Below are 288,358 nucleotides of genomic sequence, written 5' to 3' on the forward strand. Positions count from 1 at the left end.
TCCTTTTTGGAACATGTCTAATGCAGAAATTTTTTATATATTTATCATATTTGTAATAATTGTTTTTTGTTGTTTTGTTTTTCTTACCTTCTCGAGTGGGGGAAGATGTAGGAGGAAAGAAGAAATTTGAAATTTTTTTTTAAATGTCTCTGTCCTTTACATAAAAATGTATTCTTGCAAGGGATCCCTAGCCTTCACCAGATTGCAAAAGGGGTCTACGACATTAAAAATGTTAAGAACATTACAACAGGGTTCTTAAAATTTTTTGTGGTCTGGACATCTTTGACTATCTGATGAAGACTATGGACTCATGTTTTAGATTAATTTAATTAAATGCAGAGGATTATAACACAAATCAATTATATTAAAATGCATCTATCAATATGTGGGGTTTTTTTTAATTTCACAGACCCCAGATTAGAATCCCTGACATCCAGTTTGTCCAAAAATATATCTATCTAGAAGTTATAATACAGATGGACAATGAATTAAGCCTGGAATTTAATAGGAGGAAAAGCAGTATTGTAAGGAACCACCAGAAGGCACATAGTGCTGGATTGTCGCTTGTCCTTCATTTTCAAAGGGGACTGGTGTGTGTGAATTGTATTTAGGCAGATTTGCAGAGTCATCAAAGTCCAGTGGCAGGGGGAAAATCTGGACAACTGCAGACGACCTGAGCGATCCAGCCCTGCAAACCACAATCCCTGCTTCAGCTGCCTTCAGGACCACGGGAGCGAACTGTCTTCATTGGCCATTCCTGCCAGGGAAGTCTCCACTGCTTGGGATGGACATCCTCCTAAATCACCCGTGGGTGAGGACCTTTCAGTTATCCTCTACCTGGTTTAAACTGTTAGGACAATTTTATTGGGATGTGACCGTTCCCTAGGCCACAATTTCCTGGAGCCACAAGTGAGATTCAGGTGGCCAGCTAGACACCCAAAAAGTGGGTGAGCAGCCCTGAAAATAGCTCATTAAGCACGCACACCATAGGTGCTAGAAAGGCAAGAATATTGGAAAGATAGGAAGGGGCAAAGTTGTGAAAAGCTTTAAATGCCAAACAATTGATTTTATATTTGATCCTGGAGGTAAGAGGCAGTCACTGGAGTGTACTAAATAGAGGGGGTGGTGAAATGGTGCAAACTGTGTTAAAGAAAACCACTTTTGGTACTTAAGTGGAGGATACGTTAGAGTGGGAGAGATTTAAGGCAGATAGACCCATGAGAACTCTATGGAAAGGTGATGAGTCTATCTACATCAAGCTGATGGCTGTGTATGTGAAGAGAATGGGACATAAAATATTATAAAGATAGAAATGACAATTTATAATCGAATGTGTCACAATTGAATGAAAGTAAAAAGTGGATAATACTGAGGTCGTGTGCCAGAGTGACTAGGAGGATGGTGGGATCCTCAAGTTATAAGGAAGGTTAGAAGAGGTAAGGATTTGAGAGAAAGAAAGATAATGAGCTCGGTTTTGGAAATGTTGAATTTGAGATGTCTTTAAGATACTCAATTTGAGATGTCCAAGAAGCAGTTGGTCATATGAGACTAGAAGCCAGGAGAGAAGTTTGGATTGGATCAGTAAATTTGGGAATCATCTGCATAGAGATGATCATTGAACACATGATTGATTAATGAGATTACAAAGTGAGATATTATATACAATGATTCTCAATATGTAGTCTAGGGATCCCTGGGAGATCTTGAAACCCTTTGGGGGAGTCCTTGAAGTCGAATCTATTTTTATGATACTAGAGTAATTTATTTTCTAATTTCTAATTCTAAATTCTAAATATTGATAGATATAACCATTTAAACAAAAGCTTTTAGGATCATCAATATTTTTAAGAGTATAAAGGGGTCCTAAGTCCAAAAAGTTTAAGAATCCCTGCTGTAGAGGTATCAGACAAGTAAGAGGAAAGGCTGGAAAGAGCAATGTTATGAAAATCTAGAGAGAAGAATTTATCTTAGAGTAGAGGATGATCAATGACATCAAAGACTGCAGGAAGATTTTTTTTTAAGTAATGGATTGAGAAAATGCCATTTGATTTGGCAGTTAAAAGATCATTGGTAATTTTGGAGAAAGCAGTTTCAGCTAAATGATGAGGTTGGAAATCAGACTGCAGAGAAATTGGAATTTAAGAGCAGGAAGCAACCAATGGACATGGTTGTCTCCAATACAGCCACAAAAAAGAGAAGAGATATTGAATGACAACTGACAGGGATATTTGAATCAAATGAGAGGTTTTTAAGGATGGGGGAGACATAGATGTGTTGGAAGATAGCAGAGAAAACAGTAGATTGAGAAACATTGAAAATACTGAGAGAGGGGTTGGAGAAAACAAGACAGGATGGGATCAAGGATGAAAAGAGAGGTTTTTACCCTGGCAAAGGTAAGGGCTGCATCTTCTGGGAGAAAGGTGTGGAGGAAAAGATAATGGAGGAAATGACTGAGTCTTATGAGATGAAGAGGGAAATCTCAGCAAATAACCTCAATTTTATTAATGAAATTTGAAACGTTCACATTTGTCACAATTGAAATTAAAGTAAACTGAGACACCAAGTTCAAATATAAGTTTATTATGGTAATCCATATTACTATAGTAATCTAATAACAAAGTGGATCAACTGTTCTCAAATGAGAGGGTAGCAGAGGGAGTGCCTTGGGAGGTTCAAGGAGGAATAAAAATATTTGAAATAGCCACAGTGGTAGGTGGAAGACTGAATTCATTAGGGAGCTTTAAATGGACTGCCTATTTATCAGATCAAAACCAGCAAAGGGTAAGATGTTGAAGAAATATCCCAAGTTTCTCATGGAAACAAGAACTCGGATTTTTAATATCAATATTTGACTGGTATTGCTATTTGACAGCAACAAAATTCATTTGGAGGAATAAAGGATTTAGAATTTCAAATAATGAAAAATGTAGAAATTAAGGACAATAATATTTTCAGACTATAATTATAATATAAAGTAGCAATTATCTAAAACAATTTTTGAGCTTGTTGGAAGTGAACTTACCACCTAGTATATACATTTTTAAAATAGTTGATTGACTGATATGTCATGATTTTCCTCCATCCAGGTCACCCTCTTTCAGACACACCTCAGTTTATCAATGTCCTTTTTAAAATACAATGCCAGAAAAATAATAAGCTGTGCTTCCAAGAGCTGAACCCCTCATTCCAGACCTGGTTTGATCAGGCCATGATATATAGCAAGGACTATTGCTTCCCTTGCTCCGGACACTTCACTTCTCTTAATGAAATCTCAGCTTAGATCCTAAAGTTTCAAGTGAAGATTGGGGATCACCTTAAAATTCTAAATTTGGTTACCATAAAAAATATTGTTGAAAAATCTGCAGATTGAAATGGGAAAGTGAAACATATGGTAGAACAAATGTGTGTAAATAGGCAGCCCTCTCTGCAGATACATGCAGGATAAACACTGTCCACATTCAGTGGAACAGACACAGAACTCCCACAGCCAGATTCACACATGCAGAGTTGCCAAGACAAATAGCAGTTCTGTTGGACTAAATTGTGTAGCTATTTTAAAAGGTTCAAGTCACCTCTTTCTTGAACCCAGAACTCCTACCACTGAGATGCTTTCAGCCTTGGATACACGGCATAAATAAACATAGCAGCTTTTCCCATGTGTAGTATTCTGCTGGTGAAAAGGCAATAAGTTATACTTGCAGAATGAAACGGTTTCCCCATTATGAGCTTCCTAAATCTGGTGAAAAAGTCAGAGAGCTCCTCTCATAATGCACCCAGATGAGAAACAAGGAAATGTTATGAGCTGAGATCTCTCCTTAAATGAACTCCAAAACCTCCAATCAGAAGGACAGAGAAGGTAGTAAGTGATGATGAGATAGAGTGCCATGACTGAAGAAAAAAATTAAAGTTTTTAATAGAAGGATTGGAAGCTATGCCATAAAATGCCATAATTTCTAAAACTAACCCTGGCTTAATAAATTAAAAAAAATATGAAGCTAAAGGTGAAGTAATATGATGTGCCCACAGACACATTCATGGTAAATAAAAGAAATAAGATCCAAATCCAGATCATCTGACTCAAAAATCACTGCTTTTCCCACTACTCTGCTTCCTTTCTCTCTTCTCTCCTATCAACTTTTGCCTTTCATATTTATTCTCTCGTGGTACCATTTTGTAGCCTCCCACCTCTAATCATCTCTAACTCTCATAAATAACTAACCTAGTGTTGCAAGAAAGCATCAAAGTGAGTTTTTGCTGCTCAGAAAAATTCTCAATCCCACCCCAAAATAATGAGAAATACACCAAAGTAATTGAAAGAAACACGCCTATTCAAAAGGTGGAGAAATCTTTTGAAATAACAAAAAAATACACAAAGGTCGTATGCCCCCAATTGAAGCCCAGGTAGGACATGGCCAGCCTCAAGACCAATGGAAATTGGAGCAGAATTTAAGGTAGATTAGAGCTGTTAAAGGTAGATACAGCAGTGCTATTACTGGGTCTGTATCCCAAGGAAACCATAAAGAAGGGAAAAGGACACACATGTGCAAAAATGTTTGTAGCAGCTCTTTTTATGGTAGCAAAGAATTGGAAAATGAGCAGATGCCCATCAATTGGAGAATGGCTGAATAAGTTATGGTATATGAATGTAATGGAATATTATTGTGCTATAATAAATGATGGACAGGTATTGATATTAGAAAGACTTGGAATGATGCTGAGTAAAACAATCAAAACCAGGAGAACATTGTAAGCAAGATTGTGTGTTGATCAACTATTTTAGACTTGGTTCTTCTCAGCAGTTCAGTGATACAAGGCAAGCTTAATAAACTTTGATGGAAAACGCCAACAGTATCCAGAGAGAGATCTGTGGAGGCTGAATGTACATCAACACATGCTATGTTCTTTTTTTTTTCCCTCGTGTTTTTTCCTTTTTGTTCTGATTTTTCTCTCCCAATATGAATCATATGGAAATATGTAAAAAATTAGTCTACATTATTAACTAAAAGAAAAATGTTGTTTCATATGTAACTGAAAAAAACTTAATGGGAAAAAAAATTCCCTTTGACAATACAAATTTGCCACTTCTTGCCAAATAGTCTCAGAGTTACAGGAAATACTGAGAGGTTGTGACTTGCGAGAGTTACACAGCCAATGTATCTTGAAGCCAGTGTAAGTCTTGAACCTATGTCTTTATGTGTCCCAGACTTGAGAGAAAAACAGAATACCTGAATAAGAGAATGACAGTTGAAACTTTAAAAAAACAAAAAAACTCAGAAATGGAATAATTAAAGGTTTCCCGACTTCCACAGTTTCTGAATAATGAATATGAATAACATGATAGTTTTTTATTGCGTTTTTACTCTCCCCTGAAGGTCTCAAATCAACAAGACCCAAGACTACCTTTCTTTCTTTCCAATGGGACCATGATTCAGGGCTGAAAGCTCTCTTACCCATAGTTCTAAGAAAGCTGAACTTGGATCAGTTGATTTTCTCTACTGCCTCTGAGCTCAGTTTGAGCCTCAAAAGGGATCCCTAGATTTCTTTAGCTCTGGCATATGAGTGATCTCTGTTGTTGTACCAATTTGCTTCCAACTCTTCACAACCTCATTTAGGGTTTTCTTGGCAAGGATACTCGAGTGGTTTTCCATTTCCTTCTCCAGCTCACTTTATAAATAAGGAACTGAGGCAGGATCACACAGCTAGTAAATGTCAGATGCCACATTTCTCACAGAAAGGAGTCTGACTCCAGGTCCAAGGCTCTACCACCCAATCTATTAATTCTCTATTCTCTCCTCCACCTCCCACTCACTGCTCACCTCCTTATAATCTGGGTTCCAACCTTATCACTTTACTGAAAGAGATGTTTGTAAAATGATCAGAGTTCCAATGTGGTGACCTTTTTCTACCATCTACCTCTGATTTTTACAGCATCTGACACACTGTGAAGTTCTCCTTCTTTCTAGCTACATTTTCCTTAATTGGCTACTGATGCTGCACTCTCACGGTTCTGCTACCTCTTTGATTATTTCTTCCAGATTCTTTCTGTGATTTCCCAATCCTCTTGACATCATTTCAACAAGAAAACCAAGGCGACTACCTGCCATCTAGGGGAGGGAGTGGAGGGAAGGGGGCAGGAAATTGGAACAGAAGTTTTTGCAAGGGTCAATGCTGAAAAATTACTCATGCATGTTTTGTTAATAAAAAACTATAATTAAAAAAAGATAAACCAAGAATCTAGCTGTGGTCCTCTTCTTTTTTTTCTCTATATCCTCTTCCTTGATGATCATTCACTTCCATCACTTCAGTTATTGCTTCTAGACTTGTAAATCTACATCTTTACTTTTATCCTCTTTCCAAAAGTTCATTTCCAAATGTTGAATCGTCTGCTAGTTAATTGCATGTAAATGTCTCACATACTACACTCACCCACTCCAAAAATGAACTCTTTCCCCACTAAATCTGCCCTTCTTCCTAATATTTCTGTTTTTAGCATTACCAACCTATTAGTCATCCATCTTATAACCTCAGATACACTCTTAATTCTCCAAACACCAGGTCCAACTACTCTAGTCAAAGCATCATTAACTGCCTCTATGCTAACTTCTCTTGCTCCCTCTTCCCCCTTACTTTGTTTGGAAAATTAGAGGCAACTAACTAGTTCTTACAGATCTTATGCAACATTTGTAATGGCTATTAAAAAAAAATCACCATTATGTGATCAAGAGCCTTGAAGACTGACTGTAAAATTCTGGGAATATTTGTCTCCACCATACTTGGAAGCATGCTTATCACTTTCACCATTGCATATTTTAAAAACTGAATTGTGCCAGGAAACAAACAGAAAACACCAATATCATTTCCTTCTTGAGAAATTATCACATCTTTCACAGTCCCTTTAACAAAATACAAAACAGTTCACTTATAAGCATTTTCAATGGACAATGGAAGGTCCAGAATCATCATACTCCAGGAGACCAGGAGAGAGCTTTTAATAGAGTACTTGAATTCAGATGGGACAATGATATGAATTTCCATTGTTTTCACTGAAAAGTGAGAACTTCTAACTCTTGTCAGCCATATAGATCTTTACTAGTTGGCCACATTTCATAATAGGGTTGAAGATAATTTTTTTGTTTACCAAAGGATTTTATACCTAAGATGATGGGAAGAGACACTGAGCATCTCAAAAGAGCTTTATCCTCTGTGACCATCTCCTGCTCAAAATCTATGGCAACCTTACAGATTTCCCTCTCGCTTGTGAAGTGCCTCCATGATGGTGTGCTGGACAGATGGGGGAAAGGGTAGCATAGGGAGTAGCTATATATGTCCATAATATGGATTACATGATCTCTTACAATATCAGTATCACAGCCAGAGACAAACAGGGACAGTACAGTCTGAATGGCAATATATGTAACTTAAATACACTCTCTTCTTGATTTCCTTTGCACACTGAATCAGAAAATTACCAAGAATTGAGATAAAGAAAGCATAAGAAATGAAGAATAAGTTGATAAAATATGTTTTGCCAAATACAAGTATCAGAGGGTGATAGTCAGATTTTTTTTTTTTTTAAAGAAAATGCATTGCTTGTGAAATATTCACTACAACACTTTTGAAGTATAAAGTTTGCCCCCTAGTGGGGAAACAATGGATGGTTATACTTAAAAGTAATAAGACTATAATTATCGCTCTAAATAATTTGTAGACACATTACCTAAAATTCTTAGCAAAGTGTTTCAGGTTGGCAAGTATTAGTTGTCTCCTGCCCTCAAAGAAGTTACTTATTTGTGTGCATTGAAATTAGTTCCTAGAAAAATTGTTTTTTAGTACAAAATGTTCTTCAACCAAATTATGAAATCTGACCAACTGACAAATATCTATATGGCCATGCCATGTTATTTCATGTTATTATAATGCATCCCTGCCCGGCTGACAAGATGTAGAAGGAGCTTTTAGCAAGAACAATGGAAATTCATATCATTACCCTACCTGAGTTTACAGTTCACAGAAAATCAGTTTATATATTATTTATAGCAAAATAATTGTGGGTTTTTAACAAGAAAGAGTTTGTGGGATATGTTGAAAGGTTGGAGGAAAACTGATTAAGTCCTCTACTTGACCATAAATATTCCTTAGATGCTCTTCTCCTTCAGAGCTATAAGAAATGCAATACTCCAAGTTATAGATTGCTATACCAATCAAGTTCTATGTGCAAAGAAAGCACTAATAAACACTGGTGAAAAAGGGTAGTCTCTAATTTCTGGATTCCTCTTTAAGTTCTCCAGAACCAAAAGCTGCCCTCCTAAGCAAAAAGCATTGCCTTTTTTGGTGTCAAACATAAATGCTCCAAGTCACTCTAGCCTTCCTCCTTCTAATGTCCCATTCCCTAGGATTTGTGGTGTGACAAGAATATTTGACCTATCAGAGATAGCTTCATTTTGAATTCTGAATCCTTATGACCCAGTACAGAGCTGTGCAATTGATTTTCCAAGTTCCACTGTATCTAAGCAGTTAACAATGACTTGAGAGTCATTTTACCTAGTTAGTTATATATAGTACCCTCCTCTACTGTGTTCAAGGAATTTTAACAGAATTCTGTTTTTACTCTCACTGAACCATTTGAGGTACTCAATTTCAGTTTCAAATTTACTAAGACTTTGAAAAAGAAAATTTTTTTAGAATACATTTGCCATTTTAAAAATTTAGAACATAAGGTTGTCATGCAAAAAAAAAAAAAAAGATTTACACAATTAATTTCTTCTTGTTCTATCTTCAGTGTGTTACATCTTGAAGTGTATGAGAGGTAATTTCACAGAGAGTCCTGGCTTGAATTCAAGCCCTGTTTGAATCCTGTCTCAGATGCTTAATAAGTGCCTGACCCTTGGTAAAAGCCTCAGATATTCATCTGTAAAAGGCAAGGGTTTGGAGAAGACGGTGGATAGGTTCAAAGGTAAAGAGAAACGTGGGACCAGGGACTGGTCTCATCATCCCTGATCTGCATTTAAGTGATCATGAAGACCTCTCCCAAGGAGTACAACATCAATTAGGAGGCATTTGTGCTCAAGGAGAAGGCCACGACAAGCTCTTTTTAGTATCTAATTTATAAGTCCTAATAAATGTGGAAGCAGAAAATTTATCATATATGTCAAAAAGTTAAAAATTTCATTCATATGTATCATCAAAGATTTTAATCAATCAACATCTGATAGGAAGTTAAGAATGAAAATGACTGGAAGAAGCTATACCTTAAAATAATATATAATGTTTTATAATTAGCCAACCTAATGCTACATACCCCACTTCCACAATCAAGACCTATTCTACTAAAAAAAGCTGATAAACTTTAGGCTCTTAACTTTTCTAGAAGTTCAAACAGATTATGTTAGAACTAACACATCTATCCTCTCCAACCTGGAGTAAATAAAAGCCTCCAATGTACTTGGTCTACTTTATGTTTAAAGCCATCACTGATATGTGTATCTCAACATCATCTTTGTAGTATCAGGCGTTGATTTTCTGTACCTTTATGAAGTGTTTATCTTTTTTATTAATACAAAATTAAGCGACAGGGACAGTAAAATGAAAATTAATATCACATACATATTATGAGATTGTTTTAACTTGTGGACCCAAAATATTTTCAGTTAAATATGCATTTCACTGTTGTTCGGTCATTCAATTGTGTCTGATTCTTTGTGATCCCATGTGGAGTTTTCTTAGGAAAAATCCTGGAACTGTTTTACCCTTTCCCTTTCCAGTTCATTTTATAGATGAGGAAACTAAGACAAATAGAATTAAATTACTTACCCAGACACAGTTAGTGTCTGAGGAAGGATGTGAACTTAATTCTTCCTGACTCAAAGCCTGGAGATCTATCTACTGTACCACCTACCTGCCCATACATGATGATTCTATCTTTTTTATTACAAGGTTTTATCATTCCATATTTTTAAAAACTTACTTAACTTTTCTGAATAAAAACTTTATTTATTTCATTTAAGATAATAAAATGATGAAATTGAACTCATTAATGATCTTTAAAATCACTTATTGTTCTACATCTATGAACATCTTAAACACAACCAAATAAAAATTGCATCATCTTTTATGAAAACGTCATTACGAAATTCAAAATTCAATTAAATACCAGTCCATAGAAGTTCAGCTTTCAAAAAGTTAAAATCAATCAACTACAACATGGTTAGGTATATAGGAGGAGGAGAAGGGTTGGGAAATTAGCTGACACATTTTTGCAAATGGAGCTTTACCATAAACTAAAACTTTTCTTTTTTTTTTTTTTAAGGTTAGACAGAGGAACAACTAAATTGGCACAATAGAGAGGGCACTGGCCCTAAAATCAGGAGGATGTCAGTTCAAATCTGACCTTAGACACTTAATACTTCCTAGCTGTGTGACTCTAGGCAATCACTTAACCCTAATTACCCCAACAACAACAAAAAAGGTTAGATAGAAACTAATGAACATTCATAAAATGATTCAACAGCTACATAAGGAGCAAAATACAAAGCAGTAAGTTGGAAACTCTAGAAATTTAAATATATTGGATCCCTAGGTGACAATGACCCTCCACAACTTAAAATGATTTAAGACTAGGTTTTTAACACCTCTGAAGATGAACATTGTACAAAACAAATAATATTCTATGATTGTGCAACTTACATAATAAAAAAAGCCAAAAAAAACAACTGTGTACAAAATAATTTATTACAGCATTACATTGGTTGGCATAATTTTACAGTTTTTTTAATCCAAAAATTTGGAACCTAAATACACAAGGAAAAAAATAAACCATTTCTATTAGAACAGTTTATTTGTCTTAATAAAATCTCCCCTTGCTTTTGCCTTAAAGGGTCTAGTTAATATCACTGAAATATTTACATAGCAGAAATAAAAACAAAGACACTAATTTTAATTTTTCTGTACAGGCCAAAGTATATTTTAAGGTTTGAGAGCCATTTCTATAGAATGAAAAAAGCTAGATTGTTGAGCAGGATCATATTTTATTAGCAAAACTAATCAAAGCTTAAACATTCATTTTGCTATGTGGTATGTTTGGATGCATTCATCAGTTAATGCACCACACACACAGAGTAAGAAAGTATTTCATTATAATTTTGAAAGTCAGCCTACTGTCTCCCCTTGAAGAAAAAAATATAAAAAAACACTCTTAATAGAAATTGCTTAGTAGTACTGAAAGCAATTTAATGAAGAAAGCATTATATTTCTTGGCTATGCCTTGTATGAAATATGTAAACTGACCAATGAATTTCTATGATTAAGGGGGGAACTAATCTCCAAATCCTTAATCACTAAATGACAAAATTGGAATATTTTGGTTAAACTGTTAAATTAACATTTCTGAAAACAAAAGAAGGGCATTGATATTTGCACAATACCTCTCACTAATAATAAGTTTAAAATGATAAATCATGAAAAACATAAAGAAACAATTCCAACTTATAATTTTTAAAAGACATCTCTATACTTCTCACAATAGGGTCAGTATTTTTAAAAATCATGCAAACAGCCAATACATTCATAATAATGTGCTTTTAAAAAACCTATCAAGAAGGATTAATATTAAAAACTCGAAATAAAATGCAGTGGGAACATTGGTATTATATCTAACATAATTAGCTTTGTCCAATGTTTAAGTTTAATCAGTAAGAAATGATCATATTTTTGTACCACTTAGGTGAAAGCTGTAATGCTCATAATTTATGAGCTCTGTTGATAGGACAAACTGTCCAAGTATAAACAAGACAAATGGTGATTACAGATAAGACTTACATAAACAGTGGCAGTTGGGGGTCAGGAAAAGAACAAAGCCTTAATGGCATACTCCATTTTTAAATTTTACTACCCAAACATTTCACTTAATGCCTATAGGATATTAAAATGCACCCTGGAAAAAGAACTCTGAATTGAATCCAGTCATGAGATTATAAGTCAATTTTTTTAGGATATTCAAATTTCATTCGCCATCACATCATGTTTAATAGTTGTATGGTTTACTGATGCAGTACTAGAATTGTCCTCATTTGTAGGAGGCAGAAAGGCAGGTGAAAAGGGAAACAGTTTATGACATGCCATCCGGTATTCTTCATACTGGGTATTGCAGATCCCAAAACTGCCGTCAATCAGTGCCTCAAAAACTTTTGTTAAAGTCTAAAGAAAGAAGATTTAAAAAATATAAATTAATAACATCATCTGCCAATAAGCTGTTTAATCAAACTCAGAATTTGTATACTGAGAAAACCAAGATGAATCCCATAGACTATACAAAATTAAGCACTATGCCTCTCTATAATTAGAAAAAAAAATTTTCTATAAAAAGATTGCTAGGAATCAAATTGTAAAGCATTGAGAAAAGCTATGCAGTTCCAAAAGTATCCTTAAATAGCAAAAATAAAATACAAAGAACTAAAAATGTGAGTGCTTTAAAAAAAGCCTTCTTAAACACATTTAAAACTCTTCTAGATTATTTTGTATCTATAAATATGAATACAAATTTGAAAGTTCATCTCAACAAATATGAATTGAGCACCTGTTAAGTGCAAGGCCCTCTATAAAAGTGATAATTCTCTTGTCCCCTGGATACACAAAGCTTATAAAAGGGAATTACAATTTCCATCATGTTTTAACTAAGAGACAAATTGTGCCTATTGCTCCAGGACCAATCTAATTAGGGAGGGGTTTGGGAGCAGTATGCTGGCCACTAAATAAAAAATTCTCTGGCCATGATAATATGTGGAATAAAGAAAATGTAAAAATGACCTCAGTTTTAGTAGGTCGTCTTCCTGATTCTTCAATAATAGTGACAGAGTGGAGTGGCAAGGGGACAAGGGAGTCACTTTAGGAATAATCTTGAAACATTAATAAAATTATTCTCTGTGAAAACTTTAATGAGAGGACACACTAAAACCAAAGCAAGTAATATTGTTGTTCTCATGAATGAAACCAGTAGACTCAAATGAAATTCCAGCTAAATTTTTTTTAATTATGTAAAGGATGGCTCTCTGAAAGATGGAAAAAGGGAAGGTTAAGGGTTATAGAAAGAAATTGGGCAATGTCAAAAAGTACAAACACAAATTTATTTTTAAAATAAATAACAGGTAATGGAGGAGGGGGAATGTTGTATCCTGCTTTCTAGAGCTCCCAAGTTGGGGTAACAAAACCTAACGTTGCTTTCTAGAGCCCCCACGCCAGGGTGATGAAAATACTGTGCTTTCTAGAGCCCTCAAGTTGGGGTGACAAAACACACCGTTGCTTTCTAGAGCCTCCACACTGGGGTTATTAAAATATATCTTCCTAGTGAAGTGATGAGGCGGGACTTCTGAGGATGGTGGAAAAATGGAGTCCATTTATTTCAAGGACTTTCCCCTTTATATAATGTAACAAAAACAATACTGTGCACACATAGGACCACATAAATAATTTGCTATTGTATGCTGTTAGCCACCTGGTATCGCTCTTCCACTTGAAAAGTATCACTTTACTTCAATCTCAACACAGGTTGTCACCACCACCACCCCGGACTTCTCAGGAAGGCTGAGAGCCCTTAGGGAAGATGGGGAGCCGAACCAGACATTGTTAGCAGATTCCTTCCGGGCTGAAAGGTCTTATACCTTGCCCAGAGTTTCCCACTGACTGTGACCTTCTACAGGGGAGGATTTATAATTATATACTCTTCTCAGAGGAGAATAAAAAAGTTAAGTAAGCTGTTGGACCTGTAGCGAGAAGAAATAACATTTCAAATGATACTTGATCATTTAGCCTTAGAGGAACAATGTTAAGTATGAATAAAATATTACCATGAAGGTAACTGTAGATTATGTGTCACTATGTATGGTGGAGGGTAAAGTAAATGAATTCCACAAAAACAAATTGACAAAATTCTCCAATCTAACATATACTTTGATAGTTGATGGACTCAATATGAAAGCGAGCACTTAGGGAAAACAACAAAAATATACTGTACATGCAAAACCAAAATATTTCTAAATAGGTACATGATTTAAACATAAAAGGCAACTTCATTTTTAAAAAATTGAGAAGTAAGGAAGATATATATAGTAGGGGGATTGGGAGGGGTATTTGTATAGAGGTATTTGTATTTGCACAAACAAAACCAATGCAGCTTATTAAGGGGAACAGGTCAAGTAATTGCAACAAATTTTTATGAAAAAGTCCCATTTCCAAGATATGTGTAGCAAATTTATAAGAAAAATAATCATGTCTCCAATTGACAAATTAAAGGGATATAAATACAATTTTGAAAGGAAGAACTCCAACCTATCAATAGCCAAATGAAAAAATATTTTAAATGACTAATTAGAGAAATGCAAAATACAGCAACACTAAGATGCTACCTCACCCCCATCAAACTGGAAAAGATGACAAAAGAAAAAATAACACATGTGGGAAGGGGCTGTGAAAAAACAAGCACATTAATTAATGCATTGCTAGTAATGCTGTAAATTGGTACAGCTCCTCTAGAAAGCAAATTGGAATTATTCACACACACACAAAAAAAATCACTAAATAATACCCTACACCAACAATACATCATGTTAGTAATGCTGTAAATTGGTACAGCTCCTCTAGAAAGCAAATTGGAATTATTCACACACACAAAAAAAAATCACTAAATAATACCCTACACCAACAATACATCACTAAAACTACACCTTAACGTGGCTCTCTTCAACAATGAGATGATCCAAATCAGTTCCAACTGTTCAGTAATGAAGAGAACCAGCTACACCCAGCGAAAGAATTATGGGAAATAAGCGTGGACCACAACATAGTATTTCCACTCCTCCTGTTATTATTGTCCACTTGCATTTTGGTTTTCCTTCTCAGGTTAAGGTGAAAATATTTTCACCTTATTTCTAAATCCGATTTTTCTTGTGCAGCAAGATAACTGTATAAATATGTATACATATATGTATTTAACATACTTTAACATATTTAACATATATTGGACTACCTGCCATTTAGGAAAAGGAGTGGGGGGAAGGAAGGGAAAAGTTGGAACAGAAGGTTTTGCAAGGGTCAATGCTAAAAAATTACACATGCATATGTCTTGTAAAAAAAACGCTATAATAAAAAATAAAATAAAATATAAAAAAGAAAGAAAAGAATAAAATAAAATAAAACTGCATCTTAAAGAAACCAAAGAGGAAAGAGACTCATATGTCCACAAATAGCAGAAAAGCTCTTTTGTAGTGGTAAAGAACTGAAAATTAATAAGTCACTCATCAATTGGGGAATTGCTAAAGAAATTATGATACAAGAATGCAATGAAGTAAATTGTGCTTGTAAGAAATGATTAATCAAGAGGTTATTTCAGAGAAATCTGAGGATACATGTATAAAGTGATGCAGAATAAAGTATGTAGAATCAGAAAAATAATTTATCCAATAATACTATAAAGACAAACAACTTTGAAAAACTTTGAAAGAACTCTTGATAAATTCGGGGACCTACCACAATTCCAGTGAATCAGTAATAAAGTAATCTCTGCAAATCCTGACAGAAAGATGACATAGTTAGGGTGCACCATGATATATTTTTGGATATGGCCACTGATAGAATTTATTTTGCTTGATTGTTAAAAGGGTTGGGTTTTTTTTTTGCTTTTTTATTAACTTTTTTTTTTATTCTCAACTACATTTTAATAACTTTTTGTATTCCCCATAATGTTTTTTGGAGGTTGGTTTTTTGTTTTTTGGGTTTTTTGTTTTTGCTTTTTTGCTGAGGTAATTGGGGTTAAGTGACTTGCCCAGGGTCACACAGCTAGGAAATATTAAGTGTCTGAGGCCAGATTTAAACTCAAGTCCTCCTGGCTTCAGAGCTGATGTTCTATCCACTCTACCACCTAGCTACCCCTTCCATAATGTTTGAAAATGAGTCTGTACCTTTACCCAGTCCTCATTAATCTTAGAGCTTTCCCTCTAGGACTACTTCCACTTTTTCCTCTATGAATCATATATCATCATATATATAATATTTCCAAGGCAAAAAGAGATAAATTTACAGCCAAAAATACTTGTCCTGCAAAACTAAGTATAATTCTACAAAAAGAAAAACAGACCTTTAATGGAATAGAAGATGTATAAACATTTCTGATTAAAAGACTTGAGCTGAGTAGGAACTTTGAGGAAAAAAAAAAAGACTAATTCAGAAAAGCTTAGAATGGTGAATCTATTTGAGCAACAGGATAGAACATTATTAACATTCTTATGGGGAAGAAGAAACAAGTGTTCCTTCAGAGCCTTAAAATCTTCAAAGAGTACTAAGAAAATTAAAGAGTAAAAACAGAGCTATGAATGAGCTACTTCTGTTTTGAAGGTTGAAGGAAGAAGAGGAAAAAGGTTAAAAAAAAATAATGTTGTAAAGAAGAAGAACTTTCTATTTCTATAATTGCATTTTAGGAGGAGAGAAAACAGAGATGAAAACAATGGGTAGGGGTGAGAAGGCATCATATGAAATTCCTTCTTAGCTGACAAGTACAAAATTAAGAAAAACCATGTCCACACAATTAGTATGGAAACACATTAAATTCAACAGTAAACAAGCAAAGTTAGGGACGTAGGGTTAAGAAGGAGGATAATACCAGAGGAGAACACTTCCAAGCAAACTCTAAATCCAACTTCATGATCCTGAAGGATTTTTTAAAAGGCAAAGAATTATTATCTAATGGAGTGGCTGCGATTGACTCTAAAAATTGAGAAATAGCTAAACAATACAATTCTAGATGTAATGGCATACTATTGAGATGTAAAAAACGACACAAAAGAATATTGGAAAGTATAAATTGACTCAGAGGGAAGTGAGCAGAAGCAGAACAATTTATACAAGGACACAAATACTGTAAAAGCAACAACTTCAAAAGATTTAATGCAATGACTAACCATATCTACAGAGGACCTAAGATAAAACATATTTCATTGGCCTCTTAACAATCAAGAGAGTCATAGTGCATAGAGACAAATATTTTTGGATAGGATCACTGTGTGGATTTGTTTTGTTTGACTGTTTATTTGTTACTCAGGTCTTAACACATTTAAAGCAAGCAGTATGAAATGGGATTATTTCATATATTTAATCCTCTCTTAGTGTTCTGCTATATATAGGGAAATGCTCTCTTTTTGGGCAGGACAGAGAGGATTAGGTAGGAGAGAACAGTCTTCAAATTTAGAATAAAAAATTGTTTTTAAAGGGAAAGAGAAAGGAAGGCCAATGTCCTGAGTACTAGACACTACCAGTATTTGGAATGGATGATAAATTTGGACAATGTGAATCTTTTTTTTGTTTTGTTTTTTGACAATGTGAATCTCAATGAATTCAAAGACTTTTGAATGATGGCTATAGAGGGAAAATCTGGAAATGGCAATGGGGAGCAATTAAGTCATATAGTATAAGAGAGTCCAGCCAATATGAGAAAGATGACATCTGATGCAGATGAGGCAAGGGGAGGCAGGTCTCAGTGTCAGACAATGGAAAAAGTAAAAGAAGAAATCAAGATATATGTGAGAAAAAAAGAAAACATTTAGTTGCATCAGCAGTTATAAAAATGAAGGTGTACCTTCACATTTTTATCTTTTATCGTTTCATCCAATCTCGTAGCAATAGCAATTGCTTTCTCTTGTCTTGATTCATCTAGGAAATACATCATTTTAGCACCTAAGATCATAAAATATAAATACATTTAAAGAAAAGTATAAAACACACATTATTTTTCTGATTTCTTTTATAAATATATTACCCAAATCACTAGTAGCCAAACAATTATGGCTAGCTTGGTGTTCAAGTCCCATCATTGTTTCAATTAAGTAGGCAGATACAAAACAAGATTTTTACTAATATAATTAAATACAGATGCTATTCTAACCTTTTTGTGACCACTAGGCTACCAAATTAATAGAATAAAACAATAACTTGATAAATCGCACCCAAAGACTTTAAAGTTACTAAGTCTATAAGAGATATTTAATTAACGACTCTTAAACGAAAAAAACAAAAAAACAAAAATACTAAGCCTGGTAGCAGCTAAGTGACGCAGTGGATAGAACACCAGCCCTGAAATCAGGTGGACCCTGAGTTCAAATCTGACCTCAGACACTTAACACCTCCTAGCTGTGTGACCCTGGACAAGTCATTTAACCCCAATTGCCTCAGCCAAAAAAACAAAACAAAACAAAACTACTAAGGCCTACCTGAAAGTAGATGCTGAATAGAGGTAGCATTATGCTTGAGAAATTCTTCATTAAAACTTTCCAAATCTTTGTTAACAAAGATTTTCTGCATTTCTTGGGTTAGGACTTTGTTCACTATTTCTGGAAGATTACTATGATTAGAAACTGAAAAAAAAATTTTGTCATTAATTAAAATATCCCTAGAGGTATGTATCATACACAGAGACACAGACATACAGATACACACAGACACACACACACCTTCCTCTCTCTCACACTCTCTTTCTCCTGTCCAATAAGACAACAAAAGTAGTACTGGACTTATAAACATCATGGTTTCTGGATATGTTGATATATGCATATCGATATGTGTACATGCTTGTATGCATATATAAATAAACATCTTATTATGAATTTATAGCTATTCTTTAAGAAACACAAAGAGTAACATAAGTAATAGAATTATTTCTCACTTTATAAACTTATGATCAAAACACTTTATCTTGAGCCACTAGCAGTGTATATGGTGTATCCTAATAAATAGCCAGCCTCCAAGTCAAAAAGAACTCTCAAACATATTAGCTATCTTGATATTCAGATCCCAAAGTTGTTTAGCTGCTTAATTTCCTGGAGCGCTTCCAGTTTCCCAGGACTTTAAGATGCAGAGCTGATGCTGAAATGCACGAGTACAGGGAGTGACCTATACCAATGAAATAATTGTCTATGCCCCATACCTGCCACTACTACTATTTTCGATATTCTAGTATTTGTCTGATGAATGTATTTTTATTTAGCCACAACTATTTCACTCAAAGAAAAAAAAAATCTAAAATAAGGGAAATATGGATAGTAACCATTATACTTACCAGAACTAGAGAATTTAATTAAACACTCATGTAGCCATGGGTTATTACGGTTAATAGCAAAAGCTCTTTTGACCGACTGCAACATTAACAAAAATTTTCCTGTATCAGAAAATTAAAGAAAATCATTCAGAATATTTTATTTTTGACATATTTTAAATAGCCTTTCCTCCCTGCCTCCCAGAACATTCAGTTTATTATTTTCTCAAGCATATAACAAAACTAGCTATGGAGGACAGACAATTATGAATCAAAAAGAGACTTCCTGATCCTTCATTCTGAGCAACTATTTTACAATGATATCCAACAATGTTGGGCAAGTGTTAGAAAACTAAGAAAAACAATAAATTCTGCATTTTTAACTTCTTCATCCAACAAAGAAAATCCATGAATATATTTTCCTTACTTATATTATTAATTAAAATGGGGACAAAACACTATTAATCCAAATACAATTTCAAAATAATCAATTTATTTTTAGCCCATTCTCTTAAGCTGTTCCCAATGACATTACATTTATTGCATGTCTAATACCCTCTCTGAAGTCAAGTGGAACATTCTTTTTAGTCAAATAATCTTTACTTGTCTTTAATAGGAGAGATGATTATTTAAGTTATTTGGTATTGATATTTTAAAAAACTATTTGACTATAAGTTTTTGATAAGAGACCAAAATGCTTTGTTAAAGACTTTGCTCCAACAAGGTGTCTCTCATCAAGAGTCCTTGAAAAATATGAAAGAGACAACCCTCCTCAATAACTACTCAAATATAAACATCAAGTGACGCAAAATGGCAACATATATGCATCAAAGCTTGTACCACTGCTTTAGAGGGTACCCAGCAAAAGTCTCCATGGAAAAAGATTGCACATAGATTGTTAAGTCCTCCAGATATTTCTACTCATGAATAACGCTCTTTTGACTACATCAAGCCCAGCCCTGGAATACCTGAAATTCATATTTCAATATCTTTCAATATAACCATAATTTCAGCAATGATGGTATTGCTTTTAATAATGCAGATCACAACCCCCAGGTCTTCCCATCCTATGCAACTCTTTTATATATCTATCATCTCACATCTGGAGTATATCCACCTAGATTTCTTAACACTGAGTAGATATCAATAGAATACTTGGGTTATCACTGGATTTTTCTCACTCTAGCAATCAAGTTTGTCTGAGGATATCCTTTGTCATTTTTCCTACTATAATTTTATAATGTTAAAATATATGTAATACACATGTTATCTGTTTTAAAATTCACTCAAGCTGATCATTCTCTCTTCCATTAATTACTATGTAATTTTTCCAATTTCGATTCTTCAGAGAATGAGGTAATCAATCATTCAGAATCATACATCTTTCCTGGAAGAATAGTGGAGTTAAATGGCCATGTATTTGTTTCAAAAATAAAGCTTAGGTTCACTTTTTAAAACCTGCACAATTTTCCAGCCTGCTCTCCTCTAATATAATACAGGGACCATCTCACTGTCTACACAGAATTTTTGCCCAAGATGCATTTATTTATATATAAACTCAATGGGTTGTCCATCTAATTATATATCAATATAGAAAAAGATATTCTTTACCCTCTTGAATTTTCTTGTGCCATTAGGAAAAACTTATTTGAGAATTATGAGTCTTAATTGGGCAGATCAGAAACCTTCCAAGGCCCTGATAAGATTAGCAGTATCATCCACAAAATGTCACTTCTAGAGGACACTGTGGGACAAAGAAAATCCCTTAACAAGTAACAATATCACTGAAAACTTGCTATCACAGTGACAAACACTCCCTAGAAAGCAATCACCACTAATTCTGATATATCCTATTACTGGTGCACATTTAAAATACTATTAATATTTTAATTAAGCAGTTGCTCTGTGATAAACTGCCAATTAATTGATATGATGACAACCCTAAAACATAGTTTAAAAAAATGCAGCACAAGATGTTTTCCTATGAAACCAAACTGGCTTCATGAACTAGATGAACTAGACTAAAACAATCAAGATAGCCTTTTCTTTTTTTTTCTGAAACAAAATGTGCTAGGAAGAGAGTTTAAGAATCACAGCTACAAAACAAAGGATAGTCTTACTATCTCGACACTGTTAATCCCATGTATATCTTTGAACAAAGAACTATGAGACCTAATAGTACTACGCATACAGTCTAAAATTTTAAGAAATAGCAGTTGTAAAAATATAATACATTTATAACCTGTTCATCCAATTTCCCCAAAGATTAATAGCAATGAGAAATAGCAATAATTTGACATGAAGATAAATGAGCCAGTGTTAGCTTGCATGACTCTTCAAATTTAAAGTCTGCCAAATCTAAATTAAGTTAGCTCAAATGACCTTGGAGAAAAAGAAAATAAGATTTTTACATAACATTTGGGGCATAAACCCCAAAGATGGTTGAGTAAAATTTCTGTGCTCTACATTCCTTAATATTTGAATTTCACACACCAATAATATCTATGGGCACTAACAGATTTGAATATATCTAAGTCCTAAAATGATCTATCAATCATAACAGAAAACATTTCTGATGCAAAAGAGAATTTGGAAATAGTAGTAATGCAGGCAGGGAACAAGCCCCTTTTCCTGGACAATTTTGCCACATCAAATGAGTTCTGACAGTATGAAGTATTTCTGCCATACAATGAACAAAACATTTTAATCTGAAGGGAATACTGGGGACAGGGGGCTGGGAGGTGAAAGTGAAATGACTTCATTTTCTGAGTTGGGTGGCAGCAGAATAATCCTGACAATCAATAAAGGGGAAGACCTGGCTAATATCCACTAAGAGAGAAGGGACGGGAGAGTAATTCAGATTGGAGAGCAGGGGAATTTCCTCTAAATTACTGGAGAAAAAAAGTCACTGAGAATAATTGGCCTTAACAAATTGGAATGAGGGGGAAATTATAAAATGTTGGCTTAAAGAAAGGATTTGATCTGTAGAACCATAAAGATGACGATGGAAAACTGGACTGGTCTTGTTTCTGAATTCAATAATGATTATTACAATTAAATGACATCCATTTTAACCAAAATCCTGCATAAGTTAAATATTTTAACATTACAAAAGATTAAAAATATTCATTTGCTCTGCCGATTCAGATACAACAAATAATCCAAAGCAAACATCCTTAGCCAACTCATAGGTCCATGTGACAACCATTTTCTGTCTGTTTACATATAGAATTTGTACAGAATGCCAATTTGCTGATTCATTTCAGATGTAAATTATGGACATTTTTGCTTATTTTTCCATAATGTTTTTTGATTGGCTTTCACTATAACTCACTTCTTACCATCTAGAATAATTCTTTCTAAGGCAATGCCACTAATCTTTGGATAGAAAACACTATCTACATCCAGCAAAAGAACTATGGAGACTGAATGTAAATCAACACATGCTATGTTTCACTTCTCTTTTCTGGTTTTTTATTTTTTCCTCTTCCATGGTTTTTCCCTTTTGTTCTGATTTTTCTCTCCCAACATGATTCATAAAGAAATGTGTATTTAAAAAGTTAACATACATGTGTAACTTTTTTGAAAATAAAAATAAAAGATATTTTGTCCTCCCCCCCCCTCCCCCCATCTAACTACATTCCCAAGGAATGTATTAAATAGAACTAAAAAATACAACTTTAGTACTACCTCTAGGTTCTACAGTTTAGGAGAGCCAAAGGAACTCATCCAGTAGAGAGTGCCCATTAAGTATTCTCATCAAATCACTAAAGAAGAATGGTTAGAGAACTGGTAACATTTAGCCTAGAAGAAACAAGACATGAGATGATAGAATAGCTATCATCAAATACATTTAAGACTGACAAGTGAAAGAGACTTATACTATATGGCAGCAGTGGTAGAACTAGGAAGAATGGGTGAGAAAGTAGATTTCTGCTCATTATCAGCTAGAAATGCCCAAAAAAAGAATGTTCCCTCTCACAAAACAGTGAATGCTCCACTGAAGCATTTCAAACACAGGCTGGATAACCATTCTGGAGCACTGGTGTAAAAAAAAAATCCTATGACAAGCAAGGAGTTGGCTAAAACAATTGCCGTGGGTTAAGGTCTCTATGAATGTGAAAAATCCAATTGGATCAGGGACCTCATAGATGTGGATGTTTTCTCCAGCAACAAAGACAACAAGCAATCCATCCATGAATGCCCATCCTATGAGGCTTTTAATCCTATTTTCCCATAAATTTGCTACAGGAGGCCTATTCAATGTGCAGGATGTCTCCTTTGTTTTTTTCGGGCATTTCTAGGATACCAGTGGGACATTCTGGATGTTCATACCACCATCTCTTCCTAACAAACATTTCCCTGGCAGCATTTTTTACTTGGGCTCTTCTCTGAAGTTTCTCCTTGGTTTATGTTGCAGCCTATTAACACTTACCATGAGCCTCTCTACAGCTCTCTGCATGACATTCAGTTTGGATTCTTCATTCTTATTCCAATTCTTCACTGTAATGTGAAGGTGAGTCTGAGTTCTCAAAAATTACAATAGCAAAGCATAAGCTCTGGGAGGCTCCAACAGGCATTGAGTATGGCTTAAATTTATTAAGTATGGTTTTTGAAGAATGACCTTGCTATAAGTACAAAAAGCCTCATCACCAGGCTAGGTATCTGGTAATTAATTCTTTGCCCATGGCAATCCATGAAACAATACACTATAAAAATGGATAAAAATGATAAATTTGTGTGGTTCCTAAAATAATCAATGACTAAAAGAAAACAATACTTTAAGTCACCTTACCTTTTCTAAAATATATTTCAAATGCTAAAAGATGAGTGTCTATGTTATCAGCAGCAAGAGTCTTAAGTGGTATAAGGAACTTGATTGCTTCTTCTAAAGGATTTTCTACCTGTTTAGAAGGAAAGTAAATGTCATTTAAAACAACACTTAAAACTGATTTTATGTTCTTTTTTATTCTTTTTTAATATCAATCATTTTCTCTTAGAGCTCTTTTTTGTCCCATTGAACCTTTCTTTCCACCTAAGAAAAGCAATTCAGGAGAGCCAGCCTAGAAGAGTGGCCACATCTGACAATACATTACAACTTTCTCCATACAGAGTCCCCTGCTTTTTAAAAAAAAACAGGTGATGGGGCAGCTAGGTGGCGCAGTGGATAGAACACCAGCCCTTAAGTCAGAAGGACCTGAATTCAAATTTGATTTCAGATACTTAGCACTTCCTAGCTGTGTGACCCTGGACAAGTCACTTAACCCCAATTGCCTCAGCAAAAGAAAGAAAAAAGAAAAATAGTAGGTGACCAGGATGAAGCTCTCTGAGAAAGGAGAGGAAATTCTGATGACATAAACACACACACACACACATATACATACACTCACTCACAGACATACAAAAGAAAGGTTGGGGTTTCTAAATGCTTGATTAAATGATCGCTCTGCAGTGTTTGTTTAAACTATAAACCAGTCTTCTCTTCTCCAACAGCTTTCATTAATGGAAGAGACAACATTCAAATGATAACTATGCACAAACAAGAAAGACACAGCATCAATTGGGAATATAATCTTAAAATGAAAGACATTAGTATTAAAGGGAATCTTGCAGAAAATGGGATTTTAGCTGAGAAGGAAGTCATGAAAGCCAAAAAACACAAGAAATCCAGGCTTAAAAAAATACAGGGAGTCACGAGATGGAGAGTTATGTGTGAAGAACAACAAAGAGATTGTGAGAATAGAATCAATTGCATTCTTTGTGATATTACTTGGAATTAACCAGAGAAAGCATCTCTCAATTCTCTTCTTGAAGTACTCATAGAGTTAAAAATCTTGTATTTAATTTACAAGCTTTTGGTCTCCCTGATTTCTTATCTCTGAAACTATGCTTTCTACCATCTCCTTCCTTCTGTCTACCTTTGTACTGAAATTACCAAAGATTAAACTATATGAAAATTTATTTTGGAGGGTCTTACTAAGTTCTTATTGTAGTATTATTATATTAATTTCTCTATCAGCAACTACCAACTACAACAGATATCAAAGCATAATATGCAAGTATCTTCATGGTCTTTTTGCAAAGAGTTATCATGAGTTCTGAATTAAGAGATGGTAAAATGTTTTTCAAGAAATGTTTCTTATTGCCTTTGGATGTAAAATAAAGCCAACTTTTTAATATACTTCTTTAGGGAGAATTTAGCTACAATTTCCTTTGGCTTCTAGTTTCAGAGTATTTACATCCTTAAAGTATTTAAAACTGTGCAACTGTGAAAATAAAGTGATTGCTAAAGTGTAAAGCATAAAGAAGGAAGTCAGAATATATCTGAAGTTTACAAAATACTTGTTCAAGGCATTAATTTTTGTTATCAACTGACACTCAGTTTTATCAGTATTATTACTGATGTGAGAACCACAAAGTGACTTTTAAATCAAAAAATAAGTTATGTCACTTGCAGAGCAATTTATTCTCTAGAAATGTCAGAGCAAAGAGATGTTATTGCTTTAACATGTTTGTCTCACCCTTTCAAGTTTTTCTGGTACTAATTCTTCCTTGGGACCATTGGTTTCTTCTTCTTCCTCATCTCGTTTTTTCTTTTGATTTTTTTGTTGCCGTTCTCTCTCAGCATGCTTCCGCTCTTCTTCCAATTTAGCTTTTTTCTGGGCTCTTCTCTGTTTGCTGAGCATTTTCTTTAATTCTTTGGCTGAAAGGTTTTCTACAAATACCAAAGTAAGCAAAAAATTGTTATTAAAAGTTTTATACAGCGAAACAATATCATTTCACAACATTGTTAACTGAGCTTATGTAAGCTATGGGCCTAATTTTTTGATTCAAGTTTTTATAGACTATAGATGCTGGTTCCTCAGATATGCAATATACAAAAAGCTTTATATTTTTGATAGTGAGGAATTACATGATATGTATGCATGAATCCAATAAAGATAAGACTATATAACGTTTAATATTCCTTAGATATCAAAAAGTTAATGTTAGATTATATTGTAATAAAATCTACAAATATCCAAACTATGGTTTTCTATTCCTTTGTCCTATTTTACAAATGACTTTTTGCTTCAAAAAATCTTTTTATGTTATTCACTTCCTTAAATTTCCTAAATCATGTTAATTCTTCTCTTAAGTGAAATAATGAACTGAGTATCTGTTAAATTATTCTCTACATTCACCACTAATGCAAAGGCAGAAAATTCATAAGATATATAACACAATCTCAAGTCCATTTGGAATTAAATCTTCCCATGTAACTTACAATTTGCACAAATGCTATTTTGCCGTTTCTATTAGTTCTTATTAATTACCTGAATTCACTTCTTGTTCTCTCCTTTCATTGGTTATTGGATTATCGTGCAATTTCAAGTATATCTCTACTGCAGATCGAGCAGCTTTAAAATAGAAAGCATGTTTCCTCAGTACATCTTCCAATCGCAAAAGTTCAACGTAGGCACGAAGAGTCATCTTTCTCATGCAGTATGTGTGGAAGTCAAACTGATCGTCTGTTATCTCAAAAAAATGCTTAAAAACAAAAGCAAAAAAATTGTTACACATGGTCCCAACTCCCACTCTGACATAAACTGGACTAAGTGAACCTCTGCGGTCCTTGCCAATTTTGAGGTTTTATAATTTGATTACTAAAATCTGGAAAATTATTTTTATTTCTATACAGAAAAACAGCAAGGATTTCAATGCAGAATTTAAAACATTCACACTAATCCCTTTCCTTTACTGAATCACTCTTACAGAGTAAATATTTCCTTATGTTTAACCTGTATTTCTCTTCTTGAAATCTAAACCTATTTCCACAAGCTCTATCTTCCTTGAATAGAGAGAACAGTATTCTCTTCATATTTGATATACTTTAAGGAAATTATCAAGTTACATCAGTGACCTATCTAACATAAAGCATTTGCTATTTTTGAAGTTTCTGTTTATATTTTTATCCATTTAAAATAAATTTTCCACATAAATCAAGGACTCTCATCTATTTTTCCCATAAATGAACTAATGGAGATAGAATGTTTCTCTAGAATCTATACCTTACTTAACTTTGCTTACTGAGTAGTTCCCCTAACTTTTCTACTATTTTGTTATAGCCAAATAAATTGAAAAAATTTAAGGATTCTCAGGAAGCAAGAAAATGATAGGAGAACTAGCTCTATAATTTTTTTTGACAATTTTAGTCAGTTGGAAAAAATGGGAACACATTCAACTAAATACAAGCCACACAATGATTAAAGATGGAAACTTGGAGGTCAAGTGATTCAATATCCTCATTTTACAAATGGCTCAGGTAGGTTAAATGGTGTGCCCAAGATCACATAAGCATTAAGTATCAGGGATAAAATATAAATCCAATGTCTCTGGATACCCAAAGCCAGTGCCAAGTCCATTATGTTCTATTAACTTCTTTTGGGGAAAAGGGGTAGTAAGGAGAAGGCAATTGGGATTAAGTGACTTGCTCTGGGTCACAAAGCTAGTAAGTGTCAAAGGTCTGAGGCCATATTAAACTCAACTCTTCCTGACTCTAAGGCCAATGCTCTATCCACTACACAATCTAGTTGTGCTCTAATAACTTTAAGTTCTGTTCTAATATGGGAATTCAAAGTTAAGAACTTATATATGTACAAAACAAGAATAAACAAAGTACATAGTTAATAAGTTCATGCTAATTTGCCAAACTATCATAAATCATGAAGCAGGCATGTGAACAAACACACACATGAATTCCTTTCCCTTCAATAAGCTAGTCAATTGACAAAAATAAAAACATGCATTTTGCAATGAAGAAATTTTTAATATGAACAAAGTTACATCTAGCACACCTGAAAATAATTTTAAGTTCAATAACATTGTTCAAAAAAATCAGTATTCAAAGCAAAAGAATATGAAAACCATTAAGAAATTAATACATTTTTTCATTTTCTTTTTAAAGTTGACAATCATTAGTTTAAATAAAAAAGGAACTACACAAGCTTTTTACCAGTCGAAATACATTCTAGTAAACAGATTTTAAATCATGTTTCTGTTCATTAAGATAGGAGGGAACCATTTAGATCTAGAAATTTTTGTACCATCTCCCTATCAGTAATAGCCCACAGGCTGCCTCTCTCCACCTGTCTTCCATTAGTTACATGGTTACACATTTTAGGATTGGCACAGTAGCAGTTTAGGATTAAAATCACTTTAAAACCAGACAAATAAAGTATACAGATGGTTTAAGCAATTTATACCATTTTGTTATTTCTGCTTCTTTGAGGAAAAAGGTATATAGATACCACACAGAAATGAAAATCAACTTAACATAAAAGATCTTAAATTTTATTAACACAAGAAGCTAGGCAAATTATGAGCAAAGCTAATAACACTAAAATAAAGCCCATAAGTCTAAAAAGAATAGACTAGACTACAAAGTCTAGTTTATTAGCTAGTCAACTGAGGGGGGTGGGGGGGGGGGAAGGCCTGAAAATTAACTATAGAAAACTGTAGGGAAAAAAATCCACATTTACTATATAATACAAAGCAATGAAACAAAGATCTATAATTTATCTGTATGTCATGAAAGACACCAGGAAGAACAGATTAAATGAGTCAAAACCAGGTTTCAGTTAAAATACAATTTTTTACAAGATACAATATACTCAAGAAATGCTATTGACATCTCTTTCCCAACATTTCTTAAGCTTTCTCACTGTCATGGCTCAGACTTTCATCATGAGATTGTGACAATAGAGTTATCTGCAGACAAGTAGCAAAAGACCTCAGGATTAAAGAAGTAATTCAGAAGTCACTAGACAATTTAGTCATGCCAGGTAGCTGCCCACTTTATTTCCTTAATAAAATATCTGTTATTGATAAAGAAGAGTAAGCAGCAATGAAAAGTAAATAAAGTGATGAATTTTTTATAGTTCTCCAACTAAGCAAAGTTAAGAATGTATTGTACAGACTGCAGTACTTTGGGCACTACAAATGCACAAGACAAATAAAAAAATCAACTTTTTAAAAACCTCAATTCCTTACAGATGTAAGATATACACAATCTATTATCCTGAAGCACAAGTTTTTGATTGGTCTTCAATAAAAACGGCTATTTTCTCTACAAAAGAAAGAGAAAGATGCTAAACATGAAGTTCTGAATTATCCTAGAACTTTGTCATATTTATTAAATCTAAAGTACAAAAAAGATTGAAAGAACACTGAGAATAATGTTGCTCTTCTTGTAAGACTTCTTGAAGTTAGATGGAAGAAAACAAATGTGAATTTGAATAATTTTCTCTTTACCCTTTCTCAGTTTTATTTTAGAGAAATGAGGAAAAACAGGAAGAGAGTATCTAGCAGAGGAAGAGAGAATTTTGTATAAATGCAAGACACCTAAGAGTCCTTCCAAAAAGTTTTTTTTAGTAACACTCACCAGTAACCATTGTAATGATGCCTTAAAGATGCTAATCTAGTTTCTCTAATTTTTAGTTAAAATAAGGTCTGAGTTTTTTCTCAAGTTTATTACTTTCAACAAATTCTATCTTTTGAGATGCTGAATTTATTTAGTATTTAAATACTGAATTAAAGAGATTAGATTTTGTTTATTTTAATACAAATTTTTTTAATTACTGAGAAAAACTGGCTTACTAATGGCCTGATATTATGAAATCTTTTTTACACTACATGTCTCCAGTTCATTCTCTTTACCCAAACACAACTAATCTCTACTTTGAATTTAAGACTTAGAATAATAGTTTGCTGAATTAGCAATTAGTACATATGCCCAAAGGGAGAGATCTTTGTCCCTAGTTGTTCTATATGAACAGGAATCAATTTATTAAATAATATTTAGGGATTTTATGCTCTACTGTTTGGCACAGTTTAAATCTAGTTTAAATAAATCACTATTTTGATAAATATGACAGTATATTTTGTTCTATAGCCAAATATGTTGGGGGTACATTATATAAAGTAGAGAATATATAGCCTCTCTACATAGTGTCACAGCTATAATAATATTGGACATTCAGTATAATTTTTTTTTTCAATGATTACAGTTTAGAGCTGTGACTTATTTAAGGAGATAACCAATTTCCCATGGGTCTAAGAACTGGTCATCAAAAAACTGCATTATCTTTTTTAATAAAAAGGTTTTTTTCCCCAGTCATTTCCATTATCATTTTCCTCCATAAAAAAGACTAATTTAAATTAGGCTGCTGAGGAACTGAACACTTGTTTTAGAGAGACCTTAAAGGTTTTGAGATTAATAAGAAAAAGGATGAGGGGAAAAAATGTCCCCATAGGTATTAGACACTTATACAGAACTATTAAGGTATCTACCAGACCATTGATATGAAATCTGGATTGTTCCTAGAAGTACTTGGGATAGAATTAATTCTAGTTGGACATTCCCTATAATGTCCCCCATTAAGATGTCTTCACTTTGGATAACACCTCAGTGTCTTCACATGGAGAAAAGGCCAAAGTTACTGCCATGGTGCAGACATCAGGCTCACCTGACTACGATGCCTGTGGTTTTATACTGCGTCAGCATGGGAACAGTGGTGCAGAATGACCCCACAAATGAGGGCTGCTGAGGACTGCCACAAGTGGTGCATTTGCGGCTCTTTTCCTCCTGTTGTCCATTTGGAAGGAGAGTGCTTCAGAGATGACAAAGAACAGGAAAACAAAATTCACACAAAGGAAAAGAAAAGTCTCCTCACTAAACCTTTTAATAGTATGGAACAGCAAGATGTTTGTCTGTCTGTCTATCTCTCTCTCACACACACACACTCTCACACACACTCATCCCTAAAAATTAAAGGAAAAAAAAAAGGCCTTCAGACTAGACACAGGTTGCTGTAAGAAGCACTACACGAGTACAAATGTCCTGGGAAGACAGGAAGACAAGTTGGAGAGAGACTGGCTGGGGTCTAGAGCCTGTTGTAATGAGGAAAAAATAAATTCAATGGGCCCTATAAATTGTCATATACTCAAATGGTTCCTCCAGGCTAGTGGAAAATTAGCTAACTGCTAAGTATAAGAAAGAAACTAGTAAGTTATGATCATTATTAAATAATGCCAGCTATTGTATAAAAATACAATAAACTTATAAAAATCATGAAAACCTGAAGTGCCAAAAAAAAAACAAACTAGTTACAACTTCAACAAGTTCCAATAATTGATATCAAAATCTCTTTTCACTATTTAGTTCCCAATGGAATTGGAATGGACAGTCACGTAAAAATAGACCTCTATCTATGACTAACCACCTTTGGAGAAAGAAGATGCCAAAAGGTTCAAACACTTACCCTTTCTACTTCATGGCACTTTTTTAAGGCTTCACCATATTTCCCAAGTCTCTGATAAGCTAAAGCACATTCTGTCTGATACCACATACACTGCATTTCATTTAGATTTTCTATGGCAGATGTTCCTTCCTAAAATAAGAGTATTTAAAACTTTAGTGAACATACATATATATATATGTATATATATATAAATATAGATATATAAAAAGTCCTAAAAATATCACTCATACAGAAAGTTTTGATTAAGATCCTATCAACAGAATTAAATTCTATTTCATTTAAATTTGCTTTCTTCTACTTCTCAGTATAAAAACCATAGCTGTAACTCATTCTATCTTGAGTTAATTGTTTTTAAAATTTCAATTAAGTAGAAATAATATAAAGAATCTACTATAAGTAATCATCTTTACATCTCTGCAAAAAGAAACAACCAGTTCAAATTTTCTTATACAATTTAGACTCTCACTTCACCCTCCAAATATTATCCAGCATTTGAAGGATTAAGTGTTTCACAAATATCTATTTTCCAAATAACCAAAGTTTGTATTTTGAAGACCAATGGTTCCATTTTAACATTTTTAAGGGAAATCTAGAAAACTACTAATGAAGTACTTAATTTCTTGGCTCAAGCCCTTTTTCTGAGCATCCATTACTACAGTCATATTGTTATGGTGTCTGCCTTTTCCCCCCTATCTATTCTCTGGAAGTCATGTTTGCTTTTATTTTTCTGAGAGCCTATGCTACTCTCTAAGAGCATTAACATTAGCCAATACCATTTACTTTGCTGATTCTAATCTATTAAAAGTAAAACAACAACAACAACAACAAAAAAAAAAAACAACAAGTAATTAAGAAGTGTCTAAGGCAAAGAATTTCAGGGTAGGATCTGAGTAGTCCCTTTTTATTTATCCTATAGTTTGGGAATATGTACAAATGGATTCTGGGTCGGGAGTCTGGCATTTTCCATTCTATAAAGGAAGTATGGCAAAAGCACATTTTGAAAAAATCTTGCTTCTTTTCCTTTTGAACTTTCACTTCAATGTTCATAATTCTTACTCATTAAAAGTTCACTGTAAAGTATGTATAAAAAACTACTTGATATAAATGTACTTTGCTAAAAGAATGCTTTAAAAATGTATCATTTGCAATGAGGAAATTTTGGCTTTGTAATGTTGAGAAGAATTAGTTTCTTAAGGGTAAAGACTGTCTTATTTTCTTCAGAATCTAGCCCATAATATGCATTTAATACATGTCTGAATAAGTTATTAGGTTGATATAGGCTGTAAGAAACAAAATCAAAAAGCCATTATGAGGCCAGGATAAATTTTAAAATGTTGCATAACATTAGGCTGTAAAATAAGATGGCAGGGTATAAAAGATCCTAGGGCCTTAGATTAGAGCTATAAGAAATCCAAGAGAATATCCAGAGTAAGTGTCAAACAGACAGTCCACACTCACAATGCTCCCTACCTGATGTGGCCTGAAACAGATTAAAATTTACTTGGGAAATGTTTAACAAAATAAATAAAAATATAATGAAATATAGATAATGTTAATATGTAGTTTTCTAAGTAAATATGTGGCCCACAGGTGTCTTTATGCACAATTTAATGGCCTCATGTATATTTGGGTTTTGACATCAATGATCTAAATCAATTTCCTCATTTTACAGATGAATCACTGAGGTCCAAAGAGGTTGTGATTTGCCCAAGATCTGAAACTTGGGCTCTAAACTCCTAGCCTAAGACCCTCTAGGGCTTGTACCACACTTATATCCTAAAATCTTCCATTTTTGGGTTTTGTGAGCTTTCAAATATTTAGAACACTTTTCATACACACTCTTTTTTCTTATTTTTTTTTAATTACTTTTCTTTGATGACTTTTTTCTTTCAAAATTTGTAAACCTAATATCTTTATTCATTTAAACATTTAGTAAAAGCCTATTATGGATAATGGAATGTGCAAACTTCTGAGGAAGAGAAGAAAGATGTCATTCATCCCTGCCCCTAAGGAGCTCAAACTTACAGCTTCCCCAATGGCCCAAAGTAATACTAGTTGGCAAGCTCAAATCAGTATCTCAAAGACGTATGAGTATCTCAGAGTCATTAGTCCTCACTGTCCCCAATTCTACATAAAAATAAAGATGCATACTCTTATTAAAAATCCTTTCAAAAGTAATGACAAGTTAGCAATTGTCTAATTATCAAATTATAATATATAAAGCACAAAACTTCATGAAAGGGCAATTTTTTATTGAAAATAATCATTATCTCTAGATACTACTCTTGTTCTGAAAAAAAAAAATTAGAATATAACTTATTCTTAGTTCAACATTAAAAACAAATTTTCCCATGGAAAATTTTATGCCTATAATATAAATGTGTAAACTTAACAAAATCTCATGAATTAACAATCTACTTATTAATGAGCACTAATCTAACAATTTACAAAGATGGACATCTTAGTCACAGTATTTGTTTTAATGATCAAACATTATAAATATGCTTTTAGTCATATTGTTGATACTTCATTCAAAGTATACTTTTTTTGTTTTAAGTTTATAAAAGAAATGAATAAAAGCCCCAGTCAATTTTATTATATCTTTGCTGCTACTGTTCACTACTCAGAACTTTATCTCAAGTTTTACAGAATTTAGGGAGATGATTCAGAAGTTATCTAGTCCCAATGTTCAAATTTGTTTAAAAAAAAAAAAAAAAAAAAAAAAAAAAAAGCTTGTTAAACTTTGAAGAAACTCATTTACTAGTGTTTGTTCCTGATATTCCCTCCCTTATACCTCCTCTAACTTCTCCAGAAAGGCAGCTTTTTTCAATAACAGCTTCTCTTCCCATGCATCTACCTTTCCAGGTCTAATCTTTTATGTAGTCTGAATAAAGTTTCCTTGTCATACTTCTTCCTCCACATAACTCAACACACTGAAATGTTCTTTAGCTTCACTGTTTAATATGTGCCTGAAAACAATAAAATTGCATAAAGTAAATTAATTTATTAAATGTTGGTATCAGTAACTTAGCCGAACACTCATTTTTAAAGGTCAACCACATTCTATCACACTTGTACTATATATAAAAAGTACACAAGTACAGTAGTCCTCCCCATATAAACTTGTAGGATATTATTCAATTTATGCCATATCTGAATATGTATAACAAGTTATATTTTAAAAGAATTCAATTGTATTCCATGATTCAAAATTTTTCTCAGAATTACTATTTTTTCGATTTGTCCTAATTAGTGAGGGTTTTACTATACTTCACATGCCCAAAACACAAATGTTCCAATGGATATTAATATTTCTTACCCTTGTGAACTTAGAACATGTATCCTCTGCTTCTTTTACCATATTTGCTCGTAGCATATATTTTGCACATTTTGAGTTTATGAATCTATCAGCTGTGTCCAAAGATTGAGCTTCATCCATCCATTTAGCAGCTTCCTTTAAATTACCTATGTGCTAAAAGATACCAAGAGTCTTAAGTAAAGGAAAACATAAGATAAGAGAAGTTTAATTTTAAATCTGCAATCTATACTTTCAGAATAAAAGTTTATTTATATAAAATGATGTTTTCTGATACCACGTAAATGTTTAAATCAAAATCCACATTTATTGACTCTAAAATATAACATTATTTAACATTGAGAAAACTCATTTCTAATATCCCTAGCTACAATATATCTCTGCATGTATGTATATATGTGTATGTGTGTGTGTGTGTATATATACACACACATATATAGCTACCTTAGATTGAATATACATTTTTATAATTTGAAAAACTTACAAGTTAACTTACCTTATAAATTTTTGCCTTTATATAGAACAGTTCTATTAAAGTTGGAGTGCTTGAAATTGCAGCATTAATGTAATCTAAAGCCAATGAGCTTTGGCCAAGTTTGTCAAAGTGCTGTGCCAGGAAATATCGAACCCAGAGTAGTGTAGTTGGAGGTTCCTTCTCCCCATTTTCTGCAACGCCAAAAAGATACAAAAAAAAGTTAAAAAAAAATATAATTGAAAACAACTGACACTACAGTATTCAAAAAAGAAGTGTGACTACAAACTACTTAGAAATTAAATTCAAGCAAGTTAGACTTACCATAAGGACTAAAGAAGTCACAAGTTTTTAGAGAAACTTCATAGCTGGTAACAAGTTCCTGTATTATAGAAACCTGTTAAGAAGCAATAAAAAACAATTTCAGCACCTGAAAATGAGTCCTTATTAATATTTCAAATATGTATATTCATAATGGCTACACTTTTTAAAAGATCAACATAAAAAAATCCCTTAAATTGTAAATACATTATACTTGTACTTTCAGAGTCATGCAGAAATTAAAAGAACATTAGGCTTTTCACTAGAAAGATAGGAAAGAAAAAATCCGTGGATATTTAAAGAGAAAATCTCAAAGGCTTTTATTTTACAAATTGCAACATAAAATTAGTGCACCTTTTTTATAGACTATAAAAGAAACAATCACTAATTATTACTTCTGAAATATACATTATTCTGCATTATTTCAATCATCATACTAATAGAGATTTGTCATTTTCCTTCTAGGTGTAAAACCCATTATATGTTAACGAATTAAAGAAGCAGACAAGAATAGCTACCTATATTTAGATTAAAAAATCAATACTACACAAGCTGATTATGTGAAATTATGCAAGTTACAATGAGTTAATAAGGAGTCAATTACAATATGGTAATCTCAGGGGACCACTAGTATCATCATAGCCATATAACACCAGCTCCAAGGATCAATCTAAAAACACTGCAAGTGACTCTTGCAGATAAAGGGGGGGGAAAACAGTAGCATACATCTCTGAACATCCTGTCTTTAACAAAATGTTAACAAAATTGTAACAAAATGTCTTTGGAAGTACAAGGTGAAAAGCAATAAAAATGACAATCACAAGGTGATTCTCTACTGCTTATTTTTAAGATTTAATTTTATGGGTTTAAGTAAGAGCTTCAAGTTCATCGATAAAAGCCACTTTAAACTAAATTATTAATGATGAATTAGCCTATTTAATGTCTTATTCCTTGTTAAGAGATACACAAAACAAGTGCTTAAACAAATTAATCAAAATGCATTTATTAAGCAACTATATTTACCAGGTGTTATGCTATCTACTATAAATGCAAGACAAAACTTAAAACATCTCCTGTTCTCAAGGGACTTAGTTACTTTCTCTGAACAATACTAGAGCATAATTAAAACAAAAAACCAAACCAAAAGTGATCATTCAATGTGCTGATTTTTTTAATAGCTTTTTATTTACAAGATATATGCATAGGTAATTTTTCAGCATTGACAGTTGCAAAATCTTTTGTTCCAATTTTTCCCCTACTTCTCCCCACCCCTTCTTCCAGATGGCATATAGACCAATACATGTTAAATATGTTAAAGTATATGTTAAATACAATATATGTATCCATGTCCATATAGTTATTTTGCTACACAAGAAGAATTGAACTTTGAAATAGTGTACAATTAACCTGTGAAGGAAATAAAAAATGCAGGTGGACAAAAATAGAGGAATTGGGAAGTCTATGTAGTGGTTCACACTCATTTCCCTGAGTTCTTTTGCTGGTTGTAGCTGGTTCAATTCATTACTGTTCTATTGGAACCGATTTGTTTCATCTCATTGTTGAAGAGGGCCACATCCATCAGAATTGATCATCATCTAGTATTGTTGTTGAAGTATACAATGATTTCCTGGTCCTACTCATTTCAGTCAACATCAGTTCATGTAAGTCTCTCCAGGCCTTTCTGAAATCATCCTGCTGGTCATTTCTTACAGAATAATAATATTCCATAGCATTCATACACCACAATTTATTCAGCCATTCTCCAATTGAGGGGCATCCACTCAAGTTTCCAGTTTCTGGCCACTACAAAGAGGGCTGCCACAAACATTCTTGCAATGTGCTAATTTTTTAAAGTCTTTTTAATTAAACTTTTTATTTTCAAAACATATACATGGATAATTTCTCTACACTGACCCTTGCAAAACTTGGTTTTCATATTTCTCCCCCTCTTCATCCATCTCCTCCCCTAGATAGCAAGTAATCCAATATATGTTCAAAATGGTTAATATATATATATATATATATACACATATTTTATATATGTATATATATATAAAATATAAATACATATATATGTTAAATCCAATATATGTATACCGATTTATACAATTATCTTGCTGCACAAAATAAATTAGATCAAAAAGGAAGAAAATGAGAAAACAAAATGCAAGCAAAACAGTTATAACAAAAAGATTGAAAATGCTATGTTGTGATCCACATTCAATTTCCACAGTTCTCTCTCTGGGTGCAGATGGCCTTCTTCAGCACAAAAATCACTGGAACTGGCTTCAATCATCTCATTGCTGAAAAGAGCCACATCCATCAGAATTGATCTATGTCCTGTAATCTTGCTGTTGCTGTGTACAATGATCTCCTGGTTCTACTCACTTCACTTACCATCAGTTCATGCAAGTTTCTCCAGGCCTCTCTGAAATCATCGAATATTCCATAACATTCATATACCATAACTTATTCAGTCATTCTCTAACTGATGGGCATCCACTCACAGTTTCCAGTTTCTTGCCACTACAAAAAGAGCTGCCACAAACATTTTTGCACATGTGGGTTCCTTTCCCTCCTTTGTGATCACTTAGGGATACAGGCCTAGTAGAAACACTGCTGAAGAAAAACCCCAGGGTAGGGTTTAACCAATGTGAAGTATAAACACATTCAGGATATCTTCACAGAAACAGCAGGTGGGGAAATGTGGGGCTATGTTCAGCTGCAGGAATAACAGAATTTTTACCTTCCTGGACAGCATGGAGAATTGAAAGACTGAGTCCAGGAAGACTGAGGGAATCTCTGCAGATTAGGAACACCAGGTCCAGTTGTGCTGCAGAGAAGTGGCCCTGGGCAAGAGGGAACCAGCAGCTCACCAGCTCACCAGTGAGTGCAGAGGCAGTAAGTCTACTGGCTGCAGACACTTGCAAAAGGGTGGAGAGTTTCTGGTTTAAGATTCCAGGTTAGAAGAGAGAGCTGAAGTGAAGTTAGAGGTACCATTACCTCTACCCATGATTAGAAGTGTTAACATTAATAGTTCTCCTTTAAAAAAAATGATCAAAGAAGAAAGAACCCAACCATAGAAACTCATTATGGGCATGTATGGGAATAAGGAAGACGAGGGTTCATCTTCAAAGGAGAACAATGAAGTTAAAAAAAAAAAAAAAAGAAAAGAAAAGAAAGAAAAAGAAAGGAAAGAAAAGAATAATAAAAAAGAATAAAAATCTCCAGAGAATAATGTTAAATGATTACCCACCCAGAAAGAATTTATAAAAGAACTCCAAAAAAGAAAAAACTTTAAAAATCAAATGAGAAATCAAGACAGTTGCTGATACTCTTGAAGAATTTTCAGTAGGGTAGGATGGACAATAATTTTTAAAAGCTGCAGAAAAATCAGGACAAGGAAGGCTTATACTAAAAGACCCAGATTTGCAATTAGGGTAAATAACTTGCCAATAATCACACATCTAGCTCCAAGCAGAACCAGGAGTAGAGCCCAAATATCCTAAAATCTGTTCCACATAACATAACATAAGACAACACAATACAACATAAACAACGTTGCAAAGAACTGTTTACCCAAAGCTATTTCCATATCTTGAAAGACTGTCCATACATAGTGTCAGAATTTTAATGAGTTTATTTCAAATTCTCAATAAAGGATACTCCTAAGTACTTAAAAAAAAATCAAATGAGAGAGATTGAAGGGGGGGTGGGGTGGTGGTGGGATAAAAACCATCCAAGAAAAATAAGGTTATGGGAAAAAAAACAGTTAACCAACTAGAAAAGGAGATAGAATCTTGAAGAAAATAATTCTTTGAAAATTAGAATTGAGCCCTTAAGGAGAAGCTGGTGAAGCTATGAGACCAAGAAATAACAAAAGAAAACATAAAAAATGAAAAAACAGAACAGAATGTACAACATCTTATAAGAAAAACAGATCTGAAAAACAAATCAAGAAAAGAAAATATAAGGATAACTGAACTACCTGAAAGCTGTGACCAAAATAATTTCAAGGAACTCAACTTGGACAAATTGTTTGCTTTTTTACATGAAAATGTATACTATACGTTTAAGATTGATATCAGTAATTGGGGAACTCAAAAGAAAGATTGGGGCAGAATTGAGTACTATCTGATTCTAAAAGCAAAAGTATCTAGGAAAAGATAAAAAAAAATAGTAATTATGTTTATGTAACAGTTGCAGAGGAAGAATTGACACAGAGGCTTTAGAGGGGAGAGGAGAGGTTCATAGTACTAAAAATCTACTCCTATTGGGAAGTTCAATACAGAACACTAGATATATAAATATCTATAGATATATCTATAGCTATACATTTTGGAGGGAACACCTTCCAAAATCTAAAAAGAAATAAGGGGGGGAAGGAATAGAATAGGGTGGAGAAAAAGACAGATATATATTTATGTATTTATAGTTGTGGGATTAGGTGTGTAGAAGTGAGAAAGGGATAAACAGAGAGAAAGGCTAGCATAGGATAAAGAGGGGTACAAAAGGGTTTAGATTAATAGGAGTGGGATAAGGTGTGGAGATTAATAGGAATGGGATAAAGAAGAAAGGAAAGGGTAAGAGAAGAAGACAAGAGGGAGGTTAAGTGCTAGCAAGGTTAAGATAAGGGTGAGGGGAGGTTAAGTAATAGCAAGGCAAGTTATGGAGCAGAATTAAAGTAGAAGAGTTAACAAATATACACAAACACTATAACAAGGATCAGGAGTAGAATTTATTAGGGAAAAAAGTAGAGCTAATAATCATTGATCTTAGACAAGGTCAAACTTAAAGATTCAATCAAGAGAGAAATCTACTTTATATGTCAGCCATATTAATATTGTTTTAAATGCATATATACATATGGATAAATGTATATGTCTATATATATGATATGTGTCTTGAGTATTTGTGAGTAGGTATGTAGGTCCACATATGTATGTATACAGATATATGTGTATATGTGTGTGTGTGTGTGTGTGCGTGTGTGTGTGGAAAGAGAGCTAAGTGGGTAGGAATAGGTGCATATATATATACTTTCTTGAAATGGACATTTATTGTTATATATTTTGAACCTCCTTGATGTTCTGCTGGGCACGTGGCAATATTTTGTTTTGTTTATTTTTCCTTTCTGTCTCTTTTTCTATTCTGTTTTTCTTAATTAAAAGTAAAACATTTTAAAATTAAAAAAAAAAACAAAAAACTATAAGATGAAGTGAGAAATCCATTCCAGGCATGTGAGATAGTCAATATAAAGACAAGAAAATGGGAAATAAAATGTAATGTGTGTGGAACTAAGAGAAGGTCACTTTGGCCACAACAGAATATAGAAGGGAAAGTAATGTTCAATGAAATAATTTAGAGTCAGATTATGTTGCCTTTAAAAGTTAAATAAAGTGGCTTAATAGCTTTAACCTACAGACAATAAGTAAAGCTACTACAATGGTCAGAATAGGGAGATCACATGGTCATACCTACATCTAAGAAAATTACTTCGGTAGCAATGTGAAGAATTGAATGGAAAGTCTGGAGGCTGGAAGACTAATTAGGATGCTTCTGAGAAACAAGGAGGAATTGTAAAGGGGGTAGATGTGTGAGCAGAGAAAATAGGCCATACACAAAAGATATTATGAAAATAAAAGAAAGATTTGGCAATTGATTGGTTAAGTGGAACAAAGGAGAGTGAGAAACCCAGGATAATTCCAAAGTTACAAATCTGGGGGACTGGAAGAATGATGGTGCCTTTGACAGAAATATAAACGTTTGGAAAGGAGAGTTATAGGGAAAGATACTGAGTTCAACTTTGGACATGTTAAGTTGAAAACAGGCAACTGGTGTTATAAGACTGAAGCTTAGGGGAGAACATGGGGCTACATATGTAAATCTGAAAAAATATCTAAATAGAGATCATATTTAAACCCATGGGAGCTGATGAGTCACCAAGATAGTATAAATGAAGATAAGGAGAGAGCCCAGGACAAATATCCTTGCAAAACATCACAGTTGCAGAGTTGAGAACCGGCAAGGCAGTGCCAGAAAAACTCAGGTATTAGAGAGTATTCAGGAGAAAAGGGTTATCCATATTGTCAAATGCAGCAAGCAGTTCTAGAAGAATTAAGATTGAGAAAAGACTACATGAGATTTGGCTACAGGAGATTGTTGATTAACTGGAAAGAACAATTTCATGTGAATAATAACATCAGAAGCCAGATGGCAAGATGTTGAAGAATGACATAAAGTAGAGGCAGTGAATATAGACAACTTCTTCAAGGAGTTGAGCTAGAAAAGGCAGTAAAGTTCTAGGACAAAAGTCTGAATGGAAGGTGAGATTTAGATGGAAAGTTTTTTAAACAATGAGATAAATAAAGGAAGCAGGAAAAGTACTAGTTTATAGGGAAAGACTGAAGATTCAAGAGACACAAGGAATTTCTAAGGAATAATCTTCTGGGAAAAAAAAAAGATGAAAATAAGGGAGGTCTTGAGAGTAAAATCCAAGTTTAGCATTATTGTGGAAATATATTTACTATGATTGTACATCTATAACCTATATCAGATAGATTGCTGTCTTGAGGAGAGGCCAAGTAGAGAGAGGGAGAAAAAAAGGGAAATCAAAATCTTATAAAAGTAAAGGTCAAAAATTAACAATTTTTGCTAAAAACCAAGTTTAAGATGGGTAAAGTACAGAAAGAGATGGAATTATGAGCTATGATCAGATAGGGAAATATCAGTTTCTAATTAGGGAAATAACATTCACATGAACATACCTATGTGTTGGCTCAGAGTGAATGTAAAATAATAGGTTGTTTTGGCCAGAAACCCTGAGGGCCTTCCCTTCCCAGATTGATACTTTTTTCTGAACTAGGTAAAAGAGGTCATTCTCTGCTTCATTTCTCACCTAATCTTAATCACTGATTGGGTACTTCCCTCACCCAAAATGAGACCTGTTAAAGGCATTAGTTTAAAATGACCCAGGGTCATCTCTAGACATCCTGATCCTGAACACTTGGCCCAGATGGTTCCAGAGGGTGACCTTGCTCAGTCTCCCTTACTTAAATCCAATTCACTTGCTTGTTATGCCATCACTTCCTTGATGTCATGGTCCTCTGAGAACAAAGGATAAACAACCACCATCACCTATGTGGTTGGGGTAAAGGAGTAAGTCAATGGATTTGAGGAGCTAGAAAAAAAGGGAAACCATAAATCCTTTAGGCACTGATATAATTCTCTATCATCTCACTTTCATACATTCTCTTTCACTTTTTAAGGTTCAAGATGTGTGTTAATTCATCTTTCCTGTAACAACCTTGAAGTAATTCCAACCCACATTTATGTAGCTTCTTAAAGGTTTCTGATTCATGTTTATTTGTTTTCCTTGCAACAACCCTGAAAGAAAGGCATATTGCTCATGGTTATGTGACTTTTTATAGTGTTTTGGAGGAAAGCGCTCTCCAAAGTACCTAAAATACTGACAACATTTATGTAATCTTATTACTCAGACAAGGAAATAGGCTCACGTAGGTGCCAGATTGGAAACAAGGTCCAATGTTCTTGCCATTCTACTACGTGGTTTTTCAAGGAAAATAAAGTTCCTCTCTCTGTCCCACATGTTTTCACATGAAAAAATTCATCATTATTGTTATAGTACTTAATGAAAATCTTTCCTCAGCCAAAAAACAAAAAGTACATTTATGTACCCCTCAACTGAAATGCCCCTTAAAAATCCCTAAGTTGTCTATCATGAAACTTCCACCAACATACATTTTCATTTCATTTCAAGCAATTTTGAATATCCATTTACTGAGTTTGAACTTAACTAGAGGGTTGAAGTTCTACACCCAAAATTTGGCGAATCATTTGAAAGGATGGCAGTAATATGAAGCACTTTCTTAAAGTTCTAACCCTTCTTCTTTCCTCCTAATAAATGCACAAAACATGCTGCAAAAAAAGAAGGTAGGATCCCTCAGACTTATACCAAAAGAGAAGAGCAGTAACTCTCCAAGCACCATCCATCTTATCAACTACACAGATATTTTTATAACCCTAACTTCCTGAGATGGCTAAGAGGTTGGATTTTATCCTGTGATCCATGCTCAAAATATTTCTGCTATTTGATGTGGTGTAAGACTTTGGCTTCAATTTCAGCTCAAAGATCTGAAGCAAAAGAGATACATTCAACTGACTTGTAAAAACATAACCTTTAAAGGCAAAAATGTGAAAAAAATGAACAGGGATACCATTTTAATCAACTACCTGAGTAAGATGATTAGCTTAAAATAAATGAATTTTTTTTTGGGGGGGGGGGGGTTTTAAAAGGAAATCTGGGGAGTAAGGATAAAAGGATGTTCTTTTTAGTTTCCTTCCCTATGATTCTTAATATTATTTTAAATTCACAAAATCTTTATCAACATAGAAATTTGAGATTATATTTCATTTGGCTTTAGTTTCTTCATTTATAAAACAAGAGGGAGGGACAATGTTCCTACTCACATTAAATTCTTTTCATTCTGTCTTACTTCATGAAGTAATATTGCCATCTACTGGCAATTCTAAAAACTTGATGGCAAAGTTGTTTTCCACTAGAATATGATTTTAATATTTCCCCAATCACCATAAAAATATAGAATAGTAGTCTATATAATCATTTTTTTGTTTTTGTACTATATTATGGAAAAGTTTGTTTTATTTGATAAATCTGTTTAAAAATTCATTTAAAAAATAATTTTGATAATCACAGAAGTCAGATGCATTACATATGTTAACTAAAAGCTGAATTTCTGATACTAAGTTTTCCATTCTTTTTTAAATTTAACTTTTGTTTTATTTAATAAAAAATGTGTTAAATTGAAATAAAAATGTTAACTTAATGAAAATAAATCCCTTATTTCAGGACAATATTTGATAAAGAATCATTTAATAAAATATTTATAACAAAACCAAAAGGTATTGATGAAAATGTATTTGAAATGAAAAAATTATATATTATGCTAAATATGCTAACCAATTAAGTATTAAAAAATACAAGTGCAAAACAAAGCAAACCCCTAGCCTTACTAGTATCACTATTCAGAGAAAGATTTGAGGACTTATTTTAATTACATAGTGGATCTTATCTAACTCAAATTATATTTCCTTCTACAAAAGAAAAACATTCCAATATTTGCATTAATTTAAAGCACGGATACTCAATAATTTGCTTAGCATTCAAACAACAAGTAAACTATTGTATATTTTTTAAACATAATACAAATATTAATTTTTCACAGTCCCAAATAGGTTAATGTATACCATTCAGTGCATTCAGCAACCATTTACTGAATGCCTACATAAAGCCTCTCTCCCCCCAAAAAAAGAGAGAGAAAGAACCACTTAAGTTAGTTATTTAATATTACGGAGACAAAAAGTAGAATCTGGATTGAAGTCTTTGACTAATGGCTCATTCTTTAAATCATTACATTTTAAATCACTACATTTTCTTAGCATTTTAAAGTACTTGAAAAGTCCACTAGACTTTCTTCAATTATAACTGTTGTGCTAACATAGTTGTATTGGGCTTTTTTAATTTTGCAACTGAAAAAAGTTTGTTTTTGCAAATAAAAACAAGTACTTATACATTATTTCTCAAAGTTATCTGGTCTCTCCAAAAGGCCTTTTCTTTATACAAAGGTTCTCTGCAATAGAAACAATAATAATAATTCTTCAGGAAAAGATGAATAATTCTACCAAAAACTAGAGATTATTTCTTCATGTGATTATACAAAACAAGTTTTTTTTATAAACCTAATAAAGAAAATATACTAATAAACATATAATAAACATAATAAAATATAAATCTAATAAACAAAAATACTACTAGAATTAGCATGAGCACTACTACCAAAGTTCAATCAAATATAATTCTTTCTTCCAATTTTAGATAAAAAGCTGTTTTGTAAAGATGAGAATCATAAATATATATATATATATATTCACACACACACATACACACACACACATATATTAGTTTTAGAAAATATACAACAGCCTTAAAAACTTTCTCCTAAGTCTTAAAGCAATAATGTACATGGTCACTTGGTTCATTCGTCAAGTTTACCTAAAGGCAGGGGCTGTTTCATTTAGATCTTGATAACTCCAGAGCCTTTGTGCTCTACAATGAGTCATTGTATTTTAAATTTTTAAATATTTTTCTGATAGAAGACTACTGAGCCATTCTTATACTAACTAAAGAATCGATGTCTATCTTCTTATATATAATTTAATACTAGCCTGAATAATATTTATAAGATTGCATTTCTTTTTATCTCAGGTTATCTAGAAGAAAATGTTTCTTTCATTGTACTGAATTAAATAAAATTCTCATTTTTTTTTTGGAAAAAAAAATATTTCTCCTCTATTACCTTCTAGAATTTCTCTGGCTTTTTTAAGAATATGAAATTTAAGAATTTTTCATAGGAAGTATAAATGTCCATTTTAGTTTTGCTTAATAACACTATAAATTTTTATTTAATCTTTGTAATTCTTCTAATTTCAGTCTCATAATTTCCCTCATGAAGTTCATAGAATCACAGACTTGGAGAAGAGAGGAACCTAAAAGACCATCTAGTCAAACCCACTCATTTTATAGATGAGGTGAAAAGATGAACTGATCTGCCAAAGAATATCCAAGAAATCAGAATTGGTGACAGAATACAGGCCCAGATCTTCCTGATTCTAGGTCCAGCACTCTCTCTACTAAGATGGCAGACAAATAAATGCCTCAAATTATGGGAATTGTTCCCAAGATACACAAAATGCAACACAATAATCTTGAAATATTTCAATAAAGGATAGAATGAAATCCATCCTTCCTAAAATATGATAAACAAAGGTCTTCAGAGGAAACAGCCTACCTTCCTGTGCAGACAGCCTTACACATCTCTTTTGAGACATCAGATGCTTCATCCAGTCACACAATGTATTCTCAGAGCTTCCATGTTGTTTTAAGTTACAAACAGAGCACATGTGCGCTGATGTCGGGCTTCAAGGGAATCAACGCACCTGCAACACAACCGACGCAAACCTTGATGTTGACTTCTCTCAAGAGTCTCACACTCATAAGTGAGAGAAAGCATAGGAAAACTAATTCAATGGCAAGTGAAAACTGAAGTTTAAGAAACTAATTGCATGTTTTCTTGGAATTAAAAAAAATTCAACACTAAAGAATAAATTATCATTTCTAGCTTTAAGAATTGAAAGTAATGAATAAGTGAATGTAGTACTGTAAATACTAAAACTTTGGCCTCACGGAAAAAAAAAAAAACCCAAACCACAAGCCATTAATCCTTATCAATCAATCATCCACTAAACTCTTTCTCAATCAAGTCAACAAACAATAAACATGGAGATATAAAGAATTTATGTATGTGCAAGAATGGCAAGGGAGAAATGTGGAGAGCAAGGACTATTCGTAGAATCTAATTTCACTCTTGTATAAAATTGATATCTCCAAAGAAGCAAATAGTATTAAGGAGGCACTATAAAGATCATAAAGATTAAAGTCTACCATAAAAATTTTATTTTCAATTTTACTTTAATGAATACATGGGAGATTAAGAATTATTTTTAATTTGGAGTTTTGATTTTTTTAAAGAATTAAAAGAAAATATCAAATTAAAATGTTAAGAAATTCTTGTCAGTATAAGTTATAAATTATGGAAATTATTTTGATATCTGATATTCCTATTTAGAAGAGATCATCTAATTTTCTCCATTAAGAAACTCAAAGGATAAAATCAAAGCTATTAAATAAATCTTAACCAAGACAGTTAAAATTAAAATTAAAGTAAATTACACATAAATATCTTTAAGAGAAATATATAAAAGCCAAATATTAAAAGGAAATACTTTCCAGCCAACGCAGAACTAAAGATTAAATTTTTAAAAATAAATCATGTGTTTTTTCATAAATGAACACAATTTATATTACTATAACAGGTTTTAGTATTTTTGCTAAATAATTTGTTTTATTAGAAAATCACTCTTTCTTTAATGCATGATTAATTTTGAGCATGACAATGCTAAATCTTTGAGTCACATATCCAACTAAATCAATAATACAATAAAAATCAAGAATATTTATTATTGGGGCAGCTAGGTGGCACAGTGGATAGAGCATCAGCCCTGACAGTTAATACTTCCTAGCTGTGTGACCTTGAGCAACTCACTTAACCCCAACTGTGCCAGCAAAAAAAAAAAAAAATATATATATATATATATATATGTATAAATATATATGTAATTTAAGGAAATGCATATTAAAGTCAATTTTAAGAAATAAATCTATTCTGTAATCTGAAGGATATTTGCACTTGCCACATGAAAATATTGTTTTAAATTATAGCAATTTAAAAACAACAAAAAAGTAATTCTGAGGGTTCACTTCATACTCTTTATATTGGGAAATATGAAAAAAAAAAAGGGAAAAGGACAATGTTGAAGGGGATGCAAGGAAACAAGATACATTAATGAACTGCTGGTGGAGGTATGAATTGGTCCTTTCATTTGAGAAAGCGAATTGGATCCATGTACAAAAAGTCAAAACAATGTGCATACCCTTTAACTTAGTGAACACCATTCCTATATCTATACCCCACAGAGATCAAAGAAAGAAAAAAAGTATGTACCAAAATATTTATATAGCAGCTTTTTTTTTTTTTTTTTTTTTTTTTAGTAGTAAAGAACTAGAAACTAAGGGAATGCCCATCAACACAGGAATGGCTAAACAAATTATGACGTGAATATAATGGAATATAACATACTATGTCAGAAGAAATGAAGACAAGGATAACATTAGAAAAACCTGAAATGATGCAGAGTGAAATGAGCAGAAAGAGAACACATTCAAATAATAACATTATAAAGACAAATAACTTTAAAAGACTTAAGAACGCTGATCAGTACAATGAACTAATCATTCCAGAGGACTACTGATGAAACATCTTATCTACCTCCTGACAGAGAATACAAATACACATATATATATTTTTGCACAGCCAATCCAAAACTGGTTTTATTTAACTATACACATTTGCTAAAGGCATTTTGGTTTTCTTTCTTTTCAAATTAAGACAACAGGAGAAAGTCTGGAGTTTAGAGGAAGGGAAAGTGCACTATCACACAAAAAGGATAGAAGAAATCACAATCAATTAGAAATTTTGAAAGTTATACAATGAATGTATTATAAATTTAAAAAAGAAAAGCAAGCTCTATATGAGATTCAGTTTCATGAACAATTCTCTCCTGTTCTACAATTTACGTGGAAATTATAATTTTATTGTGTTTATGTTCAGAATTTTTTAAATGGAAAAAAGAAAAAAAGGGGAGGGGGAGAATGAGAGAAATATTATTAATATAGATCCATACACAATTCTATAACTTAAGGTCTTAGAGAGCTGCTTGGGGCACCAAAAGATTAAGTGTTTTGTTCAGGATCATTCATATAGTCAATATATATCAGGTGTACCTAATTGAGCCTAATTCCAAAGCAAGCTCTTCCCTGTCTAATACATCTTGCTGCCTCTCTCATAATGGCCACTATTGAATTTCAATGCAAATTTTCCTTGCCTATTGCCAAATTTATTTTTTAGACTTAAACTTGCAGCCCTTTAATTAACCCTTAACAGTACATAAAATCAGACACCAAAAAGAGCAAAAACTGTTTTTTTAATATGAATGAGCACAACTGATTGTAAGCAATTTTAATGTTATATCTGAAGCAACTTCATGCTTAAAGTTAACTCTGATGTAATGAATAAAAATCATTTCAACAAATTAATATTTAAGGGTGATTCAGGATTCAAGGTGAAACAATAAGCCTAATCTGAAATGAAGTGAAGGAGAGATTAATATTAAGTGATACAAACAACTGGCAAAGTACAGGACATGGGGAAATGGGCTAAATGAGGGTTGAAAACGAATTAAAAGTCAACAACATAGAAATGTAAAAACCTAATGTGGTCTGAGGCTCCAGTAACAGAAATAGAGTGACTGATGTAGTTGGCGTACTTTATAAGGACAGATCTTTGATATAACTATACTGATAACCAAAAAGGGGGGAAAAAAAAATCAAAGAAAAAAGCATCAATGCAATATTTAAAAATACATAGAAAAGAACACATTCAGAATGAGGCACAAGTATTAAGGGCAGATTTTTTTATTGTTTCATATTCAATTTTCTTTTCTATTTTTTACTTGCACATTGAAATATGTGTGTCTGTGAATATTTAACTTCATAATAAAAAAGAAACTTTTAAAAAAAAATTTCCATATGAACACAAAATTTATCTCCTCTAATTTTAATTAGGTTTCTTAAAAGGTTTTTTTTTAAATATGATACATTAAGCTGTGTGCCTTAAAAAAAAATTATAATGTATATAGCAATATCATTCAAAAGAAGTAACATTTCTTCAGAATGCCTGTATTGTAGGCAAACTCATATAAAGATATATTACACTGTATTACTACTTATACTTTGTATTATTTGAGATGAAATGAATTGAGGTTGTTTTGGTAACTTTAACTATCTTCATGGAACATGATATAGAAAGTATATCCAGTGGGGAAAAAAACAAAAAATAGAAAGACTACATCTGTGATACAATGTTTAGTTCTAGGACCCATGTTTTAGTAAGGATACTAACATAGTACAACATGTCATGGAAAGTGGTCAGAATTGTGAAATAACTCAAAAGAATTATCACCTAGAAGAAGCACTAATCTTATTATTCTTGAGCCCAAAATTAGAACTAAGATCAAACGGTGGAAGTTACTGGGAGGTGGGCTTAGTTCAAACACAGAGGAAACACTTTCTAAAACCTAGCACTGTTCAAAAATGAAATAGGCTACCTTTTGGGACCATGCCCAATCATCAGAAATATTTAACTGGATATTCACTAGCCAGTTTTTTCGAATGTCTATAAGCATTATTTCATGAAAAGTTTGGTCTAGATCACCTACTGAGATCCTACAGAATTTCTTTCAACTCTAAAACACTTAGTATTAACTGTAAAAAGGGGGAGGGGAAGCACATAAGATTAGAAATAAACTTTAATACATTTCAGATATAACTTGAAAATCTTTTTCTCTGTAGTATTAAGAAGAGTCAACTGCCCTAAGAAGGCTTTTCTAATACTTTATAAAAAGCTTTTCACAACTACAATTTAATGCAAAATAAGACAAATGATTATAATCAGGTATAAACCTCATAATTTTCAAATTCTAAGGATTATCCATCATATAACTCTCAAAAGTTAAAAACAGCACAAAGAAAAGAATCAATGGGCAAAACAGATTATATATATTTTAATACTTAAAAATTCTACCATTTATAACATTCAGAAGTGTGCATCAAGGTATCCAAAATTTTTTATCAATATTTACAAATTGTGATTTCCACTTATTATTATATTATTACATTATAATATAATAATCATTATATTATTATAATTGGTAAGAAATACATTACTAACATGCTAGGTGAAAATAATTATATATTTGATCTTCTAATTTATTTTCAAACATTAAAGAGTGAGTTTTAAGTTATTAGCCTGGTGGAACTGATACGAGCAGGTTTGAACTATATAAGATGATCTATATATATCAAGAAATTATTAGAAATATTAAATTGTGCATTGCAATTAATCCAGAAATACACAACTAAGTCTATATCCCAAAGAGATCATAACAAAGGGAAAAGGACCTAAATATGCAAAAATATTTATAGAAGTTCTTCATATGGTATCAAACAATTGGAAATGGAGGGAATACCCATCAATTGAGGAATGGTTGAACAAGTTGTGACATATGAATACTAATATATAATGGAATACTATTATGCAATAAAAAATGATGAGCAGGTATATTTCAGAAAAACCTGGAAAGACTTGTATGAACTGATGGAAGGTGAACAGAACCAGGAAAACATTGTACACAGTAACAAGAACACTGTATGATGATCAGCTATGAATGATTACCCCTTCTCAACAGTACAATGATCTAAGTAAGACAATTACAAAAGACACAAGATGGAAAATACAATTCATATCCAAAGAAAAAGTTGAAGGACAGTAAATGCAGATCAAAGCATACTATTTTCACTTACTTTACTTTTCTATATGGCTTGTTTTTTTTTTTTTTTTTCCTTTTGGTCTGTTTTTTCTTTCACAGCTGTGACTAAGACGGAAATGTTTCATAATATTGTACATATATAACCTATGTCAAATTGCTTACTATTTTGGGAAGGGGGGAGAATGGAGAAAGGGATAAAAATCTAGGACTTAGAATCTTGTAAAAATGAATGCTTTAAATTGTCTTTACATATAATTGAGAAAAATATAAGATGAAAAGAAAAAAACTAGGGAGTGAGGATGAATTTGACTATAAAAAGCATCTTTGGTAGCAGGGAAGACCAAAACATAAGCTAAAAAAATAACAATGTAAAAACAGTCCACAAACAAAACCTCAAAAAAATGATAATTGAACCCAAGTTGAAAAGAAATTTCTGGAAGACGTAAAGAGATAAGAGTGGTAGAGGAAAAACTGGGGGAAAAAAATAGAGAGTGATGCAAGAAAATCATAAAAGGAAAAGAGCTTGATAAACAGCAACCCCCCCCCCAAAAAAAAAACAACCTGAAGAAAAACAAAACTTTAAAAAAAAAATTGGCTTAATGGTAAACGAAGCATAAAAATTCTTGGAGGATAAAAAGGACTCGATAAAAAGTAGAATAGGTCATATGGAAAAAGAAACACAAAAACTCACTGAAGATAATAAAAACTTTAAAATTATAATTGAATAAGTGGAAGCTATTATCTCCATGAGTCATTAAAAACCAATAAAATAAAGTCAAAAAAACAATTGACCAGGAAAACACATTGGGGAGAGATAATTTAAGAACTACTAGATTAAGAGATTATAGAGACCAAATGTGGATCACAGTACAGTATTTTTACTTTTTGTTGTTGTTGGTTGGTTGTTGTTTTTCTCATTTTTTTCCTTTTTGATCTGATTTTTCTTGCATAGCATGATAAATGTGTTATATTTAGAAGACTTTCACGTGTCTAACCCATACTGGATTACTTGTTGTTTAAGGAAAGGATGAGGATGGAAGGATAAAAATTTGGAATAAAAAGTTTTGCAAGAGTGAATGTTTAAAACTATCTGCATGTATTTAGAAAAATTGAAAAGCCATTATTAGTTTAAAAAAAAAAAAAAGAATTATACGTATTTAGCCTATTATCAGATTACTTGCTTTCTTGGAGAGAGGAGAAAAATTTAGAACGCAAAGTCTTACAAAAACAAATGTTGAAAACTATCTTTACATTTATTTAAAAACTGCTCTGATATTTTAGATCCAGAAGGTAAAACTGAAAATGAAAATGAAAGAATTCACTGATTACCTACTAAATGAGATCCCCAAATGAAAATTCCTAGGACTATTTACCCAACTTCCAGAACTCCAAGATCAAAGAGAAAATACTTCAAGTTGCCAGAAAGAATCAATTCAAATATCAAAAACCACAGTCAAGGTTACTCAAGTTTAAATGCCTTCCACAATGAAGGAGCAGAGGATTTGGAATATATTCTAAAAAGCAAAGGAACTAGAATTATAACCAAGAGAAACCTATCCTGCAAAGTTAAATACAATTCTTCAGGAGGAAGAATTGTAATTTAATGAAATAGAGGATTTTTGAAGAATTCCTGATGAAAAGACTACAGCTGAACAGAAAATCTGACATTCAGCATAGAAGACTCAAAGAAAGCATAAAAAAGTAAACATGAAAGAGTAATCATAAAGGACTAAATAAAGTCCTATATAGAAAAATGATACATGTAGCTCCTTAGAACTTTATCATTATTAGGGTAGTTAAAAGAAGTTTAACATAGACAGAAGATCTGGTATGAGTCAATACTCTTAGAATGACCTCCAAAAGAAAAAAATGAGTGAGAAAGATGTATTGGGAGAAGACAAAGGAAAGGTAAAATGGGGAAATTATTCTCAAATAAAAGAGATGAGTAAGGAAGAATATTTATAGTGGAAGGGAATATAGAGATGGGGGACAAAGGGGGTGAGGAAGGAGAAGAGCTCGAATCTCATTTTCACTGGAATTGGTTCAAAGGGGAAAGTATATACACAATCAATTGTATATATAAATTGGATAAATGTAAGTTATCCAATATAAAAATAAGAGGGGAAGGGGAAAAAATGGGGAGATTGTAAAAGGGAGGAATGATTAAGGAAAGTAGGGGTTAGAAGCAAAATAGAATGGAGGAAAAACAGGATAAAGAGAGAAAAAAAGGAACAAGAAAATGGGATACAAGCAAGTAAACATTTAGTAACTCTGAATGTGAATTAGATGAGCTCATCCATAAAATGGAAGCATGTAGCACAATGGATTAGAAACCAGAATCCAACAATATATTGTTTACAACAGATATACTTGAAACAAAAACACACAGAGAGTTCAAATAAAGGGCTGGAGCAGAATCTAATATGTTTCAGTTTAATTAAAAAAAAAAAAAGGCAAGAGGTAGCAATTATGATCTCAAATAAAGCAAAACTTAAAAATAGATTCAATTTAAAAGGATGAGGACAACTATATTTTGTTAAAAGTACACAGACAATGAAGTAATATCAAGAATTTTACAGCTTCTCTAATAAAAACCTCATTTGTTAAATATAGATTGAGTACAGAACTAGGTAAAATTTATAAAAATAAGAATCATTTGGTAATTGACAAAATGATCAAAGGATTATATAAACAGGCAGTTTTCGAAAGAAATCAAAGCTATCTATAGTCATATGAAAAAATGCTTTAAATCACTACTGATTAAAGGCAAATTAAAACAATGCTAAGTACTACCTCATATATATTAGAAATGACAAATACTAGAAAAGATGAAGGGAAAATAGGTGCACTAATGAACTGATACTAGTTTAGTAAACTCATCCAATCATTCTGAAGAACAATTTAGAACTAGGCCTAAAGGGCTATAAAACTATGCATATACCTTTTGATCTAACACTATCACTAGTAGGTCTGTACCCCCCAAAAAAAATCAAAAAAAAAAAAAAAAAAAAGAAAAAGAAAAAGAAAAAGGACCTGTAGATACAAACACATTTATAGTAGCTCTTTTGGGGGTGGCAAAAAAAATGGAAATCAAGGATATTCTCATCAATTAGGGAATGGGAACAAATTTGGCATATGACTATGATGAAGTAATATTGTGCTATAAGATTTTTATAAGGAGGATGGTTTCAGAAAAGCATGGCAGGACCTATTTGAACAAAGACAATCAATTTGTTAAAGGCAAATCCAGCTCACTCTCTCTATATACGGTGGTATTGAACTCAGATAGGAAAAGGATCCCTTGAGCCCCATAGTAGAAACCTGGAAAACCATAAATTAACATTATGTTGTACTGTATTTTTATTTATTTTATTAAATATTTCACAATAACATTTTAGCCTCATTCAGCTCATATTTTGACATTTCTATATTACACCATGTTTTCTCCTATACTAGTGTTATATTTAATAAATGTTAAATAACTGCTGAAACCATGAAAATTGAGATATTTGTAATTAGTTGCTTTTACTATTTAAAAAACAAAAAATTAAGAGTTCATTAAAAAGGGCTGAAAATATTAAACCCTACAATAAGAAAGATTTAGACCTAGAAAAATAACAGTTCTAAACTTGAATGACATTTTTAAAAAATACTTCCCCCCCAACTACATGTAAAGAGAATTAATATTAATTTTTTAAAAAGTATTTATTTAATTTTTCCCCAGTTACATTTAAAACAATGTTTAACATTTATTTTTTAAATTTTTGAGTTCTAGATCTCTTCCTTATCCCCATATCCCTACTTAAGAAACTACATATGAAGTTATGCAAAGTATTTCCATAAGTCATAACATTCATTTTTTTAAAAATTTAGGATCCCCAATTTTGTTCCTCCCTCCGCCCCCCCTTTCTTACAATGATAAGCAATTAGACACAGGTTATAAATGTGCAATCCATAACAGTCATATTGTGAAAGAAAGTACAGACACAAAGGAAATAAAAAAAGTGAAAAATAGTATGTTTCCATCTGCAGACTTCATCTATTGTTTCAATGACAATGGCATTTTTCATGAGTCCTTTGGAATTGTCTTGGATCACTGTATTTCTGAGAACAGCTAAGTCCTGAATGAAATTATGGGTGCCAGGTATACCTGCATTTTTCTAAATGGACTATGTGTAGTTTATCATTATTTTTATATAGCAATAGGACTATCTAAATATATTTCAACCGGCTAAGTGTGATCAATTATGCAATTATTGCTCATTTTAAAAGTAAATAACTATAAAAATGTTATAAATGGTCTTTTTATTTACTGTGGTATTCTTATTTGCATTTCTATAATTATTAAACTAAATATTAGAGGGAAGCAATTTCTAAACTTATGTAACATCAACAGATGGAATCAAATTTTTTCCCTTTTATTCTTTCTTTTTCTTTTATTCTTTGAGATCACAGTTTGTTTTAGTATATACCAATAATAAGTTCAAAATTCCAAAAATCATTTAAAAAGTTCAATAAATGAAACAAATACTTTTTCAAAAAAGGTGGCAGGTACATATATAGCATCCTAAAATACTCTCAAGCTGCTTTACCATAAGAAGCCAGGTTGCATTGTCAGAGAATGCAAACATTAAACAAAATAACAAAATGGAAGCAGAATTTTTACTGAAGACAAAATTTTGGTATAAGTACTACAATAACACAAACTTTCCTATTAATTGTTCCTTAAACTTGACATGCCATCTCCCATCATATACCTTTGCACAAGTTCTTGTACATGCCTACAATGCATTCTTTCTTCACCTCTGTTTCTTAGAATCCAATTTCCTTCATTGTCTAGTAAAGGTCTCATTTCTAAGCTATAAGGAATGAATCAAATTTATAAGACTAAGATTCATTCCCCAATTGATAGACAAAGAATATAAAGACAAAGTTTCAAATTATCAGTAGCATGTGAAAAAACGTTCTAATTCATTATTACAAAAATGCAAATCTAAATAAGTCTGAGTTACCACCTTTCACTCATCATATTATCAAAGCTAACAAAAAAAGGAAAAGCAAATAATGACAAGGCTGTAGGAAAAAAGGCATATAAATATACTAATGGTTCTAGTCATTCTGGAAAGCAATTTGGGACTAATGCCCAAAAAGCTATTAAATTGTGAATATCCAGCAATACCACTTCAAAGCTATACCCAATGAGATGACAGAAAGAGGAAAAGGACCTATATATACAACTGCATTTTTCATGGAGGCAAAGAATTGGAAACTGAGGGGTTTTCATCAATTGGGGAACAGATAAACAAATTAGGATATATGAAAATGATGGAAAACTATAATGAGAAATGATGATGAGGATGGTTTCAAAAAAATCTGGAAGACTTGTATGAAAGTGATGTGAGCAGAATCAATACATATAACAACTAATACACATAACAACATTGTAAAAACAAACACCTTTAAAAAAAATTAAGAAAATCTGGTCAATACAATGAAAAAGCATGATTCCTGAAAGCTCATGATAAACATGTTATTCATTTCCTGATTACAAAAAAAAAAAGATAAGGCTCAGGGTTTTTTGGGGGGACATGGATAATGCAAGAATTTGTACATATTTTTAACAGATTAAGGCTTTGTTTTACTTTCCCAATGGGAGGAGGCAAAGTGAAAGGGAGAGAATTCAAAACTGAAAATAAAATTCAATTTTAAAAAATGATTAATTCAGGTGCCACCTCCTTGATGAAGCCTTTCATGATATCTCCAGGTTAATGTTCTCTCTTGTTCCAAAAATTATTTTCCATTTACTTAACTTTACATTTATCCCACCAGCATGTAAGTTCCTCGAGGCTATTGTTCTTGTCTTTATAACATCTTGGCACACAGTGGGAATTTAATAAATATTTGTTGTGAGAGCTGATTTATTTGGACTCCTGATCTATTCCAATCAGTATTAGTCAAATTTGATAGCATCTTATCAGAGTTCAATATAAGGCTCCAAAACAGTTGAGCTGCAGATGCTAAGATTACTTGTTTAACTTTAAGAAGGTAACTAAAGGCTCTCACCCTTGTTTTTCTTTGTCATGTAATCAAGTCCAGCATGGCAAAGATAAGAACAATATGGAACATCTCTGAAAACATTTTTGTACTTCTGGACCAGTCACTTGTCCAATAGTAACAGGTGACCATCTTATGATCACTTATGTCCCTTACTATGATAGTTTGTACCATTTCCTCATGCCTAATCAAAGAAGCTTGTCTACCCTCTGTAGAAATATTCCTTGCTTCACCCCAACTTGTGATCCTGATGACATATTATTTTCCTTTTTTTTTTTTTTTTTTTTTGCTTTTGCATCACATGTCAATAAATGGAATTACTTAGTATTAGGTATAGCTGTTCTTGAATGACTGGATATCTAGCTCTATTAAAAAAAAATTAGAGCCGTGGAAGGGGGAAACGTGCCATTGGTTCCCAGCTCTGCCTCAGTCTCTCTTACTGTAAGTGGGATAATTTATTTACTGCTGAAGCAATTGGGGTTAAGTGACTTGCCCAGGGTCATACATCTAGGAAGTGTTAAGTGTCTGAGACCAAATTTGAACTCAGGTCCTCCTGATTTCAGGGCTGGTGCTTTACCACTGAGACAACTAGCTGCCCCAATGTGGAATAATTTTAATCCCCACATTAATGAAATGATTGTCTTTTAAAGGAAAACAATCCTTTTTTATATTTTCTTCATTATTACTTAGTCCTACTGCTACTTTACTCTGAAATCAGATCAAAAGATATCTAAATCTTAAGAGTTAATTCTTTTAAAGTTTAGATGTCCTAAAAGCTCACTGGCAAATATCTATTTTAAGATTCTCATAATGATAACAGGAAAAAATTAATTTTAATCACAACACAATAATATCTAGCTATATGCACATAATTTTTATGTACATAATTTTACTAACATTTTATACTGAAATATAACAAACTTATCTTAATCTTTATTACTCAAAAATATTAGTGTATTCATTCTAAAGAGAAGACTGATTGAGCTTAAAAATCAATTGACTTTCCTATTCACATCTTTTAGACCAAAATGATTTAAATTCTGAACATTTTTCAAACATATTTAAAAGTAATTTCAAACCAAACATCATTAATGACCTTTTTTAAAAAAGGCAAAAAAAAAAGTGAAATCTTTCATTTATTTTATTCTAGATTTGTCAACAATTTTAATCCCTTTTCATAGTGATAAATATATGGAGTTTCTACAAATTTTTCTGCAATTCACATTAATTTCTCATAAATGACACAGTCTTACTTAAAAAAAAATTCTCTTAAGTAGCATGCTTACCCACTACTGATCTATGTATCTTAAGTCAAATATAAAAATGCTGTGTTTGTAGAGGAGTTATTAACAACTCACATTTAAATAGTATCATTACTGTTTGCAAAATTCTTTTCTCTCAGCAACCTAAAGTGGATCATGCCAAGAATTATTATCCCAATTTTACAGCTGAAGAAAATTGTGATTTGTCTCTAACCATATAGCTAAGAAGATTCTAAAGTAGATTTTAGAACCAGTTCTCCTGACTTCAAGCCCAGGACTCTTAAGTACTATACCAAAAAGTTATATAAACTGTTCCCATATAAAAGTCTAAAATAAAATACACACTACTGATGTTATTGTATTAATGTACTACATATACAGATATAAATGTGATTTTCATAGATGTATTACACCACACACACACACACACACACATAAATTCTCCTCCATATTTTATTCTCCATTATTTAGTCAAATATATAATAGCCTGAAGAAAGAACCAGTAGAAATTCACAATCCATGTATTCGTTAAACTCAATAAAATGGTAACTGAAACATTGGGGTCAAACTAAATATATACTATGAAGATTTTTAAAGGGGGGTTATAAGATATATATACATACATTACTTTTATTAGTCAATTTAATGGCAAATTCTATTTCATCATCTTATACGAAGAATTCAAACAAAAACTGCCACAATTAAAAGGTTTCATTTTTAAAGATTTTTTTTTCATTTATTTTGCCTGTGATGAATCAAGGGGAAACCTATAAGCTATATTTGTCAATCACATCTAAAAGATGCCTAATTTCAAAATACTAATAAGTACAAACTTATACTTAAGATAGAAAGACACCAAATTAAAAGATGAAAAAGTTAATTAACTTTTCTTTGCCAGTTCTATTAAAACACTTGCCACATCAATTAACATATTTTTTAAAAAATTGTTATTTGGGGTGGCTAGGTGGCACAGTGGATAGAGCACCAATCCTGAAATCAGGAGGACCTGAGTCCTAATTTGATCTCAGACACTTAACACTTCCTAGCTGTGTGACCCTAGACAAATCACTTAATCCCAATTGACTCAGCAAAAAATAAAATAAAAATAAAAAGTTATTTTGGAAAGAATTCACATTTGAGGAAGGTAATAAATGGCAGAATAATGAATCTGAATCTAAGTTTTCTATTGATTTAATATAATATTTAGATGCAATTTACCTTTTCACATACACACACACCAAAAAACCCAAAATCATCTTGTGCTATATTTTTGACATTAAGATCAAGCTAAAAATCTAATTTAATTTTTAATAGACCTAATTTATTTCTAGGATTTTTTTTACCTGAACCTGCAATTTAATTGATGTAGGAAAAGTCCCCCTATTAATGTAAGTTACCACTGATAAAGTTTATCACTTTTGGAGTGTAATACTTTATAAATTCAAGTGGACACACAAACACAACGCCCACTCTCTCTTATACACAAACACAAACACACTCTCTCTCTCTCTTATACCCTGAACCTACTATATAATTCCATCAGCATGCATAATAAATACAAATGTAGTATAAGTTCAAATTAAAAATACTATAAAATAATGGGCAAATTAATGGTGATATCTTTTAATCAATATCATAACCAAAATATCTCAAACTATAAACTCACTAAAATTAGTATGCACCTCAGGGAGAGGATTTAGCTCTTTAAATCTTACAATACCCCAATTTATATGAGACTAACAATTACTTTACTATTTAAATATATTATCTTCAGTCCATGTTTAATATGATAAAAATAAGATGAACACATTATAAGAGGAAACTGTTAAACTACAAATCTGTATAAGTTAGAGAAATAGTTTCTATAATAATTTTAAATAAGCATAAAACCTATATGAAAACTGAATAAATACCAAATTTTACCTTATCTGTATTGTAATATAAAGATTTCAAAGTGGTAAACAAGGGTGGGCAGCCTTTACTGAAGTAAATCCTCAGGAACTTATCCATTAGTTCTCTAAATTTTCCACCTAAAAACAAAATTGTATTTTGTTAAACTTATTCAATAAGACATTTACTATGAGAATGACCAAGAATAAATCTTACTTAGGGAATCAAGAATTTCATTTGATAGCTATTTACAGGAATTTACTTGTTACTGATTGATACTAAGTATGCCACAAAGAATAACATTTTAGAAAGAAACTACCTTTTTATGTCTTTTTTCATCTAATACTTGGGTTTCTTTAAATTGTTTCATTTAGGAATAAACTCCATTGAATCCATGACATCTTTCAGTAGTAATTTCAGAGACATGGTATCTTGTACCAATAGATCACTTGAATATTTCATATTCTAAATGTCAGACCTTACTTGCATTTATTCTGCTCAAGAGATTGGGAAATTTCACAAGGAATTAATGTCTCTAAAATTATTACTGAATGACGTCAAATAATTTTTTTAAAAAATCAGACTATTTGTATCCACATAAAATTCTGTCCATAAAGTAATAGTTACTTAGGATTTCATTTTCAAATTCTTCCCCTTCAAGGGTATTCATATCATATAAGGAATCCTAGGATTTTTGCTATATAAATTTCTTGAATACATCCTGCCTTCAATCTCTTCATACTTAGAGAAAGACGTTTTTCAAAACTTTCTTCATATCTCCTCATGTTCAATAAAATATTTCTACTACAATTTTCATTCATTTTCCCTTTCTGAAGTTATAAGAAAAGGATAATATTTCTTTATCTCCCCAAAATGGCTCCACAGTAAAATAGGCCATTGCTTGTACACAATCTTCCATCTCTCACCTCCAAGCTTTTGTAGAAATGGTCCCAATCACCAGAACATATTTCCTCCTGACCTCTGTTTAGTCATTAGTTATCTTCCAAGTCCAGCCCAACAATGACCTCCTACAGAAACCTTTTACTCATTTCTCCCCAACTTCCTAATAGTTATAATTATTCCTATTAATTAAAATAATACAATAACACATTGTATTATTCTAAAAAATATTTTGTACTTTTTTGTGTTTATATTTTAATACAACAGCAGAATATAAGACTGAGTATAAGATTTTGTCTTTGAAATACCCAATGCTTAATAATGTCTTCCCTAAACATGGTAGATGTACAATAAATGTTTTAAAATGAACTGTGGGTGGCAAAAGCATACAGAAATTTCACTGCTTTATAGATAGGCATAATATAAAATAAATCTAAGAGATAAAATAATAATGATGATGATAATAATAATAGCTACCCTTTATGTATTACCTACTATATGCCAGGCACTATATGCTAAGCACTTTAAAATTATCATCTCCTGTGATCCTTACAACTGCGCTATAAGATAAATACTATTATTATCCCCATTATAAACATGAGGCAACTAAGGCAAAGAGAGGTAAAGTGACTTGCTGAGCATCACAGAACTGGTATGTATCTTGATACCACATTTGAACTTCAGGCTTTCTTATTCCAGATCTGGCATTCTATTTACTATACCACTTTACCAAAAAGATTGCAGTATGCTCTCAAAAATATTTGTAATATACCAGAGCTTAATCACCAAGCTGTCTTTAAGGTGCAAACCACTGGACTTTTTCACCTCTCACAAGAGATATTTTTTCCTTTTTTTTTTTAGAGCTACATTTAAAAAATGTTGCTTCCTTATGCATAAGGTCCCAAACTGACCCACTTCACACCTCAGCAAACAGTGTTATAGCAAAAGGTATCATGGTATGTAGATAAACTGCTGAATCAGAAGTCCGGAAAACCAGGGGCAAGTCACAATCATTCTGAACCTCAATTTCCTCATCTTAACATGGAGTTGGTAATCGTAGCACCTACTTCACAAAGCTGTTTTACATTTAAGACTTACATGAAAAGTGCCCTACAAATTGTAAAGTGATATGTAAATGTCAGTTATAATTACATGGAAGTTTAGTTGTTACTGTTGTTGCTGTTTTTACTTGTTTTCAAAGAAAACCAAGACACCAGAAGGGTGATATCATGACTTGCAAGAAAATTAGATTTAAGAGTATGAGAGCTGGGCAAGGTCACGGGGCCTCATTCTCTCCTGTGGAGTTATGCAGATCCAATGGCCAGATGCAGATCAGGAGAATGGAGGTGGCCTGGATGCAGTGGGAGACACCTAGGCCTTTTTAAGCCCTGTTCTTAATTAGGTCTCAGTTTGACTGAGGCAATACCCAATCAGTACCTAGTCCTAAAGGGAAAGACCCTGAGGATTTCCAGCCAAAACAGAAACAACTGCTATTTAAATTTACTCTGAACCAATCTGGGTCCAAACAATGACTAAGTCTAGCTCAGCCTGGGACCTATTGCTGTCCAATTAATGAGAACCTGAGTGATTTAGGTTTCAGTCACTCTGTACTACAAGTTACAGGAAGGTTACTGCAAATGGTCCTCTTTAAAACAGGTTTGTTAGATAATTATGCCAAACACAAAAATGATCCTATCTTAGACTATACCAATTTGGAACTTCAAATTTTATCAAGAAATCAGAAGATTTAAAAATGGTCTTAAAATTAATTAGAATTAAAAGAAAGGTATTTTAATGTATTTTATCACTCTAACCTAAATAATTCTCCATAAAGTAATACTGATATTAATACAGAACAAATCTGCCTTTCCTAGAAATAATCGAAGGATAAAAAGCTGAGGGTTGGGGAACAGATTAAGGGCGTTCTTGTTTTTAAAAAAAATAGCCCAATGATTGCCAACTATCGACTACAAAAACAATATTTAACAATAAAACTCTGATGTTTCAAAAAAAATTTATATGGTTATAAATTACATCAAAAAAATCTTAGTTACATTGTATTAAAGATTGGCTCAATTGGGTAATGTTTTTACTTTTCTACCTAAAAGAAAAACTATAAGCTCACATTTTAAAATGGTAAAGGAAAGAACAGCCAAACCAACATAGAAACATATCCCTTTAGAAAGATCCTAAGCGGCTAACTTTATTTTTGCTACTTAATTGTTATCAAAGGAAATGGCAAGTGTTAAAAAGTGTATAACCTGGAGTCAAGAGCTCAACATGCCACCAAACTTTACTGATAAATACATAAAATGGCTGACAAAGGAAGTTTCTGCCAATTAACATTTTTCACATCCCAACCAACATCTCTAATTTCTAAATTGTACAGATATCCAATTTTACAAAGGAACACAGGTTCTTGGTGGTCATAAAACCTGGAACACAATATGCAATTAAGATATCTTTATAACCTTCAGAGAAAATGAAATGATCCAAAAAAAAAAAATGTAGAAAGTTTTGTTTTTTTTAGTTCATAAGAGACAGATATAGAGATATAAAGAAGTAAATAAATTATTAAGAGTTTAAAAATCTCAATCTTGGAATCCCAATTTCAAAGAATCCCAATCAAAATTCTGCACAGTATCTGAAATTCTAAAGTAGAATGTATAAGAATTTGCTAATTACAATAATAATAATAATAGTACTGAAATTTTGTAATTTGTAATTAACTCATTATAAAATAAGCTCCTTGAGGAAAAGGAACATGTTTTTTGTCTTTCTTTGTAATCCCAAATCTTAGTATAGTGTCTGGCACATAGAAGGCATTCAAATAAATGCTTGTTGAATAACCAAAAAAGGGGAAAAACTATGGAGCTATCCTGAACCGTCTTCAGGAAACAATCTTAACACAATACAAGGTAGGCAACAACCTATAGTATAAGATTTTTTACATTGTAAACTCCCTGGCATGAAAATTCATTGTTATATCTCTAACCTAACCTATTTTAAGATAAAATTAATGTTTTCCTTAATATGGGCAAAGAAAATACAATTTACAACCTTTGGATAGAGTATAAAAATGCTTCCATCTTGGCTTTGCCTAGCTAGAAAAAAAAAAATCTAAATTCTTTAAATTATGCCAATTTGAAAAATGACAATAGTGATCTAAAAGATATCCAGATATTACCTGGGACAAAGTTTAAAGGTAATCTTCTGGGCAAAAATGCTCTAGGGTGCCGCTTGCTTATTTCTTCATAAATATGAAGCCTCTCTTCTAAGGTACCTAATATTAACAAATAATATGTACAAGATATAGTAAAAAAATTAAATACAATTATTTATTATATTATAATTACAAATTATACTATATTATACATGTATTAAATTGTTATATTATAAATAGCAATTTTACATTACTGAATTACAAATAAAACTATATCAAACTTAAAATTATGGCAAGATTGATTTTTTAATTGTATAGTGCCAAAATAGTTAAAATATTACCAAAATAGTTTAATAAACAATACTTTGAAAATCTATAGCATCATTCCCAGTAAGAACTTCTCAAAGAAGTGTCAATTTGGCATTGAATACAGAAAATATATTTTGTTTCTTTCTCCCTCTTTAATGCCCTTCTCATTATCAACAAAGCAACATATAAATAATCATAAAATAACAGAGACAACACATACTTCCACAAAATTATATGGAAATAAATTAAAGCTATTTGGGTAGTTCTATAGCATCAAAATTCCTAAATGTCAGGAATTCATATTTCATTATGCAACATCTAACAAAATACAAAGAAGCACAATGGGCATACTAGATAGAGGGTTGCACTGGGTGTCACAAAGACCTGGATTTATCCTCTCTCTAACATACTAACTGTGACAGGACTTCTTCCTTCCCCCAATAATATGTTTTGGAGCTCCAATGTGGTCGGATTTTAAAACTGAGTTATTCAAATGAGAATAATTATTTTCAGGTTATTAAAGGTCTGGAGATATTTTGAAACATTAAATAATCTAATTCTAAAAATTATATGATAGTTATTGAAGAAAATGTGCTTTATGTGGCCATGCTTTTATCTTATAAAATATCAAAAATCTGGGGCAGCAAGACGGCATCTTGGATAGAATTCCATTTCTGGAGTCAGGAATCAAATCTGGTCTCAGACACTTAACACTTATTAGCTGTGTGACCCTGGGCAAGTCACTTAATCCCGATTACTTCGTCCAAAAGAAAAAAAAAAGCAAAAATATTTCTGATGTCAACAAACTATTAATATAGTCTAAAAAAATGTACCCATTAGTTTCAGAGAAAAAGTCTTAAAATATAGTTATAATTAGAATATTATCAGACCTAAACCATTTCTGAGCCCTATTTGATGTCACAAGTTGGAGCTCCAGAACTTACCATGGGAGAGAAAAAGTCCTAAGGACACCTAAAAAATAAAGTACTGTGGTTAGTTTTTGTAAATTGATGTAATTTAAAGTAATATAGGATCCTCATATATGGAAGTTAATTTATTATAGTTCCTAATTAGACATGAAATATATTAACTATTTTTACTAGTAGTAAACTACTAGTTTCCTATTAGTTTTATAGTAAATAAGACTTTATATTAACATTTCAGCAGTTTGACTTTATATTCAAGGGGGAGGGGAAAGGGGGGAGAGAGAAGGGAAGGAGGGAGAAAGGGAAAGAGGAGGGGAGAGAGGGAAGGAGGGAGAAAGGGAGGAAGGAAGGAAGGAAGGAAGGGAGAAACGAAGGAAGGAATTTACATCCAGCAAGCATTTAATTTGAGGAAGTATTTAACAAAAGAAATTTAAAAATGAGCATGAAATTTTATGAGGCTTATCAAGTTTATATGATGACAACTTATATTAAATATTTGTCTTCTGAACTCTACAAATAGAGAGAATGTGTTCAATTTAAAGAGGACTGAAAGAGATAAACGTTAGGGCATTTTTTAATCATGTATTTATTTATATCTACATATATATAAAATAATTTATTAAATTATTATTTAATATTATTAATTACAGTAAACTCCAAATCTAGTAGGTCCTTAACTCTGTTCTAATGGTACAAGTGCAAAAATTACAAAAGTAAGGGCAAAAAAAAAAAAAGTTATTAGTTTTAATCTACTAATTTAGAAATTCAGATAGCAAAAGGTAAATTTTATCTCTATAGAAACTGAGAAAACTGTCTTTAATGAAAAAATTAATAGATGGGAAGGGATAAGATAAAACTACTTCAAGAACCAGACTTAAGTTCAATGCAGCTAGATGGTGTAATAGATAGAACACCAGCCTTGGAGTAAGACCAGAATTCTGCTTCAGACTTGACACTTATTAGCTGTGTAACCCTCTGTAAGACACTACCACCCCTGATTGCCATGTAGCCCCTCCTTCCCAAAAAAGTCATGTTAAATGACATTTGAACCCTATACTTAGTGTATACATTCATTAAAGCATTGAATTTAGCCTAATGTCCTCTGACCATTTCTATGCCAGCTAATTATTAGCAGAGTATAACCTTAAACAAACCATAAGTTCACTGGCTTTAATTGTCTTCATCTATTAAAAAAAAAAAAAAGATAATATTTACAAAACCTATTCCAGTATTATTATCTGAAAAGTTCTCTGCAAAACTTAAAGTGCTATAAATAACAAGAGCTGCTGATAGCATTTTATGAACCTGAAACATATAAGGATAACTATCCTGTACTGACTTTTCATGAAAGTTGTATCTTTACCATCAATTAATAACATTTTAATTTATACTATGTTGTTATCTAAAAGGTAATTTTTCATTCTCTCTAAAGCATTTAACTTCTAAATTATCTCCTTAAAATTCAAGAATATTTAAATATATATTAACATGAATTTACAATACAGAAAAAAAAAATTAACATTTAAAAATACCATTAAAATGTCTTGTTCTCTAATGCCTAATAATGAAGTTTTACAGATTATTCTTCAAAACAATAACATTTTAGAAGCAATAAAAAGAAATATACTACATACGAGGTTGCAGAGCTTTTTCTAAACCTTCATAGTAATTCCAATTTTCAGCATTCCGATCAATCAAGTCTTTGAATATTTCACCAGCTTCTTTCAATCTTCCCAATTTCAACAGCATTTCTCCTAAAATTGTTTGATAACTTTTATGTGAACTAGTCAATTTATATTAAAATTATCAACTATAATAAATGGAGGAGGGGAGCAGAATATCTATGTTTACTTTCTGGGAATTTTGTTGAAGACAATAGTTATTATTATAAAGGACATAATTCAGTCTGACTTCCAAAAACCAAACTCCAGCTACACATCTCATTAAATGACTGCTTTGGTTCCAGAATTTCTGTAAGTATTATTGTATAATTTCACAGAAAATTAAGTTGAAAAAGAAACCTTAAAGGCCAAACCATACTTAAATAAAAATTCTCTCTACAATATGTTGTCCTTAACAAATGGTTATAAAGCTTTATTGAACACATCTAGCAGAGGAAAAAAAAAAACAAACAATAAGTGGAGACAGAAGATGGGGTTCAAATATAGACTTGTTGCTATTATGTGACCTTGCAAAAAGTCACTTTTTGGTGTGATTTTTTTTTTTTGGATTAGTATTCTAGAAATTACCCTTATGAATTCAGAAAATGATTCCACTAATTACTTTGTCTTTGCCTCTTTCATAAAATGAAGCAGTAACATTAAGTGTAAAGAATATTGCACTTCAATACAAGAAAAACAGCTTTGAATCCAGATATTGATGTGTGACTCTGGAGATATCAAACTAATTCTGGGATTTAATTTCCTCATCTGCAAAATGGATTAATATTTATATTCCAAAAGCTTCATTAGATTATTATAAGGAAAGTCCTTTGTGAACCTCAAAATGCTACAAAATGATACCATCTTATGACTAAAATTTTAGCTTTTTCATTATAGAAGTAAACTTCCAAAACAAATCTATACTATTACCACTTCTAAGAGTTTTTTTTTTCCCCCTTATAACACATATATTAAGAATCAGGAAAGAAATTTATAGGTACAACACAAAGCAAAGTCTGGCCCAGAGTGAAAAATCAAATGCTAAGAATTGTTACCTCCATTTGAACTGACAGGAAACCATATTTTAAAAATTTTAATCCATATTTTTTCTCAATTTGTAAAGACAATTTTTAATATCCATTTTCTTTAAAGATTTTGAGTTCCAAATTTTTCACCATCCCTCCCTCTCCTCTTTCCCCTCTCTCCAAAAAAGCAAACAATCTGATATAAACTATATATGTACAATGATGTGAAACATATTTCCATATGAGCCAGGTAAAAGAAGAAACTAAAGGAAAAAGAAATCACATGAAAATACAAAAAAAAAAAAAAATAAATAAAAATTAAAAGCAAAAAGTAGCATGTTTCGATATGCATTCAGACTCCCATCAGTTCTGTCTTTAGATTTAGGAACCATATGCATAATAGCCATATTCCATTTCCCATAACAAGCAAATTAGTATCTCACTGCAAAAATTTATCAAGTACAGAAACATAATGCCCAAGTATCCAATTTCATGCTATATTCTTTACTCAACTACATTTGTGAACAAGCACTGTGATTGTTACTGTACCTATGACTAGTCATAAAGAGCTTGGGAAGCATGGTATGTTTGGGGTTTTGAAAATCTCTGATCAAATTGATTATTTTGTTGGAGAATAGTTTATTACACTAAAAAAAGATATATATGCTATTCCCATACATAAAGACATAAGATATTCTTGGGAAATAAAATAGCATATACAATTATAGAAACAAACTAATTCAGCAAAAGGATAACTTTAATTAAGCTAATATCTTTCTTTAACATCATTATCACTATCCTTTCTCAAGCAGCAAGCAGGAAGAATGTTTCCGTAACTAGCAAAGAGTTATATTAAACACTTGAACAAGAAGACAATTGCTTAACTGGCATCTTTACTCTCATTATCATATACTACTACTTCAAACAATCTGGCCACAATTAGTAAGGCACAAGATTAAAATTTTAGAGGCTTAATAGTTTTTTTGAAGGATGATTCTCAAAGAAAGAAAAAAGCAGAATAATTTACCTTTAATTTCTTCTACTACAAGTTTATCACAGATTTGATTTTCATATGTTTCTATATGTTCTAAAGATTCTTGAAATAAATCTGCCTCTCTCATCACTTGATTCTGGTACAATATCAGTTCACTATATTCATAGTCTATTTTATTAGGTGGAACCTAGAAAAAGGGGAAGAGAAACAAAATAATCAAATGTATAAAATAAACATTATACTGCCAATGTTTAAAATTCTGCCTTCTCATTATTTAATTGGAATATTCTTGTGGTGGAACTGTGATTCTTATCAGTGTGGGTACGCTCATCACAAACACACATCAAGAGCCTGCCAAGTGATAAGGCCAAGGTAATAGAGCTTCAAGATTTAAGAAAGGGAACAGAGCAAACCTATTTTCTGCTTATTGTTTGCTAATTCATTTAGTTTCACTTTTTAAATACCAAGGACTTATGTAATGATGTGTAACTTACTTAGTATGCTTTTACTAATTTATGTTATAAATATAATACCTTTTTTGTATTGGTTATTAAGTTTACAATAAAAAATCTCCCCAAAATGATCATTTCTTTTTTTGTGTGTTGCTCAGTTATCACCACACTTCTAACACCTAAAGACTGTTTTTATCTTTTTTCAACAAAATATTCATGAATTAAAAAGTATATGGTTTCTTCACAAACTATTCAGAAGTCCTTGTTTGATCCAAAACCTTATTTTCCATAAATTTTCTTAAGGCCCCCTCTTTCACAATGAAATTTCCTAAGAAAGAATATACATTCATTTAATTTGGAGTATCTTCTTAAGTTCTTCCTACAATTTCTCTAATACATCATTCTTTACAAAGAATTTTATTTACAAGCTTCTCTTTTTAGCTCATCAAACTACAATTCATTTGGTGCCCTTAAGCACACAATAAAGCAATACCCACTTTTTTTGCCTCGATGCAAATATAAAAATTATCCCTAAATTTGTTTAAGTATTTCAATTTTATTTATAGCAAGAATGTTAATTTCCTTGAATTCCTAGTTTGTGGTTAACTCAGAGTCCCACTTATCAATACCAAAGTAAATTAATGTTTGGAAACAGTCTATGAATTGAGTTTTAATACATTCTAACTCCTTTTCTGCAATAACTTAAAAAAAAAAAAAAGATAAGGTTACTATAGTACTAAAGGGAATTCATGATTTTTTTTTTCATTTATTTCACTATCAATTTTTTTTTTAAATTACCTGGTAATCAACATCCTGATGTCTATCTTTTCCATATTAAACCAATCTATAGCCTGACCCAATTTGTTCCCTATTGATCCATACTTGGCCTTTTCAGTTGGGTCAGATCTACCCATTTTCACATATAATGAGGCACTAAAATAGCTCTTTAACAGAGAGGGTTTTACTCCAAAACTGCAACCTCAAGGAAAAAAATACTGCAGGTTTCCAGATTAAAAAAAAAAATTGAAAGATCAATATTACCCAGGATCTGGCAGCTTTTACAATAAAAGATTGGAGGGCCTAGAATATCATATTTCAGAAGGCAAAGGATCTAGGGTTACAACCAAGAATTAACTATCCATGAGACTCAACATTATCTTTCAGGGGAGGTGATGGAGCTTCAATGAAGTCTTTTTGAAAAAGCCAGAACCAAAAAAAACAAAAAAAACAAAAACAAAACAAAAAAAAAAACCTTTAATCTAAAAACACAGGACAGAAGAGAACCATAAAAAAGTAAACAGGGGAAAATATATATTTAAAGGTTAAACCTTTTACATCCCTGGTTGGGAAAGCAATATCTATAACTGTTTAGAACTGTATCTGACACTGGGGCAAAGTGGGGCATCACATGGACTGAGGGTGTGGTAGTGAATGGAGTCTGATGTGATAACATCAAAGAAAAGGACATGAAGGGGTGAAAAAGAAAGTTATTGGGAGGAGAGGAAAAGGGAGGTATAATGGGACAATCAGTTCACATGAAGAGGAAGAAAAAACCTATTACAATCAAAGGAAAAGAAGGGAGGGAGATGATCATTATTTGAAGCTTGATCTCATCAGTTTTGCTTTATTTATCTAACCTTATAAAAAAAGTAGGAGGAGAAAGAAGAAAGAAAAGAGAGAAGGCAATATAGAAGGGAGGGCAGAAACTCTAGGGAAAAAGTAAGAGAAGGGGGGAAGGGGTGATAGAAGATAAAATAGTGAGTGGAGTAGGTTTAAAAAAAAACATTACTAAGAGAAGGAGGAAGGGGTGATGTCCTTAAGGGAAGGGGATGTATTTTTTTACCTCTTTAAATATCCCCAATGCTTAACACAGTGAATAGGACATAATAGAAGCTTAATAAATATGAGTGATTAATTTTTTTTTGGGGGGGGGGAGAAGAGTGAATCAGCTTTGTAAGGCAGGCTGGGACTTTTTAAAATTGTCTTTGCAACCTCTGGGTTAACAAATATACTGACTTACAATAAACATTTACTAAATACTTGTCAAATTAAATTAGCTTCATAGTCATGTACAAATACAAATATAATTAGGAACAGAGATAAAAACTCATTCTTCAAAAACAAGCCTTTTCCTCAAAAAACAAACTTCTAAAAGCTAAACTTAGATACCAAATAACCACAATTCAATGAGTCAGCAAGCATTTATTAAATATTTGATATGGGCCAGTCCATTGAATATAATTTTAACATAGCTAAATTTGATATGATCTACTTCCACACATAAGAGAATTAGAAAGCTAAAAAAGATCTTTCTTTAACTTACATGAACTGATGCTAAGTGAAAAGTACATAACTAAGAGAACATTGTACAGAATAATCACAAGAATACATGATGATCAACTGTGATGGACCTGGCTCTTTTCAACAATGAGATGATTCAAGGCAATTCCAATAGATTTGTGATTTAAAATGCCATCCGCATCCAGAAAAAGAACTATGGAGACAGAATGTGGATCAAAGTATAGTATTTTAATCTTTTTTAATTGTTGTTTGTTTGCTTGCTTTTTTTTTCCTCATGTATTTTTCCTTTTGATCTTTTTTTATTTTTCTTGAGCTGCATGATAAATAAGTAAATATGTTTAAAAGAATTGCCCATGTTCAACCTATATCAGATTTTTTGCTGTCTTGGGGAAGGGGGAGGAGTGAGTGGAGGGAGAAAAATTTGGAATACAAGGTTTTGCAAAGGTGAATATTGAAAACTATCTTTGTATGCATTTGAAAAAATAAAATACAAATAAAAATATTTTTTTAAAACACCCTCCTTTAGTTCGAGGTATAAAAAAGGCCAACACATAGGTAAGAACCTTTGAAGAGCCACAAAACTATTGCAGAAGTATCACTAAGTGTAATCAAACTTTTGTCATTCATTTAACTCCCCCCAAAATCTTCACTGTATTCAATATGAGTAAACATACACTTTGCAGACTGTACATGTCGCCATCATATATATTTTTCAAATGAATGTAGGTATTATTGTGATTAATAAAATACAAAATCATAGCTTTTAGTCTTCACTTCTCAGTTAACAAGTACTAATAATACAGAATTACTTTCATGTTTTCATGTGTCTGAAATTTTTCAGTTTAAAGTGGAGAGCACACACTCCCTCCTCCCAAATGTCACCAAATCATTATAAAGTCAGTCTTGAAGTAAGTCTTACTTGCTGAGTTTTTCTAAACTCTTCCAATAGTTTTAGTGCCATATCATAATCTTTCAGCAAATGATATGCTATAGCATATCCAATCCATGAAGCACGTTGTGTTGGGCGGAGCTGAAGAAGTTGATATCTTGTCTCCTTTAATATAGAGAGGGCAGAAAATGAAAGAATTTTAGAACTGGAAGGAACTTTAATCATTATATTTGCCGTAACAGATTTCACTTTACAAAGAAATAATCTAAGAACAAAAAAAAATTACATGATTTGTCCTGTATCTTTTTAACTCACTATTAAACAGTTGATCACCTGATTATTATAATTTTCTGAATTACTAAATTTTACACATAGCATATTTTTATTACTCCTTATTACTCCTTTTTAAGTAAAATTACTTTCTAATAGGGATCATTATAACATTTCAATTAAAATACTGTATATATTCTATACATTAAAATAAAGTTTTCAGGGCCTATAAACTTTTAGATTTTTGTCCACACTTTTCATTATGGGTTTTGATACTGATTCTCTTCACACACTATTATACTGAAATTCTAGGTGCCAGTCTAGTGCTCCATAGCTTAAATGACCATTTTCAACCATATAAATATTATTATATTTATATAACTATATATATAGTTTATATATATAAACTATAATATTTATATAACTATAAAATTTCTAGACTTCAAACAAGTGAAATGTGATTAAAAATGGAAGGAAAAAAATCTAAGAATACCCTATAAAATACCCTACCTACTGAAACTGGCAAAAATCTCCAAATCAGACAAATTTCTATGGGCTCAAGAGTTTCATTTTTTGAAGCTAACATCAGCAAAGATGTAATATAGAGCTACCCTTGGAGCCAGAAGATGAGTTCAAATCTCACATGTGGCATATACTGATTATGTGATTCTAGCCAAGTAATTTAATCATTTAACATAAATCTCAACGTTTTGGTGAGCAAGTTCCTAATATACACACACACACACACACACATACACACACGTTGGGGGAATTTCTTTACAAAACATTCCCTCTTCTAATGAAATCACAGATTCAATCATAACCCTCCTGCCTTCTCCCTCCAAAACATCATAAGCTAGTAAATGAAGATGAGATTTCTGGGAATCAGAACCTATGATTACATAAATTTTATTCTGTGTACACAAATAGCTTATTTTTTTGTTTAAAGTCTCAGAGAATTGATGGTCACCAATTACCATATGACAAAGTCAAAACTTTACTCCAAATCTTCCTGACTCCAAGGACAGCCCACCAAAAGATAAGTTAACATAAAGAATACATAAATACATATAAAGTAAATTCAAAGAACCTCAAAGTTGGAATAGACCTCAAAAGCCACCTAATCCAAGTGATACATGAACAATACCTTCTCCAACAAGTATCTAGACTTTTCTTAAAGCTCTCCAGTGAAGGAATACTCTTTCTTTACATAAGGCAGTCCATTAAATTGCTGGATAACTCAAGTGTTAGGAAGTTTTTCTTTATATCATATGAAAATCTGCCTCTTTGTACTTTCCACCTAATGTTTCTGATTCTGGTCTCTGGGGGCAAACACAGCCAACCTAACTCTTCTTTCACATGAGAGTCCATCAAATAATTTGAAGACTATAGTCTTCTCTTCTCTAGACTAAATATTTTCTAGTACCTTCAATTACTTAAAAGATCAAGCATGACCATGTCATTTGCCCATCATCTGTTCAAGAAGCTTCAAGAGCTACTCATTGCTGTTAGGATAAAACACAATCAATGACATTATCTTAATAATCGACCATAGGGAGAAAAAAACTATTAAATTCATTTCTTTTTTCTATTTTCATTGTAAATGCTAAATTAGAGAGTCAGCACAGCACACTGGAGAGAGAGTGCCAACTTCAGAATAAGGATTTCAAGACTTGCCTCTGACATAAATAGTAGGTATGTGACCTCTGGCAAGTGAAAAGGATTACTTCAATTTATTTTTAGTTTAATTAAAAGATTAAACTGTGTTCTTTAGGAAACCTAGCCCCAATAGCCAAGTCAACCACAACAGAGATAGTCTCTCACGTCTAGGTTACTAATGAATTTAGTGAAAAGATAGACTGACAAAATTTTTATCCTTTAGTAGCAAAAGGTTAGAATAAAATGTAATAAAAATAATCATAGGATTCCTCTTTTTACAAGCTAAATTACCCTTTCTAGTTTCTAGCATTGAACAAAGCTATGAGGTTCCCCTTTCTGGAAGCTGGAAATAGCTAGAAGTTAAGTTCCTTTTTTCCAGTCTTGGTGAATAACCTTTTTTTTTTCTTGAACAAGAATCTAAGTTGAATAATGAAATCTCCTAAAGAGAAAGGGGAAGTGACTGCTAACTAAAGGCTAGAAGTTCCTCTTTTCCAGTACACCTTCTGGTTACAAAAGGTACCACCTGCAAGTAAAGGACTTCTGGTTAGAATTAGCTAGGGTTGGGAAAAGCAAACCAGTCAGGTGAACTGTCTTGTCCAATTGAATTATGTTCAAAACAAGTTTCTGCCATTTTTTTTTTTTTGATATGATCTTTTTTACTTTACAAAAAAAAAAAACTGGATAGAAATGTTTACAAATTTTTCAGTATTTTTTTAAAGTTATAAATAAAATCAGCAATTGCATGTGTGTCCATTCATTACCTCTGAATACCATTTGAGTTAATATTATCTAAGAATCAGAACTTGCCTAGGTATTGTCTGCCATTTAAAAAATTCCTCTTTTCTGTTATACAAATCAATTCTGTAAATCACTCCAGGTCTCTGACATCTGAAGAATCAGGTGACCTGATTTAATATGCAAATGCTAGCATTACGAGGAAAGAATACCAAAGAAATCACAGCCCACCCATCCCCAAAATTTAACTCACATATATTTATAAAATATAAAATTTAATGCACTAAAAATCAGGCTGAGCCTGAGTCAAAGAATAGTATGTTATTAACTTAAAAATAACAAATCAACAACTGATTGATTATTTTTTTATTACCCCAGTTTCAGTTTCAAGGATAACTAATGACTGAATTTCAAAGATAACTAATTATGGATCTAAAGAAAGCTAGAGATACATTGCCTATAATTAATTCATTCATTCCTTGTTTAAAGCTTCTTGAAATTGTTTTATTCACTTTTGAGCCAGGTATATTACATATCGCAGAGTGGACATTAGATAAGTATTCGTGGAATGAATGAATACTCTAACCTCACTCAAAATTTGGGAATAATGAGTACAGCCATGTTTCAATTGTCACTAGGGAACTCTTAAGTGAGAAAACTTCCTCTTATCGGTGCAAGTTCTTTGATAACTTACATTCAAATAAAACTATCTAAATCATTAATTCATCTTTTAAATTATGTATGTTTTAATATATTTAAAATTAACATTAGAATACTTACACGATAGCCTTCAAGGTCTCTCATTTGGATTTGTAACATAGAGAGGTCTCTCAGGATTTGCAGATTGTCTTTATCTAATTTAAGGGCATTTCGATAACACTTTATAGCTTCATCGTATTTCTTATCAGAACGCTGCAAAAGTCCATATACATGCCAACCTACCAAGTTAAAGAAATCAACATTCACAGATACTGGAAGATAACACTGTACTTACCTTCCTAACATACTTCAGAAAACCTTTTGTTTAAAGATAGGATTGTTTCTATTTCAAAGAATCAAAGTGTGCTGGGTTTTTTCATAAGTTTTTCATAAGTATAAAACTAAGTGTCACAGAAAAAGTAGCCATAATATCAAATAATTTCTTTTATATGACAAAGTTAAATAATATTTCATTTTCCCCTAATTAAACATAAAAATAATTTTTAACATTCTTTAAAGTTTTGAGTTCTAAATTCTATCCCTCCCACCCATCCTCCCGAAGACATAATTTGATATGTTATATAGGTACAATCAAATTAAACATTTTCTTTATTATTCATTTTGTGAAAGAAAACTGGAGAAAAGAAAGGAGAAAAAAGGAAGAAAGGAAGGAGGGTGGGAGGAGAGGAGGGAGAGAACGAAGAAAGGAGGGAAGGAGGAAGAGAAGGAGAGTAGAAGAGAGGGAGGGAAGGGAGAGGAAGAAAGAGGGAGAGGGAGGGAGAAAAGGAGGGAAGGAGGAAGGAAGGAAAGGAGGGAGGGAGGGAGAAAGGAAGGAAAAAAGGAAGAGAGGGAGGGAAGAAGGAAGAGAAGAAGAGAGGGAGGGAGAAAGGAAGAAAGAGAGGGAGAGGGAGGGAGGGAAGAAAAGAGGAAGGGAGGAAAAAAGAGAGGGAGGAAGTAAGGGAAAGAAGGAAGGAAGAGAAGGAGGGAGGGAAGGAGGGAGGGAAGAAGGGAGGAAGAGAGGAATAGAGGGAGGGAAGGAGGAAAGTTGGGAAGAAAGGCCAGGGAAGGACATAAAGGACAGACAAGGCAGAAGGAAGTCCCCAGAGAGATGACTTAATTGAGTTATACAAGTTAATTTCAATTAACATTATTTATAAGAGAAAAATATAATTATAAGGAAGGTCCCAGTCAGGTTATAAAAACACATCCCCATCCAAAGAAATTAAGTTGAAATACCTATATAAATAATTAAAATCTGATTTAATTAAGCTTTTCTCTAAACTTTTTAGCTTTATAATGTATAGGAGATACTGTATACTTAAATAAAGATCAGTGTGTATACTTAATACATTGCTTCTTGTATTATAGTTACATATTGTGTTTCTTTTGCCTTTCTACTATATATTTCAGGCCAAGGACACCTAAGTTGAGCCTTAAAGGCAAAGGATTTCAGCACAGTAAAAATATTCAAAACCTGGAGAATAAGACTTTATCAAATGGGAAATAGATGAATAAATATGTGTATATGAACAGAATGAGCTAGAAATGAACTGTACCAAATTAGCAACTCAAGAAAAACATGGAAAGATTTGCATAAAATGTTACAAAAAATAAAAAAGCCAAACCAGGAAAACAATGCAAGATAACTACTATAATTTAATCAAAAAGCAACCAAAAAAGCAGAACTAAGATTAAAGACAATGATCAACACTGGTTTCAAATGAAAGATGAAGAAACACATCTCCCTTATCTTTTTTAAATCTCAGTGTCTTCACTTATAAAATATACATAGGGGCAGCTAGGTGACACAATGGATATAGCACCAACCCTGAAGTCAGGAGAATCTGAGTTCAAATTTGATCTCAGATACTTAACATTCCTAGCTGTGTGACCCTGGGCAAGTCACTTAACTCCAATTGTCTCAGCAAAAAAAATAAAAATAAAAAGGAAAGGAAAGAAAAGAAAATACATATAATTTCTAAGATCCTTCCCAATTCAAAATCTATTATCTTGTTGGCCAGTGACCTTGTCCTGTTTATAGTGACAATTCAATTAATACCAACCATAAAATTTTTGTCCATAAATGCTTAATAAGTGTTAGAATCACAATATTGGTCCCAGTGTTAGAGAAGTACCAATTTCATTAAAGTATCTATTTTTTCATAGTCTAATAGTACTTAACTTCATTATTCTGATAGAGACAATAAAATAAAACATAAGAAATAAAAATTAAACTACCAAACTACTTCAAAAGGATACAGACATGACTCTTGACATCATTCCGAAGACCTTTACGAACAAATTCATATGCTTCTTCTTTCTTTCCTAAACAGTTCAGTGTCAATCCTTTCATAGCTAAGGTCTCTGTAAAAGAATGATAAACCTATATAATGTATATATAAGAGTTTCAAAAATCCCTACCTAGACCCAAATTCAACCACTGACCACATTTAGGACAATGCCTAAAAATGAGTTCTTACAACTGACAACTATCTTTTACTGGACAAAGTGTATGCAACACTTAGGCTAACAAACCAAAGGAGTCTGCTGCTATTCCAAAGTCATCTTTTATTGACCTCGATTTAGGGCTTCTTTTCTAAAACGGCTGGTATCCTAATTCTAATACCACTGTAAATGCAGGGAGTTTCCTAAACCTCAGGACAGTTCAGATTCTTCTTTGTAATTGTCTTTTCCAGCTAACATATCCTTTTCCCTTTATGAGTCTCTATACCTTTGTATTTTGGGAAAAGTTCAAAATAAAAATTAAGTTTGTGGCAGCCCTTTTTGTAGTGGCAAGAAACTGGAAACTAAATGGATGCTCATCAATTGAAGAATGGCTGAATAAATTGTGGTATACGAATGTTATGGAATATTATTGTTCTGTAAGAAAACAACCAATAGGATGATCAGGATGATTTCAGAGGCCTGGAAAAACTTACATAAACTGATGCTGAGTGAAATGAGCAGAACCAGGAGATCATTATACATTTAAACAACAGTACTATATGATGATCAATTCTGATGGACGTGCCTCTCTTCAACAATTAGATGTTTCAAACCAGTTCCAATTGTTCAGTGATAAAGAAAGACATCTACACCCAGAGAGAGGACTATGGGAATCGAGTGTGGACCACAACATAGCATTTTCACTCTTTCTTGTTTGCTTGTGTTTTGTTTTCTTTCTCAGGATTTTTTTTCTTCTTGATCCGATTTTTCTTGTGCAGCAAGATAACTATATAAATATGTTTACATATATTGGATTTAACATATATATTAACATATTTAACATGTATTAGACTACCTGCCATCTAGGGGAGAAAGTGGGGAGAAAAAGGGGAAATTTTGGAATAGAAGGTTTTGCAAGGATTAATGTTAAAAAATTACCCATGTATACGTTTTGTAAATAGTTTTTTAAAAATAGAAATGAAATGCTTAGAGTGAATTAAATCTAACTGAAGAGCTTCCAAATTTTTGAAGCTTTAAGCTATAATAATGAAGTAAATTCCATCAGTTCCTAAATTCATGCCCCACATGTGATAAATAAGGACCTAATAAGAATATTTTGATTCTAATGATATTTTTCTCTTCTTGGCTAATATGAAGTTAATCACATAAAACAATTTCTGTGTTAAAGAGGTTGATTTTTTTTAATTAGAGCTTTTTATTTTCAAAATATATGCCTAAACAAGATAAGATAAATATGTATATACATATTGGATTTAACTTGTATCTTAATATATTTAACATCTATTGGACTACTTGCCAGCTAGGGGAGGGAATGGGGAGGAGGAGAAAATTCGGAACAAAAGATTTTGCGAGGATCAATGTTGGCAAAATTATCCATGCATATGTTTTATAAATAAAAAGCTTTAATAAAAAAATATGGATAGATAATTTCCAACATTCACCCTTGAAAAACTTTGTGTTCCAAATTTTTTCCTTCACTTTCCCCCATCCCCTCCCCTAGACAGCAAGTAATACAATATATATTAAAAATGCAAATTCTTCTTTGCATATTTCCACAAATATCATGCTGCACACAAAAAAAAAATCAGGTCAAAAAGAAAAAAAATGAGAAAAAACAAAATGCAAGCAAACAACAACAACAAAAAAAATGAAAATACTGTAATCCATACTCAGTTCCTACAGTCCTCTCTATGGGTGTAGATGGCTCTCTTCATCACAAGACCACTGAAACTGTCCTGAATCATCTCATTGTTGAAAAGAGCCACATCCATCAGAATTGATCATAATATAATCTTGCCATGTATAATGATCTCCTGGTTTTACTCACTTCACTTAGTATCAGTTTCTGTAGGTCTCTTCAGGCCTCTCTGAAATCATCCTGCCAATCATTTCTTATAGAACAATAATATTCCATAACATTCATATACCATAACTTATTCAGCCATTCTCCAACTGATGGGAATCCACTCAGTTTCCAATTGCCATTATGAAAAGGGCTGCCACAAACATTTTTACATATGTGGGTCCCTTTCTCTCCTTTATGATCTCTTTGAGATACAAGCCCAATAGGAACACTGCTGGATCAAAGAGTATGCACAGTTTGATAGCTCTTTGAGCATAATTCCAAATTTTTCTCCAGAATAGTTGAATCAATTTACAACTCCACAACCAATGTATTAATGTTCTAGTTTTCCAACACTCATCATTATTTTTTCCTCCTATCATTTTAGCCAATCTGAGGTGTGCAGTGATACCTGAGTTTAATTTGCATTTCAAAGAGATTATTTTTTTCTAATTTGTTCCAAACTTTCTCAATTCACCATTCCTTTATCCTGCAGTAACTCCATGCTAACAGAAGAGCTTATTTCAAATGTGATAGAGAAAAATTATTTCAAGAAACACTTACTTCCAAAAGTGAGTTCAAATTAAAAAATAAGATAAAACTGTCAACTCAATTACCCACAGAAATGAAAAGATATTGATATTTCAAAATTACTTATTTTGAATTAGAATAGAACAATTTTCCCTCAGTAAAATCCACCTTAAAAACTATTTTCTATTTAGGATAATTAGCAGAAAGTTGATAATCCAAGATAAACACTGGAATAGAAGAGCAATAACCCAGTATCATGCTGAAAAATTAAGAGGAAGACAGTATAGGATTCAAATCTTTCATCTAATAAATCCAAAAAACAAATAAATTTATTATAAAACATCTTGATGAAATAGAAAGACACCACCAGGAAACAAAAGAACCAAATTTTGTTCTTTTGTCTTGCTAAAATAAATTTAAGTTGTTATCTATGAGATCAGGGATTCAATATGTCTTGGGGGCCCCTGTATACTACTTTATGATTCTGTAAACTTCAATTTTTTTTAACTACAAAATACCCTACTTTCTTCAAAGAGAGGTGTTGTGAAAATCAAATAAGAAAACACTCCTGAAAATAGCTCTGTAAAATATGACATATATAATATAAAGTATAATATATGATTAACATCCTTTCTATCTTTAAAATTCCTTGAAATTCCAAACTCACTTTTTTTTCTTTTTCTTTCTTTTTTTTTTTTTAAAGAGATAGTCCTTTGCATCTCTAGACTTAGATCATTCTGTTAGGGCAGTTGGGTGGTGCAGTGGGTAGAGCACCAGTCTTGAAGTCAGGAGGACCTGAGTTCAAATATGGTCTCAGATGCTTAACACTTCTTAACTGTGTGACCCTGAGCAAGTCACTTAACCCCAATTGCCTCAGCAAAAAATTTTAAAAATTGAAAAATTAAAGATTTGATATGGTCTATATCTCCAACCACTAAATTTGTGGGATGCAGCCAAAGCAGTATTTAGGGGGATATTTATTTCTCTAAATTCTTACATCAACAAAATAGAAACAGAATAGATCAATGAATTGGACACACTACAAAAAAAAAATTAGTAAAACAACAAATTAAAAATTCCCAATTGAGCATCAAATTCGAACTCTGAAAATCAAAAATAAGATTAATTATGATTGAAAGTTTAAAAAAAGAAAACTATTGAGCTAATAAATAAATCTAGGAGCTGATTCTATGAAGAAAAAAAAAAAAAGACCCAGTAAGATAGAAGCCATTAATTAATTTGATTAAAAAGAAAAAAGAAAACCAAATATCCAGTACCAAAAATGAAAAGGGTAAAATCACCACCAATGAAGATGAAATTAAAGCAATCATTAGGAAATAATTTTCCCAATTATATGCTAATAAACCTAACAATCTGACTGAAATCAATGAATATTTACCAAAAACTAAATTACCTAGACTAACATATCAGGAAATGGAAATCCCAAATAATCCCATTTTAAACAAAGAAATTGAACCAGCCATTAATGAACTCTCTAGGAAAATATCCCCATGGTCAAATGGATTCACAAGTGTAATGTAAAGAATTAATTCCAATACTATATAAACTATTTGGGAAAATAGGCAAAGGAATCTTATCAAATATGTCACCCATAGTATATGGGTTGAAGATCGATTAGCAAAAAACATTAACATTATTTTAAAAAATAACTAGGAGCACAAGTAGGTCAAAACCATCAATATAAGATTATGAAGGACAACATATTTTTAACATGTATAAATATATCATGACCACTAGGCTAGCCTACTGCCCTTCCAATAAGCCAAAACACTACCATAGATGAACCAAGATACAGTATAACACAGGCCCAGTTTAACATTAGAAACATTATCTAGAATAAGCTCCATAGAGAGCTTAAATAATCTTCAGTCTTGCTTTTGCAATTTAATCTTTTAAATGATACAATACCTCCATGTTCAGCAAACTTTGGATTTGAAAGAATTGTCTTACAGAATTTGAGCCCATTTTTGTACTGCTTCTGTTCATAACATTTCTGGAGAGAGAAAAAAATAACAGATAAAAAGATTATTTTACAAAATAAATATGATTATTAGGAAGGCCAAGCTTTTTCCAAATGATTAATCATTTACATTTTCTTTTTTCAAAATTGTCCATATCTTTTGACTATTTATTCATTATGAATTAGGAGCAATCATAACATTTTCTTATATATGTCAGATTTCAAGTTTTTTCTGGTCATAATTGCTATAAATATTTTCTTAGTCTTTCTTCTTTCATTACATTTTCACTGTATTTAATTTAAATATGGTCCAGTATGTCTATCCTATTTCAAATAACTACTTTGATTTGTTGAACTGAAAAAATCCTTCTGTCCTTAAATGAAATACCCATTTTATTTACTTCCATCTTTTTTAAAGCTTTCTAAGATTTCTATATAATATAAAGCAGAAGAAAACGAACAGAACCACAATGGTGCAAAGAAGCCACAATCATATGAGGAAAAAAGCATAAAAGAATAGGTAAAGAATTCCGTGATTCTAAAGTTTCTGCAAATTTAAAGGAAGTGAAAAAGTATCATGACACATAGCATAGAAAACATTTTCAGGCTATTCTCACCCCCCTCCCCATTTGCATCTCACAGCTTTCTGACTTCATTCTTTTCCAATTTCTCCTCCTTTTCTCCCAATCTCTAAAGAAATTAACGTATTTCCTTAATCAAGAAAAAAATGATTGCAAAAATAAATGACTATAAGTAAAGACAGATATCTCAATCCCTTACAATAGATTGATAATTATCCCACTTCTTAAATGCAAATTCTCAGACTACCTATCTCCCTACATTATTTGACTTGGTTGACTACCTTCTTGGATCAAATGTTTCTTCAATGGCCTTTGTTAGGTCATCATTAATAACTGAGGGTGTACTACAAGGCTACATCTTATGCCTTCTTCTTCTCATTCTATACTCTCACTTGATGACCTCATCAGCTCCCAAGGATTCAATTACCTCTATGCAAATGACTCCCGTTTTTTACATATTCTGACCTAATATACCATCACCTGCCTCAAGGATGCCTTAAATTCAACATTTTTCATAGAGAACTCCCTTCACCATCTTTCTCTCAAGACACACCTCCTTCTCCGACCTTACCTATTACTACTATCAAAAGCACTATCATTCTGATCATATGGATTTGTAACCTCGATACATTCTTTTTTTGCTACTCCATGTCTGCCTCACATAGCCAATCAGGTGCTAAATCATTGTGTCTACCTTCATAATATCTGTCCTTATCCATCCCCTTCTCTCCACTCACTCAACCCCACTCCGACAACAAGACCTATCTCCTCTACCCTAGATTATTCCAATATCCTCTTAATTATCTTTTCATAGGTCTAATCATGTCATTTTCCTGTATCAAACTCCAGTAGTTCTTTATAACCTGTTTGGCCTTCAAAGTTCTTCACAACTAGCCCCCCAGTTAGCTCTCTGGCATATTTTTATCTTCTTCCTGTGATAATAACAATATTTTATAATCCTTCTAGCCTTCTTTTTGCTGATTTATACACGACATGCCATCTCCCATTCTCCACACCTTTGAAATGTCTGTCTTATATATGCTTGGAATACCCTCCCTTCTCACCTCCAATTATTAGAATCTTCAGTTTCCTTCACAAAATTGATAAACTCCATGGTCTATATGAGGTCTTTTCTGATTGCATTTTTCCTCTCCTACCACATACTCCCTCGCTAAACTGCTCCCCTCTCTAAAACTGCTTTATAGTTCTTACATATCTGTCCATGTTTATGTTTGTCAATAGAACAGACTGCAAGTTCCTTGAATGAAAAGGATTTTTTTTAACTTGTTTTTTTTTCCCTAAACTATTATTTTTTATTATGGCTCTTTTTTTTTTTCCAACACATGCATGGATAATTTTTCAACACTGACTCTTGCAAAATCTTGTGTTCCAAATTTTTCCCTCTCTTCTTTCGACCCCTCCCCTAGATGGCTAGTAATTCAATATATGCTAAACATGTTTTAAAAATATATGTTAAATCCAATATATGTATTTATATATACACACATACACATACACACACACACACACAATTATCATGTTGCACAAGAAAAATCAGTTCAAAAAGGAAAAAAATGAGAAAACAAAATCCAAACAACAAAAAGAGTGAAATTGCCATGATGTGATCCACACTCAGTTCCCACAATGCTCTCTCTAGATGTAGATCAATGGAACTGGCCTCAAAGGTCCTTTTTCTTTTTTTTTAAATCCCTGTGTCCCCAGCAGCCAGGACAGTGCTTAACACATTAAGACTGTAATAATAATGCTTAATTAATTGATTTATGCATATCAGAGCAATATAAGTCTGGGCTGTCAACTGGAATATGGAAATAACTCATTTTGTAATATTTATGATTGCAAAGTATTCTCCTCATAATACCCTTTTTCAAGTATATGCTGTGAATGTTATTATGCCAGTTTTAAAGATGAGTAAACTGATACTCAAAGAGGTTAAAGATGAATAATATCTAAGTCATACAATTAAATCATACCAGGATTAGAATTTACCATAACAGAATTTATTAAGTAAATTTATTACATAATACATTACATATATTACATTTTATCGCTTTTATGATCTTTGAACAATTCCCAAAATGTGGTCGTATTTGCATATTGCTAAGGTTAAACATTTGTTTATAAAATATAGCCCTTCAACTCTGAGGTGCCACTTCACACCCCTTAGCTTGGTTAAGATAATAGAAAAAGATAATGAGAAAGTTAGAGAGGATGTGAGAAAAACCAATATACTAATCCATTATTAATGGAGTCATGAGCTGATCCAACCATTCTGGAGAACAATTTGAACTATGCTCCAAAATTTATCAAACTGTACATATGCTTTGATCCAGCAGTCTCTCTACCAGGCCTGCATCCCAAAGAGATCATTAAAAAAAGGAAAAGGAGCCCACATGTGCAAAAATGTTTGTGGCAGTCCTTTTTGTAGTGGTAAGAAACTGGAAATGGAGTGCATGCCTATCAGGTGGAGAATGGCTAAATAAATAATGGCATATGAATGTTATGGAATATTATTGTACTATAAGAAATGACGAACAAGCTGATTTCAGAAAAGCCTGGACTTCCATGAACTGATGCTAAGTGAAGTGAGTAGAACAAAGAAAACACTGAACACAGCAACAAGATTATGATGATTAATTCTTATGGACTCTTTAACATTGAAGTGACTCAAAGCAATTCCAATGGATTTGTGATAGAAAAAGGAATCCACACCCAAAGAAAGGACTATGGAAACAGAATATGGATCATACCATAGTATTTTTACCTTTGTTGTTATTTGTTTGTTTGCTTGGTTTTTTCTTCTTCTCACTTTTTTCCCTTTTGATCTGATTTTTCTTATGCAGCATGATACATGTGAAAATATGTTTAAAGAACTGCACATGTATAACCTATATTAAATTGCTTGATGTCTAGGGGAAGGGAATGGAGGAAAGGGGGGAGGGAGAAAAATTTGGAACACAAGGTTTTGCAGGGGCGTATGTTCAAAACTATTTTTGCACGCATTTTGAAAAAATTAAAAAGCTATTATTATTAAAAAATAAAATACAGTCCTAATTCTTGATTATAGAAAAATATTGGCTGTTTCTGGGATCTCTTTTGGGAAATAAATATTTTTGTCTTTCTTTATCACTAGTGATGGCTTCAATTAAGCCAGAATCTCAATTAACCTCAAAGTCAACAATGTAAAACATCGTGTTGTGGACAGTGCATTAGACTTTAAAGGAAGGAAACACATTGGGTTCAAATTCCAAATATGACTGAAATTGTGTAATAGTTTGAACTTTAAAAGACAATTAAATTTCTCTGGCCCTCAGTCTCCTCATCTATAAAATGAAGGATAGGCTTTGATGAGTCAATTTTTGATCTATGATTAATTCCCATCATTCCCTACAAAGATTAAACAACTCTTACAAAGTCTTCTCAAGTTATCAGTGAACACATTAATCAAGTCTTACCTAAACTATGCAACTTTTCCTCACAGATATTGTTCTTGGGTATATGACAAATACTATGGTGAGCAATTCATATGGACTACACAATCTATGCAGCTCAAAGAATCAGATGGCATGCCAGTTATTTATTGTGCCAATGTTGAACAATGGGGCCAAACTACATTAAAAACCAAGGAGAATTTAATCAGACTTTTACTTGACAGATTCTGGAATATAATGTGAACCATGCTATATCTAAATGTATAATAAACCATAGTAAGATAATACATTATCATGTTAGTCAAAATTCTGCAAAGACAGAACTTGAAAAGTTCATTAAAATTTTTTTCCTTAGGCTTATAAATTAAAATATATTTGTTTTAAATATAAATTTTCAATTTTTAAATGTCAGGATATCACTTTTTAATAAGATTAAACTTATTTTGCTGAAAATGGATGAAATTTTTGGCCTACTGAACAAGCTACACAAAAGGGTTTTTTTTTTTCCTTTCACATAAATGATGGAATGGAGAAAATCAATTAAAATAAACACACAAATATTGAAATCAAGTTTAAATCAATTTAGAAGATCCCAAAGATCTATGCTTGCCCTTGTGACTTAACACGTTTATTAAAGATTTAGAGAAAAGTATACAAAGAACATACCTATCAAATAGATATAGTCATGGTCCAAAAAAGACTCAAGATGTTAGATTACTGAACCACATCTAATAAAATAAAACACAGCAGAGGAGAAAAAAAAATGAAAAGATGAAAAATGGAACATAGGAAGTTTTTGTCAGATTGAGTTCTAATTTTTAAGTTTTGTTTTTCTTTTTTCCTCTTTTTATCTCTTTGTAACAAGAAATGGGGCTTGATAAATGAGGCTTATCCTCAAAAATAAGAGCAATGTAGAAGCCAGAGATACTAACCTTAAAAAAAATTTCTTAAAAGGTAGTGAGTACTCACTCATACTTCTTGATCTCAATGCATATTTAACTCTGTTCATTAACCCATCTCTTTCTCAATATTCTTTCTCCTCCCTTCATTTTCATGAAATGTCTCTCTTTTGATTCTCCAGTGAGCTACTCTTCAATTTCTTTTTCAGGATTATCATCATCTATATTCATCCTTATGTGGGCGTTCCCCAAAATCATGTCCCAAGCTCTTTCTTTTCTCTCTAAATGATCTATTTAGTTTCCAAGAATTCAAGGATTTCCATATAGATGACTCCCAAATCTATAAATTTATCCCCTCATATCTCTCTTGACCTCTACTGCAAAAGGACTTCAATCTCAACACATTCAAAGCTGAACTCTTTTTCTCCTGAGGCCTATCTATCCCTTCTCTTAACTTCCCTAGTAATGTCTAAGTCATTATCATTCTTACAGTCATTTATTTAGAATCATAATCTTGACTTTTCATGTTCACTAGCTCACTATCAAATCAGTTTCCAAATCATGTCTATTCTACCACCACAACATCTCACATATCTAGCCTGTTCTCTCAAATTATATCACCTTTACCCTACTAACAACCTTCATCATTTCAGAGACTAAATTATTGCAATAATAATTTAATAAATTATTGCAGTCTCCCTGACTGCAACCTCTCTTTTCTCACCTTTCACTTTGCTTTCCTAAATTTACTTTCCTAAAGTACAATTTGACAGTTCTAAAGCCTGGAAAGACTCACAAGAACTAATGATTAATTGTGATGGACTTGGCTCTTTTCAACAATGATTCAAGAAAATTCCAATAGACTTGTGATGGGAACAACCATCACCATACAGAGAGAGGATTATGGAGACTAAGTGTGGATCACAAAACATCCTTTTGTTGTTGTTGTTAATTTGTTTTTTTTCTTTCTCATTTCCCCCCCTTTTGATCAGATTTTTCTTGTGCAGCATGAATAATAAATTGGAAATATGTTGGATTACTTGCTTAGACAGCAAGAAGACGGGGGAGGGGGAAGAGGGAAGAAAAATTTGGAACACGTTTTGCAAGGGTGAATGTTGAAAACTATTTTAACATGCATTTATAAAAATAAAAAACTATTAAAAGAAATTAACAGTTCTAGCTATGGATACTTCAGGAATACATAAGAGTTGCTCTGTGGACATGGTTTGTTTGTTCGTTTTACTCTTTCTTAATTTTATTGTTACTTTCAGTTCCCTTGCTTTACCATTAAGAAAGGAAGAAATAAGATATTCATTGTACATATGAAGTCATATTTTATGAACCCATTCTAAGGGGTTTTTATTTACAACCTTAATTAACTCTTTACATGTATCATGAAATAATGAAAAGAGAATCAGATTAAGAGTCAGGAGAGCTGAGTATTAGTCTTCGGTCAATAAACCTTTAATAAGCTAGGTATTGGACTGTGGGAATGTTTTAAATTCTGACTGTGACATTCCTGAGTCCTGCTTGCCATACATAGATTTATGTACTATATTACACTTCACATTTGATTGGCAGCAAATAAATTCGAACAATATGCTCAAAGCCACAAGATCTTATCTAGGTTTTCATCCCTCCCCATTTGTGACATACCATGAATGTTTTAGCACAGATTCAACCATGTTGTACCCATACAAAAGGAGTTTCAATGACTCCCTATTATCTGTATCACTAATTCCAGTAATAAGAGCCTCAGAGCTAGAAATATCAATCAATTTAATATCTCCACTAAAAAACAAGCTTACAGATTCAGAATACTGTACTGCTGAAAAGAATTTAAAGAAATCACAAGTTGTCAGTCTCTATTATGTGCTTGTCATAAAACTGCTTTTATAGTCACAAGTGACTGGACCAAAGACAATCTTTTATTCCAGGTCTCATAAGTTATAATTAATGTTTACTATTGGAAACAGTGAGCCTTCCCTCATTCTGAATTACTTAAATTGCATTATTTTCCTAAAGCACAATTTGACAGTTCTAAATCCTGATAAGACTCACAAGAACTAATGATCAATTGTGATGGACTTGGCTCTTTTCAACAATGATCCAAGAAAATTCCAATAGACTTGTGACCAAAGACAATCTTTTATTCCAGGTCTCATAAGTTATAGTTAATGTTTACTATTGGAAATAGTGAGCCTTCCCTCATTCTGAATTACTTAAATTGCATCAAACACTTGAATATTTTTCACATCTGGATACTAATACCAGTTTTGATAACTAAACTTGTCCGTTCTAAATAGTGTCTGCTTTTTTGTATTCCCAAAATAATATTTTCAAAAAGTAAATAAAAATATCTATAAATTTTACAACTCCTGACATATCTTCCAAACTTCAAACTGCCTTTGGATTGTCCTTTCACCTCATATTCAACAAGTCTAAAATGAATTCCTTATGTTATTTTTAAAATAAGCTCCATGAAAGAGGAAAAGATGGCAAACATCTTCATCTCAAAAACAACAAAAAAAGTGGTTAAGTAATAACAAAAAAAGCAATCACAACAACAACAAAAAAAAAGTAAATCAATCCCTTCAATTTATTTAGTACTAGCAAAGCATCAGTAAACTGACTTAAATATAGAACAGTACAAGCTCTAGTCTAAAATCATGCTCAAATCAAAATCCTGGCACTCATCTACACCCAGAGAGAGGACCGTGGGAACTGAAGGTGGATCACAACATAACATTTTCCCTCTTTTTGTTGTTGTTCACTTGCATTTTGTTTCTTACTCATTTTCTTTCCTTTTTGATCTGATTTTTCTTGTGCAGCAAGAGGATTGTATAAATATGTTTGTTTACACATGTTGGATTTAACGTATATAACATATACTGGATTGCTTGCCATCTAAAGGAGGGGGTGGGGGAAGGAGGGGAAAATCTGAAATACAAGGCTATGCAAGGGTCACAGAAAAATTATCTGTGCATATGTTTTTGGTTTTGTTTTGCTTTGTTTTGTTTGCGGAAATAATTGGGGCTAAGTGACTTGCCCAGGGTAACACAGCTAGGAAGTAGTGTTAAGTGTCTGAGACCATATTTGAACTCCTCCTGATTTCAAGGCTGGTTGGTGCTCTATCTACTGTGCCACCTAGCTGCCCCAGTGCACAAGTTTTGAAAATAAAAAGCTTTAAAATAAAAAATAAAAATAAAAAATCCTAGGCCCTTCCAATTCTCCAGACAGAAGTAAAAATATCCCCTTGCACAACAACTTTCTCCTTCCCATAGTTCCTTGCTAACTAGTACTTCTGAGGCTGTCAAAATCAACAATCCATGTACTACTTACTAGGTAGGTTCAATCTCAATTCAAGCACCAATAGACACTGTTACCTTACAGCAGCAAACTAGATCAAGCTATCAAAACATCTATTTTAAGCTAAAACAGAGCCTGATCTCACTACTACAAAAGCTATTAATGCTTGTTCTGCTTCAACCATAACACAAAAGAGTGAGGGAGTTTTGAATAAGCATGCCAAATATAGGCATGATATAAAAAGCCAAAAGACTAAAAGTAGCAAAAATCAGCATTACGATTCCCACCTTAAAAAGAACCTACATATAGAAAAATATTTTAGCAGCTATTTTTGGGGTGGCAAAGGATTGGAAATTGAGAGAATGCTCATCAACTGGGGAATGGATGAACAAGCTGCAGTATATAAATGCAATAAAATGCTATTATACTATAAGATGATGAGCAGGCAGATTTCAGAAAAACCTGGACTTACATGAACTGATGCAAATGAAATGAGCAAAACCAGGAGAATATTGTACACAGTAATAGTAATATTTGAATAATCATCAACTATGAATGACTTAGTTCTCATCAATACAATGATCCAAGACAATTCCAAAGAACGCTTGATAAAAACTGCTATCTATATCCAAAGAAATGATGGAATCTAAATGCAAATTTAAGCATACTATTTTCACTATTTTTTTGCTCTCTCCCTTTCTCATTTACCCCATCTCTACAACAGTAAGCAATTTAATATAGATTTTATATATATATATATATATATATATATATATATATATATATATACCCCCACACAAAATCATGTAAAACATTCCCATATTTGTCATATTATAAAAGAAACAGAAGGAAAAAAAAACATTAAAAAATAAAAATAATTAAAAGTGGGCTATATTAACATGAAGGGCTGAGAGTCTCTGGAATAAATTATCTCCATCAATTCAAAAAATGCATATGTACCACCCCACCTGAATAAAAGGCAATGGGCTTCCCCACTCGAAATTAAATTCCTCACAAGATTGGGTGGGGTCTAACCAACATCCAAGAAAATCAATACAACCTCATTATCAGCGATGTCCTAGAAACTCTGAATCTCTCCAAAATATTGGTTATTAATAATCATTTATCACATTCAGTCATTTGATATATGAGAAGAATGATTTCCTATGAAACACTACCCACTATGACAAGCACTTCAAGGATTTCCAAGTAGGGAACTGATGGGGTGAATAGACCCAGAAAGGGTAGGTCTTTCTTTTGTTCTTGTCCTTCATTCTTGAAAAGAACCAAAATAACATCGCTATGTAGAGTCAAGTTAGTGAGTCTGTGGCTGATCAGACCATTAAGAACTTAAAATGCTCTACCAGAGGTTGGACACAAATGAACATTTGGAACGGACTCTAACTTTGCCTGTCTCAAGCTTCTTCTGAACTAGCTATTCCAAAATTCTGCACTGCTCATAGATCACAGCACCTTCTCTGATAAAGGTTTGCCATACTGGGAGGAACAGTGGCAGTGTCTCCCAAGTCTTAAGAGAGACCTTAAGAGTGTCCTTCTATTGCTTTTTCGAACCACCTTGTGAGGGCTTGCCCTGTCTGAATTCTCCATAAAATAGCAATCTAGTGTCTAGCTGGACTCCAGGGGATATACTGAAAAGATTACCTTGTCACTAAATGGGCCTTTGTGAAACTTCTTGCACAGGCAGGTTTATCTTGTCCAAAATGGCCCCTTACTGAATTTGTTTATTGACAGGAGACTATCTAGTTCACATGAACAGCCCCCCCACAGATATACAATCAGGAGGCCAAACTATGTATGTCAACCCCCAAGGTTATTTTGTATAAACATAGCTTAAAGATCAGTAAATTTTGAGGCAAGCAATTAGCATAACTCAAAGCACTCCGTGCTTTGGGTCCTTTCCCCACCAAAATTTCTGCCTTTCCCCTAATTTCCTCAGGAAACTTAGCCACAGCCTTATGTCATCATAATAAGTTTTTGTCCCTTGACTTGAAAATGGCCTAAGCTTGGGAATTTTTTCTGGATGATTTTGAGAACAGTTAGGTGGCTCAAGTCCTCTCCCAGACAAGGGAATTCTTTCAGTATCTTTCCCTGGGTCCCAATTAGATACTGGGTTACTCCTAGGGACCCAGTCTTTTGCTGAGCCCTATTCACCCCATCAGGATTTGAGGGAAGACAATATAAAGAAGAAAAGGGAAAAACGGACTGGCACTTTGACAAAATCAAAGGAGGCAATTCCTTTTGATAACATTTTGACAAAATCAAGAAGGGATTTGCCCTTTTTGATAAGCAGATGTTACAGATAAAAGGTAAAAAGGAAAAAAAATAGATAGCAAAACAAAATTCACAGATGTGTCTCTTTTGCAGTGGTTTGGGTATGATCTCAGTTGTTCTCAGGTCACTTGTAGAAATTCTTTTCTCTGCTAAAAATTTCCTCCAGAGTTGATTTTCAACATAAACTTAAATTTACTTTACCAAATACCAGAACAGAGATAATAAAAGTTAGCTTGAATCTTGTCTATTACTAGAAAATCAAATTTGGAAACTTTGATCAGGGAATTTACAATTTTATGTTGCCTAACATGTTGATATGTATAAGAAAACTCAAGATACAAACATAAAATCAGAACCTAATTTTATTCTTGTCATCATGCATTCCCCCATGAAGAAGATCAGATTTTGCTAAGGAAGTAAAGAAAAAATACTTTTTTTATATATAAAGATGAATTCTAACACAAAAAATGATCTCATTTTATTTTTAATAGCTTTTTATTTTCAAAATACATACAAAAAATAGTTTTCAACATTCATCCTTGCAAATTTTGTGCTCCAAATTTTTCTCTCTCTCTTCCCTTCCCCTAGACCGGAAGTAATGTTGTGCCACAGTTCCCTTTTATTGTCCTGACTCAGTTTCCCTAAATTCTCCTCCCTCAGTTCCTAACTGTTCTGTTCAATGCTGTAACACCACCATTCCCTTCTAATCACATAATCCAGATAAAGAGAAATACCTTCTATCTTAGACATCATCAGAATTATGGTGCCTCTCCCCATTCAAAATTCTGTAATCCCAATTTATCAGAATATCCTGTGCCTCCCCTTACCCTGTCAGAACCGGATTGATAGTCCCATTCCCACTCTCAATGTTCTGACTCTGCCCCTGCCTCGCTTCACCCCTGTAGCTGAGCCACCTGCATATATATGTCATTGAGAATTCACATTGGTTGCTGGATGCTTTGGACATCAACCCTGGGGGCAGCATGCCCCCAGCACAATCTCTCCCTTTCAAATAAATTATTAAAAACTCTCTAATCTCTATCTTGCCTCAGTTTCTCTGGCATTACAGTAATCCAATATATGTTAAATGTGCAATTTTTCTAAAAAATATTTTCACATTTATCATGCTGCACAAGAAAAATTGATTTCATTTTAAATGTTGCCAGAAAAACTTCAGTTGTAACAAAAGGATCTGGAATGGGATACAATAAATACATTAAGTAATGAATTTTAAAACAATGCATATCGAGTAATTTCTTTATAATAAAACATTTCAACTTCTAGCTATGTCCAAATTAATTACTCCTAACAACAAAAAAAAATGTCTCTGTAAGGCATTTTAGACTAGACTATTTTTCTAGGATAACTAATTATACTAAAATACTGAAAAGAGAACAAATTTCAAATCAAAAGACTACAAAGGAAATCCACTGAACAAAAACTCAAGTTTACTTCACTAAGAAAGAACACTGACTTTGGAGCAGAAGAAGCTGGGTTCAAATTCCAGCTGTATCATGTATTACCTGCATGACCTTGTGTAAATGGGTTCACTTCCCTGGGCCACACTTAGCTTCCTCATGCATAAAACAAAGTGGTTAAGCTTTATGACGTTTAAGATCTCTTCCAGCTCTAAATAAATGGTCCTATAATCCATAGTTAAAATAAAGAATGCCACCACCAAAATCTAACAACAAAAATCAAGGCAGCCAAAATAAAACAATTCACAAAAGAAACAAAACCATTCAGATTTAATTAGGACTACTTTTCAACTAGGAGGAAAAGAAAAAAAAGAAGCATGATATTCTGAAAAGCAAAGCAGTTGAATTTACATCACAAAAATGATATATGGTACACAAAATGTTAACTTAATCCCTAATTTTAAAACTGGATTCCAAATCAGATGTCAGCAGTACATTGGACAAATTTGTAAATCAAAAGAAATACAAATAAAATATCAATATGATGTAATATGGCAATGATTTTGAGGTACCCTAATTTTAGGGGGGCTTCTATTCTAATAATAAATTTCTAATCCTAAATCTCCTGGCTTTGGAATCTGACTCAGAGACTTTCCACACTCCCAATCTAAGAACAACAATCTATCTGATTCTGAACAGACCACTCTTAAATTCACTGATGACTGTCAAATAGCTTCTGGCCCCAAGATAGTCCCAGGAACCAAACTCTAGAGACAAAAGTGATAATATGGTCAGTGAGAACCAAATTCCTGAGACCACTTCCTAGCCCTGGCCCTACTTCTGGGCCATAGAATTAGCATGTCAATGATAGAAAGCTGGATAAAGGTTATCTCCTCTCTCTTGGGATTCTGCGAAATACACTTGGAATTTAGTCCACTTGTAATGGCTTATAATTACAATATAACTAACTTTGCCCTTTGACAAAGAAATAGGTTCAAGCCAGCAAATTCTTTTGAGACATCTCAAGACATTGGTCTGTGACCCCAAACTTTTGGAGTCCCCTTCTCAATCTCAACAAATACAAGATAAAGTTAACAAAAACAACAACAAAAAAAGCCCAAACAATGAAAAAACAAACAAATTCATTTAGGCCAAGAGATAAAATTAATGTTTGCTGTTGATCTTTTAAAATTTTCATATGACAGAAACACTATCAAGGGAAGAAATTGGAGACATTTATAGAAAAAATTTAAAGAGATGACAAATCGAAGTCATTTATACTTCTTGTACTAAGTTTTTTTTTAAATTTCTTCATTAGCAAATTGTTATTTTAATAGTAGGTAGTTTGATGACACTTCAGAAGATCTTCAATGCAACCATACTTCTCAAGACTACCTTGTGATTCAAGATCACAAGATATGAGACACTAAGAAAGAAGTTTAGAAAAGCCTCAAGAGTAATAAGTGAACATAGAATTCCCAATCCCTCTATTTTTGTCCGCCTACATTTTTGATTTCCTTCACAGGTTAATTGTACATTATTTCAAAGTCCGATTCTTCTTGTGCAGGAAAATAACTGTATGGACATGTATACATATATTGTATTTAACATATACTTTAATATATTTAACATGTATTGGTCTACTTGCCATCTGGGGAAGGGGGTGGAGGGAAAAGGGAAAAATAGGAACAAAAGGTTTTGCAACTGTCAATGCTGAAAAATTACCCATGCATATATCTTGTAAATAAAAAGTTATAATTAAAAAAAAAAAAGATTAATAAGTGAACCGAAGTGATGAAGTCCAATAATCTTTGCTGCTAGGTGAACTGAGGCTAGTGGAAACTAGCTAATCTGAGAGTTATGAGTTGCAATAGGGCTAAAGTTTATCTGAATCCATAGTAAGTTTCGCATCAAAATGATGAACCCCTAGCCGCCAGGAACCACTAAGCTGCCTAAAAATATGAAAACTACTTTCAGGTCAGAAAAGATGCACTGTGTTATTGAACCAACAATTATAACTGTACATATGAAAGGATTTAACGCCCTAGTAAAATAAAGAATGGATAAAAATAACCCAACAATTTAGTGAAAACAAAAAAGGATTTAAAATTACATAAACACAAGGTGATGAGAACGTTGGGTGTGGTGGGCAAAGAGAAATTGAAAAAATGGTAAAAATTATTCCCTGCAGTAAGAATGCTCTAATAATAAAGATTAATTTAATTCTGAGGTTCCACCCTCTGGAGATAATCCAGTCAAAAATCCAAGTTACAAAGTCCCTGAGGCTAAATTTTCCCTATAAAATAGATTATGGTCCCTGGTTTCACTATAGCTCTCCTTCGGATCAGTCATGCACTGGCACCTTGCCTCAAGGTGACTTTCTCCTTACTCTTTCCCATGCCTCGGGGTATCTCCCCTAAGCTTCTCAACTTCACTTCTCCTTAAAGCTAACTTTAGAGAATGACCATTGTGAATTCTTCACATAACTGAAACCCAACTTTTGGTGCTTCTCTTGTGAGAAATGGGACTCTCATTGGAGGGTTGAAACCCACAAAAACATGGGAGGTGAAAGAATATAAAAATGTAAGCTCCTTAGGGACAGGGACAGAATCCAGTGCCTGCCCTGCCCTGTTAAGCATTTGATAGCCTCAGACTTTCTTACCTCATATTTTGAGAGACTCCAGCCAATTGGGGAAGGGGAGGGGGGGGGGGGGGGGGGGGGGGGGGGAGTTGGTTTGAGGAAAGGAAGCTTGATTGGGGAAAAAAAATGGACTGCCCTTTGCTTGTGTGTGTGTTTCTCTCTCAAACCATATTTTATGTGCAGGAGCTGTCACACCCTTTTTCATGAAAAAGAAATAAACGTTTTCCTGCATTTATATTTTTGATTGTGGTCACTACCATCCCATACACTCCTAAAGCACATCATCTGTTGCCTAAATAACATTTGGTGGTACATCAGCCATATTACACACACAGTGAAAGTGAAGGACCCAAACAAAATTCATTATGCTTTATATAACTTCAAAAAGGCAGGAGTTACAATCTTGAGTTCTGATGAGACAACAATACAAGCTGATAACATTAAGAAAGATAAACAGGAAACTACATTATGTTTGGAGTAATTATTTACAATGCCACAGAATACGTACAATGATTCTCCATAGTTCTCTCTCTGGATGCAATTAGAGTTTTCCACCCAAAATTTATTGGGACTGCCTTGGATCATAATGCTAAGAACCAAGTCTTTCACAGCTGATTATCACACAATCTTTCTGTTACTGTTTATAATGTATTGCTGGTTCTATTTGTTTCACTCAGCATCAATTCATGTAAATCTTTCCAGACCTTTCTAAAATGTGTTTTCATGATTTTTTACAGAATAATTTACTTTCATATATGTATCATAATTTATTCGGCCAATCCTCCAATTGATAAGCATCTCTAACTGAACTTCAAAGACATTTAAAAGTAATAATAAATATGAAAGACATTATTTCCCTAAAAGCTAACCAAGATTAACAAAAAAGAAAATGAAAACATGAATAGAATCGTGAAAATAACAAAATTTTAAAGACATAGCTATTTCTGAATAAAAACTGGTTTTAACATTTACATCTCTTGGCATTGTTGACTATTTCTACAAAAACTAATCATATCAAAGCATATGAACAGACAATTCTCAGACGAAGAAATTGAAACTATTTCTAGCCATATGAAAAAATGCTCCAAGTCATTATTAATCAGAGAAATGAAAATTAAAACAACTCTGAGATACCACTAAACACCTGTCAGATTGGCTAGAATGACAGGGAAAGATAATGCGGAATGTTGGAGGGGATGTGGGAAAACAAGGACACTAATACATTGTTGGTGGAATTGTGAATACATCCAACCATTCTGAAGAGCAATTTGGAACTATGCTCAAAAAGTTATCAAACTGTGCATACCCTTTGATCCAGCAGTGTTACTACTGGGCTTATATCCCAAAGAGATTATAAAGAAGGGAAAGGGACCTGTATGTGCACGAATGTTTGTGGCAGCGCTCTTTGTAGTGGCTAAAAACTGGAAACTGAATGGATGTCCATCAGTTGGAGAATGGCTGAATAAATTGTGGTATATGAATATTATGGAATATTACTGTTCTGTAAGAAATGAGCAACAGGATGATTTCAGAAAGGCCTGGAGAGACTTACACAAACTGATGCTGAATGAAATGAGCAGGACCAGGAGATCATTATATACTTCAACAACAATACTATATGATGACCAGTTCTGATGGACCAGGCCCATCCTCAGCAACGAGATCAACCAAATCATTTCCAATGGAGCAGTAATGAACTGAACCAGCTATGCCCAGACAAAGAACTCTGGGAGATGACTAAAAACCATTACATTGAATTCCCAATCCCTATATTTATGCCCACCTGCATTTTTGATTTCCTTCACAAGTTAATTGTACAATATTTCAGAGTCTGATTCTTTTTGTACAGCAAAATAATGTTTTGGTCATGTATACTTATTGTGTATCTAATTTATATTTTAATATATTTAACATCTACTGGTCATCCTGCCATCTGGGGGAGGGGGTGGGGGGGTAAGAGGTGAAAAATTGGAACAAGAGGTTTGGCAATTGTTAATGCTGTAAAGTTACCCATGCATATAACCTGTAAATAAAAGGCTATTAAAAAAAAATGACCAACAGGACGATTTCAGAAAGGACTCATGCTGAGTGAAACAAGCAGGACCAGGAGATCATTATATACTTCAACAACAACACTATATGATGATCAATTCTGATGGACCTGGCCAGATTCAGCAGTGAGATGAACCAAATTAGTTTCAATGGAGCAGTAATGAACTGAACCAGCTATACCCAGTTAAAGAAATCTGGGAGATGATTAAGAACCATTACATTGAATTCCCAATCCCTATATTTTCGCCTGCCTGCATTTTGGATTTCCTTCACAAGCTAATTGTACAATATTTCAGAGTCCGATTCTTTTTGTACAGCAAAATAACGGTTTGGTCATGTCATATTGTGTATCTAATTTATACTTTAATATATTTAACATCTACTGGTCATCCTGCCATCTAGGGGAGGGGGTGGGAGGAAGGAGAGGGAAAATTGAAACAAAAGGTTCGGCAATTGTCAATGCTGTAAAATTACCCATACATATAACTTGTAAATAAAAAGCTATTAAAAGATTTTTTTTAAAAAAATAAAATAAAATAACTAATCATATACTAAGGCAAGAAATCATAAACATAAAAAGGCAAAAATAGTTAGCACTTTAGATCACAATACAGTAAAAATACAAATGAATAAAAAGTTAGAGCTAAATATAAACTAAGTAACAACATCCTAAATAATGAGTGGATTTAAAGAATAAATCATAAAAACTGGAATTATTCTAAAGAAGTTAAGAAAAACATAATAAAATAAAATTTTGAGGATGCAATTAAAGCTATCTTTAGAGGAAAATGAGTATCTGAAAATATATTCACAAAATACAAAGGGAGTGATATAAGCTGAGGATGCAATATAAAAACCGAGATAACAAATAACCACAAAAGAAAATTTAAAAGAAAAATAGAAATAAAAGGATTATTATGGTCCAGAACTCTGTACTTAAAACAAGAATTCTTACAAGGTGTTAACTCAGTGGAATTGATAATACAATGGTTATCTAGTTCAGCATGGTGATATAGTTCTCTAGTTCAGTATGATTGATTTAATCTTACAACAAATAATGGTTCCCTAGTGGTATAATGATTAGTTTATACCCAGTATACTGTAAATGATTTAATTATAATAGAGCACATAAAACTGGGACAAACTCAGCCAGAGCAGGACTGAGAGACAGATTCATTTCATAGACCACCATGGTCGCTGGAGGCTGGGCACAAACCCTCGGACCCAGAGAGATTCATTCCATCTTCATCAGCCTCTTGCTGGCCGGTCTGTCCTCCTGCACCTCCCCCACTGAGACCAAAGCTGGTCTGAAAGGTTCTCCAGGAAGCTGCCCCCCAGGCAAGGAGACAAAAAAGAATTTGGACTTTGTCCCTGGGTTTTCTTGTGATGATTAATATGCTGAAAGGAAGGCTGCTCCAAGACCTCCAGAAAACCAACCAAGAACACTACAAAGGACCACAAAACTGATAAAATAAATAAAAGAATGCAATCTTTCCTTTCAGGGGAAGGGGACAAAAACACAAAACCTGCAATTATGCCAGTTAAAAAGAGGAGCCAATGTACTTTTTAAAAAAGGAGAAAATTCACAAAAAAGAGAGGAACTATTATTTACTGATGATATTGACAGAAAATCCCAGAGAATCAGCAAAGACACAAATTAAAATTAGCAGCTTCGGTGAAGCAGAAGGTTATAAAATAAAAGATTGATAGCATTTGTATAGAACAATAACAAAGCAACCCAGGAAGAAATCATAGAAAAAGAGACCCATTTAATATAACTACATATTTATATAATACCCAGTGATCAATCTACCAAAACACATTTAAGGACTATGTTTGGAACTACAAATCATTTAGCTATAGGTAGGTCCTGATTAGTGTGAATAATGAGTTCTGTCAAGTGGTTGCACTAGTCCACTGGAAGTAGGATATGAAAATTCTTTCAAATTAATCAGTTTGCTAATGTAAACATAACTAAAGGAAAAGAAAATCTTATTTCTGATTCAAGTATGATACAAAAGAATTTTAATTTAAATATGAAATTTAAATGAATTTAAATATGAAAATTACTGACTGGAAGTAGGATATGAAAATTCTTTTAAATTAATCAGTTTGCTAATGTAACATAACTAAATGAAAAGAAAATCTTATTTCTGATTCAGGTATGATACAAAAGAATTTTAATTTAAATATGAAATTTAAACGAATTTAAATATGAAAACTACTGAAAATCTTAAGTAAGTGATGACGTTCAGCACAGGACAGAGAGTTGTGGGAATCCCCTTCTGATTGGTACAGGTCCTTCATAAATGAATTTACAAACCCGAAAAGTTAAACTGGCAAAAGTAGTTTATCATTAGAACTGAGAAGTCAGCTTTTGCAGGCTGACTTCTTTAGTGGCAGGGTCCCACAGAGAAGTAAAGATCTAGCAGAGAAATCCCGACAGGTGAAAGAGATAAAGAGGGAGTAACACTGAAAAGAGAATGTCTTTTCAGCAGGCAGAGTTGCAGCTATGCCAAGGAGAGAGAGAGAGAGGTTCCTTGGCATGATTGCTGCTTTTGGCCCTCTGCAAGAAATTGAGCTGAAGGAAGCTTGTTATATGGGTAGCTCTTGGTGGAGTCTGGGAGCAGTTTGAGCTGGAATCAGAATAGATAATGTTGGAATTAAATAAGTGTCCCTGGACTAATTAATTACCAACTCAACAGAGTTGTAAAGAAATCTCAATCTCCAGCTCAGGCTAAATAGCAGTGGTTCTGGACTCAACTAGTCCCACCCAGATAACAGAATGAAACCACTTTATCTTGATTCGCTGGGGCAGGTCTCTCAGGGGAGAACTTCTCTGAGGGAGTTTCCCAAGCTTTCCCCCCAAAGTCCAAGAGAGAGAGAGAGTTTTAGGGCCCCCCTCATCATTTTGATAAGTCTACACTGGTGACAAAAATATTGTCTTTTAAATATTTTAGAAACAGACTGAATTGGTTCTTTAAATTTTTATATATATGCTGTTAGATAACCTTTGAGAATTTGCATGCTCATATTCTAATCAAAAGAATTAAATGTAGTTGAATAAACCTAGGCAATATCTAAAATCAGTAAAACTTTAAACATCATACTGTTGTTCTGACAATATTTTTCAATAATTAGGCTAAAAAACAAACTTGGAAAAAAAAAACAACTTCAAAAGCAGCTTTAGTCACCCATTCCTTACCTGACCATCAAAAGACTAGAAGAGATAGATGACTGATCAAACAAGCAATGAATTTCATTTTAAAGGCCCTTCTACACAAACTTTAATAAAAGTACTGGACAATCCTTACAGACTTTAAATACAAGTTGTTTTTTTTTTTTTATTTATTAGAAAAGTTCTAGAAAGCAAACTTTTCTAGAATGAACTAGTTACACACATTAAAAAGTGCCACAATAGTTATTAACATATGCAACTGAATTCAATTTTTTTTGAGAACACTCATTAAACATTCATTTTTTCAAGTGTTTTATTTTTCCAAATACATGTAAAGACAGTTTTCAAAATTCATTTTTTTTTAAGATTTTATCTTCCTAAGTTTTTTCTTCCTCTCTCCCTAAGACAGAAAGCAACCTGATTAAACACGTGTTTCCATATTTTTCATCTTGGATAAGAAAAAGGGAAAAAGTCACGAGAAAGAAAAAGTAAACAAACAAACAAACAAAGGTGAAAATAGTATGCTTTGATCCAGTCTCTATAGTTCTCTCTCTCTCTGGATATGGATGGCATTTTCCATCAAGTCTACTGGAAACAGTCAATAATCACATAATTTTGCCAGAACTCAACTTTTAAACTGATAAAATCAAATAACTGCATGCAGTAAAAGTTTTTTCACTATGTACTTCATTTCCATTTTCTTTTATACCCTTAAAAATACCTGAAGCAATAGGCTGATGCCTCCCAAAAGGGAGGGTACTAGGCCTGGATCACAAGCTGAGCTCAAATCTAGCCTCAAAAACAAAAATAAAAACCTATAAAGTGTGGATCATACCAGTCACTTCACAAAATTGTGTTGAAGATCAAAAGAGAAATGTAAAAGTGAAGCCTTTAACACACAAACAGTAAGACATTTACCTCTGCAGTCAATCCCACCCTGCTTCAAGCAGTTTCAATCAGAAGGATTTTTCCTTTTGTCAATTTTTATTAAAGGCTTTTTTAAAAGCCTAACTAGTTTTCAAGTGTCACATTAATAAATATTGGCTCATAAGAAATGAGAACTGTTGTTCAGTCATTTCAGTCATATAAGACTGATCCCATTTGGGGTTTTCTTGTCAAAAATACTGGAGTGATTTGCTATTTTTTTCTCCAGCTTATTTTAGAGATGAAGTAACTGAGGCAAGGAGTGACTTGTAACATAGCTATTTAGTGTCTGAGCCAGATTTGAATTTAATATGTCTTCCTCACACAAGGTTCTGCATTCTACCCACTGAGCTACCTAGATGCCTTGCATCATTTTATAATTAGTACTCAAATTTTGCATTGGCTTAGCTATACAGATAGATAGATATGCATATATATGTTTATATAAATATATATGTATGCGTGTATTGTTACAGCTACATACAGGTGTATAACAATATATCCCATATTAGTTTATAAATTTGATGCTATACTTAATTGCCAGGGTGATATTTTATCAAGTTAAAGTATCAAGAAAATAATTTAAAATATCAAAATTCTATAATATCAAAGAAAATGTTTTTTTTTTTAAAACTAGGAATAAAAGAGAATAAGACCTCTAGAACTCGTTATACTATAAGCAATTATCATAAAAATTATTTGGTACATGTTTAAAAAAAAAAATCCAGAAAGCCAAATTATGAAACCCCAGTTAAATTTCCCCTATAAAGCTTCCCATGGCCTATACCACCCTTTTTAGCCCACTATGGGATACTCTAGTCTCATGGTGTCTTTATTCTCACTCCTTCCCCTATGTGCTAATGTATCTTACTTCTGTTACAGCTAACTAACTTTTTTTAGGATGAAAATCCTTTTTAGGGTTAGCTCACCAGTCAATGGTATCATTTCTTTCCCCTGTTAACTCCTTTTGCAGAGTCTGCCAAACTTCACTATGGTTTTAGCCTGCCAGTCAATAATGTATTCTCACTTCATGATGTATTCCTTTACTTCTGGTTTACATCGAGTTCCACTAGGAAACTTCTTTTCCATTGTTAATTGTTAACCTTGCTAAATATAATATTCTTTTTGTTACTCTCCCAAATCTATTTTATATTTACCACTCCTGGTGTCTATTTTACTTCTTTACCTGTTCTCATAAACAAGAACACCTTTTGGCAGAGAAAGCCATTGTGAATTATTTACATGTACCTTGTGCCTTGCCCTCATATTTCTAACTAGAAATTGCTACCCTGACCCCATCAAGGATAGCCAGAAACAATTTAAGCCAATAATTGGAGTTCAAGAAACCAGAGCACTTGTATTTGGGGAAAGAATACCTTACCAAACTGGGTATAAACTTTAACATAGCAATATCACTACTAAGCATATAGCCCAAAGAGATAAAAAAAAGTAGAAAAGATACTCCTTATATTTACAAATACACACACACACACACACAAAACAGCTTTTTTTTTTAATGATAAAAGTTAAAACTAAGGGGATGTCCATCAATTGGGAATGGCTAAACTATGGTTTATGAATGTAAAGAAATATTTATTGTTCTGTAAGAAACCTGGAAATACTTGTGTGAATTGAGGAAGGAACTGAACAAAATCAGAATAATTTAAACTGTAATATAAAAATGACTGTTTTGAAAGACTTATGAAATGATCAGCCATAGTCTACAAGGCTAATGATGAAGAATGCTACCCCTTAACATAGAGATGATATAACAATGTGCACAAAAAGACATTTTTGAACAAAGTCGATATGAGAATGTATTTTGTTTAACTTATCTGTCATGAGGATTTTGTTTTTCTTTTTGGAGGGATTGGAAGGGGGAATAATGGTATTATGCTTGATAAATGGAAAAAATAAATTTGTTTTTAAAAAATATCTAAAAAGGAATTTGTATTTGATCTTATAAGCCAATTAAGTTTATCAAGTAACAAAGTGACATGGTTAACAGCTTTGTTAAAAATCATACTGCCAACTGTGTGGAGGATGAACTTGGGAAGGGAAGAAATTTGAATCAAAGAGAACAATTAGAGCTATTGCAAGAACACATAAGAGGTGATGAGGGCCTGATGTATAGAGTACTGACTACCTAGAGAGAAGAAAAAAAGATGATGCTGTTTTAGAGGCAGAAATGATGAAATCTGTCAATTGATTAGATATATAGGATAAGGGAAAGAGAGGGGACGAAGGTGACATCAAGGTTTCAAACCTTTATACCGGAGGGGATGGTGAACTTAAAAATAGTTAATGCTTGATGGGTTGGTTAAAGGTTAACAAGTATTATATTTAAGGAGTTTACTTTTGAATACATAAGTTTAAAATATCTAATAAACAGGTGGTAATTCAAGAGAAGAGTTCAGGAAGCCCAATTTTTGTGGCGGCAAAGAACTAGAAACAAAATTAATAAGCTATCTAATGGTCTTTTTTTAAAGTTCTAATCCTTTAACTTTTTGCATCATTTGACACTGTTGCCTACCATCTCCTACTGGCTACTTGCTCCTGAGCTGGATCCCCTATCTGTCTGAAAGGTCTTTAAACAGACTCCCTTTCTGGCTTATCATCCCTACCATGCTCCCAACCGTTGACATTATCCGAAATTCTCCTCTCCCTATCTACTAGTTCTTTCTCTAATGCCTTTTAAAAAAACAAAAATCTTCAATAGACTATAGCACTTCTTCAAGCTATAGTTTCCTATATCTCTCTCCTCCTTTCCTTAGCTAATCTAGAAAAAGCCGTTTTTACAATGATGTAAGTGATGTTCCCATTTCTTCACTTCTTATTCACATCCCTCTGAAAAAGTTTCTGACCTGATCACTAAAGTGAAATTGCTGTACTTCTCTCCAAAATTATTAAGGATCTCTTAAGTGTCAAATCTGAGGGTTTTTTTTTTTTTTTTTCCCAGTATTCATTCTTCTTAATTCTTATGTTGCATTTGACAAGTGTTGATCATACTTTCTTCTTGGATACTCTCTCCTAGCTTGATTTTCTTCACGCTGTTTCCTCCTGATTCTCCTTTTATTTTTTTTTTTAATCTGTTTTGTCACTTTCAGGTTTAATAATATATTTTGATTTTACATTGCATACATTTATGGATTACTCCCACCTTGAGAAAAAACTCTTATAACAAAGTAAAATTAATAATACAGTAACTCCAACTACATTTCACATGTATAGGAGCCCCCGTCCTATTTTCTAAATTAACAGAAATCTATTTTCTCTCCATTAAAGGAAAAAAAGAAAAACAAATTTATTGTAATAAAAATGCATAATCAAACAAAACAAATTTCCTCCAATGCCTGTACACAAAAATCTATGTCTCATTCTGTACCCTAAAATCATCTCTCTATAACAGAACAGCATGTTCCATCATTAGTCTTTGGTAATCACGAATAGTCATTGTTTTGATCAGAGTTATTACACTTTTCAAAGTTGTTTGTTTTTACAATGTTGTCATTGTATGGTAAAACTACCTGATTTTGCTCATTTCATCGTCCATTAGTTTACTTAAATCCTCAAAATTGTTCGTTTTTATAATATTGATATTACAGTGAAAATTGGGAGTTTTTTGTTCTGCTCACTATTCTCTGCTTCAATTCCTAAAAACTTTATTGTGAAGTCATTTATTTCCTCACTCCTTACAGCACAATAGTACCCAATCACATATTATAATTATTATATTATTTACCATAATTATTCCTCTACCATTAGCCTCTTAGGTTATTGATTTTTATCATCACCAAAAAAGAGCTGCTTAAATATCTTTGTACATAAAGTAACTTTTCTTTCTTTGATATCTTTTGGGAAAAAAAATCAAGCACTAATATAGTTGGGTCATTTTCAGTTAACTTTCTGTATAATATTTTCCATAATGGTTATATGCTGATTTTCTTCCTGTTTTCCACTTCTCAGTCTCCTTTTCTAGGTCTCCTTCTTTAACTAACTGTGGGTATACACCAAGATTCTATCCAAGGACCCTTTTTTTCTCTCTATACTCTATTGACAGACTTCACAGGCTCCCACAGATTTAATCACCATCTCTATGGTGGTTGTTTGTCCATTTCTATAAAAACGATTCAAAGATCCAGTCTCAGTTTCAATCCATTATCACCAACATCCTATTGAACATTTCAATTGAATGTGCTCAAGACATCTCAACACTTAATGTCTAAAACTGAACTTGTTATCATTCCCCCTATCTCTAAGACTTCTTTATTCCTGACAAAACACCATCTTTCAATTGTCTTAAGTTTGTAATCATGGTATTATCCTGGATTTCCCACACTCCTTCACCCCACATATCCAATTAGTTCCAAATACTGTCATGTTCACCTTCACATTTCTGGAATCTGATCCCTTCTCTATATTCATACAGCTACCCCCTAAATCTCTCAACAATCTCCTAACTGGTCTCTCTATCTCAAGTTCCTCTCCACTCCAATGCATCCACTGCTGTCAGTGTAATTTTCCTTGGACACAGATTAGATCATGTGACTCCTTCACTCAACCAGCTCCAATGACTTCCTATTGCTGCTAAAATAAAATATAAACTCCTATTTCGTTTAAAACATTTCACAATTAGTGTCTAACCTATTCCAGCTTCACTAGACAATATTCCTATCCCAACCCAAGCTTCTGTGATAGAACCAAACTGCCAAGCTCTCTCTCTCTCATATAAAATCCTCCAATTTCATTTTTAGGCCTTAACACTGGCCATCCCAAATGGAATGCATTTCCCTCTATATTTTCCCCTTGGTAGAGACCTTCTGATTGTCTAAGCTAAGACACCACTTTTTTACATAAAGCCTCTTCTGATTCCTACTTCTAGTATGCACTCTTTTCCAAAATATCTTGTACTTAACTATTGCATATATTTCTATTTATTAACTTTATATTTTGGCTAAATACACTTTTATAATGTGCTTATTACCTCCCCCATTAAAATATAAGTTCATTGCAAGTAAATTTTGCTTCATTCTTTATATGTCTATGCACAGCACAGTTCAGTGGGACTTAAAAAAATATGTTTATTGATAAATGCCAGGCAATTGGGGAACAGCTATGCCACAAGAAATGGTGAATATGAAGAATTCAAAGAAACATGAGAAACTATTATATGAAGTAATGTAACATGAAGTGGAACTAGGAAAATATTTTATACTATGGCTTCAACACAATGAACAGAAACAATAAATAAAACTGAACACTATGTACTTAGAATGAATAAGTTTGGCCTCTGAGAGAAGTTAAGAAGATGCACCTTACTCCCTTCATGGAAAAGGGGAGGGACTATGACTATGACATATTGCATATATTGTCAAATAAAGATGACATTGTTTGCTGTTGCTAATCTTTTTCTTTTAAAATCTTTGGTACAGAGAAGGCTTGCTAAGCATGGAAAAGGACAAATAAATCGTACCATACACTGGGTATTATTGTACATTGAAAAGATTTGATTTTTATTTGTAATGGCATTTGCTCCAATTAGATTTGACGTTTATTCAATGATTTTTCCCCCCATTTCCACTATTATAGAAGTATATAACCTAACAGATTACCTAGTTCAATAACTAGACAGAAATCTATTCTGCACATCTCCCACAAGTGGTCATTCAGCCTTTGATTAAAGTCTACTAATAATGAGAATGATCATTATTTCCTCACTTAAGTTGCCCACTCCATTTTTTGGACAGCTCAAATTGCTAAGCTGTTTTTTTCTTAAACTGAATCAAAATTCGTGATTCTCCAACTTCCACTCACTGCTTAAAGTTCAAACTTCCAAGCCCAAGCTAATTTCTCTAGCACATAACAGTTCTTCAATTACATACTTAAAAACATCACACTGCTTTCCTATTACATCTCCTCTTCTTCAAGGTAAATAAATAAGTAGGGAATAATTTCTTCAATAGATCCTCCTTTTGAATTCTAATTGTCCTCCTCTATAACTGACCACTATATGATATAATGCTCAGAATTAAGCACAGAATTTACTCTTAAAAGTATGTTTTGACTAAGGCAGGGTTAGTAAAGGGTGAGTAAAATCAGCACGGTTATCCTTTCTACCATACTTATTCAGCCTATAGTCACATTAAGTTTTTTGGCTAGCACAAAACACTACCAATTCACTGAATTTGCAGCCCTCTAAAACACCTATTTTTTTTTTTTTTTCCACATCAATTACTGACATTCCCATCCACAACTCTTGGTGTTGATTTTTTTTAACCTAAGTTAGGATGTGGTTTAGAATTAGATTCAATTCATCAACCATGTTGATCTTTTTAAACTCATCTAATGAGTTAGCCCTTCCAACTTTATTTGAATGTTGTCTTTGAGCTCCTTTGAAAATAAGGGGTTAGCAGAAGATAAACACTTAAGGAATACCTGACTTGACTTTTTCACCCACAAATGTAACAAGTATAACTTCTATACTTTCGCCCCAAAAGAGGGTTCAAAGCAGAACCAAGATCAGATGCCTGATGTACTCCAAGACTCTTCCTTTACAGCTAAAATGAATCAATCACTCCTCCCTCTTTGGATCTAGTCCTTCAATTTTAAAAACAGCTAACTAAACCATCATGCTGACCTCGACTGGACATGATATTAGTATAATATACTTTTTAAAAATATAAGGTATTAAATATCTAATTAATTTTCTTTGCAGGCCATGTACCTAGCACCATAACCTACATAGTAAACAATTAATAAAAAAGAAAATAACAGACCTTGTCTTACGAAATCTCTTCTCAGAGAAATCAGTTCTCTTCTTTTATAGCCAATCATATAGCCAAACTTCTAGTTGAAGCCCTCTTTATGTCTTGGCTGAAAAACTGGAACAATCTCCTTACAGGCCTCTCTGCCTCAAGTCTCTTTCCATGTCCAATTATCTTCCACAGAGCTTGGGTGACTTCCTAAATAACTGCTATGATCTTGTCAGTCCCTTCCTGCCTCTACAAGCAAATATAAAACTCAACAACTGTTTTGCATTTTAGGTTCTACACATCCTGGACCCACCTAATCTTTCCAACCTTATCACAATCATCTCTCTGCTCCCAGTCTTCTTGCTATTTCTATCTCCATTGGAATTCTTAGTTTCCTTTCTTGAATCAGCTCAGTTATCACCCTGTGAGATCTCTATTTCATCCCCTAAGCTGTTCCTACCCTGCTCTCCTCAAATCATTTTGCACCTCTTTAGAATGTAAGCTCTTTTAAGATCACAGTCTATTTTACTTTTGTCTTTATGTCTCTTTAGTGTGAGATTATATATTGAAGGTAATTAATAGATGTTTACTGATTACTTGATTATCTCTTTTGTAAACTATATTCTGAATGACAGATACTCTGTGAAGGGAACAACCAACATCTCCTAAAATCAATTTGAGGATAAAGTTAACACCATAAAATTTAATAATCTCTAATTTTAAAACTTCAAAGATCATTGACTTCAGTGTATAAATACTTCTTCCACAAAGACAGGTGCAAAGTCAAGTTGACAAGTATTTAATAAGTATCTACTATGTGATAAGTCCCAAGGATACCAAAAAAAAGCAAAAACAGTCCTAAACCACAAGGAGCTCACCTGGTCCACATGCAAAACTATGTGCAAAAAATACAAATATAGGATAAACAGGAGTGAATCTCTGAAGTCCTTTATACCTTAGCATAGTCTTCATGAGTTTTTTAAGGTCACAGAATCATAGATTCAGAATTGAAAGGACCACAGGAGTCACCTAAAAATTTGGCAAAGATCGTTTTCACACCAAAAGAAATAAAATTTCTCAGGAAAGACTGGTCGGACTTGAATTAGTCCAAATTCTCTGAAACGCTTATTTTTTGAGAACCCAGACACATCTCCTCAATAAGACAAAAGTAAAATTGAGTAACGTTTAGCAATTTCTTGCATGAAATAAGAATGCATGTAATATGTCTTTATATTCATATTACCAAATATTTTGTACAGAAAAAAGGCTTCTAGTTATTTTTAGGACATACACCAAATGCTCTTTTTTTTATTAAAAATGAAAAAAAAAATCTAAAAAATAATAAAAATGCAGTTTACCTAACTTCATACCCTGAAATGAGAGGATCCTGAAAGTGAGCCACAATGCTTGCAATGGAGATTTTAAAATGTCTTTTACTTGACAGAGTAAACTTTTCTAACACGTTAGTTATTCTGGAAAAAAAAAAAATATTGCCTAATGGATGATTTTTTTAAAAAGTCCTACTTTTTAGTGTATAAGAGACAAAGTGTGAAGCCTAGCTTGGTTTAGAGCTTGGAGCGACAACTCAAATTTGTCTCTGCCTGTGATTCATTCTTTTAAGAGTTCTAAAATTAGTACTTTATTTATAGCTAAGAGGTGGTGGAACCTGGACAACTTGTGAAGAACTTTAAAGAGGAAAGGCTACTTTTAGGCAGAAGGAGCCCGACCTGTCAGCTCACGCAAACCTCGTTACCACTCTGGGCATCTCCCCCGAGCCTAAGACACGGACGCCCCACGGGGGCCCTAGAGCCCAGAAATGGGAAGGCACTTTCCCCAACAAGTTGGTAAGAGGCGAGCGGTCTTCCGGAGGGGGGCAGCACCCAGCCTCAGCCGGGGCTCTACTTTTTTCTTTCAGCGCTCCTCCGTAGCTTTTGCCGGGCGGCAGGGGGTCTCCTGGCCGAGCCCCTCGGGGCTGTACGGGCTCGGGTCATCCGTCCTGGGGCGTGCGGATCCGGGCGAGAGCCAGGGAGGAAGTGCGCCGGCCAAGTCGGAGGATGCTCCCGGGGCGCCCGAGGGCCCGGGGCGGGCCGCCCCCGGGGAGGGCCCAAGGCCCAGGAGGGGGCTGCGCCCGTCCCCCCCCCCCCCCTCCCCGAGGGTCCCGGGGACAAGCAAGCGCAGGAGAGGCCTGGGCGGGCCGGGCGCGGCTTCCGGGGGCAACAGGGGCGGGAGCGGGCGCGGGCGGATCCCGGCCACTCACCAGGATCCGTTTGAAGAGGTTACTCTCCTTAGGCGGCAGCTGCACGGACTGCATGGCGGGGCCGCAGCGAGGCGGCGGCGGGGCCCCGGAGTTCCGGCACTGGGCGGCCGCCGCGGCTCAAGGGGCTTCTCGGACGCCCGCCCGCAGGGTCAGCTCATCAGCCCCCGGCTCGGACGCAGCTCCAAGGTCAAGCCCGTGGGGAGGGGAGCGGAGCAGAGAGGAGGGGAAGGGACGGGAGGAAGGGCGCTCGGGTCGTAGAACTCCCTCCGGCCGGCTCCTCTTACAGCGGCCGGGGGCGGGGGAGGGGGCGGGGATGGAGGCGGAGGCTCCGCGTGCGGCGAGGATGGCAGCCGGCGTCGCCCGCCCCTTTCTAAGCTCGCCCGAGTGCGCGTGCGCGAGGAGGCTCGGCTCCAGGGCAGGGTTTCCGGGGTGATTGAGAGAGTCCCGGAAGGGGGCGCTCCGGAGCAGGCTCGCCATCGGCCGCGGCGTTCTAACGTGCCGACGGGGCTCCGAGCTCGCTATTGCACCCGTGAGGCCGCGCTGCTGAGCATGTGCATAATACGGTCCAACACGCGTAGTTAACAAAGTCCGTTAGCGCGCTTCTCTCTTTTCGGGACTGTGCTCTCGTCCTCCGGCCCAAGCCAGCGGCCGCTAAGGGCTTCCGAGCGCACCGACGCAAGGGCGCACGGGCCCAGTGCGGCAGAGGGCAGGCAAGGTCCCCCCGCCGTCCGCGGTCCGAGGGGGGAGGGAGGCGTGATCTGCGTGAAATGCCGCTCCTCTCACCGGTCCTCGTTTATGGGAAGCGGAGGGTGTTTTTTTTTTTTTTTTTTAACCAATAACGTAACATAATGAACTTACTTTGATAAGTTAGTTCTTAATTTGTCAGTTATAAAATACATTAAATATGTAAAGCATACAAAACTCAGCTATCATTTCTGATACTGATATATATATATTATTAATATATATATATATATATATATATTTCTGATATATTTAGAAATATAGCCCAGATAAACAAAAGTTTTTGTGGGACCTCAATAATTTTTAAAACTATTTAAAAGTTAGAAGAAGTTCGAAAGCCACCAGATTAGGTCTCTCCCTGGTGAAGAAAGCCCTTCTCCTAATGCAAATAGGCATTTTCTCTGCAATTAGAGAGTTGTCTAGAGAAGAGGTGTCAGGTGTGCAAGATAAGGTTGACTGCGATCCTGTTGCAACCAGAATAAAATATAATTGGGAAGTATTTTTGAAAATACAAATATAGTAGAAGAGATATCAGGTGTGCAATATAAGGTTGATCTGCATCCTGTTGCAAACAGAATAAATATAATTGGGAAGTATTTTTGAAAATACAAATATAGTAGAAGAGATATAGGTGTAAATATAAGGTTGATCAAGCATCCTGTTGCAACCAGAATAAAATATAATTGGGAAGTATTTTTGAAAATACAAATATAGTAGAAGAGGTGTCAGGAATGCAATATAAGGTTGACTGCGACCCTGTTGCAACCAGAATAAAATACAATTGGGAAGTATTTTTGAAAATACAAATATAGTAGAAGAGATATCAGGTGTGCAATATAAGGTTGACTGCGATCCTGTTGCAACCAGAATAAAATATAATTGGGAAGTATTTTTGAAAATACAAATATAGTAGAAGAGGTGTCAGGAATGCAATATAAGGTTGACTGCGACCCTGTTGCAACCAGAATAAAATACAATTGGGAAGTATTTTTGAAAATACAAATATAGTAGAAGAGATATCAGGTGCAATATAAGGTTGATCATGCATCCTGTTGCAAACCAGAATAAAATATAATTGGGAAGTATTTTTGAAAATACAAATATAGTAGAAGAGATATCAGGTGTGCAATATAAGGTTGACTGCGATCCTGTTGCAACCAGAATAAAATATAATTGGGAAGTATTTTTGAAAATACAAATATAGTAGAAGAGGTGTCAGGAATGCAATATAAGGTTGACTGCGATCCTGTTGCAACCAGAATAAAATATAATTGGGAAGTATTTTTGAAAATACAAATATAGTAGAAGAGGTGTCAGGTATGCAATATAAGGTTGACTGCGACCCTGTTGCAACCAGAATAAAATGCAATTGGGAAGCACTTTTGAAAACACAAATATAGTAGAAGAGGTGTCAGGTATGCAATATAAGGTTGACTGCGACCCTGTTGCAACCAGAATAAAATACAATTGGGAAGTATTTTTGAAAACACAAATATAGTAGAAGAGGTGTCAGGTATGCAATATAAGGTTGACTGCGACCCTGTTGCAACCAGAATTAAATATAATTGGGAAGTATTTTTGAAAACACAAATATAGTAGAAGAGGTGTCAGGTATGCAATATAAGGTTGACTGCGATCCTGTTGCAACCAGAATTAAATATAATTGGGAAGTATTTTTGAAAACACAAATATAGTAGAAGAGGTGTCAGGTATGCAATATAAGGTTGACTGCGACCCTGTTGCAACCAGAATAAAATATAATTGGGAAGTATTTTTGAAAATACAAATATAGTAGAAGAGATATCAGGTGTGCAATATAAGGTTGACTGCGATCCTGTTGCAACCAGAATAAAATATAATTGGGAAGTATTTTTGAAAACACAAATATAGTAGAAGAGGTGTCAGGTATGCAATATAAGGTTGACTGCGACCCTGTTGCAACCAGAATAAAATATAATTGGGAAGTATTTTTGAAAATACAAATATAGTAAAGTAAAAATAACATTATATTCTAAAACGTAAGTTAGTATGCTGCCAGATCTTTTGGTATGTTTTAGTAGACACCATTTCTATCTGAATTTCCTGCCATTGGCCTATAGTACTGATAAATTAAGTGACTTGTGGAACACACAGATAATGTCAGAAGTTGGAGGGGAAACCTTATCGTGTAACTGTTATACCGTGTTGCATGTGAGAATAATTGATATTTATATAGCATTTTAGAGTTTACAAGTATAGTAGCTCACTTAACTCTAACAACAGTCCCATGATGCATGGTTATCATCCCTATTTCACAGATGATTAAAAATAAATAAATTTTTTTAAGTGTTATAGAAAAAAAAAGACTCAGTTCAAATCCTTTTTAGGGGATCCCCTTCAAATCTATCTTCCCAACCCTTAAATATTACCTTCCAACAATGTCTTACAAACTGTATGTGAATCATACAATAGGTGGATAAGGATGACATCTGCAAGGAAAGAATTTACCTAACTCAAATAGTTATATTCTCTTCCCTGACCAGGTGCATGCAGAGCTTTCCTAGCTAGCATCCCATACCAAATCCTTGCAGCAATATTACTCTGCTCTCTTGCTTGTTGTTAACAGTAGAGAAGGCTCTTTTGCCTCAAAATAAGTATACGTGAACATACATTTGTGATAGTCATCTTTGTCATCTGTGAAGAACTAGAAGAAGGGAAAAAAATGGAGCCTTATATTGCCATTTCTACACCCAAACTCAGCCAGAAATTTAAAAAGAAATAGAGATCATACCTTAATGATTATATGAGAGATTAGTAGTGTCAACTCTGGTAACAAATGACCAAAGTGTTCCAGAGGTTTTGTAACTGCTGTTATCCCCAAAATACCAAAGAGTGAACTCAGGTTAAAAGAAAAAAGTTTTCTTTATTCCTTTTTTTTTTTCTGGGGAGGGAGAAATTAAACATGTACAGGACCTCTTCTAGTAGGAGACCTGAGACAATGGCGCTAAACCTTGATTTATATGTTTTTGGCTAGACAAAGAATTAGACAACATGCTGTAACCGCTGTAGTGAGGCATAATAGCAACATGAGGTCAAAAGACCCAGTGGAACTCAATAGGGTTGGGAAGTAAACCTGGAAGGAGCTGCTGCCCACTGCTTCCCCAGCTGCAAGTTAGTCCAGTAGTATTAACAACCAAGGCTCTTTTAGAATAAGAGAAAAATGATTTTTTCAATGATTCTCCTGAGAAGCAGTTGTGCTCACTAGCAAGAGCAGAAGCAGGAGCAAGCTTTATATTGATAATTTAGTTCTTTGCCCCTCTTTTCAAGGCTCCAATTGGCCAGATTTACCATCAGAATTACTTACAATTCGTTGGATTTATTCTCCTTTTTATTCTCCCATTCCATATATCAAAAAGCTTGTGCTCTGTCATTGACTATAGCAATTTGAGCAGGCTTAGGCCTGCTGCCCTTTGTCAGGAACTTTGTTGTTTAGTCAATTCTTGATTCACACAGTAATTGCTTGGAATAATCTTAACAAGATATTTAACCCCTCCCTTCATTCTATTTTGACAATATATGTGGAAACCTAACTTATATTCCTCATACTAGTGACAATCTCTATTTTTAATTTCAAAATTCATAGCAAGGCTTCATGTCTGGGCCTGTTTGTACTTGGCTGAGCTCAGGGACCATTCTTCCTGTGATTTAGTTGCCCAGAATTACTCCAGAAGGTGAACACAAAGGATTATTGTTATACCAAGCCCAGGTTATAGATCATTTGCTAGTCTTTAGCTTTGGAAAACAAGGTGCTCTTATTAGTAAAAAGAGAGATATGGTCTTGGATCCTCACAAAGGAAAGAATCCTGAATTTGTAAACTCAACTGCTTGTATTTTGAGTCCCAGGTACTTTACTACTTTGGTAGTTATGTAATTCTGAATATGACAGACTCCAAGGAGGTGTTGTCACTGCTCTTCTGCAAGTCAGACCCAGGACTAACAAGCCAGACCCCAGGACTAAGTTTGGGGGCGGGGGGGAAACCTGGTAGGAATTCTCAACCTTCTTCTAGAGTTTGGTTTAAGAAAAAGAGTTAGGTTCTATCCATGGGGTTTATTCATCCCAAGAAGGCATGTTAGACCTGAGAATTGAGCTGGGAGAGGAGGGGGGGCTAAGCAGAAGGGGTTATAAAGACAATAAGGGGGAAGAGGATAATCTCATAGTGGTCTTGTTAATGGTAGGCTGGACAGAGAAATTTAAAAATTGATCCCTGAGGCAGGCAGGGAGAAGGCTCTGATAGAGACTTCACTTTAGCTCTGTGGGGAGGTCATCCAGTCTGAAATCCAAGTTATATCAAGCTCCTGAGACTCATGCTCTGGAGAGGTCTTGAGCAGTCTCAAGCAGACTTTGCCATGCCCTGTCAGAAATCTCAGTCATGTCCCTGAGGATAAATTTTCCCTGTAAAATCTATATCTCATGCCCTTCCTTTAGGATAGTCTGCTATGGCACTCTGCCTCATGGTATCTTTCTCCTTACCGTGGTATCTCCCCTAACTCCACTATGCTTCTGAACCCCACTTCTCCTTACAGCTAACTCTATTAGGGTACTAAGTTCCTTTCAGGATTCAGTGTGCCAACTAAGTACCCAGTTTATGGGGTACTGTCTTTCTAATAGGGAATTGTGAGTTCCACTGAGGAACTTGTCTTTCATATACTGTCCTACTGTTTCATATTTACCATTGCCAGGGTCTATTGTATCTCTTCATTTTGTCTGTTATTTATTTGCCTAAATAAAACTACCTTTTGCCAAAGAGAATGACCATAGTGAATTCTTCACATAATTGAACCCCAACTTTTGATACTTACCATCATCTGGTATCTACATCACCCATCATTTTGGTTCAAAAACCCACATACATCAGTCTTACCAGGTTATCCCTGAGCTAGGTTGTTTTTCAGAAGGCCATATCAGGCAGGTCTGGGGCCATCTGACCAGTTTAGACTCCAGATGGCTCCTTCTTGGTTCCTCCCTGGCCTCTTCTTTAGTCCTTCCCAACTCCTCTGTGGTTCCTCCCCTTATCCCCAGATCCTGCCCTTGCTCCTCCTCTCTTCTGAAACTTTAAAAAAGTCCTTCAAAACAGAAGAATGTAGCCTAATCATGGATGATTGCGCTTTGCTTAGTCATATTTGGTTTACACCATGAGTTATTTCATGTAATAAATGATCTGTGATAAACATCTCTGACATAATTCCTTCATGTCTCAAACCATTCTCCTAAAATTGCTACTTCATAAACACTTTCCCATTTACTCGTTAAAATTTGAAAATTATGCTCTCCCAATTCACTTCAGTAGGGAGGCTTGAATAAATCAAGGTGGTTAGTAAAAATTATTGACTGCCTCAGTTTCATAGAATAAAGCTCTCTCTTGGAGAAAGGTCAGGAAAGATGAGGCTAGAAATGTCTATTTTGCCTCCCTTGCAGCTACATACAACTATAACCTCTCATCATATGTGTTCCCTCTCTTCACTTAGCAAAAAACCATGTCCTTATGTGTGAATGCTCTGTCTATAAAATGTAATTTTTGAATGCTTGTATTTTATAAGTTATTTGGGGATTTTGACTAGATTTATTTTTCTAAAATATGGGACAATTCACTTTTTTGTTCTGTACAGTTTTAGTTATGATTTCTTGAAATATACCTCTGGGAAAAAGTCTTTTAGATTATCATATAATGCCAGAGAAACTGAGGCAAGATAGAGATTAGAGCGTTTTTAATATATTATTTCGATTTCTGAGAGGGAGAGATTTACTGGGACCAAAAGAATCCATTTTTGTTCCCAGGGCTGAATGAGACTATAGTCTCCAAGAATCCAGCAGCGAAATGTGAGTTCTCAATGATATATATATAGCTCTTAGCTCGGGTAGCTAAACAAAGGCTGGGGGTGTGGGGGTGGAGTCCAAATTCTGGTGAGCAGGAATCTCCAGGCAGGGACCATCAATCGGGTTTTGACAGATTGGGGGTAGGACCATAAATTCTTACTAACTGGGAATTAAGGAGGTGTCCAACTAGAGCCAGGAAGTCTAGACTTAGAGTTACCAATTAGGTATCTGAGATAGAACATTTGTAGGTTTATCTTGTGGAATGCCAGATCTCCACAGCCCTAATAATCTCAGTTCTAATTAGCAGAAAAGGGAGAGGGGGAGAGGGGGTTTGCAACCAGGGAAACTGAGGCAGAACAATAAAAGGGAACTGTGACACAACAATTATACATGTACATTTCATTTTTTACATATTTTCATATGAGTCATGTTGAGAAAGAAAAATTAGAACAAAAGGGAAAAACCATTAATAAAAGAGGTGAAACCTGTCAAATTGGCTAAGATGACAGGAAAAAATAATGATGATTGTTGGAGGGGATGTGGGAAAACTGGGACATTGATTCATTGTTGGTGGAGTTGTGAACGAATCCAACCATTTTGGAGAGTAGTTTGGAACTATGCTCAAAAAGTTATCAAACTGTGCATACCCTTTGATCCAGCAGTGTTACTACTGGGATTATATCCCAAAGAGATTATAAAGAAGGGAAAGGGACCTGTATGTGCACGAATGTTTGTGGCAGCCCTTTTTGTAGTGGCTAGAAACTGGAAACTGAATGGATGTCCATCAGTTGGAGAATGGCTGAATAAATTGTGGTATATGAAAATTATGGAATATTACTGTTCTGTAAGAAATGACCAACAGGATGATTTCAGAAAGGCCTGGAGAGACTTACACGAACTGATGCTGAGTGAAATGAGCAGGACCAGGAGATCATTATATACTTCAACAACAATACTAGATGATGACCAGTTCTGATGGATCAGGCCATCCTCAGCAACGAGATCAACCAAATCATTTCTAATGGAGCAGTAATGAACTGAACTAGCTATACCCAGAAAAAGAACTCTGGGAGATGACTAAAAACCATTACATTGAATTCCCAATCCCTATATTTATGCACACCTGCATTTTTGATTTCCTTCACAAGCTAATTGTACAATATTTCAGAGTCTGATTCTTTTTGTACAGCAAAATAACGTTTTGGTCATGTATACTTATTGTGTATCTAATTTATATTTTAATATATTTAACATCTACTGGTCATCCTGCCATCTAGGGGAGGGGGTGGGGGGGTAAGAGGTGAAAAATTGGAACAAGAGGTTTGGCAATTGTTAATGCTGTAAAGTTACCCATGTATATATCCTGTAAATAAAAAAATAAATAAATAAAATTAAAAAAAAAAAAAGAGGTGAAAATGATATGCTTTGATTTTCATTCAATCTCCATCATTCTATCAAGCAAACAACAACAAAAATGATGAAAATACTATGTTGTGATTCACATTCAGTCTGTGTGGGATATATTGAACCACAAAAACAATAAGAGACTCTCAGAGTAAGAAAAAGCAAAAAGGGGCTTATTGTGATCATTGGAGAAAGGGCATCTCCCACCTGACAAGGTATTTGTCAGTAAAAGAGTGCAAAGTCAAAACAGCAAGACACAAAATTAAATAATCTGAATGCAGAAGTCCCTCCCCCTCCCTCTCTTTTCTCCCATTGGGGGAGTCCACCCTTACATTCTAAACAGTAGAAATAAGAGAATAAAAAGAGAGGTATTTAAATGTTAATTAAGAGGTGGTGGGAAACAGGAGGGGACAAACATCTGTAACTTTTTTTTTAAGTTATAGCTCTATTTGTTATTATAAAGTCTCAAATCACAATTAAGGTATAGTTGTTTTTTTTTTTTTTTTTTTTTAATAGCCTTTTATTTACAGGATATATGCATGGGTAACTTTACAGCATTAACAATTGCCAAACTTCTTGTTCCAATTTTCACCTTTACCCACCCTCCCTAGATGGCAGGATGACCAGTAGATGTTAAATATATTAAATATAAATTAGATACACAATAAGTATACATGACAAACATTATTTGCTGTACAAAAGAATGGACTCTGAAATATTGTACAATTACTTGTGAAGAAATAAAAATGCAGGTGGGCAAAAATATAGGATTGGAATTCAATGTAATGTTTTAGTCATCTCCAGAGTTCTTTCTGGGCATACTGGTTCAGTTCATTACTGCTCCATTAGAAAGGATTTGGTTGATCTCCTTGCTGAGGATGGCCTGTCCATCAGAGCTGGTCATCATTAGTATTGTTGTTGAAGATAATGATCTCCTGGTCCTGCTCATTCACTCAGCATCAGTTCGTAAGTCTCTCAGGCCTTCGAAATCATCCTGTTGGTCATTCTTACAGAACAGTAATATTCCTATCTATACCACAATTATTAGCCATTCTCAACTGATGGACATCATTCATTTCAGTTACCACTCAGCTCAAACTATCTGTCTCAGGTCCTTTCTTCTTACTCTTTGGAATATCCAGTTAACACTGCTGATCAAAGGATGACTGATTGAAACTTGAGCAAATTCAAACTACTCTCAAAATGGTTGGATCGTTCCAACTCCCACATCATCAATGTCCCAGTTTTCCCGCATCCCCTCCAACAATAATTAAGGTATAGTTTAAAGCTATATTCCCATGGGACTGTCTTCATTCATACAAGTCCTCATACATCGTCTTTCTGGTTGCAGACAGCATTTTCCATCCCAAGTTTGTCACTGGATCAGATCGGATCACTAAATTGTTGAGAAGAGCCAATTCTGCTATAGCCGATCACCACACTATCTTGCTATGTGCAATGGTTTCCTGCTTCTTCTAAGTTCATTCAGTATCAGTTCCTGTAAATCTTTGAAAAAGAGATCTTAAAAAAAATAATGGTTTTAAAGGAGTCAGTGATTCTCTGTACCAGCCCATTGTGTTTCAAATGGAGCTATTTGATTGATCTTTAAACTCCAGTTATTTAGCTCTGGTTTTCATTGAATGGTCAGTTATAGCCCCCAGAGAGTGTAAATAGCAATTACTTTTTCATTCTTGTCTAAAGCTTTCAGGTTCTTCCCCTCCCAGATTGATATTTTTTTGTGATAATAAATTAAGCCATCTTTTGTCTCAATTCCTACTTAAGCCCTTCCAGGTCGTAACTAATGATTTTTGTCTTACCACATGGACTCTGATCAATCTGTAGGAGAGTGAAAAATAACTTTGTGCAGCAATTTGTCACTTAAATCCAATAGTTTTATGATGTTATTGGTCCTCTTCAAAACTAAAAGATGAATTACAATTCTGAACAAGTAAGTCATTTTGCTCAGGGCCTCAGTTCTCAAATGTAAAATGATAAATTCAAACTAGATGATCTCTAAGATTGTTTTTGACTCAAAATCTATGATGCTAGGCCCCCCCTTTTTTTTGGATGAAAAAATATTATGTGTAGAATTTGAGAGCAAAATTCACAGAATTCTCCCAAACTACAATTTCATAGCTTGCTTGTTTGTATATCACTCCTTGCATGGAATCTTCCCCATTAGACTGAGCTCTTTGATAGAAGGGGCTGACGTTTGCTTGCTTTTTACCTCCCGCACATTTTTGTTGTTCACTGTGACAAATACATGGACATTTATTTGGTTTCCACAGTTAAAAAAATTAAATTGAAGAAATGAAACTTAAATTAGAAGATTGAAAACTACATGGATATCAAAAAATAATCAAGGGTGGAGGTTAGTTATCTTCCCCCAAAAGAAAGTATAAAAGGCTGAAACTCTTAAAAGATGTGCTTGAATCAGACAGAGGAGCACTTAAAGCTAATTACCTATTGGACAATAACTCTATTAGCATGTTTGGAATTTCTCTTCTCAGAGTTGATGCTAGTTCAATTCTTGCAGTTAAGAGAATTATAGGTAAGGATTAGGGGTGGAGTGAGAGAGGCAGAAAACTTCACTTGGCCTCAGGAAGAGGAGGAGAAAGTGTGGAGATTCGTGGAGATTCTGAAGGATCCTTGGCAAAACTCCTGGCAGTTTCGTCCATCTCCTTCACTTTTCCCCCTAAAGACCAAGGACTTATCCTGCTTATCCTGACTCTGGCTGATTCTGAGGCCTCCAGGGAGCTAATCCGGACTTTACAAGTAAGCTTCTTGTGGGTTACAAGTAACCAGGGACTGGTTATATAATGAGGGATGGAGATTTAGGTCCTGTAACTTCTGAAACATCCAATTAATGGGGAATCAGAGGAGGGACTTGTGCTTCAGGATGGGAAATAAAATCCTGCCTTTGGAGTTTCAAAGATGTGTCTACTAACCTAGGCACCCATTCTTGCAAGAATGTAAAATAAATCTCGCCTTCATTTATGAGTAAGTCAGTGGAGTTCTTGGTAAGATAATTTTTTTCTTACAAATGGGAGATATATCTCTCATGTAGTCCTGGAAGAGAGGGGATGTCAGGAAAACTAGGGTTGAGTAAATATTAGTGATATGGGAGCACTGGGAGTATGGAGATTTCCATGCTGGATTGCAGGAAGAGTCTACACAAGGGATATTAAAAAAAAAAAAAAAAAAAAAAAAACCTAGGAAAGAAGCAGTAAAGAAGTGGGGTTCTGTAAGAAAAGAGATTCTTCTCCAGGAAATACAAAAGGAACAACTACCATATAGAAAGAAAAGGAATTTAAAAGCAGTTGGTGTTTGTGTGAGTATAAGTTTGTGTTTTGTGTAATATCCTTATCTCAGTCAGCTGAATTACAAAGGAAAAGATCTGGACATTTTAGGATTTAAAAGCTCTTGTCTTGTATTTCCATAAGTTTCTATTTGCCTGTCAAGACATCTTGATGCATTCCAACCTGAATTTTTCTCTTTGTTATTTTCATTAACTTTTTATTTTCAAAATATATGCAAAGATAGTTTTCAACATTCACCCTTGCAAAACCTTGAGTTCCAAACCTTCCTCTCTTCCTTCCAGCCCCTTCCCCAAGACAGTAAACAATCTAAAAAAATGATAAACATGTGTAATTCTTTTATACATATTTCCACATTTATCATGGTGCCCAAGAAAAATCAGATCAAAAAGGAAAAAAGAAATGAGGGGGGGGAAAGCAAGCAAACAACAAACAACATGAAAATACTATCTTGTGATCCACATAAAGTCCCCATAGTACTTTCTATTGAAATTGGCCTGAATCACCTCTTTGTTGAAGAAAGCAACATCCATCAGAACTGAGCTTTGTATAATCTTGCTGTTGCCGTGTATAATGATCTCCTGATTCTGCTCATTTCACTCAGCATCAATTCATGTAGGTCTATTTAGGCCTCTCTAAAATCATCCTGCTAGTCATTTCTTACAGAACAATAATATTCCATAACATTCATGTACCACAATTTATTCAGCCATTCTCCAACTGATGGGCATCCACCCAGTTTCCAGTTCCAGGCCACCTCAAAAAGAGCTGCCATAAACATTTTTGCACATGTGGGTCCCTTTCCCTCCTTTAAGATCTCTGTGGGATATAAGCCCAGTAGTAACACTGCTGGATCAAAGGGTATGCACAGTTTGATAACTTTTTGAGCATAGTTCCAAACTGCTCTCCAGAAAGGTTGGATCTGTTTGCAGTTCCACCAACAGTGTATCAGTGTCCCAGTTTTCCCGCATCCCCTCCAACATTTATCATTATCTTTTCCTGTCATCTTAGCCAATCTGAGATGTGTGTAGTGGTATCTCAGTTATCTTAATTTCATTTCTCTGATCAATAGTGATTTAGAGCATTTTTTTATATTATTAGAAATGGTTTTAATTTCTTTGTCTGAAAATTGTCTGTTCTTATCCTTTGACTATTGACTAGTTTTATCTGAAATTTTCTTAAGTTTGTCTCCCTGAAAGGAACTGGGGAATGGCTAGGGTGGATGCATGAAGATTTATGTCCAGTCCAGCCTCTCCAAAGCATGATAGGCACTCCAAAAAATCTCCACCCCATGCTCTGGAGGTAGCCTCAGTTTCTCTCTAGATGAGTCCTTATGTCCCTGACCCCCTTAGAGTCTCAAAAACTTTTTCAGGGGATTCTGGGTTCTATAAAATGCTGTAGTCTCTCTCTCTCTCTTCACATGGCTTGGGGAAATCCACTTTACACTTTAAAATCTTTCCCCCTTCCCTAGAGGTGCAGTCCACATAGATTCAAAGAAGAGTACAAAATTTAGGGGTGAGATAAGAGCCATTGCCATTTTGCTCCCAGGGGCCTATGTCACCATCTCAGGTCTCAAATAGTTTACTGCCATTTCAAAAATTCACACAGTTTTAAAAAATGGCATTTTGGGGAGGGAAGAAGGATTTTCTCCTAAAATGTGACCTAAATTTCTGTGTGTTTGAATTTAAATTGTATATGATAGAATTATTTTCAATTGATGCATTTGGGATTAAGATTTTAGAAATGTGTGCATTAATACTGAAATATTGCTACTAGAAGTTCAAATCTCTATTTGTTTTGATTCACTTGGCCTCAGGAAGAGGAGGAGAAATAATAAAATAGTTATTGAAACAAAGTTCTCTGGTAACTTTACCTAAGAGGTCACATGTTTGTATCTTCTAATTAAATGAAATATATTTAAGGTACTATGTTGTTTTCTAAATTGTATATTGGGCAATCTGTAAAAATTGTGTGAGCTATGCTTTAAAATTTCGTCAGCTCTGCTGGATATGTGTCCTAAATTTTGTGAAATTTTGTCTAAAATTATTTAGATATTACCTAGATTCTGAATCTTAAGGTTTGTCTTTCTCCCTTTAACAAAGAAATATATTTAAAGTAAAAATTTTAAAAAGTGGTTTTAAAAACAAAGGACAAGAAAGGTTGAATGTTATAGCAATTAATGAAATTAAAAGGGCAAGAAGTTTATATTAACATTAACAAGAGATTTATGGGGCTGTGTTAGTGATAACCTCCAGGTGAAAAGGCCTGCATTCTTGAGATGGAAACAGGGACTTGATCGTTTTCTGGTTTGTGTGAATTTGGAAACTACTAAGGTCCTTGAGTTTGAATGGAACATTCATTTAGAATCTCACAAACTCCTTTTTTGTAGTGGCAAGAAACTGGAAATTGAGCAGATGCCCATCAATTGGAGAATTGTTGGATAAGTTATGGTATATGAATGTTATGGCATATTATTGTTGTTCTATAAGGAATGATCAGCAGGATGATTTCAGAGAGATCTGGAGAGACTTACATTAACTGATTCTAAATGAAAGGAGTAGAACCAGGAGATCATTGTACAGCACAACAAGAAGATTATATGATAATCAATTGTGATGGACATGGCTCTCTTTAACAATGAGATGATTCAGGCCAGTTCCAATGGTCTTGTGATGAAGAGAGCCATCTGCACCCAGAGATAGGACTGTGGGAACCCAAATGTTGACCACAACATAGTATTTTCACTCTTTTTTTTTTTGTTGTTTGTCTGTTTTTGTTTTCTTTCTCATTTTTTTTCCCTTTTTGATCTTTTTCTTGAGCAGCATAATATTTGTGGAAAAATGCATAGAAGAATTGCACTTTTAACATATATTAGATCACTTGCTGTCTAGGGGAGGTGGTAGTAGGAAGGAAAAAAAAAATTAGGACACAAGATTTTGTAAGAGTAAATGTTAAAAATTATCATGAATATAGTTTGAAAACAAAAAGCTTTAATTAAAAAAAGAATCTCACAAAGTATTGATTTTTAAATAATTATATTTATTTTGATTTCCTTCACAAGCTAATTGTACAATAATTCAGAGTCTGATTCTTTTTGTACAGCAAAATAATGTTTTGGTCATGTATACTTATTGTGTATCTAAGTTATATTTTAATATATTTAACATCTACTGGTCATCCTGCCATTTAGGGGAGGGGGTGGGGGGGGAGAGGTGAAAAATTGGAACAAGAGGTTTGGCAATGGTTAGTGCTGTAAAGTTACCCATGTATATATCCTGTAAATAAAAGGCTATTAAATAAAAATAAATAAATAAATAAATATATTTAATCATGTTAAATTATTCTAATTACATTTTTATATATAATTATATATATATATATAATATTAAATAAGTCTAAATTGATGTGTGTTAAAATTAGAAACTTGACTATAAATTATTTGTGATAGGCTATGTTATGTCTATTTGGCTTTCATTTATGAAAATTGTAAAATTGTTAATTAAGTTATTTGGGATTACTGTCATAATATTGGAACTTAAAATTGATAATTACTATGTGTGGAGGGAAAAGCCCATAGTAACTCAAAGAGTAGAAAAGGGTGGGGTTGGACAGTCAGGGGAAAGACTCAGACCCTGTTCTAGGGTCCCTTTTCCTAATATATAAATTTACCAGATTTGGAAAAAGCTTAGTCTAGGTATAAAATTATAATCTCTTCACCTTTAAATTTCTGAAAATTCTTGTTTACTTAGGATTTTTGGTAGTTAATCTGAAATTTAACAGTGAAAGCTATATATGGGTTATTTGCATGACGTGTGTGTGTGTGTGTGTGTGTGTGTGTGTGTGTATGTGTATGAAATAAAGTCCTTAAAGGTTTCAAAATTATATATGAACAATTGATATGGGTCCTGTTATTTTATTGATTATTGAAACTAAAGTTGGAACATCTTTAGTATGATTTAGAGAAGAGGATTTAGAGGATTTTAGTGTATTCGAGTTATTTTAGCGGAATGTAACTTAAGGAACATTTTGATACATCACAATGGGAAAGTCAATTTTATTTTAATTTATTAGCAATGTGGAAATAATTATTATTTCTATGGTGCATCCTGTGGCATTTATATGTTTTCTTTTGAATAACTTATTTGTTATGAAAAGCTGCAGGCCAATCTATATTGGCCTTTTCTAGTCCATCCTACAAGCCCTGGCAAAAAAGGGGGAATATTCCCCCTTTTCTGAGTGGTTTTTAAACATCATCAAGTCAGCTTCTAATCCCAGAGCCAGTGGAAACTCAGAAGGATATTTGTCTAAAAAAAAAGAAAAAAGAATACTGACAAAGAGGTTTTATACATATGCTTCATGAAGAAGTTTGGGTTAACCCCTTTTTAATATTCTGCTTTTGACAGGTAAATGAGAACTGGGAAGGAAGGATTTTGTGAATACCTCTTATTCTGATGGCATTCCCCCTTTCTCAAAATTGCTTTTGAATTATAATGTAGTCTCTATTAAAAGAAATTATATTTACTAGCTATTTACACAATCTTCAGGGAAGATGTAAATCTGCCTCCCAAGAATAAGGGTTCTACTCATTGTACTTGCTGTCTCTCTAGTTCTCTGAGGTTTGTTTCCCCTCTAGGCTTTGATCAATTCACCTTCCAATGACCAGCACTAGACAACTGTATTGATCAGCTTCAGGAATCTGACTCAACCCACTAGATCATCAACAACTCAAACCTCTCCAAATGAGACTGTGTCGGATGACCCAGCTCATCCCTCTAGGGTGACCCATTCTCAGCAGGAAATTGTTTTAGAAGATGAGATCATCACCCCATATACCACAGGACTTTGGGCTCCACTGGTTTGGGGATAAACAGGAGCTGGTTGGTGAATGGACACCAAATTTCCAGTGTGAGTAGGTTCCCTGTAAAGAGTTCATCAATCCTGTGAAGGACAGAGGTTATATAGTATTAATGCTACTTCCCTGCCATAACAGTATTTGAGACTTAAGATGGGGACATTGGGTTAAGATTTGAGGTAATGTTACTGAGAAAAATACCCCACAAATAATTCAATCTGATGCTTTGAAATTATAGAATTATAGAGGCTTGACTAGCCATAGCCACGTAGTTACAGTATTTGTATCCTAATAGAGAAAAGAGAATTTATGCATGTCCAATTTGGAATAATGTTTGATTTGTTACAAGGGTTGGACATTTAGAAAATGCAAAGAGTAACTTGGGAATAGATGTAATAGGTAAAGATTTGGAATCAAGTCAAGGACTTAAGGCAATGCCTGAATGGAATTGGTAAAGTACTCTGTAAATAGTCTGAACAAAAAGCAATCTCTATGTTTGTCTTATAGATTCCTCCATGCCCAGATAGTACCATTCCCTTTGGGAATGGAAAAACATGAGAGTAAATTCTTCCTGTTCCCAAAATAACATTACAATGCTTTGTTCTCCTATTCCCTTCTGTGAGGTAGAATAAACCAGGCTATAACAGCCCCTTAACTCTGGAGATCAATCAGCTTGCCTCTCATGGCAGAATGAAAGATTCCAAAATTTAGGAATTGTACTGGAATATACCTGAATCTGGGATGTAACTGAGGGGTAATTATGGCCGTTTCTCAGGGATGAACATACCCCAACCTTGGGTGTTATCGTGGAGGCAGTTCCCTGCTTTGCCTGGGAACTGAGGGAACGAACACCTGTGCACAAATCAAATTGACTATTCCTTTTACCCTGACATTCGATGAAGAAAGTAAGACTGAATCAGGAAAAATTAAGTCAAGGATAGTAACTGATGAATTCGAGGCTAGAAATCTATTTTGGATTTGAGACATTCCTACTCTAGTGGGTATATATTACTGGGTAAATTACACCAGAGAGGCTGTGAAGGGAATAGCACAATGGTAGATGCTAGTAACAAAATGGCATGGAAAACCAGAATGAATGTGGACACTGCTAGTAGCAGAACGGCAGGGAGAGAAAGAACGGAATTGAAGGTGGGTTTTACTCCTACTGATGAGGAGCAAACGATGAGGCTAGTTGTTGTGAAGCCGTGAGAGAATTGGGGTGGAGAATCCCTGCTGGCCGGATCAGGTCCAATGCGAAAGAATTTGCAAACCCAAAAATCTGTGGCAAAAGAGAATTTTATTGGCATTGAGAAGCCAGATTTGCTAGGAGAACAGACTGCTTAGTGGCAAAAGGTTCTGTCAGGGAGATAACAAAGGTTAACACTAAAGAAGAGAATATCTTCACAGTGGTCAAAAGTTCTGGCAGGCAGCTTTGCTAGGAAGAGAGCTTCCTTGGCAAAGCAAATTCCTGTTTCAGATTTCTGCAAAGATTTGGGGTTCAGAGTTCTCTTTTATTAGCAGTCTGAGGCTCGGGCTTCAATCAATTCCCCAGGCCTAGATTTCCAGTTGAAAAGAACTTAGTTATCTTGGAGTTTCAAGTCACTCAATAGGACTATCAGGCTGAGATCTCCGAGTGAGACCACTTAACTTGGAGAGAGGGTTATCTAGGAAAAATTTTTTTCCAGGGGAGAGTCTGAGACCCTGAATCTCCCTTCTTTTACAGATTAAAAGGGACACAGTTTCAGTGTTCACCCCCATCACTACCACAGCCATATCTGAAGAATTAGCAGAGGATTCAGGTTTTAATTATCCATCGTGGGCATCTTGGTGGCTATGTAACTTTTTGGGCAAATCCCTTAACCTGTCTGCCTCAGTTTCCTTTTTCAGTTGTAAAAGGAGGATCATAATTATCATCTATCTCCTAAAGTTGGAACAGACCCAATCTTGGGAGACACCAAGATTACTCCAAAGGTGATTTTCTTGCCCTTCTTCAAATCACCTGACAACTTATCTCTATTACTTAACCTCCCTAATGAGTAAAGTGAATGAACAGTCCTATCTGCTAGGTGCCTTTTGTCCTAAGGCTCTTGGTACAGTACCTGGCACATTGTAGGTGCTTAATAAATGTTTATTGATTAAGTGGTCTCCTATTCTTCTTCTTTGAGTTTATGCAGAACTGAATAATTTAATGCATTTTGCCACAGTTTAAACTCAGATTTAAAAAGAGACCATATTAGCATTCATAAAGAATGTCAAAAATATGATGTGTATTTAAAGGAAGTGATGTGACAAAAGAACTGAAGACATTCAACTATTCAGTTCTTGTGACTGACAGTAAATGTTTCAGTTGTAACAGTTATCCTAATTTAGTCATTCTAAATGGACTTGGTTCTACCACTGTATCTGAAGGTTTTTATCTCTGCATTTGTCAAATCATTAATGTCAATATTTTTTCTGGGTTCTAAGGCTTCAAACATTTATTGAACAAGGCACTGTTTTAGGCCCTGGGGATACAGAGACAATAGCAGTATATAGTTCAGTGATTCAAGGCAATCCCAAAAACTTTAGATGTAAGGCACTTCCAGCATCTAGAGAGAGAACTATGGAGGCTGAATGTAAATCAACACGTGCTATGTTTACTTTTTTTTTCCTTGTAGTTTTTCCCAACATGACTCATAAGGAAAGATGTAAAAAAAAAAATGAATATACATGTATATCCAGAGACAAAATTTTTTTTTACATATAACTGGGGAAAATAAAAAATTAAAAAACAAAAAGAAGAAAATGCAGTTTAAAATAAAGAAATTAAAGAAGTCAGTTTCTAGTGCTTGGGTCAAAGGTCCACATATACAAAATGGAATGAAGAATGTGACAGTTTTCTAGATAATTCAGTTACAGAAAAGATGATTTGATTATTTGGACACTTCAGGGGAAAACAAAGTTTTGGATTTAATTGTTCAGATGTGGTATCTTTGCCAAAAAAAAACTGGAAATTGGGTCACAAAGAGTAGAACATGACTGAAATGAATAAACAATAGCAATACTCAAATTAAATCATAGAGAAAATCTAACCTGCATTGTCAGAGTTTGTTAACCTGGGAGTTCTCCAAACCACTGAAATCATCCAGTCAAACTAAGCACTAGCATTTTTTTTTTATTTATTTAATAGCCTTTTATTTACAGGTTATATGCATGGGTAACTTTACAGCATTAACAATTGCCAAACCTCTTGTTCCAATTTTTCACCTCTTACCCCCCACCCCCTCCCCTAGATGGCAGGATGACCAGTAGATGTTAAATATATTAAAATATAACTTAGATACACAGTAAGTATACATGACCAAAACGTTATTTTGCTGTACAAAAAGAATCAGACTCTGAAATATTGTACATTTAGCTTGTGAAGGAAACAAAAAATGCAGGTGGGCATAAATATAGGGATTGGGGATTCAATGTAATGGTTTTTAGCACTAGCATTGCTGTGCCCTTCAGTCACAAATCCAGTCCCTATCTATTCACAGGTAATAAGCACAACTAATTTTTCTCTTTAAAGGTTTCTATACAGCCAAGGATATCCCTTTGATAATAAAGGATATTCTCTCAGATGGAAAAACTGAAATTAAATGACGATATTTCAAAAATACATTCCATATAACAATTTCCTAACGTAACACTGATCCTAAATCTGAGCACCATATAAATAACGAAGGTTACCTGCGCTAAAACGGGTACCTTTTGTTTACGTTTGGTCTGTTTTCCCTTTTCCGCTTCCCCTTACAACATGCCGGGATTTGTAGTTTATGCTTCAGCAACAGGAATTCTGGGAGTTGTAGTTTCCCTCTCTATTTCCCCCTTCCTTTTCAATGGCTGCGCTCTTATAAAGGTAAAGTCTAGGTTTTTAGTTGTGTCTCTGCTTTTGTCCTTGTCACTTATGATCCTCTGGGGCTCCATCTTTCCCCGCCGTTCTCTCTGGGGGGGAATGAACTGCCAAAATGACGGCAGTAGCCTGGAAACTTGTGGAGATTTAGAGGGTCCTGGGAGGGCTCCCCAGAAATGGAAGTGACCCTTAGGACGGGGGGGGGGGGGGGAGCTGTGGAAGAGGCTGGCGCTTAGCAAGTCGCTGCTCCCCTTTTTAATTTCCCTTTTCACGCGTTGGTTTCGCAAGCAGGACCCGGAAAGCTTTGCAGAGGTTGCGTTTCCTTCAGCTTTTCGGGCTCCAGAAGGAAAGAGAGTTACATCAGGAGCGTGACTTCTCCTCCTCTCGCCCCGCGGAACGGCTGCACCTCACGCCAGCCCCTGGCGGAGGAGGCTCCCTCCTGCACGCAGGGAGCGCTCGCTGAGCTTGTCAGAAGCGATGCAAAAGGGGCTGCCCGCCCCCAAGCGTCTGATGTCTGGGGGGCGGCAGAGGGGCTGTTCCTGCTGCCTTGTATTCCTTAGAAGCAGAGAGTCGGGGGCAAGTGTGGGAGATGCCGGAATTTTAAAACAAAATCATAATTATTCTAATTTAATTTGCAAAATAGCGTGAAAATAGAATTTCACTCGACCGCCAAAGAAACCCTTAATTCTAGATTTTAGAATAATTATAATAGCTTATGTTTCTCATCAGGGAAGTTCGTGACTTTGAGGAGTCCTAGGTCTACAATCTCTCCTGAAAATCTGAAATAACATTTTAAAATATATGGTTCCTTCCTTTTTTTATTTTTTTTTTCCCCTCTGGCGCAAGCGATTGTCTGAGAGTTCTTGGGACAGAGTTATTTAAATTTACTTGAAGCCGCTGTAAAGCAGCCCAGAAATTTCAGCTGTGGTTTTGAGTAGTTTTAATTCTCATTTTCCTACTACCTCTTTTTCATTGTTGGTTATAGGCTCCTTCTAATGAAATTTAATTAAAGATAGCGGTGTTATGAAAAGATAGCTGCGCTTGAAATCAGATAGCCTGAATTTGATTGTTTTGTAGATATTTTAAGCTTTTCTGAACCTCAATTTCCCCATCTTTAAAATTGGGAATAATAGTTCAGTCTACCCCCACAGAGTTATTGTGGTAGTCAAATATCTATTCAATCAATCAGTTTATTAAAAATAATTTTATTATGTTGATTGCTTTGCAATATATAGAGTATTCCATGCATATTACCTTTTATGTATCATATTATATAAATATAATATATAAAGCATCATATAAATCAGGATATTCTAAGTTAATCACAGAACCCTACATAGTTGATTTCTGATTAATTTGTATTTCTGAGTTATATTTTTCCTGTGATTCAAATCAATTTGCTTTTGTCTATTAACTCTATGTGAACGTCTGGGTTCCAGATACAATATATTTTTCTTATATTATCTATTTCCATAAAATTTTATTCTTTTTACTGTCCTATGAAACCATTGTGTTATACATAAGTTACCTATTATAGTAATAAGTGATAATTGCTCCTACACAAAAAATCTCCAAACTTCATTATTAACAATTTTTTTTCACCCACTAGTCTCAAAAGATCCTCTACCAGGACTATTTTCACTAGAACTTTCTTCCCTATTGACTACATTCTGCATAAGAACTGGGAACTCTTACAGTGGAAAAAGGATAACAGAATGGGAGAAATTAAAGAAGCAGAAAATCATTACAATAAAGGGGAAAGAATTCTGAACTCTGAATTTGACTTTTTTGTATACTACATGTCAAATATTTTCCAATTGTTCAGCCATGCAGTAAGATCCAGTCTTTGGAATTTGGAGGTAATTTTAAAATAGCTGTTTCTAATCTTTTCTGCTCATTAGTTTGTTAGTGAGAGTCACTATGGAAAAGGTGTTATTTATAAACCTCATAACCCTTAATAAATAGTCCTCTTCAATCAGTAGTCCAAATCATTTGATTAGGTTGATTAGCAGAAATGGGCAGATAGAAAATGAAGTTGCTTTCAATCAATTGATTACTCCCATTTTACTACTTGAAACATGGAGGAATTATTTTAAGGGTTGCTAAGTATTAAGACTTTAAGTGGCAAAGAGACTAGAAGAGATTTTTGAGGTCAATTTTGTTTTGTAATTTTCTTGCTAAAGTAATAGAAGCAGTAGATTTTGTTTCAGTGATTGTATTTACAAAATTTCAGGTGCTGAGATGAATCGTTACCTGAATTTTTGGATACTTTCAGTTAATTATTACCAGCAATGTCGCTTCTACCATCTTTCTCATCTATCCAGAAGAAACAGACTTAACCTAAAGAGGTGCATTTTTAGGCCAAATTGGAACCATATATATTATTTTCCATTACAAAGAAACTGGTCAAGGCAATATTGTCAGCAAGATACCAAGATACTGTGGAAACATAAAGCACTACAGAAATATGTGGAGGACTTGAGTGGAGAATATCAGAAACTTGATGGATTATTGCATCATATTTCGGTGAGTGAAGGTGATCGAAGGACTATGAGTAAAAGACATGCTGAGTTGGCTCAGTTTACTGCCATCTATAAAGAAATTCAAGAGTCTGAAAAAGCAATTGAAGAATTAGAATCAATGTGTAAAAGTAAGTAAATATACATATATATGCACATATATATATATAAAAACATGCATATTTTAGTATTCTTATCACATCATTTCTTCACTCAAAAAAATTTCAGAAGTCCCTGTTACATATTTTTAAAATGATTTTTATTGTCATTTATTAAATGGTTTTTATTGTATTAAATGATTAAATATTGTACAATATTTATTTAATATTGTATTAATTTATAAACTTAACATTTAGCTTTAATGTTTATAAAGCATTTTACAAATCTTTATCCTCTCAACAACTCTGGGAGGTAAGTACTTTGATTCTCATCATTTTACAATTGAGGAAACTAAGGCAATCAATTTAAATTATTTGCCCAGAGACTTGCTACAACTAATGTCTGAAGACCCATCTGTAGTTCTATCCATTGTTGCATTATATAGTCAAATATAGGACCTTTTGAAATTTATTCTATCCACTGTTGTCTTATATAGTTTTAATTTTAAATTTATTTAAAATTTTGGATTTTTTAAATTTGTTTTTTAAAAATTAAAAAATTATTAATGCCTCAGAGTACCACAACTGTTAAAAGCTTCTAAGATAAAATAAATGGAGAGAATATAGATTCTGACAATAAAAGGCATATGTTCTCTGATTAACATATTAATGATATGGTGTGATTTACAGGAGTCCAGAAGATCTGAGTTCAGATATGACCTCAGATATTTACTAGTGGTGTGACCCTAAGCAAATCACTTGATCTGTTTGCCTTAATCCACTGGAGAAGAAAATGCCAAATCAATTCAGTATCTTCGCCAAGAAAGTGCGTAGACAGCATTGATCTACTCTAATCCAAGTCACAAAGACTTGGATATTACTGAAAAACAACAACAATGCATTGTCTGTCACAGTATAAATATTCTATATTACCTAATGATGGTGCTGATGATTACTGTAGTAAAATCAACATTTTTCCAAGTTTTCCATTTAGACTTCATGCATTATAACCTGGGACAACCAAATTGTCATATTTACCAAGATTCAGAACTACATAAATGTTGCACACTTTGTGGTCAACCAGTCAATTCCTATAATTGACTCTGTGATTTAAGCCAAATGAATTGAAAAAAAGTATTTATGAAGAACCTGCTCCATGTCAATCACTGTGGTAAATCCCAGGGAAACAGAGAAAGGGAAAATCAGTCTCTGCTCTTAAGGATTTCACATATAATGGGGGAGACAATATGTAAATAACCATGTAAAAACATGCTGTATACAAAATAAACTGGAGATAATTTTGGAAAGCATTAGTATAAAGAAGCAGAGAAAGGCTTCTTGTAAAAAGTGGGATTTTACCTCATACCTAAAGGAAGGCAGAGAAGCCAGGAAGTAGAGATGAGAAGGGAAAGCATTACAGGCATAATGGACAGCCATAGAAAATGCATGGAGTCAGGAGAATATTATATACAAGGAATATTGTGGATTGTTTAAAAATTTTATATCACGGCCCATTCAGAGAAATGACAGATGCTGCAAGTTTAGATATTAATAAGGACTAGAACTTGGGAGCCTGATAATAGCTATGTTGAGATGATTTGGCCAAAATGGTGCTGTACTGAAAGGTGGGAGAAATAGATTTTGTTTAGTCCCTGTTTTAGGATCGTGGGCAAGTCCCCAGAAAAGACTTACTGATCCATCCAAATTCTTCATGTTACATATAGATAAGGAGGCTGGGGGCCCTAGATGGTGAAATTGTTTGCTAATCTTTCACAGTGAGCTAATAGCCAGACTAGAATTAGAATTGGTTTGATAGGCTCATAGGTTGAGAAATGGAAGTTTTCCAAGTCCAAACCCTTCATTGAAAAAACTGATGAAAAAAACTGAGACCTAGAATTGATTAGATCTAGGTAGAAAAGGCAGAGCCACTTGCAACCATGATCATAAGGTCATATATTTAAAGTTAGAATCTCCTTCATGTTACAGATGAACCGAGAGGTCAGTGACCTGTCCAGGATCAGACAACAAATAGGTGTCCAGGGGATTTGAACGAACCTTCCCCATTCTGAGTCCAATGCTCCGTCCTCCATCCTCCACCTTATCCAGCCTCTCTTCTCAGAGGCTCTTTGATGGCATCCCTAGCACCATGTTGGTCACTGCTTTCCACTGCCCCATGCTTCCTCCTTAGGTTCCACATACCATGAAGAAGTTGGACCAAAAACTTGTAACCGTCATTTCTGTTGTTGCTTTTTAGGTTTAGACAAACAAGATGAGAAACAGTTACTTGAACTTGCTTTGGAAGAAAGAGAAGTCATTAATCAAAAGATCAACAGGTTATGCAGAGAGGTAATCTCTAATCTCATGGACATCGCACAGTTCAGTGTTTTTACTAAGAGTTCTTGAGTTTGGAGTTCATTCTGTCTTACAGACTGCATGATTTTATGTCATTATTATCGCTATTCTTATCAGTAATAACAATAATAACAATTGGTCATATTTGGTACTCGCAGATTTGCAAAGTGCTTTACAAATGTCTCATTTTATCTTCACAACAGCTTTAGAAGCAGGTACTTTTAGTAATACTGTGTTATATTTGGGAAAGCTGAAGCAAACAAGGGAGAAGCAACTTGGCCAGTTTCATGTAGTTATTTAGGGTCTGAGGAAGGATTTAAATGTGGGTCTTTCAGACTCCACATGCAGCTCACTCAAAGAGGATAAAAGCAGGGCAATGGGGATGGATTTAGTACAGTCTAGTGGAAAGAGCAATGGATTTTGAGTTGGAAGGCCTAGACTTGAATCCTGACTAGGTCATTTACTACCTGTGAGCTAAGCTAGAGCATATCCTTGGTCTATTTCTTCAACTGTAAATCAGACTGCATCAGACTAACTTCAAGGACTGTGTCCTCCCACTCCCTCCTCGAATTTACCAATAATGAATCCCTTCTTTTTCAAAAGCTGGCTTGTCTAAAAAAACAGAATAGAAAATATGATCTGCTGCGTAATGGCCACCAACCTACTTTTATTTCCCATCAAACTAGAAATCCTGGAAATGGAATGAAGCAGAGGTAGCAGAGTTAGTTTATTATTATCACAGACTTAAAAATGAGTATAAAATCAAGACAGTCAAGATTTCTGGCTTTCAATGCAGTGTTCTTTACAGTGTGGTTTACAATTTAAACTCTATAATCTCGAAAAATAGCTGGGAGAATCTCAATTACTCCTAGTAGCTCTTATTAGTTTCATTTGGTAAGGTGACTGGGCAGTTGCGAAATGTTTTTCCTTCTGCTCTGGGATTTTTTTTTTAATTAGGGTTTCTCCATTTCTAGTTGTACCTCAGAAATTCTCTTTTTGAGTCTGAGGGTAGTTTCCAAGAACTCTCTACAAGCAGAAAGTAAATGTGAGAAGAAGTCAAGGAAGGGTATGATGTCTCTGGTCTCACCCAGAGGAAAAGATAATGAACAGTCATATTTTAAAAAGTCTTTATCTCTTCCAGGGAAGGGTTTTTGAAGCTTTATTTTTTTTTTCCCTTTGGGTGAATGAAGCTATTGTTTTGGAAATAATTATAATAAGTCCAAACTAAGATTCATTGAATATAAAACTTTATCTATTAAGCCAGTGTCTAACATTTGAGAAAATTAAAATGAGAGAATAGCAGAGAAATAGAATCTCTTGAATTCATTGTCAATGAATTGTCAATGTGAAATGACCACTTATTTCATATTCAGAATCATCTTTATCACAGTCTGTTTGGCATTTAGAAATAATGAACCTTAGTTACTATACTAATTAAGTGTTTTGATATTATTGTGCAGGATCTTTTAGGTGCAATTATTTGAATAATTAATTCAAATTAATTCAAAACATTCACTTTGAATAAGTGAATGAGGGAAAATAGACATATTCATAGCACATAAAAATTACAATGTGTTTTCCCCATCTTTTAGCTTTTCCAGTCTCTAGTGCCAAAGGACAGAGATGACAAGAATGATATTATTTTAGAAGTAACATCTGGAAGAACAACTGGAGGTCAGTAAAATCATTTCATGGAAAAAATTCAAATTCTCAAGTATCAAGTATTTTTCTTTCATTTGTCTTCACTCAGACTCTTAAGATATCTCTTTGAAGGAAGGTAAACTTTTAAAAATCAAATACATGCTTTAAAAGTTTTTTTTTTTTTAATTAATGGATGCAAATCAAGGCAATATGTGACTTGTGAAAACTGATGTGAATTACACTGCACAATTTCTTCCTATGTTTCAGTACTTTAATGTATTTAAAATCAGGTTAAGGCAAACACCAAAGGCACCTTTAAGGGGGGATCAAGAAAAATAATATCATATAGAGGTTTAGTGCCTTGTTTTCAGTGCAGTTTTATAATAAAGGGGCAGCCTGAAAGGTGAGTGGCAAACAAGGAAAGGTAATGGCATCTGTTTTCTCTTGGGCTCTGTTGGATTATGCTCAGGAACTGGAGCTCAGCTGTAACCAGCCAGTGATAGTTGATATAGTTGACCTTAAAAACACTGAAGGGGAAGAATGTCTAAAGGATGAAGGCAGAAGTCTACTTGATTATCCTACTGAAATTATTCCCTAGGGAAATACCAAATTGCCCCATCATTTGGGGGAAGTTAACTGAAATGACACATATAGAACTCTGCTTAAGTAAAGTGCCTAGTGGGAAAGTCCCTGTGAATTTTATGTATGTGGGTGTATGGATGTGGGTGTGTATGTATATATATATATATATATATATATATATATATATATATATATGTCTAGATATTTAGATATCTAGATATGTATATATGTATATATATATATATAGATATAGATACACATGAGAAAGCACTGACTGAATTTTTCTTCAAGCCTACACTTTTTAGCACATTAAATTTTCCCTCCAATTCTTTTTTTTAATTGTTTGGTTTTTTTTAAAAAGAGCTCCAGATTTCATATACACTAAAATTTAGATTGAATCCTTATTTAAAGAATAGGTTTAAAAAAATGACCTGATTTATGGGACTTTTTTCCAAGGAAGAAAAGGTGAAGTAAAAGGGGGAAGAGGTTGTTCTGGAGGGGATGACAAAAACACTTTGCTAATTGCCCTCCTGCAAGATTCTTAAGTCTTCCCTGTTTTACTTGCTCTAGTGCCTTGCTTTGTTTCACCAGTGATGGTGGCAGAGAAAATAAACAAAATTTTCCTATCTTAACCCTACCTAATACTATTTCTTACAGAAGCAAAGGAAATCTTAAGGGCTTCCCTTTCAGATGTTTCCCCATTATTTACCTTTTTAATTTTCTTTTTAAAAATCTTATATCTATACATATATTGGCTTTAACTTTTTTTAAAGACATGTTTAACATATAATGGATTACTTGCCATCTAGGTGAGGAGGAGATGGGGGGAAATTTGGAATGAGTCAATATTGAAAAATTATCCATGCATATGCTTTGAAAATGAAAAGCTTTAATACAAAAAGGAAAAAAATTGTAATAATTATTTTTTGAGAACATTGCTTTCACGTCCCAATAACCATCACTTTGCCACAGAAGCCAAAAAAAACAAACTGACTCTGTTTGATGTGTGTTACATTCCATACCTATTGTTCATCACCTCTTTCCTAAGAAAATAAGACATGTTCTCTCTTGAAGCACTATTCCTTCAGTGTATCTGATTCTATTGTTTTTCTCACATAAAATTTCTTTTTTTTTTATTAAAGCTTTTTATTTTCAAAACATAAGCATGAATAATTTTCCAACATTGACCCTTGCCAAACCTTGTGTTCCAAATTTTCCCCTCCTTCACCTCACCCCCGCCCCTAGAGAGCAAGTAATCCAATATATGTTAAACATGTTAAAATAGATCACATAAAAGTTCTAAAACTTTAACTTGCATTTTAAAAACCTTTCTCTATGAGCCACCTCTGAGTCCTGCCTGTTTGGTCACTGTGGAAAATGAACAAGTACAAAACCAACAACAGAAATAGCGATAATAAAAGCTAGCACTTGTGTAGCATCTGCTATGTGCCAAACACTATGCTCAGAGCTTTTACCCTTTGCTATACCTGACAAAGGTCCAACCAAGCTGTAAAGACTTCCAGGCTAGTCCCAGTAATGTGGGTTTGTTTGTTTGTTTGTTTGTTTGTTTTTGCTGAGGCAATTGGGGTTAAGTGACTTGCCCAGGGTCATCAGCAAGGACCTGTTAAGTGTCTGAGGTCGGATTTGAACCCAGGCCCTCCTGACTAAAGGGCTGGAAGTCCTCCAGCTCTCTCCACTGCACCCCTAGCTGCCCCCAGCAATGTATTTCTGATATCCAGAGCTTAGCCCAGTACCTGGCACGTTGTAAGTGCTTCCAGTACGCTTATTGCCTTGACTTGGTGCCTGAGAGCCAGATTTTTAGCCATGGCCAAGGCCATCTTTAAGACTACAGAGATTGCAGTCTGCCCAAGTGGGCCCAGAACTCACACCAACAAAACCTTGGGTCCTTTCAGTTAAGCCGGGGGCCTGTGAACGTCAGAGGAGGAAGATATAAAAAGGGTTTGGTTCAGTTTGGTTTTTACTAAAAACTTGCACTGTCCTTTTTTCAGGTGATATCTGCCAACAGTTTACCAGAGAAATCTTTGAGATGTACCAGAACTATTCCTGTTACAAGGGTTGGAACTTTGAGACTCTAAACTACACTGCAGCTGACTATGGTACGCACTATTGCTCTTTGGAGTCTGCCCCCCCTCTCTCTGATTTTTATCTTCACCTCGACTTGAATAATTTCTGTTTGAACAGAAACTTTACAGAACCAGGAAAAAACATGATTCTTGCCTTCTAGGAGTTTGTCATTTGAATGGGAAAGACATTGAATAAGTATGAATTGAATGCCCAGGTGTGTCTGATGTTGGGCCAGTGGTTCTAGACATAAGGAATGCATGCATAGACAAGGCTGTCCCTCTAGAAACTTAAAATTCAATTAAAATTTAAAAGTGTTGATTAAGTGCTTACTAGGTTCTATTGACAGGCAAACCTCAGAGCCAGGCCTAGGTTCAAGTCCTTGTTGGACACCGTCTGACTGAGTCTGGACAAGTCACTCTCTCTCAGAGTTCTAGGAAATTCTGAGTCTGAACCCACTTGTGCCCGCCTGTCTACCAGCTGGCTCTAGAGAGCAGACTGGGTATCTGACCATCGGCCTGCTCCTCTCTGTGTGCCCACCTGGGCTTCTCTGAAACAAAAGACCTTTCCCCCCGTGGCCACTGCCCAATAGGTACTGTCCTTCCCAGTTAGAATCCAGGCTTCCTGAACTCAGGGACTGTACGGCCTCATGCATATCCTTAGCACTTTGCACAGTGCCTAGTACACAGTAATCTTAGAGAAGATGCCGACTTGCATTGATAGTGGGGGTTTCTTCTTGAAGGAGGGTCCTACGATCACAGGCATGATAATAGTAATAGCAATCATTCAGTCATTTTTATAGTACCTACAAAGTGCTAGGCACCTTGTCCTAGTACTAGTACTAAGCACTTTGTAAACTTTTTCTGGTTTGATCCTTACATCTCTGGGAGATACATGTGATTATTTTCCTCTTTTTACAGTTGGGGAAACTGAAGCAAAAAGAGGTCAAATGGCTTGCCCAAGATCCCATAGCTAGTATCTGAGGCTTTCTGACTCCAAGCTTCGTGTTCTGTCCACACACCACCTAGTTAAAATCACAGCTCCAGTTCCTATCCCTATCTTTTGTTTTATTTGTGGAAAAGAAGACTAAACATGAAACTAGGGTGAATAATCCTAGACATAATTATAAACTATGTATTGAATTGTATATGTGAAATAATAGCAGCAATACTTAAGTTAAATTTGGTTTCAGACATTTGCCAATTGTGGGATCTTTTGTTTGCCTCAGTTTCTTTATTAGTAAAATGGAGATTATATAGCACTTATCTCCAAGGATTGTTGCGAGGATAAAATAGCTAATATTTATTTATAATGTGTTTTGCAAACCTTAAAGAACCATATTTCTATCAGTTTTGATGATGATGATGACGGTAGTGGTGGTAGTGGTGATGGTATTGATATTTGTAATAAGCTGAAGAAGTCAGCCCTAGCTAAATGCTGTTAATTTTTCTCTTGATCTAGCTGGAAATAGGGGGGCAGCCAGTTGGTGCAGTAGATAAAGCACCAGCCCTGAAGTCAGCATGCCTAAGTTCAAATCTGGCCTCAGAGACTTAACACTTCCTGGCTGTGTATCCTGGGCAAGTCATTTAACCCCAATTGCCTCAGCAAAAAAAAAAAAAAAAAAAAAATCTAGCTGGAAACAATTATTGTACTGTAGTTTATTTAAAAGTTTTAATTTTTATTAGATTAATTGACATTATCTAATAGTGTTACTGACCATCCCTCTTGCATCCAAGTCCCCTTTCAACAGAGCAACTCCATTCAGACAGAGCCCTGGCTTTTAAGGATTTATCATATGCTAAACTAGACCTTAAATAGGAATTACCGAGACCTAAAATGAGTGTGCTTTTAGAGGTGATTTTATGTATTTCCTTGGAATTTCTTTGTATTTGAAGGTGGCTTGCACCACGCAGCAGCTCGAATTTCTGGTGACAGTGTCTATAAGTATTTGAAGTATGAAGGTGGAATTCATCGAGTTCAAAGAATTCCTGAAGTCGGCCTTTCCTCAAGGATGCAGCGCATTCATACTGGAACAATGTCTGTTATTGTTCTTCCTCAGCCAGATGAGGTAACCTCACTACGAAGCCAGTCTAAATAGACATTATATACAAAATTTTCCTTTTTTGGGAGAATCTGTTGTTTTCATGATCTCAAAAAGTATCCCATAACCCAAAGGCGAGCCTTCAGCTTTTTCCAATGTGAAGGATATTGTCAGTGAGCCAGGAAACATTTGTGAAGGGCTCACTGTATGTGAGGCACTGTGCAAAGTTCTCAGGGTGCAAATCAAGGTAAAATTATGATCTTTATCTTCAAGGAGCTCACGTTCTTTTTTTTTTTTTTTTTTTTTTTTTAATGCTTAATTTAAAGGTGTTCTCTTTTTTTTTTTTTTTTTTTTTTAATTTAATAGCCTTTTATTTACAGGATATATACATGGGTAACTTTACAGGATTAACAATTGCCAAACCTCTTGTTCCAATTTTTCACCTCTTACCCCCCCACACCCCCTCCCCTAGATGGCAGGATGACCAGTAGATGTTAAATATATTAAAATATAACTTAGATACACAATAAGTATACATGACCAAAACATTATTTTGCTGTACAAAAAGAATCAGACTCTGAATTATTGTACAATTAGCTTGTGAAGGAAATCAAAAATGCATGTGTGCATAAATATAGGGATTGGGAATTCAATGTAATGGTTTTTAGTCATCTCCCAGAGTTCTTTTTCTGGGCATAGCTGGTTCAGTTCATTACTGCTCCATTAGAAATGATTTGGTTGATCTCGTTGCTGAGGATGGCCTGATCCATCAGAACTGGTCATCATCTAGTATTGTTGTTGAAGTATATAATGATCTCCTGGTCCTGCTCATTTCACTCAGCATCAGTTCGTGTAAGTCTCTCCCTTTCTGAAATCATCCTGTTGGTCATTTCTTACAGAACAGTAATATTCCATAATTTTCATATACCACAATTTATTCAGCCATTCTCCAACTGATGGACAAGGGAGCTCACGTTCTAATGGGGGAGACAACCAGCAAACAGCTGTAAACATACAAGTTCTAATCAGTGTAAAGGGGAGGTGATCTCAAAGGGAAGGCCATAGTGAAGGGAATGGCGAAAGCCCTTTACAAGAAGGTGGGACTTGAGCCCAGTGTGGAAGGAAGTCAAGGAAGCTGAAAGGCAGAGATAAGGAGAGAGAGAATGTCAGGCACAGGGGACACTTTATACTTTCTCAAAAGCTCCGTATTGGCCTTTATCATTTTTATTATTTTATTTTTATTGTTATTTTGTATTTTTAAATTTTAAATTTTATTATTATTTTATAATACCAGGCTCTATACAAACCCTAGAAGGCTAGAAAGTCCAAGTAGAGATCTAGCAATGGACTAGTGCCATTCACCCATAAAAGATAAGCCATCAGGTGAAGAAAATGACCATAGCTACTATTAAAACCATTTGTTGCTGTAGATCCGCAGGGGTCCTCAAACTAGGCCCGCGGGCCAGATGCAGCAGCTGAGGACGATTATCCCCCTCACCCAGGGCTATTAAGTTTCTTTATTTAAAGACCCACAAAACAAAGTTTTTGTTTTTACTATAGTCCAGCCCTCCAACAGTCTGTGGGACAGTGAACTGGCCCCCTTTTTAAAAAGTTTGAGGACCCCTGCTAGAGGGTTGTGATCTGCTAGGTGAAGAAAATTGCACATCATTGAAATCACAGGGTTATTTTTAAGCATTGATGCAAATTTCAGCCTTTTAGATTGGGCAAATCATTTAATTTACTTTTTAAAATTTAATTCACTTTAACTTAATTTACTTAAAAAAGTTTTTTGAAGTATTTTAGGGTTTGTTTTGTTTTGTTTTGTTTTGTTTTTTTTGGGGGGGAGGCGACAGCTAGGTGGTGCATTGGATACAATCCTAAACCTGGAGTCAGGAAGACCTGAATTCAAATACTCAGAGTCAGAGATTTATTAGCTGGGTGACTGAGCAAGTCACTTAATCTTTGTCTGCCTCAGTTTTCTTTACTGTAAAGTGGGGAAAATAATAGCATGTCCTTCCCAGAGTTGTTGTGAGAATCAAATCAAATAATATTTATGAGAGCTTAGCATCTATTAGGCACTTGATAAATGCTTGTTCTCTTGTTCTCATCTCCTGTTTTACATCACTATTAATATAAAACAGATATGTCTCCCTTTCTGCTCCCTTGTAATAAAGAACAGTATATACAATACTCCATACCCATAGTCTCTACCTCTCCACTGAGCAAGATCTGTGTTATCTCTTTTCCACACTCAAGATTAATCACTGCAATCATTCAGAGTTTGCTAGCCCATCCTCTTAAAGATTACATTAGGAGCTTTCTAAAGATCCCTAACCCATTTTTCTTTGATGGTTATAATCGGATATAAAAACAATTCCTTTTATTACTTTCTCTAACTTTTCAAGAAGGAAAATATCAGTAAGAATAGTCAAGATTTTATCTCTCCATAAATCTCATCTTTCTTAATGTGAATTTCCTATTATTATTCAATTTTGTTCTATCCTTAGCCTGAAGAATATTTTCTTTATTTAGAAAGCAAATAAAATAAAATTTGTCTAATTCTGCTTTTTCTCTCTAGTCCATTATCATTATTCTATCTGCCTTGAACAATGGTCTCTAGTCCATTATCATTATTCTATCTGCCTTGAACAATGGTCTACTCCTTCTGTGACTTTCACAGTTACTTATATGCACGCATATAATTATAGGTCACAAACACAGTGACCTAGTCAGTCTAATAGAATGAAGGCTACTTGACCAAATAAGTATCACCAAGACTTGGTTGGAATTTATGACTATAATTTGGCTCTGGAAGGTTTTATGGGTATGTGTATATCAAAAGATATAGAATAGATACAAGAGATGGGCTTTTAGAGTAGCATAGTATATTATGACTATCTCCTTAGAAGATATGTTAGAACTTGAGAGAAAAACATGAAAAGCATTTGGGTGAGAATTAACAGAGGTAGCAACAAAAATATTTGTCATGGGAGTATTCTGGAGACTGGCAGAAGGATGGAGTGAAATGAGAAATTTGGGAAAGATTATAAACAATATTGTCTATTACAATATTGTAGTGTCGGAGCATCAACTGATTTCTGTCTGCCAAAAAGCAGAGGAACTAATCAATTTGTGACTTGCCTTAATGATAAGTTCATCCTTTAAAAGATAGAAGAAGTAATGAGGGGAATGGCTATGCTATTCTCAAACTCAAGCAACAGAAAGAAACCTATTGTTGAATTAGGAATTATAGTGGGGGGGAGGGGCACATGACCATCCCTCACAGAGTTATGGATTGAGGGAGAGGCTGCTCATAATCTCCTGCTCCTGAGATGTTAGAGTCAATTCCAAAGAAAGGCTAGTGGAATCCAGTGATATACTTTTGCAGGGCAAGTTGGCTGGAAAAAAAAACAACAACAACAACAACAGAAAGCCCTCAAAAAATAAATTCTGAAGACAAGCAGAAATAATTTCTCAACAGATAAAAAAGAGGAGCTGGTTGAAAAGACGGATTTGCATAAACTTGTTGACAAGTTTAGATTGTTTAAAGATATGTAGAAAATATGGAAGGAAAAGGAAGTAAAAACTGGACAGAAAAGTAGCACCAAAGCAGATTGTAACCTATTCATCCACCAAAGCAGTTCTCTGCCATCTTGTGCCATTCTTGTCCATATCCTCCTATAAATCCATCACATTGCTCTCCCCAGTATCTGGGGAGCCAGCTTCTCATTCTCTTGCCATTGTGTGGATATTAGTTAAGCCTGTTGAGACTTCACTGGTTATTCCTTGCTCTTGTTGCATGATTGTCTTGCCTTTTTTTCCTGGGATCATAGAATCATAGATTTAGAGCTGAAAAGGACCTGAGAGACCATCTAGTTCAACTCTTTGATTTGATTTGATTTGATTTTTTATTTTTTATTTTATTAAAGCTTTTTATTTACAAAACAGATGCATGGGTAATTTTTCACCATTGACCCTTGCAAAATCTTCTGTTCCAAAATTTCCCCTCCTTCCCTCCACCCCCTCCCCTAGATGGCAGGTAGTCTTATATATGTTAGATATGTTAAAGAATATGTTAATTCCAATATATGTATGCATATTTATACAGTTATCTTGCTGCACAAGAAAAATCGAATCAAGAAGGAAAAAAAAATCTGAGAAAGAAAACAAAATGCAAGCAAACAACAACAGGAAAGTCAACTCTTTAATTTTATAAAATAACTGAGAAGCACAGAAGTGAAATTACTTGCATGCAGTTAGGAAAGGGCAAAGTCAGAATTTGGACCCAAGTCTTCTAACTGAACCCAGCACTATTTCTACTGTACCACATTTTTTACACTGCTTCTGTGTTTTCATTTATAATGTGTTGCCAACTGTTCAGGATGCTCATTCACCTCTTTATTACCCTTTGTTACTCTTAACTTCAATTCTTTGGAAGGAAGGAAAGGAGGGAGAGAAGAAAGGGAGAGGGAGAAAGAAAAGAAGGCAGAAAGAAGGAAGAAAACAAGTATTTATTAAGTGTCTATTATGGATTTTAGATACAGTAATATCACTAGAAGACTATTGCTATACAAAAATACTTTGATATTTAGGAGTATAATGTAGTATTCTTCATTATAACTCTGTAAGTGACAGAGAAGCAAAGCTTATGTAATATTAGATTAACTTTAATTTGATAACATTCAAAATTTTTATTTTATTTATAATATAAATTTCCTTATGAATCATGTTAGGTAAGAAAAACCAGAGAGGGAGAGAGGGAAAAAAAAAACAGAAAAAAGAAGTGAACATAGCATGTGTTGGTTTATATTCAGTCTCCTTAGTTCTTTTTATGGGTGGAGATGGCACTATCTATCTGAAATCTATTGGGATTGCTTTGAATCACTGAACCACTGAGAAGAACTACATCTTTCATAAATGATCATTGCACATTCTTGTTATTATTGCGTACAATGTATTTCTGGTTCTACTTCTTTCACTCAGCATCAGTTCTTGTAAATCTTTCCAGGCCTTTCTAAAATCAGCTTGTTCATCATTTTATATAGAACAACAATATTCCACTACCTGCATGTACTACAATTTATTTATCCATTCCCCAATTGATGAGCATACACTCAGTTTTCAATTCCTTGCCACTACGAAAAGAGCTGCCACAAACAAACATTTTTGCACATGTGGGTCCTTATCCTTTATCCTTTCCTTGGGATACAGACCCAGTACTGTCGCTGCTGGATCAAAAGGTATGCACAGTTTTATAGCCCCTTGGGTATAGTTCCAAATTGCTCTTCAGAATGGTTGGATCAGTTCACAGTTCCACCAACAATCTATGTGTCCCAATTTTCCCACATCCACTTCAACATTTATTATTATCTTTTCCTGTTATCTTAGCCAATTTGGTACCTCAGAATTGCTTTAATTTGTATTTCTCTAATCAATAGTGATTCAGATTATTTTTTCATATGACTATAAATAGCTTTAATTTCTTCATCTGAAAATTGTCTGTTCATATCCTTTGACCATTTATTATTTGGGTTCTATTCTTGTCTTGTATTCTTTTAAATTTGACAAAATTCTTTATATAGTTTAGGTGAGACTTTTATCAGAAACACTGTAAAAAATTTTTCACAGCCTTGTACTTCCCTTTTAATATAGTTTCTGTTGGTTGATAACATTCAAAACTAACATCACTAAATAGCAAGAAATTGGAATATGGTAAAAAAAAATTTTGTGGATTTTTTTTCTTATTAGTCTCAAGTAGTGGTAATAAATTACTTTATTGCAAAGCATCAGTTTACTGAAAAAGTTTTAGTAAAAAATTATTATTATTGGACAGCTAGGTAGTGCTGTGGATAGAGCACCAGCCTTGAAGTTAGGAAGACCCGAGTTCAAATGTGGTCTCAGACACTTAATACTTCCTAGCTGTGTGACCCTGGGCAACTCACTTAACCCAATTGCCTCAGGAAAAAAAAGAAAAAAATTATTACTATTATTATTATTATTATTACATAGAAAATCTCACGAAGGATAGCACTTATAAATGCCTTTGATTTTAGGTAGACATTAAAGTGGAACCCAAGGACTTGCGTATAGATACATTTCGATCCAAAGGAGCAGGAGGGCAGCATGTTAATACAACGGACAGTGCTGTACGAATTGTTCATCTTCCCACAGGTAAGTATGTCTTTGTTTTTTTGGATGTTATACTTTTTTCCCCAATTAGAATTCAGTGAATTCCCAAGGTATCTGGGCTTCTATAAAGTTCTCTCCTATTAATTGGATTCAGCAAATATTTATTTATTTGTTTGTTTGTTTTTAATCTTTTTTAAAAAATTGTTATAGCTTTATATATACAAAACAGATGCAAGGGGTAATTTTTCAACATTGACCCTCGCAAAAACTTCTGTTTCAACTTTTCCCTTCCTTCCTTCCCCTCCGTCCTCTCCCTCCCCTACGTGTTAAATATATTAAAGTATATGTTAAATAGAATATGTATGTACATATTTATACAGTTATCTTGTTGTACAAGAAAGATTGGATTTTGAAAGAAGATTAAAAATAACCTGAGAAGAAAAAAAAATGCAAGCAAACAATAACCAAGAGTGGAAAGGTTATGTTGTGGTCCGCACTCATTTCCCAGTGTTCTTTCTCTGGGTGTAGCTGGTTCTGTTCATTACAGATCAATTGAAACTGATTTGGATCCTCTCATTGTTGAAGAGGGCCAGTCAATCAGAATTGATCATCATATAGTATTTCAACAAATATTTATTAACCACCAAGGGTGATTAAGGCATGGTACCTGACACTATCCAGGAGGAGGAAGAACCTTTACCAGAGATACAGACAGGATGGATGCCTGATCAGAGATCCACAAAGGGCCTTTAAATATTGAAGGATTGGCCAGGCAACAAGAGGATAAAAAGGTTGTCAGTTTAAGCTGGGCTTAAAAGACACAAATCTTTCTGGTAGTTATTGGAGTACCTCGTGCCATAGCTGCTTGACTTAGCTCCAAATGCCTCTTCTATACCTTTCCTCTGATCTAGCCCTAAATTTTAGACTTCCTGGAAATTCCTCCTTAACAAGGATTAGTTTTGGGTTCTTAGCTTTTTTGTGTCATAGATACCTTTAATACTCTGGTGAAGCCAGTGGTCTCAAAATATTTTTAAATGCATATAGTAAAATAAGTAGGAGATCAAAAATCAGTGAAAATAAAATACTTTTTTTTCTTAACTAAGTTCAAAGATTTCTCTAAATCTCTCAAAAAACCCACTATTTAAACTGATCAAAGGTTAAAAACCCCAGGATTAGTGTTATCTTATCTGTTCCCTAACCATGGACTTAGACCTGTCCCAGGCTTGAATAAACTCCAACTTTAGGCAAGGAAAGTGGAAGTCCTATGATGGATTCACCATCAACACAATCTTTTTTTAATCTGACTTTGGTCTTGGCACAGACTATATGTTTATTCTCCGTAAACTTCAGCCTTCCAACAGCTGCACTGTTCCACACTTCCTGCCTGACTTCTCTGACATAGACTCTGTGTCTGTTTGAACCCCAATAATTGTTGGCTCCTGGAGCCTCAGCCAACTTCATGCCCCATTCTTGCTTAAATACACACCCCTGATCTTGGAGTATTTTTAGATCCTGGCTAGCAGCACTCACATTCCAGCTTTCTTTTCCCTGATGAATTGATGTCTTGCTGTTACACCTCCTTTTAGACTTAAGCCTGCATGATCCATCCTGGGAATAACAGTTCCCTAGCTGTGATCTCACATTTAAATCCCTGGCTTTTATCTAAACCTGCAAGGTGGCCTGAACTCTGTTCCTAACTTTCCTGATTTGTTTCCTAATTCTGGAAGTTCCCAGGCTTTCTATTTCTATTTCTAATGAATATTTATGATATTATATATGATATGTATTATGATTTTAATTTTAAGTGTTAGAGAATATAGGCCTGGGAGAGTTCCCATAAATCATTTTGTCTAACGCTTTTATTTTATAGAAGAGGAAGTAGAGACCCAAAGACTTTAACTTTTCCAAGCCAAAGTTAATTGTCTAAGTGAAACTAATCCCCATTTTCCAAATTTATTCTCTACCTCCACCCATCCAGCCCTGTGTTAAAAATTATTTACTTTCTCTAAAAAGGAAAAATTCCTCCTTTTAGGGAAGTTATACCAGTATTTCAATGTCTGCTAACCCACGTGTTGAGGCTCTTGGCCAAATAGCTAATCGAAGTACTGCAGTGTTTATCATGAAATGGAAGATTACCTTTTTATGTGCTTTTAAGGTTCTAGGGTGGGGGGAGTATCAACTATAAGTTCTCCCCTCCAGGAATGAAACAGTAGAACTCAAACTTCTGGAATGAGCCCTGTATGTGAAGCTAAAAGAGCTGGGTTTAAATCTCTACTCTGCTATAACTACCTGTAAGATGATGCACAAGTCATTTTCCTTCTCGATCCCCAACCCCTCTTCCCCCCATCTTTCTTCATCTGTAAAATGTGGTTCTTCACAGCCCCAATTCCTTATAGGCTCAGGTACTATTGGATCTCCAGTGCCTGACAGTTCTCCATCTGACTCTTCTTCCCTAAGTATACTACAGGGGCAGGCTGAAATGTTTGTTTAGGCTTAAGCAAGTTGAAAAGATGAATTATAAAAACTGTTTTGAGAGCAGTTAAGTGATAAAGCACTTGGATAAAGCACCAGTCCTTGTCAGGAGTACTTACTAGCTATGTGACAAGTCACTTAACTGACTTAAAAAACCAAAACAAAATGCAAACCTTTTTTTTAAAAAGAGTAAGCTTTCCTGTTTATAATTCTTTATATATGTATATATAGTGCCCTGTCTTAATATTTTTTTTTTAATTTTTAAAACATATGCACACATAATTTTTCAACATTGATCCTTGTGTTCCAAATTTTCCCCTCCTTTCCCTTCCCCTCCTTCCCTAAATGGCAAGTAATCTAATGTATGTTATACATGCTAAATATATGTTAAATCCAATATATGTATTATTTTAATATTTTAGATAATTAAGAATTAATTATATCTAAGTTCCTTTCATACCATTAAAATGTAAAATTTGAAGAAGATACATTTGGTCTGAAAATTCTCTCTCTTATTCTCTTATGTATTATAAGATTTTCTTTTTTAATTGCTAAGTAAATACCTGTCACCACTTTTCTGGGCAGTGAGATTCACAAGTCAAAAACCCACAATCCCATTCTCTCAGAGGAGTCAACCTTTGAGTTCACACCTCTAAAAACTTTCACTATGGACTCTAATTTTTTTCTCTCCAAAAGTCATCTGCTCTTGATCATAGTACTTGGGATGAACTTTCCCTCCCAAAGATGACATTTATTTCATTTAAATGGATATTCTAAACATTTCTGGATTGTAAAAGTATATTTAGGTGGCTTCTGAGATCCTTCTCTCTTTGGAAATAATTAAGTTTTGATCAATTTGTACTTGAATGAAAAGAAATGGATATCTCTGGAGCTTTAGCTGATTCACAAGTAAGAACCAGCAAGGGTCATGTAATAAGAAATGGAACTTGAAGTCAAGGAAAGTTCATTATTCTTAAAGTTTCAAAAAGAAATGTTAAAGGGAATGTGCAAATGCAGAAGTTTCTTTTTCTTTTTCTTTATTTATTTAGGCTTTTATTTTTTAAACATATTCACACATAATTTTTCAACATTGATGCTTGCATATCCTTGTGTTTCAGATTTTCCCTCCTTTCCCCCACCCCTTCCCTTAGATAATAAGCTATCCAATATATGTTATGCATGATAAAATATGTTAAATCCAATATGTGTAAACATATTTATACAATTCTCTTGCTGCTGAAGAGTTTCAATTAGCCACATGCCTGTGCCAGGCAAGTCTGACTATGTCTGTAATCCAATACTATGACCATATGATAGGGAGAATCTAGGACAGGGGTTCTTAACTTTTTTGTATGTAATGGACCCCTTTGGCAGCTTGGCAAAGCTTATGGATATCTTCTCAAAATGTTTGTTTGTTTTTAAATTTGTAATTGAAGGCAATGTTAATTTTCTGCTGGAGTTTAGTGAAAATAAATATTTTTTTCATGTTAATGAATTCCCCTGGAATTTATCCACTGGGGGGATTACTGGATCCCAAACTAAGAAGTTCTGATGTATGTGCTAATTCAGAAAATAAGGGGGGAACCTTAGTTCCCCAGTAAGAGTAGTGCTGGCCACAAGCAACAAATTATCAACATACTTAGAAAAAGGAAACTTAATCATGCAAAAAATGGAATGTCCTGTGTCCAGAAAAATCTCCAGCAACAAGATCACTGCCAGGTCAGTGCCAAGAAGCGATAAAAAGGGCAGTAGGAGGAGGAAGTAGGTGCAAAATGAAACATGACACAACTTAAAAGACAAGAAGGAAAAAGATGAGCATATGTGGGGTCAAACACTGGGGTCTGGTTTGCTGAAGACCCATTCTAACATACACTGCCCAAATTGTGGCTAGAACTTAGATTAGCTTGAGTTACACAGATCAGAACTTTATGTGCTAGGGTTTCTTTTCATACTTTCCCCCTTTATTTTCCTCCTTTAGTTAGAATTTTTTTTTTTAAACTTTTGCTACTTAGATATGAACTTTAAAAAAGAGGTTTTTTCTGTTTTTAAAGTAATTTTTTATTATATTTTGTTTTTAATGTCAATTTTCCCTGTATCCATCTCCCTCCCTCTTCCCCCAAGAATTATTCTATATAAAAAAGTATCCCTCTCCCCCCAAGAATTATTCTATATAAGAAAGTATATCATTTTTAAAGAATATAAAGAAGAGGGAGGAAAATCAGCAAATAAAATCTTTGGTACATAATTACTGTTTGGGGGATATTTATTTATTTATTTTTATTTTATTTTTATTTTTTTATTTAATAGCCTTTTATTTACAGGTTATATGCATGGGTAACTTTACAGCATTAACAATTGCTAAACCTCTTGTTCCAATTTTTCACCTCTTACCCCCCACCCCTCCCTAGATGGCAGGATGACTATAGATGTTAAATAATTAAAATATAAATTAGATACACAATAAGAAATGACAAAAGTTATTTTTTGGCAAAAAGAATCAGACTTTGAAATATTGTCAATTAGTTTAAAAATCAAAAATGCAGGGGACATAAATATAGGGATTGGGAATTAATGTAATGGTTTTAGTCATCCGATTCTTTTCTCTGGGGTGCTGGTTCAGTTCATTACTGCTCCATTGGAAATGATTTGGTTATTTTTTGAGGATGGAAGGGTCCATCAGAACTGGTCATCATATAATAGGTTTGTTGAAGTATATAGATTCCTGGTCCTGCCATTTCACCAGCATTATTCTTTGTCTCTCCAGGCCTTTCGAAATTATCCTGTTGGTCATTTCAAAACATAATATTCCATAAATTCATATACCACAATTTATTCAGCATTCCAACTGATGGACATCCATTCAGTTTCCAGTTTCTACCACAAAAAAGGGCTGCCACAAACATTCGGCACATACAGGTCCCTTTTCCTTTATAATCCTTTGGGATATAATCCCGTAGTAACACTCTGGATCAGGGAACAGTTTGAAACTTTTTGAGCATAGTTCCAAATTACTCTCCAAAATGGTTGGTTTTTCACAACTCCACCAACAATGCATCAATGTCCCAGTTTTCCCATATCCCCTCCAACAATCATCATTATTTTTCCTGCATTTAGCCAATCTGACAGGTGTGTATGGTATCTTAATTTCTTAATTTGCATTTTTGATTAATAATGACTTGGAGCATCTTTTCATATGACAAGAAATAGTTTCAATTTTTCATCTGAGTTGTCTGTTCATATCCTTTGACCATTTTCAATTGAGAATGGCTTGATTTTTATAAATTGATTAATTTCATATATTTTAGAAATGAGGCCTTTATCAGAACCTTTGACTGTAAAAATATTTTCCCAGTTTATTTTCCTTCTTCTTTTCATTAGTTTTGTTTGTACAAAACTTTTCATTTGGTATAATTGAAATTTTCTATTTTGTGATGTAATGATCTCTAGTTCTGCTTGGTCATAAAGTCCTTCCCTTCCACAGGTCTGAGAGGTAAACCATCCTGTTCCTCTAATTTATTAATAATTTCATTCTTTTATGCCTAGGTCAGAACCCATTTTGACCTTATCTTGGGCGTAAAATTAATTGGATCAATGCCTGTTTCTGCCATATTGTTTCCAATTTTTCCCAAATCAAACAGAAGTTCTTATCCCCAAAACTGGGGTCTTTTTGGGTTTTCAAAATAGTTCTATAGTTTTGGATTTTGTCCCTTGAACCAACCTATTCCACTGATCAACTAATCTATTCTTAAATACCAAATGGTTTTGGTAACTGCTGCTCTATAAAAATTTTAGATTGGTAAGCTAAGCCACCTTCATTTGATTTTTTTTTTCATTAATTCCTTGAAATTTTGACCTTTTGTTTTTCCCATAAATTTTGTTGTTATTTTTCTAGGTCATTAAAATAGTTTTTGGGGATCTGTTGGATAGCTAAAAAATAGATTAGTTTAAATATTGTCATCTTTATTATATTTGCTCGCCCTATCCAAGAGCATTTAATATTTTCCAATTTTAGATCAGACTTAATTTTTAAAAGTGGTCTGTAATTTTGCTCATAAAGTTTCTGATTTTCCTTTGGCAGATAGATTCTTTTTTATATTATCAGTATTTAAATGGAATTTTCTTTGAACCTGATTTTGGATTTGTTAGTGAATATAAGAATGTTATGACTTGGGGTTTATTTTTATAACCAAACTTTGCTAAAGTTGTGGATTATTTCTTCTTTTTAGTAGAATCTTGGGGTTTCTAAAAATACCATCATGTCCGGCAAAGAGTAAATTTGCTTTCCTCATTTTTCTATTCCTTTAACTTTTCAGCTCTTATTGCCAAAGTTTAATTCTAATACAATATTAAATAGTAACGGTGATAGGGGCAACCTTGTTTTCCCAGATCTTATTGGGAATTTGAGTTTTCCCATTAATTATGATGCTTACTGATGGTTTTAAATAGATGCTGTGATTATTTTTGGAAGAGTCCATTTATTCTATACCCAAGTGTTTTTAATAGGAATGGATGTTGGTTTTGTCAAATGCTTTTTCTGCATCTATTGAGATGATTATGGTTTTGTTAATTTTTTTAACACCAATTATATTGATAGTTTTCCTTAAATTAACCACCCCTGCATTCCGGTATAAACCATTGATCATAATGTTTATCCTGAGATGATTTTCTGTAGTCTTTTCAATATCTTATTTAAGGCATCAATATTCATTAGGGAGATTGGTCTATAATTTTTTCTGTTTTCAACCTACCTGGTTTAGGTATCGACCATGTCGGTCATGAAGAATTTGGAGGGACCTTATTCCCTATTTTATCAAATAATTTATATGATTGGGGAATTGTTCTTAAAGTTTGAAAATTCCATGTAAATCCATCTGGTCCTGGGTTTTTCAGGGAGGTTTAATTGCCTGTTCTTTTCTTTTTTGTGGGATTTTCACAATTTCTTCCTCCCTGTTAGTCTGGGAAGTCTATATTTTTGAGGGGCATCCATATTTCATTAGGTTACAAAATTGGCATAAAGTTACAAAATAATCCATATTATTTCTAATTTCCCCTTCATTGGTGGAAAGTTTCCCTTTTCATTTTTAAGACTTAATTTCATTTTCCTCCCTCCTTTTCTAATCAGAATAAACATCTATTTTATTGGCTTTTTCATAAACCAACTTTAGTTTTATTAATTAGTTCAATAGTTTTTTTACTTTCAATATTTTTAATTTCTCCTTTTTAATTTTTAAATTTCAAATTTAGTTTTGATTGAGGGTTTTAATTTGGTCTTTTTTAGTTTTTTAGTTGGAACATTAATTTTTCTTTCTCTGTTTTATTTAAGTGCCCTAAGGATAAAAATTCCTTTTAACCACTTTGGCTACATCCCACAAATTTTGTATGATGTCTCATTATTGTCAATCTTAGTAAATTAAATTGTATCTATAATTTGCTGCTTCCCCAAATTTCTTTAAAGAGATTTTACGGTCAATTTTAACTTTTTTTAATGAGTTTTTTGATCATGACTGAAAAGAAAGCATTTATATTTCTGCTTTCTTGCATTTAATTTTGAGGTCTTTATGTCTAAATATATGGTCAATTTTTGAATAGGTTCCATAACTTGAGAAGAAAAATATTCTTTCTATCTCCATTCAATTTTCTCCAAAGATCTAACATACCTAATTTTTTCTTATTCTATTTACCTTTAATTTCTTCTTATTTGTTTTGTAGTTTGATTTGTCTAATTAAAATGCAAGGTTGAGACTCCCTTATTTACAGTTTTGTTGTCATTTTTCTTGCAACTCTTTAACTTCTCCTTTTAGGGAAGTTGGATGCCATACCATGGTGCATTGTTTAATATTGATATCCCTTGTTTATTGCCTTTAGCAGGATGGTTACCTTCTTTCCTTTTTAATAATTTTTGCTTTTGTTAATCTGAGATAAGGATGGCTACCCTCCTTTCACTTACCTGAAGCATAAGATTTTGCCCAGCCTTTACCTTTACCTATATGTTTCCTGTTTAAAGGTTTTTGAAACAAATTTGTAGGGTTCTGACTTTTGATCCGTCTGCTATCTGCCTCCTCTTTATGGGGGGAGTTCATCCCATTCCATTCGGGATTTCCGCCATCCAAAACCCCCAGATTATGTTTTTACTTTTTTTTCCCCAACCCCTTTCCCTTTTTAACTTTTGTCCCACTTGTATCACGATGATTACCCTTTTTATAATCCCTCCCTCCCCCCCTTTGAATCTTTTCCTGTTTGGGGGATATTTAAATGGTCATGGGGAACAGAGAACATGTCTGAAATAAAATGAATACATTAAAAAATAATCTGAAACTATATGCAGTGTTCCACAGCTGGGGAGCTCTCATTCTTTAAGGGAAGGGAGGAGATATTTTCCCAAATCTCTACTTTGGAGCCATACTTATACTTTGTAATTTTGCAGTATTCACTTTGTTTTGTGGTTGGTTCTTTCCATGTACATTTTTGTAGTCATGTATATTGTTTTCTTGGCTCTTCTTCCTTAAGTTTATAATCCTTTGAATCCCAAACCATTTATAATTATTCCCCCATTTCATGTATCCCATTTCAGTTAGCCATTCCCCAAGGAGATCTAGTTTATTTCATTTTTGCTAGATGTTTTTCTTCAAAAATTTATTTGATGGGGAAAGGGTCCCTGGGACAAGTCAATTTTGGAAAAATGAGGGGAAAAAATATATAAGTGTTTTCCCAGTTCCTGCATGGGGATTCTATGAGATGACATATGTTTCTCTCTTTCTGTTTCCATTGGGCCTGTGTGCATGTTGATTCCAGCCAAACTCTTTTTCCCCCCCTTTATTATCTTAGAGATTTGTTCTGATTGGTCCTAAGACAGAACTAAGAGGAATGGATAGAAACTGGCAAAGAACAGATTTTAGTTATTTAGAAGGAAACACTTCCTAACAATCTATCCGGGAGTGGGATGGACTCTCTGAGGAGGTAATACGTTCCCTGATATTGGAGATCTTTTCATTGAAGATGAACACTCATTTGTGAGCATAGGATTTAGAACTGAAAGGTTCCTAAGAAATCCTATAATCTAATCACCTCTTTTTATAGATAAGGAACTCTAGGTCTTGTCCCAGAGTTGCTCAGGAAGTATGTAATTGGAAAGGAGGCCCTTTAACTTGAAATAAGTGTACTTTCCATTCCGGTTTTCTAGTCTAAAGTACCAAGCAAATTATTATAACATGTAATACAGCATGCTTAATATGCACATGGCCATTATTCACTTCTAATTTTTCAGGATTAGTTGTCGAATGCCAGCAAGAACGGTCACAGATGCAAAATAAAGATATAGCTTTGCGTGTCTTAAGAGCTAAACTCTACCAGCAGACTGTTGAAAGAGAACAAAGCAAAAGACAGAGTGTTCGAAAATTGCAGGTAAGATATAGGTAATGAACTTTTTCCTACTGCATAAAAATTTTAAACATTTAAGTCTTTTATTGCATGTAATACTTTTTTCATATTGAATGTTGTCATGCTCTGATAACAAGAAATTGCCTATTTGTAAATACTATAACTATATGCTATGTTATATAAATATTGTTATATATCATTTATCATATTATATCCCTAAGAGCTAGCCTTTCTATTTGGGCAGCTAAGTGATTTGGTGAATAGAACATCAGGCCTGAAGTCAAGAGAACCTGAATTCAGACCTCAGACACTTACCAGCTGTATAACACTAGGAAAATCACTTAACTCTGTTTGCCTCAGTTTCCTCACCTGTAAAATGAACTACAGAAGGGAAAACCACTTCAGGGACGTCTTTGCCAAGAAAACCCCAAATAGGGTCACACTGATATATTGATCATGACTGAAATGACTGAAAAGAACAAATCCCTCCTAGGAATTGCCCAGGATTGAAAGGTCTGCTTTCATCCAAAGGAGATAAAATGTGCTTCTTTGCTAAGTGCTTTTTATCCAGACTATTTTGCCTTTCTCTGACCTGAGTTATTCTTTAGCTGTCCAGAACTGTTCCTGTATTTCTGCTAGTTTGTTTCTTAGGCAGGTCTACAACTTGATGATGGCTCTTATCACAGTAGTAGAAGCAAGCTGGCTACTTTTTCAAACTGATTTTTCCCTCCTTATTTTTTTTTTTTTTTAAGCTTTTTATTTTCAAAACATACACATAATTTTCAACATTCACCCTTGCAAAACCTTGTGTTCCAAATTTTTTCCCCCTTCCTTTTACCCCCAACCCATTCCCCTAGATGGCAAGTAATCCAATATATGTTAAACATGTATGATTCTTCTATACATATTTATGATGAAGTTTTTATTGCCAGAGGATAATGTTTTACTGACACAACTCAAAAGATTTTTCAGAGATGTAAAGGGATTGATGATTAGCAGAGGGGAGTACCCCTGCTGATGAAATCATAGATTATATGAATTATTTAAACAGAAGTTTCTGCACAAATAATTTTAATTCTTTTTAAAAAGGAAGTTGTTAACCAATCCCTGTTTTTGTCACATAGGGAAAAAAAGGTCAAGTTTGTAGAGATAGGTTTTAATTCCAATTCTCCTATAATCTTGATATGTGTGACCTTGTTAATGACTTACCCTCATTAAGCCTCAGTTTCCTCATGTAAAAGTAATAGGTTGAATTAAGTGATTTCTAAGGTCCATTCAAGATTTAAGATTTGGGGTTTCAATATACCTTTTTTGAGAGCAATTTAAGTGCTTTGGAAAAGAAAATCAATTATAAGGATTAGACAAATTGTACATATGAATTAAGACATTGATTAGTGCTTGTTATGATACAGGTGGGAACAAGAGCCCAGTCAGAAAGAATTCGGACATATAACTTCACCCAGGACAGAGTCACTGACCATAGAATCTCTTACGAAGCTCGAGATATAAAGGTATTTCCTCTGAATCTGCTTTATTTACTCATTTCCGGTTATAATAATTTCACATGGCTGTATTCTAAATGTTAACAAATTATCTGATCATAAAAAAGGGAAAAGGTTCCACGTGTACAAAAATGTTTGTAGCAGCCCTTTTTGTTGTGGCAAGAAACTGGAAACTGAGTGGATGCCCATCACAGTTGAAGAATGGCTGAATAAGTTATGGTATATGAATGTTATGGAATATTATTGTTTTATAAGAAATGATCAGGAGGATGATTTCAGAGGCCTGGAGAGATTTAATATGAACTGATTGATGCTAAATGGATTGAGTAGAACCAAGAGAATATTATACACAGTAACAAGATTATACAATGATCAATTCTGACAAACGTGGCTCTTTTTTACAATGAACTGATTCAGACCAGTTCCAAGGATCTTGTGATGAAGAGAGCCATCTGCACCCAGAGAGAGGACTGTGGGAACTGAGTGTGGATTACAGCATAGCATTTTCACTTTTTGTTGTTTGCTCACATTTTGTTTTCTCATTTTTTTTCCCTTTTTGATCTGATTTTTCTTGTATAGCAAGATAATTGTGGAAATATAGAATTGGAAAAAAAATTATCTGGAATCAATATGCCAATTTGTATTTACAGTCCCTCAAATTTGTAAATACTTTCAATTACCTCACAATTAGGACTTACTTTCTTTGAGAGATATCAAGAGTCAAAGTCAAAGCTTACATACTTTTTTTTTTTTTTTTTTTTACTCTGAGACTGGGTTTCTATCTCACCCAAGTTGGAAAAACAGTGGCCACTCATGCGATTAGTTAGGAAGTTTTATCCTACCCCATTTTTCTGCCCTGGACTGGTTCACTCTTCCTTAGGCTGCTTGATGAGCCTCTGTTCTTTGTGGGTTCTGGGTATGTGATATTAGTGCTGGATACCTGATCTCAAATGATTCACCACACTCAGCCTCTGACTGACTCAGACTCAGCAGCAGTGGTAATTACAGGGGTACACCACCGTATCTGGCTCAGTGCTTCATTTTAAAGTTATCAGCCCTCTTGTTTAAAAAAACCTGTTTGTTGACTTATATAAAGTTGATATGTCTCCAGGCTCTCTTTGTTTTACTGCTTTACCAATACTAAAACTTAACACTGTGAACCTTTCCTCAGGGTCTAACAATATGGTGAGAACTCAAGGCTAAAGAGATCTCCAGAAAGCATCACAAATACTCAAATAAAAATTATCATGCAGATAGTTTTGTCTGCTGAATTGACTAGTAAAGACTCCTGTTCAGACTGTATTAAAAAGAGGAGATGGATAGGCTAACAAGGATATAATCTTTCCTTTAAACAATTTATAACCATGCTCTATTTTTATAAGTACTCTTTTTATTTCTCGGCTGTATCTGCTTTTAGAAAAAATGATTTGTAATTAATGTATCTTCTGCAACTACTCAAGATATTTGTGTGTGTATGCATGCACACACATGTAACATGCATATTACATACATACATACATATGTTGTGTGTATGTCATTTCAAAGTTTCCATTCTGAAAATGACATGTGTGAATATGTATATGTGGGTGTGTGAGATAGAGAAATCAGTGTAAATGTGACACACTCATCTCCATTTCCTTCTGATGGTGTAGGTCACTCAAGTGAATAAACTGTAGTTTACTTGTCCGTATGCTTCCCATGATTGTATAGTTGGGCATTAACCAGTAAGGACATGTAACATGTTTGCACAAACCTATAATTCATATAAGGTCATCATTTGAATAGGGAATGCTCTTAGAATCAAAGACTTGGCCTCTGTCTTCCTATTCCTTCTTAAATTCAGTAGAGAAGGTTTATAAACTATTTTTGAAATCTTTTAATTCAAACAAACCACACAAATCCAAACTAACTGCAAATTCAGTTTATAAGGAATTAAGTAGCTATTATATGCAATAGATTGTGAATTCAGAGTGGTGTTGAATCAAATGAAATAATGCGAGTAAAAAAGTATTAGAAACTATAAGATTTTATTATTATATGTTTAGGTATCTGAATTTAGATGATAAGACATTGTGCTCTTGGAATATTAATATACACTGGAAAAAGTTCAAAAGTAAGCATAAAAATGGGTGTATGATTGAAGGGAAATTGAAAAATATCTGGGTCTAATCCCCTTGGAATAGAGATACAATGGAAATGAATCCTAAGAAATATGAAAAAGAAAAGATGTTTTTGGCAGAAGTGAATGTAAGGGTTTAAGTCTATTCAGAGGCAGAATCACAGAATGTTTAAAAGTTGGATAGATGCCTAGAGCACATTCATTTTCCAGATAAGAAACCTGAGATTCAGAGAAGTTAAATTATTTATCCAAAATTAACAGAGGTAATTGGGAGAAGAAAAATCCCCAAAATCCCAAAGGCCACTATCTCTCACCTTTGATTCAACAGCAATGATCTTCAACTATGCAAGTCACATTTTATTTTAGTCACTTACTGAAGGGTCTGGCATCTTGGTATATGATACCATTTGCTGATAAATTAACCAACACCAGAAAAAACTGACTGATAAACTAGACAATTTATAATTTTTTAAAGACTACTTAAATTTCAGATTTTTTTAAAGCACTTTTGAACTAATGTTCCTTCTGTAATTTTACAAAGCTGTAGTCACCTTTATTCATAGTTTCTTCTTGATTTTATGTGACAAAACAAATGAAAAAATCATTTTGTCACTTGACTCTTCTCTTTAATTTTTACCTTTTTCTAGTTCACCAACTTTTCATAAGTAACTCTATTTTTCAGAATAATTAATACTTATTTCTTTTATCAGGAATTTTTATGTGGTGGGAGACCTCTGGATATGCTGATCCAAAGGCTGCTAGTGTCAGCAAATGAAGAAGCCCTTGTTGAAATTTTGGATAATCACTTTAAATCTTTTGAAGAAAGGAAGTAAAATAAACCTTGTTAGAAAAAAACAAAGAAACTTGGGTTGGTTTGTTCAGTTCAATTATTTGGTTTGTTTTTTGGGTTTTTTTTTCTCAACTGCTCATGACTCCATTTGAAGTTTTCTTAGATTAGATTTTAGTTAGAATGCTTTGCCACTTCCTTTTTTACTTCAGACAAACTAGATTAAGTGACTTGTCCAGGGTCTCATACCTATTGCCCCAGCCCACATTTAAACTCAGTAAGAGTTGTCTTTAAGACTCTAGAACTGGTACTCTATCCACTATGTCACTTAGCACTTAGTAGGTTCCTCTAGCCAAATCCAAGAGAAATATTCAGAGAAAATGATGCTAAAAAGTCATTTTATTTCTAAGTCATTTTTGTTTTCTTTTTGGATCCAGTTACACTTTGAAACCATTTCTTGTATTTGACATTCAAATTATTTAAAAGTTTAATCTAAATCTTTATTTTTTTTCCCCCTGAGGCAATTGTGGTTAATGATTTGCTCAGGATTACACAGCTAGGAAGCAGTAAGGGTCTGAGGTTGGATTTGAACTCAGGTCCTCCTGACTTCAGGGCGGATACTCTATCCATTGTGCCATCTAACTCCCCCTCTAAATCTTTTAAGTAATCATTCTAATACAATTTTACACATGCTTATTAAACTACTGCTAAAATATTCAGAGAACAATGCTAGGAAATATAGGAGATATATACCAAATAAAACTTGAGCACTACCTTTATTTTTCTCCTGCCTCTAAGAAGCTGGTGCCCGTCTCCATATTACACCCTCCTCCTCTGCCCATGTCCTCAACCCCATCTCTCCCCCATCTCTTCTGAAAGCTTCCCCTGTCATGCAACCAAACAATTTTAACAAACATTAAAAATCTATATAAAGATTTTTCTCCTAGTTTTGTATTTTCCTTAATCTTGTTTCTGTTGGTTTTGTTTGTGCAGAATTTAAATTTAATGTAATCAAAATTGTCCATTTTGCCTTTCACAATGTTCTCTAGTTCTTCTTTAGTCATAAATTCCTCCCTTCTTCAAAGATCTTATAAGTAAATTATCCCTTATTCTCCTAATTTGTTTATGGTATCATCCTTTATGCCCAAAGGTTTCATTTATAAAATACATAAGGAACTGTGTCAGATTTATAAGAATGACTTGTAAGTCATTCCCCAATTGATAAATGATCAAAGGATATGAATGAATAATTTTCAGATGACAAAGTTAAAGCCATTTATGGTTATATGAAAAAATGCTCTAAATCACTATTGATTAGAGAAATGCAAATTAAAATAACTCTTGAGGTATCACCTCACACCTTTCAGATCAACTAAGATGACAGGGAAAGATAATGATAAATGTTGGAGGAGTTGTGGGAAAACTGGGACACTGATGGGACACCAACATTGGCTGGTGGATTGTGAAATGATCCCATCATTCTGGAGTATAATTTGGAACTATGCCAAAAGGGCTATAAAACTGTGCATACCCTTTGACCCAGGTTTGTATCCCAAGGAAAACATAAAGGAGGAGAAAGGACACCCATGTGCAAAAATATTTGTAGCAGCTCTTTGTGGTGGCAAAGAATTAAAAAGGATTGGATGTCCATCAATTGGGGAATGGTATATGAAGTTAATGGAATAATATTTGTTCTATAAAAATTGAACAAGCTGATTATAGAAAGGCCTAGAAATATTTAAAAGAACTGATGCTGAGCAAAACAAGCAAAAGCAGGGATACATTGTACATAATAACTGCAAGAATGTGCTAAGAGCAACTATGAAAGCCTTGGCTCTTCTCAGTGGTTCAGTGATTCAAAGCAATTCCAATAGACTTTGGACAGAAAATGCCATCAGCATCTGGAAAAAGAACTAAGGAGACTGAATATAAATCAACACATGCTATGTTCACTTCTTTTCTCTTTTTTTTATCTTTCCCATGGTTTTTCCCTTTTGCTGCTTTTTTTCTCCCCAACATGATTCATCAAGCAAATTTAAAAATAAATTTACTAGAAAAAAATAAAATAAAACCCCTCAATTTATCATCCTGTATCTCTCCTCCTTTTCATGGACAGACTCTTAGAAACAATTCCCTACACTCACTGCCTCCACTTCTTCAGCACTAGCTACTTCACATCTTTTGCAATATGGCTTCCAACCGACCACTATTCTGAAATTGCTTTCTCTATATTCACCATCTCTTAACTGCTAAAACCCAACGATCTTTCCTCAGCCCTTGTTCTCTTTGATTTCTGCACTTTTTGATAGAGTTGGCCATGCCTCCCTTCGTTTCACTGCTCTCTCCTGGTTCTTCTCCTCCTACCTGTATGACTGTTCTGTCTCCTTTAAGGGATCATTACCCCACCTCCTTTCTCTGTAACACAGGTGCTTCCCTAAGGCTCTGACCCGGACCCTCCTCTCTATACTGTTGTACACATTTATGCATATGTACATACATGTATGTGTGTGTTTATATTTATTTATTTTTTATTTTTTTAAATAACTTTTTATTGAGAGAACCCATGCTTGGGTAATTTTTTACAGCATTATCCCTTGCACTCACTGATGTTCCGACTTTTCCCCTCTCTCCCTCCCTCCCCCACACGGCAAGCAGTCCTATACATGTTAAATAGGTTACAATAGATCTTGGATACAATCTATGTGTGCAGAACCGAACAGTTCTCTTGTTGCTCAGGGAGAATTGGATTTAGAAGGTATAAATAACCCGGGAAGAAGAACAAAGATGCAAACAGTTTATATTCATTTCCCAGTGTTCTTTCTTTGGGTGTAGCTGCTTCTGTCCCTCCTTGATCAACAGAAACTGAATTAGATCTTCTCTTTGCCGAAGAAATCCTGTGTGTTTATATTTAAAGGAGCCTTCTTGGCTATCATATCTCAAATCGGGGCCTGGCCTTTAGGGAATTTTACTAGCTTCTCACTCTCACAGTGAAGCGAAATTCAGAATTTCCAAAAAAAAATTAAATTCTAAAAAATTTTAAATTAAGAGAAATCTTCAGAATCCAAGGAGAAAACTAACCAGCTGCTTCTGGGAGGGAGGAGGAGGAGGTACTGAAGCTTCAAGGCCTCTTCTCCTATTTGAGGTCCCTTAAAGCCACCGCTCACCACCATCCTTGACCCCAAAGCAGGATTTGGGATCAGTAGGTAACTTCATCGAGGGCGATTGATATTAGAAATATTAACCAAACTAACAGAATTTTAAATACGCCCTTAAAGGCCCTGATGTTTTGTTATGGTTGGGGGAGGGGGGGGGTGTTTCTGCGGTGACGTCATATTTAGTGTCAGCTCTGCCCCGCCCCTTCTCGGCGGATTTAAAAAAAAAACAACCATTTTTAAGAGAAAAAAACTGAACAAACCAAGTGTCTATAATATTGGCAATTCTACACCTCGTGTCTCTCAACTCTGTATTTTTTTAAAAATTACGTTTTATAACCAAATTAAAGGCCCAGTGTGGCGGGGACCCTTTCCAAGAAAAGACCCGTGTACACAACACAATGAAAGGAAAACTCCCGACGTGCCCCCCTCTCCCGACCTTTCCCTGACCCCAGCATGCCTTGCGCCTCCCAGAGGCACCTGGGAACTGTAGTCTCCCGGGGGCCGCCCCCGTCACCAGGACAGCAGCTGCAGCTTTCTCTGCCCGCTGCTGCCGAGAGCGCGGGGGAAGAGAAGGAGGAGGAGGAAGAAAAGGAGGTGGGGAAGGAGCGGGAGGAGGGAGAGGGACGCGAGCAGGAGAAACCTGCGCGTCCGGCTGGGGCGGCTCGGCGGGAGAGAGAGAGAGAGAGAGAGGAGACAGCGGCCAGGCTCGAGCAGGCGCTGCAGCCGGCGCGGCGCGGTGGCGGCAGCTGGCCTCGGAGCGAGGAGACAGCCCGCACAGCCGGCCCCAGCCCTAACCCCGGCCCCGGCCCGGCGCCCGCGCCTCCGCCACCGCCACCACGCAGTCCCGGGAAGAGCCTCCACGCCCCCGCCGCCTGCCCAACCCCCGGGGGGGAAGGCGGCCCAGGAAGATGGCCGGACCTTCGGTCTCGTCCTTCTTCTCCGGACCCGAGGAGCTGGAGGACACGGCCCACGCCCCGGCCCTGCTGGCCCAGCTCAAGTCTTTCTATGATGCCCGGCTGCTGTGCGATGTAACTATCGAGGTGGCGGCTCCCGGCGGGGGGCCTGGCGCGGGCCGGCTTTTCGCGTGCAATCGCAACGTGCTGGCAGCCGCGTGCCCCTACTTCAAGAGCATGTTCACGGGGGGTCTGTTCGAGAGCCAGCAGCCCCGCGTGACCATGCACGACGTGGACGCCGAGTCGCTGGCGCTGCTGCTGGACTACTGCTACACGGGCCGCGTGTCGGTGAGCGAGACCAACGTGCAGCGGCTCTACGCCGCCGCCGACATGCTGCAGCTGGAGTACGTGCGCGAGGCCTGCGCCGCCTTCCTCGCCCGCCGCCTGGACGTGGCCAACTGCGCCTCCATCCTCAAGTTCGCCGACGCCTTCGACCACCCGCAGCTGCGCGCCAAGGCTCTGGCCTTTGTGGCCCGTAACTTCTCCCAGCTCAGCGGGGCGCCTCGCCCCGGGGGGGAGGAGTCCCTGGCCGAGCTGAGCCTGGCCCAGCTGCAGGAGGTGCTGCGCCTGGACAGCCTGGACGTGGACAGCGAGCGCGTCGTGTGCGCCGTGGCCGTGCAGTGGCTGGAGGCCTCCCCGCTGGAGCGCGGCCCCAGCGCCCCCGACGTGCTCCGCTGCGTGCGCTGGCTCCACTTTGGGGACCGGGACAGGGCCTACCTGGAAGGCCTGCGCGCCAAGCCCTTCATCAAGCGCTACTGCCCCGGGCTCATCGAGGCCGCCCTGCGCACTCGCTATGGGGACGCGATGCTCAAGACCCCCCAGGCCGCCCTGCCGGCCCCCGGCGGCCCCGCCGGCCCCGCGGCGGAGAGCCCGGCCCGCAGGATAGGCATGATGGCCAAGGAGATGGTCATCTTCTTCGGCCACCCCAAGGACCCCTTCCTGTGTTACGACCCGTACTCGGGGGACATCTACACCATGCCGTCGCCTCTGACCAGCCTGGCCCACAGCAAGACCATCACTTCCTCCGCCGTCTGCGTGTCCCCGGACAACGACATCTACCTGGCCGCCCAGCCCAAGAAGCAGCTCTGGGTCTACAACCCCGCGCAGAACAGCTGGCAGCAGCTGGCCGACCGCCTGATGTGCAGAGAGGGCATGGACCTGGCCTACCTCAACGGCTACATTTACATCCTGGGAGGCCGCGACCCCGTGACCGGAGTGAAACTGAAGGAGGTGGAGTGCTACAGTATCCAGAGGAACCAGTGGGTTCTGGTGGCCCCCGTGCCGCACTCCTTCTATTCCTTTGAATTAATCATGGTCCACGACTATCTCTATGCTGTCAATAACAAACGGATGCTTTGCTACGACCCCAGCCGCAACCAGTGGCTCAACTGCGCCTCGCTCAAGCGCAGTGATTTCCAGGAGGCTTGCGTCTTCAACGAGGAGATCTACTGCATCTGCGACATCCCGGTCATGAAGGTCTACAACCCGGCCCGCGGCGAGTGGCGGCGCATCAGCAACATCCCCTTGGACGCGGACACCCACAACTACCAGATCGTGCGGCACGGGCAGAAGCTGCTGCTCATCACCTCCACCACCCCGCAGTGGAAGAAGAACAGGGTCACCGTGCACGAATACGAGCCCAGTGACGACCGCTGGATTAACATAGGGACTATGCTGGGACTTTTGCAGTATGACTCGGGCTTCATCTGCCTTTCTGCCCGGGTCTACCCCTCTTGTCTCGAGCCTGGACAGAGTTTCATCACGGAGGAAGACGATGTTCGCAGTGAATCCAGCGCCGACTGGGACTTAGAGGGACTCAGTGAACTGGACTCGGAGTCAGGAAGTTCCAGTTCCTTCTCAGAAGATGAAGTCTGGGTACAAGTGGCACCCAGAGGGAACGCATTTATGCAGCAGGGCTCATTTTAAAGATCTTGATTGGGGAAGAATAGTTTATTGGTATGGAATGTATTTTAGTAGTTCACCCACTCATCCACCCACCCACCATTTTTCTTTCCCTCTACCACCCAATTACAAAACAAGTTGAAACAGCTGATTTGGTTTAGTAGGGGACAGTGTTTGGAAATATTAATGTATTGTATTATTACAAGATTTAAGCATAAATATTTAAAAAGAAAACATTACAGATCAAAGAAATGCAACCTATTTACTAATTTACTGTGCTAAAGAAAGAAGTCCAGGGTTTACCTTTAATTGTAAAATGCTATGCAAAATAAGCTAGATGGTAAGATAACAAGGCTCTGTTTTCTCAGTATTTAATCATCCGCTGTGCTAACGGATTGATTTCATTTTTGTTAGTATGTTGATGCTTTGATAAGCCTGAAGAATTTAGCTTGCTATTCATTTTAAAACTGTGAATTGCCATAAGCATTGTAACATTTGAAAGACTAGATTGTGATTTGATATTAGGAACCTGGTGGAAATAGGATTGTTGGAAAGAATGTTTAAAGGTATACTTTTTCTTTCAGATAATGAAAATAGTGGATTATCCAAAGTACCAATGTAATTTTTTTTCTTATTATATTTTAAAGTAAAATGCATTATTTGAAATCTTAGATAAATTCCCAAAATGTAGGCTACAAAAAGGTGATTTTATTTGCCACAAAATTTAGAATAGACCTCTTAGTAGCCTAAAGAAAAAAATCAGGACTCCACTATTTGAAAAGCAATTTGAGGATCAGTTGTGAAATGTGAAAGTTTGTGAATTTGCCAAATGATACTTGCCTTCTTTAAAATGACATTCCTTTCCATTAATGTCAAGAAATCATTAAAAACCTTCCTAAACCAAAAATTAATTTGCCTTGTAAAACCTTGATATTTTGAACTATATGCTATACATATATATTATATATATATTCGAATCATAGCAACAACTTTTTCACAAGACAATAGTTAGGGTATTTTGAATTTTATTGCAGTGGTCATTCCTTGAATTACCATAAACCTTATATACTTCCCTAAGAAACTTTGGATATAAAATTCTGGTGATGGTTTTAGAAAGCTTTTCAGTGGAAGATGGATTGTTACTTTATGGTTAATGTCAGAATATTGAATGTGAAAGTGTGTATAAGCTAAGTATTTTATTGAATTTAGTAGTAATTGTGACTATTGACTATAACATCAAGTGCCAGCAAATATGAACATTTTAAAAAAAAAATGCTGTGTATAAGGCCTGTTTTCGTGTAGCATTGAGAAAAATACTCTTACCAGGTTTGTAAAAACACTATAAAAGTTCTTGATTATCAGCTAGGAGCTATTTTTCTATTAAAAGTTGACAATTTAAGAACACAAACTGGATGATGGAGTTTTTTTGGTTTTTTTTTTTTTTTTTGGACCCATGTTTTTCCTTTTAAGTATTTACTTGCAGACCTTAAAGGTTTAACCTCCAAAAGATTACATGTTTTGATTTTTTTTTTAGGGTATGTAGACCTGTTTTATGTTAATTCTGTGAACCATCCACCCTTTTTTTTATTCTTTTATTCTTCTGGAAAGAATAAGAGAAACCCCAAAAGATAGATTTCTTTCTGAATTGTAAGAGACTCCTTTTCTGAATAGACCTAAGTGTAGTTGCTACTTATATTCTAAAGGCTTTTCTGTAATTTAATTGAAAGAACATTTTAAGTAATATAAATTATACGTAGAATAAATGTTTTTTATATATAATTATCCTCTTTTCAAAATTACTGTAGAATTTTACATAGGGGGTCTTTGGTTACTCATTCTTATTTATGCAGTCTGCCAGAGGCAAGAACTCACTATAGACTTTTGCCTTGGTCATGGACCCCATCTGGGGCTCTTAACCATTCTTGCATCTTGGACCTCTTTAACAGTGTAATGAAACTTAAGACCTCTTTTTAAATGCATAAAAAAATCTATAGGATTGCAAAAAAAAACAAAAAAAAAAAAACAATTATATTAAAATAGAGTCAACAGAATAATTTTTTTTTAAAAACCACTTTAAAAACTTCTGCATCTTAAATGAAATTTGAAATCTTTACATCTTTATGAAAAGTCATTTTACAAGGGCTTATTTGAAAATAATCTGTAGTCAAAGGAGATTTTTGTTATAACAGTATAGCTACAGAAGACTTTCTGCAATTGTGCCTCACTCAGATCCAGTTCCCCTCTCAAGTCTTCTTCAAGAACTAAGGACAAACAAATAAGCTCTTATTTGTTAAGTCTGCCACTGAATTACAGGAAATGATTTTTCAACTGTGTAAGCATATTTTTGGCAAGAGATTTGCTTCCAGCCAGGTCTAGCCTTTTGTTTTGAATGTTGAAACAAAATTAAAATGGCAATATAATCAAAAGATAGTGATTATGACCAGAACTATGTGTACCCAACTTAAATAGTTATTTGCAAGGATAAATAAGCAATTGTATAAGCTTTTGGAGGAAAACCCTTTCAAAAATGGCAATACCCACCATTAAAAAAAAAAAATTTTTTTTAAATGAAACCCTTTATTTTTTAATGGAGTTCTGTGAGAAAAGCTTAAATCCATTTGCTTTCAAAATTCCCTTGAGATCAGCGATATTAACCTCATTTTATAGGAAAAATGGTTTGCCTAAAGACAATAAAGACTTAATAATAAAACTGTCTTTACAACCCAGGTTTCTTGATTGCCCGCCTAGTGTTCTGGTTGAAAACCTGCTTGCTTACTTAGTAATGAAACTGGCACTGGAGTTGGTTTGTTTTGGTTTTTGGTGACAAGAAAACATCCTTGGTCCAATTTCCAGGTGTCGGGATTAATGCTGACATCTTTCTACAAAGCTCTGATTTCTAAAGAATTGTGATTGACACCATTCCTTAATCCAGTGTTAATTGTCCTGTACACATAACAGTGTTTAATTTGAGGAACTAAAGAATTTAATTCCTAACTAACAAAAATATTCAACTTCAGTAGTAAAGTGCATTGATGTTGTCAAAGGAACGACAATGTAGATTCTACTCTGTATGAGGTCTTCTGTTTCAGCTGACCTGTTAAAGGGAAAAAAAGAAAAAGTTTGAGCCTGGGGGTGGTTCCATTCATGCAGAATTTGTTAACTCTTTTGTCCCTCTTATGTGATTTGGAGTTACTTATAGGACTTAGATTACCAACTTCAGTGAAAGATCTTTGCCAATTTGTCTAAGTACATTATTGTAATGGCTCTAGTTTTTCCTTTCAAGACAAATATTTTTATAAAATTCTTATAACACTTGGAAAGAAGGATGCTAGCCAACTAATGTCCCATCATGGGCCCGAAAGCTCCTATTTTTGTGGGTAATTATATCAAATTATGTTATCCATTAAATAGGAATATCAATCTTTAACTCAAAGCATTGTGTAAAGTTATATGTGAAATGTTTTTTTCCTAAAGAAAAAAGTGATTTTTACATGTATTAGAAAAAATAAAATACTATTTACATTAAGAAAAATACTTATCCCTTCATTCCTCCTTCCCTAGCAATTTTGACACTCACACTTTTAATCATTTTAAATTAACTTGGTCTATTAATTCAAAACAGCCAGAGGTTTGGTGAGACCAGACCAGAAATACTTAATGACAGCATCATTATTATGTAGCAAGTAATGAGTGAAAGCAATGTGGGCTGTTTATCTCAGATAAAACAATGACTAAGGGTAGACCTCGGTGCTTCTTTTTCTTCCAAAGAGATTACTGTATTTTTAAAAATATAATTTTTTGATCTTGAACAGCTATAAAATGCAGAACAACTATAAAAAGAATCTAAGCAAGAAACAATGACAGTTAAGAGTCTAAATTCTAAAGATTCTCTGCCTCAGAAGAAAATGAATACTCTTTTTGGTTGGCAAGGGAAAATCAAGTTCCCCATGAAGAGGAGAAGTGAGGAGGAAAGGAGATGAGGGAACAGGGAAGCGAAAATGGTCAAGAGCAGAAGAAAGAGGAGGAGTTAAGAACACAGATGATCTGTTCAACGCCAGTAAGAGACAAGTAATGATCAACTATGATAGACTTAGCTCTTCACAGCAACACAGTGATTTAAGACAATTCCAGTCGATTTGACATGGAAATGCCATCGACATCCAGAGAAAGAATAGAGACTGAATGCAGATCAAAGCAAATTATTTTCACATTTTTTCTTGTGCTTTTTTTTCCTTTTGTTCTGATTTTTCTTTCATAACATGACTAATATGGAAATATATTTTAAATGATTGTACATGGTTTAACCTATACCAGATAACTTGCTGTATTGGGGATGGGAGAACTAACAGAAGGAGGAGAAAAATTTGAAACTCAAAATCTTACAAAAATGAATGTTCAATATTATCTTTACATGAAATTGGAAAAAAATGTTATTAATGAAAAGAAAAAGGAAAAAAAAAGAAAGAAATAGGTGACCACAAGAAATAAAGGGGAAAGGCATCAGAACCAGAGTAGTTTTGCAGCCTAGTTTGGGTCCACGTAGGTAAAATTATTCAACTAGCACAGCAGGAGAATTTGCAGATGGATCTCAGGGAGATTTTGAGGTTGGATGGTAAAAAACAAATAATAAATTTATTTTTATTAGCCACTCACTAAAATTGAGCATTTCCTTCAATTATGAACTTTGGAAAAAAACATTTTGAGAAGGGGTCCAGTTTTATGGACAGGGGGTCCATGGCATCAATTTCTTTAAGTATATGTATCAATCCCAGGAGCACAACTGCTTCACATTCTGCTAGAGGTTAAAAGAAAGAAAAGAAACAAACATTTATTAAGAACCTACTCTGTGTTTTGTGCACATTTTACAAAAATTTCATTAAATTATCACAACTACTCTGGGATGCAGGTACTCTGATTATCATATTCATTTTAAGTTGTGAGGGATATTAATAACTGAGGAAGCTGTTTTGTTTACAGGACAAGTTACCATAGAACAGTGGGCAAACTTTTTTTTTAATTTATTTACAAAGCATATGCATGGGTAATTTTTCAACATTGACCCTTGCAAAGCCTTTTGTTCCAAATTTTCCCCTCCTTCCACCCCCACCCCTAACTGGCAGGTAGTCCAATACATGTTAAATATGTTGAAATACATGTTAGATCCAATATATGTATACATAGTATACTTATCTTGCTGCACAAGAAGAATCAGATCAAGAAGGAAGGAAAAGAAAAACAGAAAGAAAACAAAATGCAAGCAAATAACAGAGTGAGAATGCTATGTTGGAACAATGGACAAACTCAAGCATTATATAGAACAGTACTAAAATTTGCTAACAAAATAGCAGGATTATAGAAGTAGAGCCAGAAGATATTTTAAGAGCCAAGTTCAAACTCCTCCTTTTACAAATGACTCCTCCCAGATAATCCAGCTAATGCCTGGGGCAAAGTCTGAACCCAGTCGTCTGAACTTTCAGCTCAGTTTTCTACTATACCATGCTACCTCCTGCCTGTGAAACAATAAGAACTCTAGTAGTACAGGAAAGTTTAGCTTGCCTCAAAAGAAAAAAAATGCAGGAGGGGGTTGGAAAAGAGCACAGGAAAATTTTGGATTATCAGTACAATATTACTTCATCAACAGTGAATGACATAGTTCAGGAAGGACAACTGGTCAGTCAGTTAATAAATATTTATTAAGCACCTGCGATGTGCCAGCCATGGGCTAAAAGGAAATACAAAGAAAGGCAAGGAGCTCACACTCTCTTGGGGGTGAGAACATGCAAACCGACATGTACAAAAGAGCTCTCTATAAGATAAATATCTAGATCCAAGATCTTAGATCTAAGATATCTATAAGATAAATATGAGGTGATTATCAGAGGAAAGAGATCCGAATTAAGGTAGATATTTTTCCCTGCAGAAAATGGAATTGTAGCTGGTTAAATTCTTGACAGATTTTGAGTCAAAAAGATTGGAAAATGTGTGGCATTGTCCTTGGTGAAAAGATCAAAGCGTCCCTATCTCAGATCCAAAGCTAATTGAAAAAGCAGATTTGATTTTTTTCAACCAAATATAATTTACTAAAATAAATTTTTTAAAACAAATATAATTTACTAAACTATTTTTCTGAAAGGCGACTTTGTGGCTTAGGAGAAAAAACTGAATTAGAAAGCCAAATTTTTTAATTTAAAATTTTTTTAAAAAGTTATTCAGCACTTACTACAATGCTTCATTCTGGGGGCATAAATTCTAGCAAGCAAGAAAATCCCTGCTTTTGCAAGGGTGAATGTTGAAAGCTATGCATATGTTTTGAAAATAAAATGTTAAAAAAAGAAAAGAAAAAATTCCTAACCCCAAGAAAATAACTTTCTAAACTAGAAGAGGAAAAAAAGCTTTAGGAAGGAGGGAGAGGTTAGATACTTTGCTTCAAGAATTTTACTGGGCTGTGGAAATGTGGCCTTCTCTGGTGCCCAGTGAAGAGGGAGGGAAGGAGACAGTTTGGAATTTAAATTGTAACGATTACAAAAAAGAATGCTACTGGGAAGGAAAGAGATCTTGTGAGGAGGACGGGAGAGAGACTGTAGAATGATGTGATCTAGAATCTATGATAGAATTTTTTTTGATCATATTCTAGAACTGGAGACAAAGCAAACCACGAGTCTGTAAAATAGTTTTGTGACTTTTTCAGATAATTTATTTACAATGAATAAAAAGTTTTTAAAGGCAGTGATGAGATCATGGGTCACTAAGTGGGGGTTGGCAGAGAAAGCCTGAAGTATAGATAAGATTATTCCTTGAGGCAAGCAGCAAAGGGCATTTTGGGGAGGGTCAGCTCAATCTCATGAATGTCTTATGGCACCCCACCTAACTGTACCTAGTCAGAAAGCCAAGTTATGTCAGACCTCTGAGGTTAAATTTCCCCTATAAATCTGCCCATGGACCACACCATCTTTGTTGAATCCCTTTGAGGTCAGCCCACCACAGCATTCTCCATTGTGATGTCTTTCTTCCCATCCCCTCTCCCATGTCTCATAATGGCCTTTCTCCTTCTCCCATCCCTCCCTCTCATCTCATGGTATCTTCCTCATTATAGTTAATTTTTTTTAAGGTGCTAAATTCCTCTATGATGGAATACTCCCATGTCATGGCATGTTCCCTTTCTCCTGGTTAATTGTGAATTCTACAGGGAAGCTTGTCTTTTCAATTGTTAATTCTTAAAAACCATATTCCTTGCTAATTATAGGCTTTCCCAAATTTATTTTATATTTACCTCTTCTGATACCTATTTTATCTCTTCATTTTGTCTGTAAAACTCTTATCATAAATAAAGTTACCTTTTCACGAAGAGACAGACCATTGTGAATTTGTCATATGATTAAACCCCAACTTTTGGTGCCATTTGCTCTGCTCAGTCTCATTTGGTGTCCACATCAATCTCATCATTTGGTGCTGAACCTCAAACACATCAGCAGGTTAGTAGGTGGGTTGCAACAGATCCTTCCTGAGAAAGTCAAAAGAAATAAAATACATTCCAGTTTGGACAGATGAATTATGACACTTCTTACTATGTGCTAATATCGGAGGATTACATAAATTAAATCCAAAACAATAATTAAAAGTGAACTTCTTACAGAGCACATGGCTTAGGCATAAATTAGGTTTTTCCTAATTTTTTTCATCATGATTTTGTATCTGTAGTGAAAGAAACAAAAAATGAATCCATAAAACTATGGTCATTATTTTTTTCAAGAGACCCATCCCTCTTCCTAATTTCATGATTATAACAGAGGATGTCACTAACCTCTTAGTTACCTAAGTGTTACTTCTCACTCTCCTTAAATAACTTCCTTCTTTCTTTCTTTTTTTTTTTTTTTTGCTGAGTTAGTTAAGTGACTTGCCCAGGGTCACACAGCTATTAAGTGTTAAATATCTGAGGTCAAATTTGAACTCAGGTCCTTTTGACTTCAGGGCTGGTGCTTTATCCACTACACCAACTAGCTGCTCCCCTTCTTTCCTTTTTAAATTTTTTTTTCTTTTCCCCAAAAATATTTTTTGGGGGGAGATTATACATACATTCATTTTTTTCTCCTTTTTTGTCTGGTTTTTCTTGTATGTGACAGATATGGTAATATGTATAAAAGGTTTGTACATGTTTAATTTATATCAGATTGCTTGCTGTCTTGGGAAGAAGAGAGAAGAAGGAAAGGAGAAAAAATTGGAACACAAAATCTTACCAAAATTAATGTTGGAAACTTGCTTTATATGTATTTGGAAAAATAAAATACTATATAGGAAAAAAATTTTGTTATTCTTTTACATTTTGTTGGATTGTTTAATCAATTCACATTTAAGATTATGGGAATTAGGTTTGTATTTTCTTCTATTTGTTTTCACTATTGTGATTTTTATTTGTTCTTTCCCTTTTCTTTGGCAATTGCAATAGACTTGTTATGGAAAGTGACATCCACATCCAGAGAGAGAACTATGAAGATGGTATTATTTGTTTGCCTTTTTTTTTCTTTCTCAGGATTTTTTCCCCTTTGGATCAGAATTTTCTTATGCAGCATGATGAATATGGAAATTTGTTTAGAAGAACTACACATATTGAACCTATAACAGTTTGTTTGCTGTCAAGGTGGGGGTGGAAAAGATGGAGAAAAAATTGGAACACAAGGTTTTGCAAAGGTAAATGTTTAAAATTATCTTTGAATTTATTTGGAGAAACAAAATACTATTAATGTTTTTAATAGCATTGTCTCTTAATTTATTTTAAATTAATCTATTTAAAACAATCCTATTCCCAACAACTCTTTCCCCCTCAACTTCAATCCCTTTGTTCCCATTTGCTATTCCTTTCTTTAGTTTTGCTTAACTTAATAGTTTCTTTTTATTTCTTCCTTTTATCAAATTATCTAATTTTCTTTCTTTTTTTTTTTTTTCTGTCTCATTTAAGGAATCAAGTAAAATTCCCTTTCCTTTTATCCCCTTTTACCTAGGTATTTGGAGAGGGGAGAAAGATGAGGTTCAAAGCTTAGGTCAGTACTTACACAGCTATAGTTTTTCAAATTCCATAACTCTCCACCCTCCCCCCCTGTCCCCCCAATCTCCCCTTCCCTTCTCCCCCCTTGTTAGCTATTTGCCCTGGTACTTACCCTGATTTCCTAACTGAAGAGTAAGTCTCCTTCACTGATCACATCATCACACCTTCCTTCCAAATCTCCCCCTCTAATTATATTTTACAATGTGTTTCTCATTCTAAGTCTTCACCTCGGAATACCTTTTACAATGTATTTCTATGTGTTTCCATATTTTAAATCCCCACCCCTGAGTATATTCTCTCTCATTTTCAAGTCTAAATCCTGAGCTCCTGATGACATTTTCCTTTTATTAGTTTTATTTCCTTGTTCCACAACCCAGCCTCCATTTCTTAGGCTTTAACCGCCTTTCTAATTTAAGTTTCATCTCTCTGCATCTTTCCAATTTAATTTTCGTAACTCTGTGGAAACAAAACCTCATCCAATTTTCACATCACACATTTAGAATTAGATATCTAACAGGTATCTCAGATTCAGTGATCATCATCTTCTCCAGAAAGATAAAATCAATTATGAGATTGACACACCCTCCCTGTGATTGGAGAAGGTAGAAGATGGATACTTGAGAACTCTTCCCAGATCTTCTGTTTAGGAAAGATTCCAGAGCTGATGTTTCAACATTTCCCACAGAATCACAAGTCTTCATCACGCATCCATAGATGTCCTTGTTGAGGTTCAGAAAGGAGACCCCAACAGACTGGGGTCGCAGACCAATGTTGTGATGTATCTCAAAAGAATTTGCAGGCTTGAACCCATCTCCAAATCAAGGGGGAAAAAATATTGTAATTGTAATGCCAATTGAAGCAGGCTAAGTTCCAAAAGGATTTAGCAAAGACCCAAGAGAAAGAAAGAAAGAAAGAAATTTATAGGACAAAGTTAGAGAGACCAGAGCTTCATGTTACTTATATTTGTTAATTTTATGGCTTATAAGTAAGTTTGAAGGGTGGTTTATTCACCATTGTCTCAGGAATTTGGTTGTTACTGACCAAGAGATTATCTACCTAATAGTCAGTAATGTTTGTAGGACTATTTTAAGGCTAGAAGAGTTTTAGAATCATTGACAGACAGATTGTTAGAAAAATAGCACTCTAAGGTCAGGGGACATTAAGATCATTGCTATATTTCCCTTATAAGCTGTACCAGCTTCACCTTCACTCTTCCCCCATTGCCTTTTCAGCTTCTTTTTTTCAGTATTGTCTTTCCCCATTAGATTGTGAGCTCTGTGGGATCATGAAATTTATATATATAGCTTTTTATTTTTTCAAATACATGCAAAGGTAGTTTTAAACATTCAGCTTTGCAAAATCTTGTGTTCCAAGTTTTCCACCCTCCCTCCCCCTTCCCTAAGACAGCAAGTAATATAATATGGGTTAAACATGTGCAATTCTTCTAAATATATTTCTATATTTGTCAAGATGAAAAGAAAAAAAAAGAAAGAAAAAACCAAACACCACCAACAAAAAGAGATGAAAATACTATTCTTTGATCCCTGTTCAGTCTAGCTTCCATTTCTTAGCTTTCAATTTTATATTTCTAATTTAAGAATCTCTGTATTTCTTTAATTTAATTTTTGTGTCTCTCTGAAACTAAACCCCCATCCAATTCTCACAACTATGCTATATGGCCTTTCACATCTTCATTTAAAACAAACAAAAAATCTTTAATATGGATTTTTTTTCAGAAGTTTCTCAACACGATCCACATTTACACCATATAATGGAAAGAAAAAATATTCTTACAGACAAGATTTGGATTCACTCTAGCACAAGTAGGAACAAATAGGAACAAATCATTTAATATCTCTGAAACCTTAGTTTCCACAAACACAAAATGAGAGTAAAAGCTCTTTCAATTTCTTAAATAGATGTGCATTGTAAACCTTAAAACATTATAGTGTCCCCATCATTCTCATCCTTATTAATATTGGAGCTTGTGGAGTTTTTCTCAGGCCAAAATACAGCATCAAAGCAAAGGGGTTTTGTTCCAGCAGGACACACATAACAAAAGCAGGAATTTGGCAACATGAGTGGATATTGCCTCCTTAGCTTACCTTTTGTTCTGGCTTAATTTCATGTACATGCAAGGCCGAAAGAATTATAGAATGTTTGACCCTAAATTAAGTAGTCATAAAAAACCACTGTCTCATTCATCCATTCACTTATTTATTCTAGAACTGATGTCTTTATCCTGGACATAAAAGTTGAAAAGATACAACTTAAGCTCTTCCTGGATTTTGTTATTTGGATGCCGTGACTTTTATAAAGAAATGGCAGTTTTTCCAGCAGAATTCTCCACAGAATTCTCTTTTTCTTCTGTTCTCAGCATCCATCAAGAGACTCGACAGATCAGGAGCAGGCTCAGAGAGGCTCAGATATCGCCAGGTACTTACACATATTCCCTACATTTGTGACCATCAACTCAAAGCCCATTTGTATGAGACTTTCCTCATTCAGTGATGACTAGTTACTGAGTGCTCCATGGACGGGAGAGTTGGGGTTGATCAGAGCTTGAGAGGAGAAATTTTGGTCCACTCTCCTATAACTCTGAGGGAGGAGACAGACAGTTCTAGATTCTTTTCCAGGAAAGATTCTTAAAAGGAGAGAAAAACTCTGAGAAGAAACCAATATGGAAAGGAACTGATATTTAAATCACACTTTTGTCCCCAGTTAGAGATTTTAGGGACTTTCTCCTTGCCTAAGATTTGGGTCACTCTCTAGGTTGAGTTGAGATATCTTGCTCCCGGGAGAACTCATTCACTCTCTATATTGTCTAGTTTATTCTTATATCTATACCTTTTCTGCTTTCTCTTTACTAAAAGTTTGGATAAATGATTTTTGTATTTATTACTTGTGTTCAATCACGCTTTTGTCCCCAGTTAGAGATTTTAGGGAATTTCTCCTTGCCTAAGATTTGGGTCATTCTCTAGGTTGAACTGAGATGTTTTATTCCAGTAAAACTCATTCACTCTGTATAATGTCTAGTATATTCTCATCTCTGTACCTTCTCTGATTTCTGTTTGCTAAAAGTTTGGATAAATGATTTTTACTATTTATTACTTGTGTTCATTATGAAGCTATCATTTTTGTGGGAAGGGAATCAAGATTTGTGTTTAGCTCAGGGGCACTCCTTTACCATTAAGGAGAATACCAGCGGGAGTGTCACTTGAACCTAAAAAGTATTTTCCCTAGACATAATATTAAGAGAGACAGATAGATATAACTCCAGCCCAGTGCCTTTTCTCTAAGGAGAAAAGAATGGCTAGTCTTTGGCTCCAATCTCTTGCCTTCCTTTTTGTCAGAATACAACTCTCCCTTAGAATAAAGTGAGTGGCTGGGAAGATTTTTGATGTGAGCTTATTCTCTTCCCTTGTCAGGAAGAAGCCCAATCTATTGTTTATCAGGCATAACCAAGTCCTAGACTATCCTGTTTGTATAAAGTGATTTGTAAGGATGGAACTTTTTATCAACCTCCATTGTCTATCCCTCACACTTTTGCTATTTTGTAAACGATTTTTGAGATATTGATTAACATATTTTTTTAGACAGGTCTGGGACCTGGTCTGCCAGGTGCATTCCATTTGGCTCCTTTTTGATCCCATCCTCTGAGTTACCTGGCACTTCCTTTCCTCCCCTGAGAAACCCCAAGGCTGTATTTCCCCTATAAAAGATGTGCCCATGATGAAGATTTTTGCAAAGTCCTTTTTAGGACTAAGACCACTATGAGGTACTCTCTCTCCTGCTCAATAGTGCCTTTATTTTAATGGTGTTTTTCTCCTTACCATAGCAAACTCTGGTTAGTCTGCTAAAATCCTTTATGGATCAAACTTACCAGTGAATGTCATATTCTCACTTCATGACATTCTTTTAATGTATTCTTAAACTCCTTTCCTTTTTTTTTTTTAAAGTAATGTATTGATTTATTTAGAAAGCATATGCATGAGTAATTTTTCCAACACTGATCCTTGCAAAACCTTTTGTTCCAAATTTTCTCCTCCTTTCCCCCATCCCTCCTCTAGCTGGCAGGTAATCCAATATATGTTACATATGTTGAAATATGTTGAATCCAATATATGTATACATATTTATACTGTTATCTTGTTGCACAAGAAAAATCGGATCAAGAAGGAAGGGAAAGAAAAACTGAGAAAGAAAACAAAATGCAAGCAAATAACTACAGAGAGAGTGAGAACGCTATGTTGTGGTCCACACTCTGTTCACACGGTTCTCTCTCTGGGTATAGATGGCTCTCTTCATCACTGAACTAGTAGAACTGGTTAGAATCATCTCATTGTTGAAGAGAGCCACGTCCATCAGAACCGATCATCAGATAGTATTGTTGTTGCCATGTATAATGATCTCCTGGCCCTACTTGTTTCACTCAGCATCAGTTCATGTAAGTCTCTCCAGGCCTCTCTCTATTCATCCTGCTGGTCATTTCTTATAGAACAATAATATTCCATAACATTCATATACCACACAACCATTCTCCAATTGATGGGCATCCATTCATTTTCCAGCTTCTAGCCACTACAAACAGGGCTGCCACAAACATTCGTGCACATACAGGTCCCTTTCTCTTCTCTATCTCTTTGGGATATAAGCCCAGTAGTAACACTGCTGGATCAAAGGGTATGCACAGTTTGATAACTTTTTGAGCATAGTTCCAAACTTCTCTCCAGAAAGGTTGGATTTGTTCACAACTCCACCAACAATGAATCAATGTCCCAGTTTTCCCGCATCCCCTTCAACATTCGTCATTATCTTTTCCTGTCATCTCAGCTAATCTGACAGGTGTGTAGTGGTATCTCAGAGTTGTCTTACTTTGCATTTCTCTGATCAATAGTGATTTGGTGCACATTTTTATGTGACTACATATAGTTTTAATTTCTTCATCTGAAAATTGTTCATATCCTTTGACCATTTATCAATTAAAGAATGGCTTGAACTATTATACATTTGAGTCAGTTCTCTATATATTTTAGAAATGAGGCCTTCATTAGATCCTTTGGATGTAAAAATGTTCTCCCAGTTTATTGCTTCCCTTCCAATCTTGTCTGCGTTAATTTTGTTTGTACAAAACATTTTTAACTTAACATAATCAAAATTATCTATTTTGTGATCAATAATGGTTCTTCTTTGGTCACAAATTCGTTCCTCCCCCACAAATCTAAGAGATAAGCTATCCTATGTTCTTCTAATTTATTTATAATCTCATTCTTTATGTCTAGATCATGAACCCATTTTGACCTTATCTTGGTATATAGTGTTAGGTGTGGGTCAATGCCTATAAACTCCTTTCCTTGATAGTGATAATCCTATTGCTCTCCCAAAATCTGCTTAATGTTTGCCATTCCTAGTGCCTATTTTACCTTTTTATTTTGTCTGTAACTTCCTAAATAAATCTATCTTTTGGCAAAGAGAATGGCCAGTGTGAATTTGTCACATTTTTATTTCGAGCTAGGAAGTGCAAGCTACCCCAACCTCATCAATATCTATTCATCCCTCTCTGGCAACCTAGATAGACTCAGACATAAGCACATATACACTCTATGAGCAAAACACAAAACTTCTGAAATGAAGTTGATTGATATTGTGGATGGATATCTGTAACTATTTATTAAATATCATTATAATAAGTACCTAGGAGCTAACTGTAGCAGTAACTTTAGCTAATTAACTATGAAAACTATGATGTGAAATAAGAATCCTAACGTGTAATCTCTTGGAGTACAATAATTGAAATTAAATGCTTATTTAATTTAATTTAATTAAAATAAGGTACACCATATTTTTTAAAAAAATGTCTAAGTCATGCTTGGGTTATTTTGGTTGAAATACTAAATAAAGTAATACGGAAAAAAGCAGGACAAACCATTTTGTAGTAGAATATTATAGAAACATTTTCCTTGACATTAACTTTTTTTTAAAGTGATGAGTTTATTGAATCATTTAAAACCATTTCACATTATCCAAATGTATTTAGTCAGAATTTCAACTAAGTTCATTAATCTTTTTCAGCCCTTCTTTGTTATTAATGGTTTTGTGTATAATAATGAGAAAGGGGAAAGCGGATGGGAGCTCCACTCTGTTATTTAACTTCTGATGTCCCCAGTGAAAACAAGAGTTTATCAGCTAGGTCTCTCCTTCCAGCATATTGCAGGGCATTTCGAAGAAGTTTTGTTTTGTCCAATTCATTCTGAGATCATTCACATCTGTGGGTTGTTGTTAAGATCATTATTTAATAGTTAGATTTTCAAATAAAAATAAAAAGTTGTCTGTCCTAGCTGTATGCACGTTTTATGTTATAGAATTTGTATTTCTAATATCAATTATTTCATGTAGGGCAGAATTATTAGGATATTGGTACCATGCTGAAATCTCTGGACATCTCTCTTCCCACTTATGAGGTGGTGAGGGAGACACTAACAGCAGATTGGGTACATTTAGAGAAGCTTTGGACACTGTGTCCTCAGATTTTTTCCTGTGACCTTTTTGTGATAAATCAAAAGAGGGGCGAGTAGGGCTGGAGAGCAGCCTTTTACATTTTCTATTCTGGAGTGGATGAACAGTCAGCCTTCAATGCTTTAACAACTAATTACATTTATCACCCTATGACTGACAGTTCAATTAGCCAGTGACATTGGTGAAAAAGAAAGTATGTTTTCATCCCTGTATAGTGAATTTTTGTTTTCAAAGCATTAGATTTGAAGCCTAAGTCTGACTTTAAATTCTGACACTTGTAAGCAATGAGCACACATTTGTGTGTGTCTCAAATCTGAAGCTCAATTAGTTAAAAAAAAAATTCTAGAGCTATTGTTTTTAAAATTCTACCAGAGAAACATTGCATAAAAGTGTAAAACATCATAATTTATTACATTTAAATATCTATTGCTTTTAAAAAGGTATCTCTTTTTTTCTAAGCATAATTTTGGTTAGAAAAATTTAATGGATATTAAAGACCCATTTTTCCAGTTATGAAAAAAATGAAATATAGTTAAATAGCTAAAAGCATCAGAAGGATTGAGGTAAATATAAAAATGATTATTTTTTAAAAATGAAAATGGAGAAGGGAAGACATTGTCTTTTATTCTTTTTAGAAAACATACCAGCATTCCAACATTTTTCTTGCTTGAATCTTCTTCTGAGCTCTAGTTGTGTGAAATTGAGTTATTTCCACTCTGCTGAATCCCAGCTCATTAGCAACAATTGTCCATTCAAAGCCCAGTTGTTTAGCTAGTTTCTGAACTGACTTCAGGTTAATCACAGCATCCTGGTGTATTGGGAAAAAACACACAAACTCTTGCTTCATTCTATTAATGTGTTTTAAAGGGAAACACAAAAAGGATTTTAGAAATTGTTTTTGACAATGATCAGAAAAAAAAAAGTTTCAGTTGGAGGCCTTTTTCTTATTTCAGAAAAAGAAACAAGACCTTGTAAACTATGTTAATTCTAGCAAGTTTTAGGAAGAGGTTTATGTTCTAACCTGATTTTATTCTGTTTTCTTGGCTTATGTTTCCATTTGTATGAAAGTACTCAAACAGATTTGTAGCGCTGTCTTTTTCAGCTTTAACAGAAAGGTAGAATTTTACATTATTTATTTCTGGAGGTAATTGAATCCTACTGAACTCTTCAAATAGGTCAACTAGACATCTACAGCTTTTTTATTTTTCTCCCTTAATTAAAAAAAAAAAAAAAAAAAGGAAATCACAAAATACACCACATATTAGTCACTGAGGTGTGGCATTAAATGGTTTTGTTCCAAAACAAGCAGGAACAACAACAAAATGGCAAATAATAGATTTATTCAGCCACAGCTGGCTTAACAATCTTGACTATGTAAATAAATATAAACTATAAACCTTGCATGAAATTTTCTTTATGTTTAAAAATGTATGCTACATTTAACCCTTTATAATCTACCAAAATTCCCTATTAAAAGCAGAGAAATAAGTTTCTCTGTCAGACCTTCACATCGATTATTACAAGGCCTTTTCTTGTTATTTCTTTCTTTTTGTTGTTGTTGAGGGATTGGGGGTAAGTGACTTGTCCAGGTGTTAAAATGTTAGTGTCCTAAATTTGAACTCCAGTCCTCCTGACTTCAGGGCTAGTGTTCTATCCACTGGGCCACCTAACTGCCCCAGTACATGTTTTCTTTAATGTTGATACCAGTAGAATTTTCAGAATTCCAGTTTCACATTTTTATATCATCTGATATTTATAACAACTCTGGGATCCATAAGTAGGGAAATCATCATTGTTTTTATTTTGCAGGTATTGAAATTGAGTCTGGGCATAGTTACTTGCTCAAGGTCACACAGCAAGCAAAAGAGCTGGGACTTAAAAGCAGCTCTTTGGATTTCCAGGTCCAATGATTTTCTTTCTGCTTCTTTTCATTGATTATAATTTTATTATAATGCATCTAAAGAACAGAGTGAAAGTCTATGAAGAACAGTTTTCCTATCTATTTTGAAGTGGAATAAGGAAGAACTAAGTAGAAGAAACAGGGAAGTGTCATCTCACACACACTAATTCTTACAAAACATTGGATCTTTCTGGGATTGGGGCAGGATTTATAAATTTAAGTAGATTTTTCTATATGAGTGAGGCATTAAGGAGTAAACAATATGAACAGAGATATGAAGAGTAGCATAGTATACTAGAAAGAAAACGGTTTAATTTAATAATAAAAACTTTTTTTTTTAATTGTCAATAATGTACCAGGAGCTAAGTATATAAATATATTGAATGAAACAACCTCTGCTCACGAGGAGAAAACAAACTGATAAAACAAACATGTAAGTATGAGGACTGGAACTAAACCTGTGATTTTACTGATATAGATAATGAGGTTAGGGTAGCAATTCCTAGTTTAAATTCACAATGGCCATTCTCTCTCTCTCTCTTTTTAAAAATTTAAATAATTGCTTTTTACTTTCAAAATACACACAAAGATAATTTTTAATATTCATCCTTGCAAAACCTTGTGTTCTAAAATATTTTTACTTTCCTTACTCCCATCTCCTCCCCTAGACAGCAAGTAATCCAATATATGTCAAACAGATGCAAATCTTCTAAGCATATTTTTACATTTATCATGTTGCACAAGAAAAATCAGATCAAAAAGGGAAAAAAATGAGAAAGAAAACAAAAGCAAGCAAACTACAATAAAAAAGGTGAAAATACTATGTTTTGATTCACATTGAGTTCCACAATTATCTTTCTGAATGCAGATGGCTCTCTCCATCACAAATCTATTGGAATTGGAATGGACATTCTCTTTAGCAAAAGGCACGTTTATTTAAGGGAAGAGGGTACAGACAGAAATAAGAGGTAAAATAGGCACCAGGAGAGGCAAATATGAAATAAAGTTGGGAGAGCATACACTTAGGAAGGAAAAGACAAGTTCCTCAGGGAGCTCAGAATTAACCAAGAGAAAGAAATTTGGGAGAAAGACACCAGTAGAGGGAAGACACTATGAGGGAGAGAAAGAGAATATTTTATAATGATTTTACACCTGAAAATAAGTTAGCAAAAATCTCCTTCATAAACAGATCTTTTATAGGGGAAATACAGCCTTGTGGGTTTTTTAGGAAAACCAAGGAAGTAAAGGTGGGAACTGGGAAAGAGGGATGAAAGAGGAATCCAAAGGAATACCCGGCAGACCAGGTCCCAGACCTGTCCAAAGATAAGCTAATCAACATCTTACTTTTTCTTTTCCTCTCTCAGGCAATTGGGGTTAAGTGACTTACCCAAGGTCACACAGCTAGGAAGTGTTAAGTGTCTGAGGTGAGATTTAAACTCAGGTCCTCCTGACTTCAGGGCTGGTGCTCTATCCACTGCACCTCCTAGCTGCCTAATTAATATCTTAAAAAATATTTAAAGATACTCAGTGTTTGGGAATGACAATGGAGGTGGATAAAGAATTCCTTTTTCACAATCACTCCATATAAACAGAATAGTCTGGGAATTGATTATATCTGATAATAGCCATTTGGGCTTCTTTCTGACTGGTAAGAGATTAAGAACACATTTTAGGGAACTCCTAGAAGTAGAAACTCCCTCGATCAAAGCACCTTCTTTGCAATTTCTATTTTTGGAGAGTTGCTTAGAGCTGAGTTTCTTAAACTTTTTCCACTTGTGAGAAATAACTCTATTGGACTTGAGAGGAGTAAAGTTAAAAATCTTTAATTATACAACTGCAGAAGTGGATATCCTATAGAATAGGAACACATGCAATCAATATTTGTCTTTTTTTTTTTTTTTTAAATCTCCAAATTTAAGTCCCTACCCAGAAACCCCATTGATTGAGCATCAGGGAGGTCACAACCTATCAGAGGTACCTAAATACCCCAATGTGTGAATCCCCCTAATCTCCCTAAATGTGAATCTCCACCCTTGATTATATCATTATACCTTTCCTGATATTCACTTTATTTGGGAGTAGCTCAATCTTTCCCCTGATTCACTATTGGCTGAGTACTACAAAGATTTCAACCTATCTGGAGAGTCTAATTTCCCCCACACACACACACCCATAATTACTCATTATGTCTCCCACACACACCTTAGTGTAAATTCTTAATTAATTAAAATTCTTAATTAATTAATGTTATCTTCCGCTAATAAGTTTCCACCCCTGATTACATTTTCCTTTTATTAATTTTGTTTTCTTGTTCAGTCCCCATTTCTTAGATTTTAACCTTACCTTTAATCTCTCTGCATCTCTTCAATTTAATTTTTGTATCTCTATGGGAACCAACCCCCTTTTGCCTGAGAAATTTTTATGTGACCCTGGGTGTATATAAGTATATAAAATAGGTATACAAATCAAACATTCACTGATAATAAATCACAATTTTACAACCCCACATTCAGTTATGAGACTCCATATGGGATTGTAACCCACAATTTAAGAAGCTGGTGCCTAAAGCACTGAGATACTGTACTTAGGGCCACATTGTCAGTAAATGTCAGTCAGGATTTGAACTCAAGAGTCTGAGGGCAGTTTTCCATCCCTTCCTCCACATTAGTCTCCCCATTGTTGTTTAGTCCTTTTCCGTCATATCCACCTCTTTGTAGCCTTTTTTTTTGAGTTTTTCTTGACAAAGATATTAGAGCAGTTCTTTTCCAACTCATTTTACAGATGAGAAAACTGAGGCAAATAGGGTCACACAGGTAATAAGTGTCTGAGGTTGGATTTGACTCAGAAATCTTCCAGACTCCAGATCTGGTAATTAACCCCAAATCACTCTGGTTCTCATTGATTGGCCAAAAATTGGTCCCAGGCCAAGTCCCATTTGGTCATTGATTGGTCCAGAGTGAATATAAATAGCAATTGTTTCTGATTTAGCCAGAAACTCTGAAGAAGTCTTCCCCTCCTAGTACTTCTGTCTGTCTGTCTGCATGCATGTGTGTATATATATATATATATATATATATATGCATTTTTTTTGACTAGGTAAAAGAGATCATTCTCTGCCTCATTTCTTCTCCCCACCACTTAATATTTTTTTTTATTTTTTTCCCATTACATGTGAAGATAGTTTTCAACATTCATTTTTGTAAGATTATGAGTTCTATATACCCAAAAGACTATCAAACTGAGCATCCTTTTGATCCAGCAGTGTTTCTAAAGAGATCTTAAAGGGGGAAAAGGGACTTGTATGTGCAAAAATGTTTGTAGCAGCCCTTTTCATATTGGCAAGAAACTGGAAACTGAGTGGATGCCCATCAACTGGAGAATGGCTGAATAAGTTATAGTATACGAATATTATGGAATATTATTGTTCTATATGAAACAACAGACTGATTTCAGAAAGGCCTGGAGACACTTGCATGAACTGATGCTGAATGAAATGAATAGAAGCAATAGAACATTTTAGACAACAAGATTATGTAATGATGGACTCTGAGGGATGTGGTTCTTTTCCCCTTTTATCTGATTTTTCTTGTGCAGCATGATAAATGTGGAAATATGTTTAGAAGAATTGCACATATTTAACCTATATCGGATTGCTGACTGACTTAGGGAGGAGTGGAGGGAAGGAGGGAGAAAAATTTGGAATACAATTTTATAAGGGTGAATGCTGAAAATTATCTTAACATGTATTTTGAAAATAAACATCTATTATTTAAAATTAAATACATTTAAAAAAAAGATTAGGAGTTTGAAATTTTTCTTCCTCCCTTTGTTCATTCCCTCCTCCCTAAAACTGCAAGCAATCTAATATAGGATATGCATGTACAATCATGTTAAACATATTTCCATGTTAGTCATGTTGTGAAAGAAGAATTAGAACAAAAGGGAAAAACCACAAGAAAGAAAAATTTTTTTTAAAAAAGAAAAGAAAATAGCTTGTTTTGATCTACATGCAGTCTCCATAGTTCTTTCTCAGGATATGGATTCTCTGCCTCATATTTTTACCTATCCTTATTATATATTGGGTGTTGCTCTAGTCCAATTGAGATCTGTTAACAACCTGAGCTTAAAAAAGCCTGCAACCAAGGCCATCTCCATTTGTCCATGTCTATATCTTGGCACTGGGACCAGATGGCTGGGAGGAAAAACAAAGGTAGGTGACCTTGCCCAGCCCTCCCTCACTTAAATCCAATTCACTTGCATGTCAAGGCACAACCTCCCTGATGTCATAGTCCTCTTCCAGAAGAAGGACAAATAATAATAGATTAAATTTCATACTGAAATAACAAGTGAGAACTTTGTAAACCGCTGATGTATCTTAGATATTTTTAAATACCTAAGATTGGGTATTTTTAAATTAGGAAGATAAAAACTAAAAAAGTACTATTCTGAAGGATTCAATATGGAGAATTCACTATAACCTTATCAAAATGCTTCCTTTAAAAATTTCTCTACAGAATTGCCATAACAATTTATCTCTTATGACACTACATTCTTTCCTGTTCTGTTTGTTCCTTCACTTGTTCTTATTTGTGCAGTTTTTTCCTCTCCTTTTTTTAAATAAAGCTTTTTTATTTTCAAAACATATGCACAAATAATTTTCAACATTCACCCCTATAAAATCTTGTGTTCCCAAACCCCTTCCCATAGATGGCAAGCAATTCAATATATGTTAAACATGTGCATTTCTTCTATATGTATTATCATGCTGCACAAGAAAAATCAGATCAAAAAGGAAAAGAAAAATGAGAAAGAAAACAAAAATGCAAGCAAACAACAAAAAGAGTGAAAATATTATGTTGTGATCCACACTCAGTCCCCACAATCCTCTCTCTGGGTGCAGATGGTTCTCTCCATCACAAGTCCTTTAGAACTGGCCTGAATCACTCGCTGTTGAAAAGAGCCTTGTCCATCAGAGTTGATCATCGTATGATCTTGCTGCTACCGTGTACAATGATCTCCTGGTTCTGCTTATATCTCTTAGCATCAGTTCATCTAAGTCTCTCTAGGCCTTTCTGAAATCATCCTGCTGATTGTTTCTTATAGAGAAATAGTATTCCATAACATTCATATGCCATAATTTATTCAGCCATTCTCCAACTGATGGATATTCAATAGTTTATCTCTTATGGCACTACATTCTTTCTTGTTCTGTTTGTTTGCTCCTTCATTTATTCTTAGTTTTGCACATCTTGCCTTCTCTACTTGACATTAACTTCTTGAAGGAAAGGACTATATTTTATCTTTTTTATTTCCCATGATCCTTGACACATGCTAAGAACATAGTAAATGTTTGTTGCATGAATACTTAGCTAGGAAGATGAATGGATATTTATTTAATTTGTCTGATAATTAAAAAATAAAAAACAAAATCCTTTATTGAAATGATACTTTCCATATACAAATAGTACTACAGACACTTGTTTATTGAAATTGTTTTATGCATTTTCATTTCTCTAGATTTAATAGTTTATAGAACAGAGGTTAAAAAACACAATACAAGACAAGAACATATCACAATGCAGTGAGTGGCTAAACAAATTCAGTAAATTGACGAGGAAATTTGTTTCTTAACTTTTGGCAGAGAATTAATGATCCAGAGGGGCAGAATGAGATATTCTTTTAGAAATGGTCATAGTACAGATTTATTTTGTTAGAATAATCTTATTTTTTACAAAGCAGGACTTTTATTATTTGGTGGGAAGAGAATTATAGGTGAGTAGCTGAAAGATTGTGATAATGATGCCAAAAAGAAAAATATAATAGAAAAATACATAGAAGAGAGATATGTTAAAAAAAAAAGCCAAACTTAATATTCATGATTTCATATGTAATCTTCTTTTGCTGTTTTTCTTTGTGTTTAAAGATGTTCATATTTGTCAAATTCATGATAAAAAAAAGAATTTTTCAAAATTAAAAAATAAAAAAGAACCAGTACTAGATTGAGCAAAAAAGATGCTGAAATGGGCACGAGAACTCTGTGATTTAAAAGTTCTTGACAATGATATGGAGCACTTCTCCAGTACTATCTTACTTCATAAGTTCATAGATTTAAAATTGAAAGAGATTTTAGAGACCATCAAATCTAGTCCATTCATTTTACAGATGAGGAAACTCCCAGAGTTTCCCAGAGTTACCCAGACAATAAGTCTTTGAAACCAGGTCTTCCAGACTCCAAGTCCATTATTCTATGTCCATCTGGTGCCTTTCCAATCTAAGGTAGGCAAGAACAGAGGAGTAGAATTACTCAGAAGGAGTTAGAAAGAGATAATTAAATTCTCAATTCAATTGAGTGGAAATTGCTGCTTATTCTATCAAATCTATTCTATGATGGCAATTGATTACCACAAATTGATAAACAAACTATGACATAATGCTGCTTTTAGGCAATATAATTCTATCTAATTCAACAAGCATTTTTCAGGCACCTATTATTTGCAGGGCTCTCTGCTGGCCAGAAATAAACAATGAAAAAAGTATTCCATGCTGCTTATTGTACATTTTCTTGATGATACCTTTTCTTCAAAATTCCTTATAGATTATATACTTTGACCTTTTTATATCCGTCATGTGCCTCTCCATTGCCTTACATGTGATATTAATTTTTTGGAAAACATTATACTTCATGTCCTGCTTCTACAGCAGTACCCAAAGAATATTGATAATAAATAGATAGATCTTTGTTTCCTCAAGCAACTTGGGATCATTAAAAAAATTTTGCAATTTCCTCAAGTATATTCTGATCTCCTCTTCTTGTTCAATCGTGGACCCTTGTTGTCCACTGGTAGTCTCTTCCAAATATACATACATTGATGGTCAAGCTCTGTAACTTGTCCATCCAAATGCATGTCATAATCTGGGCAATACTTTGCCTCCTGTTTGATTCTATCAGTTAATCAATAAGCATTCCTTATTTATAGTTGGGTGATCCTACTCCTTTGCTCTTCCTCTCTTCACTTCACACATATCTAAATTAGTCTTATCATTTCTTTCTTTCTTTTAATTCCTTTTTTTATAAATCATTCTTTGTAACTGAAATTTGTTTTGCTAGTCACTCCTTTATCCCTAAATCTGCCCTTTTTCTTAAGCTCTACTCATTACTTTCCTTGTTCCAACTTATTTTTTTTTTTCTGAATTGAAAAAATAGCTGAGAAGGAAAATTTCCATATATAAGGTAAGATAAAAAATAAGATTGTTTTAAGAATTGAGATTAATTTAAGAATATCTACTATTCATGTATTGCAAAGATAGTTCCTGGCTCTTGTTTTCTTAACAGGAATCCTAAAAAATTCTACTAAATTTTCTCAATTTTGTATAGGATGGGTGCAAGACCCCCTTTCCTAAATTAACTAATCAGAGACATCTTCAGGTGCAAAGAGAAAGCATTTATTTAGTTCCTGCAGGGAGAGGTCCAGACACACACTGGGAAGATATCTCCCAGTTCCCACCATGTGCTCATGGAATCTGACAAACTTCCCGCTTGTGGGGATTTAAGTAGCAAAAGACCCCAGTCTTTTCATTGGATAGACTAAAAGGAAGTAGGCATCCTTGACCAATGGTCACCAATGCTGTCTGCTTCCTGTAGGTCACATCATTTCCCATAACTTCCTGTCACTTCCTAAACCTTAGGGTCTGATCTTTTAGATATCATGTAACTTCCCAGGGTCCTTCTTCTTGAACCGAGGGTCCAAGACCTGATCTAATGGCTCTGGGAATAGGGGTCATGTGACTTCGGCCTAGTCTCATAAATGGAGAAAACTTCATCCAATCAGCATCATTCAGTTTTGTGGGATAAATTAGTTGTTCCTTATAAAGCTTTTTCTTTTCCTTTTTAGTGTGTCATATTCCAAGATTTTCTTTCCTTTATAAGAGTTGTTTGGGGGCAGCCAGGTTGCACAATGAATAGAGCACCAGCCCCCAAATCAGGAGGACCTGAGTTCAACTGTGACTTCAGACATTTAACACTTCCTAACTGTGTGTGACCCTGGGCAAGTCACTTAACCCCAATTGCCCCAGCCAAAAAAAAAAAAAAGTTGCTGCTAAATGTTATACAATCCCTGATTGTAATTCCTAATGCTTGAGCTCTTTCTTTCTGATGGTTTGCAGGATATTTTTTCTTTGACCTGAAAACTGAATTTTTGATATCAAATTTATTAGTATGTTCAGTTTGGGATTTCTTCTTGGTATTTTTGTATTTTCTTTGCTCAATGGCTCATATAGTTCTAGAATATATTATTTTGTTATATTTTAATTTATTATTATATTTTATCATATTTAAATATTACATTTATTATATTTTTAAATGTAATTCTAAATTTTTTGTCTATAGTTTTCAGGGAGTTTGATGATTCTTAATTATTTCTCTTTGACATATTTTATAGATCAAGTTTTTAAAAAAAGTTCCTTATTTATTTTCTTCCTTCCTTTTTTCCATCCTTCCTTCCCCCTTCAAACATTTACTATCTTTTCCTCCTATAGCTTTCCACAGATGGATAATTTAAATAAGAAGGAAAATGAAAACCCTCATAAAAATGGTCTAGCAAAACAAATTTCCAAACTGGTCATATCTAAAAATATATGTTTCAGTATACATTTTAAATTCATCACCTATTCTTGTCTTTCCATATTGTTTTTCTCATGATATTGTCATTGTGTAATATTCTCTTCTCTAAAATATAATGTTCTCCAAGAGCAGGTTTCTTGGGGAGCTTCTGGAGGCAGCCTTCCTTTCTGTTCAGTATAATAATCACCTCAAATGCAGCCAGCTGTTAAAAGTTCAGATTCTTTATTTTCTCGTTCAAATTCTTGAATCTTTTCCCCGGGTCCGGTTAGCTTTAGTAGAGACTTATCTCTCTCCTTGGTTCCAAGAGCTCCCTCCAAATCCAAAGCCTCCAGCCAGCACAAAGATGGAAGTTGGAATGAATTGACTCCGCCTCCCAGAGAGTGGGTTTCTGACTTGTGAATCTCCTGGAATCTCTAGTTGGCTTGTGGGAGCTCCTCCTTATATATGATTTCTTAAAGGTGTGAACTCTAATGTGTGAACTCTCTTAAAGGTGTGAACTCTAATGTGTGAACTCTCTTAAAGGTGTGAACTAAGTACATAAGCATTGTCTCTATCAATTCCAGTGACTTAGCACCTTGTTTCAAGTTCTGGCCCATAACATCATTGTTTATACAAAAATTAATATTATTCTAGCCTTCCTGTCCATTTTATCATTTTTATGGCAAAATAATAATTCATTGCATTCATAAGTCATAATTTGTTTATTCCTCAATAGGTGGACACGCCTTTAGTTTCCAACTTTTGACAAGAAAAAGACTACTATAAATATTTTTGCACATATGGGTCCTTTAACTCTTTGATTCCTATAGGGTATAGGCTCGGTAGTAATATATATAGCTTAGTCAAAGGCTATGTACAGTTTAATTATTTGGGAGCAGGGTGTCAGTGATTTGTCAGAACAAATTTGGCATGAGCCATCCCATAAGAGTGATTAAATACTACAATATTTCAAGGAGCTTTTAATTTTCTCTATGCATGGACTTCCTCCACTCACCTAAGAAGATTGCTATCCCTTAACTTAGTTGAAGGGTCTTCAGAAATTGCTCTGGAAGAAAAATTCATTATCCTGTGCCCATCTAGTGCTTCTCCAATCTAAGTTAAGCAAGAACATAGAACAACATCAGAAGCCGAATAACTCAGAAGGAGTAAATTGGAGTTTGAAAGGAATAATTGAATTCTCAATTGAATTGAATTGAGAGTGTAATTGTTCCACCAAATCTATTCTATGGTAGCAAATGATATTTATTCCATGATGTTTCTTTTAGCAAAGTGATTCAATTCAGTTATGTTCAATTTAATAACATTTTTCAGGTACCTACTATTTGCAGGGCTCTGTTCTGGCTACAATTTAAAAATGAAAAACAGTTTTTGCTTTTCTTCAAGGAGATTTCTGATAAATATAAATGTTCACATACATACCTCTTCCCCGCTGTTTAATATGTTTGTAAATATATAACCTATATCAGATTGCTTGCTGATTTGGGGAAAGGGAAAGGGAAGGAGACAAGAGAAAAAAAATTCTGAACTCAATATCTTATAAAAGTGAATATTGAAAACTATCTATACATGTAATTGGAAAAAAAAAGTACTATCAAGTAGAAAAAAAAACTTTAAAAATCAACCAACCAACCAAAAAAAATTCTCATCATATGAAAGGAACCAGAAGAAGGCTTTCAGCTTATTAGGTGAATCCTCTATTAGGGAGAATAGAAGAAGCTCACTGGATAAAAGCTGGGATGTAGTAGGGCAAGTGGATGGCAGTTTGCACTTCTGGAAGGACTACCCACACAAAAATGAATCTAAATGAATAATTATTACAAATGTTCCAACCAGATTACTGTGGAGAATTGTTCTTCAGGGATTCCCAGTCTCTTTTTTTTTCTGTGTATTTTTTGCTATAGGCATTGATGAATATATTCCTTCTGCCTACCCCCAACCAGAATGTGCTCTCAAAAAAGCAGCACTTTTATTAACTTTCAGGCATCAGTTAGAAGGGTAAGGAAAGAATTTTTGGGGAATGGGGCAAGTAACACTACTCTAATAATCATATAATAATGAGTTAATCTTAAATAATGAATTATTCAAAATTAATTCATTTGTAATAAATATGTAAAGCCTATCATGGATGGTAACACAACATATTCAGCAGAGATTAGAGCTACTCTGGATTCATCTTAACCTTCTGAGACTGATTCTTCTAAAGGTAATATTTTACCTTTGTATCATTGTCAGAGATGGAATGTGGAGTGGGATGAATCATTGGTTTGGCCTAGTAGTCTTATGTTCACTTGTACAAAATGAAATTCCAGGAAAAGTTTAACATTTTAAAATTTGTAGATGATCATAATCTTATAGACCACTATTAGATTATACATTCTTTGATGGTAGGCATGATGTAATTTTTCTCCTTTGTATTTTGGAATCAGTAATGGGACTCTAAACATAGTAATGGTTTCATTCAACTATTTGCCAAGCTGAATTAGTCATTTAAAATGTCCCAGTATTTCAAAATAAATTAGAGAGTAAAAGGGTAGACTAATTCTTTGAGCGCAGGGACTTTCATTTCCTCAGTACATGGCACCAATTTTTTGATAAATTAGATGCTTAATAATTGCTTGTTTAATTGGATTAACCCACTCCTGGATCATGGCCTTAATCAATTCAATATAACTATGAACTATGTCGTGCAGGGTTACGTAAGATGGACAGGTCATAATGGCAGCCCTTTTTGTAGAGGCAAGAAACTGGAAACTGAGTGGATACCCTTCAATTGGAGAATGGCTGAATCAGTTATGGTAGATAAATGTTGTGGAATATTATTGTTCTGTAAGAAATGACCAGCAGGATGGATACAGAGAGGCTTGGAGAGACTTACATGAACTGATGCTGAGTGAAATGAGCAGAACCAGAAGATCATTATACACAGCAACAGCAAGATCATACAAAGATCAGTTCTTTTTTTTAAAAAATAGCTTTTTATTGACTGAACATATGCATGAGTAATTTTTCAACATTGATCCTTGTAAACACTTCTGATCTAATTTTTCCCTTCCTTCCCTCCCCCTCCCCCTCCCCACCAGATGGCAGGCAGTCTCAATATGTTAAAGTACATCTCAAATACAATTATGTGTACATATTTATACAGTTCTCTTGTTGCACAAGAAAAATCAAATACAAAGATCAATTCTTATTTTTGTGGCTTTCTTCAACAATGAGCTGATTCAGGCCATTTCCAATGGTCTTATGATGAAGAGAGCCATCTACACCTAGGGAGAGGACTGTGGGAACTGAGTGTGGATCACAACATAGTATTTTCACTCTTTTTGTTGTTTGCTTGCATTTTATTTTCTTTCTCATTTTTTTTCTGATTTGATTTGATTTTTTGTGTGCAGCAAGATAATTATATAAATATGTATCCATGTATTGGATTTAATATATATTTCTACCATGTTTAACATATATTGAACTACTTGCCATTTAGGGGAGGGGGTGAGGCAAGGGGGAGAAAATTGGACCACAAATTTTTTGGTTTTTTTTTCTGAGGCAATTGGGGATAAGTGACTTGCCCAGGGTCACACACCTAAGAAGTGTTAAGTATCTGGGGTCAAATTTGAACTCAGGACCTCCTGACTCCAGGGCTGATGCTCTCTCCACTGCGCCAACTAGCTGCCCCAGAACACAAGGTTTTGCAAGGGTTAATGTTGAAGAATTATCCATGCATATTCTCTGAAAATAAAGAGCTTTAATAAAGAAAAAAAAAAGATGAGCCCTTTGGGTCACAAAGTACAGTTGACCCTGTTACTAGGGAAGCGTAGAGGATAACTTTAACTAGCCCCAGAAAGAATGAGCAGTTGGCCAAAGTCGAAAGGAAGTTCATCTATCTATCTATTGATACCTTGTGTGTCAGTGAACTTAAATGGACAGTAAAGGGTAAATTTAATTCAGGTGACCATTATCTATACCACTGTGAGCAGTAATTTCTTAGAAGAAACGGAATAGCCCTCATTCAATAAAAGGGTGAAAAAATATAACTGGGGAACCATCTCAAAAATGACTGAATGGTATGTTTGAATCCAAGGCAAGCCATTCCATGTCACAATAATACAAGTCTACAGTCTAACCACCGAAGCCAAAGTTGATCAGTTCTTTGAAGAGGTACCTAGAAATAACAGCAAAAAAAGATGTCATATTCGTCATGGGGGAAATTGTAATAATAGTCAAGTTTGTCCTTGGAATACAAGATGAAACAAGGCAGAGACAAATAGAGTTTTGTCAAGAAAACTCACTGGTCATAGCAAATACTCTTTTTTCAACAACCCCAAAATGATTTTACTCATCAGTATCACTAGATAATTAACATCAAAATCAGGTTAATATATTTTGTAGCCAAAGGTGGAAAAGCTCTATACAGTTGGTTAAAACAAGACCAGGATTTGGTGCGGATCTTCTTATTGCAAAATAGAGCAAAAAATTTATTTTAAAACAGTGCTTCTTATTGCAAAATGCAGACTTAATTTGAAGAAAACAGGAAAAGCCATCTGGCCATGTGATCTAAATATCATCCTTTATGAATATGAAGTAGAAGTAGTGAGTAGATTTAAGGGATTAGATCTGATAGACAGAGTGCCTGAAGAACTGTGGACAGAAGTTTGTAATATTATATAAAAGGCAGCAACAAAAAGCATTCCAAAGAAATAGAAGAGCAGAAAAGCAAAATGGCTGTCTGGTGAGGCTTTACAAATCGTTTAAGTGTATTGTAAACTGATCCAACCCAGATTCTGGAGAGCAATTTGGAACTATGCCTAAGTCTACAAAACAGTGTATCATTTGATCCAGCAGTGTCTCTACTGGGCTTGTATCCCAAAGAGATCTTAAAGGAGGGAAAAGAACCTACATGGGCAAAAATGTAACGGTTCTTTTTGTGGTGGCAAAGAATTGGAAACTGAGTAGATGCCCATCAATTGGGGGATGGCTGGATAAGTTATGATTTATGAAAGTAATGGAATATTAATTATTCTATAAAAAGTTATGAACAAGCTGATTTTAGAAAAGTATGGGAAGATTTACATAAACTGATACTGAATTATACAAGCAGAGAACATTGTACACAAAAACAAGATTGTGGGGTGATCAATTGTGATGGACTTGGTTCTTCTCAGTAATTCAGTGATCTAAGACAATTCCAATAAAGTTTGGGTGGAAAACTCCATCTGCATCCAGAGAGAAAACTATGGAGACTGAATTTCAATCAATACATACTATTTTCACCTTATTTTCTGTTTTTTTTTTTCTTGTGGTTTCCCTTTTGTTCTGATTTTTCTTTCCTTTCATGATTCATATGGAAAGAAATTAAAAAAAAAATAAATGTACATGTATAACTAAAAAATAAACCCCAACACTCCCCCCAAAAAACAAATAATAGCTTAGCACAAAGAAAAGTAAAAGAGAAAGACATATCTAACTGAATGCAGAATTCCAGAGACTAACAAGGAAAGTTAAGGAATGAACAATGCAAAGAAATTTTTAAAAACCCAAATAAACAGTAAAATGGGAAAAAAAACCCACAAGAAATCTCTTCAAGAAAATAAGAAGTATCAAGGGAATGGCTAATGCAAAAATAGGCATGATAACAAAAATGGTAGGGACTTAACAGAAATAGAAGAAATTAAGAGGTGGAAAGAATATACAGAACCCGAGATCTCTCTCTCTCTCTTTTTTTTTTTAAATAACTTTTTATTAACAGAACCCATGCCTGGGTAATTTTTTTTACATTATCCCTTGCACTCACTTCTGTTCTGGAGAGATCTTAATATCTCCTATAATTATGATGCTGTGTTTAACTGGTCTAGAGTTATCATCTTGGAAAAATGAAATCAAGAGTGCCTTAGAAAGTATTGCTAACAATAAGTCTGGAGGAGATGGAATTCTATTTAAAATTCTAAAAGATCATGTTATTAAAATGTTGTACTAAAAAAAACAAAACAATAAATAAATAAATAAAATATTGTACTCAGTCTGCCAACAAATTTGAAAAACTCAACAGTGGTCATTGGATTGAAAATGATCAGTTTACATCCCAAACCTAAAGAAGGGCAATTCAAAGAATGTTCAAATTACTAAACAATTGTGTTCTATTTACACGCCAGCAAAGTTATGATTCAGCAAGCTAGGTTTCAGCATTATGTGAATGAAGAATTACCAGAAGTGCAAGTTGGTTTTCAAAGAGGCAAGCAGAAGACCTAGAGACTAAATTGCCAACATCTGCTGGATGATGAAGAAAGCAAGGGAATTCCAGGGGGGTGGAAAATCTATTTCTGCTTCATTGACTATGCTTAAGCTTTAATTCTCAATGGCAACAAAAATGTGGCAAGTTTTCAAAGAAATCAGATCATCTTACTTGTCCCCTGAGGAGTCTGTCTGTGGACTGAACATATTCAGTCAAAACAACCGATTGGTTTAATATTGGGAATCTTATACAGTAACATGTATATTTCCACCTTATTTATTTAACTTATGTGCAGATTACAACATGCAAGGTTACTGAGAGAAATATCAATAAGTTCAGATATGCAGATGATACCATTCTGATGGCAGAAAATGGAGAGGAATTAAGAAGCCTCTTGAGCATGAAAGAGAGTAGAAAAACTAGCTTGAAGTTTAACATTAAAAACACAAAAAAACTAAGATCATGACAATTGGTCCTATAGTTTCCTGGCAAATAGAGGGAGAAAAATAGATGCAGAATGAAATTTTGTAGTCTTGGGCTCAAAGATCACTGTAGGCAGCAACTATAGCTATGAAATTAAAAGATGCTTGCTTCTTAGAAGGAAAGTTTTGGCACATTTGGATAGCATTCTAGGAATGGATGTTGGATTTTATCAAATGCTTTTTCTGCATCTATTGAGATGATCATATGGTTTTTGTTAATTTGGTTATTAACATGGCCAATTATATTGATAGTTTTCCTAATATTGAACCAGCCCTGCATTCCTGGTATAAATCCTACTTGATCATAGTGTATTATCTTGGAGATGATTTTCTGTAGTCTTTTTGCTAATATCTTATTTAAGATTTTAGCATCAATATTCATCAGGGAGATTGGTCTATAATTTTCTTTCTCTGTTTTCAGCCTACCTGGTTTAGGTATCAGTACCATGTCTGTGTCATAGAAGGAATTTGGTAGGACTCCTTCATTCCCTATTTTATCAAATAATTTATATAGCATTGGGGCCAATTGTTCTTTAAATGTTTGGTAAAATTCACATGTAAATCCATCTGGTCCTGGGGATTTTTTCTTAGGGAGTTGTTTAATTGCCTGTTCTATTTCTTTTTCTGAAATGGGACTATTCAAGCAATTTACTTCCTCCTCTGTTAGTCTGGGAAGTCTATATTTTTGGAGGTAGTCATTGGATAGCATTCTAAAAAGGAGAGACATCACCCTGTCAACAAAGGCCCAGATGGTTAAATCTAGTTTTTTTTCTAATAATAATGTATAGCTGTGAGAATTGGATTGTAAGGAAAGATGAGCATCACAAAATTAATGTTTCTGAATTGTGGTACTGGAGAAGACTTCTGAGAGTCCCCTGGACAGCATGGAAATCAGAGCAATACTTAAAGAAATTAATTCAGACTAATAAATGGAATATTGAAAACTATCTTTATAAGTAATTGGAAAAATAAAATACTATTAAATGGGGGGAGATTGAAGTTACAGTCTATGGAAATACAAATCATTTCATTAATAATATTCTATTGGTATATTGCCTTGTGTTTATAAAACAATTTTTTCCCCCTAAGGAATTCCCATATCTAACTTATTGTAGTCATTTATACATTTTTTGGCTAATCTATGAAAAACAAATGATGATTTTCTAAGATGAAAAATTAAAATAAATAACTTTCCAGGCACAATGAGACATACATTTTTGTACAAGGCCAATGTGGGAATTTTTTTCAATCTATTTTCCCTGTTTTCCCAAATGTCCTTTGCACATTTGTTATTAGTTTTGTTTTTCTATTTTCTCCAATAAAGAAGAGAGGTAAATAGGAGAGAAAATAAACACTTATTAATTAAAAAAGATTTTAAAATAAACTCAATTGTACAAAGTTTTATATTCTATCCTTTGGACCATAAACATCCTTTGGATCTATGCATTAATCTGTTAAGATTATGATGAAGTAGAATAAATTTGATAAATCTTTTATACTAGTTACTTACTCTGAAGTAGTTTATTTTTCATTCAGTTCAGTCACTGTTCAGCCTTGGTTCCAACAGCCTTTTTCAGTGAAAAGTCTTGGTTGCTAATGTGTATCTACAACAAATCTCAAATTCATCCTGTTAAAAATTAAAAACGGTAATATTTAATCTAGACTCTTCCATCAAAACTCTAGCATGGGGAAAATTTTTTTTCAAGCTGCAATGATTACATGTAATGTTTTTAGATAATTACTATTTTTTATTTTTTATATTTTTTAGTGATATATATGTTTTTAAAATTATAGCTTTTTATTTGTAAGCTATATGCATGGGTAATTTTACAGCATTGACAATTGCCAGATCTTTTGTTCCAATTTTTCCCCTCCTTCCTCCCTTTCCCTCCCCCCCGATGGCAGGTTGACCAATACGTTAAATATGTTAAAGTATAAATTAAATACAATATATGTATACATGTCCAAACAGTTATTTTGCTGTACAAAAAGAGTTGGAGTTTGAAAGTGTTCAATTAACTTGTGAAGGAAATAAAAAATGCAGGCAAACAAAAATAGAGGGATTGGGAATTCAATGTAATGGTTTTTAGTCATCTCCCAGAGTTCTTTCGCTGGGTGTACCTGGTCCAATAGGTACCTAAGGGTACCTATTGGAACTGATTTGGTTGATCTCCTTACTGAGGATGGCCAGGTCCATCAGAATCAGTCATCATATAGTATTGTTGCTGAAGTATATAATGATCTCTTGGCCCCGCCCGTTTCACTCAGCATCAGTTCATATAGATCTCTCCAGGCCTTTCTGAAATCATCCTGTTGGTCATTTCTCACAGAACAATAATATTCCATAACATTCATATATCACAATTTACTCAACCATTCCCCAACTGATGGGCAGCCACTTAGTTTCCAGTTTCTGGCCACTACAAACAGGGCTGCCACAAACATTTTGGCACATACTGGTCCCTTTCCCTTCTTTGGTATCTCCTTGGGGTATAAGCCCAGTAGAAACACTGCTGGATCCAAGGGTATGCACAGTTTGATAACTTTTTGAGCATAGTTCCAAATTGTTCTCCAGAATGGCTGGATGTGTTCACAATTCCACCAACAATGTATTAGTGTCCCTGTTTTCCCACATCCCCTCCAACATTCTGCAGATTATTACTATTTAAAAATGCCCTGATTGCCTATCACCTGTACCAACAAGTTCCTAAAAAATCTTCCTGTTCTGAGTTTTTCTCTCTCTCTGATCTCTCTTCCACACATGCCAGTCTCAAGATTCAATGTTAGCCTCTTATCCATAGGATTACCTACACACTCCTTTGAGTGGCCATTCCCCCTTCTCCCACCAAATAGTATTTATTTTTTTCCAATTAAATGTAAAGATAGCTTTCAACATTTACTTTTATAAGATTTTGATTTCCATTTTTATTTTCTTTCCCCATCCCCAAATTATCAAGCATTGATTGGCTTTTAAAGTCCTTCACAATCAATATTTGGATAGTTTGCAAAGGCTTGGGCTAAGTTGTGTATATTGAGGTGATTCTAAAAAGTAAAACTGTGCAGGGGATGATAAAAAGGGATAATTATCTCATACAAATGAGACATGAAAAGAACTGATATAGAAGAATCGAGTGTGTGTGGAGGGCTGGTGCTAGAATTGTACTCTCATTGGAAATGGGCAAAAGAGGAAACAGAATCTTCTAAATTTAGAAAGAAATAAGAGGGTAAAAGGATAGGCTAAGGGAAGGGCTCTTAGAGGAGCAGGGAGGTTAAGGTAGTAGGTAGGAGTAAATTAGACTTACTAGGAGGGATAAGGGCAAATAGGGAAAGGAGAGCAAGCAAAAATAGGATGAAGAAAAATACACAATAATTAAAACTTAAGAATAAATGGGATGAATTTACACATAAAAGAGAAACAAATAGCACAACTATCTGGCACTGGCTAAGAAATGGAGTGATGAATTAGTGGAACAGAGCAGACATACAATACATAATAGCAAGTTTGTGTTTGACAAAAGTAAAGATTTAAGTTTTGGGAATAAAAATTATTTGGCAAAAATTGTTGGGAAAGCTGAAAAGCAGTCTGAAAGGATTTGGGCATAGATCAATGTATTAAACTATATACCAAGATAAGGTCAAAATAGAAACATGATCTATATATAATGGGAGGTATCACAAGAAAACTAGAACATATCTAATGGATAGGAGAATAATATGTTTAGAAATCAGAGACAGCATTGTTGAAGTGTAAAATAAATAATTTTATTTAAATTAAAATTTCTTGTACAAATAAAACCAATGTAGCCAAGATTAGAAGGAAAGCAGAAAATTGGGAGAGGAGGGGAACGTTCATAAACAATCTCTCATGGAGGTCTCTTTCCTCAAATATATGGAGATTCACAAGCTAATTGTACAATATTTCAGAGTCTGATTCTTTTTGTACAGCAAAATAACGTTTTGGTCATGTATACTTATTGTGTATCTAATTTATATTTTAATATATTTAATATCTACTGATCATCCTGCCATCTAGGGGAGGGGGTGGGGGGGTAAGAGGTAAAAAATTGGAACAAGAGGTTTGGCAATTGTTAATGCTGTAAAGTTACCCATGCATATATCCTGTAAATAAAAGGCTATTAAATAAAAAAAAAAAAAAATCAAATATATGGAGAGCTTTGTCAAATTTATAAGAATACAAGTTTACCTGAATTGATAGTCAGAGGATATGAAGTTTTTCGATGAAATAATGAAGACTACATATAATTATATGAGAAAAATGCTCTAAATAATTCTTGATTAGAAAAAATGCAAATTAAAATAACTTTGAGATACTAACTTTTACCTATTAGAGTGGTTAAAAATCATAGCTGCTAAACAAAACCAATGAAGCCAAGATTGGAAGGGAAGCAGAAAGCTGGGAAAATATTTTTACATTCCAGAGTTCTGATAAAGGCATCATTTACAAAATACAGAGAGAACTGACCCAAATTTATAAGCATACAAGCCATTCTCCAATTGATAAATGATCAAAAGATATAAACAATTTTCAAATGAAGAAATTATGTCATTTTTGATCAAATGAAAAAATGTTCTAATGTTTAGAAGAACTGCACATAATTTAACCTACATTGGATTGTTTGCTATTTAGGGGAGAAGGTGGGGGGGGGGGGAAGAGGAGGGAAAAAATTTGGAGCAAAGGTTTTTGCAGGGGTCAGTATTGAACACTACCTGTATTTTGAAAATGATATTTTTTAAAATAACAAAAACTACTGGCATGCAAAAAAAATTATTGTACTATTTTTATGTGACCAAAAGAACTTCATATTTACATTTTAGATTATAGTAGTTTAAAAAAATGATAGATACTCAATTGGGGAATGGCTGTGCCATTGCAAAGGAAAGAAATGATTTAAAATAAGGTTCTTTTCAAATAATGGTTGATTTAGAAAAACAAAAGAAATATTTGGATCTATGAAGATGCTATCCAATCTCCAAAAGAAAAAACTGACAAGAATATGCATAGTATGGTCTTACATTTATGTATACATATATTTATGTATGTCTGTGTATGTGCATATACATACATACATACATATAGAAAATTTGTAGTCTTTTCTAGGGAAAGGGGAGGGAGGAAAAAAATAAAAGTAAAAAGTGCACAGCAGAGGACAAAAGAACACCTCGAAGAAAGCATAGAAAAGGTTGGATTGTTTTGAAAACAATGTGTAGGATTTGCCACATAGTTTTTTATGAAATGGAGACGTTTTATATTGAGTCTTCTCATGTCCTGCTTGTTCCACATGGAAATTTTTTTTCTTTTTATATCTAAGTTTAAAATGAATAAAAAATGAAAACTACCTTCAAACTCCCTTTCAACTCATTCCATAGATTATTCAGTTCAGCTAACTGGACTTCTGGCTGCTGTTGATTCCATTTGCCGTACTCATAGCTTTGTACAAGTTGGCTCTGAGAATTTTAAATCATTCCCTTTTCACTTGTTTTTAGAATCCATGACTTCTTTCAAAACTCAGCTCAAACCACTTCTTTTGCTGATCCCCTCCCGCTAGTGTTTTCCCACTGATGCTATACCAGATTTATTTGTACATATATCATGTTTGTGTACATATTGCTTCTTATCAATAGAATATAAGCTCTTTGAGGACAGCGTCTTTTACATATTTTTTTCTAAACCCCAAATGCCTAATAGACCTGATACATAATAGGTGCTTAATAAATATTTGTTCATTGATTAGCTCACTCTAAATGTACTAGAATGCTAGGGAATCTCTGTGGTCTGGCAGTGAGCAATGAATGTTTACAATAAGCACAGATCAATAGTACCTGAGACCTATGGGACTCCTTCAGAGACTATAATTCTGAAAAGGAAAAGATCCTGCCCCAGAGTCCTTTCAGCAAAAACTCATAAAACTACTGAAAAATAAAGCTTCTGAAAAGGGCAAAGAATTAGTGAATAGATGGTAGGGCATTCTAGAAAGGGAGAGAACCCTTTGAGCAACAATGAAATGGGAATAGTATCTGTCATCAAAATTGAAGGTTTTCTGAGGAAAGGATAAAGTGATAGAGGTATTTGTCTTTAACAGATGACAGAGAGCCTCAATGCTGGGCAATAATTTTGATTTGATACCTTAGGGGCTCTTGGGATATGTGGCAGATGTCTGAGGATGATTGTTTTGGTGTTTTTGTGGTAACTGTATTTGAGAACAGTTCATTAGAGAAATAATGAGGCTTTGAACTACATTGGTAAAATTATGAAAATAGAAAGGAAGAATGAGTTGACAGAAATAAAAACATTACCTATTTTTTAAATCTTTTTTTTCTCTAACAATGAAGTCAATAATATACAAATTGTAACTACAAAAATGGGATTTCCTTCAGATAATTTCAGTGTAAAAGGATTACAGAATATTCTTTAATTACAGAGAAAGCACACAGATGCTTTAACACAAAATAATAGATATTTTCTTTGAATTGAAGATATTTCAGTCCCTGGTAAAGGAATTAGAAATCATCATGAATTTAAACAATTACAACAAAAAATAATAACTGATGATTATAACAAAAAATAATGGCTAACATTCTTATAGTATTTGAAGATATGAAAAGTCCATTATACATAGCTGCCCTGTGAGGTAGATGCTGTGTTTTCATCCTCTTTACAGATAGGAGGTGGAAGTTGTCTAAATGCAGTAACTTGTCTAGTACACAGCCAATTCATGTCTGAAGGAGGATTAAAACTCAGCAGTGTAGCCATGGTGCTACCCAGCTGCCCCTAAAGGCAACCCTAACAACAGATAACTGACAAATAAAAAACATAACCTTTGAAAACAAAAGAGATTAAGTGAAGCCTCACTTTCTTTAAATTGGCAACTATTTGATATTATCAATTAACTACTGCTGGTATTTATTTAAAATAACCAAATAAAGATGAATATAAATCGCATCTTTCTAATATTTCTCTTTTAATCCTAACATAATTTGTAAGACTTGATTGAGTGAAACAATGTTTAATACTCAGAAAAAATTATGTCTGAGTGAAACTTAAGGTCATTTTCTTCAGGGTTTTGCCACATTTAACTTTTAAGAATGTCATATAATTTTGAAATGCATCTTACAATTAAAAAAGTCATGGTCTTCAGATAGTAAAGAGTAAATTAAAAAAAAAATTTTTTTTTGGGGGGGGATTATGACTAAGTATAGAGATGATGTGTTGCAGTTGCAACAACTGCAGATCATTACGTGGTAAAGACCTTTTAGAGATCTACCCAGATGTCACCAAACAATATAAATAGAATGCTACTGAAGTCTGAATCTGTTATTGGTCCAATTGGGTGAAGAGGCAAAGACCAAAATGGATTAATTACTCTGCCATGAGTGGCAGGCTATGGAAAGCTCTAAAATGCTTTTTGATGTTTATAAAATATCCTAAGAAAAACCATAAAAATGTCAAGTAAATGGGAATAGTCATCAAGAATATATGAATAAGATTTGCATTAAAAAGACAAAATCAGTACTTTATTCGCGCTTTTAACAAGTTTTAAAAACAAGCTAGTGTTTAATTCACAAATATACTAGCAATCTGAAAGAAAAAAAATTCACTTTAGGAAATTAAATTCTGTAGAATTCATTGAAAATGTAACTTGAAAGGGTTTAAGGACTGAAAAGAACCACAAAGCATTAAATGGGAAAATTCCACTAGTTACAAAAATTAACCAGGAAAAAATGTTTCCCATTTGTCTAAGCCAATACTGAATATTTTTCCCTGAAAGTTAATGGTTACCTTCTAAAAGTGTCTTATTTAAAATCACTATATGAAAAAATAGAGATTTGTCCCCAAAATCTTAGTGTAGTTTACAGCTTTATTTAATAACAGCTATTAACATCAAGTCACTCAAACTTAAAACTGCAATAAGATCTTTGGGATGTCCTGTACAGGGTTTAAACCCATAAGAAGTTCTCTTTCTAGAGTCTTCCATTTTTACCATATTCTGGTTCACATAAGATTGGTATCCAGAATATTCATTAGAACATCATTAGACACCAAAAAAGAAATGGTTATGAAGGACATAACCATATGAAGGATTTTGCATTTCATCTTCTGACCTTTAATCCGCACTAAGTTAACACTCCTGATGTAGCTGGGAGTCACATTAAATTTAGCTCTTGGTCCTTATATTCAGTTATGTCCAGTAATATAACTTATCCTATATTAGCCTGTTGACAGCATATTCAGAATAATTTCCTCTGGGACCTGAAGCTCTTACACCATAGAACTGTTACTATTTCTTAGTTAGCAGTCAGTTATCATTATACAAGAAAGTAGTATTTTCAGACAAAATAATAAGAGTATGCTCATGTATGAGAATGGAAGAGCCAATTTTCTTTTTACATATATAAATAGCAGATACATAGCATCTTGAATTATGACATAATTAAGAAATTTAAGATAATGAATACAATGCAACATAAATGACTCCCATTTTAAGAACAAAAATAATATTCACATAAAAATAAAAAATAGATTTATTACAATTCACATCTAGTACAACTTGGAATAAGTCTACATTCTTATTATCTTAACCATTAAAAACAAACAAAAAATAGCTTACAAAGTTGGAGACATTTTTTGTTCAAACAGGTCCAAAAGAGGTCAGAGGCTACTTTTTGTTATTAAATTAAAATTACTGATCACCTCCTCTTTGCCTTAAATTTCTAGATTTTCCATTATCAAATCTTCTCTTTTTGAAGACTGGGGCTACTCCTTCTGCCACATCTCCGAGAGAAGTGACTGTTTTTTCTTTAAATGTTACTTTTGGGTCTCCACTCATATTAGCAATTGGAGGTCCTATATATTCATCTTCTGTAGTTGGAAGTTCTAAGTCTATCTTCTCACTGGATTAGAAAATAAAACAAAAATTATTATATAATAAAGTAAGATAGAAACTTTTTCAAATAATGTATGCCTTTCAAATCAAGCTCCCAAAACACTTATGTCTACTATAACAGACAGCTTGTTAACAATGTTTATTACCAGTTAATTTAAATTAAACTATAAGATATGGAGAAATAATCATTTCTCAAATAGTAATAACAGCAATGCTAATCCTAACATAGATTAACTATGGAACAGATTTTATGTTCCAAATGAAAAATGAATAATAGATTTTTTTAAAGGATCCAAGCAAAAAACCCAGGGATTATCACCCCAAGGCAGTTATAGAAAGAATAATGCCTTCCCATAAAAAAGGAGAAAGAGAACTAACAGATATTCTCAAAACTCATGTTAAACAGAGTAAGGTACATGCCACTGCAATTACCAAATGTAACCTATGTTAGTTTATCTCTGAAGAAAGCCCACGAAAAAGATCCAAAAATGGAATCAAAAGGCCCTCCCCACAGGCAACAACCAAGATAATGTTAATCAAGAAAAAAACAATGATTGAGTAATCACCATTTATTTATGGAGATGGATGAGTGTCTTATAGGAAGCCCAGTCACAGATACTAGCGATTACTAAAAAGTTATCTTTAAGAAGTCTAGATGAAAATTTATCACTTACTAAGTACAAAAAAAAAAAAAAAAATTCTGTTTTATAAAAGATGTTCAATGTATTATGTAAACAGGCAACAAATCTCAAACTACAAATAAAAAAAATTTATAAAACATTCTTGCAAATTTAGCAAATTGTTCTGAAAATGAAAGCTCAAAGACAAAATTACTGCTTATAATAACCTGGATAAAAAAGCTAACCATAAAAATTTAAGAACAATTATTTTGAAATAATTTATGTTTCTAACTTCCAAACCATGAGTAATGAAAAATCTCTCAAAATATAGAAACTATTAGAAGTTAAAAGCATATGGAAGCAGAATTATCATGTCTTATCATCTCTGTTTTATAGATGAGGAAACTAAAGCTCAGAGAGGTAAAACCATGGTCATGTAGCTAAAACCAGGACATGTAGTTGAAACAAGGAAATTTACAACTTCCTGGTTTCAAATCCAGAATTATTTTCCACTATACCACTGTGCATTTTGATAATACAATATTGAATATCCCTGTCTCTAGAACATGTTTAGTGTCATGCCTATAATAATTTGTCAGAACCAAATTTATTAATAACTATGTATAATGCCATTATGCTAGCCATGAGGTACATACAAAGGTAAATATGATCCTTGTTCTTAATATATTTACAATATGGTTAAGATAATAAAATATTCCCACAAAATAATTACAAAGATAGGAATATGATAAAGTGAATAAACATAGAAAATATTCTATGAGTTCAGATAAAAGGTATCATTTCTTGCTGAGCAGATCAATGATGTCATGAAATTGATGGCACTTAAGATGATAGGATTTTTAAAAATGCATATTTAAGGGGGGAAGGAAATGAAGTGATAGTGGATGGTGTAGGGAGTTGAAAAGGGAGTCTGATTTAGTTATTTAGTTAAAAACAATGTGAGAAAAAGGCTGAGAGAAATGTACTGATGTTGGGTTGGATAAGAGTTTGAATACCAAGCTAGAGATTTTGTCAATTGAATACATTTCAATAAAAGTGAATATAAAGTTTTTGATTAGTGAAATAACATTATAAGAAATATGTTTTAGGAAAATTAATTTGGCAGCTATATTTAAGATAAACTTGGATGTGAGAGAGAAAATGGAAACTGGAGAGACTGAGAGGCTATTTTCATAATCCAGTCTAGTGACAAGAAAGAATTGATAGGCTTGGTGGTAACAATCTAGAAAGGAGTGTGGCTACAAAGGGAGAAATAGAGGATATCATGCTTCCAGCAGGTAACTGAAAATGTTATTAACAGAAATAAACAAATAAGAAAAAGATAGATTAAAATAAAATGAGGCCAGATTTGGAATTGGAAGGTGTAAGTGGAATCTTATTTAAGTAGGAAGATCCAGAGAGAGACAGAAATGGGGATTTAGATCTCAGGAAAGTGGCCAAAACTAGATTTAGGGGTGATAAGAGAAAGACAAGCAATGGCCAAAAAGATAGGTGAAAACCAGAAGAATGGAGTTAATAGTAGCTAAAGAAAGAGTAACAGAAACAGAGGGCAAAAACTGAAGACATTTAAGTAACTCAGGAACAGAAACCAAATAACTATACTACCACATTCTTGCTTAAATAAGACTATACAATTGCAAACATAAAGCTGTATTTTTAGCCCTCAAGAAACAAGGACAAATGAAGTTTTCTTTTGTCCTTCATTTTTCACCATTTGCAGAACATGTATATAAATTAGTCCACATCACAGACAGGGGTTAAGATATGTTAACAGTGCAATGGACAGAATAAGAATCCCTAGGATGCTAACTTCTTCTATTAACTTGTGTATAAATAAGTATCTGTTACTTACTAGGGATCTTCCTCTTGTTTAATTTCTTTCCATTCCCCATAAGGATTTGGCCTTTTAGATCTGGATTTTTCTAATGAACTTGATGAGTCTTGTTTCTGATCTCCATCACTTTTTTCCTTCTTTGATTCAGTTTCAGTTTCTTCAACATGATCATTTTTAGTTTTTTTCTGAATGAGAGAAAAGATGATTGATAACAACATTACACAATCTTTAAAAAGGTCCTAACAGTTTTACTCAGGTATGTGATTGCTTCAAGCAGGGGTTAGATAATCACTTGGGTATAATACAGTGGAAATTCTTTTTATAGGCATGGGTGGGGGACTGAATGACCATCATGTCCCCTCAACTCTAAAATTCTGTGACTTACTGTGTACCCCTAGGGGAAGATTACTTCAACTCTCTAGCCCATAGTTTCTCATATATAAAATGAGTTGTTCAAGCACTAAAATTCTCTGAGTATTAGGGACAAGTCAGTGTTCCCTAAAACATTAGTCAGCACACTTTTAAGTTTTTAGGTAAAATTTCTAAGTTTAAGGCTTGTATTTGGAATACTGTTCACTTAAATAAGAAAAATGAGATCATAAACTTTTGTGGAAGAAGTATATAAACTCCTGAACTTTCAGAATTAGAAATTTGTCAGTGCCATGTTATGAACTATGGATGTCTGAATCTTATCATGAATATGAAGGAACTGAGAGGAATTTGGTTCTTTTGCATTAGGAAAATCTCAGTTATACTCTGGACTCCAAAGAAATAATGCAGTACTGTAACAGGTACAGTAACATCTAGACTTTTAATTTCTTTTGGCCATATAATTTAAAAGAAATTACCTATTAGATTCAACAACGCTACATATTAAAGAATGCACATTCTGCATTCTAAGTCTAAGCCACAGGAAATTTTTCTATTTAGAAAATCATGAGTTTCTACTTTCAAGCTGGGCAAAGAGGAGCATAAAGAATATCTTTCAAGAGGCATCTGAGGGTTCATTGTACATCTTGTTCAAACCTGAGGATTCGTTGTATATCTTCTTCCCAAGGGATCTGAGAAATATAGAATGGGAAACGCATTTTTCCATATAAGTAGCTGGGAACTTCAAGAAATTCTATTAGTTACTGTGGTTAAAAACCACCCCAAGTACTCTAAGGTTTGTGGTCCATGTGGCCTACAAACTCATAAGGATCCTTATTCATGGTTTAGTAACTCTTACATTTTCATTTGAACCTAATACCATTATTTTAATGTATCCTGAAATAGAAGATTTTGTGAATTCGCTGCTGATCCATATAATTATTGCCACAGAGTCAAGGAGTCAAGGGGCCATGGCTTGGCTCCTTCCTTGGTTCTCTTCCACATGTAGACTGTTAAATAAATGATCTAAATCAGTGATGTCAAACTCAAATAGAAATGGGAAATATACATAAAAATTCTTGTGGGCTGCATATGTATTTAGAAAACCACATACTAATATTTCAGTTTTGTTGTATTTTGCTAAATAACTGTTATGTTTTAATCTGGTCTGGACTGTATTTGAGTGTGCTGTAGGTCACACATGTGGTTTGTCACGTCTGAACAAAATCAAGCACTCTTCAGTTATCTGAATGACAAGATCTATTTATTTATCTCTACTTTCAATGTAAAGATAAATCAATTTGTAGGTACCCAGCTTTAACCACAAGCTGTAACTTAAATGTTGCTTAACAAATAATTCATTTCTATGTTGCTTTAAGGTTTACAGGAACAGTTTTCCTCATGACAACCCTGTAATACTGTAATATGCAAGTATTATCCTCACTCTGTAGATGAAATACTGGGGTACAAAGAGCCCAAGTGAACTGCCACATAATAAGTAAATCACCACAGTTAATCAGCTATGAAGTAACAGAGTTGGGATTCAAACTATGGACTTCTAAATCCAATTCTCTTTTCTATTCTAAATTGCTTCACCAGCTGGCTTATTTCCAAGGGAACTGCAAGTCCTATCTGGTTGAACTCCAGATCTAAGTCCTTGATGCAGAACATCTGGTTGTACACTCTCTTCATTTCAGGGTCAGAACTTCTTGAATATGCCTCTTCCTCACACCCAGCCAGCAACAGTCAGGGCCTATAGCTGCTATAGTGAAATTTTGGAATATCTGGAACATGGAAAAATACACGGAGGAAACCCCATACTTAAAACCTTATGGACCCTCTTAGTAAAAATGCCAAATACAATAAATTTGAATAAGCAGAAGATTCATCATTTTTGTTGTCAAATCTACTTAGTAATTCAACATTACATTGATTTAAAAAAAAATCATACACATGAGTAATCAGAAAAGGAGATAAGCCATTTGTAGTTATAAACAAGGAATAAGAAGCAGGCAACCTAAGTATTGCACTAAGATGTCAAATATCAAAAGATCTAGAAAAAAGTCTCCAGTTTGGAGTTTTGAGAAGGCAAAAAAATAATCCTACAAAGTATTTCTGGAAGGTCATGGATAAGAATTATGCAAGAGGAGAAGGGCTGTTTCCTGCACTGGTAAAGGGAGTACTTACTTCTGTGGATAAGCAGATGGAAGAAAGCTTTGCATTAGAAAGGGAGATATATAAATTACTCTGTAAAAAATATTTCTATTCCTTTCTTCTAGTAAAGAGCACCTAACTGGAAATCTATCAATGACTTAAAATAGATTTATGCAAGTTTATATAAATTTGCTCTTGTTACACTTTGACTTTCTCTTTTACTATTAAGTTGGAACTGTGAGCCTTTATAAAATTTTTCAATATATTTGAGAAAACTGAGGACAGAGACTTACCCTAAACTTTATTTTTGGCTTTTGTACTTCTGTAGAGATCTCTGATTTTTCTTTCTCTTCCTCTTCTGCTTCTTGTATTTCACTGGAATCACTATCTGAATCAGATGGCTTTGATTCGGCTGGGGCATCAAGTGCTTCAGTACTATTACTAGAAAGGGGATCTCCAACTTGTGGAACACAATCCTCAGGCTTCTCCCATTTGGATTCTGTTCCAATGCATTTTAATACAATATTTTAAAAATATTACCTTACTATGAAAATTTTTAACTATTTAAATTTAAAGCTATCTCTAAAAACATATAACTCCTTCATTTCATCTTCCTTTCCATTGTCTTTGTCTATTCATTGTTTTCTTTTTATTTCTTACTTATAATTAACATCCCTGACATTCAGTTTTGTTTTCTTAATTTCAAATTATTTCACTATTAAGTCTTTCCATATTTCTTAACATTCCTTATATTTCATTTTTAATTGCAAAACTGTGTTGTGTTTACACTGATATAGCACACTGTTGAGAGATTTACCCATAGTTAGGCTTTTGGGTTGGTTCATACTAATAACATTATTGGTATTACTAATTCTCTTCATAAGTAATTCCCAGAATTAAATGACATAAAGTTATTATCATAAATGTTATTTTAATGATTGAGTCATATTTATGTAATATGATGGCAACAATATGACAATGTTTCCCTCCTTACAGTGAGATATTATTTCTCCAACTAGCAGATAAGCAACTTCTTTCTAAGATGTAGTATTGATTAATATTAGCCAATTTGCAGGTTTTACTACTCCCTATTTGGGGATCTTGCATTTATACTTTTTAGAAACTGGAAATCAGGGACCCTAGAAATGAAATAGAGTAATTCAAAATCCTATAAAAACCAGGACTTAAATTCTATTTAATTCAACATATACGCTTATTAAACACTTACTCTGAGAAAGACAGATATGGAAAACAATAGTCCCTACCTTCAAGGAATTTATAATCTATTGCTCGAAGGGCCTGATTTCTTCAGTGTGGGAATCCCCTGCAATGATATATTTCAGTGGTTCTCAAAGTATGGTTGGAGACCCCTAAAAGATCTCCAAGCTCCTTTCAGGACATCAAAAAAACTATTGTCACAATATCATTAAGATGTTTTCATTTCTAATATTGTAAATATTGATACATGTAAACATAAACAATCAATAATTTTAGTATAAATGGGTCCCTAGAACCAAAATGTTTGTTAACTGCCGATTTAATCTAATTCAAGTGTAAACAATGATAAGCCCTTCTATAGATCTCCCAGCAGGCGATCATTCAACCTCTGCATCGAAGACCTCTAGTTATGGGGAAATATATCAACTCCCAAAGCCGTTCATCCCATTTTAGACATACTTTATTAGGAAGTTTTTTTGGTTTGTTTTTACTTTGCTATAACCTTTATCTCTATGCAACTTCTACACAATACTTCTAGTTATGCCATCTGGGGATAATTGAACAATATTTCTTTCATCTAACTATATATATTGGATGCTCAGTGTTCCTTCTAAATCTTCTCTTTTCTTTTTAATTAAAGATTTTTATTTACAAAACATATGCATGGGTAATTTTTCCATCATTGACCCTTGTAAAACTTTCTGTTTGAAAGTATCCCTCCCTTCCCCCCCCCCCTTCCCCTAGATAGCAGGTAGTCCAGTACATATTAAATATGGTAAAATATGTTAAATCCAGTATATGTATACATATTCATAGTTATCTTGCTGCACAAGAAAAATCAGATCAAGAAGGGAAAAAAAATGAGAAAAAACAAAATGCAAACAACAAAAGAGAGTGAGAATGCTATGGCTGTGGTCCACACTCGGTTCCCACAACCCTCTCTCTGGGTATAAGTGGTCTCTTCATCACAAGACTTAGAACTAGCCTGAATCATCTCATTGTTGAAGAGAGCCACACCTGTCAGAATTGATCATCATATAATTTTGTTGCTGTTTAAAATGATCTCCTGGCTCTACTCATTTCACTTAGCAGCAGTTCAAGTAAGTCTCTCCAGGCCTCTCTGAAATCATCCTGTTGGTCATTTCTTACAGAACAATAATATTCCATAACATCCATATACCATAATTTATTCAGCCATTCTCCAATTAATGGGCATCCATTCAGTTTCCAGTTTCCTGCCACTACAAAAAGGGGTGTCACAAACATTTTTGCACATGTGGGTCCCTTTCCCTCCTTTGAGATCTCTTTGGGATATAAGCCCAGTAGTAACACTGCTGAATCAAAGGGTATACAGTTTGATAACTTTTTGAGCATAGTTCCAAACTGCTCTTCAGGTGGTTGGATCTGTTCACAGTTCCACCAACAATGTGTCAGTGTACCAGTTTTCCCATATCCCCTCCAACATGTCACTCTCTTTTCATGTCATTTTAGCTAATCTTGAGAGGTGGGTGGTGGTCTCTCAGAGTTGTCTTAATTTGTATTTCTATGATCAATAGTGTAAATCTTTTTTCTATGTAAAACTATTTTAACTAGAACAATTCATTCTTCTGTGGTACAGTCAAAAATTCATTTTACACCCCCGGCTGTTCTTTAGAAGTGATCAACCTGTTTATGTACTTCCTGAAATGTGAGGCCAGGAAATGGAAAGACTTGGACAAGATCAAATCATAGTCAAATAGTCAAAGACTATTATCTCCCTTGTTCTGGACACTACTAGTGTAGCCCAAATCATATTTTTGTGGTTGCTGTTGTTTCCATCTTTATTACTGTCTTTTTAAACTTATACTGAATTTGAAGTTAACTGAAAGGCCCAGTAGGCCTTTTTTTCCCCACATAATTGGGCTGCAATATTCACCACTGAGAACACATTTCCATTGAATCAATGGAATCCAGAAAAAGATTTTGAGAAATTGCTGAAATCCAGGCATTTTATGTTTAATATATTCTCCTTATCTACTAATTCGATAACATTGTGAAAAAAAAAAGGGGGTGGGATTATTATGAAATTAGAGCTGAATGTTTCTCTTTTGAAAATACAAAGTAAGAAAAACCATTACATTGAATTCCCAATCCCTATATTTATGCCCACCTGCATTTTTGATTTCCTTCACAAGCTAATTGTACAATATTTCAGAGTCTGATTCTTTTTGTACAGCAAAATAACATTTTGGTCATGTATACTTATTGTGTATCTAATTTATATTTTAGTATATTTAACATCTACTGGTCATCCTGCCATCTGGGGGAGAGGGTGGGGGGTAAGAGGTGAAAAATTGGAACAAGAGGTTTGGCAATTGTTAATGGTGTAAAGTTACCCATACATATAACCTGTAAATAAAAGGCTATTAATTAAAATTAAAAAAAAAAAAAAAAAAGAAAATGCAAAGTAAGATAATGATAAATGTTAAAAGGGATGTAGGAAAGCTGGGACACTAATACTTCGTTGGTAGAGTTGTGAACTGATCCAAACCCTTCTGGAGAGCAATCTGAAACTATGCCCAAAGGATCATAAAACTGTGCATAGCTTTTGAGTCAGCAGTCTCAATACTGAGTCCTTACTGGGATCCAATGAGATCATAAAAAAAGGGAAAGGAACCCACTTGTAAAAAAAAAAAAATGTAGCAGTTTTTTGTAATAGCAAGGAACTGAAAACTGAATGAATGTCCATTAGCTGGGGAACGACTGAACAAGTTATGGTATAAGAAGGTCATGCAATATTATTCTTTTGTAAGAAACAATGAGCAGGATGATTTTAGAAAGACCAGGAGAGACTTACATAAACTGAGGCTAAGTGAAATGAGTAGAACCAAGAGAACATTGTGCACAGTAACAAAATTATAATGACCAACTGTGGTGGACTTGACTTTTTTCAACAATGAGATGATTCAATACAATATCAATATACTTGTGATAGAGTCATCTGCATCCAAAGAGAGAACTATAAAGACTAAATGTGGATCACAAAATATTTTCACCTTTGTCATTTGCTTTTTTTTTTTTTTTAAATAATTATAACTTTTTATTGACAGTACATATGCATGGGTAATTTTTTACAACATTTTCCCTTGCACTCACTTCTATCCCGATTTTTCCCTTTCCTCTCTCCACCTCTCCCCTAGATGGCAAGCAGTCTTATACATGTTAAATATGTTATAGTATATCCTAGATATAATATATGTGTGCAGAACCGAACAGTTCTCTTGTTTCACAGAGAGAATTGGACTCAGAAGGTAAAAATAACCTGGGAAGAAAAACAAAAATGCAAACAGTTTACACTCATTTCCCAGTGTTCTTTCTTTGGGTGTAGCTGCTTCTGTCCATCATTGATCAATTGGAACTGAATTAGATGTTCTTTTTGTTGAAGAAATCCACTTCCATCAGAATACATCCTCACACAGTATTGTTGTTGAAGTGTATAATCATCTCCTGGTTCTGCTCATTTCACTCAGCATCAGTTCATGTAAGTCTCTCCAAGCCTCTCTGTATTCATCCTGCTGGTCATTTCTTACAGAACAATAATATTCCATAACATTCATATAGCACAATTTACGCAACCATTCTCCAACTGATGGGCATCCATTCATTTCCCAATTTCTAGCCACTGCAAACAGGGCTGCCACAAACATTTTGGCACATACAGGTCCCTTTCCCTTCTTTAATATCTCTTTGGGATATAAGCCCAGTAGTAACACTGCTGGATCAAAGGGATGCACCGTTTGATAACTTTTTGGGCATAATTCCAGATTGCTCTCCAAAATGGTTGGATTCGTTCACAACTCCACCAACAATGCCTTACTGTTCCAGTTTTCCCACATCCCCTCCAACATTCATCATTCTTTTTTCCTGTCATCTTATTGGTTGTTTTTTTTTTTCTCACTTTTGTTCTCCTTTTGATCTGATTTTTTTTTTTTTTTGGAATAGCATAATAGACGTGGAAATATGTTCAGAATAATTTCACATGTATAACACATATTGGATTACTTGATGTCTAAGGCAGAAGGGAGGAAAGGAAGCAGGGAGAAAAATTTGGAACACAAGGTTTTGTAAGATGAATGTAAAAAACCTTTGCATGTATTTTGTAAAATAAAAAACTATTATAAAAAAACAAAATAGAGCATTTTTACATTGTATTTGAAATTAAGTTTTAAATAATTTTATAAACTGAGTAGTGTATTATATTTTCTGAAAGATTCAAATGGAGAATCAAAGTTGAAATTTATATTTAATACAAAAAAAGAACTTATCAAATGAGCTTAGCAAGTAATTTTTTTTAAGAGATATAGTAGCTCCATTTGCTGAGCAGTTGAATTAGAACCTGAATTCTAGCTGACATGGGATTTGCAACTGTTGCGAAACACACTGGATTACATAAGAAAATTGGGAGGATTAAAAAAAAAATACTTAGTCTTTTATCTTTCACATTAAAAAAATGTGTCTAGTTTAATTTTTGCCATTTTTAGAACAGCATTAATTTCAGTTAGTTATTGTACACTGACACCTAGTGGTCCTTCTGATATTTAGCATATATATATATATATATATATATATAAAATAAAGGATGATACCATAAGCACACATTTGTAATTGGCATTTTTTTCTCTTATCAATTCTGATTTATCTGCAGGGTACATATTTTATTCCTACTTGGATAATGCTAGAAAAAATTTTATGTTTAGTTTTTGCTCTTCTATATCATAAATTGAGTTAACAAAGAACTTTTTGTTAAGACTTAAAATGTCAATTAAGATGATGAAAAATGATTATAAACCGATGACAATAATCTCATAGCAAACACTATTTATAAACTTTATATACAATTTGGCTCACTTTTCTCAAACTCAAGTCATTTCAATGAGTACATGAGACTCAAATTTTGACTCAAACTGACAAACAATTGTAATTTAAAAAAAAAAGAGAGAAACAAAAAACAAAAAAAATCAAATCTAGCTGCATATTAGAAGTTCTGGAGCAGCTAGGTGGTGAAATAGAATATGAGGTCTGGAGTCGGGAAGATTCATCTTCCTGTGTTCAAATGTGGCCTGAGACACTTAACATGCAAGCCATTTAACCCTGGACAAGCCATTTAATCCTGTTTTACCTCAGTTCCTCATCTATAAAATGATTTGGAGATGGAAATGGCAAACATTCCAATATCTTTCCCAAAGAAATCTTAAATGGAGTCAGAGTCAGATATGACTGAAAATGAACAGCAACAAGAATTCTCCAATGAGATCAGATTTCTTTTAAGTAGTATTTTATTTTTCCAAATACATGCAAAGATAGTTTTCAACATTCACCATTACAAAATCTTGTGTTTAAGATCAGATTTTTTTTTAAAAATCATGTTTGAAAGATGGGAAATGGGGCAACTAGTTGATATGACGGATAAAGCACCAGTCCTGAAGGTAGAAGGACATGAGTTCAAATCTGTCCTTATATACTTAACACGTCCTGGCTGTATGACCCTGGGCAAGTCACTTAACTCCAATTGCCTCAGCAAAAAAAAAAAAAAGAGAGAGAGAGGGGGGGGGGGGGGGGGGGAGACACAGAAGACAAATATGAAAGTGATGCCATCCTATGGGATCCCTACCAGGAAAGCTAAATCCTTCCAGGACAAGCTGAGGCTGGTTTAACAACAATAACCAAAAAAAGGCACTAATGACTACACAAAAGGTTGTTTTTGTTTGTTTGTTTTCTGAGGCAACTAGGTTAAGTGACTTGCCCGGGTCAAGTGTCTTGAGCTCAGATTTGAACTCAGGTCTTCCTGACTTCAGGGTTGGTGCTCTATCACTGCACCACCTAACTGCCCCAATTGAAAGTTTTTAAAAATTATGCTGAGGACAAGAAGATCAAAGAAATCCCAGACCTGCCATTTGGCAAGAAGGTCAATGGCAAAAGATGAATTATTTAACTCCTCTTTTACTTTGATCTTCTATATTAAAGAGAATAATCCTAAAATTATAGACAATTTAACAATGAATTAAGAAAGAACTGAATGTCAATTCAAAAAAGTGAGGAAATAAATGAGCTCCTAAGCTGAATTCAAGGACTTCAAATAATTTAAATTTGATGGACATCCCAAAATACTAGCAAACTTTGCTGTTATGATTGTCAAACCATTGTCAAATCTTTTAGAAACTACAGAACTAAAAAGGAGTTAACGGACTTAGAGCTAGAATTGATGCCAAATTAATTGGTAGATTGCTGATTTTGAAAAGGAGAACCAAGATCAGTCCTGCAAACTATAGACAAAATACTGAGTGAATAATTAAAGGAATTGGACACATTTAACTGAAGGGGTATGAGAAAGAAGGCACTTGGATAGTTGTTTCAAGAATCTTAAGGATTGTCATGTGGAAGAAGAATTAAGACTTGTTCTGTTTGGCCTTAGCAAACAAAAAAAGGAACAAGAGATAGAAATTGCAAAGAAGCCGTTTTATACTTGATGCCAGGAAAAACTTGTAAACAATTTTAGCCCTTACAAAAATGGATGGGTGGCCTGAAGAGGTTGTAGAGTTCTTCCTTAGAAATCTTTAAGTGGAGATTGCTTTGGGCTGCACTACATAGTAACTAAGATCTCTTACAACTGCCAAATTAAGTGATTTTGTGGCTTATAAGCATTTATTAAGAGATGATCATAATAAATTGGAAGAAATTTGTTCAGCATAAGTCAAAACAGGTATAAACTCAGATTTCTCATCTAAACTAGGTAGATTAGATAAACACAGAGAAGTTACAGTATACTTAGAAGTTAGATTTTTAGACAAATCTAATTGGTTGTCAAATCTTGTCAATTCTACCTCCTTAGAGGTAAATCGCATTAACTCCCCTATATACTCTCACAGTAGCCAACACACTAGTTCAAGTCCTCTTCACCTCTCATCTGGAATATTTTAATTTTCTTGTTCATTTTTTGTCTGATTCTTCATGACCTTATTTGGGGTTTTCTTGGTAAAAATAATAGAGCAGTCTGCCAATTCCTTTTCCAGCCCCTCTGACAAATAAGGACACTACAGCAAAGAGGGGTAAGTGACTTGCCCAAGGTCACAGAGCCACCAACTGTCTGAGATTGGACCTGAACTCAGCAGGGTGTTTTCTGGACTTCAGGCCTAATCCTCCATATACAGGGTCATACAGTAGCCCTCAATAGCTAGTTCTAGCTAGTTCTAACTAGCCTCTCTGCCTCAAGTCTCTCATACACTCAGCTGCCAAAGTTAACTCCCAAACAAGCTTGACCCTATCATTTCTCTGCACAACAAGCTCTAAGCACAGGGGTCCTCTAACTTTTTAAAACAGGAGGCCAGTTCACTGTCCCTCAGATGGAGGGCCAGACTATAGTAAAAACAAAAACTTTGTTTTGTGGGCCTTTAAATAAAGAAACTTCATACCCCTGGGTGAGGGGGATAATCGTCCTCAGCTGCTGCAACTGGCCTGTGGGCCCTAGTTTGAGGACCCCTGCTCTAGGGGCTTTTTTACTTGTAGGACGATTCTTTTGTTTGGAATACAAGACAGCTATCCCCATCTTTTTAGTTCTACACCTTCCTTATTCACCTATTCTATAATAGCCAAAACTGGCCTCCTTTTTTATTTCTGGTTTTCAGGATTACTAATACAACCAGTGACTTATATAAAAATACATAACACCAGTTTTTGATTTGCAGCTGACAATGAGTGAGAAGGGAAACCAATGTGGATTTCAGAATCAGGGTTCCAAAGGGTCTCAGTAAACTAGAAAAATGGGCTAAATGGAATATTCTACATTTGGCTTTAAAAATCTACACAAAAGAATGGGGGAAACATCTATAGAAAGAAGTCATGTAAAGCCTCTCTGAGGATTTTGGTGAACTACAATCTCAATTAACATATTTTATAGAATTCTACAAAATAATAAACTCCCCCCTCCAAAAAAAGCGCTCATAGAAACTTGTTAAAACAATAATTATAATTCCATCAAAACTAATTCAGAAGAATAGAAAGCACCATTGTAGAAATATAATTACTAAATCAATTTTAAGAAATTCAGGTTGCTGGGTTTTTTTGGGGGGAAATAAAACACTGATTTTCTAATTTACAAAAAAAGATTTTAACTGGTATCTGAGGAGTTCCAAAAAGAATTATACATTATAAATAAACAAAATCATTTCACTCTGTTTTTGTACTGACTCCTAATGTTAGAGGTGGTAAAGCATGGTAGAGAGCTAGTTCAAGACACCAAAACTATATTCTGCACAGTAGGTTCTTGTTTATATGGGGGGAGGGGTTTCTTCACTAGGAGATCTCTACTGATAGAAAGGAAGAAAGAAGGAAATACAACCCAAAATTTAGTGTTAATAGGTACACAAAGACTATAATCTATATTCCTTAATTACTGTCTGTATGTTCTAAAAATATTTACACAAAGGGTTCATGGAATATAATTTTCACCTGAAAAATCTTTCTATAAGTTAAAAAACACAATCTAGAGAATTAAAATAATTTAATTTATAGGATTCTATTATAAAATAAAGAGGCTAAACTAGATTGATCTTTCAGCTCTAACATCCTATTTTTAAAATGATTTTGATATAAAAGAGGTAAAGATAAGGGTTTAAATAATTTCCATTTCTCCTACTTTTTTGAGTCTATTAACTGGTAAAAACTAAATGATGTGGAGCACAACCACACAATATATAAGAATTGCTATAATATTTTTGACAAAAAGTTTAATATCTATGATCTAAAAGTAATTCACATAATTCTTATGGGACCATTCACTCACAATATATGGCTAACGAATATTAGTAGGCAATTTTCAGAAGAATCACAAATTAAAAATAACCACGATTAAAAATATTAAAAATCTAATTATCAGAAATATAAATTAAAACAATTCTGAGATGCTCAATTACAATTATTAAATTGGCAAATTAAATTAAAAATTCTAAAATTCAATGCCAGAAGGGCTATGGAAAAAAAAAGGTACATTAATTATAAAATGACACAATCTTTAGGAAAACAATATGGAATTATATAATAAGAACTTTTTTATTCATCCTTTCACCTAGTAAGTTAGACCTAGTTCAACTACTATATGCTAAGGATATGCTCTGCTTGTAAAAGTACTACACATACATTTTCTTAATATTGGTTATAGCAAAAAAGATGGATGTGATGTGTTGAATTTAGGAAGGCTGAATAAACTGTATATGATCATAATGGAATGTTATGCCATTAAGAATATAAATCTTTAATATTTTCTTATTCTTCATATTATGTCAATTGAAAAAAATAATACTTGTATTTTCTACAATGCTATGAATTTCAACAAAATCTGAGGGGAAAACAGAAGAGAGACAAAAAAAAAAGAGTTTGGGGCGAGGGGGAGATTAAATTAATAACACATTTAAGATACTGTTTATTTTTATTTGTTCATATGTATATTTGAACACACACACATTTTTTTTGTTGTTGGGACAATTGGAGTTAAGTGACTTGCCCAGTCACACAGCTGGGAAGTGTTAAGTGTCTGAGGTCATATTTGAACTCAGGTCCTCCTGACTTCAGGGCTGGTGCTTTATCCACTGCACCACCGAGCTGCCCCCTAACATATATATTTATTAATAGCTACATTTACAACAGAAGACACAAAAAACTTCAATTTTAGCTTATATATTAGGAATTCATATCATGCAAACAAATCCTTTCCATCTAGAGAAAAGTTAAATTATATTACTTACCACCGGTTTCTGTATTATAATAATAGGTATAACCATCTTCACTTAAACCTTCTACCCAAAGAGGCATTGCTGTTTTCTAACAAAAAGAAGCACATAAAATGTTAAAAATGATCATATTTAACAACAATGATAATGACAAAAAAGCCACCCTGATATACACACACACACACACACATATATATATATATAAAATGTTAAAAAATCAGTAGAGTTTTGTGTTTTTTTTTTTTTTTAAATACTGTCTAGATATATATTCTCTTGCATTCAAGTATCAAGAATTGATGGTGACTGGATTGGGAACTTGAAACACTGAAAAAAAGGAGTTTGGGAAAAGAGGGAACTGATATAACAAATTTCTTAGGAGACTATTCACATCAGCCACTAATTTTTGAATGAGATAGCAGTTCTTGTCAAACAGAAGATAAAGTGGATATCTGGGCCCAAAATGGCCTATGAGTGATTGAAGAGCTATCTCTATCCCACAGGTTACTGACCCTTGACCTAAAGAATTCTTGGAACTGTTCTATAAATGACTCTTGGAGTTGTTTTGAAATAGAGAGGACAAAAACTGCAAATTGGTGTTTGATGGTATAAAATAATGTTTAGAAGTACTCTTTCCCCAACAACAGATTAAGAATTTTACTGAATAGAAATAAGTTCAATTACCTTACTAAACTTTCCTTGGAATCCTTCAGGTTTCTCCCATTGAGATTCTAAAAGTCAAATCATATTCAAGTTAGTTTTTCTGCTTCCTAAAACATGTCCAGATGATTTGGTTTGTTCCATTAATCCATGAAGATCATCAATACATCAGAACTATCCAATGTGTTCACACTATTCTGTAGAGAATTACAAAAGTCTCTTTCTTTAAGAGACTTTATAATTTAATGGGGTAGGAAGACTAACAAATACTTTCACAATTATTAAACCTATCTATACAACTATAGGTTCCTCCTGATTACAGCACCACAAAAATATTCTATTATAAATGTAGCTATTAATAAATATGTTTTTCAGCTGAAAAATAACAGCAATTATAAGTGGCCCTCAAGTTTTATTCGAGTTAATTTTTTTGGAGAAAAAAAAATTGTATATACTACATTCAGGCCAATAAAAGCACATAATACACTATAGCTGTACAGAGAGACAAACAAGTTTCACATAATCAGGAAAGTTGAAAATTTTTTTAAATGAAGGAATTACTACAATAATTATGATTACAGGAGTTAGTCATAAAAAGAATCAAGTCTTCATGGAATTAAAATTTCATCAATTTTGAAGCAAAGTATTTGCTGTGATGAAGATGGGACTACTACTACAGAATGAAGTATGAGAATAAAACAAGATTTCTCTGGAACATAAAGAACAAGCCAAGGTGCAGCATTCATCTCTTGTATCACTACCAAAAAACTATAAAGCCAAAGATAAATTATGACTTTAAGACAGCTATGCAAGAAGTTAGATCTGTCACTGCTGAATTCTCATGATGGAATACAGACCCACTCCCACAACTGATGACTCCAGAGTAATCCTATCTATTATAGTGCAATGGCAACTTCATTCAGGGTCCAGATGGGATTATGGTATTTAACTTAAAACTGGGGAGTTACATAAAATAATATCTATAATTTCATTGACAGCTCAGTGATCCAAGGAGCCATTTCTTTGCCATCACAGATGATATATAAAAATGTGACACTTCTATAGTATTTTAAGATTTAGAGATTATATTATACATATATTCTCTCACTGGAACAACAGCACCACTAAGGAGGTACTATAGAGAGCATCAACGAATGCTAAATAGATGAAAAACAAAACAAAAACTAAAGCTTGATGAGCCTGAATGACCTGTTTATGGTCATAAGAATGGAAATTGGCAGATGGGGTATTCCAATGTAAGTCTCTCCTCAGTGCCTTTTACTTTTTTGTGCATAGTTCTTTGAGTTGCTGAAACCCAGAAAATTCACTGCTTAGTGACCATCCTGATAATAAGGGTCTTTAAACTAGGTAGTCCTTAAATCAAAGACACACAATCCAAAAAAAACAGACTCATATTAGAAACTTTTTCAGGTTGGCAGGACTTGTTAGAATTTGTGTGCCATTGGCACAGATTTGAATACCCCAAGATATCTATATGCCATGATGAAGCAACATAATAGGACTTTATTAGGAAAAGAAAAACCTACAAAAATAAATAAAACCTCAAAAAATAATTATGGCATTATACTATATTTGTACCTAAACTACTTACCTCCTGTGATGGTATTATAATAATACTGGTAACCCTCTGATGATATGCCTTCTACCCATTTGGAAGCTCCTACTGAATCTATATTGGAAATATCTTTTTTCCTCTTTTTCTTTGCCTTCTTTTGATCTGACAGTGAGACAGACGGGGCAGTGCTGGTTAACTGTGGTGTGCTAGACTCTGTGACATCTATATTGAAAGTAGAAGAAGGATGACTTAGTCAGTGAAACTTTTTTTTTTTTTTTTTTTGCTGAGGCAATTGGGGGTTAAGTGACTTGCCCAGGGTCATACAGTTAGGAAGTGTTAAGTGTCTAAGATCAAATTTGAACTCGGGTCCTCCTGATTTAAGGGCTGGTGTTCTATCCACTACATCATCTAGCAGCCCCAGTGGAGCATTCTTAAAACAATGACTAGAACCCTATCTTAGGGAATGTCATCCTAAAAGCAGTTTTCACTAGATTAAAAGGCAAATTAATGTAGACAATATGATTATTGAAGCCTGAGTCAAATACAAATAATTAAGATATAATCCAGTAAGTACTGAAATCTCTAAAAATGATTAAAAGAAACAAGAAGATAGTCCTATACCACATGAATAACTTATCTGTCCTAGGGCAGAGTCAATCTCTATCTCTGAATAAATCCCCATGTAGTGCTTTACTACAACTTTCCCCCACATAAACATGTCAGCATTCACAAGTTCAAGAGATTAATAGCTAGTAGAGTCCTTAGAGATTTTCTAGTAGAATGTAAGGTCCTTGAGGGCAGACCATTTTATTTTTATTCCATATCCTTAACACACACAGTCCAGTACCCAAGAAATTGTTGATCTGCACTCAATCCAGGCCAATCTCCTCATTTTATAGATGAAGAAACAGACATATAAAATGGGACAAGATAAAGTTTTACCCTAAGGGTCTTATCCAGTGAAAAGGACATTCTCCAACTCCAAACTCAATTCCAGTGTTCTTTCTATTAAACCATACTGTCAGCACTTACTCATTAATAAATATTAACTAAATACCCATTATATGCAATGCAGCACATGATAGGTACTTAGGAGGTGGTGGGAATAAAGATAAATGCAACAATCTCTACCATAAAAAGAACATAACACATTACATAATTTGATTATTATTTTTGCAGAATGATAATTAGAAACTGAAGGCTGTTCACATTTATTAATGAATAAATATAACAGCCAAATAAACAATTTAAATGGCTTATAAACAAGTTGTTTAGATTGAGAAAATATTTAGGCTCAGATTGAAGTTTAAAAGATGAAGAGGTAAAATGAAAGGGTACAAAGTTCTATGTCCTCACTTAGGAGAAAGGCTGCCAATAAAAACATTAAGAGTGTCTCTTTAGTGTATGAGCTTCATCAGGGAACCTCACCCATGGAAACAATAAAAGTTTACACAATATTCTCTCTGATGTTACGTTTAAAGCATTTTGGCAGCTTTTCTACCTGAATTGATTCCAAGCCTTTTCAAATCCTCTTGGTATGCTTTTAGAGCAGCTGCCTCCATTGCTGCAAACTCCTTTGATGCTTTTTCTTCTTCTTTTGCCTTTTCCAGACTTTTCTGTTTAATCTACAGAAAATACGAAAGGTTAGAACAAAGTAAAAGGACCAAGATTAATCTGAGAAATTTATAGAAAAATCTGAATTACCTCACTGATTCTTTTGGCCACATTTTCCTTGTGGTTCTTTCCTCGTTCATGAAATTCAACACTCTTGAAAAATATCAAAAAAGGGAAAAATAAAGAAACAAGTCATAAGTGATAATTCTTACTATGAATCATGAAGATCCAGGAAGGAAGAGAAGGTAACTCTTGAAATTTAAAAAATTTCTTGAAATAAGATAAAAAAGCTAAAACAAAACTTTAATATAAATTGATCCTTTTTACAAAATAATACCAGTGAGTAATGTTTTAGTTTATCCTGTATAAGCCAGCAATTTTTGGGGGGGACAGGTGTTATATATGTATATTCATTTTTATTACATATTTCCTTATAAATCTTGTTGGGAAAGAAAAGTCAGAACAAAAGGGGAAAAAGCATGAGGAAAAAAAAGTTGAATTCTTATATATGTATAATATTAGACTTGTGATGTTTTTGCTCAAGAAAAAGATATCTACTAATTAAAATTTTAAAATAAGCTTTTATAAAATAAAGTCTAAGTGAGAAAATTCTTGTTCAAATAAAGAATCTGCCCAAATACCATAAAATATACTAAAAGTAACAAGTTTCTGAGGTTTTCCCCCCTCACTTCATATTGATGAGGAATCCTCTGGGGAAGAAATAAGGAATAAACTAGATTTTAAGTTTATTCTTCAATGGGAGAAAAAGAAAATCATAAAATGCATTTTCTTTTTTTTTTTTTTTAAATTATGTTCTTGATCGACTGTTAAGTCTACAAATATTAGTATTCTAAAGCAAACAGAAACTGTAATAAAAGTAAAAGAAAAATTGTACCCCCGATTAAAGGTTAAAGAAGTAAATTATACTTTGGGTGGTTACTTTGAAAAGCACTTATTTACTATGTGCAGTATCTGCCTTACTATTTTACTTTATTATATTAGTATCATTTTGCAGTCACCTGATCCAAACTAAGTGATAATTTGTTCTGGGTAAGATAATAACTTATATTGCTATTTAGGTTACCTCCTACAAGGAAATAATATCAATAAATTTTGTGGACTGGAAAATTGTTGGCATATATTTATAAGGATGCTTTAATTAAAACAGAATGGGACAGTTAGGGAAGGATGGCGTTGAACTGAAGTTTTATGAGGATAAAAGTTTAAGAAAATTTAAGATAAGTTTAGGAGAATAATTTTTACCTCTTTTCTAGAATAGAGCTAATACAGTTCATTTTTAGGGTAACTTAAGATACCATTAAAAAGTTCTTAGAAAAAAAAATCCAACAATATTTTTTTAAAATGGCAAAAAATATTTTTTTGTACTCATTTTCTTCCTTTCTTTTTTTTGCTGAGGCAATTGGGTTTAAGTGACTTGCCCAGGGTCACCCAGCCAGGAAGTGTTAAGTGTCTGAGGCTAGATTCCAACTCAGGTCTTCTTGACTTCAGAGGTGGTGCTCTATCCACTACCCCACCTAGCAGCCCCTGTATTCATTAATTTTCAACCACCACAAAGCTCTCCTTACTACTACTATAATATTTCAAATATCAAATTCACCTGTAAGTGACAAAGAAATTTTACAGTGAACTAAACTTTAAAACAATTCTCCTAAGCACAGCAACAAAAAAACCCAAAAATCTAAGAAAGTCAAAAATGGTTTCAGGCTTATCAATACTTCACCTTTAAAATCTTATCTTAGAGACCCTAAGATACTGATTAAAAGGGCAGGCAAATAATAGTTTCCAATATGTGGCACAAAATTTACTTAAATATACTATAGCTAGGATTGATTAAATGAATTTTACTATGCTCTGGAAAGCATTATTAACTGTGAGTCTAGGAAAAGGAGGAGGAACAAACACCTTTGTGGTCATTAATAAAGAAGTATAGAGTCTCAGTATCAAAGGGATAAAAAATGATATATATATATATGTATATATATATATATTTTTTTTTAAACAAAAGATGATTAAAAAAAAGATCTAAGCCAGGGGTTCTCAAACTTTTTAAATAGGGGGCCAGTTCACTGTCCCTCAGACTGTTGGAGGGCCTGACTATAGTAAAAACAAAAACTTTGTTTTGTGAGCCTTTAAATAAAGAAACTTCATAGCCTTGGGTGAGGGGGTTAAACATCCTCAGCTGCTACATCTGGCCCTCGGGCTGTAGTTTGAGGACCCCTGATCTAAGCCATACAATATTTTTCAAAGACAGAAATTATAACAAAATTTACAAATCACTAGTCATAAAGATCAGGTTTTTGAAGTCACATTTATTTCCAAAAGAATATGAGAAATGTACATGAGGATTCAGGAAAAAAAATGAAAAGGTGATATTTTGTGTGTTAGATCTTGGCTCAAAAACAATAGCTTAACTGAGAACAAGTGACTGTTACTATTTTTTTAGGACAGTTGCTACATTCCAACATAGGGAGATTACTATGATAGTTTTCAAATTTGAACATCTATTGATGCGGAGATAAAGAATTGATTTCTTCTATACAGCAAGAAACATAAGGAAGAACTACTTGAAATTATAAAATCCTTATAAATTTTAATGTTAATTTCACATATTTGAGAACCCAACTTGACATATTACTACAATGGGGCCATCTACTGAAAACTGAAGAAACTGCCTACTCAACAATCTGCTTTAAAAAGTATGAAATGGGCATTGACCTACATAAAATATACTTTAAAACAACAACAAAAAATCAAGCCTTAACATTGCTAAAGAAAACATATAGTGGAAAAACTCTTGTACTAGGAATGAATAAAACACTTAAGAAACAATGTTGGATTTTAAGGCCTGCTATGATCTGCCTCTAATCTACTTTGATAATTTTATTGTTCAGTACTTCTCTAAATGTTTTCTATTTTCTGGATGATTTGTACTAATGGCAATTCCCCATTTTTATCCTGACTGCATTTGTCCAACCCATTCCTAAATGACAGAACGAATTCATTCTATACTATCTGTTGAAACTAGCTGCCTTTTCATTCAAGTCTAGGTTGGAATGCTCCATCCTCCTTCAGTCTTCTAAGATTTCCTCAAAGCTGAAGGTAACAACTATCTTTTCAAACTATTTTAAAGAATTTTGTTGAGTTCTTTCTTTTGTCCTTATCATAGAGTACCATATCTATTTGTACTTTGCAGATTTTAATGCTTGTAGACATTCAATTTATCCTATTAGTCTTCTAAGTTGCATACTCACACCTGGCAAAGTACTGATAAATAAGTACTTAATTTGCTGATCTGGTTTCAGCTCATGAATTAACTTCTTGAGTGATTTTATTTTTTTAAAGAAAAGGGGTGGGAGGTGAATTCTTTACATGGAACTGACATAAAAACACGATTCAAGTTTTCATATTTCGGAATTAATAGTATTAGGTCATCATACAGGCCTATTGTCGGCTATCCAGCACTTGCAATAATCACAGAATTTCTTTGGTTGTGATTTCCAATAGTCCGCCCTGAAAAAGAGAAGAGGGGGAGAGGGGAAATAAAAAGTAGTAACAATGTTAATACAGAAAAGCTGCGTATACTTTACACAAGCTTAGGATTTCAAGTTTGAAATTTGTTACTGAACCCCGATTAACTACATCACTTAGCACTGTTATCCGATGTGCACATGACGTAGCTGTGCTAATTTTGTACCGTTCAGTTAAAGTTTACGGACCACCCGGATGGGGCTATGGTTAAGTTGCCTTAGAAGCGCCAGGCTCCTTCATTTGCCAGTGGCACGAGTGGAAAAGCCTAACTTCTTTCTGCACAGAAGACCACCGCTGAGAGAAGGAAGGATCCTGCCGCTTCAACGTCTGCCTAGGATGTAACTGGGCTGCAAGTCTGTGGGAACTCATCATTGCTCAAATAAAGTTCCTTCCCTCACAGGGGAAGATGAGGCCCTGTGCCTGAAGCAGTTTCTGACCCTCACGGTTTAATGAGTTGTGATCTATTTTTGCTTTTTCTTTCCCGACGCAGGCAAGGAACGCGGAGAAAAGTTCCCATCGCTGTATCGGGGCGAGCAACTTTTTCGGGGCGGAGAGAAGCTGCGGGCGAAGGCAAACCCTTTAATACCCAAGGATCCCGGAAGCCCGGGCACGTTCCTAAAGGGATACAAGGGCCAGGAAGGCCCCGCTGAATATGGAGCCGGGAGGGGGGTACGCTCGAAAACCGGGGTCGGCTGCTTAGCCGCGCGCACGCGCGGCCACGGCGAAAACGGGGCCTTCCGAGCGCCGGGGTCCCTCCCACCCACGGGCGCCGGCCCGAGCCCCCGGGCAGCGCCGGGGATGCACCCTGCCCCGAAACCCGAGGGCGCTGTGGGGGTCGAGGCTCAGGGCGGGGAGAGAGCCTGCGACACTCACATGGCGGCGGCGGCGGCTGCTGCTGCGGCGGCGGCTCCGGCCTCTAGCTCGGGGTGGTTAGCGCGCGGGGATCACGGGGCACTGCCCGCCGCGAGGCCCAAGGCAGCCCCGGATTAGCCGCCACACTCGGGACCGGCATCCCATAGTCCCCAACTACGGGAGCCGAGAGGACTCAAGTCGCGTTTAACAATTCCCCTCCCCCCCGCGAGCAAGGGCGGTACTCCAAGGTGGGGGTGGGGGTGGAGTGCGGATTATAAAGGTGCCTAAAGGAGATTAAGTAGGGTCTGAGGTCAAACGAAGCTACGGCTCCATAGTAGCAAGAGCTGGGGTGAGGGGCTGAGCCGGGGGCCCGGCACCCCGCGGGCGAGCTGCCCCTACCCCTCACGCATACCGCAGTTCTCAGAGACATCGCCGCCCTAGCTTTAGACCAGAACGGCCGGCGAGGGGAAGGCGGGAGCAGAAGGGGGAGAGGGGGAGGAGCGGCGCCCCCGATCAGGTGGGCAGCCGGGTGATCCTAGCCCGCTCCCCTACGACTGCAGAAACTTGGGCCCAGCAGTCGGATACTAAGCGAGGCTGGGACGTCTCTTCACAGTTCTGGCGCCCCGGGGTGGGTGGGGGTGGGGAGGGAGGGGAAGACTGGTCCCGCCCCCTCCCTTCTTGCTCCGCCCCCTCGCTCCTTACTCCTCCCTCCCAGCCTCCACGTGGTCTCGAGCGCCTAGTCCTCACGCTCCAGAGCGCGTGGGCGGCGACCTGGGCTTCGGGCAGACGCTGCAGCAGCTCGGCGGCGGCGTTGGCAGAAGCGCGGAAGTGAAGGTAGCGGCGGCTGAGGGTAACGGCGGCGCCTGCGCTTGTCAGGTGGGTCTCAGAAGCATATCAGAGTGTAGCTTCCCATATGGTCTAGCGGTTAGGATTCCTGGTTTTCACCCAGGCGGCCCGGGTTCGACTCCCGGTATGGGAATCTCGGTTTTTTCTTTTTAAATTACTCAGAAATTTTTTTTAAGCCTTTAGGGCCCCCCAAACCAGCATTTCTTCGCTCCTTTTTCTACTTTTAGAAATCCAGCATTCACTGTAGCTTTGGGAGCCAGAGGTGCGCGCAGGGCAGAGCGGGGCTACGTCCTTGGGCTTCCCAGGACCAGAACTAGGGGGAGGGTAGTTAGTCAGTTTCACTTGGTCAGTTTCCTTTGCCGGGAACGTGCCCTCCCTTCGGCCCTCCGAGCTGTAGTTTTCCACGGCTTTGGGAGGTGATTATTAACCCGGGCTTGGAGTCGTCTCGCCTCCCTCTCTCCCAGGCCAAGTGTTTCACAAGTGACGCTGGGCGTGTTTTCATCCCCACCCCTCTCAGCTGACCCGTGCGGTGCCTTCTTGGGGAAGATAGTTACTGAAGTGGGTCTCCCTCCTTAAAAAAAAAAAAAAAAAAAAGTCTACCGTACAGAAAGTATGACAAGAGCTCTCTTCTGTCCCTCGAGGCCGTGGGAGGAGTGAGCCGCGTCCCTGGGGTTTCGAGTCGGGAGTTTCCCAGGACTTTTCCCCGGCCAGAAAGGGTGTTTGCATTTGGCCCGAGCTGGGACGTCCCCTCGGGGCTGCTTTCCTGTAAATTCATCTACATGTCAATTCCAGATTGGCTGCTCTGGGGCCTGATGATGTTTATCGCGTCCTAACTAGCCCTGGGGTCCTGCTCCGGCTTGGCCGCGGAAACTGACAAAAAGACGCAACAAAACCCCGAACTGTGGTAACTGTGCTTCGCTCATTGAACTTGACCTTGCCACTTTGTAGCGCCCGATTGAAGAAATCCATCTTGAACTTGTTTTAGATTTGAGGGAAGAGGCTAATCAGAATTAGGAATGTTCTGTTAGTCAGAAGAAAAATACCCTGATGTGTGAGGCTCGTTTCTAACCTCATCCAAGGGCCCTGAGAGTTTGAGGATCACATGTTCGAAAAAAACACACCAAAAACACATGGAGTGGGGGTGGGGCTGTGTACTGGAAAGGAGAAAATTGGCAGAAGAGTGGGGAGGGGATGTTAAAACAAAGTTTCACTGTATTTTTAAATATAGAGGCCCTGTGTTTATTACAAAGAAGGGGCAGCTGTGTCAGCGTGTGAGCTGCAAATGAAACAAAAGAGTTATCTTAAATTCGAGCTGAAATTAGAAAATGGGGTTAGCTCCCATGTTTAGTCTAAGGTCTCGAGGAACAGAAGGAAAAGAGTGACTTTTCTTGTGGTAAGTGTCATTCCTAAGTTCTGGAGTTGTGCTCGTCAGCATTTCTGTTTCTAAACATTTCTGAATTGTTTGTATCTGCCCTGCTGAGAGGACAGTTTTTTAGTTTTTGAAGGAAATCTGGTAGAATCGTTTGAATTCTGAAGTGATTTAATTGGTCTAATTTCTTAAAAGTTTTCCCTAAGTAAACTTTAAAAAAGTATTGAAGTGGACTGAGTATTTTTCCCTAAGTAAACTTTAAAAAAGTATTGAAGTGGACTGAGTAATGAATCAGAATATTTGGATTCCCACGAACATGTCTCCTTTTGGGGAAATTATCTTCTCTGTGTTGTAAGATCTTAAAAATGAATATAATGCATTCCACCTGCATACATGTTATTGCCAAAATTATTAGACTGCTTTCAAAGTTAAGGAAGGCAAACTAGCCTTGTTTAAATACCATCAAGAAGGCAATTGTCTATAGAGTAAATGGTTTTTTTTTTTTGTCATAACAGTAATAATCAGTACAAAATGATGCTGAAAAAGCTTTTTTATTTTGCAACATTAAGTTTGAAAACCTCTCCTTAGTATGATAAAACAGTTTAAAAATAGTTCTAGAGCGACACAAACATTTCTCATACAAAAATTCCCATTACCAGAAGTGACGGTTTGAAATTCACTGACCATTATCAGGGAATGTGCCTTTGATTTTGGCTGGTATTGATGATAAATTTTGTAAGGAGTTGTTCATGCTTTGCACATACAGTTGCCAAAGAAATACTTTTAGAAGATGATTGTGTATTTGGGGGACGTGGAATAACCCAGGGCCATGAAATTGTGATACTAAATGGATGATGTGAATGGAATCGGCAATTCTCATTAATATTAGAAGTAATTGATTCTGTTGATTTATACTGTTGGTCTATCAATAAACATTTACTAAGCATCAGGCACATGGGTACTAATGATGCAAAGATAAAAATAAATCAGTCCTTGTTCCCCAGGAACTTATAAATTCTATAGGAAAGAGAGAACTACACTTATAAGTACATACATGGCAATTTTTGTGGGGAGGTAGTAGTTAATGGATGAGGAGGCAAAAGACTTCTAAAAGGTAGTGTTTTAGTTTAACTGTGATGGAAAGGAAGGCTTTTGAGAGTGGGAGGTAGGAGTGCATTCCAGGCCTTGGAGGGGAGGGACAGTCTGTGCAAAGACAAAGATGGCCAGCCAATGGAATGTGTGTGAAGATTAGCAAAGCTAATTTGGATGAACTGAGGAGTTTGAAGGGAAATACTAATGCATTAAAAAACAAAAGAAAAACAAACCTTGGAAAAAGGTATGTTGGAGCCAGGATATGAAAGACTTTAAATACCAGAAATGTTTCTATTTAATCCTAATGGGAATAGAACCGTTTGAGTTAGTGATATAGTTATACCTGTACTTTAAAAATAATCATTTTGCTGTAAAGTTACCCATGCATATATCCTGCAAATCAAAGGCTATTAAATTAAAAAAAAAATAATAATAATCATTTTGGCAATTGTGTGTGGAATGTTTCAGAGAGGGGTTAGAGCTGATACATAGAGTTGAAAGGGAGGGAAAAAGTATTAATTAAAATAAAGTATTGATTTTTTAAAGTTATCTCTTATGAAAGAATTGGCTATCATAAATAGTGCAGCATGTGACCTGGCTTTTTTGACCCACGTTTCTTTGTTGAATCTATTTGTCCAGTTGTGGCTCCTATTCTAGTTTTTGCTGCATGAATTAGCTGTGGATCATTTCGATGTATAGTGCTCTCCTGGCTTGGTTTGTCAATAGAATGTAGTGACTGACACTATGAGAAGTTTAGAGGCTGATTTTCACCATCTCTGACCCTTTCTGATGACTGGTTTCTAACTTAGGCCTTTCTGTTTTTGGCTTGTAGTCTTGGTCTGCCTAGTGACTACCATTCCTTTTTTCTTTTAATTTCTAACCCATTAGAGAAGCTTCCAATGCAGGATTCTCCCACTTTAAGAACGAATGTTTAAAAAAAAAAAAAAAAAAAATCTGAGCTTATGAAGCAAATAATTTCAAATCATTCACATATAGAAAAGGTTATAACTGCTTTTTTTTTTTTTTTAAATGTCAGGTTCCCCTTTGCCCAAAGAGTTATAAAGCATACCTTTTGATCCAGTGGTATTTACTGGGTCTGTATCAGAGATCATAATAGAGGGAAAAGAACCCATGTGCAAAAATATTTATAGCAGCTCTTTGTAGTAGTAATGAGTTGGAAATTGAAGGGATGCCTATCAGCTAGGGAATGGCTGAATAAGTTATAGTATATGATTGAATAGTGTAGTATAAGAAATGATTAGCAGTCTGATTTCAGAAAAGCCTGTGGAAAGATTTACAAGAATTGATTCAAATGAACAGAACCAGGAGAACATTGTAACAAGATTATGTGGTAATCAACTTTGATAGATTAAATTTTTTTCGATTCCAATAGACTTGTGATGGAAAATGCCATCCGTATCCAGAGATATTTGGAAACCGAATAAGAATACTATTTTTTTTGTTCCATTTTCTTTCTCATGGCTTTTCTCTTTTGTTCTGTTTCCCCTCCCCCCCCCCCCCCCCCAACTAACTCACATGGAAATATATTTAAAATGATTGTACATTGATTGTAAATGCATAACATATCAGATTGCTTGGTATCTTGGGGAGGAAGGATATAATTGGAAAAAAATTACTATTGAGGAAAAAAAGCCAGGCTCCTTATTTTTTTATTTTTTTTTTTTGGTAAGAGTAATTAAATCCATGGAGCTGATGAGATCTTCTGATGTGTAGTATAAAGGGAGAAGAGGGCCCAGGACAGAATTCTCAAGCTATACTCAGGTGATTGTTCAATAGTTTTTCAGTTGAGTCCAATTCTTGGTGACCCCATTTGGAGTCCAACAAACAAGGTTAGCTGACTTGCCCAGGGTCACACAGCTGTAAGTGTTTGAGGCTGAATTGAATTCAGGTTTTCCTGATCCCAGCACTTTCATTCACTGCACCACCTCCTAGCTACTCAGAAATAGGATAGAGGAAGACCAGGAGCCCAACAGAACTCTGAGGGTGATCTAGAGGAGAATCCAGCAAAGGAGACAGAAGGAACAATCAGATGAGAGAGTGATGTCCAGAAACCTGGAGAGATGAGAGTATCAGGGCAGATACTGTGTCCAGCAGGGTCAGAGGCTGAGGGGTCTCTTTACCCGGGTTACAACCACTAATGGTGCTGTTCTGGATATTGCTTCTCTTCTCCTTGGTACTACTCCCTCCTGGGCAGGGATCTTAGCAGCTCCCAAGGTTTAGTAATCACCTCTAGGTTGATGATTCTCAGCTCTTAATTATCTAGCTCTAACTTCTGATCTCCAGTCTTGCATTTAACTGCCTATTGTATGTTTCAAACTTGGTATCTCTTAGACACTCAATATGCTTGAAATTGAGCTCATCATAAAAATGTACGTGTGCAGAAATGTTTGGCAGTCCTTTTTGTAGTGGCAAGAAACTGGAAACTAAGTGGCTGCCCACCAGTTAGAGAATGGCTGAATAAGTTATGGTCTATGAATGTTATGGAATATTGTTTTATAAGAAACAATCAGCAGGGTGATTTCAGAGAGGTCTGGAGAGTCTTACATGAACTGATGCTAAGTGAAATTAGCAGAACCAAGAAATCATTGTACATATCAACCAGTTTATATGATGATCAATTCTGATGGACATGTTTTTTTTTTTTTTTTTTCCCAACAATGAGATGATTCAGGCCAATTCCAGTAGACTTGTGATGGAGAGAACCATTTGCACTAAAAAAAGGATTGTGGGGACTAAGTGTAGATCACAACATAGTATTTTCACTTTTGTTATTGTTTAATTGCATTTTGTTTTTCTCATTTTTTTCCCTCTTTGATCTTATTTTTCTTCCGAAGTATGACCATTGTGGAAATATGTACAGAAGATTGCACATGTTTAACATATATTGGATTGCTTGCCTCTGAGGGAGGGTTTGGGGAGAAGGGAGGGAAAAAATTTGAAACAGTGTTTTGCAGGGGTGAATGTTGAAAACCTTCTATGCATATGTTTTGAAAATTAAAAGCTTTAAAAAAAAATAAAAGCAAAACTGAACTTATTTTCTCCTCAAATCTCCTCCCTTTTGACCTTTTCCTATTATTCTCTATAGTACCAACAGCCAGTCATGTTTTCCATCTAATTGAAACACCTGGACTCCTCTCCCCCCCCCCCCCCCTTCCATCTGTCATTGTTACCTATTGTCTCTCATGTATTCATTACACCAGCACCACTCCAGGGTCACTGTCAGTATGGTGTATACTTGGGCTATGGAAGTAACCTTACTGATCTCCCTGGTTCATGTCTCCTCCCACCATAGTCTGTCTTCTTTCTACTCAGCTAGCAAAATTATCATAAAGAGGAAGCTGACTAGATGATGTCATTCCAAAATCAAATATAAAATTCTCTGGCATTCAAAGATGCTCATATTTTTTTTATAGCCTGGCTCCTTCCTTACTTCCTAGTCATGCTATACCTTATTTATCTACACCTGAGTGGCTTTCTTGCTGCTTGTAGAACACTTGAATCAGTAAACATTAAGTATCTCCTATGTGCCAGGGCAGCTAGGTTGCATACTGGAAAGAGTATAGAGTCTGGAGTCTGGAGAAAATACCTGCCCTCATTGAGCTTACAGTCTAATAGGGGGGAACTGCACACAAAGGGGAACTGAAAAGCAAAAGTAGGGAAAACTAGCATAAAAGGTTGTGTGATAGAAAAGTCAAAAGCCCCAAAACAATATAGTCAGGTAAGAAATAAGGTAAGATTTCTTTTCCTTTTTGTTGTACATAATTATATTCATATTGTCTCCCCTGTCAATATATCCAGGAGGATATAGCATAGTGTAAAGTTTTGTAATGGAGAATGGTGGGAAATAAGGCTAGAAAAAATAGGTGAAGCCCATTTTGGAGAACCTTGGATCTGTGCTTAACAAATTGGGTCATTCATTCAATAAGCAGGAGCCTGGGAAATTTTTTCATTTAAGATAATGATATGATCAAAGTGACATTTTGGGGAAGATTATTCTGGTAGGTAATATGCTGAATTGAATTAGAAGTGGAGGCATTGAAATGGAGAAACTCAAATTATAGCAATACTTCATGAATGAGAGCAACAAAATTGAACTTGGTAAATGATTAGGGAATGAAAAGAGGAAGTATTCAGAGATGGCTGTGTACATTGTAAAACTAAGAAAATGGTGGTACATTACAACTAATATGTAACTATATAGCTGTGTGTGTGTGTGTGTGTGAGAGAGAGAGAAATTAGCTCATTTTAAGCCTGGGGACTTCTTGGGTCCACATGGTTCCCTCCTGTGCTGCTTAAAGTTAGAACAATCACAATCATTGGGAGACCCTAGTTAGAAATTTTACTAACATATATAAGCGGAAGTTTTCCTTTTCCTTAATTTGTACCAATAGGTATCTCTGGTTAATCCTGGCATTTCTGTGTTTGAGGCAAAATTCAGGATATTGAAACATTTGGGTAATGAATTATATTTGGTATGCAAGTATTTCTGTATCTCTAACTATGTATGCATGTGTGTGCACAGTGCACAGCATGTGCACATGACATGCATGCACACACACACATATCTGTTGGTAGATAGGCAAGAAGTCTTTGAGCAGTGGATGCTTCTGAAGTTGGCCCAAATCTTTTGCTTTAAGATGCCTGTAATGCTGACAGTCCCCCTTGATGTCATCTTCCCCTGCCACAGCTTAGGTTTACTTTGTCTTGCTCTTTACATTGGTTGTCCTGTGCTGCTAATTTCATCCCAGTACAATCTACCCTAATATTTTGGTGATAAAATTGGAGCAAATTTTATACCAATTGAAGTAGACACTGCCACCTAGTGGCTAAAATTATGATTTAAATGTTTACATAAATAAGCATCCAAAACTACAGTAATTTTAAAAAACAAATCTAAAAATTAACTTGTTATATTCACCTTCAGTTCTGGGTTCTAACTCACTGTGATGTTGGCATACATAGTTTTATCTTATGTTATGAATTCCATCTTTGTTTTATGTGTGGTATTTGGAAGCAACAGCACGTTTCTCTTAAAATTATATTTTAGACCCAACATTTATAATATCACTTAGCCAAGAATTAAATAGAGTTTAATCTTCAACCCAGAGCCTCCGATATTGGAATCATTTATAAACTCATTAGAGATGAGAAACCCCCTATGATTCTGTATTTCTTTAATGTTTCAATTATCTATGGGGTAGATAATGAATGCAGTTTGTGACTTCTAGGATATAATAGATAAGCTCTGTCAGGATTACTGTGGCCAAAAAAAAATTCACTATCCTTCAGCCATCTTGATGAGAGGACTCTGCTGAATTTAGGTAGATTGGACATTGGATCTCTGGGATTAAAGCATTTTCAATTTAATGGGCTATATTAGAGCTTCCAGTGGGCTGATGTAGCCAATGAAACATTGGACTAGAATTGTAGGATTGTAGAGTAGGATAAAGCTGTACCTATAACGTAGTAAAATCAAACTTAATAATGAAAAGTTGCCCTGTATCCCTTTTTGAAATTGTCGAAAGTACTTAATAGACCTATGCTTCTTTTTCATAGAATTATATTCATTGTTTATACTCTTGTGATTCTGCTTTGCTTAGCTCATTTCATACAAACCTATACTTTGTATTTTTCATGTATCTTGTAGTTTTTATTTATAGTGACATACAAAATTAACATGACTTGTTTATTCTTCATTTTCCAATTATTGAATATATAGATTAAAAACTTCATGTCTTTAAACATATTTTTAACATTAATATTTTTTGCTAAGTTCAAGTGACTTCCCTTCATTGTTTTTTTTTTAATTAGACTTTATAGTTAATTCTAAATTACTATTGTATTGTTGCAGATAAGTAAGCCGAGTCCAGATGGTTTTTATTTGAACCAATACATCTCTGTTTAGAAGGGCAATCTACTTGAACAAATTAATGGTAAACTTGCTATGAGTCAAAATTATAGAGTAATGGTAAAAAGCCTTAGTTGTTCTCTGAGGAAATGATTTAGTTATTAACCTTGCAAAATAAAGTGTTTAACACATGCTTCATTGGATAACAGCAGCTATAATGTTCTAACATGCTCTGTTAAATTCTCTGTAATGACAAGAGTGAGACATAGACCCTTTATTACGAGACATTTAGTCCCTGAAATTTATTCCTCAGGTACTAGTAAGGCTACAGAGAAGGAGGCATATTGGGGGAATATTCAGTATTTAATCGTTGTAATTCATTCAGAACCCTGCATGGAAGCCAGAGTAAAGAGCAGAACAAATGAAATATTAGTTGGACCACCAGATACTTCAGATTTGTAAAGATACTTTATTATTAGCAAGGTATGGAAGTGACTCTTTGGGTTCTTGAAGGCTATGCTTGCTGATTGGCAAGCCCACAAGTGATCCTGGAAAGGTTCAAGACATCTGGGAACATGATGTGAGATTGCAGAGAAGAGATTAAGAGAGTTTGGAAAGTACACCACCCATGGAGCCTGCAGTACGGTGTTAATTTTTTTCCCATTATACTAAGTCTTGGAGGAGGGGAAGAGTCATATTCAAAAGTTTGATCAACATCAGTGGAGAAGGAGTGTATAAAATACTAAAGCTTGAAAAAACATTTAAATTATATTTTAAAACAATCATTGTCCCATTAAAGGAAATATAAATGGGCCACTGTGGAATTTACTGCTCAATAAATTCTACATAATTTTCTACTAACCTCTAGATTCAGATTGAATCCTCCTTAGGGACAAAGAAAAAGAAGTGAAAACAAAGGACATAGTGACTCTATGTGAATATCTTTAAAACTTATTTTTCCTGTTCAAAAATAGCTTTTAAAACATTGGCCTTTTACATATGGAACATAATCTCCACAGAGTCATTTTAAGATACAAAGTAAGAGAAAGAAGATTATATTAAAAAAAAAAAAAAAAAAAAAAAAAAAAAAAAAAAAAAAAAAAAAGAAAAAACTTCAGTTACATAGTTTTCCTTCTGAACTGGTGCATTTAAAAATGTATTGCTATTTTTTTTTCTCATATCTTACCACTCACTAATCCACTTTTATCCTCACATTTTGTAACAAATATGTAAGCAAAATAAATATATTGGCCACATATGAGGAAGATTATCTCATTTTGTATTGCTGTCCATCACTTCTCTGTTAAGATGTGGGATATTTCATCTTGAGTCTTTTGGAGTTAAGATTGATTACTGCTTTATTCAGAAATTGGTGGTTTTTCAGAATTGTTTCCCATACATTATTGTGGTCATTCTGTAAAGTGATATTCTGGTTCTCTTCATTTTAATCTGTTTCATTTCATATTTCTTAATGTGTCCAAAAAATTCTATTACATTTATGTAACACAATTTGTTCTTCCATCCCCTAATTGATGGGCACCCATTTTATTTACAATGCCCACATTTTTACAACAAAAATTGCTGCCAGTCTTCTTAATTTGTTTAGATTCTTTTCTTCTATCCTTGGTAATGTTGTTGAATTTCAAGGTTAAAAGAATATGTGTAGTGGGGCAAATTTTAGGCGGTATGATTCTACAGTGTTTTCCATAATGGCTTGTTAAATTCATAGCTCCAAAAGGAGTGTGTTATCGCATCTTTTTCAACAATTGCTATTTTCCTCTTTTGCAATTGTTGTTAGTCTGATGAGTTTCATTTTACATTTCTTTTATCATTAGTGATTTAGAATAATGGTGTCAGATTTTTGGAGTTTGCAAAATTCCTGAGTGAGTTCTGGGTAAAAGCTTTTTAAAAATGATAGACTCTATCATCTTCTCTTAGTGATATTGATAAAGATATCACCTTTTTTTACCTTCTAATTTTATATAGGATTCCTTTATGATTCTATAGGAAAATATTTGATGTTATTGTGACCCTTTATTATAGGATATTTGGAGTTTATTGTGAAATCTGGTATAACATGTTAGATGTAAATCTGATTTCTGCCATGTTACTTTTCAATATTCCTAATGGTTTTTGAGAAATATCATCTTTATATAACTTAATAATTGTTGTCTTTAGGTTTATTGAACACTATGCTACTGTTATATTGTTTCTGAATCTCATTTACCAATCTATTCCATTGATCACTTTTCTATTTTTAATCAGTATCATTTTGCAACTTTTTTCATTAATAATTTATATTAATACACATCTCTTAAAAATGTCAAATCAATTATTGCTTTAATAAAATTTGATTTAACTTGTTCTTTGAATTTTTTTTCTGGTGGGAGGAGATTCAGATGAAAAGGTATGAGATAGGGCAGATAGGATGAGATGAGGTCTAGGAACATTTGGGGTTAAGTTTATTGGCACATAATTAATGCCTGTAGAAATCTGAATAAACTCTTAGCATTAGGTGATTAACTTTGGTTTTTGAGTTTCATAGTTTTATTTTGTCAAATTTGTGTACAAGATTTTGTTCTTCTGAAAAGTTCTTCTGAAAAGTAATTTGAATTTTAACATTTGACAATAGTGAATTTTTTTTCTCTCCCAAGACTTATTGTGGGCAGAAATTTAAATATGCCTGATTTTTAAAACTTAATTTTTGAATGGAGTTCTTAATAAAAAATATTTGATTATTTTATCATCAGATGTCTTTAAGGCAGAACTCTTTATGATCAGGAATTTTAAGAGCATTTACTTGTCCACTTCCTATTCTTATCACTTTTTTTTTTTTTAAATGTATTATGGGAATCTACTCTTTTTAAAAATTTCTTTTATTATTTGATGTCTCCATAAGTTCTTATTTATATATGTTTAAATTAATTCAATCTATCACACTTACAATTTTTCTGTGATGACCAAACTCTAAAACTACATGGAATTCAGAATTTTATGTTAAAGACATATTTCTTGTCTTGGGTGTTTAAGCATATTGTTCCCTGTGAAGGTTTTTTCTTTTTGTTTGTTTTTTAAGAGGGGGTGGAATCCATTTTAAATTTTAGTATTGATCCTTTTTTATTATTGTTATAGCTCTTTATTGACAGAATATGTCATGGGTATTGTATGCATGGGTAATTTTTCAACATTGACCCTTGCAAACACTTCTGTTCCAACTTTTCCTTCCTTCCACTGCCTCTCCTTTATATGGCAGGCAATCTCATACAATATAGCATTGAGTCTTAATTGGATTTGTTACATTTTATTCTCACAACTTTTATATATTAATCATAACCATACATTCTTTCTTCAGAATTTTTTTCTGTGGTGTTTCTCCTTTGTTTTTCCTGGTATGAATAAAAATGTCTTTTCTTGAAACTTGATTAGCAACACTGGCTAATTTTCTTTAAATGATTCTTTTTGGTTTGTTAATCATTCATTAGCACAAAGTTGTATTTATTTTAAATTTTGTAGATCAGGTGTAATATTAGCTTTAACATATTTATATGACTAATGAAGACTTATCTAATACACATAGGTTTTTATTAAGGCTTTTTATTTTCCTCCTTCCCTCCTTTCCTCCCTCCCTTCCTTTCTCCCTCTTTTTCTGCCTTCCTCCCATGACTTGCCCAGGGGCACACAGCCAAGAAGTGTTGAGTGTCTGACTATTGACTTCAGGGCTGACTAAACTATCCACTGTACTGTCTAGCTGCCCCCAAGGCTTTTTATTTTCAAAATATGCATAATTTTCAACGTTCACCCTTGCACAATTTTGCGTTCCAAATTTTTTCCCTCCCTTCTCCCCACCTTCACCCTTAGCAAACAGTCCATTCCACAATTGTCGTGCTGCACAAGAAAAAATCAGATCAAAAAGGAAAGAAAAAGAAAACAAGACAGACAGACAACAGAAAAAGCTAAAATACTGTTGTAATCCACCCTGTTCCACAGTTTTCTGAGTGCAGACGGCTGTCTTTATCACAAAACCTAAATGGTTCTTCTTTTGCTCAAGGTTTATGCTATCTAGAATACTTTGTATCTGTCACTTGTTGATTTTTTTGTGGTTCTTTTCATTTACATTTTTGTAGTCAGTTGTGTATTGTTTTCTTATATCTGCTTTTTCATTCTGCATTGGATAATATGGATCTCTTCCCCCCCCTCCCCATTTTCTGTATTCATTACATTCATCATTTCTTGAAGCACAAAAATATTCTATTAATATGCTACAATTTGTTTAGCTATTCAAGTGATAAGCATAAACTTTGTTTTGAATCCTTGTTCCCACAAAAAGTGCTGCTATAAATATTTTGGCATTTGTGAAAACTTAATTAGGCTTATCAATGTTTTAGGGAGTTATAAGCTGAGTATTGGAATCTCTGGCTCCATAGATATGGACATTTTTTCCACTTTATTTGCATAATTCCCAATTGCTTTCCAAAATGGTTGCACTTTACCACTAATGCAGTGTGTGTAACTCCCCCAAACCTCTTTGACATTAATTATTCTCTTGTCATCTTTACAGTTTGTAGTGTAAGGTAAAACTCATTTCAATTTATATTTATTTCTCTTATTGGTGATTTAGAACATTTTTTCCTACAATCATTAATAGTTTGCAATTCCTAGAATTGTTGATATCCTTTGACCACATTTATAGGGAATGGCTTTTGGTCTTATATATAGTTGTTAATTAGTTATACAAAGTTATATAAAGATTCCTTCCATTTGACTATTTTCTAGCCCAAGTACATTAATTTTGTTTATTTAGAAGCTTTTTAGTTTCATGTAATTGAAGATGATGATTTTATCTTTTATAATTGTCATTATCCTTTAGCTTAAGAATATATTTTCAACCCCGTGGTGTGAAAGGTATGTGATCTGCTACTAATTTTTTTTTTTTTTTTTTTTTTGGTATCTTTATATTTAGAATTTAGTTTAGAGTATGGCTGATGCATGCCAGACAACCTTCTAGTTTTCCCAGAAGTAGGGAGTTTTTTCCTATATTTATATTTTGGCTTGATATAGAATACTTGGTTATTGAATTTTATTGTTTTTGATTCTCCCTTATCTAGTTTGTTCCATTGGCTTCCTTCTATACCTTTAAAGCAATATTAAATTTTGATGACTACTTTTTATATAATTTGAGGTCTCCTTGGAATTCTTTCTAACAAACTTTGTTTTCTTTTCTTAAAACTTGAAACTTTGGTTTTGTTGTAAGCTGGGAAACCAGCTTGTTAGAATTGTATCTAAAATAAAAGTAAACAGATCTTTAGTGAGGGGCTTTGTTTTCTTAGTTTGTGAATTTGAGATGCAAGTTGGCCAAAGAAATAGGATGCTGTACTTAAGTCAGGATGACCAGGTTTACGATCCATCCTCATAACCTGTCCATGTGGTCCTGGACAAGTTATGTTAGCTAGTAGTAGCAAGTGAATAGTGAGACTATTCAAGAGAGACTATTCATTAATCAACCCATCCCATTCAAACATTTCTCTTCAATCAATTAGAATCATTATCAGTCCTTTGGTTTCTTTTTTATGTGTTTCAAAGGTAAATGAACTTAATATAAAGGATTAAGATAGCAATTTGGAAAATTGAAGCCTCTCAATATTTTCCCCCCAATTAACCAAAATCTTTTCTCTCTTCTCATCCCCACACTTTGATAGAGAAAAGAAAAACAAAGAACAAGAAAAAAACATAAGAAAATAACAAAGAAAAAATAAGAAAATAAACAATAAATATAATATATATAAATATATAAATAAAAACAAAAATAAACAAAGAAAAATAAGAAAATAACAAAGAATAACAAGAAAACAAATTCCTTCATTGCCTGTCCAGAAAATGTCTCATTCTGCATTGAGTCCATCCACTTTTGTTTGATTGCTGTTTTTTCCTCACTTTACTCCCTGTAATAAAGTTCAGAAAGTCCCAGAGGAAATGAGGAGCCCTTTTTATATTATCATGCACTTTTGTTGTAGATACTGACATTAAAACGCAATTAACACTAGGCCCTGAATTTTACTTTTACGACAGTGCAAAGTTGCAGTTGTACCACATATTTTGTGAAGTTCTGCTTTCTTCTGTAATCTCCAAAAAATTATTTATTTATTTAGCAATTAATGAAAAAGTTTTCTTTCCCCCAAATAAATTAATATATAGCTTTTAATTTACAAGATATATGCATGGGTAATTTTTCAGCATTGACAGTTGCAAAATCTTTTGTTCCAACTTTTGCCCTCCTTCCTCCTACCCCCTCTCCCATATGGTAGGTTGACCAATATATGTTAAATATATTAAAGTATAAGTCAAATACAATATATGTACACATGTCCATACAGTTCAAAATTTTATTTATTTAAAAAAATTTTTTTTTCCTATCACAACCCAGGTTCCAGTTTTGACTTTTCCTATTCTTACTCTGAACTTGTTATTGTCATTTTTTGAGAAAGCTGGTTTTGTTGTCTGCCTTTAAAAAAATTTTTTTTTAACAAGTCTTTTTTCCTTTTGGACATTGTTTTGGAGTTGAAATTCTTTTGTGGGGAGGGAGATAAGAGGTATTCATTTTGGTTGTGCCAACTTGTGGACTTTATTCTTTTAGAATCTCTATTCTTTGGGAAAACTCCTGTATTGTTATATTAGACATCTCTTTGGTTATCATAAATTTTTAGATAATAGAATTACTTTCTCCCAAGATATTGGCTTCAATATTTCTTTCTTGTTGATCCAACAAATATACACAATTTTAAGAATTTTAGAATTTTCCTTTTCTGATCATAATGCTTAGTTCTTTCCCATTAACTGTTCTTTAACCTCATTCATAGGTTCCTGTCTCACTACACTCGTTCTTATGATGATTTTATTTGCTTTCACAGATTCTATATATATGTAACTATGTTGTATAGCCAGCTTTAATTTTTTCCCTTGAATTCCATAACCTGTCCCTCTTCTACTTCTAAGTTTCTGTGATAGTACCAGTGTTATTTACGGTGCCTTTGTTTGAAACTTCTGATAATCTTTGATTTCCTCTCAATTCTTCTCTTCCCATGACTGATCATTTACTTGGTTACCTTTACATTGTCTCATATGTATATTCTTATTGTTCATCACTAACAATGCTACTGCCATAATTTGGGATCTTATTACCACTTGGCATCGCCCCGCCCCTATTTATCCTTCACAGATTTATCAAAATTAACCCTCTATAGAATATATATGATTATTTTAATTCAGGCATCAGGAACAAAAAAAGAGGTACTTTGGTCATAGTAGATATTTAATGTTTTGCAAATAAACAAATGGAGAAATTAAAAAAATCATTTTTTTTTGGGGGGGGTGGAAAGTTGTTAAAATTGATTTTTAAACTTCAGGGAAAACAACATGAAAGTAGAGTTTTCTGTTTGGGTTCAGGATAACTGGTGAAAATGCATGCTTTGGGGCCAGGTGATATTTAGAAACGGGGCAGGAGACTCCTTTGTGATGATATTGTTATCTTCTTGATACCAAGTCAGGAATTACTAATCTATTTTAGTTCAGTTAAATTAATTAGATGGTTACAAAGGAACATCAGGGTTTGTTGGTTTTTTTTAAACAAAATATTTTATTGATGCCTTCAGTGACTTTTCAGTGACTTTCTTTGACGTTCCTCCTCCTTTAACAGAGATGCCTTCTAGCTTTATGATACTGTGAATACTGACTGGGAAATAAAGCGGCACCTCTCTGGTTCTCCACAACCACCTAGAAGGGAGAAATACATCTAGGTTCTGATTAGTCTGAATGATGAATTTGGCAAATGATTCTACACTATTTGAAGTTATTATTAGATGTAAAATATAATTGGGTCTAACCTCATGGAAATATATGATGAAAATTTAAAAATTATTAATGCAATGCAACATCAAATGATAAGAAAAATGTATTTCTAATGAAGATTATTAAAAGCAATAAAGTACTTATAGGAAGCAAAACTTTAAAAAATTAATATCTAAAGCAGCCTATACTGATACTGTGATAAAAAACATTGTTATTTAAAATATTTTAGCAGTGCAGACTGAAACACCTTTTCTGCCTTTAATTCTTTGTACACATATCAATAAACACAGACAACTTAATCCAGATGTGCATGAATTTGAAGTCATATTCTTACAGAATGAACCAAGTTTAGATCATCTAGGACATTATCTAAAATCTGTAATACTTTAAATGCCATTTTGTTGTTCTTCCAATATTTTTCAACACTTGGACTAAAATAATTGGAAAACCTGTCTTCAAAGACAGGTTTAGTCATCTAAGCTTTGTTAAACACCAAGAAACCATTTTCATCTATGCTTGCTGCTTCTCAGCGTGAGAATTTTAAGATTGATAAATAAGTATTACTTTTACATCCCCATCTGCATTACCTCCAAACAATTTCTTTCCTATAAATGGAATTTCTCAGAAGGCATCCTTTTTCCAGAATAAACCTGTTCTATCCACTTTAAATATAATATTGATAAATATAATATTGATTATTGTATTCATTTCGTTAAAACATCAAGGTATTTAGCAGTGTTGTCCTCATCTGTACTGGTGTCTTTCTAGTAATTTTAACATGCAATTGAACAATATTTTTAAAGTAATCAAACCATCCAAATTTTGCAGTAAAGGTTCATTCACTGTCTACTTGATTTCCATTTTCTTTCATGCCTTAATTAAACGTGAAGTTTTTGTCTGAATGACTCTTCTGTTAAGAGCAAAGTGTTTGGATTCCAGTCTTTTTAATTCATACAGTTCCATTATTTTAACACTTTAAATTTATATAGTTGTTTGCAAACTATTCAAAAGCTGATGTAACAGCCTTTTTCTTTTATTTTATCTTCATGTTTTGATTCAAGCTTCCTATGTCTTGTTCTATTTTAATGTCCCCACATTCGTCCTATTCAATTACATCCAATTTTTGTCTTCATTTCATGGCCAACCCTTTATTTTTTTTCCTGGCAGTGTTTTCATTTGAAGTAGTCTTCCTTTTGTTCATTTTGTTAAAGGCTCTTAAAAGAAATTAATAACAACTGTTACCATTATGCTTTGCAACAGCACATCACATTTACATGGATGATAAGAGTAAACTGATGACATTGGTATGTTAAAATCCTCAACTGTCTTGCACATGTGACAGTAATTAAATTTTGGCTTGTATGCAACCTGCTTCTATTTTATAATTTTCACTAAAGGAATTTCGTATTATTCAAACTCACATTAATCACTTCTTAGTCATATTTCATTGTCTTCTGAAGTTGAGGTTGATCATTGCATTGATCACAGGTTTGGTATCTTTTCGTGGTGTTTACCTTTACATTACTGTGGTTATATAAATTGTTCCCTAGATTCTATTTAGTTCCATTCATGCAAATTTTCCTAAATTTTTCTACATTTTTAATTTTGATAGAAACAATAAATCTAATACTTAGCAAATAGACAGTATTATTCTATTTCATTTATAATTTGTGTAGCCATTTTGCAATTTATGGACATTTAATTTGTTTCCATTGTTTGCTACCATAAAATATACACCTGTTACATATTATGTAATGTATTAATGCATTAAAAATTCCGTTGAATATTTTTATGTAGTTGATATCTTTCAGTGTTGGATCTTAGTTTTTCTAACAGTTCCAAATTATTTTTCAGAAGAATTGAACCTTTTCATGGTTCTACAATGTTCCTCTAATTCTTACAAATTTATTTTCATTTTGAAATTTTCTTAATCAGTCTGATGTGTTAAATAAAATGTCAGAACAAATATATTTAATCTTTGGGCTAACCACTAACTTAATCCTGTTATCAATGCAAAGAGCAGGAAGGACCTGGATCCTGGATTTTATTCTTGGTTTTGACACCCTAGCTTTTTGTGATCTTGAGCAAAATTTATGTAAAAATGAAGATTGGTTTTCATCACTTCTCATGCTGTGATTCCATTTAGTAGTTTATTGGAGCCACTGACAATACTAGGTTACAAAATTTACTGGTTGCACTTCTACTTCTTTTCTCATTATCTCTGGTGCAGGTGCTAATAATGTGATTAAGTAAAAGTAGGATGAGAGGCCAAAAGGCAAAGACAAATAGTGTGATACAGCATTTGAATAATCAGCTCTAAGCTTTCAGGAATAAGAAAAAAAATCCCATTTGTAAACCACCAACTATCTTTAGGTACTGTTATGTTAAGATCTCAAATGGGATCCAAATGTGATTTTCATCACTTGAATTCTGAATTTAGAAATAATCCTCAGCAGGGCCAATCTAGCTGGCCTATTCACCCCTGTCCCCAAGTGATCTTTCCAGCCTCCATTGGACATTCATCACTCGGTCTCCTGACCTCTACAGCCTAGCCAATCTGACCTTTTCTGTTTCTCCTACAACACTATGCCTTCAGTCTTGATGTTTTTGTGCTGGCTAGTCTTTTTCTGTTCCTGAAATGTATTCACTCCCTCCTTCCACTTCATAAAATCCCTTTCTTTTAAAATACAGATCAAAACCCATTATTTTTTTTAAATGAAGTTTCTTCTGATTCTTCATAACTGCTAGTGTCTCCTGTCAGATTGGCTAAGATGACAGGAAAAAATAATGATGATTGTTGGAGGGGATGTGGGAAAACTGGGACATTGATTCATTGTTGGTGGAGTTGTGAACGAATCCAACCATTTTGGAGAGTAGTTTGGAACTATGCTCAAAAAGTTATCAAACTGTGCATACCCTTTGATCCAGCAGTGTTACTACTGGGATTATATCCCAAAGAGATTATAAAGAAGGGAAAGGGACCTGTATGTGCACGAATGTTTGTGGCAGCCCTTTTTGTAGTGGCTAGAAACTGGAAACTGAATGGATGTCCATCAGTTGGAGAATGGCTGAATAAATTGTGGTATATGAAAATTATGGAATATTACTGTTCTGTAAGAAATGACCAACAGGATGATTTCAGAAAGGCCTGGAGAGACTTACACGAACTGATGCGGAGTGAAATGAGCAGGACCAGGAGATCATTATATACTTCAACAACAATACTAGATGATGACCAGTTCTGATGGATCAGGCCATCCTCAGCAACAAGATCAACCAAATCATTTCTAATGGAGCAGTAATGAACTGAACTAGCTATACCCAGAAAAAGAACTCTGGGAGATGACTAAAAACCATTACATTGAATTCCCAATCCCTATATTTATGCACACCTGCATTTTTGATTTCCTTCACAAGCTAATTGTACAATAATTCAGAGTCTGATTCTTTTTGTACAGCAAAATAATGTTTTGGTCATGTATACTTATTATGTATCTAAGTTATATTTTAATATATTTAACATCTACTGGTCATCCTGCCATTTAGGGGAGGGGGTGGGGGGGGGGTAAGAGGTGAAAAATTGGAACAAGAGGTTTGGCAATTGTTAATGCTGTAAAGTTACCCATGTATATATCCTGTAAATAAAAGGCTATTAAATTAAAAAAAAAATAACTGCTAGTGTCTTCCCTTTCAAACAAATTTGTATTTAATTTGTTTTCTTAGAAAAATTATTGTATTCAAATACATATTATATATTTTTATTTGCACTTGTTTTTCTTGCACTTGTTTGAATATAGTAGCTATAGTGCCTAGCACATAATAGGCACTTAATCAGTGTTTCTTGATTGATAGTGCCTTTGGGCCTAAAATAGATGTAATAACTTGGGCCAGACGAGGAAGTAAGAGTATATATTTTGCTCTCTTTAGACTTATTATACTATGCAACTTGGAGTAGTTTTATTAACCTGTGGTTCCTAGAATAGCCAAGCTTAGCTTATCTTTAACCCTATTTTAAACTGTGGGACCTCAGCAGTTAGGTATCTTTATCTGGAGTGATGGTGAAGTAAAAATACATATTTATATACATATATACATACATACATATATATGTGTGTGTGTGTATGTGTGTGCATATATTTGTAAACTCTGAGCTGTTCTGAATTGTAGGCACTGGAAAAAAAAGAAACTCTTTGAAGGAGAGGATTCCTACCTTCAAGGAGGTTATTTATTTTTGATCTAGGATTTACCCAATCAAATTGATTCTCAAAAATAGGGAAGAGAATTGGCTTTAAGGTTAACCATAAATAGGGACTTCAATGCCCACAAAGTCATTATTGTGAATTAGATGTTCTCACATAATTGGATTTCATTCTGAGAGTTTGTAGGATTCACTAGATGGCAAGAAGGGACCTGTGATATAAAAAATAGTTAACACCCTTTGCCTTATATAGATAGACTTTTTAAATCTGTTGTCCTGTCTTTGACATTAGCATTCTGTTCAGATTTCTCCTACAACTGTTTGCCGACTTTATTTCATTTAAACCTCAGTCTGGAATTTTTAGCTGCTTTTGTATGCCTTCTTGATCAAAAACCTTCAGTTGGTTCTTCTTGTTCTTCTTCTTTTTTTTTTTTTTGTAAAAGATGTTAAAAACAAAGATATAGCTGACATTGTTTAAAAAAAAAAACAACAAATTTAAATTTAAAAATTTTTTGACATCAGAATTTCTCCCTGCACTCATTCCTCTCTCCCTTAGAGAATGATTCCATTTAACAAATACTATTTGAAAGGAAACTGAACAGGAAAAATCATCAAAACTGATCAACACAAAATGTAGAAATATATGCCATCTTTCATATGTGTGGCTTCCCACCTCTGCAAAAAGAGTCTTCTCATGTCTTCTTCATTCATTTTCATTTTTTACCATTTACATTATAGTAGTTACTGTGCTTATTGTTTTCTTGGAATCCTTTGACTTCTCAAGTCTTTCCTAGGCTATCACCCCTGCCTTGACTATATTCTCTTTATCTTGACTCCTAGGGGACCTAGTCTAGCATTCCATTGTCCTCTTCTTTTGAGTTCCACTATCTACTGCCTTTTTATTCTACTTTCCTGTCTGAATCTACTACAAATTTGCTACATAACCTCAAATGAGCTCTTCACTGCTATAAGGACATTTATGCCTCCCACTCACCACAGCATTTAAACTTTTTGATGAAAAAGCTACTGCTTCAGGAGATCATTCTATACTTCAACAACAATACTATATGATAATCAATTCTGATGGACCTGGCCATCTTCAGCAATGAGATGAACCAAATCAGTTCCAATGGAACAGTAATGAACTGAACCAGCTACACCCAGTAAAAGAACTCTGGGAGAAGACTAAAAACCATTACATTGAATTCCCAATACCTATGTTTTTTGCCTGCCTGCATTTTGGATTTCCTTCACAGGCAAATTGTATAATATTTCAGAGTCTGATTCTTTTTGTACAGCAAAATCAGTTTGGTCATGTATACTTATTGTGTATCTAATTTATACTTTAATATATTTAACATCTACTGGTCGTCCTGCCATCTAGGGGAGGGGATGGTGGGAAGGAGGGGAAAAATTGGGACAAAAAGTCTGGCAATTGTCAATGCTATAAAATTACCCATACATATTAACTTGTAAATAAAAAATTTTTTAAAAAATAATAAGTTTGGATACTTAAAAAAAAAAAAAAAAAGAAGAAAGAAAAGAAAAAACTACTGCTTGGCTGAGAACGCCGTCTCATATTTTAATGAAAAAGTATAGGCCATTTGCAAAGGGTGCTCCCCCTTGTCTCCTCTTCCTCCTTGTCTTCTATCATCCAGATTCTCCCATCTCACATGAAGAGATGGTTTTTCCCTCCCCTAAATAATAGCATTTTATTTTCAAAATAGTTGTCAACATTCACCTTTACAAAACTTTGTGTTCCAGATTTTTCTCTCACCTTTCCTCCCACCCTCCCTCCCCTAGATAGCAAGTAATCCGATATAGATTAGATGTGTGCAATTCTTTTAAACATATTTCCACATTTATCATGCTGTACCAGAAACATTAGATCAAAAGAGAAGAAAAAGTGAGAAAAAAACAAGCAAGCAAATAACTACAACAAAAAAAAGGTGAAAATACTGTTTTCACTCTCCATAGATCTTTGTAAGTGCAGATGGCTCTCTCTCCATCACAAGTCTATTGGAATTGTCCTGAATCTCTTCATTGTTGAAAAGAGCCATATCCATCCCAGTTGATCATCACATAATCTTGTTGCTGTGCACAGTGTTCTCTTGGTTCTGCTCCTTTAGCATCAGTTAGTTCAAGAGAGATGGCCAATCTTCTACTTGCACAAATCCTCTCATTCCATCCCATCTTCTCCAACACATTTTCCCTTCTCCTATTTTCATGTTCTCACTCACCTTCAATCTTTGCTTGTCTCCTGGCTGATTCTCCATTGCCTACAAACATGCCCATGGCTGGTCTAACCCCAGCCCTCCCTTGATCGGTCCCTTCCTGCTAGCTCTTGCATCTCTCTCCTCCTATTTGTAGCTAAACTCGCTGAGAAGACCTTGTGTGATAAGTACTTCTCCCTGATCTTGTTTTCACCTTTTACAGTCTAGTTGCTCATCATTTAAATAAAAACTTCTCTCCAAAGTTATGATTTATCTTGTTAATGGCCAAATCGAATGGTCTTTTTCTCAATTCTCATTTTTCTGGACTTTTTTGTAGCCTTCAACATTTTTGCTTACCCTTTTCTCCTTGACAGGTTTTTCTGTTTTCCTTCTCCCTGTCTGACTAATCATTCTCCTTTGCTGAATCTCCAGGTTACAGGTTTCTGAGTTTCTTGTCTTTCTTTGCCATGTCACTTGGTGACTTTATCGGCTCCCATTCAGTTACCATCTCTTGATTGGTGATTCTCAAATCTGCGTATCCCTCCCTAATCCCTGCTGTTTTGCAGCTCTATCCAAAAACATCTTAAACTCAGCTTGTCCAAAACTGAACTAGAATCTTTCTTTCCAGCCTTCCTCCTTTCCAAAAGTCCAAGGGTACCATCATCCTAGAATCCTAACTCAGGTATTGTTCTTGATTTCTTCATCTCTATATTCAATTTGTGGCCTCCAGAGTCACATAATAGTCACAATCTGTGACTTTACTTTCAGAACATCTCAACCCCTTCTCCTCTGAAACTGCCTATGTGTTGATGCAAGCCTCCATCGCCTTATCCCTGAATTATTGTAACAATATTTACTTTTTTTTTTTTTTTGCTTATTCAGTTTCCCATTATGAAATGCACACTCCCCATTTTTTTCGAAATTCCCTGCTCCTTTCAAATCCTACCTAGTGAACCACAATTTTTTTTATTGAACTTTGCCTCATTTTAGCTAAAAGTAACTTATTCCTCTAAATATTTCCACCACATTTTTTCCTTGGCCTTCTTTGTCCTTATTTCACCCTTATATTATCATTTGTGTACATGCCTACATGTATATATTTTATTTATGAGCTCTTTGAGAGAAGTATAGTTATCCTTTTCACATTACAGGTGTTAGGGGGGTACACTGCCATGGAGATCTGGAAAATCTGTATAAAATTTTTAGACCTTCGCTTTCTACCAGAGAAGTCTGAATTTTTTCTTTTATGGCATGTTTATGGTATCTTTTTGTAAATTTGGGTTGATATAATACTATGCACATATTTTATGCATGTCTGAGTTTCTAAACTTTCCTGTGTTTGCTGGCCTTCCCATGTCATCTGTGGCTTCTTTACAGCTCCCAGATTCTTATTTAATTTCTTATGCCAATCTGTGATATATCAGAATCACAATGGGAAATAACATGATATGGAAGAAGGATAACTGTAGTTTATTAAGTATCTGATGCCGGGTACTGGGGGAAGCATTAATGATAGAATACATGAATGACACTATTTAAATACAATAAATACAGAAAATAAATTTAAAGTATGGGCAATATATAAATCTATTGTGTATAATATAAGTATAGAGAATAAATTTAAAGATAATAGATAAAAAGTATTTTGGGAAAATAGGTATTAGTAGTAACAGAGGATCAAGGAAAACACCACTAATTGAATTCTGTCTTAATAGAGAGTCTGTGAGGCTTAGAGGACAGTAGAGTTCGTCCCAGGCATGAGCTACGGCCAGTGCAAAGAAGATGGAGAATGGTCTTGTGTGAGAGACCAACATTTGACTAGTGTTGCACTATGGATTGGTGAAAAGTGGCCCCAGAGGTTGGAGGGATTGGGTAGGGCCAGATTGCATATGATTTTAAAAGCTAAAAAAGGGAAGGCACATTGTAGAGGAGCCCTGTTCTAGGGGTGTTGGAAAGGAGTGGTTCTCACTTTGTATGGAACAAAGAACAAATTCAGAAGCAAATGGCTTCTGTATGGCTGTGATCCCAGGAGCAAAGTACAAATTCAGTGGTGGAGTTCATTCAGCATTAGTCTTCTGAAATTCTCAAATCTGGGACAAGCTAATAGAGATAAATCTGGATCAACCAGACCAGAGCTTTGTTTAGGAGTATACTCAGCAGACTTTGCCCCAGAACACATCTCTTTGGGAGTACTAGCCTTCAATGGTGAAAGCAACAGAAAGGGTGCAAGAAATTGGAAGTCAAACTAGACTTCCCTTCAGAAATGCAAAGCCAGCTCTAACAAAAAATCTAAAGTCAAAAAGTTGGCCAAAAAAAAAAAAAAAAAAAAAAAAAGCTAAAAATGATTTTTAAAAGCTAAATATGGTGGTAGAGAAAAAATAAAAGATAAGAGTTAGCAAAGAAAGGGAATTAATTTGGAACAAGAGATACAAAACCTTACTCAAAGAAAATAATTTCTTGGAAAATTAAAATTGACCAAATAGAAGTTATTGATTTTTTTTTTTTTTTTTGGAGACATGAAACACTGCCTTCTATGACAAAGAAAACAGAAGAAAATATGAGGTATCTCAGCAAAAATAACTGCTCGGGAAAACAGATTAAGGAGACAAAAATGAAGAATCTCTGAACTGTAAAAGTCATGACTAAAAAATAAAGTCTAGACATCATATTTCAAGATCTCCTGGAACTAGAGGGCAGAGTAGAAATGGAAAGACTTCTGCTGGTCACCTCTTGAAACTCCAAAAATTGAAACTCTTAGAAACATTATAACCAAAGTCTTGTGCTCCCAAGTCAAAGAAAAGATGCTGCAAAAGCAAAATTAAGCAATCAGAAAGAATTCGTGGAGCAAGCAGCCATATTCAGAGATTGGATATGATATAGCACCTACAACTATATAGGAGCAGAGATCTTGAAATATTAAGTTTTATCCAATAATGAAACAACATTAAGTATAATTAAGTATAATAAAGTAAGCTCCCAACAAAATTAAGTATAATTTTTTATGAGAGCAGGGTGGGTAATGGTGGTGAAAATGAAATGAATTTAATAAAATAAGGAATTTCTGAGGATTTCTTATGAAAAGACTAGAGTTAAAGTTTCTGAGATTCTGAAATGTAGTCAAGAGAAGTACAAAATGGTACACACATAACAAGCATGCAGTTGTTAGGGACAAAATAAGTTACACTTTAACATTCTTACATGGGGACATGATAATGTGTCCTCACTGAACTATTGGTATCAGGAGTCAGAGAGGGATTCTAATTACTCACAGTGCCTAGGGTGATAGAATGGTAAGGAGCAGGCAAAGAGGGCATTTAAGTAAAAATCAATACAAATGAGGAGGGAGTGAAAGGAACCTCTTAGATGAAAGAAAGGAAGAGTTCCTAAAAAGAGTTCCTTTCTACAGAAATGCTTTTCTCCCTGAAGGAAAATAGGAAAAAGGATAGAGGAAAAATAGAAAACAGGAGGGAGCTATTATTTTTGTCTAACTATGTGCCAATAAAACTGACAGTTTAAGTGAAATGTAAATATTGTGTAGTATTTATGTAATTTCAATTATATAATATATGTAGTTATAAATAATATAACTTGCCCAGATGAACAAAACAGGAAAAAAGATTAATTGTGACTCCATGTCAAAAATGGAAGTTGAATAAGCAGCCAGAAGTGAATTCTCAAGGAAAAAGAAAAATCAGGACCAGATAGATTTACAAATTCTTTTAAAGATTTAAAGAAAAAAAAATCCTAATAGACTTGGAGTGAAAAATTTTACCTCATCCAGAGAGAGAACTATGGAGGCTGAATGTGTATTGATGCATAATATTGTCGTTCTCTCCCTCCTCTCCCCCTTTTTGATCTGATTTTTCTTGTTGTTGATTCCTTTGACAATTTTGACCTTGAATTCCTCCAAATTTTTTCTAACTTTTATCACGAATAGTAATTCTTTAGTAGTTTGATTGTTATGGTACAGAATAAGCAAATTTAGATAGCACTATTATTGTAATTATATTGGCTCAGCCTATCCATGAGCAATTTATATTTCTCCAATTATTTAGATGTATTATATTACAAAGTGGTAGTCATCAAAACAGTTTGCTACTAGATAAGAAAGGATGATTAAATTCTGATAAATGTGATTCTTTCCAACAATGAGATGATTTAAACTAGTTCTCATGGTTTTGTGATGAAGTGAGCGGTCCATATCCAGAGAAAGGACTGTGGGAACTAAGTGTGGATCATGACATAACATTTTCACCTTTTGTTTTTTGTTTGTTGTTGTTGTTGTTTTCTTGCTTCTTGTTGTCTTTCTAATTATTTTTCTTTTTTGATCTGATTTTTTCTTGTGTAGCACTTTAACTGGAAATAAGTATAGAAGAACTGCACATATTTAAACATAGATTACTTGCTGTCTAAAGGAAGGGGTCCTGAGGGAAGGGAGGGAGAAAAAAATTTGAAACACGGTTTTGCAAGGGTAAATGTTAAACTATTATGCATATGGTTTTTTCCTAGTAAATTTATTTGTTTTTAATAAACATTATGAATCATGTTAGGAGAGAAAAATCAGAGCAAAAGGGGGAAACCATGGGAGAGATTTAAAAAAAAAAAAACCCAGAAAAAAAGAACATAGCATGTTTTGATTTATATTCAGTCTCTTTAATTCTTTTTCTGAATGTAAATGCCATTTTCTGCCCAAAGTTTATTGGGGTTGCTTTGGATCACTGAATCACTGAGAACCAAGGCTTTCATAGCTGATTGTAGCACATTCTTGCTATTTTTGTGTATAATGTATTTCTGATTCTGCTTGTTTCTCTTGGCATTAATTCATGTAAATCTTTCCAGGCCTTTGTTTATAAAATTAGCTTGTTCATCATTTTTTTAAAGAACACTATTTCATGTACCACAACTCATTCAGCCATTCCTCTATCAATATGCATCAACTCATTTTCCAATTCTTTGCTACTACAAAAAGAGCTGCTACATTTTTGCACATGTGTGTCCTTTTCCCTCCTTTAAGATCTCTTTGGGATACAGACCTGGTAATGGCACTGCTGGGTCAAAGGGATACACGGTTTGATAGCCCTTTGGGCATAGTTTCAAATTGCTCTCCAGAATGGTTGGATCATTTCACAACTACACCAACAATGCATTAATGTCCCAATTTTCCCACATCCCTTCCAACATTTATTATTATATTTTCCTGTCATCTTAGCCAATGTGAGAAGTGTGATGGGGTACCTCAGAGTTGTTTTAATTATATGCATATGTTTGAAAATAAAAGCTTTTTAAAAAAGTGGGCTTTTTAAAAGATATTACTAATGTGGAAATTTGTTTTGCAAAACTATACATGTTTGTAGTAGGTTGGGAGTTTTTTGGTTTTTGTATATTTGCTTTTTCATTTGGAGGGGATTTAGGGAAATTGAAAGGAACAGAATTCAGAATTGAAAAAATAAAATCAAATTAAGAAAAAAATCTAAAGTATAGTTATTTTGAGGAAAACATGTTACACATAGAATCCCTCACTCTAAACATACCATTTTGCATCTGATTGGTTGGCAATTAATAACCAGAATTGGAACATCTCCTGTGCTGACCTATATAGAATAAACCTCCCTTCTTAGAAGGGACAATATCTGATCTTCAGATATGGTTACAACTGCAGTGAGTGGGAGGTTGTTGATACTTGACCATTCTCCTATCCAGAACCCACTGTTTATCAATGAAGCCAATGGGAAGGAGAACACTCCAAACATGGCTGATAGGCAGTACAAAAAACGCAGACAGTAGTGGAAGCCTTTTGTGCAAAGAACCACCAGAATGCTAGTTTGGCTGAACTTAAGTTTGAATGGAGGGACTAATGCTAGAAGATGGAAAGGTAGGCTGGGGCTGTCTTGTGAAGAACTTTAAATGCCAAATGGAAATATTTAATCCTGAAGGCAATTGGGAGTTACCAGAGTTTATTGATTAAAAGAAGTAACAGCAGCAAAATTGTGGAAATATGTATAAAACAATTGCACGTATTTAGCATATATTGGATTACTTGCCCTCCAGGGCAGAGGGATGGGAGAAAGAAAAAATTTGGAACACGAGTTTTGCATGGGTAAATGTTAAGTTATCTTTTACAAGTGTTTTGAAAATAAGATAAAAAGCCTTAATAAAAAATAAAATCTCTCAAAGAAAAAAAAAAAAGTACCATAAATTAATGGTAGTAGGAAAAGTATTTAGCAGTTATATGAAGGATGCTTTGGAGAGGGGAGAAGTCAGGGGAGTCAATTGCTGTAGTCCAGGCATGATGTGATAAGGATGTGCTCCTGCTTGTGTATGAGAAGAGAGGTGGGAAAGGTTTCCATACAAAACTGACAAGACTTAATTAGGGCAGAAGCAGGGAAAGGAATACAAACTCAGGTTTTCACTGGAGTAGCTAGCTATGCTTACAGTTCCAATGCTATGTTGATGGGCACTAGCTTTCTATTTCTTGATTTTTTTTTCCCCACTTGTTTTTCATTTGCAGTAGTGTTACTGTGGATTTCACCTTTACTGATTCTGCCTTTGCTCTTTATCAATTTATATAAAATTTTGCACATTTCTCTCAATTTATATTCATTACTTTAAAAATGGATTTTTTTGGTTATCTTTTGTTCTATCACCTACAGTTAACTCTCTTCTCAGAGAACCTTCCCATACAATACGGAATATCTTTTTCTTTTATTTTTTTAGAAAGCAGAAGAGAAAAAATGCTCTGTAAATGATCAGTACATAAGAAAAATCCAGAGTCATATGCAATGTTTCATGTTTATTTTTAATAAAATATGAGACTTCAAGTCATCTATGAAGTAGGGGGAGCCCTCTCAGAGAAGTTTCTACACTAGGGAAAGTTTGAAATTGCCACATTGAATAGTGGGTGGGAGAGATAATTAAAGGAACACAAAGATTATTGTGTTACAAAGAGGGTCCAGTTAAGATGAGATAATATGAATTTGTAGTGGATTAAGCTAGACTAGTTACATAACTTTGTTCAACTGGAAATAAAATTTGAATAGGAGTGGTTGAGGTAGATGGTGGCTCTAATCCAGAGCCGGGATTTGAAGGGTGACAAACTAAAACCCAGAGAAGCATTAGGGTAGACAATGGGGATGGGGTTAGGATTCAGGAATAGAGAAATACACAGAATTAAGTTGGTCTACAAAGCCCTTAAGACTCTTCAGACAGGAGAATGAAGTTGGTAAGATAGTATTTGAGGGATGGAATGATTGGAGGATCATATAGTGAAGAAAAAGGACAGCTTTAGAGGGAGAGAGGAATAAGAAATAAAGGGAAATATAGAATGGTAGGGGTTTGCATTAACTTTATAATATCTGTCATCACCAAAGAAATACTTTTAGCCACATGCCATAAAATAGCACATAGATTCTTAATAAATAAATGCTTATTGATAGGTACATTTTCTGTTTTGTATTGAATTTCCAAGAATTGCTTCATTTAAATGCAGATAAAAAAAAAAAAAGTAGGTAAATCAGTGATAGGGTGCTGTAACTGAATGACATAAGAAAGAGCTGAGGTAACTTCTGGCCTTTGACCCAAAATCCATTTATTAAACTATATAACTTTTTCAGCCATAAATCTGGCCAACAGACTATGAATCTGACTGTATTTTAATAGCTAGATCATATTATTTCTCTTCGGCACATTCATATCAAAACTACAAATAATAGGAAGATTCTCTTTAAATTGATCTCTAAACACTTATGGTTCTTCAGGTATCCATGCTCTCTATATACATCTTTATTAGAGCAAGGCATACTTGGAAAGTGTTGAACTAAACTTAAGGATACTATTTTACCATTCTTTGTAATCACTTTTATTCTTTGGTCTTTTGTGTATTGCTTATTGTGGATTTCTCAGCCTCACTAATGTGATTAAAACATGTAGTGATAGTTTTAGAGATGGTAACATTGTAAGACTTGATGTTTTGAAAACCATTTTAATAATGACCCTATCAGGTTGTGATTATTGTCTCTAGTTTATGAAAAACTGGAGACTGAGATTAGGTGAAATAATTATGATTAGTAACTGTTTGAAGTTGAGTTCAGAGATCTTTTTTTTTTTTTTTTCCCCCCCCTTTTGGCCAAGTCCAGCATCCTATTTACTAAATTACCTGGGTGAGAGATAAATAATGATGAGCAGAATAAATTTCTGAATTTTTAAATTTTATTTTCAGATGTCTGGTTTTTATTGCATAGTTATTTTTGAATATCACACTCCTGATTTATTTTAACAAAAGCAAATCAGTTGAGCAAAACCAATTGACCCAACAATTATTTCTGACAGTAAGTATGTGTTTTCTGAAATAGCTTCTATGGCACTTTGATTTATAATTATCATAACATAGGTTATATCTCTAGTTACCACATGTTAGAATAGAGACACCTATAAGCCAAATTGAGTAACTAGAGATAAGCTAGATCTAGTGGACAATTTTATTCTAAATTTGGAGGATTTCAACAAGACATCCAAATTGGAATTTAAGTAAGGTTGTGTTAGTAAAAGTGTAAAGACAGGCTCCTCACCAACATCACCTCCAAAACATACTTAAATTTAATTTGAACTATTAACATTTCTCTGTCACTTAAAAATCTCTAGCTAATCAATGGAACAATAAATAATTTAGTTAATGAATTTGCTATTATAACAGAGTTCCTATGGAATCAGTCTTTGAATTCTGACTCAGAAGACGCTTGCTACTTTAGTCAGGTTTGTTGTATAGTTCCATAATGTTGGGTTTAAACATCTCACACTCTGATAATCATTATTCAGAAGCTATAAAAAATCAGTCCTAAATCCATTAGCAAAACATTTCAAGACATAAAACAATGTCAACAATAAAGGAGAAATAATCTGGCCGACATTAAAGGCATTCCTAGGTGTCCTGGGTACCAATGGATCCAATTCCACACTTCTGGGAATACTGGATTTGGAAAGTAATACTCAGATAAATCTTGCAGAAGGGTGAGAGAGATGTCAGTTTTCCCTGACTCTTTGCAGCATGTGGTCTTTGACTTGTTGACAGGTGAAGCACACCAATCTCAGATTCTGGGCCTGGCTCATGTGGAGACAATCTTCTAAACTGCCCCCCTCAGTGTTTTCCTCTGCCAAAGTATATTCTTTGTTGGCCATGGGCATCTGTTTTTAGGTATACTGTGTAATATGGCATCAGGCCACCTCACTTCTTTGCCTCTGGCAGCTCAAAAACCTCTCAGAATCCCTCTTTCCTGGGACCTCCCTCTCTGCTTACTTTTGTTTTCCTCTTCTTTTCCATTTTTTCTTTTTAAAAGATTTATGATTCTGGATTCAACTTCTCATGCAAGCACAATTCCCATAGGATTCTGGTGTATTGAGCCTTCCACTAGCTGCTAGATTTCTGGACATTGAAACAAGCTGGGCTTCTCCATGATGGGCAAAATCAGTCCTCTCCATATTATAGTGCTGTGAGACTAAGCATTTAGGCCCAGAGATTCCTCAACTAAGCAAGTCTTCTCAGTTCCAACCAGTTCTAGTAGAACCATATGGAGTTGGGTTCAGCATTTATCAGCACCTCATTTGGATAGTGACCTTTGACTATATATGACGAACTAAAACCCAGAGGGATCCTAAGTAAGGCTATTCCTAGTTTTAATGATAAATTTAACTTTTATTGCATTAAAATTTAATCTTGCAGAGATAATGTTATAGAAAAAGAAGTCCTATGGAAAATTTTTGATTAATTTTTTTCCTACAAAATATTTACTATGAAGTAATATTGAAGAATGTAGGTATTATTCAAGCTATATCAAAATGTAATTTATATGAAATATTATTAATTTATTACATTTTGTTCCAAATCTTCTGTTTCTACTCTTGCTTTGTGTCCATTTCAAAATCTTAAATCTTATTTTTGATTCCAGAGTGATTTAGGAGATACTTGTCTAACATGAAGTAATGGAAGAGTTAGGACTAGAGTCAAGGTCTCTTAATTTCTACTAGTCTTTCCATTGTAGAATTCCATCTTGATATCTTGAAAGGATCAGGGTTTTATGGGTAAGATTATGCTAAAAATCAAACCTTCATTAGCTGTCATTAGGCTATTATCTTCCAGACCTGAAACTTGTATTTTTAGAGGCTTATTAATGAATTATCATAGAAAGTTGTTATCACATGAGTCTCTTAAATCATAAAACAATTACTTTGTCCTTGAGTAAGGCCAGTTAATGGTTCCTGCTTTTCTTAGGAGATTCTGGACAATTAGGAGTGGGTTGGAAGTGATTGTTAAAATTTTAATGTGAGCATTTACACCTTGGAAATTAGTAAATTAGAATTAGTAAATTAGTAAGTGGTACAGATCAGGATTGGATTTATTTTTTTGTGGATTATCTAGAGACAATCTACTCGCTACCCCTCACTGCCTTTTTTGTACTCTTTCTCTCAACTTCAAGAAACTCCTTTACTTTAGGAGTTCTTAATGTGTGTGTGTGTGCGCGCACGTGCGTGTGCGCCTGTGTGCCTGCACACGCCTCTCTATGGCAGGTTAAATGCATAAAATAAAACAGGATTACAAAGGAAATAATTTATATTGAAGTACAGGTGGCATTTGGAGCTAAGATGGCAAGGTAGCAGAAAGAAATATTTTGAACTTCCCTGAGGCCTCCCTCCCTCTAATTCTTCCAAAACAAACCTATAAAACACATTTTTCTAGCCTAGTTAGCAGAGGTAGAGAAAGAATTCTATGGGCTCTGGAAATGGAGTCTGGTCAGTAGTGCTTCTGGCTGTGTAGCAGGCCAGAGGAGGTCTCGGGTACATAGCAGAAATGGAAATGGGCCCCAGTTGTCACCCTCTCCCCTTTTGGGGCCCTAGATGGGCAGACTCAGAAGGGGATCTGTCCCCAAGGATCTATACCAAATGGGTATAGAACAGATTTCATGCTCAGTTCTAGTTCTACCTGAAACCTACTGAGAACTGCCTCAGGGAGGAATGTCAGCTGAAAAGGAGCCTATAATGTCATTGTACCAGTGGGGCTCTCCATCTGGCTTGATAGAGGCCCAGCCCAGCATCATTTCTCTTGCTTAGACCAACCCCAAGGCAAGGGACTTTGGGGTTACCTCAGAGTCTGTAAGCTTCTCAGCCTGAGGTTCCTGAGACCCAGGAATAACAAAACCAATTCTCATTAACTCATGAAAAACCGAATAGCTTTCCTTCCAGGGGTGTACAGAATGCTAAGACCAAGTCTGAAATCGGGAATTGGTATTGAAAAGATGAATATATAAAAAAAATCTCACAGTGAAAAGCTATTTGGTTGACAAGTGTGCTCAAGACACAAACCCAGCTTGACTATAAATTCAACTAGAATTCCTAGAAGAGAATGAAAAAAAGTTAGAAAAATGAGTTTGAAAATGGAATTATAATGAAATGACAATTTTACAGGAAAAAGTGGAAGAAAGAATTGGACAGGGAATTAATAACTTGCCACATAAAGGGTAAAACTTTGTTTAAGCAATAAAACTCCTTGAAAATTAGCTTGAACTAAATAGAATTATTGAATCCAAGAGACAACAGAAAAAATTTTAAATCAAAAATTTAAAAATATAGAAGAAATCATAGCAAAAACGGCTGACTTGAAAATCAGATCAAGGAGGGAAATTAATAATTATTGTGCCACCTGAAAGCCATAAACAAAAAAAGTACACTTATCATATTTTAGGAAATCTTAAAACTGACCAGAGTTTTTAGAACCAGAAGAAAAAGTGGAAATAAAATCCACCTAGTCATCGCCTATAAGAAATCCTTAAAACAATCTCAGTAACATTACAGCCAAAATCCAGAGCTACCATGTGAAAGGAAAAAATTCTGCAAATAGCCATAAAAAATTTCCATTCCTGAAAAGCCACAGTGAGGATCGCTTAGGATTTAGCAGTCACTACTGCTAAAGAGCAGAGATCTTGGAATGTACTATTCCAGAAGATAAAGGATACATTGAAGAACAACCTACCCAGAAAAACTGAGTATAATCTAATAAGTGGAATCAATGGATTTTTAATGAAAGAGAACTTTCAAGTATACTTGATGAAAAGACCAGAACAGTGGAAGAATCTTTGAATTTGAAACACTAGACCCATAAATGAATAACCATAAAAGAACAAAGATAAATTGCTTATATTTTAATATGAAATGTGGGGAGATGATTCGTGTTTCCAGTGAACTCTATCATCATTGGGGTCATAGAGGGAGTCTAATTAAACAGGATGTCTAGGAATGGATTCTATGTCTTGATGACTTTTAAGAATTGAAAGGAGGAAAATTCTCAAGGAAGAGAAGTATATTGCAGGAGGTAGAAGGGAAAGGAAAGGAAAAGTTAGAGGAAGTTATCACAATAAAGAGGGGACACAATTAAACATTTATATATGGATTAGACATATATATATGGAAGGGGAGTAAGTAGCTAGAATGACTGACATCTGGACTTACCTGACTGGTCTGTTCAGATTTCACACATGTAGTTGGGTACAATAAATTTGAAGAAAATATGAATAAAATATGAAGAAAAGAGTAGGGAAATGAAGAATTAGAAGGATAGATTATGGGAGGCATTAGACCTAAGCAAAACAAGCTCCAATTAAGTTTGTCCAAAAATATCTGTATCTTGTGCAAAAATATATATAATTCTTTTTGTAGATGAAAAGAAGGGAACTAAAGAAAAGGACCTAAGATCCTATTGCTAATGTTACATTCAATTGATTTGTTCATTATTCCTTGGAACTTTCTTACTTAGAAAGTGCCAGGTTATTATTACTATTTTTAAAAACATATTAACTAAATAAATTTCAAAGCAAATCCTATTTGAAAAGAATCCTAATAGGTCCTAAGATTTATAGAAGAAATATCTGCATGTGTTCCAGAAATTTTTGTTAGTTTTGTGTTCACTTTTACCACTCTGAAACTAATCCTTTGGTTTTTGAATCATTTCAATGTTTTTCTGAAGTTCTGCCTTTTCATTCCTTAAGCTGTAGAGTGTCTTTAAGAAATAAGAGGAAGGAAGGAAATAAGCAAGCAAGCAAGACATCATCTGCTACCTTGGTTTGACTGAATCTATAATTTTCCACCTTACTTGGTAATATCAAATTTTAAAGTAATTGTCAATGTTTCTATTTTCTTTTGACTTAACTAGATGACATTTGACCCACTGCTTTTTTTCAGAGTCCCTTTGTAGGCATTCTGTTGTAACAACTAATATGTATGGTGAAAAGTATTCTACGTTGTATACATCAATTTACTATCTTAGAAAGTAACAGATAGTGAACATGAACGAATCTTCTTTTCAGAACATCTTGGCTCCTGGTTACTTTTTAAAGCATTGTTTTTTTTTTTTTTTTTTTTTTTTTAATTGTGTAGTTCTGTATGCTGACTTGAACAAAGAGGGAGCATGTAGAATTAAAAGTATTTTATTTATTTATATTTTAATTGTCTGTGCCAGACAAATGATTTATATCTCTTTACAAGTGAGTTCTTAAGTCCCCAAGTCACCTTATTTCATTGTTAAGGAGCATCCACAAATAGTAATTTCTAATTATAAGGATATGTTCTTAGCCAATGGTTTTTCTCCCCCCTCCCCCTTTTAAGCATTAGAAATTAAATATTTTAACCCTTTTAATGGAAAGCTTATGACTATGAATTAATTGTTGCTTTTTGCTTTAATATGAATCCAGTTATATTATTTCACTGTGCTTCACACAGCCTTAGTTTTTCCCTCTGTAAAATGGAGATATATTATAGTGAGGAAAGTTCCTTTTAAAGCCTTAAAGTTTTTTACATGTCATTTAAAAAAAATTAAATATAAAAAAATGGTACAGAGTTTCTGTTTTATTATTGGAAATGATTGTGGGTTACTAACATGTTGGACTTAGTTGAACCTAAATGCATGGTCCTATCAAACTGCTTTTTGTTGCCTTGTCTGCTCGTATGTATTTATTGTTGTTCTCAGTGCCTTTCTCCAAATATTTGTTCTTATCTCTTATTTCTTCTAATTGGCTGCATTTCACCTATGGTGAGCTGGGAACTAGCTAATCACACTCTTTAGGATTATTACTAGTAAAAGTGACTAGATTGAGTATTGGAACAATCTTATTAAAATGCATGAAGTAGAACTTCTGTTCAGGGACTGAACTTTTCAGTGCCCCAAATCAGTTTTTTAAAACTATAAATTACAGAGCAGCTGCAGATCTGCATTTGGAAGAGACCAATACAAATGAAACCAAAGGTTCTAATCAGGCAAAAAAAACCCAAAAAAAAACAAAAACAAAAATAAAAAAAAACCCCACAAAGATTTGCCCAGACACCAATTATATGGCAAGTTTCCACAGTCCAGAGCACAATTGCCAACACCTTCAAAATTTAAAAAAAAAAAAACAAAACATCTCTGAGCAACCAAAACTGAAAAGTTTTTTCACTTTTTGCCTGTACTGGATACAGCCGGTGTTTGTATGAAATGAGACTTAGGCTGAGGTTTTTCTTCCTCAGATGGAGACAGGCCTTCTCATCCTTATTTGAGGCTGTCTGCCTCTCTAGTCTTTGATTTCCAGGTCTGAAATTAGACCAAAGTCAGAATTGTTCATGAAAAAGTAACTAATTTATGTCTTTGCTTTTCATTTGAAAAACAAAACCTTATTTCTTCTGGCTCATTTCTTGACTGATATTGAATTAGAATAAGTAAAAGCACAAAAGATATTACAGCAAAAAATAAGCAATACGTAAGACAAAATAGAACATATTTATTTCACTGGTGGTAACTCAGTTTCCTCATCTGGAAAAAAAGGGGTTGGACTTAGTGACACCTGAGACTTCAGTATCTTTTAGCTGAATAATTGGCAGATGTAAGAGTGACTGTGTTAGGTAGTAAAGGTTGAAAACCAGCAGCATATTTTTCACTTACACTCTACAGGAAGGGTTATAGTATGTAAACATCAATGTCTACATTTATAGATTTAAGGTAGAATGATAACGGGTGCAAAGGAGGAATACATTCAAAGTGTGAGGAATGTTTAAGGAAGGAAAGATCATAGGCTTTGTCCATTCACCTTACACTACTGGAAGGTGTCTTGGACTCAGTCTAGTCTCCCCCTCCTTTTAACACAGGAGGAAATAGAAGCGTGGGAAGATTTTTATATTTGTCAAGATCAAAACTTTCTAGAAAGCTCTCTTAAGGGAATTGGAAAAAGGTTAGGAATAAAGCTTCACTGAGCATATGCCTTTAACATATTCTCTTTATATATATTTTAGAAATGGTGGGTTTATATGCTATTATGATAATGATGAGTTGGCTAAATGCAGCTGCAATTTAATAAAAACCTATCATTCCACTACAAATGTAATATTACATTTAAAATATATTCAGAATTATTTCCCTCCCCCCACTGAACTTTGTACACTGCTTTTAAAATCTGCATCTGATAATGCTATGCAATCTGGATAGTTTAGCAAATGACAATATACCTTTTTCATATAAGAGTTAATCAGTAGCTAGAGTGGTTTTACTGGTTGATTATATTAGAGGGAAAAGATTTCCCCCCCCCCCCCTTATTGTACTTTGTAAGCTTTAAGGTTTATGTGGTACTGTGTATGAAGAGTAAAAGGAAAAAAAGGAAATCTGAAAAGAAATTTTTAAATGGCACAATTAATTTTCACTTCAATTAATTTATGTTCCAGTTTTTAATGAGTTAGACCATTTTTGTTTTGGCGACATTTTTTTTTTGAAGAGTAGTTCTTGTTCTCAGCCCCTATCTCTTTCCCTTTTTCCCCTCCCCCAACTTTTACCTGCAGATTTGCATGTTTGACCTAGCAAAGTAATTGGGCCCACAGCAACATGGGCGTGCCTCCCTTAGAAACACTTAGTTTCATGTATGACTCATAAGCTGAGGCACAGACACCACTTCCCCAATCTACAGGAGCCATTTTAACAGCACCAAACTGCTGGATTTCTTTTATCATCTAGCCCCTGGGATCAAATCAAGAGGGATGAGACTTATTTAAGGTAACTGTGTTTTGGTTTTACCTTAAGTGGTTGCTGCCACAGTAGTAGTCTACAGCGAGAGAGGCTTTACCTGTGGAAGAACATGGCTGAGTGTACTCTTTACCCCTCACCCCCTTCTCTCTCTCTGGTAATATATCCAGTTAGTCACATGCTTGATTGTACTTAACTATCTGGGAAAAACAAAGAATGCTATTTCTGGTGGGTTTGAGGCTTTCTTGGTAAAGTACTTTGGGAATTTTATATCATGGAAAACATTGTCAATATGACTTGAGAAAAGAATCATTAAATTAAGAGATTTTTGGGGCTCGTTTTTGTTGTAAAACCAAATCGTTCTTTTTCACATGATAAATTAATTAATTTTTCTGTTTTTTCTGAAGTAAGCGAATTCTTTAACAGGTATCTTTTGATATTTAATTTATGGCTTGGAGTATGGAGACAACTAACTAGTTGATCAACTATCTCTGATATGACTGACTCAAGTATACATTTTTTTAAATTTTAATTTTCAAGCATTTGTTTCAAGCAGCAGGTAGCATTTTCATGTCTGGTCTGAGACTAATTTTTTTTTTTTGAGACATTTAAGAAAAAAAATTAAAATAAGATTATTCATTGTTGGAAATGGTTGATTTTGTTATTTAATTTTTATTCTGTGTTGATAGTGTTTATGATTCCAAATCTCATAAGTTATTTAATTCTTAATTTGATAAGTTTTTCATAAACAAGAGTTAAATATGCTAGCTATATAAGTTATTAAAATTTGTTAATTTTCACACATGGAAAGAGGAAAATAAGTTGATTGTAGAGATTTTTTGATGTTGAAAAATCTTTATTAAAATTTTAAAAAGTCATTGAAAAAGAAGTCTTGAGAAAACAGTACAAAACTAGAATAAGCTAATTATGATTCTAAAATCATAATTTACAGACATTTTTAAGTGACATTTGATTGTGACAATATTTACTTACCTACTTTGCGGAGAACTCTTCAACTGAAATGAAGTCTATCAATGCATACACCTATTGTTCTTTACTCTTTTAAATGGAATGTTAGTGTTAGGTCTCATCATTGTTTTTTATAAGAAAGTCATTCAGAGTGCCTGTTAACCTGTGAGCAGCAGCTTGTTCCTTCTCATATTTTACACCATCAGTATAACCACTGAGGAAGCAAACACTTTGTTCTCTCAGTCTTTCCTCTGAACCTAGCTGGTGAGCTCTTTCTCTTGAGGTCCATCAACTGATGAGGGGAAAAAAAATGTCAGTGAAGGGCCACGTGGAGGGAATAAACTAGATTGACTGTTTTTTTTTCCATTTTTGATGGAGGAAAAATTACTTTTACAAACGCAAACAAAATATGTAATAATTTAGATAGACGTGTATAGCATGCTGTTATATATAAATGTAGAAATCAGACTGATTATTTCCAAGTCTAATATTCTCAGTCTTTCTTGACTTTTACTCCATTTGACATTCTTGAGGATCTTCTTTCATTTTTGGGTTTTCTCCTACCTGACCACTTCTTGGTCTCCTTTGTTAGAACTTCATCCACTTCATGCCAACTAAATGTGGGCATCCTCAGCTCACAGTCCTGGACGCTCTTCTCTTTTCTCTATTATCCTACTTAATGATTTCATTATGAATTTAGTTCAGTTTTTTAATCTTGATGCAAATGATTTCCAGATTTGTATCACTAGCTGTAGTTTTAATTCTGCACCATAAACTGCCTAGTAGACGTTTGAAAGTGGGTGTCTCGTAGGTATCTCAGATACAACGTTATCTAAAATAGAATTCTTCCCTCCAAACCTGCCCCACTTTCAAACTTTCTCCCTGTGAAGGGTGCAAAGTCTTTTCTTTTCCTTTAAAATGTCTCTCCTTTCCTAACTTTCCAGGCTTATCCATGCATGCACTCTGCAATATTGGTCTATTTGCAACTCATCATTATGAATAGAGGGCTCAGATCTCCAAGTCTTAGCTTCACTGAACCCCACATCTGGAGTGTTTTCATGTCCGCTTATTAGAATCCCCATTCAAGTGATGGCTCTTATTCTTTTCTGTAGGAAAGCCTGGGGCTACTACCATGGCCCTGAGAACCTTCTCTGAATTACCTTCCAGATACTTGGCCTGTATCTTACATGTGACTATTAATGCACATGTTGTTTCCTCTTTTAGAATATATGCTCCTTGAAGGGAGGGGCTCTTTGTTTTTGATCCCCAGTGCCTAACCTAGTGCTTTTTAAAGTTAGAGACTGCAATCAGTCTTTGTGGTTTGAATCCCATATGGGGTCTCATAACTGAATATAGGGATTTTGAAATTATGATTTTATTATCAATAAATGTTTGATTTGCATGCCTTTTTTCTATACCTGTATGCCCTGCTATCACAATAAAATTTCTTAAGCAAAAAGGATTGTGAGTGGGAAAAGTTTTAAGAAGGCCTGATCTATGCCATGATGGCTATCTTTTTAGGCCTAAATAAATCGAAATTATTGGCTACTGTGCACTGCCCCTCGCAGTTTAACTTTGTTTATTGTACTGCTTTTGGCTTCCTGATGCCTGAGGTCAGAGGCTGGCGAACCTCAGAAACTGGCCACCTGGTCGTCCTTGCTGCAACCCAGACTCCACACCTTGGTAAACTAAACCTCTGTAAGTTTGGGATAAAGAACCCTTGAAAAGAATTGAATTAGTTTAGCATTTCAAAGGGTAATCAGAGATAACATCTTAAAGTCCTTTGCTCACCCTGATGGTCAACTTAGCATCTGAGTATAATTGGAAGAGTCCTAGGACCAAAGATCCACAAACTGCAAGAGACCCCAGGGGACCTCTTCATTTTACCATCTGAGACCGGGGAGAGGCTCTAAAACTTGCCCAAAATGTCAGATAGGTTTTGAAAGTAGGGCCCCTGACCCAGAGTAAGTGCTCTGTATTGTGCTGTGGATAGAATTTTAGAACCGAAAAAGACCTAAAATGAATGAGACAGATTGAGAGTGTATTTCTTCTGACAGTTTGTGAAGTCTGTAGGACCCTTCTTAGAATGTTTTCAAATAAAAAAAACACATAATACAAAGAAAACCGGTTCTCTTCAAATAGATGGGTCAAAACAAGAACTGGCACCTCAGGTCCTAAATTCTTTATTTTAGCCCAGTCTTTTTATTTCAGACATAAGGTAGCAGAATCTCAGAGCTTAAGTGATTTAGCACCATAGTATTAGGGATTTCATGGTCATTATATGATGAGACAAAGAGAAAAGTTAGATGATTTGCTTTCATGCTACTGGATTAATTTGCCATTTTCCATATCCAGCTCATTTTGCAGATGAGGAAACTGAGGCACACAGGATTAAGTGGCTTGATCTGGGTCACAGTAAATTATCTGAGGTCAGATTTGAACTTGGGTTTTTCTGATTCTGGGAAGGCTGTGGGAGGGGGGGAGGGTGGAGAGTGGGGTCCCGGCCTGGTTTCCTGCACCACCTAGCTAAAAAGCTTTCCCTTTTTGGGTCTGTGGATTTTGCTTGACTAAATATTTCCCATTCTGCCCTGAAGCATTCCTTAGGGGCTGGGGATAGAAACCCTTTTTAATGTACATCATCTTTTTGCCATTGAATGAGAGAGAGGAACTTTCCTGGCCCAGCTGATTCCCTGATATGATCTGTAGAGCTTTCATGCTGGTTCTTGGCTCTTATAGTTTGGGACATCTGGCATGCTTCGCTGGTTCTATATCTTTTCTACAGCCATGCTGAACACGGTGCCCTTACTTAATGGGAAATGGGAAGAGAGCCAACACCCTGCATTGCTAGAAAGCCAATATCACTTGTTTCTGTCTGTTTGGAATAATCGGTCCTTGACTGTCCAAGAATCTGGGGCTGATCCAGAGGTAGGGACTGTGTCTCAGAACTACTGCTTTTCAGTTATCCAAGTCCAATGGAATTGTTTGGAGGGGGGAGGGGAATGTTTATTACAAGAGCAGTCTTTCCCCTCATTGGCAGAATCCATTTAAAGTAGATTCTATTACAGATCTATTTTTATATCTTGGTCATTAAATCAATACTGAATTTTTTTTCCCCAATAATTACATTCCTTGTTGTTTCCCTCAACAAAAACCCATGAAGTATATGCTACTTTTGTTAATGGATGGGAAAAGGAGAAGAGATTCTGAATTGAAATCATGATTCCTGGATGTAGTCTTTTGGAAAAATAGGAGAATTTGCTGGTCACAGCTTGCTGCTTGTTGGTTTTGTATTCTTTCCCTCTCCCTCCCTCCCTCCCTCTCTCTCTCCTCTTCTTTCCTCTCCTCTCCTCTTCTCTTTCTCCTCTCCCCTCTCTCCTCTCCATCTCTCTTCTCCCTCTCTCTTCTCCCTCTCTTCTTCTCTTCCTCTCCTCCTCTCCTTAAAAGGCCTGTCTGCTAAATTTTAGTAGTTTAGTTATCAGTCTTCTGAGCTGACCAGTAAAGATATTTTCCTGCCCAAATTGCCGTGGGCCCATTGTAGTGATGTCACATGCTCTGGCATAATAGCTGTATTTTAGAACTGGGACCAGACCTTGAAGCTTATTTATTTTAGTACCCTTGTTTCTAATAGGAAGAAATTGAAACTCAGAGGAGTGAAATAATCAGATAAATAATAGATCTGAGACTACAGCTCAGATCTTTGCCCATCTAGTACTTTTTTCCTGTTTGTCAGTTACACCAAAGGGTCTTCAATATAGTTGGTACTCATATCTTGAGTGAGAGCTACACATAATACAAAGATCTGAAATGTTTACTTTTTAAATTTGAATAGATTCAACATAATATAGTTGATTATAAAGTAGTCCCAGATCTAATTAATTATTGAATTGATTAAACTTTCATTAGACTTACTATCCTTATTGGATAATAACTATATTCTTATGTCCCTTGGCTGTAATATGCCAAAGAAGATGATGAGATGAGAATTCCATTTGGGAACAAGTGCAAGAGGATTATCCGAAGGGAGGGCAGGAGTAAGAAAGGGAATATGCATGTGTATAGCCTCTACTAGGTGCCAGGAACTGTGCTTAAGTGCTTTACCAGTTTATCTCTTTTGATCTTTGAAGCTTTCTTGCTAAGGATAGGTGCTATTATTGTCACCCTGGACAGTTAAGGAAAGTAAGACAAAGAGATTAGTTATTTATGCTCAAGACCACAAAACCGGTGTCTGAAAATGGATTTGAACTCATTTTCTTCCCATCAGGTCTGGCACTCTTATCTACACTGCTACCTAACTGCCTCTGTTCTAGCTCCCGAAATTCTAAGCAAATTTAGAAAAGGCTGTTTTTCTTCTGCTTTTTAAAAAAGGGGGTGGTTATTTGTGACTTTTGTTTTTACAACACTTATTTCCAGATAAACCCCTCTCTCCAAGAAGTTTCCCTTAGAATAAATAAAAACAACTAAATAAAATCAAGTGATATGACTAGCTGTGACAGGGTATGTAATATTCTGTACCTAAAATTGCATAGTTCTCCAAAGAAGGGAAGTAGATTTTCTCTCTTGTCTCTTTTCAGCGTCAAGATTGGTCAATTGCAATTGCACAGGATTTGGCATAATTTTAATGTTATTTTATTGATTCTTCTTTACTTCACTCAGTTCATGTAAGTTTTAGAAGATTGTTTTTCTATAGAGCTTATTAAGTGATTTTAATTCTGATCTTAAGAGAATTCCTGAGTTTCATTTGGTATACCTGTTTATTTGTGGTTAGGTAATATTATGGTATGTAGTTAATGATAAACTTTCCAGTATATCAAAGCACATGTTTTAAAAATTACAGCATTTTTCAGTACTTTGGAAATTAATGATTTGATTTTAATAGCATCTATTTTAAAATAAAGTCTCTTAGCTCCATATGTGGGAACACTGTAGAACACGCTTAAATCTTTCAATCGGGAATTTAGTTAAGTAGACCAATAATGGAATAGTTAGAGGTTTTTGATTGGAAGTGGTCTCAGCAGTAATGCTGAGGGTTGGTGGCCTGGAGAAGTCAGATCAGTTAGGGTACTAGTGCCCCTCACATGCCTATACTTTCTGCATCTGAACCAAATTGCTTTTCTTTCTTTTTCCTTTTTCTTTTTCTTTTCTTTTCTTTTCTTTTCTTTTCTTTTCTTTTCTTTTCTTTTCTTTTCTTTTTTTTTTTTTTTTGAATGTTCTGCCTTCTTCACTTGGATAGCATACATCTAGAGTAAATTCCTGTTCTTGACACCTGCTGTCACACCCCTACCACCTCTTGTTGTCTCGGGTTAAAATTATTTCTGGGTCCCTTCCTGAAGCAATCAATGGATTGTAAACTGCTCGAGAGAAAAGCCTCCTTCTCAATGGGCCTCCCTGCAGAGAGTTGTTTAATGAAAGAAATGACTCAACAGACACTCCTCCATTCATGAGCTTTATGCATTTGAGCCAGCCTGGCACTCTGCCAAGGGTGGAGAATGCAGAGAAATGAAAATGTCCTTCTAATGGGCATCCCAGAGATGGTCCTGTGTGAGAGAGCCCTCCCGCAGAAGGCAGAGTTGAGCTGAGGCATTCTAGGCATGGGCGGCACATGATGGGCAGGTAAGGAAGGATTGTAGACCTATGGGCTTTGGAAGGCTATACAGAAGAGAGCTGTTATGTGTTTTACCTTTGTAGTTAGAGATTTGGGTTCAAATACCATTTTTGCCACTGCTTGTATGACCTTGGGCAGTCAGTGTCCCTGAATTTCATGTTCCTTGTAAAATGAAGGGGTTGGACTTCTGAGGTGTCCCTTCTAGGCTCCATATTTCTGATCCAAGGGTCTTGGAGGAGTAACATTTTCAGTTTAATCTTTTAGTGATTGAAAAATAGTTGACTTAGAGTATTGAGTCTGCCTTATTTGAGGATACAAGTCAGTATGTAAATTAGGACAAATTAAAAATTTAGCTAGGTCTTTTAGAGCAACCAGCTGCAGAGAGTTTTTTCCCATCAGAAGTTTCCTAGTTGTCTCCCTTAACAAATAGATAAGGATGTTTGCTGTTCTTAGACAGTGATTCTGTTTTTGAGGGGTTGCTTAATGGCAGTTAAAAAAAAAATTAATCTTGAGGGATATTGGAAATATCATGCCCTTCATTTACTGATGAAGAAATGAAAGTATTAAGGAATTAATTGAGTCAATCTATCAGCAGTAGGATTAGGGCTAGACTCCAAGACTCCTGACTTTTCTTGTCCAATATTCTTTTTTATTTTAACTTTGTTGTCTTTTTTGGGGAAAAGGGTGGTGGTGTTTTTTTCTTTAAACTAAACCATGGTCTGCAGAAACCTGCTTCTTGTTTTCTGTACTTTTGACTAGGCTATTAAGACAACTTGAATTTTGAATACCCATCCTTAAAAGTCAGAGAAGAAAATAAACCATTCTAGTATCTTTGTGAGAAAACCCCAAATAAGGTCTAGAAGAGATTGAAAAGACTGAACACCATCACCAAATCTTTTTTTTTTTTAGTTGTTTGTTTTTTAAAGTTTTTTTTTAAACATGCATAGTTTTCAGCATTCATTCCTTTAAAACCTTGTTTCAAATTTTTTTCTTCCTCCCTTTCACTCACCTTTCCCCGTAGACAAGAAGCAATTCAATATATGTTAAATATGTGCAATTCTTCCATACATATTTCCATAATTATGCTGCACAAGAACAATCAGATCAAAGAAGGAGGGGAAAAAAATGAGAAAGAAAACACAATGCAAGCAAACAACAAAAAGAGTGAAAATACTGTGTTGTGATTCACACTCTGTTCTCACACTGAATCACTTCATTGTTGAAAAGAGCCATGTTCATCAGAATTGATCATCATATAATCTTACAACAAATCTTAAAAGAAAAAAAAAGCCTTGGGCTTGTACTTTGCTATGTCTGTGTTCTCATTTGGGTTTCCTTCAAAAATTCAGACCCAATCTATCCAAGTTTCTGGATTTATTAGTACTACTATTTGTGCCTTCCAAGAAGATCAGGAGGTCTACTCCACCATCTTAACAATAATCTTAAAACAAAAAGACTTTTTTTTTTTTTTTTGGCCAAGATGGTGGCAACTTGGGGGTAGTTGTGTTTTTGAAATAGATTGATGCATGCATTTTACACCTTTTTTCTAGTTTGGGAGCAATGCAATTGTTAGCTTTTACATTTGTCTTAATTAGAGAGAAACGGTATACTTGTTCTTAGTTGCTCAGGTTAGTGCCAAATAATAGTCATATTTCAAAATGAGCTATTCACATTTCAGTAGTGAGCCCTCAGTTATCAAAACCAGTATTATTTTTTTTATTTGAGTAATTGTCATTATTAAAAAGATGAAATTGGATGAGTCCAGTTTCGTTCATTTGTTCAAATGTAGATTTGAGGTTGAGGAAAAAGGGGAGAATAGTCTTTGCTTTTTTTGTTTTGGGGTGAAGTTACAGGATTTTAATTTTTTTCAGCAGATGCTTTATTATCAACACTCAACAAAGAGTTTTGCAGTGCATTCTTAGGTTTATTCTTTGTGTGCCAATGTATCTGTTATATCTGCCAAATTTAGTTTTTCATTCTAAGGTTATTAATTTTTAAAATTTGGCACCATAAAAGATTAGGGTGTGTGTGTGTGTGTGTGTGTGTGTGTGTGTGTATGCACTTTGTAATTTTCAAAGGTCTGTTATTTGTTGAAGCATCTTATCCTTATAACCATCTTATTAGGTAAGGCATTCCTATTTTAAAAGTCTATAATATTCCATTCAATAAACAGTTTTGAAATTTGATACTTTGTATTGTCTGTTGTACTGTCAGGATGTATAATACCTTATGTTGCATATGCACTAGTGGTGTTTTTAATTACCATATAGGCTCAAGTGATTGATGTCTCACATGATAGATAGCAAGATTGTGAGTCTGGGAGGGTAGGAGTTTGTATCATCTTCCTTAGGAGAGGGAAATACCTAGGAGACTAAAGTTCTAGGTTTAGATTATTCTGTGACTGGCTATTTGGTGACTTTAGGCAAATCCCTTTTGGTTTCAAGATTGATGGATTGAAAGAGGCTGAATCTACACAAATCTCTTAAGGTCCTTTTCATATCTGATTAGTGTGCAAGTACAAGTGTGAGATTCTTCATGTGAGGGATATTAAGTCACTTTGATGTAAGAGATTTTTATTTTATTTATTTTTTTGGCTTGTTTTGTTTTTCCTTTTTCCTGTTTTTGGAGCATCTGAATAAATCTTTTGGAAAGCCAGTAAGTACATTTATATTGATCATTTTCTTAAAAGAGGATTAGATTTCCAGTTATGTTTTGCTTTTTTGATTTTCCCAGTGAATTCAGTAATCTGCATGACCTTTAGTCTACATAGGATGAAATTTAAATCAAAATTCCTAATTTGCTTTGTCTTGTAAATCATTAATTCTGACATTTTTATATGTTGATTCAATGCACTTCTAAATACATATCTCAAAACATAGACATTTAATTGGTTGTCTTATTCATTTGTCCTATTTTCTTGTAAACTGAAAGCAGACCTTAAGGATTTCTATTGATTATATTTTGAGCACTGGACAACAATAGTTTTCTGAATCAGAATAGTCTTAATTGACTTTTGAATCAGAATAGACTTAATGACTTAATAGACTTAATGGCTTTTAACTTTTAATAAGTTAGTTAAAAAAATCTTTAGGCCAAGAAAAATTACTTTACCTTGCAATTGATTGCGTAACTGTTATACAAAGTCTGAAGAAGGGCAAGAAAATTATTATTTTTAGCTATTAAAAGGGAAGATGAAATCTTAATTGTTGGGAAAAGTAACATACCAAAGTTGAAACAGTGAAGTTTACAGACCTTTGCATGGAGCTCAGTACATATTGATTTAGTTGGAGGGAAAACAAGTTAACTTGAGAACTACTAGACTAATTATTATAGGACTTGTATGAAGTAATCTATTGAGGTCTGGTAGTGTAACTCTGTGCAAATAGACTAGTCAACTATTTAAGGATATCTTTAAAGTAATATTGTTGGATCAAACAATTATACATATATTTATTGTATTAAGAAAATCTTTGCTAATTTATTCAGTTATTTCTCGAAGAATGTGAAGCTGCTTCTTGGTGTGGTTACTTATAAACCTTTAGTTAAATGTGAAACTGAAGAAAGGGAAGTTGAGAAAGGAGGCAGAAAACTAGTCATGAATTGGCCACTACTTTGCCAGAGACATTTGGCTAACTTTAATTTCTTTAAAGAATTTTTTAAATTGATTGCTTTTTTTAAATAATACCTATAATTTGTCCTATATGTCTACCTTCCCCTTTCCCAGAGAGCCAGCTTTTCTGACAGAGGTTAACCTTTTAAAATATTTTGATAACTGTTTCAATATAATTGCTCTTTGTTGTAATCTTTTATTTTATTCACTTATAAACCGTGTTCCCAGAAGGAGCATCCAGCTCTTAGCAGAGTCTGGGTTGTAGCGAGCACTTAATAAATTATTTGTGGACTTGAGAAAGGGTCCATAGAGCTCATTAGACCATGACCCTACAAAATGTTAAATACTACTTACTTGTAATGTAGGAGTAAAGAGAAAGAGAAAATTTCAGCAAAACTTAACCAATAAATCAAGATCCAGCATATATTTTGTTATTAGACTGAGATTTGACTGAGTTTGATAGGAAAGAAGTATCATGCTTACTGTTCTACTGTAACATAAAAGCTAAATGCTTTTCATTCCCACATTTGGCTAATTATTCAAATGATTGCTAGGAAAAAAATTTTATAACTGCTCTGATATTTTTCTTTCTTTTTTAAAAAAAAATAGCTTATTTTTCAAAATATATGCAGATAATTTTCAACATTAACTCTTACAAAACTCTTACAATTTTTCTCTCACTTCCCCCCACTCGCTTCCCCCTAGACAGTAAGTTATTTAATAGGTTAAACAGGTACAATTCTTCTAAACATATTTCTACATTTTCTGATATTTTTCTTACCATTTTTACTAATGAAGGTCACCATTAAAAAAACTCCCTAGTCTCCATTCCCTGCCAATTAAGCCGAAAACTAGCATTCTCTGAATAGAAGGTAGATTGACTATGTATTTCATTTCCATTTATATTTTAAGCATCATTTCAGTAGACTGTTTTATGACAAAAGTTAGCTATTTCAAGCCATTTAATTTGTGATATCTTCTAGCCTGTACTGGGCATAATGTTATACTCAGAGCTTAATAAATAGGTGGCATAGGGACAAAGGACCTTTATTAAATTTGACTGAGGATGGAGAATTTGCTATATGAAGGGAAAAAATGGTTACAATTAAATAAAAGACCACAATAAGTTGTAAATCATTCCTAGAGTCCATGTGATTAACAGAGAGATGGGGAAGGAAGAGGTAGAAAGAAAAGGTACCATTTGTGCTTTTAAGTTTTGAGCACAGGTTAAATTCCAGTAAATTTGTGAGTGAAATTCATTTGAGCATAGTTGATGGTTCAACATGAATGAGTGGAAGGTAATTGGGAATCCTTATTGGCTCGTGAATTTCAAGAAAGTCTTTCTAAAAATAGCCCCTAAACGAAAGAGGCAAGAACAAATAATCTTGTTTAGGACTCAATTTGAAGAGAAAATTTTTAACCTTTGACATAATCACCTTTTGACAAATGAATTAGGTTTGGGAAGACTTTTTTTATAGGCATCCATATTATAGAAATATCTACATTTATTAAAAACAAGGTTTTAAGAGCTGAACACTTAACTTGATTTTGTGATTGTGGTTTTTAAAGTTTTTCTGCATGTAATAGAAAGTTAATGTCGAAATAAGAGCCAAATATTTCTTTGCATATTGAAATTTAGTCTCCAGCATGGAAATAATTTTGTCTTAAATCAATTAATCTGTGATATTTTCTGACTCTCACATAAACTGA

General features: G+C 34.4%; 4 protein-coding genes and 1 non-coding gene across 11 annotated transcripts; 3 read left to right on the forward strand and 2 right to left on the reverse strand.

Annotated features, from left to right (window-relative positions):
• Positions 1–10,707: 10,707 nt before the first annotated feature.
• NAA16 (N-alpha-acetyltransferase 16, NatA auxiliary subunit) lies at positions 10,708–113,414 on the reverse strand. Of its 3 annotated transcripts, XM_031958443.1 has the most exons (20): positions 113,347–113,414; positions 83,543–83,627; positions 79,033–79,137; positions 76,855–77,012; positions 73,441–73,575; positions 69,802–69,955; positions 67,723–67,842; positions 64,878–64,973; positions 60,824–60,930; positions 35,484–35,556; positions 35,184–35,353; positions 34,691–34,843; positions 31,372–31,500; positions 26,386–26,599; positions 25,591–25,784; positions 23,865–23,973; positions 19,094–19,192; positions 18,249–18,392; positions 17,618–17,715; positions 10,708–12,192 (listed from the first exon to the last, which is right to left on the reverse strand). In XM_031958443.1, the coding sequence occupies exons 1-20, from the start codon at positions 113,398–113,400 to the stop codon at positions 11,992–11,994; spliced, it is 2,598 nt and encodes an 865-aa protein (XP_031814303.1). In that variant the 5' UTR covers positions 113,401–113,414; the 3' UTR covers positions 10,708–11,991. The 3 variants fall into 3 exon arrangements, 1 of the variants encoding a protein (XP_031814303.1); XR_004232814.1 differs by lacking the exons at positions 10,708–12,192; positions 17,618–17,715; positions 18,249–18,392; positions 19,094–19,192; positions 23,865–23,973 and adding an exon at positions 30,577–30,720 and having other exon boundaries at positions 25,657–25,784; XR_004232815.1 differs by lacking the exons at positions 10,708–12,192; positions 17,618–17,715; positions 18,249–18,392; ... (5 more) ...; positions 34,691–34,843; positions 35,184–35,353 and adding an exon at positions 46,370–46,517.
• MTRF1 (mitochondrial translation release factor 1) lies at positions 112,891–165,195 on the forward strand. 5 transcript variants are annotated; one of them, XM_031958445.1, is made up of 11 exons: positions 133,298–133,400; positions 135,004–135,253; positions 135,628–136,044; positions 138,266–138,357; positions 139,956–140,037; positions 142,596–142,703; positions 144,564–144,736; positions 150,763–150,880; positions 160,575–160,711; positions 162,100–162,198; positions 165,019–165,190. In XM_031958445.1, the coding sequence occupies exons 3-11, from the start codon at positions 135,636–135,638 to the stop codon at positions 165,139–165,141; spliced, it is 1,341 nt and encodes a 446-aa protein (XP_031814305.1). In that variant the 5' UTR covers positions 133,298–133,400; positions 135,004–135,253; positions 135,628–135,635; the 3' UTR covers positions 165,142–165,190. The 5 variants fall into 5 exon arrangements, with proteins under 5 accessions (XP_031814304.1, XP_031814306.1, XP_031814307.1 ...); XM_031958444.1 differs by lacking the exons at positions 133,298–133,400; positions 135,004–135,253 and adding an exon at positions 112,891–112,933 and having other exon boundaries at positions 165,019–165,195; XM_031958446.1 differs by lacking the exons at positions 133,298–133,400; positions 135,004–135,253 and adding an exon at positions 113,458–113,532 and having other exon boundaries at positions 165,019–165,191.
• Positions 165,196–168,703: 3,508 nt separating this feature from the next.
• Positions 168,704–173,684, forward strand: KBTBD7 (kelch repeat and BTB domain containing 7). The gene is made up of 2 exons (XM_031961191.1): positions 168,704–168,806; positions 169,043–173,684. Exons 1-2 carry the CDS (start codon positions 168,704–168,706, stop codon positions 171,127–171,129), a joined length of 2,190 nt encoding a protein of 729 aa, XP_031817051.1. The 3' UTR covers positions 171,130–173,684.
• Positions 173,685–208,984: 35,300 nt separating this feature from the next.
• WBP4 (WW domain binding protein 4) lies at positions 208,985–237,652 on the reverse strand. The gene is made up of 10 exons (XM_031958448.1): positions 237,039–237,652; positions 236,075–236,147; positions 232,707–232,769; positions 232,504–232,627; positions 231,039–231,224; positions 229,451–229,497; positions 228,785–228,860; positions 218,084–218,289; positions 215,286–215,452; positions 208,985–212,799 (listed from the first exon to the last, which is right to left on the reverse strand). Coding segments are annotated over exons 1-10 (1,155 nt in total). The 5' UTR covers positions 237,041–237,652; the 3' UTR covers positions 208,985–212,588.
• A 272-nt stretch (positions 237,653–237,924) lies between these two features.
• On the forward strand, positions 237,925–237,996 carry TRNAE-UUC. Its single transcript has one exon. It is a non-coding gene; the product is annotated as a tRNA-Glu (tRNA).
• The last annotated feature ends 50,362 nt before the right edge of the window (positions 237,997–288,358 follow it).

Source organism: Sarcophilus harrisii, chromosome 3 (genome assembly GCF_902635505.1).
Source record: "Sarcophilus harrisii chromosome 3, mSarHar1.11, whole genome shotgun sequence".
Taxonomy (NCBI): domain Eukaryota; kingdom Metazoa; phylum Chordata; class Mammalia; order Dasyuromorphia; family Dasyuridae; genus Sarcophilus; species Sarcophilus harrisii.

Coding starts and splice junctions, on each gene's coding strand:
- MTRF1 (XM_031958444.1), top strand. CDS start 112,906: ATGGGAAGGCACTTTCCCCAACAAGTTG. Junction 140,038..142,595: donor ATCTGGAAGAACAACTGGAG/GTCAGTAAAATC, acceptor TCCTTTTTTCAG/GTGATATCTGCCAACAGTTT. Junction 150,881..160,574: donor AATTGTTCATCTTCCCACAG/GTAAGTATGTCT, acceptor CTAATTTTTCAG/GATTAGTTGTCGAATGCCAG.
- NAA16 (XM_031958443.1), bottom strand. CDS start 113,400: ATGCAGTCCGTGCAGCTGCCGCCTAAGGAGAGTAACCTCTTCAAACGG. Junction 35,354..35,483: donor TGACTTCTTTAGTCCTTATG/GTAAGTCTAACT, acceptor TTGGCGTTGCAG/AAAATGGGGAGAAGGAACCT. Junction 12,193..17,617: donor TAAAAGATAAAAATGTGAAG/GTACACCTTCAT, acceptor TTCTTTCTTTAG/ACTTTAACAAAAGTTTTTGA.
- WBP4 (XM_031958448.1), bottom strand. Junction 231,225..232,503: donor AAGGCTTGGAATCAATTCAG/GTAGAAAAGCTG, acceptor CTTTCAATATAG/ATGTCACAGAGTCTAGCACA. Junction 212,800..215,285: donor AAACAAGAGGAAGATCCCTA/GTAAGTAACAGA, acceptor TTTCTAATCCAG/TGAGAAGATAGACTTAGAAC.
- KBTBD7 (XM_031961191.1), top strand. CDS start 168,704: ATGCCTTGCGCCTCCCAGAGGCACCTGGGAACTGTAGTCTCCCGGGGG. Junction 168,807..169,042: donor TCTGCCCGCTGCTGCCGAGA/GCGCGGGGGAAG, acceptor GGCCCCAGCCCT/AACCCCGGCCCCGGCCCGGC.